The sequence below is a fragment of the Panthera onca genome, chromosome A2 (genome assembly GCF_046562875.1).
Source record: "Panthera onca isolate mPanOnc1 chromosome A2, mPanOnc1 haplotype 2, whole genome shotgun sequence".
Classification (NCBI taxonomy): Eukaryota; Metazoa; Chordata; class Mammalia; order Carnivora; family Felidae; genus Panthera; species Panthera onca.
The window spans coordinates 4305531-4538485 of NC_138340.1; the positions used below are offsets into that span (position 1 = coordinate 4305531).

Below are 232955 nucleotides of genomic sequence, written 5' to 3' on the forward strand. Positions count from 1 at the left end.
CCATGATGAGGACCTGTGGGCACAGCTGTCTGATGCCCCAAGGCATTCAGGGCTCAGGCCCCCCCTCCCAGGGCAGCCCTTTTGGGTGTGTTCACATGGGCAGGTGCGGCTCTGGGTGGGGTCTTTGCCAGGACAAGAGAAATGGCAGGACGGATTTCCTGGTATCCTAGGAGGCAGGACCCCCTGGACGGCAATCTCTGCCTTGACTTGCTGTGTCCCACCTGGGAAACATGACCTGACTTTGGCCCCTCTCCTCCCTTCACGAGGATCCCATGGTGCGTCGCCCCCTGTCGCATGGCCTCCTAGCTGTTACTGGGGCAGTGCACCGGGCTCAACCCAGCCTCAGGACCTCCACCCTCTCTGTTCCCTCTGCCTGGAACACCCTTCCTCCACAGCACCCCAAGGCTGCTTTCTTCTGGGAGCTCCCTGAGCACCCTTAGCTAAAGAGACCTCCCTCCACCTTCGTGCCTTTTGTGTCAGCATGATCTCTCTCTCTCTCGAGCACAGTTCTGTGTAAAACATGCTTGCCTGTTTGCTCATTTTATTTATTTAAAAAAAATTTTTTTTAACATTTTTATTTTTTTATTTTTGAGACAGAGAGAGACAGAGCATGAACAGGGGAGGGTCAGAGAGAGGGAGACACAGAATCTGAAACAGGCTCCAGGCTCTGAGCTGTCAGCACAGAGCCCGACGCGGGGCTTGAACCCACGAACTGCGAGATCGTGACCTGAGCTGAAGTCGGACGCTTAGCCGACTGAGCCACCCAGGCGTCCCCTGTTTGCTCATTTTAAAAAACTGCTCTTTTCCTTTTTCCCTTCAAGACCAGGCTTTGGGCCCCCCCGGCAAGGAGCGAGGTCATTGGTGCTGTTGGTTGATGTGACCCCCACCCAGGCCCCAGACCGTGCATGGCACACGTAGGTTCTCAGTCAATACGTTTAAGTGAATTTCGAGTCTTGACTTGAGATTTGGGTATGGATGGTTTCTCCTGCCCCGCCCCCCACAGCTGTCATCGAACGGGGGTGTAGTGAACGGGACCCTGACCAGGGCCGGCACTCAGGAAGCAGGGCTGGGCCACATACTTATGGAGTCCTGCTGTGTTCCTAGGCTGGTTGTTGACCCAAGGGTGTGACAGCCAGGATAAGTCCCTCAAGGAGATACACAGCCCATTAAACAATACACGTGATGATGATGATGATGATGATGATGATGATGATGTGGATCCAGAAGCTTCGAGGTTCTATGGGCCAAGACAAGAAGAGGGTAAAGTGTGTGTGGGGATTCGGGGAGGCCTCAGTGAGGAGGTAACATTTGGGCTGAGAACCGAAGGAAGTGAGGGGGCAGCTGTGGGGACACGTGGGGGAAGAGGGTTCCAGGCAGACGGCACAGCAGAGCAATGGTCCTGGGGCAGCCCTGGGCCTGGCGTGTTGCAGGAACAGCCAGCAGAGCGGGCAAGGAGAGGGAGGAGGGGAAGGTAGGGAGGGGACAGGCAGGTCACGCAGGGCCTTGTGGGCCTCAGACTTTGACTCTGAGGGAGGTGGGAGCCCTGGAGGACTGTGGGCAGAGGGTAGGACTGGGATGCTCATGGCCACCCTCTGGTGGCTGCTTCGGAGAAGACGTTGTCGGGGGAGGACAGTGTGCTGTTGCAGGAGGGTGATGATGGGGGCTGGCCCCTGCTTGGGGTCCTGGAGATCCAGAGTGGATCTCGAGACTCCAGACTCTGGCACCTGGGGGGCTCAGTCGGTTGAGCGTCAGACTTCAGCCCGGGTCATGATCTCTCAGTTCGTGAGTTCAAGCCCTGCATCAGGCTCACTGCTGTTGGCCTGCCTGCGCTCTCCCCGCTGATAAATTATTAAAAACAAACAAACAAAAAAGACGGTGGGCTCACAAAGGGGTGAGAGGGAGAAAGAATTAGCCCCTCAGGCCCTATGGGCCCCTCTCAAAAGATAGACTGGTATGTCCCACCCTGGACCAAAAGGCACCCCCAGCCCACATCCAACATAGCTTTTTAAATTATCATTTTTTTTGTTTTATTTTTCACAGACAGAGCATAAGCAGGGGAGGGGCAGAGAGAGAAGGAGACACAGAATCCGAAGCCGGGTCCAGGCTCCGAGCTGTCAGCACAGAGCCTGACGCGGGGCTCGAACCCACAGACTGCGAGAGCATGACCTGAGCCCAAGTCGGACGCTCAACCGACTGAGCCACCCAGGCGCCCCACCAACATAGCTTTTTAAAGGAATCGGTGGGGAGTGTTGCTTTTGAGATCACTTGGCCTTGTCCCACTGGATTGCTTGTACCCCAATCACGACCGCTTGGGAAGTGTTTCAGAGACATGTTGCCCAACAACGGCTAGTAATAACCACAGAACTAACGCCACGTGCCTGCCGTGAGCTGGGCCTGCTCTCTGGGCCTCGGTTTCCTCATCTGTAAAACAGGACCAGTGAGAGCTCCCTCTGAGGGCTGCTGCAAGGATTAGATGGGCTAAGAGTACCAACTGGAGCCTGGGAGAGGCTCTTGCAGGCTCCTTTGTCTCATTTAAGCCACTCCCGGTTTCTTGGCCGAGACCCCCGGCTGAGACTGCAGGGCTGAGGCAGCCCTTGCAGACTTGCTCCCACTGGGCGGTGTGCCTCCAGGGAGGGGGTCTTTGGGGAGAGTGTGTCCCACTGCCCCAGAGGTCTCCCCTGGTGGGAACACGACCCCCTCCTCGATCATGCACTGGCCGTGCCGCCTGCGGATCAGGCTGCCATCTGCGCAGAACGCCTGTCCCTCTCGCGCACATCTCACAGGACCTCTGCAGCCTTGGATCTTCAGACTCTCCCTCCACCCCCCTCGTCCCCAGGCCCTTTCTGAGTTCTTCTCGGTTCCAGACCAGACTTCTTGGGGCTGGAAATGGCTTCATCAAGCTCGGGATGGGGGCAGGGGACCGCTCTTCTCTGGAAAGGTCCTTCACTGCCCCGAGCAGGGGCTGCTGGGGCTGGAGGTGGTGTCCCAGGCAAAGGTGTGTGTTGGGGAGGGGGCGGGGGGCTGGATGCTATAAACAAGGGCCATCCCCATGGGGTCTGTGTGGGGGGCAGGATGATGTCAGTCCCTCACAGCCTCATAAATGTTTATGGGCAAGGGGGTCTGGGTTTGGGGGCTCCCTGGAGCCCCGCAGGCAGCTGCTCTCTCCTGCTCCATTCTGGGGGCCCTGGCAGAGGCCCCCTCCAACACTGGCAGCCAGCCAGCCAGCCCAGAGAGGGCTGAGTAGGTGCCGAGCACAGCCCTGGTCTGAGCTGACTAAAGGGGAAACCGAGGCTGGGAGGTAGGAAGGGACTGGCTGGCCAGGAGTCTTCCCTTTCCCTCTGGGGCTTGGGCTTCGCAAAGAGCCAGGGGACTGAGGAAGGATGTACAGGGAGGGGAGGCCTGGGCGGCTGAGACGTCACCAAAGGCACGGCCCTGACCAGGTCCCCCTGGTCCAGCCCTCAGTGACCACAGGCCCCACCAGCAGCACCAGGTCCTTGGAAACTAAGTTACTCCGTTGTCCCTGAACACTGCTGAGGGAGGGACCCTGTCGTCCCCGCTTGCCACGGAGGACAGACCCAGTAAAGAACTGCGAACTGGGACTCTGACACGGGTCTGGGACCCCAGAGTGCTCTCGGGGCTCGGCAGGCCCCCCTTCTCCCGGCCCACGGGTGGGGGGAGCCAGCCTTTCTCAGGCCCGGACGCACCCCTGGGCTGGTGCCTGTGCCCACTCTGGCAGGAGACCCAGGGTGGCTGCGGGGTAATGACAGAACAGCGGTGGCAATGCCAGCAGGGCCTGGGCTCTGCACACGAATTTTAGCTGCCCGACACCTGGCTGAGTGACTACCCCGGGGGCGGACAGAGGAAAGCAAGGGTCCAAGTCTGGCTTCCAACCATGTTGGCACCAGGGTGGGCTGGAAAGAAAGCGGGAGGGATGGGGCCAGATATGGGCGAGGAGGGGGACTCAGGGCCCAGACCCCGCCAGGACCCAATCGCTGCCCGTGCATACCCCTGCTCCCCGGGGTAGGGCCCCGAGAGCCCTAATTTATGGTCCACCTTGACATGTTGGAGCAAGCCTCCCTTTCCGGCTGCCAGGAAGCAGAGCCAGACCCAGGCCTGCGGAGAGCGGGGGGCCAGGGCCGTGCCAGCATTCTGCAGCTGCCTACATCACTGGGCCTGACAGGCGGCGGCGGGCGAGGATCAGGATTCTTTTCTCTCGTTCCTGCCATGCGTCCCTGCTTTGCAGGCTCCTGGTGGCCTGTCACCCACCTGTCACATGGAGACAAAGCTCTTGGGTCAGCCCGTCTGGGGTGCTCCGCTCCAATGCCAAGGAATTTGGAGTCAGGCTGTGCGTGGGCCCTGGGTGTGTCCCCCCCACGGTGCCCAGAGAGCAGATGGCCCGTGACCTGTGTGGGGGGACACAGGGGGGCCGTGGGGGGTGGTGCCCAGCTCCCACCCCCAGATGCCCTGTGTTTAGGGCCCAGCTGGCGCCGTGGGCCCTGTCAGAACAAACCCAGATGCCGTGTCTCCTGCTCCCTTGCTGGGCTGCTGCTGGGGTGTCACTGCCGCCCTGCCCTCCCGAGACGGGGCTACATCGCAGACGCCAGGGGAGGGGGGGCGGGAGACTCACACACACAAGGATGCACAGAATTTATTTCTCGTCGCATTTCAACCTGGCCGGGGACCCGGGAGGCGGTGGGGCTCACACCTTGGGTGCTGCAAACACCTTCCAGCCCTCCAGCTGGCCCATCTTGACCAGCGCGGCGATCGTGCCCATGTACGCGCACGCGGCGGCTCCGATCCCATAGCTGTGAGCTGCCAGAGTTGGGAGGGTGGTGTCAGTCGCGCGTGGGGCTCACCTGCAGCCACCCAGGGGGCCCAAGAGCATGTCCTTCCCTTGAGGCTGAGGGCTCCTTGAGGATTAAGTCGCGTGACCCCTTGACTTTGAAGACGTGCGCGGAAACCCGGAAACGGAGGCAAGAAGGGATCTAGGCTGTCGGGTCCGGGGGTGGGGCACCCGACTGTGGAGGGGACGGCGCTTTGTCGAGTCTCAGCCTGTGCCCAGCCACAGGGCCCGGGCCCTGTACCTGCTCTGCGGACTGGGAACGGAAGGGGACAGAATGCCCCTGCTTGCCCGAGAGCCGTCGCTGGGGAGGGAGGTCTGCTTGCTGTATGCAGGGGTCACCCCTACGGCAGGCTGGGGGTGCACGTCAAACCCGACCTTACCCAAGGTCTTAAAGCAAAGGCTAGGATGCATGGGACTTCCTCCACCGTGCCTGCCCTCTGCCTGGCTGGAACGTTCCACCAAGCAGTGGCAGGCTGGTGGGCCAGGGCTACGGGAGGTGGAGAGAGCACTGTCTGCTTCCCGGCCTGGGCAGCTCCACTGTGCCAGGCTGGCGTGGGGCCCCGGCCTGCCTTCCCACTAGGGAGGCACCTCTGCTGGTTCCCAGGTGACCTCGGGCCACCCAAGCCCCCTCTCTGAGCCTCCCTTCCTGCATCTCTAGAAGGGATGGTGAATGGAAGTCCCCTGGAGGGCTGGGTGTCTGGTCAGTCAGGGCTCTGGGTGCTGGGAGAGGGACAGCAACACAAGGACCATGCACCCCCTCTATGCTTGTGGGGTGGTGGCAGAGACAGGCAGTGACCTCGTGTTCTCTGACAAGCTGCAGCAGAGGAAGGGGATATGGAAATGAGGGCAGTGGGGATTCCAGATCATACACAGAGGGGGCTGTGCTGACACCTGGGCGAACAGCACTCCAGGAAGGGGGCAGAGCACATGCAAAGGCCCTGGGGCAGGACCCGGCCTGGCTTGGTGGACCAGCAAGGAGGCTCACGTGGCTCGTAGAGAGCGAGCAAAGGGGAAAGAGGGAGGAGGCGGGGGCAGGGAGGGGACGGGGCGGATTGTGCAGGGCTTTATGGGCCACGCTGAATGTCGCAGCGAGCCACAGGAGGGTGTAAGGGCTCGGTCAGGTACACATGCGGTAGGTGCTGAAGCAGCTGCCCTTACTATTGCTGAACTGGCCGGTGGCGGAGGGTCAAAAGCCCTGGAAGGTTTCCTGGGGCAGCCCCTCTCCTCTGCTGGGGCGAGCACTCCACACAGCTGGCCCCTGGTCCAGGACAGAACGGGGGGTGGTGGTCAGCGGAGGTCAGGGGCGGGGGGCTCACTCACTGCGCGCTCCCAGGGTCAGGCCTCCGGCACAGCCTCCGATGAAGTAGTTGAGGGGGTCGTCGGGCTTCTCTCGGACCTGGGCACTGATGCAGGAGGTGAGGCCAAATATGGCTCCGATGGCGGCTGTCGGGGTGGCAGCGGGGGGGGCGGGCGCCGAGTCAGGGCCCAGGGGCCAGTGCCAGGAGGGCCCCCAAGGAGAAGCCAAGGCTCGCTTACCTGCAGTAAATGTGTATCGCCCTGTCCTCGCCACTCCCTCCAGGAAGGAATCTGGCGGCTGTAGCGTGACACTGTAGGCGGAGAAGATCAGGCCTGCGGGACCAGAGCGGGTGAGGTGTGTGGCACCGGGGCCTGGGCACCGAGGCGAGGCGAGGCACGGCCCTGGCTGGGGCAGTCCCCCCTGCTATCAGAGAAACCCTCTGTCCCCACAGCACCCTCAAGGAGGCTCCTAGCAACCCCCAAACCAACCCCCCTGCCCAGGAAGGGACTGTTCTGGGGCTCACCCGGGGCCCCACAGCTGCTGAGCAGCCAAGGTGGGATTCCAGCCCTGTCTGCTGTTCCAGAACCTGGGCTCTCAGCCCCACCTCTGCACCCCAGGCCCCCCTCCGCAAGGCCTGACCCCTCACCCTCCATGGCGCACCGGCCCAGCGTGCAATGGACAGGAGCACAGGCCTGGGGCCTAAGTGGGCTGGGCCGCTCCCTGGCCTCCCGGGTCAGCACAGACACCACAGCTGCACCCCACAGGCCCTGCTCCCCACTCCCGTCCAAGGCTGCACTCTCCCGTGGGGCCCTGGGCTCCTCAGCCTAATCCTCCTTGGCAGAGACCTGGCTCCTGGGCCTGTCCCTCATCACCCTGGGGCCCCCTCCCTGCTAGCGGCTTGGGCTTAGGGCCATCCCTCACACCTGGCTGGCTCGGCAGCCGCTCACGCCCACCCGGCCTCACCACCCGGTCAGCTTTTCCATCTCTGCTGTCGCCCCGGCCTCCCTGCCCGACACTGGCTTTTACGCATGAGGGGCCCGCCGGGGGCCGGGCCTGGAGCTGAGCGGTGGGTGGGTGGTGAGGACAGAGGCCCCGTCCGTGGGCATCCTGAGCAAACACTGGCCTGGGCTGGTGTGCGGGTCTGGGGCGAGGCCAAGGCAAGCCCTTGGGCAGCTGCCCTCACCAGATCCTCCTCGGTGGGAGGCAGACCAAGCCCACCTGGCTGGCTCTGAGTCACCAGAAACAGCCCAACGCGGGGCTCCCCGACTTCCAGCTGACCCTGCTCAGGGCAGACAACACACCCCTCCTCTCCCTATAGACCCCCAGCCTGGCCTAGTTGCCATAGGGACCTCCAGGGCCAGCCCAGCCTATCCCATCCCAGCAAAACTGAACTGTTGTTTGCCAGCTCACGTTCCAGGCCGCACACAGACAGTGCCCCCGTCACCCCGGAGCCCTCAGAAGTCCTAGAACTGGGAGTGCGTGACCCAGTTGTCCCCGATTATCCCAGGGTCAAAGACTGCCCCGCCCCAACTCTCTGCTAGCAACCATCCAACATGGCGGGTGACCTGCCACAGCCCCCCCTCCCCAGGTCCTGTGATCCCCAGCACATGAGGGTCTGTAATGACTCAGACCTTTCCACGGCCCCCCATCACCCCATTGAAGGCCCCCTTCCTGACCCAGCAGTGACCTCCAGACACAATGCACACACTCATTCATTCACTGTGCACCCACATTCATTCATTCATTCGTTCACTCATTCATTCATTTGGTTCCTCTGTACCTTCATTCACTCATACATTCATTCACTGTTACTGTGAACCCTAATCCATCCATCCCCCATCCCAAAGAGTTACTGAGCGCCTAGGGGCGTCTGGGTGGCTCAGTGGGTTAAGCATCTGACTTTGGCTCAGGTCATGATCTCAGGGTTCGTGCGTTCGAGTCCCGCGTCAGGCTCTGTGCTGACAGCTCAGGGCCTGGAGCCTGTTTCGGATTCTGTGTCTTCCTCTCTCTCTGCCCCTCGCCCGCTCATGTTGTGTTGCTCTCTCAAAAAAAAAAAATATAAACATTAAAAAAAAAGAAGAGTTACTGGGTGCCTTCATTTATTCATTCACTCCCCAGGGGCTCACCATCTCAGGAAAGCCAGATGGGACACAAGAGTGTTCTCTCAGTGAGGGCTGAGGGGAGGCAGGGAATGAGGGAGGGTGAGGTGAGGAAGGATCCAGAAGCCAAGTCCCGTATGTTGCATGCAGTTGGCCAGTGCGAACACGCGGGCGGGCATAGTGAGCAACACACACACACACACACACACACACACACACACACACACACTGCCTGATCTGGCGCCCCTGTCAAAGGTTTCCACCCACCCTCCCTAAAAGACCCTCCAGCACCCCCCCTCCCCCAGAGGCTCCTGGCTCACTCAGCACCCCACTCCTGGAAAGTGCTCAGTCTCCCCCAAAAGCCTCCTGAGACTCCAGTCCACCCCCAAGGACCGCACATTTGTGATCAAACACATGCACTCCCATTCACAAACACCAACGTTGGTATCTTTCTCAGGTTCGAAATCCCCCAAATCTTCGCCCTGAAGGCCCCACATGCCCCTCAGGCGACCCCTCCTGCTTTAACTTTCCTTTAGACACAACCATGAGCCTCCAGCAAGTTCGGCCAGGCCTCCCACAATGTCAGCATCGCCCCTTAAGAATGTGCCCAAATAAAAAAAAAAAAAAGAATGTGCCCCAACAACTTCCCCCTACAGTGATCCAACCCCACACTGCCCACCCCTCTCTCAAGGCCCCCCAGAGATCCCGCCATGCACCTCCACCGTCCCAACGACTCACCACTCGAACAGACTCCACATAACCCATCCGCAGGGACTCCCCCTCGACCCTCTCTCTTCAGACCCCTCCACAAGCACCCTGCATGCACAGTCCTTGCCTCAGCCACCCTCAGGACCAGATCAGCAGACCTGGATTTGCACACCGGCTCCAAAAGACCAAAGGGAAGCTAATACACCTCTCCGACCTTCAGTGTCCATCTCTGAGAAATGGGCACGATAACCGCTGATCTCACTAAACACGCAGAAAATCGTAGCTTGGGGGAGACTCAACTTCTGCCAGGCCTCGTTTCAGGAGCTGGAGACATGGAGGTGGCCCAAACCTCCTATCTACTACTTCTCAGAGAGACTGAGCATCAAAAGGGACACTGGAAGGGGCGAGTCGCTGGGGTCTCCCCTGCAAGGGAGTGCTAGGGCTGTGAATCCCCTTATGCCCTCCCAAGGCTACCCTTATAGTACCCCTGACCCGGCGCATCTATGATCTCGGCACCCCTACGACCCCTCTGGTGGTCCCAATTAAAGCTTCAGATATCCCTAAACATCCCACTCTCCTGGACCCTAAGAAAACCTCATCCCCCTCCAGGATAATGACCCACGATCCCCCCCCCCCCGCCCCCAAATAACCTCAACTTAACCCTGTTAAGTCTCATGAATCCCCAGCTCCTTTGATCCCGATAACGGCCCTCTCCCACTCAACGACTTCCCCGGAGCCTGGTGACAGCTTCAACAATAACCCCTAAATCCGAGCACCCGGGAACAGCTTCTGACGACCCCAGAGCCTGTCACAGGTACCACTTCCCAGTGCCCTCCAACCCTGCAGGACCCCCTTCACACAAGAGTCCCTCATGGCCTCCCCAGACATTCCCACGACCCCCACGTGTCACCCCGTGAGATACCCAGCTCCAGACCCCCTAGGACTTCCTGCGCCCTCTGAATTAGTCTGACACGCCTACAAAATCTATCTCATACAAGAGCTCCCCAGCGTCCCAGGGCCACCGCAGGCACCCCGGTGACAACCATGCGCCACCTGCGAGATCCCCAGTCCCCCAAGACGCCCTCGGACAGCCGCCAGCGACTCCATGACCTCCTTGCACCCTCTGCCTTCGGGGCCCGGGCGGCGCTCACCAGCGGCACCACTCAGTGTGGTACTGGCGTAGGTCTTGCGGTGGCACTCGGTGCCATCGGGAATGTCCCGGTATTGCTGAAGAAGCGTCTGCACCATGACCGCGCACCCCTAGCCCCACACCGCACACCCGACCGCCTCCCCGCACCCAAGGGCAGCCGCCGCCGTTCGTTCTCGCGAGACTTCCTGGGCGGCGCGCGCAACCCCTCGGGCGCAGGGGCCGACAACAAGCGTGCAACTTTATTGAGCACCGAGAACACAGACACGGGTGGCGCTCAAGCGCCGAGTCGAGACTGGCGTAAAGGAGGCGCGCGTGCACCCCCAGCCGATTTCTGGAGGGAGAAACTGAAGTCAGCCAGAATCAGTGAAGGCAGATCTCGCTAGCCCCAACTCAGAAGGGCCTAGGTTAGGAAGGGTTTGACCCGGAGTTGGGGCCTAATCTGGGGGTGGGACTGTGACGGGTATTTGGGCGCGGGGCGGAACTCCATTTGATAGGAGCAAGATGTAACTATGGGGCGGGGCACAGCGGAAATGCGGCCACTCCCAGCGCCAGAATCCGCAAGGGGGCGTGATCACGCCCTGGGCCGGTCTCCAAGCAGAGTCCGAACCGCGTGCGACTGTTTGGGGGCGTGGCCAGACTCGCGGGCGGCGGAAGATGCCGATCCCGGGGCTAGGATTTTAGCGGGACAGCACCTGTGCCCTGCCTGCGGCTGCCTCGTCCAAGCCCCGGGCCGGAGGAGGTAAGCGCTAGACTTGGGGGGCGTGGCCGGGGGGGAAAACACTGCCTGAAGGGCACTTGGCCAATCCGGAGCTGTACGATTGCCTAAGGGGCGTGGCCGTGGCCCTTTGGGTAGCTCCCAGAGACTCGCAGCCCGGGGCGTGGTCAGGCTTTCTGGACCGCAGGACCCGGACCAATCGTAGTGTTGGCTTCTCAGTGGGGCGGGGCCTGTCTCGAAGGAGTGGCCAATCCCGTTGCGGAAGCCTGAACTGGGCGGGCCGCAGGAGAACCAGGCCCGCCTGGGGGCGTGGTTTGTCAGGACGTTGGCCAATCTTAGAGTCAGGCCGGGCTCAGGGGCGGAGTTTCGAGGTGCCCAAACCATTGAGGGCGTTTGGGTTTGAGGAGGGCGCGACCCATCGGGCCGAGGCCAATCGCTCGGTCCGGAGAGAGCCTCTGGGGGCGTGGCCCACTGGGGCTGGGGGCGGGGCCTGGGCCCGGTTCCGGGCCGTCCCGGACGGCGCCGGGGCCATGTCGGCGCCGCAGCCGCTGCAGATCCGCGAGGCGAACGCACACCTGGCGGCTGTGCACCGGCGCGCGGCGGAGCTGGAGGCGCGGCTGGACGCGGCGGAGCGCACAGTGAGCGCCCAGGCCGAGCGCCTGGCCCGCCACGACCAGCAGCTGCGCGCTGCGCTGGAGGAGCTGGGCCGCGCCAAGGACTGGTGAGGCCCGGGGCCGGCCAGGTGGACTTCTTGAAGGACGTGGGCGGAGGCAGAGCCGAGGCTGGAAAGGGAGGAGAGGCGCGGGAACCGTGTACATTCACGTGTAGGCTGGACTTCCGGTGCAATTGAAAAAACAAACACCAAAAACCTCGAACTAGTCACCGGCATGCAAAGTTGAGGGGTGTCACACAAGTGTGGATTTCTAACTTAAAACAGAGCCCGTTTTTCCACAAGGCAAAATCGGCTCTTTTCCAGGGGTCCGGGGATCACCGACCTCCCCTTAGGTATTGGGAGCCATGACAGGTTTTGGAGCAGAGGAGGATGGGAGCACACCAGCAGTTCTGAAGAGCCCCCCTCTAGTTTTGAAGAGGCACTGAGGATGGAAAGGGATGAGACAAGCGCCCAGCGGGGGAGGGAGGTCTGGAGCCCAAGTGGGAAAGGGTTCGGACCTGGTTGGATCCATTCATTCATCTTTACCGAGCACCTATGTGCCAGGTAGGTTCGGCGCACCAGAGCCCCTAAGTGAGACCTACATAGCATAGCCCTCAAGCATACTAAGCAGTTACAAAATGGGGTGGTTGGGGTTGTGATGGAAGGGCACATAGGGTTCTGAGAGGGCCCAGATGGAAGGCTTCCTGGAGGAGGGGCCATCTAAGCTAAACAAATAGGAAAAGATGTAGGGGAAAAGGGACCTGCAGGGGAGCAACGAGGGTAGTGTTAGTCTGCTCTGGTTGCCATTACAGAACAGCAGAGACTGGGGGGCTTTAAACAACTGATTCCTTCCCCCCCCCCCCCCCCTCAGTTCTGGGGGCTGGAAAGTCCAACTGATAGGTTCAGTTCCTGGTGACAGATTGTCTTGCTGGCTTGCAGATTGCTGTCTTCGCTCTGTGCTCACACGGCAGAGAGCAAGCAAGCTCTCTGGTGTCTCTTCTTACAAGGGCACTAATTCTACGAGGGCCCCACCCTCACAATCTCATCTTATTTTACTTACGTCCCAAAGGCTCCATCTCCAAATACATCACATTGGGGATGGGTGGGTAGGGATTCAGCCCAAGAGTTTTGAGGGGACGCAAACATCCAGTCCATGCCAAGGGGGGCCTTGAAGCAGTGGCGAGGAGCAGGGCCTTTATCCTGATGGTGATGGGGAGCCCCCCCCAAGGTCGGGAGCAGGGAGAAGAATCTCTGGTCTCCTTGGTACCACAACTGCCCTGTCTTGCCTTCCTGCCAGTGAGATTGCCGCTCTCCAGGAGCAGCTGCTGACCTCCGAGGCCACGGTCCACAGCCTGCAGGCCGCCCTGCGCCAGAGGAATGAGCTCATCGGGCAGCTGCAGCCCCGGGCTGAGCTGCTGCAGGACATCTGCCGTTGGCGGCCACCCGTGGCCGGGCTGCTGGCCGCCCTGGCCGAAGCCGAGCGCCTAGGGCCCTTGCCAACTGGAGACCCCAGCCACCCACCCCCCAGTGGGCCCGGTCCAGGCCTTGCCAACAGCACTGGGGACGAGGAAGACAGGAACCACCTGCAGCCTGCGGTGTTTGGGACCACCGTGTGAGCCCTAGAGCACAGATCCCACAACGGAGACAGACTTCCACTGCTGTGGGTGTCCTCAGGGGTCACCTGTGTCCGAGAGGGGGCCCCGTGGCACAGCCATAATCCTTTCCAAGCACCAAAACCTGCTAAAAAGTCGTAGGTTTCAAGCAGGCAGCCCGTGGGCCAAAGGCAGATGTGTAGCCCAGAGAGTTTTTTGGTTTTGTTCTGCTCTTGTCATTTCTTAAAGATTTTAAATAATCTCTTTGTGGGGCTTGAACTTCCAACTCCGAGATCAAGAGGCCCATGCTCTACCCACTGAGCCAGTCAAGTGTCCCTTGTTTTTGTTTTTAAACAAAACTTTAAGTCAGTCAATTTACTGAAAATTTGGCAATGTTTACACAAAAATCTGGATTTCTGGCTTCAGTCTTGGTCACGCCTGCTTGGATCTGAGCCCGGGATACCCTCTTCAGCCAAAGTGTGAGGTCCAATTGGCTCTCTTGCCTCTCCTAGGGCCAGATGTGTGGCCCCTGAAGCATCTGACATCTCTGTCGCTTGTGGCGGCAGATGATCGAGTTTTGCTCCACCTTTTCCCCCTGCCCTGATTCCCGTTCCTTCCGAAGCACCTCTCGTCCCAGGCTAAAGCTTTTTCTTTCTTATCCTTCGTCCCACTCCAGAATTGGGAACCTCAAGACTTGTTCCGTTTTGCCCTGGTTGTAGGAAGACAAATTTTTTTTTTTTTTTTAATTTTTTTTTTTCAACGTTTTTTATTTATTTTTGGGACAGAGAGAGACAGAGCATGAACGGGGGAGGGGCAGAGAGAGAGGGAGACACAGAATCGGAAACAGGCTCCAGGCTCCGAGCCATCAGCCCAGAGCCTGACGCGGGGCTCGAACTCACGGACCGCGAGATCGTGACCTGGCTGAAGTCGGACGCTTAACCGACTGCGCCACCCAGGCGCCCCGGAAGACAAATTTTTAATGCTAGATTTTTCTCTCCCCCTAACTCTGTCCTTCTGTCAACCTTTAGCCCAGAAGGCAGAGCGTACGTGTGAGACATTGTGAGATGTTGGCAGCTAGGCTGTGCTGCCCCGGAAAACTCAGGCATCCCTCAACCTTTTCTTGATACAGTCCTTCCTGAGGGACTTCCCACTGGCTCTTCCCTCTGCCTAGAACATTCTTCCCCCAGATGTCACAAGGACCAGTTCCTTGTCCCTCAGATCTTTGCTCAGAAGTCACCTCCTCAGAGGGGTCTTCCCTGATTGCCTTATCCGAAGTGATTCCCATCATTCTGTTATCTCTATGGAACTTCTTGTCACCAGAGTGTCAGCTACTCGAGGGCAGGGTTCCTGTTATCACCAGGAGGAGGTTCCTGGGACCTCCGTAGGAACAGGACGGGTTTGTGGGCCCTGAAGGGAGTTAGCGAACCCCAGCACATCTGATGAGCCCCCTGGTCAGTTTAGGTTTTGTAGCAAGCAGCTGGCTCCTTTTTATATTTTCTAGAGAATCTTTTTTTTTTTTTTTTTTTTTTTTAAATCTCATTTCCCTGCTGCCCCTTCTTGGCCAGAGACATCCAGGGTGCCTGTTTTTGTTTTTAAATCAAACCAGGGAATCCTGTGCCTTTCTCTGCCCAGCCGAATGAAGCGCCCAGCCCGGTACCACGTAGCCATTTGCCCGCCTCCTTACTCAGGGAATTTCACACCAAGAACTGCCAAGGGGCAGGGCCTGTTTTGGCCTGGAAAGGTCAGTGTCCCTCCCCAGCCCCCAGGATGGTGCTGCCTGCCCGCCTGGTGTCTCACAGTGACCCCTCAGTGTAGGAACAATGGCCCCATTTTCTAAGGATGACTAAGGGGGGGCTGCTCGTATGAGGGAAAGGCAGGCCGAGGCCTGTCTGAGCTCAAGAATAAACTGAATGATTTCTTGGCCTTGGTCCTTCCTCCTTCCTCCTTCCTGGGTGGGGACTGGAGGGGCGGCCCGGGTGCCGTTCCGGGGTCAGGGTGGGGTCCTGCCTGGCGGGGAGACACAGGTTACAGCCACGGGGGCTGGTGTCTAATCTTTGCGGCACAGGCTCGCCCCATTTTACAGGTGTGGAAAGTGAGGCTCAGTGTGGGCCTCGGGGTCGGGAGGACCTGGAACACTTCCACGTCCCGGGGGGTTATTGTTGAGATTCTGATTCTCTTCAAGATGAGGCGGTGCCAAAACAGAGTCACAATGGCTGTGGTTCATATTTGACATTTTTCTATGGGAAAAAAATGTGATTTTTGTAACCCGCGTGGAAAACACAACGCAGCAGTTCTCTGCCTACTCGAACAATTACGGGCCGCGGGAGGGCACCAGAATTTTTGCTGTAGTTTCACATACAATTGACAGCGTTGCATCAGCTGTGGCCCGAACCGTGGTGCTGGGCCGCGTGCTCTCTGTGGATTGGTTTCTGATACCACCGTTGTTCTGTGTCTGAGTCCAGGCTTCGAAAAGCCTCTGATGACCTCTCTGGGTGTCTGCAGCTGATGGGTCCCCAAACGGGGCCCACGTTTTAGGTCCTGGGAAATCCAAAGTCATTTTCGGCCCCATCTGTGGGTTTGAAATGCTCTCAGTTGGCAAAGGTGTCCAAAGTCTCGATCGAAGGCCTTCCGCGACCTTGGTGGCCTTGGTTCTTCTCAGGCATCGGGGGGGGGGGGGGGGGGCAGAGGCACTTTGTCGCTTGGTGCCGTAGTCCCCTGGCTCCCCCAGCTTATTATGAGCAAGACCACCGGGTGACGTTTGAGCACTGAAAACCGACCACCAAAAGACCCACATCGACAAAAACACCACAACTGGCCTCTAAAAAACTACCAGGAACTTCTCTGTCTGACAATGTTGAAACATCGTAAGGCTGCTGTATCCTGGCTCAGGCACATTGATCTGAAAACGTGGACGTGGGCCTGGGCCACCTCAAACCCCTTTGAACCTGGATCCCTCAGCAGCCTTGGCTGCTGCTGCCCTGTGAAAAGGGGCAGGGGGCCGGTAAAGCCCAGAGAGGGCAGGGAACCTGTTCCAGGTCACACAGGAATTGGGTCTTGAGCCTCCTCGGCCATGACCTTGCCCCTCTCCATCCAGGACCCTGGTCCTTGTGGGGCTGTGGCCCACCCCTCCTTCTTATAGCCAGGAATAGGGACCTTTCTCTTATAGCCAGGAAGGGTGACCCCCGACTCCCCACCTGGGTCTGGCTTTATCCCAGACCTGGGCACTGCAAGGCTGGGAGTGAGCAGAACAGAGGCTGGGCAGTGGTGCCCGCGAGAGCACTGCCCTGTCTCTCTTGGCCCGGCCACTCCGCTCCACGGGGTGTGCCTAGGGCTACGAGGCACCGGCACAGTGAGAGTTACAGCCGGGGCCCCTCCCAGTCTCCTGAGCCACCATCCCTTAGCAACAGTCCTGCTGGGCAGGACGCGTTGCCAGCGCTGGGCAAAGTGGGCAGGAGCCAGAGGAGTGGCTGTCTGGCTTCCAGAACAGACGCGGGGCAGGTGAGCAGGTAGCGGGCCAGGGCAGGCTTGCGGCACCTGACCACAGCCTGGCCGGCAGAGTGGGAGCCCTTCCTCCAGCTCTCCCCAACCCAGCTCCCCAGACAGCCCTGACCCAGCATGGATGCTGTGGACGCCACTGTGGAGAAGCTCCGGGCACAGTGTCTGTCCCGAGGGGCCTTGGGCATCCAGGGCCTGGCTAGGTGAGCTGTCCCCTGAACCTTCTCGACCCCCGGCTCCAGAGACTACCTTCTAACTCCGTCCCCCCGCCCCTCAGGTTTTTCCGCCGCCTGGATCGGGACGAGAGCCGATCCCTGGACTCGGGGGAACTCCAGCGGGGCCTGGCTGAGCTGGGGCTGGTGCTGGACGCAGCCGAGGCGGAGGGTGTATGCAGGCGCTGGGACCGTGACGGCAGTGGGACGCTGGACCTGGAGGAGTTCCTGAGGGCACTGCGGGTGAGGCCCTGGGCCCCGCGGTCCGGAGGGCGGGCCTGCCCGGGACAGTGCGGACACCGGATGTCCGAGAGCCCTGGTGGGTGGAGGGGCCCCCCAGTTACTGCCTTCTCCTCCCCAGCCCCCCATGTCCCAGGCCCGGGAGGCGGTCATCGCAGCTGCGTTTGCCAAGCTGGACCGCAGTGGGGACGGCGTGGTGACCGTGGACGACCTCCGGGGGGTCTACAGTGGCCGCACCCACCCCAAGGTGCGAAATGGGGAGTGGACCGAGGAGGAGGTCCTCCGCCGCTTCCTGGACAACTTCGACTCCTCTGAGAAGGACGGGCAGGTGGGTGCCCCCGGATACCCCTGCCCCCTCCGCCCCGGTGTGTGGTCTCCACTTACAGCCCGTCCGCCCCCAGGTCACTCTGGCTGAATTCCAGGACTACTACAGCGGCGTGAGCGCCTCCGTGGACACAGATGAGGAGTTTGTGGCCATGATGACCAGCGCCTGGCAGCTGTGAGCAGTACACGCTTACCCAGCCAGCACCATCGTAGTGTAGGACCCCCACCCTGGCCCCCGGGCCCCGGCCCCGCTCACCTGGGCTTCTAGCTGCACAGCGCCCAGGGTGGGGGGGGGCTACAGAGGAATGTGGAAGATTGAGGCTGTGGGACCGGCCGGACCGGGTCTCAGAGGACCCAGCTTGGCCATCAGGTGGAAGGAGGACAAAGGTTCCAAGGTTGGGTCACTGGCTCAGAATCCCTGTCCCTGCTGTGCTGACCTCAGGCCTCACAAAGCCACTGCAGATGCCCCCCACCCTGCTTCCTCCCGTCTCTGCTCAGTGAATCCTCGGCCCTGCCAGCAACGCCCTGCCCCTACGCGTGCCCCCCCACCCTGCCCCCACCCAGGGAAGCCAGACCGCCGGGGACAAAGCAAAGCTCAGCACGGAGGCGGCCGGTCTTGGAAGGCAGCCAAGCGTGGTGACCTGCCCGGACGTGCAGTGGGGCGCAGGGGCCAGGCTGGCCCGGGAGCCGGAGGCTGTTCTTGGCCAGGCTGTCTGGCTTCCTGAGGCCCCTGGGGCATGCAGGAGGCCAGGTTTTTAGTTAAAAGTTTTAATGTAGTTCCCAAATACATTTCATATGACAATCTTACATAAATGTTCCAAAACACATGGGCATTATCTGGTTTTACTTGTCACTAGTTGGCTAAGGCTTAAAGCAGAGAAGTGTGACCGGATCTGCTGGGAGGGCCTTTGGTGTCTTCCCATGGCTCAGGCTCAGGCTGCACACGACCGACCCGAGGTGTGGGTGGTGTAGCTGCACAGATGAGGCCTTCTCACCCTCTGAGGGCAGGGCTGGGCAGTTTCCTCTGAAATCCCTTGGGGCCCGGTGCACAGGACCATCTTCACAGGCCTTCCCAGGTGCATGATGCCCGGCTGGCTCTTGGCCACGCTCCAGGGTGGGGGGTGGGCATAGCGCCTGCTCCCGTGGGGGATGGCCGGTTGCCGGGAACCAGTCCCCTGCCCCCTCCTCGAAGGCCCTGCCAAGGTCCCCCTCTGCCTCTCACAGAGGACCCCAGCCCTGGATGGTCTTGGGGGCGGTGAGGTCCAGGGCTGGGCAAGGAATGGCCAGCGGCAGGAAGCAGTTCTGCGCCTGGGTGCCAGATGGTGGGTGACCGACGTGATGGGGACAGGCAGGAAGGTGCATGGGGACCCTCCCAGGGTCCAGCGACCCTTTTCTAGGTAAGCTCTCTCCAGGTCTGGGGCCCAACCCCTCAACACGTCAGCACTGGGCCTGAAGCACCCCTGGGTAGGGAACAAGCGGGGGCCTGCCCCCCACCCCAGCACAGAGGCCAGGAGCACAGGGAGGAGGAGGATGTGGCCCAGGATGGAGCTGCGCCCAATTGATGCACAGGAGAGTCTTAACCTAAGAAACCAAACACAAAGCTTCGGGGAAAAAAAGATCTAAAAACATAAGCCCCAAATCAGAAGGTGGGAAACTGGAGACAAAGATGGTGGTTAACAAAGCGTCCAGCAGGCCCAGTGTTTATACTCGTGTGGACAGACCTGCCTGGGTGGGCGGCGGCGACAGAGGCCGGGGACACGAGGAGGGAGGGGTGAAGAAACAAGGTGTCCCAGTCCCAGTGAGAAGCCGTGACAAGTCTTAATGTGCCATTTCGATTCAAAGGAGGGGAGGGAAGAAATGTTCTTTTTCGTTTTGCTCATCAATATGATGAGGTCTCGTGTCCCAAACCACATTCAGGCAGTTCCCGAGTCTGCTTCTGAACGGGACATGCGGATCCGAACTGTGGCCAACCCAGCGGGGAGTGTGGTTCCCGAGCCCCACGCCTCAACACTGCCGGCGGGGCGGGGCGGGGCGGGCGGGCGGACAGACGGACAAAGCAGCAGGCTCGTGGGCAGCCGGCTCCCGGCGCTATGTGCTCCCGGCCGTCTGCCCGTCCCCTTCATCGCCAGGACCTGTTGGGAAGCAGCGGCCTCACCGTCAGGTCCCCACCCTGGACGGAGCCCCATTCCCCTTGGCCAGGCCCCCCCACAAACTCCAGGGCGGGGACCACCAGCTCACCGCCTCCGGTGGCCCCTGATGGAGCCAGGACGTCCTCGTCACTGTCGTCCTCGTTGGATGGGGCTGCCCCGGGTTCGGGGGCAGGCATCTTGGCTTCCTGCTCCTGCTCCACGCGGCTGCGCAGGGCCAGGATGCGGTGGTGCAGGGCTGCATACAGCTGGCCCGTGTCCTTGGAACTGGCCTGGGAGAGGCGGAGGGAAGCGGTGGGTTGTAAGGCCTCTGGGTTGGGCTGGCTGCCACCACATCCCCAGGCTGTGTCCGGGGAGGACAAACTCAGGGACAGCGGACGGAAGCCTCTGCTGCCCCGGGGCCCGTCCTCCCCAGGGGCTCGCACCGCTTGCGGCTGCACGGCGCTGGTGCTCATGCTGCGGGGCTGCTCTGGTCGTTCTTCCACCCATCTGTCCCGACCCGCTCCTTCTGGACACTGGCTGGCCTGCAGGCCACCCTATCGGCCTCCTGGGCCACAGGGCGCCCCACAGAGGGGCGGCGCTTAGTGCGGCCCTGCGGTGTGCCGACTGGGTGCGCCCGGGAGCCTCCCTTCTGTGGGGGCGCAGGAGGGCACGGCCCTCGTCCAGGGCGCCGTCTGGCAGCTCCTCTCCCCAAGAGGTCAGCAGCACCCCACCCCGTCCCCAGGGCTACTCACTGAGATCAGGAAAACCTTCACGCCCTGGTCCTCGGTGTCCATGGCTGTGATGCGTATGCTCTTTTCGCTGGCCTTGTCAATCTGCATCTGGGCCCACAGCTTGGTGTTGAGGATCAGCCGCAGGCTGCCCTGCGTCCGCATCACTGCAACCAGCAAGGCCACTCAGCCCCGGCCCCTGACCCCCACCCCACAGCCGGCGAGGAGAGCAGACACAACCCGGAACGAAAACATCCCAGGGGTGAAACCCCACAATCCCCTCGAGGCCCGCTGAGCCGTAGCCCCCCACGCGCCAGGCCAGCCCTGGACTCCCTAGCTCCCCCATGGCCACGGGTGGGCTAAGAGGCCGCAGGCGCCAGGACGATGGCTCCCTTGGGGAAGGGGGGGATTAGGGGGAGGTGGGGCCCAATAGGGACAACCGCGGGCTGGGCACGGGCGCTTTTTTAGGGGACCCCTGACCGGCCCCATTCTCAGGGCAGCCCCAGCCCCGACCCTGTGGCTTTCTGAGAAAAAAGACCGAGGCCAACTGCGGCTCAGAGCTTCCACCAGGAGGGAGACAAAGACAGAGGGTGACACATGGTGAAGAAAAAAGAGGCTACAGACCTTCCTCCTCTGGAAGAACCACCCCATTCTACCTGCAGCGGGCCCAAGGCCGCTGTCCGCCTGCCGGCTCTACCAGAGCCCACCCTCCCCGCATGTGCCCTGACCCTGCGGACATGGCGACGGCTCGTCTTCCTGTCAGCCCACCCCTCCCCACCAGACGGAGCAGCTCGGGCCAGCTCAGGGAGGCTGCAGGGTGGGGTCCTGGGCTCCTAGTGACCAGACTCCCCCAAGTCCACTCCCCGAGCCCTCTGCGCCCAATGGGCCCACCTCCGAGGCCAGGTGGAGCGCTTGGGACGGGCTGGGAGAAGGAAGGTCTGTGATGATCAACAGCCGTACGGGGTGACTGAAGTTACCGTTTGATTTCCTTTTCCTTTTTGCCCCATAAAGCAACCGGCACTTTTACTATTAAAAACAAGTTCGAAAGTTGCTACGTACTCTTGTCTACTTTCACACCCACAAAGAGGAGAGTCGCGGGAGAGCTGGCTGCGAGAGCCTTGGGATCAGGCCTGGGCCTGCAGGCCACGGGGTGTGGGTGCCAGGGGCTCTCCCGTGGGGATCCGCCGTGGGATCTTGCCCTTCTGGGCGTGGGGACCACTGCACCACCCCAGGCCCCCTCCATGGCTCACCTAGTCGGGACTGTAGTGTCCCATCGTCAGTTGACGCCATGTCGTTGAGTCTGAGCAGCCCCCGGCCTCTTTCCACCCACGACTGTGAGGCCTTGTCAAAGACAAACAGCTTACACTGGATCTGGAACACAGGGCAGCCCTCTGGGTGAGCAGGGCCCCGGCGGGGGTGGACAGCGGTGTGGACAAACTCCCCAGAGCCTCCAATCTACCGAGTGAACTAGCAGGCAGAGGTCAGCAAACTATGGCCTGGGGGCGGGGGAGCGGGTCACGTAGCCCTTGGCCAGTTTTTCTTTTTTTTCCTGTTCTCCAGCGAAGATGAAGTCTACATTTTCAGAGAAACATTAAAAAAAATCACTAAGGTCGGGGCACCTGGGTGGCTCAGTCGGTTAAGCGTCCGACTCTTGATTCTGTCAGCTCAGGATGTCACGGTTTGTGAGATGGGAGCCCCACGTTGGGCTCTGTGCTGACAGCGTGGAACCCGCCTGGGATTCTCTCTCTGCCCCTTCTGCTGCTCATGCTCTTTCTCTCAGTGAATAAAAATAAAGCTAAAAACCACAATGGGGTACCACTTCGCCCCTGCTAGGAGGGTGGCAGCAGGCACTGGGGAGGGTGTGGAGAAACCGGAAGCCTTGCACGCGGCTGGTGGGATGAAAACCGGCGTGGCGGCTGCAGAAAACGGTTGTGCAAAATGTCAAAGGTGGAGGTACCGCACGGCCCGGGGTTTTAGAGAAACGACACGTATCTTCACACGTGAGCCTGATACACGTTCACGGCAGCACGGTTCGTAACAGCTAAAAAGCAGAAACCACCTAAATGTCCACCAGGCACGGGCACGTCCCTCGGCCACGAGGAGCGAGGCGCCCACACCTACCGCCCCGGGGGACGGACCCCGAACACACGACGCTCAGGGAGGGAAGCAGCCATGAGAGGCCACGCGGGGTGTGAGTCCACGTGTGTGAAACGTCCAGAACAGGCCCATCCACCGACAGGAAGGGGGCTCGTGGGGGCCGGGGCTGGGGAGGGCGTGGGAGGGCTGACTGCTAACCGATATGAAGTTTGTTTTTTGGGGGCAAAAATGTTCTATTTTGATAGTGGTGGCAGTTGCACAACTATGTGAATATACTAAAACCACTGAATTGTATGCTTCAGAAGGGTGAATTTCATAGTACATGTGTTCTATCTCAATAAAGCTGCTATAGGTGTATAAAAACGGAATATACCACAGAGACCATGCCTGGCCCTCCACATGAAGTGTGCAGAACTTTATCAAGTTGCTCTCTTTATACGGGTAGACTTCAAAACAATGCTGAGTGGGCAGAAACAGCAGTAGTTCTAAAAGCCCTACACCGGCGCCCGGTGGCTCAGTCGGTTAAGCGTCCGACTTCAGCTCAGGTCATGACCTTGCAGTTCGTGAGTTCGAGCCCCGCGTCGGGCTCTGTGCTGCCAGCTGAGAGCCTGGAGCCTGCTTCAGAGTCTGTGTCTCCCTGTCTCTCTTTGCCTCTCTGCTGCTCGCACCCTCTCTCAAAAATAATTAAAAAATTAAAAAAAAAAACATTAAAAAAAATTCTAAACCCCACATTAAAAACTCTGATGCCCTACAGACGCAGGTCATAGACACACACACATATGTGTGCGCAAGAACGAAAGGCATGAGGCCCACTAAAGTGGCCGTGTTGCCTCGGGACGCGGAGGAAGACGGGGACAGGGGAGAGGTGGGGACAGGCTGGGTTGCATCTGTGGTCTCCGTTCCCTAGTAAGACAACATGGGGCGCCAGTGTGACAAAATGTTCCCAGCTGTTCATTCCGGGTGTTTGTTACAAGAGTCTCTGTAACGCCCCGAATCATTGAGAATGTCTCAAAACCGATCCTTCTACTCAAAACCAAAGCAAGACTACAAGTCCCTTAGCACTCGCTAAGCTCTCAGAAGCTCTGCCAACAAGGTCCTAAAGGGTAGGGCACCGGTCCCTCTGTCCAGCCTGTCAGATGCACCGAGAAGCGGGGGGCTACTGACAGCCCCTCACGCTACCACCTAAGGGCCAGGAGGCCCAGAGGAGCCAGACACCCCCACCAGGCCCGCCGCACCTGTAACACGTTGCTCTCCGCTTCCTCCCCGGTGATGACTTCCACTTTTTCCAGCAAACACTTCCGGGCTGTTGCCTTGGTGTAGGCGGCTGCCGACTCGGCCAGGGACTCTGAAATGTTATTGGCTAAACGACATTGACTATTTATTTGCTGGGGGTGGGGGGGGGGTACGTGTGCGTGCGTGTGTACCTCACAGGAGACAAAACAAAACAAAAGGTCCCGCCCGGCTCCAGATCCGGAGCGGACCTCTGAGACAGGGCGGTCTGGCCCTGCGAGCCTGCAGGGCGACCACCTAGGAGCCAGCTGCCAGCACGGCTGCAGACCTCCCGTTGCCGGTTCCCCAGCACAGGACAGGACGGTGAGGCTCTTCCCACACAGCACTGGAGACTCCCTCTGCCCCCCACCCCAGGGCAAGGAGAAAGAAGGGGACAACCACCTCTACGACCCTCTCCCCCAGAGGCACCACGCAGGGCCATAACCTTGTGGTTTCAGGACGAACGTGTCCCCTCTCTGCTCGCTGAAAACCAGCACCATGCCGTGCTTTAGACTCTGTCCCAGCGGTCAGTTCACGTGAGGCTACCGCCGCTGCAGCGAGCTGGGGCCCCCGTCCCTCCCGGGCAGGGGCTTGGATGGACGGTGCCCTGTCCCTCGGTACCCTTCCCACGAGGCCGCAGGGCTGCAGCCTACCTTTCTCGGGGGTGGCCTCCTGGGACGAGGACTCGGACCCGGATTCAGCAGCTGCGTTTTCTCTGTTGGCATCTGAACTGACTTCATTTAACTTGGGGGGGCTCTGCAGGGCACACAAAAGCATACGGGTCGGGGCGCGTGTCTGGGTGCTCCTGGGGGCCAGCCGCTGCGGATCAGGAAACCTCTCTGCCGGGATGGCGGCTCTCGGCACTTTTCTTGCCAGGCAGAGGGCTTTGCTCTGCAGACGGCTTCTCCTTCACAGTTTTGGGGATCCACCCAGACCCGGCAGACGAGACTAGACAACCCCCTCCCCAGGGGGTGGGTTCCAACCTGGGGCCCCATCTCCACACAACGATCCTTGAGCATCACTGGGTGAAAGTACCCTCACGATACAGGCAGCATGCCCTGTCCCCCTGTATGCTGTAGGCGAACCGTGCACTCTGGTTCCCAAGTGAGGCCTCCCCTGATGTGTCAGGGAGGTGTGTACCACCAGGTGACAGTCACCTTGGCTCAAGCTGCTCATCTCTGTAGGAGGCAGCTCTTGGCTTGGACTATTTCACTATAACAGAAAAAGGACAGTAGTGATGCTCGAGAAAAGCAGCAGGAGGCTCCTTAACGTAACGGGGACACAGGCAAAGGCGGAAGTGACGAGATGGGACAAGACAGCTCCCTAAACATGCTCATGATGGATGCAGTGGGAAAGGAAAGGGAACAAAAATAAGGAAGCAGGTAAACTATTCTGGAACCCCATCTCAAGCCGGCCAGGCTTTCTGGGACGGGGAGGCAGCCTGAAGGCACCCACTGCAGGGGCCCAAGGCCACCTCACCAGACCCCCTCCTCCATGCTGCAGCCTCATGGTCTGGGAGGGGAGCTGAACTCCCTCGGCTCCAGAGGTGGCTCCAAAAGCACGTGGCTAAGGACTCTGGTCCGATGGTGGTCACCGTAGCCGGCTTCGGCCAGGAAGAAGCATGGCCCCTGACTTGAGGGGAAGCCTGTCTTAGGACAAGGCTGAGCTGGCCGGCAGGGAGGAAAGGCAGGAAGCTCCAACACAGGGTCCTGAGGAGCCTGCTGGTGCACCGCCCTCCAAGCCTGAGCTGGGCCTTTCTCCTGCGACCGAACACATCCTCATTTCACAGGAAGACGAGGTGGCAGCCGCGCTCACGCGTCCCTTGCCTGGTGCCCCAGGAGGAACGGTCCCCGCAGGGCTACTCACCAGCACGCGCTCGCTCATGTTCTGGCCAAACACGAATTTGTTGCTGGCGGTGTCGGCACTGTTGGTCGAGTTGTCTAAACTGAAGAGAAGACAAGCCGTGGGTGTGGGGCAGCCAACGGGAGCGGGGCAGGCAGGTGGGCACTGGCGCGGGCCGCACACGCACAGGCACGGCAGGAATGGGTGAGAAAGCCTTCCCTGCGGGGGACGGGCCCAGCACGTAGGGCTCACAAGCTTCCAGGCTGGGCTGTACCAGACGGTAAACACCCTCCTGCAGCTCCGCTCCCATTTCCAACTATCCACTTCGTGTGGGCACCTTCGCCCCACGGCCACCTTCCCTGACCCCTGGAGGTGGGCGTCACCCTCGGGGTGCATGAGGACACCGCCTCCGAGAGGCTGACCACAGAGGTCAGACCAGGAGCCACCCACTTCCCGGAAGGAACTCGCCCGTCCCTGGCAGCAGCCGCCCCCATGAGTCACTGCAGCTCTGTGAGCCCCGTCCCCTGGCCTGCACAAAGGAGGCGACACCTCCCACCCCTGGGCTGCTGGCAGGTGACACGGGATGACCTCGGAGCTGCCCTCACCATCACATTTCATCCAGTTTACGATGTCCCAGTTGTAAGTGCATCCCAATTTGGGAAATGCTGCAGTGCCCAAAAAATGGGTCTTTAAAAAAATATCTGATGCTGGGGCGCCTGTGTGGCTCAGTCCGTTAAGTGCCTGACTTCGGCTCAGGTCACGAACCTGTGGTTCATGAGCTTGACCCCCGCATCGGGCTCTGTGCTGACGGCTCGGAGCCTGGAGCCTGCCTCGGATTCATGTCTCCCTCCTTCTCTGTCCCTCCCCACCCTCCCACTCTGTCCCTCTCTCTCGCTCTCAAAAATAAAGATTAAAAAATTTAAGAAACCATACGTGATGCACTTTGTTCCTTCCCATCTCCCACTCTGTCCCCCCTCTCTCAAAAATAAATAAAGATTAAAAAAAAATTTTTAAAAACATCTGATGCACTTTGTTAATCAGGGTCCAGGCAGCCAAGTGCGACGTCACCACCATTCATGCCAGGCCTCTCCAACATCCGAGCCCATGTTCTATTTGCTCTGCTGGCCTGTCTCCCAGGCAGGGACACGCTTTCCTTCGGAAACACCCGTGGGGCCCCCAGGCCATTAGTGAGCACTGCTACCAGCAATGTTAACCAGCGGCGAGCTCAGATCCGGTGGAAGGGTCCCCACAGGCTGGAACCTGGTGGGTAATAGGCAAAGCAGACACTGGCCTACTGGGTTCTGCTCTGGGCATGAGATCCGGGTGACAGAGGTCCCTCTGAGGGCCAGGCAAAACTTGGATCCTGCCTTGTGTGTCTGTCAAAGCACAGCACCCTGGCCCCTGCAGAGCCATGCCCAGAGCGGGAATAAAGGGAGAAGCTGGGGGTGTGTGTCTAGGATTCTGGTAAAATCCGCCTCCCCGCTCCTTCCTGCCCCCGGTGCTGTCTCCTGTCTGGGTCCCCAGTTACGGGCGATGGAGGACCACAGGCCCCTCTGGCAGCTGGGCACAGGCCCGAGACACACACCTGGAGCTGATATACTGAAGGAAATAGTTGGTCGCAGTCGGCATTTCTGAACTGGGATGTCCGGCATTCTCCTTGTCAGCCACTTCAGTGTTCTCGTGTATTAACTGGGAAACAGAGAGGCACAGTTACAAGTCGGAGACCTGCCTGCTCTGGCCTCTACAGCTCAGCCTGTCTGCACAACCCTTAGGCCACATGGTACATTTCCAGGACACAAATCCTATCGTGCACAGGCGTGAGGGCATGTGTGTGTGTGTGTGTGTGTGTGTGTGTGTGTGTGTGTGTGTGGACATACCAGGAGTGGGGCTGTAATCAATGTCTCCATTTCTGCTTTTAACGGTGAAGATATAAAACACAGTCCATAGGCATGAGAGAGCTTTTTCTTTTTTGTTAAAAAACCAAACCCTCAAGCTGGCATCTTGTTGGCATTTTCAACAATGCTTCTGTAACGCGACCACAGTAGACTTACAAATCTGATACCTTCAGGGGTGTATTATAAATGTAATAAAAGCATCGTTTCTTGAGGGCTCCTCTAATCTAAGTGCTGTGCCAGCTGTGTTAAACAGCTCATTGAATGGGACCCTCCTGGGACCCCTGAGAGATGGGTATTCTCAGCCTCATTCTATGACCGGGAAAGCAGAGACTCAGGGGTGTCCAGAAGTCACCCCCACCGAGAAGCTGGCATTTTAACTGAGACCACGGATCGCAGGAGCCCCGGGCCTCCAGAAGAGAAAGCCCCGCCCCAATTTCAAGCAGCCGTCCCCCTAAACCCTAGGAACAGACTCAACCTGACAGCCCAGGCCAGACCACTGCCCCCAGCACAGGGGATCTCCAGGCCCTTCCTTCTCCTGCTTCCTTCTCCCTGGAGTGAGCAGCCTCCAGGGACTCATTATTTTGGATAAAGCCATGCAACAGCAACACTACTCTTCACCTCTGGGCATCGGGGTTTCTCCTGGGCAGTGAGCACCAAAGCAGAAAGCGGGAGGCAGAACCCGAAGTTCTCTATGCACCCGAGAGACTTGGGTTTCCTTATTTCAGGGCTTCTCCTTGTCACCGTCCCCGACGTCGGGGCGGGACCCCTCTGTGGGGAAGCTGCCCTGGACCCTGTGGGGGGCTGGGCAGCATCCCTCGCCTCCACCCACTGGATGGCAGTAATACCTATGCCCTAGTCGTGACAACCACAAACGTCCCCAGACATAGCCACTGATGTGGTCTCTCAGGCTTCTAAAGGAGCTCCTGCCGATGAGCTGCTGGAAATGGCCCAGAAGGACACTCTGTCCCTGTGGCTGGACAGGCACTGCCACCCAGTCTGGTCTCCCAGAGCGTCAGCACACGGGGTCCAGAGCCCAGTCCCCTGCCACTGCCAGATGCTCTCCCCCCGACTCAAAATCCCCTAGACCAACAGGCCCCGGGGCAGCCAGGAGGAGACAGATGCCGTTGCCTCCTATGGGAGAGAAAACAGTTACCTTTCCGTCTGCCCTCCCTTAAAAACATAAGGTAATGCTTCTCAGTTAGGGGTGACTTAATCCCACAGGGAACACTCGACACTACTGGGGGACACTTTTGGTTGCCATACTCGGGGGAGGGGTATATGCCTGGCGCCTAGAGGGCAGGGACCAGGGATGCCGCTCAACGCCCCAGGACCGGCCTCCAGCAACTCAGAACGAAGTGAAGCGGGTGGTCTAAGTGCTGCTTTGTGCCCAGAGAAGCCCTCGAGGCAGGCGACAGCAGCCTCTCTGGCAATGTGGAAAGGACCAATCACGCGGCCTCCTTTGCCTCGAAAGCGTCGGTTCTCAGGGACGGGCAGGCTCGGCTGCCTCCCTGTCCGCTGCTCCCAGGAGAACAAGGGGTCCGCCGTGGAGGGTGCGGTGTGGAAGGCGTGTAAAGCAGGAAGCTGCTGGACACGCCGAGAGCCACAGGAATAGCCCGCGACGCACGGTGTCCACCTCCTCACCGTTCTGACGGGAAAGAGGAGCCAGGCGGACCGACCCGAGCACAAGCACTCACACACCTTGACTCTGTCCCTCAGGTTCTGTCCGAACACAAACGCCTGCTGTACAGCCCGCTCTGCTTTCTCACAGTCCTCCCCGGTACCGCTAGGCTCATTCTTCTGGGGGTCTTTGTCCTAGAGGCACAAACAAGACAACCGAGAAGAGGCGACAGGTTAGCCCCGATGAGCAAAACAGGCCCTCTCATGCCTCACGTGCTTGCTGTCTTCTTTGGCGGGGTCCCTGGGCGTCCGGGCCGCCTCAGTGTCCCCCGGGCTTGCAGCAGACTTGCAGGAGACTTACTGGGCTGCTGCCCCGGCCCCCGCTTTCCAAGTGGCGGCAGGTGGCAGCGACGGTTCCTAATGTTAACCCTGCAAAGCGCGGCGGGAAGGCGGGGGGCCGAGGGACGTTCTAACACTGAATCGCAGATGACGCTTTTCACCGCTTGGGCTCCAACATCTACCCGGACGGGGCGTGGGGGAGGCGGCGGGTGTAGAGGCCTGGGCGGCAGCTCTGCCGTGGACACGGGCGTGCACGCGCGGGGCGGCTGAGCGTGTGGCGGGCCGGGCGCTGCTGCAGCCCGGCCGCAAGGCCGCCCCTGCCGGCCGCAGGTGCAAGCTCTTCGTCCCGGACCCTCATCGTGCAGCTGCTGTGCGACGCTACTGGGCACACACGCCCTCGGCCTGCCCGATCCCAGAACCCCGGGCTCCGTTGCAAAAAAGAAAGAAAGGTGTCTGAGCTGCCTCCCCAGGCACATTTCTCCAGTTAGCACGGGGCCGTGTATCGAATCTCTAGGTTGCTCAGCTGTGGAAACAGGGAGGGGAGACATCTCTTCATGTACAACGGCACGAGGCTCCATCGGTGACGGCCGTTCCTCTGGCCTCAGGGACTCCTCAGAGGCCCGCCCGCCACCCGCGGCTGGGCGGCACTCAGCCTGGGCAGGCGGGACTCTGGAACTGCGCGCGGACCATCATCGGCATTCTGGCAACCACTGGCGTTGGTGGCTGCTGTGTGCACACGCTGCCGAACTAATCCAGAAGCCTCCACGCGGGCCAGCCCTGGCTCTGCTCGGGGCAGGGAACCGCCCACACGCTCGGCGAAGCTCCCCGCCCAGCACAGACGCACCTCAGGCGCTCGCGCCTCATCAGACGGACTTCTCCGCGCGGGGGTGTCAGGCGATGTGGCCGTCGTGGCCCCCGTGCAGTCTGCCGGGATGCTGAGCCCGTTGGTGCCGCTGCTGGGGACTGTGGGGGAGAAGGACAGCGCGGGGTCACGGGAGTGTGGCACGGCCTCTTGCGCCCCCGTCACCATCTAGACCAACAGGGTCACTTCTCCTTTGTAAAGAACAGGATCTGGCGTCACCACTGAAAATCACAAATGCTTACAGAAAAACAAACCCAGAACTAAAGCCTCACGGGAATGAGAATATCTTACAGCTTATTTCACAAAGAACCGTATGAATTTTCAGCATACTTAGAAACAACACTGCTAATTATGGAAAAAAAAAAAATACATGTTGAAGGAACAATTAGGAGTTTTATAAAATAAGTTTTACTTGAAACATCTTTGTTGGGGCGCCTGGGTGGCTCAGTTGGTTAAGCATCTGACTTCGGCTCAGGTCATCATCTCACAGTTCGTGAGTTCGAGCCCCGTGTCGGGCTCTGTGATGACAGCTCAGAGCCTGGAGCCTGTTTCGGATTCTGTCTCCCTCTCTGACCCTCCCCCGTTCACGCTCTCTCTCTGTCTCAAAAATAAATAAACGTTAAAAAAGAAAAATTAAAAAGAAACATCTTTGTTCCCTGCATCTTTGCCCTTGAAATAGTTGAGATCATGTGACACGCACAGCTTTAAATCTGGCTGATTCTTCAGCATCATGTACAAAAGCCTTCCCACTGAAACTCTTCAGAAATATTAACTATTTCCCTTCTGATGAGGAATTTTTTTTTTTTTTTAAATTTTTTTTTTCAACGTTTTTTATTTATTTTTGGGACAGAGAGAGACAGAGCATGAACGGGGGAGGGGCAGAGAGAGAAAGGGAGACACAGAATCGGAAACAGGCTCCAGGCTCCGAGCCATCAGCCCAGAGCCTGACGCGGGGCTCGAACTCACGGACCGCGAGATCGTGACCTGGCTGAAGTCGGACGCTTAACCGACTGCGCCACCCAGGCGCCCCAGAGGAATTTTTAAATTACAGGGAAAGACCAAGAGGGAGACAAGAAAAGCTCATTAGTATTTATAAATTAAGGGTTAACTGCAAACCACCACCGTGTGGAGATGGTGGGAACGTGGCTGACGAGTTAGGTCTTCCGGCTGGCACGTGACCAAAATGACACGAGTTTCTCAAACACACGGGGCTGAGTTCTGCCTGCAAACATGCTGGGCTGAATCTCAGACGCCTGGGAGCAGGCCAGCTTGTAGAAGCCAGTGCGTGCACAAAGCGCGTCTTAACCGGCTGTCACCGTGGCCCAGTGCTGCAGGGAGACGGCATCTCTCTCTGTCTTCCCTGAGCTCACCGAGGATTTAAAGGATCGTTTCCCCAGCACTCTCTCTGTTCCGGAGCACATTCAGCACGTATGGCTGAAGTCCCCTCGCTGGAGACACAGTTGCCCCCGGCCCATCTCAGGAACGCTCTACACCCCACCGGAGCCTGTGCGCCAGTCCGTTTCTTACCGGTCTGTGACAGTGCCTTTGGCTGCGGGGCCTGCAACACTGCCGGGCGAAGCACACTCCGCTGTTGCTCCTTGGGTTTCTGGCTCGGCAGACCTGAGAACAGAGGATGGCTTGCCCGGGGCCCTCGGTCTTCATGGGCAGAAATGCACACCCCTGCAACGGCTCTCAGGGGGCTTTACAGAAATTAATCCGGTGAGTACAGTAATGTTACGGGGGAAGCACGGGACAGCTGTCCTCAAGTGCTGGGCTAAAGGGCCAAGCAGAGACGGTGAAGTAGAGCGGAGAGCCGCAGACAGGCCCCCAGGGTTTAGGACTCTGCTCAGGCTCACATAAAAATACCCTTGCACCTGCTTTTCAAAATGCCACACTGAGAAAAGCCTTCTGCCAAACACAAATTGGGCAGGAGCCACAAGAGAATGCTTCCAATTCCGCACCACTGCCAGGCCCTGTTCCCCAGCAGCAGGCCACTGGCTCGTGGCCACTCCGCTGATTGGGGTGACTCTGTGGCACGCTGGGGCTGGGACGCTCTGGAGACACAGCCTGAACCGACAGAGCAAACGCGGGGCACAGAGCCTCAACGTCCCACACCGAGCCAAGTCCACTCCCTCACCACCCACCCCCCTCAGGGTGGCAGAGGGCTGCCAGGTGGGAGAATCTCTCCTGATCTGATGGGCTCTTTAGAGTGACTTGTCGATGCTCATGCACCAGGGAACTGAGGAGACGTGGAGCGCGGGCTGGGCCTGGAGCACACCAGCTGGGCTGCCTCAGGCAGCCACGCACACAGAGGCTGCACACAGGTGGGAAGGGTGTGAGAAAGGCCCTCTACTGTCCTCAAAGGCGGGCACCTACCTGCGCTGGGTGCCTGGCCGTGGATCAGTGTTGGTGGCTTCAACCGGAACCCACTGCTCTTTTCCTCTACAAGCACAAGACAAAAGGTAAAAAGCAGGACTGCTTAGGGGTTGGGGATGGCAGCGAAGCTGAGACGGTCAAGGGCAGGGGAAGACCGTGGTCTGGGCTTCAGTGGCCATGAGCCTGGAGAACCCGGGAAATGTTTCCAAACTAAAACAGAAACGCAGAAGCCCAGTCCAACCACCAAGGTCATAAGGCAGCAGCTTGGACAAGGAGGAGGCAGGGGGTCGCAGGAGTGCTGACTCCAGGTCGCGTGCTGCCAATGAAAGACCGGGGGCTGTTGAAGGTGCGAGACAAAAGTGACAGTGCGTGCACAGCTGGTCCATGCCTGGGCCACCTCACCCGGCAGCTTGCCAGGAGCTGTGCTGGGCTCACAGGCCCTGGAGAATGTCAGGGAGTCACCCAATCAGGGTCTCTAGGACCGGTCTCCCTTTCTTAGACCCGTCTCTCTGTCTTGTCAGAGAACGCCTGTGTAATCGGGAGAACCCTCTGCACCACCAGCAGATGTCTGGGAAATGAGACACGTTTTCTGTGGTGAAAGATCAAAGGTGGCAGACAGCAGGCTCGCTCTCTTTCCAGATGTGTCTGGAGAACTTCACCTCGTCGCTTCCTGAGAACACTGGAAGGCCCAGGAGAAGGAAGGGGAAGGAAGCAGAGCGACGGCTCAAAGCCCGATTTCAGCTGGGCCACTGGTCCATACAAATCTCTTAATCTGTGCATGCTGTGGACTTGGCCTATCTCCTAAGGGGTGGGGAGGGGGGACGGTCTGATGTGCTTGACAGGAAGGATCAGCATGAAGGTCTGTCCCTGGGGCAGCACAGGGATGACAGCATTCGGGGCTACCGGAGGCAGCCTTGCTTTTGTGCTAAGGTCCAACTCATCAGAAGAAACCCTTGTCAAGTTGCAGGGAACGGGATCAATACACAAAAATCAGTTGCGTGAATCTATGCGCTAGCAACGAATAATCCAAAAACAAAGTTGAGGAAACAATTCCATTTACGATAGCACCAAAGAGAATAATACGTGGGAATAAATTTAACAAATGAAAACTACAAAACATCATTGGAAGAAAGTAAAGACAAACAAATGGAAAGAGGTCTTAGATGGTCACACAGTGTGTGATTCTATTTATATGAATCGTCCAGAACAGGCAGATCCATGGAGACAGAAAGTGGATTCTTGGTTGCCAGGGGCTGGGGGAGGGGGTGATGAGTGACTGCTGACGGGGTCGGGGTTTCTTTTCGGGGTGATGGAATGACCTAAAATTTATTTAATTATGGCGATGGCTGTTTAACTCTGTGGATACACTAAAAACCGACCAACTCTACACTGGAACACCAAAAATGCCTTACCAGAGCAAACTTTTAGGCATAAAACAAAGTCAAATCAGAATTCTGAACGGAGCAGGAAAGCCTTCTTTTTGCTGTCTGCACGTGGGTGAGCCAAACTGCTCTCCTTGGGCAAAAACAGGATTAAAAAACTCTCGCTGCTAGCTGGTATGAAGGAGTTGAGTCCGCCAGGCTTCCAAGAGCCTGTGTTAGTGGAGCTGGGGTCGCTTCCGTAAGAGAGAGGTCATAAAAACCACCCTCCCGAGATTCAGACACCCCAGATGCGGGGGAAGACAAGCTGCCAGATGTTTCTTTTTAGAAGGGAAATACTCAAACACATTCCCAAAGCTCAGTATCATTCATAAGACGACCGGCAATTTACAAACATTAAGGAAAAACTAAGACGAAGTTCACAATTGAGATAATTCTTAAAAGCCCTTATAGCTGGCTTTGCAATGCTTCCACTGTGGCCCCCGATCAATCTCTACCTCTCTGCTCTGTGTAGAGCAACGGTGGCACCATGCGACCCTTGCCGCTAGCCGAGGACGACCAGCGGGGGCACAGGCCCGGATGATCGCCGCCACCTAGCATCGCAGCACCGGGCCTCGCACCCGGCCCGCCTAGCAGACGCACAAGAAATCACACTGAATGCTGCAGCGAGCGGACGACACACAGGCAAAGCAAGCCACGCCTGTAATGGCAACCAAGGACTGGGGACAGAAGGAGCCCAAGGCAGCAGGGAGGTGTGCTCACAGGGAGGGGCTCACGGGCCCCATCTGCACCAAAACAGACGTGCTCTCTGTTCGTGGCTTCAAGAAACTCCCTTTTCCTGCGACATGGTCAGGGCACAATGAAGAGGTGTGGCCTGTCTGATGAGCCAGAGCCCTGGCACACGTGGCAGGGTCACTGGCGTCCAGGAGCGACTGCACCGGGGGCACACTCGTGCCCCTCTGTGAGCTCACTGGGCGGATAGGTTGCTCCCTCTGAAGCAGTCTCTGCCCTCCTCCGATCACATTTAAAGCAAGCAGGCCTCTTTGCGGGTGCTTTCCGCCCTGCCTCGGGAAGACTCCAAGTGATAGGTGAGGGAAGCAACACTCACCCCTGAGGGAACTTGAACTTGGTGTGCGCCAGAGTAACAGGCAGCCTGGTGGGGGCCGGGCAGGGGCAGGTGGGAGGGTGCTTGGCACGTGCAGGGTCTAAGAACGTGCACTGCAGGTGAAGGCAGCAGGTCTCTTACTGTCAGAAAGAGGGAGGCGCATCTGGCTGGCTCAGTCAGGCTGAGCGTCTGATGTTGGTTTCGGCTCAGGTGATGATGATCTCACGGTTCGTGGATTTGAACCCCACATCGGGCTCCACATTGTCAGTGCGGAGCCTCTTGGGATTCTCTCTCTCCCTCTGTCTCTGACCCTCCCCAGCTCATGCTCTCTCTCAAAATAAATACATAAACTTAGAAAGAAAGAAAGAAAGAAAGAAAGAGAGAAAGAAAGAAAGGAAGAAAAAAGAAAAGAAAAGAAAGAAAAGAGAAAAGAAAAGAAAAGAAAAAAGAAAAGAGAAAAGAAAAGAAAAGAAAAGAAAAGAAAGAAAGAGGGAGAAATTCAAAGCAAGGAGGTTCAGATGAACCCTGCTGGTGCTGGACTGGAAGTACACGTGAGCCTGGGGCTACCCACACACGCGGACAGATACAAAGAAACGTGTGTAAGTGTACACACGTGTGTGCACGCAAGTACGGGTACGTGTCCCCGTCTCTGGGCACCGAGGAGGCCCAGGCGCAGTGACAGTCCAGTGGCGGTGAGCTTGCTGAGACCCAGATTTTGGTTTCTGGAGACCACGCTCCCTCCACTAAGGGCCCCTCTGAGAAAAACAGACATGATGGTGGGCCTGGAGCCTCTCTCGTTAGGACAGAAAGAAAGCACTTAAAAGAATAACGTGTCGTGGCAAAATGACACAGGAACCCGCGTGATGCGACTCCCGCTGGCCAAATCTGGGATGGTTAAATTCTGCACTAAGAACGACAGACTGTAACTGGCTGCCTAAAACAGGAATCCACGCACCCGCCTTGAGGTACAGGATAACAAAGGACTAAGCGGACAGAAGGGAAAGCCCTCTCCCACAGGAGAGCACCACCTGAACGTACCAGCAACACCGAAGGCAGAAAATCCCGCCGTGATCGGTCATCAGAGGAATGACTAACCCGAGCAAGGGAACACGAGTGGATGCTGATGCTGGAGGGGAAAAGTGGCGGGGGGGTGGGCTTCCCCAGGGTCTCAGAGCATCTCTCTGGAAAAAGGGGGGTGACCTCACAGAGCAGAAACGGACAGAACCCACTGTGACCAAGAGGACAAAATCAGCCCCACTGGTAGCAGGGCTGGGGCGCCGGGCAGAACACAGCTTCGCTCCTGTGCTATTCTAGCCCCAGACGCACCACCTGGGTGGGATCGCCAGGAATCCCTGGGCGAACCCAGACAGAAAAACTCCTCCAGAATAATGGGCTTGTCGTCTTCTCGGCCATAAAAGTCAAGGGAAGAATGAGGCAGTACTCCAGATGGAAAGAGAGAGACGTGGTGCATGATCTCTGGATTTGGTCCCTCTGCTATGAAGGACACCACTGGGGCGACTGGGGAAAATCAAATGAGCAAAGGGATATAGAAGTGCTTTATAAATTCTTCCCTAAGTTTAAAATCTGCACCCCCCCCCCCCCCCCGATTAAAGCTAAAAACCAAAAGAAAGGCAGGCAGGCAAGGTCAGAGGAGGCCTGCTCTGTGGGACCGATGTGCAAGTCTGATATGACTCCACCCTGCGTCAGGTAGCAGGAAGCGAAGCTGTGTCAGGGCGCCTCAGCAGGCCTGGGGACCCCCTTTTCTCAGGGTGGCCCTGCTGTCGATGCTGCAGAATGAAGGTTTTGTGGGGGGAAAGAAGAGAGCGAGGCCATCACTCACAGACCTCACGAGGCGCTGTGAGATTCGTGATGGAAATCGCCAGCTCCACACCATCTAGACACTCGGCTTCGGGGACTGACAGCCCAGCCCAGAGGAGGCTCACCGCGGCTCACGTCGCCCCTACCATTCACAGCGCTCTTGCTAAGCGAGCACTCCAGGTATTCCCAAGGACGCTTAGAAACCAAACTCCTCTTTAGGACCTGGTGAGAGGGTCAGCGCCAAACAGTCTGCTTTTCGAACCAAAATGAGTTCGATTGTGTGAAATGGGGCTATCGAATCGATCCCGTGAGTTAGAAAAACACTGCCCTCATGCCAGAGTAGGACTTCTCTTGCAATGCTTTTGAAGTCGGCAATGAATTTATATAAGGCAGGTTGGGTTGCAGAATTCGGGTGGCTGAACTTGCTCATTAAATCTTTTATGAGGAATTTCAGCCACGTGGGAGAAACGTTCAGGAAATCCTGGAGTTGGGTCTCCAGTGAGAGACCAAAAAAGGAAGGCTCTCTCAGTCTTCGGGGGGAGGCAAGCTCTTGCCCTCAAGGTTTAAAGCTGCGACCGAGTCCGCTTACATATCCATCTGAACATGTCTAAGTCACACTGATTATTAGTGTGAGGGTCTGATGCACAGACAAGGGGTCTGGAAAATTCCATCGGCCTCACAGCAGTTACCTTGGGGTGGGGAAGGGAGCGGGGCAGCCAGATTCTTTCACTCTGTGTATTTCCCGTTTGCCTTAAAAAAATGATATGAGTTATTACTTGTGCAAAAACCTTGTAAAACGAGCAGTACACTGATCTATAGCTGCTTTTTGTTTTTGCAAGAACAAAACAAAAACAAAAAAACAAAAAACAACAAAACTTTAAAGACTCCTTGGGACCAGGCCCTCCTTGCAGAAGCAAAAAAACTAAGGGCTTATGAAGCTTGCCTCACACTGGATTCCAAATCTACGAGCTGAAGATTTGGGAAAACATTTAAGAACTGAAAAAGAATCCGTTTTTCAAATTGCCCATTCCTGTTTAAGATCTTATTTTACAACATCAACTGCTTTTCATCCCAGGAAAACCCCTAGCGACGGGCAGTAAAACGCAAAGGGACACGAGGGCTCACCTGGTTCTGAGTCAGAATTGCCTGCAGATGGCTCGCAGAAGGTTGATGGCATAAAAACATTGTTTTTTGATACTGTCGACAAGGAGGTGCGGGCAGGGAAGGGAACAAGAGGAAAAACAATGTGAGTAGGCAGAGAACACACGAACCGGGTCACCTCTCCCACCTGAAGGGTCGATCTCCAAGCCCCACTCTAGGAGGCTCAACATTGTGAACCAGGCCTTTAGATGCTGTGGTCCACTGTGGCCGCCTGTCTCGTCCTCACGCCCCTGGCTTTTCCTTGGTACCCTGGGCCCCTAAGTGGGCAGCCAGGAGGGAAACAGAATGAACTGGATGTTCCCAGCCTCGGTCCCTGCTCCTTGTCACCTGCCAGGGCTCGCTGGCTGGCTGCACCCCTACTCCCCTCACCTGTTTAGGATCTTACTTTACACTTATCAACTGCTGCCTGGGGTGTGGGCCGGGCAGTAATGCAATGGCCCTCGGAGCTGAAGAACTATCTGGGTGGACGGACACGGCTACAGAATCAGAGCGCAGGGCACCAACAACGCCTTCCAAGTTACCGGCTCTGCTCGTGTCTCTCCACTCGCGGTGACTGAGAGCTATTTCCTATGCCACTGTGCCAGAGCAGAGGGGAGTTATTTGGCTGTCCTTTGTCCCTGCAGCCTAGGGCCACAGCACAAACCACTTCTCTGTTGCACCTTTTGCCACAGAGCGTGGCTCAGCAGTGCACGGTGAACGCCAAGGAATGCGATCCGTTGCCAGGAAGCAGAAGCTCCCTGTCTCACAGGAGCACCGGGCAACGAGGGAGATGAGGAGGTCTATGGAAGCCTGGACAGGTTCCTCAAGGCCTGCTTATTGGCAAGTGACAGTGCATCCATTCAGGGGCCTGGAGCACTCACGAGAAAGGGTGTGGCAAAGTCCACAACACGTGTGTTAAGGGAAACAGGAAGGAAATCCAGTGTGTTTCAGGGGAGGATCTTGAAAGGACGCTCGCTTTCTACACTGCACCCTCCTGTAACGTCTACATTACTCCCGTAAGCACAAATGACCTTCCAGGGCGTGCTTCTTCTCTTAGAGTGACGTCATTAAGGTTCACAGTTACGCAAACCTCCCAAGAATGGATGCCAAGACAGGTAACCGGAGATCCTCTCTAAACACATACGCATCTCTGAGTCTGCACTTGGGCGCCAAGACTGAGAACACAGACGACGCCAGGGGGACCAAGTCAAGATGGGGAGGGGAAGGGGCAAGCCCTGAGGCTATGTTTGCCCTTGAATCTGCAGGGCTGTCCCCAGGCTCAGAGAACCTCTCACCAAGTAGCCCCGGCATCTCTCTCTACTCTGGGCAACGCCCTCTTTCCTGCATCGGTCTCCATACAAGCCCTCGGGCCCAGCCACTTCCGCAGGGTCCTAGCCTGGCCCGCCCACCAAGGTCCCACCAAGCCCTCCTCCTTTGGGGGCTCATGGCATTCCATCACCGAAGTGTCTTCCGGGGCCACTTGGTTCGTTATGTACCGTGTGTGTGTGTCTGGGCTTCTGGACCAGACTGCCAAGCTCTAGGCACGTGCCTGAAGGGTCAGGAGGTCGCACTACTTTTCGCTTCCTATGCCTGCAGTCTACAGACACAGTCACATGCCCGAGCAGGAGGACACGTACTTAATGGCCACAGCTCCCAACAGGACTGACCGTCCTTTCCCTCTCTTTTAGAGGGACTACTTCCTGGTGCATTTTCTTTTAGTCGGCTGGGTCACAAGCCTCTGTGAGTGGCACGGGTTCTTGAGTGGGGAGCACTTGAGCTCATCCCTGGCAGACGCTGAGCCTCAGATGGATTCTAAGTGGATCTGGGCCGAGCAGGAGACATCAGAGGGGAGCACGGACGCTTTCACCGCTTGGGAACGGTCTGCAACGGTTACCTGACTGTGACGGTGGGAACTGGGTTAAAGAGGACGTTCTTTCTCGCTTGACAGGAGGGCAGTAATTTCCATCTTCTCGGTCGGAATCTACAGAAAATGAGGAGGAGGAAGAAGAGGAGGAGAAAGTCAGGTTGCTTTCACTTTTACAACCAAAGAGGATGAACCGTTTTAGAGATTTCCTCACCTTCTCCACCTTCGGGGCTGGAGCCTCCGGCTGGCCTCTGAAACGAGAACACACGGCAGGGCGGTGAGAGAGGGCCAGGTTGCCCCGCACCCGGCAGCGTGGGAGTTCTTCAGTGAGTGCGTCCTGAAACGCGGCCCCGGGGGCCAGCTCCCTGAGCTCAGGCACCCAAGTCACGGACAGACTTTCAACCTAACATTAGGCTCAAAAATCCCCCCAAGAACCTTCTGTGTCTGCCTTTCCAGGCCATGGGGCCAAGGAGTCCATGGGCTGAGAACATGTTTACTGCACAAAGACTGGTGTCTTTGTCTCTCCACAGGTCACAGCTAACTACGTGCCACCCGCCCCCCCCCCCCCCCCCCCCCAGTCAAGCACAGTGAAACGGTGCCTGGCTGGAATTCACTTTGCCAAGAGCTGGCAAGTGACTCGCTCCACTCTGGAGGGCAGCCAGACTGGGTAAAATGGTCACCTAACACCGGATCGTAGCAGCCTCCATTCCCTGCCCTGGCTTGTTGCACAGTGCAGAACGCTGCTTCAAGGTATTATTTCCTTCAAGGTTATTATTTCCAGAAGATACAGAACTGTGATGCCTGGGACCTAAGTCCGATGCAGACTGTTCAGAACAACTCAGCGGACCACACAACCTACCAAAAAATCACCAGCGAGGTCAGAAGGTGGCCGAAGAATTTCCTCCTTAACGTTTAGTTTTAGAATGTTCACAACTAGCCATCCAGAAGCCTTAGGATGAGGCCCCGTTCCCAACCCCCGGATAATACCCAACCCCTAGCAGACAGCCCTTCTCAGAGACGTGTGACTCTTCCGAAAGAAGCAGCCAGAAGCAAACACTGACGAGTGCACATCAGTCCTCCCGGGGCACTGAACGTGGGAGTGAGCAGAGGAGCCAATTTTCTTAGTTTCAGAAAAGCCCCTAGGGGTCAAGGTTAGCCAAAGGAGGACCACCTGCCTGGAGGAGCTGTTAGGGATTAGATGAGGCGCGCCTGGGAAAGTGCTCTGTGAGCCGAGGGCGGGGTGGAGACAGTTGCAGTAACTGCCCTAAATAACGTAAATAACGGGCTGTGAGCACCGGCTGGAGCCCTGGGCGCCACTTTCCCCATAAAGGGCCACAAAGGACTTTCAGCATTTTGGGCCACGTGTATATTTCACCATCTTAGCTTGTAGACAGAGGCCCGGAGTGTAGACCCTGTCCTAAGGGACAGGGAGAGCAAAGGATCCCAGGCTGCACGCTCTCCTGTGTGAGCTGACAACGTGGGCTGGAGTCAGAAACACAAGCTGTTCTAAGCGCCCGCTGCAAGCCTCTGTGAAGGGGCGAGGACGGCTGCTGTCCCCACATCCGCAAAGGCTGATCCGGGGGCGCAGGGGAGGCCATCCAGCAGAGTGCTTAGTAAACGAACCCCTCATGACACAACAGGGGCTCGACAGCCCGTGGGGCAGCTGTGAGCACACCACTGGGTCCCACACGAAATCAAACACGGGAGGAGTCGGGCAGGCGGGCTCCAGATGGGCACAAGCCGGCGGCAGGAGCCTCAAGGGGCTCGACCCCTCTGGAAGGCCTGCAGTACTTTCTCCCAGCTCGACACTTCCTACAGGTACACCTTGGGCAAACTGTTTCACTTGCCCAGGCTCGTTTCCTTGCTTGGGAAATGGGGGCGCCGGCACCGGCGCCTCAGGGAGATTGACGGGGTCAGTGGGATAAGCAGGTGGGGCAGCACTCAGCCCGACCCAACGCCCGGCCAAGGTGGGGCTCTCCCAGCCGGCTCACTTCCGCTGGATGTTATGCCCTTGTGTGACAAGGGTCCAGATGTGAAGTCACATCCTGGGGCAGCCAGATGAGGAGTCAGGGATGGGGACGGGGCCAGGGGTGTTAAGAAGATGGCCCCAAGCCCAGGACTAAGCACTGGGGTGGCATCTGACAACACAGAGCCATGACGCTGGCACAACAGACCTTTTCTCCCAGGACCATCCCCTTCCTTGGGTGACATCACTGAGGTGCAGACCCAGGTCTGGTCCCGTGGCTCCTGGTGCTTCGCTCCTCTCCCCCACTAAGCATTCTGGCTGTACTAACCCCACACGTGGCAGCCTCTCAGATCCCGCGGGATCTGTTACTTCTGCAGAGCGACTTCTGGGATCGGGAAACGGCCCCCCCCCCCCGGTCCTGCTCTCTTGTCCCTGGCTCCTCACCTGACAACCCCCTCACACCCACCCCTGTCCTCTGGCCTCGTTGTCCCCTGCAGTCCTCCGCCTCTCACGCTGATCATGCGATCTGTGTCACGGCCTCCACCGGCTTGAGTCCCAGGAGGGCGCTGGCACGCAGCACACAGTGGGACCTCGCCTGGCATTTGTTCAGTGAAGGGACACATATCTCAGGTGCTCTGAGGGCCTCAGAGAAGCTGCTAAGGCCTGTGTCCCTGCATTCCATGCAGAAGAGTGGCCCCTAGCCTGGTCAGCAGTCCAGAGAGCTTGTCACGCCCCAGCTTCCTGTTTCCTCAGCTGCCGAAAAGGGTGTTCCTCCACCAGCTCAATGCCAAGAGGCCTCTGCACCTAACTTCCCTCTGCCCTGCAAGCTATCTTGTCTCATTTCCCCATGTGCGGATTTCCAGAAATCTACACATTTCCGATTTTCTTCCACTGTGCTTGCAAACGACTGTGTGATTTCAGTCATCTCCAGCTTACTGACACTTGTTTTGTGGCCCCGCAAGCAGTCTGTCTGGAGAGTGTCCCGGTTACTCTGCAGCACAGCGCCATCTGGAATGTTCTCTGGGGCAGGTGGCCTGCCAGGCCAGCGGGGTTGAGTGCTGTCCGAGCCCTCCCGGAGCCCTGCAGACTACTCCACTGGGGTGCTGGGCTCTCCGACACTACGACTGTATCTGAATTCTCCCTTCAGTTCTGTCAATTTTTGCTTCACGTGTTTTGGGGTTCTTAACTGACACCGAACTTTCTTACCTATGCCAACAACACCCCAAGTGTCTCAGGAATCGGGAGTCTCCTTAAGAACGTGATGGGTGCCAGGAACCCCCCAGAAGTGTGCCCAGACCAAGAGCTGAGGCCTCCGGGGCCCCGTCTGTCCATGCCCTACGACCCCTCCTTGCTGTCACGCTTCAGACTCCCAGTCTCCTTCCTGTTTTCTCAATCTGCCAACACTGTTCCCGCCTCAGGGTTCCTTCTGTGTGTGCTGCCCCCAAGGCCTGGGACGAGTTTCCTGCAGCTCCGCTCAGCATGGCCTCCTCCAGGGGGAACCCTCCTCCGGGGGAAGCCGAGCTCGCTCACTATCCCGCCACACAGCGAGCGGAAGCTGCTCCTCTCCACCCCACCCACAGCCTCTCGCGCCTCTGCCGTTTGTGTACCAGCTGGAAAGGATCTAACGTGTCCGTCTGGCTGTTCCGCCCACAGCTCAGCACAGAACACCCGGGACGCTGTGCACAAAAGATGCTCGGCATGCACTCGTTGCATAAATGGAGCCCGAGTTGGTCGCAGCCCCTTCGGTGACCTGGAGAAGAGAGGGTGCCTGGCCAGACAAGATTCAGATACGTCTAGTCCCTTAAGCCCCAGGAGACCCTCAAACCCACACCTCAAATCTCTTCTAAGAGGCATGTGACTGGTGTCTTGGTCCTGGAAAAGCTGAGAGGCCAAGGCCAGGGGAGGACAACACAGGAGATTCCCCCACCAGGAAGAACCTTCCAGAAGCTGCTGGAACCTCCTGTGGGGTCTGAACTAGCCAACTCAGAAGCAGTAAGGAAACTGATGCCAGCGACTCTCCTCAATAGGAACTAGCACAAAGAAACAAGACAATGCACAAGGAAGTAATTTTTGCTTGCCTTTGGATATGTCAACTCTTCCAGCTGCCCACGTGAGCCTGAGGTCTGCCCCCACCCCCCAACTGCACTGAAGGTCTCAGCTTGCTGTCTGGCTGTCTCGTGCTGTCTTCTCCCCAAATGGAAAGGCCTGGAGCAAAGCAACTCCCTCTGAAGCCAACCCCGGCCCCAAACAAGGCCAACGCAGTCTCCACGCACACTTTTTGCCAACACAGCAGCCTGGTAGTCAGGGGCCACCCCTCACCCCAACCAAGGGAGAGGCCGATTGGGGTCAGCTGAGAACAATGCCCAGGGCACAAACAGCTATGGCTCCTCGGACCCCGGAAGTGTGCATCCAAAGCTCAGGAGCCACAGCCATGGGGACTCGAAGAACAGGCTTCCAGGATTCCTCTGTGGGGAGGAGCCAGGGCAGAAGCAGGTGTGAAGGCCCCATTTCCTCCTCTGCCTCTTCCCACACTAGAATCCACCTCTTTGAGGGTCAGGGTTTCGGGAGGATACCTAGAGGACACTGGGGTCAGCACCCATCTGGGACACCGTGATGAACATACCCCAAATCAACACTTACATAAGGAGGCAGGAAAGAAAGAAGCCCAAAGAGAATCCTTCAATTCGCTTCGGGCTTACAGAAGATGAAAGGCCCCCACGGTGGCGGCTGCCGTGGACGGGTGGAAAGAATCACAGGGGCGGCAGCCCTCTCCCCTCAGAGCCACGGGAACCTCGGGGGGAGCCGCTCGTTCTGTGAGGTGTGCGTGTCCCTCTTGCCAAGGACAAAATAGATGGTAACGTCTAACTCGGAACAGGACCCTGGACTGCAGACGTGGGAAGCTTCAGTTCTTTGTAAAGGATGAAACGGTGAAAATTTATGACCATTGTGCTTATCCAGGATCCCCCACCCCCACCCCATGCCCTGAGAAACCATGGCTCTCATGAGGCTGCTTGGTGTGGCCTCAAGAAGGACAAAGGTGCTAGGCCGATCCAAGGGGAAGGAATGGAGCTGGCCACTGCGTCTCCAAAGCTGACACACAGGGAGAGTAAGCAGGAGTGAACAGCACTGCCTTCCCGACTTCCCAGAAAAGACCAGAAAACGAGACCATGCCAGACACCATTTGGCTTGCCTGGGCCTCAGCGACTCCAGTAGGGACTGATCCGTTAGAAAGCTTGCCTGGCTGGGGCTACAGGGAAATGGATGCCTGGGATGAAGAATCAGTCAAGGGAGGGGACTCCGGACATGTCCTTGTCTTCAAAGGCACTATGGGCTGATTCAATGCTGTTTATTCTGCAACTGGGTGACCAGCTCAGAACTTCTTACTAAAAAGGTAGATACTGAAGAAAAAAAATCATGGCCTCCGAAGGTCTGAATGTCGGGCGGGGGGTGTGAAATGAGGGTCCAAATCCCATGCAGAACCTAGAAGACGAGGGAAGCTGTCCAGCCAGGGGTCTGGTTCCAGGACCTAAGCTTCCTGGTGGGTCTAATAAACACACTTCGGGCTCAGCAGGGCCTTGGCTCTGAGCACCAGTCCAGGAGACTTAAGCCAGACTCAGAGTAAGCACAAAGAGCTGCCTGCTTTCTCCGGATCAGAGAACTTAATTTGGATGTGGTCTGGTCTTCTCCAAGCTGTCTTCTGAGAGCCAGGAAGTCTGATATATAGAGGCTTGTTCCCGGTACTGAGTCTTAGATGGCCAGAGTCCGGGGAGACTGAAAGATGAGCGGGCCCTCTCTAAGCAACAATTCAGCGAGCCGCTATTTATTATAAAGAACTTTCAGCTTTACGTTTCCTCAAGGGATCATGCAATAAAGAACAGACTAAACGTGATGGACGAGATTGGCTGGGTCAGGGTGGGCGGTTTCCTGAATTCCAGTGTGGTACAGGGCAGGATCCAAATCTGTTTGGATGTGAGAGCAACTAGTCCTAGCTAACCAAAGGAACATCTCAACCTGAGAAGAAACTGGGATCAGGTTCCATCTGCTTTAATTTATGCCCTAAGCGACCTAGAAAAAGTTTACTCTGCTTTGAACATGCCCGATCACTAGAGAAAGCCAGTTAATGGCAGCCACTGGCAACAAGCCAGTTTTCTCTGCTGAGAACCCAAAGGAGTAAGTCCTGGTTGGCTCAGAGCTATCACCAAATGATGTGAAGGTGGCACTGACGGGCTTCTGATGGGACCAGGGACTCCCACAGCTACAAATGCTAAAACCAAACAGCACATGTGTGTGTCATGTGCACGGCCATTGCTGCTATGCTGGTATGTTCATCGACTGCTCCCCCCAGTCCTGACTTCCTCCCCCGGTGACCCACAACCCGGCTTGAGGTTTCCCACTGTTAACACTTGACCTTGCATGGCCAGGCTGGGGATGGTTTGAATTTTGGGGGATTAGAGCCTCTGACCCAAAGTCCACAAGAATTGAGAAGTCCAGTCCCATCGGACAGGCTACAGAAATCCCCATCTGGCCCGGCCGCAGGCAGAAGGTGAGACCCCCACCCCCCACCCCGGTCTTACCAGATGGGCATTAGATAAGGCCCACACCAGCCTGTGTGCCTCTGGAGGAACAGCTGCTGTGACTCCACCTCTGTGACCTACCCATTTGCTACTCTCAATCGAAAACCCTCAGCCTCTCGAGTGACAGGCGGCTCTGTGAGCTGTTGTGCTGTTCAGACCAGACAGCAGCAAAGGGCCCCAGAGCCTCTTGGGCAGATCCACACGGAGGTCGTCTGTTCTCAGGGAACCGAGGACACGATTTCCTGTGCCTGCGGAGGCTGAAGGCACAATAACTCACAATACCTGCTCAGCAGAAGGTTCCAGGAGCTGCTGGGCCCCCAACCGAAAAAGTGATCATCTCCTAATTCTTGCTCTGTCAGTTCTGTGCTTGCCTGTGAACCCCTGGAACACTTTGGTGTGGGTGCCTCCCGGCCGGAATCTTTACTGGGCCCAAACCCACTTGTACACCATGAGGGACTGCCCCCGTCACTGCTGCCCGACACACGGTAAAGGCCGTTTATTCTTCTTCCACTACACACGGACTCCTCCAAAATGTTCCAAGTGGCCTCCAACCTCACCTCTGCTGAACATCACTTCTTCCTGTGTGTCCCAGGGTTTGGTGGTTGTAACTGAATTTTCATCATTTCCTTAAGCACCCTGGTGATGTGACACAAGGGATCGCTGAAGGTCTGGGACTGGGACACCCTGGATGGCTACCCAGTGTTGGGTGTGCACAGCAGGGTTCCTCGTTTCCTTAAGAGTCATTTTTCCCTGCCAGAATGGGGGTCTTAGGTACCCACGTGGAGTTTTCAATCCTGAATGTAGGGTGATGTTTACCTTTCCCATTTTATCAACCTCCAAACACTCAAGACATTTCTTGTTCTCGAGAGTTCACAATCTTCTCCACCTATAATCTTCAAAAGCCTTCTCAATACAAAGATAAAGGGCTCAAGGGGTTCCCTCTGGATTCAAAAGAAGAGTCTTTTCTTCTTCCTGCTTTGATTGAAGACAAGCAGTTCACAGCCTAACCACAGTCCAAACACAACCGGTCTTGCAAAGCAGTCTGCTTTAGACACCTCCTCTTCCTCTAGATCAAGGAAGCTGGGGCTACTGGTGTTTCTAAGGCCCTGAACCTGAACGCCCAAATTCAGGGAGAGGAGAAAGAAAAATGGAAGGACGGAGAGGGGGTCGAATTTGATTTGGAAGGTTCTACCCCATTACTCAATCCCTCTTTTGACCCCTTATGTCTCTCTCAGGCAACAGGATTTGCTTCTTGCTAGGGGTGTATATAAATTCCCCCATTTAGAAAGTCTCAATGAAAAAGGGGACTCAATCTTCCCTGACTTTCTGGCAGCAAGAATTAAGGGGTGCTGCAGAGATCATGATCATCTTTTCAGTTATGATCGGCTGCTTGCGGTCTAGGGTCTGACCTGAGGAGCCCAAAGGGAAAGGGGCCGGTCTGGGTTGGGACCCCCAGGCCGTGGAGTGCTGGGTGGAGGTGGACTTACCCCTGCCAGTTCTCGCGGGAAAGGAAGAAGCTGGGCTTCAGGAGTGCTGGCTGAAGCGCTAGCGGGGGCAGGAGGCTCTAGGGCATGCTCACCAGCTGACTCGGGGTGACCCGTGCCATGGTGGGGGGCCTCAGCCTCCCCCCGAGGCTCCTCTCCCGAATCCGACAAGTCTTTTTGCTCTGCAGAGGACTGGGAGCAAAAAAGACAATTTTCCTTCAATGTAAACAAAGGCTGCAACACAGGGCAAGGGGTGGGCGGGGATCGAAGGGCTAGAGACGTTCAGACTTCAGCAGCCCCTGCCTGGGAGGATGAGACAAGAAGCCTGGCACATGCTGTTGTGTTCTGCCCGACGACACTGGCCCTCCAGAATGAAAGAATGGAAAATGAGTGCGGACTTGGCTGCTGTTTAACTTTGCAGGGAGCTTTGAGGTATGCAGGAGGCCTGGGACCCCATTTCCACAACCTGCAGCCTGGAGCTACTGTGCTTATGGGCTGTGAACGAGACGAAGATGGGGGCAGGGCCTCTACCGGAGGGGAACAGGGGCGGTTATGTCCATTTGTCTCTAGGGGTTGATGACCCATCTCTGCAAGGATACTGAGGAGGGAAGTTGGCCCTCAGCACCATTTCTGTCCATTAAAAAAGTGGGGGAGGGGAGGCAGGCCTGGAATAGCCTACAAAACGGAGTGTACACGGTTTACAGTGCTTCTAGCACCTTCCAATTCGTTCCGCTTAAACCTGAGATAAAGGGAGTGCTTTCTCGCCTCAGTGAGTGCAGATGTGGGGTGACCAAACCAGCTGTCAGAGACACAGAGAGCTGGCTTTCTATCAGATGGGTGGGAGTTCAGCTGGAGGAGGGAGACCCTTGGCCTAGGATTTTCCCACGTTCACCCCAAATACCTTGGCAAGGGTGTATTTAGAAAACAGCCAGGGTAAGAGAAAGCTGGTTCTGGAAATTTTTGTTCTTGAAGGTACAACACCCCTGGCTTCCTACGAGGTGGTTCCTGGGATTCTGGAGGGGCTCCCAGGGACCGGGAGCTCTGGGACGAACGGGAGCTCTTGAGGAATGGGTTACAAAGCCGGTGTCCTGCAACAGATGGGCTCTGGTCCCCAAATCTCCCGCTTGGCATCGTTCGCAACACGGAGTCATTTCTCTCGCTCTGTGAACTGAGTGGCCACCTTGTCCTTCCACAGACCTGGCCACTCTTCTTCTGAGTGTGAAGTGACTAAAACCTCTTTACATAGGGCTTGGGGGCTATTCCTTAAAATGCCAGTCTGTTGGATCAAAGGAACTCTACAAAGACGACTTGAGAGAACTTTTGAACATTCTGAGGAAAGCAAAAGCAACAAAATGTGAGCTCATTCATACACCGAACAAGTCAGCAAAACCGATTCTTCCTATAAAGGGGAGAAGCACAGACACGAAAGCCTTCCTTCTCAAGCTGTCCCTCAAACCCACTCAACATGCAGAGGTTGGCCCATGCACCAGTTGGGTGCTACTTTACGGCTGGAGATTAAACACCCGATAAGAGAACATTAAGCCATAAGCTCTGTGGACAATGGCCTATCTCTAATTAGAACCACTTGGGTTCTTTTTTTTTTTTTAACCCCTGCTTTTAGAGCACGAATGTTCAAATGCTCTCATGGCATTGAACTTGAAATGACGGCTAAACTGGAAGACCAAAAAGAAACACATATGCCATTCCAGCGTTTTCTACTTGGGTCTGAGTATTTTTGTCGGACAGGAAAAGGGAGCTCTAGAGAACCAAGACAGGGCCTGTAGTTTTTCAACATATTTGTGAAACTCTGGCATCAAGATTTTGGGAGCCTTTGACATCATCCTGAAATGTACATGGCTGACAAAAACCAAAACGCACACACGCGCACACAGGATAGGCTTGTTAATCAGCAGTAAGCTTTGAAACTGGGTCTAAACATACTGTGGCAGCATTCAGTGACCCCTTCCTTCCTGCCCATCCGCATCTCTGCAACTGCTTTGTCTTTCCACCAAGCAGACGTTACCCCATCGGCCAAGTGCAACTCCCACAAAGCCTTACCCCTGCAGAGTAATACACTCGGAAGACAGAGTGTCTGAAAGAAACATCAGTCGTCACAATCAATGAAACACACTCCTAAGGAGTTTCGAAAATCTCTTTACATCAAAAGGAAGAAAAAACCAAACGGGTCTCCATTCAAGGCAGTTAAGAAACAGAAATACGTGACGGCAAGCCGTTCACGAGGAGCGCCCTCTTGAGGAAGCATGAGAGCATGGGAGGAAGGAAGGACGATTCCGGGCTGTCGGTTGGGCTCTGGGTCTGGGTCCAACTGGATTTTCGGCGTTAGGGCTGGAGTTCAAACTGTCAACCGCTTTCTCTAACAGGGAACAATAGGGGGATCTGACAACCTGTGCTGACACTAAGAGATGCCACCACTGGCAGGCCACCGCCACCAATTTGTAGCCTGCTGTTAATGCAACCTGGACTGTGGTTAGGACTGACAGAAGACGCCACGTGGCTTTGCTACTGAACAAAACCAAAAACCCCGCCTGGGCTAACGGCTTCATTTTTTCTCTTTTTGATTTCAAATCTTTTGCCTCAATCATGGTTCAGATAATAGTTGGGCCTGTGGAGTGTTCTCCTTGGCAGGGGGAGGGGAGACACAAGTTCTTTGAAGGGCAGCCCGCTGGGTGGTTTAGAGACAGTTTACTGAAAGGGAAGTCAGTGGTCCCACATTTGACAGTGGGACTTCCTGGTCTTTGTGGGTCAAGAAAGGGCTCCAGAGATAGTCGTAAGGGACATTTTGCCGACGATTAGGACAACATAAATATGGCCTACGTATTGAAGGACATTTCTAAAATAAGCATCACTTGCTTAGGAGTGACAATAGCTCTGGGGCCATGGCGAGGGCCGCCCTATTCCCAGGAGGCACCTGCAGAAGGATTTAGGGGAGAAGCATCAGGTGGGCACCACCTATAGTCGAGTGCTTCCAGCATTTAAGACAAAGATGTCCGCGCTGAGGCCAGGTGAAGCCAGGTGAAGGACATCCCGGCGTCTGCAGGCTCAGTCTTCTAACTTTTCTGAGGACTGAATATTTTCAAAATACAAAGGTGGACAGGAGAGGAGAAACCAAAACGAGAGCAGCCTGTGCGGCCCGTTCCCAGCTCTGCTTCTGCAACGTGAGAAGCAGACGGGCTGGAACCTGGGCCAGGGAGATGGGAACTGAACGAGGCTCGAACCCTCGTCTGTCAGAAGTGCCACGGCTGCTCCCTGCAGCGCCGCCTCGCTTCTGAGCCGTCATAAGCAGCAGAGAAAGAAAGGAAGATTCCACCTTCACCCGGCCACTACCCACCCAACAGCTCAGACAGCTGCCCTCATGGACGGTCACAGAAGGCCCTCCTTCGCAAACACGCAGAGACTTCCCGCGTCCTGCCGGGGATCTGGTCCCGCAGGCCCGGCAGAAGTGGAGGGCTGAACTCTGAGGAACCGGAGATCCGTTATTTTTAGAAGCCCATTTAGAGTTGGCTCGGAGTGAATGTTTTGATAAGAACTACATTTGCACATTTTTAACATGATGCTGAGCAGTTTCCTAGCTACTCTTCTGATTCAGCCTCACCCCAACCTGCTGGAGGTAATACATGGAAGTTATAGCCTCCGAGCCACAAGGCTGCAGGCAAGAAGCACTTCGACCGTGAAAACAGTATTGAAATGGGAGTCAGAGATTTAAAAAACATTCTAAATTTGGCCGAACAAATGCTACATTTTAGTGTTTCTTCCTGCTGGCTGTCCAAGTCTTCGGGTTGAAAGTATTAATTCCTAAATTTAAATCTGGGGTCGGCCAATTTTTTCTGTAAAGGGTCAGCTACTAAGTATTTTGGACTTTGTGGGCCATATGTCTCTGCCCAAATTACCTCACTCTGCTGTCACAGCTGGAAAGCAGCCTCGGCTACTGGGAACAGGGTGGGCATGGCTGTGTGCCAATAAAACTTTATTTACAAAAACAGGCGGTGGTGGCAGGCCTTAGTTTGCCGACCCGTTTCAAAGTGGTTCAAAAGATCATAAAAACATTCAAAATTCTAAAAGATCCTCGTTTTACAGAAAGCCTGAGAGAAGCAACTTTCACATCTGAAACAGAAACTGAACACATGCATTTCTAAGAGTTAGCAAAGGTGCACCAGCCCCTTCTCTGTGAGCGAACCCCCAAAAGACAAATGACAGAGATACTTGTAATTAAGCTACGTGTACTAGTCAAGGCCCAGGGGAGAGGAGACCCCAGAGGGCTGATGTGTCTTGAAAACAGCACCTGGAAAACTGAGACGAAACAGGAAGAATGTTTCCTTGGGTGCTGTCATTCTCTCTTTAGCAGAAGAACAAACAATGGGAAAGTTTAACATGAGAGCAAGACAAGCACACGAGCCCCGGCTCACAAGAAGGCACCCTGCAAGGGTATGTGTGTGTGTTCGTGGGTTTAAGACACCACTTCTCCCTCCTGCCCCCCTGCGCGCACACACGCTCTCTTCCTGGCACCGTACTTGAACAAGGTCCAGGAAAACGTGGGCCACACAGAAGCCTAGCCTCTCTTCTCAGACCGAGGGACAGGGTCTAGGAGCAGTAGCTGGGCTGTGAGGAGTCCCAAATCGCCAGACCAGCAGTCCCGGACTTCAGGGCTGGCCACGCTGCCAGAGGACCGGGCATCTAGCAGACACCTCGCCTGTGGATCACAAGTCTCCAAAAGGAGAGCTTTTGAACGGATCTGTTCTTATCAACAAGATGTAAATGGATTTGGGGCACCTGGGTGGCTCAGTCAGTTGGGCATCCGACTCCTGATTTCGGCTCAGGTCATGATCTCAAGCCCTGTGTCGTGAAACCAGCTAGGGATTCTTTGTCTGCCTCTGCCCCTCCCTCGTGTGTACTTTGCACTCTCTCAAGAAGAAAAACAAAAAAAAAAAGAAGAAAAGAAAAGAAAGATACAAACAGATGTCAAAACACACCAAATCTAGCACTTTGGTCACTCTGAAATCTTGCAAAGGGTATTAAATTATACCTGCTGTCCTGGGGGTGAGGGGTGGGGTGGGAGGGATCAACTATTTTTTTGGCCAAGTAGAGTCCTCATATAAGCTTGGGAAGCATCACCACAGAACATCAACTACCTTGGACACAACCCCAATCTTCCACACTGATTGGTCAGGGACAGACATAAAATCAACGACTTCTAGGTAAACGGCAGCATGAGACATCAGAACGCTACCATGGCACCAATCAGGCCTTTAACAATCAGGCCTTTGACAAACTGCTAGCTCATTCATTGCTAGGAGTTAGGCAAGGTATTTCCAACATCAGCGCAACCGAGACATTTGAAATCCAAGAGCAAGAAGGCAACAAAGAACAAAGATGGATGGTAAATACATAATGCAAGCCAAGTACTAGATAATTATTCTAAATGCATTTCTGCCAAGTTGGTTGGGGGCCAAAATATCTCCCTAAAATCTTTAAAGGTCCTGTCTTCCCCTTGAACCACCATTACTCGCTCTCCTTCCTTCCTCCTTCCCTCCCCCTCCCCCTTCCTTCTACCTTTTCTCTCCTACTCTTCCTAATGTACAGAAGCATTTCTAAAATGAACCATTAACAATTAGAAAGCAGCTTCCTACCACTGTTCATAGCAAGGCTTCTGAACCCTTTTCACACACGCCCGTCTTAACCTCTCACCAGGATAACTTAAAGCCACAGGACCTTTTCCTTTCAAGCTCAAAGTGAAGGCTTAAAAGAGAAGTACCCTTGGCCTTGTGACCTGGGAGAGACCTCTGGGAGAAAACAGATCAGAGTAATCATGTGACGAGAGAACATACCGGCCCCTTACCTTTTGTCCTTTATCCTTCTGAAACACAAAGACGGGCGGAGCAATGGCAGGTTTTTCTGCAAAAAGAAAAATTGGTTGTTTTCCCCCCAACACTATATTCATACAGTAAACAAAGCTGCATTTGTTTGTAATAAGTTAAAAGCAAAAACCAAACCCGATATAAAACTAGTAACTCCAAAGAACATCAAAATCACTTAGAAAATGGTTTCTTAAAGTAGCCACGGGGGCGTGTTGTTTGTGAACATCTGACACTTAATGTTAGGGTGTGTGCACTTTTCTGGTGCATGTTATACATCAAGAAAAAGGTTGCAAGACTCTCTTAGAACAGCCACGCCAGTGATGGACAGAGAGTGGTGGGGAGGGCGGCACGCTGCAGGGTATCCAAGGCAATGCCGTTCTGCGCCATCAACCGTGGCCTTGCAGGAATGTGGCACAGAGATGTCAGACCTTTACGTGGCATCTCCTGAATTTCAAATGCTGAAGACTAGTTTAGGTTTATCTTTTTTTTTTTTTTTTTTTTTTAATTTATAGGCCAGCGGGGGCCGGGGGATAACCAGACTACAACCTCTATCCACACAGCTCATGCTCTTTGGAGAGCTTACCCTGGTTGAGTCACCTGACATTCCACCTGGATCTCTAAGTGACTGCCCATTAAAATAAAAAAAAGGATTTAAGGAGTTGCGAAAATTCTGAGTCCATCTTGCATAGCTGTTGTGGAAGGAAGACACCCTTTGAAATGTTCAGACACGTGATGAGACCTATTGTTCTCAGGCAACACCATTTCTCTCTTACCCAGGGGCAGCTGAATCTACAGCCCTTTGCCACTCGTGCCTGCGTGGATGGCAGCGGGGACTGTGGGTGAGGACTACGTTCACCCGTGGGGGCAGGCCCGGATGCTGCCTGCCTCATTGCCTGGGGGTTGGGTATGGTGGCTCTGGGTGCACCCAGGGCCCTCGTCAGCATTCAAAGCCTCGAGAGCAGACAATGGATGGGAAGCAGACAATGGATGGGAAGCGAGGGGGATCATGAATATGGGGAGCACCGCACAGCCCTGCTGTTGTGGAGCCCTCGGTCCTGGGAAGCCAGGATAACAGAAAACCTTCCCTTACACCAGCTTTACCCAGTAGGACCGCTAGGTGGGAGGGGACACAACCTGTGGTTCGAGAGCGCAGTTGCGTGGGGAGCTGGTCATAGCGGCTGGTCTAGAGAGTCAGGAGAACTTTCCTGAGAAGAAGTGGCTATGCTGAAGTCCAAAGAGAAGAGGCCAGAGGGGCTTGTAATGTGACGGGGAGCCCCAGGGGCAGATGATCTCTGTGCTAAAGATTCGGGAAAGTGCCGTAAAAGGAGTTGGGTTCAGGTTCAAAGAACAGTGTGGGGAGGAGGCTATACAGAGACACTACTAGTCAGGAGGGTATGGCGATCACCCACGCTAAAGATGGGGAGGGGAGGAGGTGGGAGGAGGAAAAGGGACAAGACTGAGACGATCGAAAGCACACTGGCCCACTCCCATCCCCCCAGATTTTCACTCTTTGGAGAAGTAGAACAGACACTGGTCTTGACTGGGGGGCAACAGCCCACTGACGGCGGCCATTCCCTCCACTGTGCTCCACGCAGCACCTGAGTCCCTGAGTCTGATCCACCGTGACAGTCCTCACCACGCACAACCCACGACGAACACTGGGGTGGATGACATGGATGAGACCAAAGTACAAGGGAGGCGGCTGGGGGACAGAAGGGTCGCCTACGAAGCTTCCACGATTCCCTAAGCAGCCATGTCCCTGGCACAGGGGTTGGTGCTGCTTGACAAACCCGCGTGAATGAATGATCGAATGTGCCCATGCCAGACAATAAATGCCAGCAACGGAGGGGTGGAGGGGCCCTCGGACGGCAGCAGCTTATCCACACTATTTGTACTATGGGGATCCCCAGAGATCTTCGGGCCCTGCCCTTTACCCCACAAGCCCAGCATCCAGGGCTGCAGATCCAGGCCTGGACCTCACTTATGCCTTAGACTCCCAGCTGCTGCAAGGAGCTAAGGCACACTGGAGGGAGTTGTGAGTGTGGGCCGGCCCTGCATCCCTCCAACCCCTCCCCGTTTCTTTGGGGAACCACCCCTCCCTCGTCCCTGGGTTCTAGGTCTGAGGACGTTCCCCCAGGGGACACAACATGTAATTAAGCCCAGGCCACTGACAGTGAATGAGACTTGGGTCTAGGACTTTTGTTGGAGCCGGTGAAGGGGTGCTCTGTCTCCGCTGGGACTGCAGAGCTGGTGGAAGGTAACCCTGGGGTTGTGAGCAGTGTCACGTCACCAAAAGGGACCTTGGACCGGAGTCAATCCAGTGGGAAGCAGAGCTGGAGATGGAGGAGGAAACTGAATCCTGGAGAAACTGGTGGAAGCCGTGGGTCCAGCCCAGCCCAGAGCTAACCTCACCTCCACTGGACTTTTCAGTTAAGCCAACAAATGCTGATTTTTGCTTAAGCCAGTCTGAGCTTGGTTTCTGTCCCTTTCTCTAACAGCCTCCAGCCTGAGAGGAAAGGCGTAGCCACCGCAGACTTAACTAAACACACACACTACTCTGTACAAGAAACCTTGCACGGCCTCTCGGTGAAGCACAGATTCTCTTTCTTTCTCTCTCTCTCGGGACATATGACCACCAGATACACTAAGTATTTATGGGTTATGCTCTATCTCCCCTACTAAGACATCAACTCCATGAGATCGGAGACCGCCTCGCTCCCCTTGCTGACTCGTGGTCTGAGATCAATACTTGGCATCAACAAATACTGGATGGAGGGAGAAGTAAAGGTAAGGGGGTGCTGGGGAAAATGGATGGAAGGCCACTGAGGAAGGACTAGAACAGACAGAGAACCAACTGGATGGCAGACGAAGAGCTTTCTGGTGCTGGGAATTATGTCGGCACCTAGAAGGGGCTGCGGTGATTTGGGCAAACGAGGGAGAGTTGGGCTGCCTCTGGGTCCCTGGGACAGGACAAAGCCACAGGGCAGGTCAAGGCACGAGCAGGCAGAGGTCCCGTGTGAGAAGAACAACTCTGCACCACAACCGGGCACGCTGCTCAGCTGGGGTCGGAGGGAGGCAACAGAGGGGCCACGGGGGCCAAGCTGTGAAAGCGGCTTCCTGAAGAACCGGAACCCCGGCCGATACTCCCTCACCAGATCCCGGCCCGGGTCCTCCACCCCCTCGGCCATCACTATGGTAGTTAAGAGCCTTGTTGCTGTTTCCGCACCTCCGCTCTCACTCCCTGAAGGCAGTGTCCGCACGGCAGCCAGAAGCCCTGGTGTGACACACACACTTAAAGCAGCACCGCCCTCCCAGACGGGGCGGAGTCCCCCCCCCCCCCCAGGCGGCCCCCACCTGACCACTACCCGGGCACTGCCCGGCCTGTGGTCTGTGACGCTCTGGACGTCTGCTTGGAGCACATTCGCTTCTCTTCCGTGGCCTACACTCGTTCGGGCACAGGCACCGTATCCCTTTGGAAGCTCCGAGTTTGATCTACATTCCCGCCCCCTGTGCGTGCGCCTGGGCATGCTTTCGGCCTACACCCACCACAGGTCACACTGAGGCTGCCTGTCAGGGAGGCGGAGAGACCACGGATACAGCATCCCCGGCTCATCAGCCGGTGCACACTACGAAGCAGCAGCCGATAAATGTTTGAACTGAATCCCCTCTGCACTTTTTCACACGTGTAACACCAGCTGCTATGTAATCACGCCAGTATTTATTGAGCCCTTAAGCTGTGCAAGGCTCTACAGGCACAATGGGGAACAGGAAGTCAGGAGCAGAAAACCTCAGGGTAAAACACCTGATGAAAAGGGATGGGATGGGTGTGTTTGTATTCGTGGCCTGGAGCTTGTGGGGGGTAATTTGTTCGCTGCACCCCCCCAACATCTATCCCCCCCCCCGTTGGCAGCTCTAGAAGAACGGGGGGGGGGGGGCTCTGTTGTGTTCACCGCTGTGCCTTCAGAGCTACACACGTAGTAGACGCTCAACACGAGGTTCGAGTAGACGCTCAACACGAGGCTCAACATGAAATGTCACTAGGATGGTGACCGGTGAGGTCAAGGCCCTCTGGGACCCCCACTGATGGATGGTTTGGTGATTGTGACAAACCCAACCACTACACTAACCAAAATGTGGCCACAAACTTCCGTCAGTTCTCCACCAAAAACACAAAGCACCAGAGTCACACAGATTTCATTTCCACTGGGCTCCAGGAGGGCCGACGTCCACTAAGTCTGCAAATTAGTGCTGACGTTACAAAAGGACAACTCGGATGCACCCCATTCCAAGGAGGAGCGCCCCACACTCACCACAGCAGCCACAGACTTTTCTTAACTGGCTCCCATCAAACTGCCTCTGGTTATGTCACTGGACAAGCAGACTTCACTCAGCCGGCTGAAACCCAAGTTTGGGGAATGAACAGGGGACAGAGCAATGAGGCTTCTGTGACTTTTGCTTGAATTCCCAGCCCAGCCGGTCTGTCACAAGCAAAGGGAAAAACACCACCAGAGATTTCTAGACATACCCGGGCCACCATGAAGACCGAAAATATGAAAATGTTAATCAAACGCCAACAATTCGATCCAGATTCTGTCAACCAGGTGTTCTGTTTTGTTCCTGTAAAATGCTCTCTGATGGAAGGAGTTTGGAAAGAAGGAGCTCTCCTGGGGCATTGGCTCAACACATCAGCACAGCAAGGGTTAAGAAAATCAACAGTAAAGAAACCTGCTTAACCAAATGTTCCCCAAAGTTGTATGACCAGGGAACCCCTTTCCCCATCCCCTCCCCGATGGGAGGCGTGAGAACCGTTATCCTGTGGATGGCCGTGGCCAACACTGGTGTGTGAAGTGGGGTGCGATTCGGAGCCCCCGAGTGGCTCCCACTACAGTGGGCTCCACCGGCTGGGAATGTGGGAGGCGCTCTGGCCTCCGTGAAGCTCTCAATGACACTGCGTGCCAAGTCCACGGTGGCTGCTGCCACGTCCAAACCCTCCTCCACACGCTCCTGCTCGGCTCACGCAGTCCAGGCGGCACCTCGCCTGAGCCCAACCGTGATCCCAGATGCTGATCAGGCCCCGGGGCGGGAAACATCTCCCAACCTCCCAATCCCCAGCAAACAGCAGGGTCGGGGGCACTGGCCAGAAGCAGAAAGGAGTGAACCCCCGGGCCATCGGGCCCACAGGACCTGCTCTCCCTCTGGTCCTGCGTCCCGTGCCACCCTCCACCCAACTGTGAGGCACAGATGCAAAATGGGACTGCCCAGCTGTAATCCCTGAGGACGGGGGCCGTCCTGGATCTGGTCTTTGCAGTCATGGTGACAACACGGACAGGCAAGCCCAGTCACAGAAAGGCTGCAGAGTTCTTGTTTCAAACCTCTGCCAGATGTCTGGGACTTCTCCACACACACCCCCTAACCCGTCTTCAGGCCGGTGCTGCTCCCACGGGCATTGCTGACACAGCCCTGACTGACAGGACACTCTACGCCACCCAGCAGAGCCTGGGAACCACTCGGCCTGCCGCACATCTCGCTACATTCATAGCTTCAATCATAATATTCATTCGGCAACTCCACACACCCGAGTGCCCACTGGGCGCCAGGCCTCATGCTGGCCTCCAGGGTGTGGTGGTGACAAGGAGAGATGTGTCCCCTGCCTGCCAAGAGCTGACGTCAGACTTCAGTTGAATGTTGCAACACAGAAGAAGCACAAAAGTGACTCGAGTGCGGAGCAGGGGCATCCAACCTGGTGAGGGTGTGGAAAAGGAGTGGATCTGGGAAGGTTTCTAGAGGGATGTGCCATCCAAGCAGAAGGACAGCAGCATCTAGCCAGGTGACCAGGAACGGGGATGAGGAGGGCAGCAGAAAGCGAGGAGCACCGGGAGAACTCAAAGGTCAAGGTGGTGTCTGCTCTGTGCCTGCTAATTTACTAATGCTTGCAACACACCAGCTGACTCCCGACTCTCAAGGACAGACAGAAAACAGACCACCCCAGCCCAGGGCCACAGGAGCACAGTGCGCCCCCTGCCTTCACCGGATCCCAGGTTTGCACATCTACGTCTGCGAGGTCTAGTGTAAAAGCTCCTGGAAGGTAAGCACCAATCATTCAGGCAGTTCCTTTCTTGAAGACACAAGTTAAAGATGGCTCCAAAGAAAGAAGGCGGGGGTCCCTGACATGCAGGCTCCCTCCTGACCCGAGGGACCACAGACCACTCTCCCTACAGGGAGCACAACTCTCTGGGTAAAAGGTTTGGGGGGGGGGGGGTTACCTCCAAGAAGGCAGGCCCTTCTCCTAGGGCAGAACTGAGCTGGGGCCCCGGCTCATAGAGAAAGTCCTCAGATGCCTTGGGTGCAGGTGAAGGAAGTCCTAAAAGCCTTACCCAAAAGTCACGTCCGTAATTTGGTGTATGATATCTGTGTCAGGGAGAGGGCCCATAGAATACCTCCTCAAACAGTGGTAAAGAGGCTCAAAAGGAGAGAGTTTTAAACAAGTCCCATACTTGAGAGAATTAAAACACTGGGCTTCCTGGTACCATCCCTGTAAGTAGGCCAGGGACCAGGACTCAGGGTTTTACTTTGTCTTTTCTGTCCAGAAGCTGACTGGTGGCAAAACCCTAAAGAGAAAATGACATATGTACCTATCTCAGCGGCAGCAAGAATGCAAGAAGGAAAGGGGTGCAGCAAGAATGTTTTGCATGGAAGCCAGTGTAAGAAGGAAGAAGAACCCTTGGGGGGGCAAGCAGGTGACGGCAACTGCCCAGATGTGAGGAAAGGAGGTGGAGTCCCTGCCACCGGCTGCAAGCGTGGGAAGGACAGCACGGAGCTGGCCTGGACCCCAGAGGCGGCTCCGTGACAGAAGAGAATGCTTCTCCACCTGTGGGTAACGGAGGTCCTGGGATTGGGATCCCATCTTTAGACTTCTGCCAGCCTGTGTCATGTGATTCACAGCAAGGACATTCCTAGTTGGGGTTTCCCAAAACCCTGGGATGGTTTCATACGTGGGTGAGCAGTCAGAGGGGGCATATTTATGGGCTGGGCAGGCACTCCATGCTTGATATGCCTCACCTCCCTGAATCTTTGCAACCACTTCTGGAGGGAGGCCACACAAAGGGCTTTATTTTACAGAAGAGAAAATGGAGACTCAGAGGCTTGAGTGACCCAAGGTGCCGCCAGCTCTCCAACTGCATCTGAGCTACGCTGCCAGCCAGGTACCAGGGCCAAAGGGGGAAGTTACTACTTCGGTTTTGCATCCTTCCATATTTTCCGCTTGGCTGGGCCTTAGAGCTTAAGATGTGGACACTCTTTTCTTCTGAGAAGCAATAACATCAGGAAGAAAGCAGCTGTCAGTTAACATTCCAGAAAAGCACAAAGGAAACCAGACGGTGTGTGATGAGTTCTGGGGTGACCATCTGCCTCAGACAAGGGTGCTGTTATTAAACAGCAGATCCCTAGGATGGCCAAGGACACAATGAAGGCACAGTCCCAGGTGTGGACGCCCTACAGTGAGACAAGGTACACTGACTTCATCTTCCCAGTGTCAACCACACAATGCCCTGCAGAACATATTCAGAATCGAAGCTGAAAACCCATTCTCTCCACGCTGTGCAGGAAGTAAAGTACACAGACACTACCGGCAGGCCCGCCCTCCCAACAAGCTTTGACACCCCCAGTGGCTGCCTCCAACCTTTGTCTCTCAGGACTGCCTGTTAAACTAAACAGAAGAAAATATGTAGGCTCAGGAAAACACAGAGAAGGGAATCTGGAATATCTTTGCCTGTTCTGTTTATTCCCCTCCTAAATGATGACTCAAACACCTGCCAGGAAACGGCCCCCATCTGGAAAGCCACTTGGAATTCTTGACCAAAATGTCAGCAAGGTACTTGTGTAAAATGAGCTTTAATCCTGGGCTGATGTGTCTTAATCTTCTTATCTGTGCAAAAAATATGGAAAGCATCTTGGCAACACAAATAACAGTCTGTTAAGACGTGACAACTGCTTTAATCCTACAACACTTTCTATCTCAACCCTTCAAGTTATTTCTTTGCTCAGGAATTATTATAAACAGTTCAGCGCAGCAACATAAAGGTGAATTTGTCACTGATGTGTCAACTCTATTCGCAAACTAATTCTCTGGTGAAGAATAGATAATCTCAAACATGCTGTTGCTAGGTGATGCCTCTCTTGATCTTGGTGTCCCAAATGCTCAGTGGCCACCCAGTCCAACTAGGAGAGGGTGGGGGGCCCCTTAATTCCTTTTTCAGTACTAGAATATGTTCTTCCCCAAGCAACTCCCAGCTGGCTTCAGGGAGATCATACAGGGCATAGTTTCGGAGATGATGCTATCTTTTATTTTACGCACTTCTTTCTGGAATGCTCTCTTCGTCCTGCCATTATCTTTACCTACTGAAATCCAAGCCACTTTCCAAGGCTGTAATCTATGCTGGGGACACTGGCGTGTCCCCATACTTCAAACAACAGTGTGAGCAACACGCAACCCACGTTTGCTGAACGGCCTTCACTAGACCCAGCAGCAGGTGCTTCACACACCCGGTCTCATTTCATTTCATGTCATCACATTCCTGTGATGTCCACACTGTTTATCATCTCTGACCTGCAAATCATGAGATAAGACTGAGACGCCTCAGACAGATAGTGCTTTGCTCAAAGTCACAAAGCTGGTAAGTGGCAGAGCTGGGACCAGAACCCCGAGCCTGACTTCCAAGCTGGATGCCTCGGGTCCCGAGGCCAAGCCCAGGGGCCAAGCCTCACTCTGCCGCCTTCTACACAAATCGGCCCTGCAGTCGAGCCCTTCTGTCCCTCCCTCTCCGCCCCAGTCGCCCAGACTGTAAGTGGCTGTGACAGAACCTGTGCTTTGGGCACCCCTGCGCCTTGAATCCAAGAGAAACCCCATAGACTTATTAAATAAATCATACAAAGTCAGCAGCTTCACCAAAAGAACGCAATTCAGGGAGCCAGTTTTGCCACACGTTTCTAACTCTGCCGCTAGGTGGCGCGACACAGGCAGAGCTGAGGTGAAATAAAAGTGGCCGAAGGCTGGGGGAAAGTTCCAGGAAAGACCACGGAAACCACCCCCACAGGAAGGAAACCTAAGGACTACAGAACTTCTGCTGAGGCAGCAGACCAAAACTGATGAAATGCGGGCTCTGATTTTTGTGTGCATTCAAACTGGCCTCAACCACTCGTGGCTGGGATCCTGGGCACCGCAACTTACCTTCCCTGTTCCCTGGCCGTCTAACAGGGATGGTGCTGTCCCCCAGGCAGTCCCAGGGAGGGTTAAATGGAATTATGCACACAAAGTGTTTCCGGAGTGGCTGGCACACAGCGGGGATTCCACCTCGGCATTACTATCATTATTATAATTATACCCAGAAAACGGCAAGCACATTGATGCCACCTTAAAGCATGGGTCATGGATTCAAGGACTGGATCCAACCCCCAGGTCCCCAACAATGATGAATATGCCTCAAAATGTGGCCCCGTCTAAAGCTGCCCAGATTCCGGGACAACTCAAATGCTCAGTTGTTCAGAATCCCTCAAGCCCTGACCTGAACGAAGGCTAACCAGTTAAACCCTGCTTGCAGCCACACGATTTACTGAGCCTCTACCATGTGCCAGACACCATGTCTGGCACTGGAGACAGGATGAACGGTACACAAGAGGTGCTATAAGGAAGATAAGACAGGGTGGTGGGAAAGAGTACCGGGAGAAGGGTACTGTAGGGGGAATGGTTGGGTATGGCCTCCCTAAGGTGCCATTTGAACCTCAGACATTAAAGGAGTAAGGCAGGTGAATGTGCAGAGGGCATCCCAGGTACGAGAGTCCTAAGGACAGAAAGAATTTAGAGGCTAATGTGGCTGGAGAGTTAGAAAAAACATAGGGGTTGGGGTGGGGTTGGGGTCCATGGTGAGGAGTCTGGATTTATCCAGTTTAAAGGGAGGCCAGAGGAGGAGACCAAGGAGGGGAGTTTGATCTGGTTTATATTTGTATTTATTTATTTAAATGTTTGTTTATTTATTTAGAGAGAGACAGAGAGTGAGTGGGGGAGGAACAGAGAGAGAGGGAGACACAGAATCCGAAGCAGGCTCCAGGCTCCGAGGTGTCAGCACAGAGCCTGACACGGGGCTCGAACTCACTAACTGCAAGATCATGACCTGAGCCGAAGTCTGACACTTAACGACTGAGCCACCCAGGAGCCCCTGTATTTATTTTTTTAAGTTCATTTATTTATTCTGAGACAGAAGGAGGGAGGAGCAGAGAGAGGGAGAGAGAGAATCCCAAGCAGGCTCCAGGCTGTCAGCGCAGAGCCCGACACGGGGCTCGATCTCATGAATCCTGAGACCATGACCTGGGCGAAAATCAAGAGTCAGATGCTTAACTTACTGATCCACCCAGGCGCCCCGACCTGGTTTGTATTTTTAAAGGATCTTGCTGGCAGTGGTCCTCACACAATTCTTCGTACTTTGTGTGTGAGAAAGGTTTGGTAATAAAATGCTGGGGAACATCTCCCTGGGGGTGGTGAGGAGGACAGGTCTCATGGAGGCAAGCACAAAAGAGGGGACCAGTGAGGAGCCTTCAGGAATCATCTAGGTGACAACTGGTGGGGCAAATAGCAACCCGGGCTAGTCCTGTGGCCTTGGAGACGGGGCAGAGTGGGTACTCTGGCAGACTGTGGAGACTGAGCTGGCTGGTGCCTCAGCTGTGGGAAGACAGAGGATGGTAAAGGGGCCGTGAAAGTACGTCTTGCTCACTCAGCGGCAGACGCTGTTAGCTAAAACAAGCCTGTCTCCTGTGGCAATGAGACCCCACAAGCAGGGGGGCCCTCCAATGGTGCTGATAATGACTGATCCAGGCTCTGGACCCTTAGATCCCCATGGGCTACCGCCATCAACACTACGAGACATCCTTTCCCCTCTGAGTAAAGGGTGGTCTGTGTCCTCACAACCTGAGAAAGCCAAATTCGCAAAAACCATGTGCCCCATTCCCACTCTGCTATTACAAATGTGACACAGCCATTTTCTGGGTCAGCAAATTCCTGAAATTCTGTGTGGCAAACCTGGGGGAGTTCAACTACAGCAAAGGCATTTTAAACTTACTACACAGAGCAAGGCCTGCCTTCTAAACACGTGCATGGAATAACCACTCCCATCTCTGCAAATACCAAGTTCTCTTTGAGAGGAACAGCCAAGCATAGTGCCCTACATGGGCCAGTCTTCCGGAGGAGAACTCGTGCCCATGAAGTCAGTGCTCCTGACCCACCACAAATGACTGACCGTGGGCTCCCAGGCCAAAGAATGGAAGGAGGCACACTGTCCCAGTTGACTCTCCCTGCTTACATGGCCTTTGGCCCCAGCCCCTGTGAAATGGAATGGCCCGAACCCAGAGCATCTCTGAAGGTCCTTACATTGAACTTGAGACAGTGCTGAATAAAGGTCATGGTTCCTCCTTAACAGGGATATGAAGTACATGATCCCACTCATCTGCCAAAAGGCCACAATGGAAAAAGGTTGGGAGGGTGAGCCCTAAATTCCAGTTGGTAAACAATCTATTCCTGCATAGTTTTATTTCATTTCATAACCCAGTGCTTCTCACCCACGGGTGATGGGCCCCTTGGGGACAGCAGGCGATGGCTGGAGATACTTCTGGTTATCACAGTGCGGGGGAGCTGCTAATGGCACCTAGTGGGTGGAGACCAGGGACGCTGACCAGTATCCTACAGCGCACCGGAGGATCCCCAAACCATAAAGAATAACCCAACCCCAAATGCTAACTGTGTTGAGGTTGAAAAACTTTGCATTAATTATTTTGAAAATACTGCATTAGATCCTAACTCACATTATATACCAAAGTAAGTTCCCAGTGGGTCAGACAGGACCAACTGGGGTGGTCCCTAGCTTTTGTGAGTCACCTCTCCTCTCCCTCCCCACGCTCTGTATTTAAACGTGTGCAGCATCCTAGGACCTCAGTAGGTCAGATGATTGGGTAATGTAGTTTCTTGGGACTCAATGGACTCCCCTAACCCAGGGTTTCTTAAAACTCAGGCGATTCTGCCCAAGGGGACATCTGGCAATGTATGGAGACGTTTTTCCTTGTCGTGACCAGGGGCAGGGGGTGCCACTGGCACCATATAAAGGCCACAGATACTGCTAAACATCTTGCGATGCATAGGACAGTCCCCACCAGTCCCAATGTCAATTATGCTGAAGTGGAGAAACACGGCTATAATCCAAAGGCAGCTTTCGCTCTACTTGGACATCCACCAGAAGAGTAACATCCGGTAGTAACTGACAGCACATCTCCACATGCCAGTGGGTCAATTACCTGACACACGTTCTCCCTCAACAATGACCCTCAGGCTTGATGAGCATCATCCCCATTCTACAGATGCAGGAACAGAGGTCAAATATGCTGCCCAAGATTCTGGGCAACTGAGTGGCAGAGGTAAGACACAAACCAATTGTGCCACGAGGAGTCAACCAGAGCCTGCCAGGCAGTCCTGGGTTAAAATTGCCCCAGGCTGGAGAGACGAGGGAGAAACCCATGCCGATCTCACTACATGGCTCCACGATCACATGCTAGCAGTGCTCAAGCTTCTTGGTCTCGAGACCGCTTTCCAGGCTTGTAAATTATTGAAGATCTCCAAGAGCTTTTGCAAATGTTGGCTACAGCTGTTGACACTTACCACGTTGGAAATTAAAACCAATACCGAAACGTTAACTTATTTAAGGTAGTAAGTCAGCAAAGGTTTAGCTAAACAATATATTTTTATGAAAAATAAGTTTTAAAATAAAAGAAAATTAGTGAGAAAAGCGGCATTATTTTCCATTTTGACAAATCTCTTTAACGTCTGGCTTAAGAGAAGACAGCCAGCCTCCTACCTGCTTCTACAGTCCATCTGTTGCTGTAACGCTATTGTAACCTTTGGATAAACCGCCACTGTCCGTTCACAAGAGAATGGGAATGGAAAGGGCAAACAATGTCCCTGTATTGTGATGAAAATCGTTCTGAACTTGCAGTCCCCTTGAAAAGGTCTTAGGGACTCCAAGAGGCCTCTGGACCATCTTGGAGAATTGCTGCCATATGCTGTTCTCCGAGTCCCAGCATTCTGAGGACAGTGAATCCTGAATTCATTACAGACCCGCCAAAGGCTTTATGCTGAGGTTCCATGCTAACGTGCAGAGACCGCTGCGTCTGGGACGTGGTACAATAGGGCTGAAACCCAAACGCCAACCAAGGTCAGGCAGGCACCGGAAAAGGAGGAGGTGGGCCAGTCCCAGGCTACTCGGTGGGGACTGCGGTGTCCCCGAGGGCACACAATCTATCTTAAGGGCGGCAGCTGCTCCTCAGTCCTGGCCACTCATTACTGTGCAGGACCACTGGAAGAGGCTGGTTCCTGCTTTACAAGAGAAACCAGAAACCTGGATCATTTTCCCCCCTGAAATCTCTGAATTCTTAAGTGCTGGTCCCTAATTAAAAACAAACAAACAAACAAAAACCTTTATATGGGCCAAATTAAACATGTCTGCTTGCCCCTGAAGCAAGTTTGCCACTTCTGCCTGTGGTTTTTGAGTCTGGCTTCGTATCATAAAACATCCGTGGAGCTTTGTAAAACTACAGACACCCAGGACCTCCTGCAACCATCGCTGATGGGGCGGCCCGGGCGTCAGTTTTTATTGTCCTCAACAGGTTCCTTAAACAAGTGTGAAGTGCCCTCAGGGTTAAGATTCAGGGCATGTACTAGGCAATAGCACCCCGAATGCCGAAACTGCCAAGGATAAAGCAAAGTGTGGACATGCGGCGGGCTTTTCTAAGGCCCTATGCTATTTGCTGCCCTACCAAGTAGTGCAAAGTCATACCGAACACGGCTCCACGGGTCCCTGGAAGGGTAAGGTGCATAGGTGGCAAAAACAAATCCCCTCCACACAAAAGAACTCCTGCTGCTTGCGGCCACCTTCGCCAGCACCACTAGATCCTGAACAGATAATGATGCAAACCCACCTGCCTCCGGACGGCTTCCAAGTACCATGGAGAGCTACCACGGCCACCTCTGCTGCCTGCCTTCTCAGGGTTCTCCCAACCAGACAAAGGCCCGTCTCAGATCCCCCAAATGCATCCCATCGCTCCCCAAGTGGTCCTCATCTCCCACTCCACCCTGGCCTGTTCCCTGTGCGCGAACTCACTAACAAGGCGGGAATTCAACTGGCGCCTGAAATGCCCCCTTTGCCACTGCCACACGTCACTCTTCCAAATGCCGTTCTGAACTTGTCTGCTCTAGACTCACTTCATTCCTACTGCCTCCACTCGCCCCAATTCCTCCACAGTATAAACACACACCAGGCCCTGACTATCTCTGATGCCCAACGACCCTGCGAGGGTAAGGGGACTGCTTGGGCAATCCCATGCACAGTTCACGCAGAGTTCAAAAGTTCTGCAGAACTACGACCTTTTCTGTCTATACAACGGAGCCCAAACTTAAATTGTCTTCAAAGTCTATAAAGATTCCACAGCCTCTGAGGGCGCATACCACTTCACTTATCCTAAAAGTTAAGTTTAGGGCAGGGGAAGGAGACGGCGAGAATTGAGCAAATTGAGAATTCTAACCACTTGTGGAGTTCTGGATCCACCATAAAAATTCACTGGCATCTCATTCTCTCAAGGGTCAGGCTTTATGTCAACAAGTAAGGTGAAAACTGAGAAAAGCCAAACCGCCCTTGAAAATCTCTAGAGTGACATTTGGTCAGGCTAGATCTGAGCTCCTCAACTGAGGGCAACTCTGCCTCTCCAGGGAACACCGGGCAATGTCTGCAGACACTCCTGGTTGTCGTGTCTGGCGGAGGGAGGAGAGGGAGACAGGAGATCAGAGAAGCTGACCAACATCCTACAAGGCGCAGCACCACAACAAAGAATCACCTGCTCACAAGTGTCTACCGAGGCTGAGAAACCTGGGCCGCACGATCGGACGGAAGGCAAGGCCGAACCCAGGAGGGCTGACAGCCCAGCTCCAGCTGGCCTCCCCTCACAGCTCACCCCGGGGGCCATCTCACTCAGTGGGCTGGATTCACTCGCAGTATTTACACTCACTTCTTGCTCTCTTTCTGCTGAGAATTTAAGCCAAACCAAAAATAGCTACCTTCTACTGACTTTATTACTGTGTGTGGAGATAGGCATTAAATAATTTATATGCATTAATTCATCCAGTGCTCAGAGCAACCATGAAATAGACACGAGTATCATGATTCTCACTGTACTGGTGAGAAAACGGAGGCTCAACGGGGTTAAGATACTTGCTCAAAGTCACTCAGTGAGTGCACGGCAGAGTCAAAACAGAAACCCAATTCTCCGTAAGGCGAAGCCTGTGCCCTGCCATTACTTTATACCGGTGGGTTTCAACTGAGGGTGATTTTTCTCACCCCCTGCCCTGGGACGTTCTGCCGTGTCTGAGAACACTTTTGGTCGTCATGAGCCCTGGACAGGCGTGCAGGGGAGGGCGTGTGCTACCGGCATCTAGTGGGGAGAATCGAGGACAGTGCTGTGCTGCTAAACGTCCTACAGTGCATAGTATAGCCCTCACATCAGAACCATTGGGCTCAAAATGTCAACAGGACCAAAGTTAACAACACTGCTTCATACCGTCTCCCAGGTTTCCACCACCCGTGTCCGCAGGCCAGCGAGGATTCTTACGTATCTGGTATCTTTTAACACCGGGATGTGGAATGCGAGATATCCTATAGCTCAAATACACTTTACTTACCCCTGCCCGTTCTTTACCTTTACCACAGACAAAATTCTGCCTTCAAATCTTGACATCCATCTATGATGCAGAATAACTCCGGGGACAGGACGATTAATGAGCTCAGGATATAGCAACAGCAAAATGCCAAGGAGAACAGAACATCCCTGGATACAAGGATAAACACAAACACAAACACACACACACACACACACACATTCTCCCCCTCTCTCCTAGAAAAGCATTCCAACTGGACTTTAAAAGTCACAGACTACTGGAGTACTAAGAAAGGGCTGTGGGAGTTGCTGTCACCATCCCTGAAGAGATCACCATGGCAACGAAGGCCAACAAGATGCCGTATTAGATACACAATTGGAAACGTTTCTTTGTGCACTAGCACAGCACACCTAACCTGTCCTGCTCGAGCCAGTGGTTCTCAGCCCTGGCTGCCCATCTGAATCACCCATGTTGCTTTCTCACTGTACAAAAGCTCAGGGCCCACCCCACATGTCGCAGAATCGGAGTGGGTGGGGCGTGGGGATTGAGCCTTTGTTGTTTTAAGAAAGCTCCCCCCGTGATTGTGTCGCCCAGTTCAGGTGCACAGTCACGGCCTCGGACTCACACAGAGGTGGCAGTGGCCCAGGGAAGAGAGACAGAAGGGTAGGGTGTGAAGAAGGACCAGCTTCGAATACCAGTTTGAAAAGACGGAAGCTAAGACAGCATCTGACTGGAGATTAAACCAGCAAGAGGAAAAGCACGCATCCTTTAGGCAGTCCCTAAAGCTTCGAAACGCATAGGCGAGAAAGCCCTGCTTTACACAGCAGATCATAAATTAAGCATTCTAGCAGGCTGTACAAGCCAAAAAGCCACTAAGATTTGATATCCTGGGAACAACTATGCCAGAACTGGTGTCAGACGCAAAGTACCAAGTGTGTGTGGCATTTATTAGGCAAAAACTTTAGGTGCAAAACATTCCATTCCTCTATTTTATACTTACTGTCCAATTATGCAATCAGTAGCTCATATGTCAGCACATATGCTGGAAATGGCATCCCTGGAAAACAGGAACCCATGCTTTCCCCTTTATGCTCAACGGTGTACCTCACAATAAGGGTCCTCACTGATGGATTCATTCAACAAACATTTCTTGGATACCTATGTTGCGCCAGGCACTGTTCTAGATGTAGGGAATCCATCAGTGATCGTGACAGAAAGAAATCCTTGTCCTCGTGGAGCCTATATTCTAGAGGAGGAGTAGGCAGACACACAAGTAAGTTCAGCATTTCAGATGATGGGGAGTCTGTGGAGTGGAATGAAACAGGATAAAGGGAATAGGGAACGTGGATCCAATTTGCAAACAGGTAGGCGGAGAAGTTCCCCATGATAAAGGAACGTCTGAATAAAAGCACGAAGGAGTGAGCCACAGGGATATCTGGGGAAGACTGCTTCAGGCAGGGGAAGCAATGGCATCACGGAGGGAGCGTATGGTCCCTTCAAGGGACAGCGAGGAAGCCAGAGTGGTCCACGCACAACAAGTCAGGGAGAGTGTGGGGGGACAGGAGGACAGGGAGGTATCAGGGGGCCACTCTGGCTGCTGGGTTGAGTTGTCAGATGGGTAAGGGTGGAAACCAGCGTCGGTGGGGAGAAGCGGGCACCTTCTGGAAACACATCAAGGTACAAGTGACAGGATTTGCTGTGGCATGTGAGACAAAGAGAGGAGTCACGGGTGACTTCAAGGTTTTTGGCCTAAGCAATTCCAAGAATGGACTTGCCACTTACTGCACATGGGAGGAAGACCGTGGGATGGGCAGGTGTCGGGGGGGAAAGACAGGGATTTTGTTCAATGCGCCCTTTGGACATTTAAACGCAGATGTCGACTACGACGGTGGATATGTGAGTCTTGAGTTTGTGAAAATTAACAACAGGAAAAACCTCACTAAAGTGGACCTGTGGGCTAGAAAAGGAGGCCAGAGGAGAACAGACATGAAAGGGCGACTTGTCAACTCCAGCCTCCAACAGAAGAAACATCCACAGGAAACAATGATCAACTACATGCCTTGGATCTTCTGTAAGAAATCCGCTGCCCCTGCAACTCAGCCAATGAGAAACTGTCATCATCCTGCTCTTTTTCCAACAGACTTGCGATTCGAAACAACTTCTCCCAACTGTCCCCTACTTCCTGAAATAATGTTCCTGTCCTTTGTTGGGAGACTGGCCTATGGTTCTGCCATCGCTTGCTTGTCTTAAATTGCAATTCTCTGTTATTCCTCAAGGAGCCCATCCTGCCAGCTAAATAGCTAACGGTATTATTTTTCAGAGGAACAAGCCCAAGAAACCGAACGGGCCATATATGTAAATGCATAAACTACGTCGTACTGACTCCCATTTATCCACACCCTCTTCTGCCTTTAACCAGATCTCGGGAACCGGAATGCGTCAACCCTCCGTGGCTCCTCTGTCTCACAAAAGAGACACAGCACAAAACGGCAGGGGGTGTGGGTGTCTGTATCGGGGGGCATGGGCGCTGAAGCCAGACCACCTGATTCACATCTCCGCTCCTCACGAGCAGCGTGACCTGCCCTGGACAAGTAGCTTAACCGCCTAACGGTCCCTACTTCGTGGATCTTTTGTGACGAGTATTACAACAAGGTTCAAGACTTTGAACGGGGCGTTGGAATCATCCCCAACGCTCCGCCAGGGCGGGCAGTGACTTCTTTCCTGCCTTCTTACGGTTCACTATGGAAACCTCAGGACACCCTCCAGCAGCAGGGAGCACGGTGCGGGGGAATCAGGATCAGGCAGCTAGATAGGTCGCCTGAACTACAGCTGTGCACCTAGAGGAACGGAGGGAGCTAAAAACAGGTCTCGGAAGTCCTGAAGCCACCGCGAATATCAACACCACTATTGATTTAGGCCGACATCAGCTTATGGAGTGCCTTCTCCGGGGGATTTGGAACGGTAACCTTGTTAAAAACGCTCGGGTGGGATGTCAGCGCTCCAGAGAGGAGGGAATTCACTCTCTCTCTCCCTCTCTCTCTCTGGCAGTGCAGCAAAAAAGGGCCAACAAGCAGCCAGGGCTTTCAGCGGTCCATGTCCTGCGGCCAGGCCCAAATGCAGGGAGACGAGGCGTGACTCTCAGGTCGCCACTAAGGATGTGGGGGAACTGGCGGGAATTGGGGGACCGAGTCCAGGGTGGGGGGGTGGGGGAACAGACCGGGTGCCCTCCATCCTCGGCGTGGGGCAGGCCCGCGTAGGACGAGAACCCCACAGGATTCGGGGGTGGGCCTGCTCGGCGCCAGGCCAGGGAAAGGGGCAAGCCCGGTCCCCGAGAACGAGGGGGTGCGGGAGGGAGCGTGGCGCGCTGGACGGCCACCAGGCCCGGAGGTCTATTTACATCTGAGGCCAAGGCGCTAGGGCCGCGCCTCCCGCCCCCTCCAGGCCCCGACCTGGCTCGGGAGGCAGAAGGGCCTCAGGGCCGTGCCTCCCGCGGCCTCCCAAGGCCTCTGGCCGGACGGTGGCAGGGCCGAGTCTGCCGGGAGTGATGGGCCGGGCCGGTGAGCCCAGCCTGAGGGGACGCAATGGGGGGCGGCTGTGGGGCCCGCTGGGCCGCTATCCCGGAGCACACAGGTCCCCCACACTCCGGGGTGCTCACCCCTCGGGCTTGTGGCCCCTGGGCCTCCCGCCGCCCGTTCCCTGGCCGCCAGCTGGCCCCCGACGGCGCCTCCCCTACCTTCGTTCGCCAGGTCCGCCATTTTACTTCCTTAAGCCCTCCCACAAGGCCCCGCGCCGGCCCGGGCTCGCCTGCTTTCTGCCAGAAACTTGCGCGCGTGCGCACTTCTCAAGCTGACGCTGAGCGAGGCCGGCAGCTCGCGCCTGCGCGCTGAGCCCGGCGCGGAGTCGTGCTCCGGCTGGCGGTCCGAGCCCAGCCAGGCTCCGAGCACGCGCCTGCGCACTAACTGCCCCCCCCCGCCCGCCTCCTTTTCCCGCCGACCAAGGGGGCGTGGGCAGGGCGGGGCGCGTGCGGCGCGAGCCTCGCGCGCGTCGCCAGCGACGCGGCGACGAATGTTCTGTGAGACGGGTGCGCAGGGAACCCGGTTTCGACGCCCCGACTTCCTGCTGGTTTTCCGGGGGTTTCTCGCGGTGGGAGCGTGAGCCGCCTAGGGAACCGCGACCGGGGAGTCCCTTGAGGTGAATCTCTGGGTGTGTGTTTGGCGGGGGCGGGGGGACTGCGGGGCGCCCCGTCCCCTGCGGCATCGATTTCGCCTTCTGAGTGTCCAGTACTTTGGACCAACGTTTTCCTCGGGCCACATGGGGCGGTGGGGGGGGGGGTGGTCAGAGGAGGGGGCAGTTGGGGGGGGAGGAGGGAGGAGTGTGGACTGGGGGGCGCGGCGCGAAGCACGCGGGCTCCGGGCGGGGGGGCCGGACGGCCAGACATCGCGGTCCGGGAGCGCGCCGAGCGGGACGTCGCGTTTCTCCGCCTGCGAGCCGCGCTGAACAGCCCCGCGGGCGCGGGGGCCGCTTCTCGACTCACCCCCGCGGCGTCTCTCCGAACACATCCCCGGCTCTGCTTCCCCAGGCGAGGCCACCGCGGCCTCGTCTCTCCCGGGGTCGCCGCGCCGCCTCCGCCCTCCGCCCCCGGGGAGCTCCGGGCTCTGTTCGCGCGCAGCAGCACGCAGGCGACTCTTTCCAAGACGCGGATTCGATCAAGGGCCCGTCTTCCCTCAACGCTCCCAAAGGGCCTTCTGCCGAATTCGGAATAAATCCCAAGTCTCCTCTTAAGGCTTACGAAGCGCCCCGCGCGCCTCGCTCATCGACGTGTGGCCACGTGGGTCTCTGAGGCCTCGGGGCCTGCCACGCCCCTTCCAGCCTCAGGGCCTTTGCACCTGCCGATCCCTTCGTGTCTCCGTGCGTGCGTAACCTGGTTTGAGTCCCAGCGCCACTCCGCTTCCATTAGCTGTGGCCGCATCCGGTGGGTGAGTTAAGAATGGTTTTAACGGTTGCAGTTGCTGGGGTGGGGGGCGGGGGGAATCAGAAGAATACCATTTCCTGACGCGGGAAAGTTGTATGGAGCTTCAGTTTCAGTGCTCACAAGTAACATTTGATTCGAAAATAGCCCCACTTGTTCCTCTGCACAACGTCTGCGGCTGCTTTCAAGCTGCAGCGGCAGTGCTGACTCCCTTTAACACAGACTGGCCAACGAAACGTAAAATATTGAGCTTTTGGGTCTTTCCAGGAGAAGTTTGCCAACCGCTTGTCCGCGTGGCTGCCCTGTACGTATCTGTACGACCGACCCTGGGGGGTGGCAAATGTTTAACAACAGCTTCTCTGGGGCAGAATGCGTATGTCAGTATGGGGTGTGTTGCATGCGTATTTATATGTGTGCCTGCGTGTGTAGAGGTTTTTTTTCACACCCAGCGCGGAGCCCAACACAGGGCTCGAACTCAAGGACCGTGAGATGGAGACCTGAGCCGAGATCCAGAATCGGACGCTCAACCCACTGAGCCACCCAGGCGCCCCTGTGTGTTTATAGTTTATTGTAAATTGTGCTTATATTTTCCTATCACTTTCTTAAGGCTAGAAGACAAGTAATAAAACATAAAATGAAACGAACCCTGGTTTGTAGTGCGGATTTTCTTGGTGCAAATACTCCAACCGTGGCTGATTTCAAACTAACGCGACCGTGAGTAGCGGCAGAGCTAGGAAGAGATGCTCAGAAACACCCTCTATTTGTTTCCAGAGCTCGTTAATTGTTTTCAGTGTGGTCCCCAAATCGGCAACATCAACATCACCCGGAAGCTTCTTAGACAGAATCCCAGGCCCCAAACCAGACCTGAATCACAATCCACATTTTCACAAGATACCCAGGGGTTTCCGATGCATGTTAGACCTTGTGTAGGAACTTTTATTTACTTTTTATCTTTATTTATTTATTTTGAGAGTGTGTGCACACGTGCCAGCGGGGTAGGGGCAGAGAGAGAGGGAGAGAGGGAATCCCAAGCAGGGTCCACACTGATGGCACAGAGTGCAACTTGGGGCTCAAGGCTCAAACCCACGAACTGTGAGATCATGACCTGAGGCGAAAAGTCAGACACTCAACTGACTGAGCCACCCAGGTGCCCCGTTTAGGAACTTTTATTCATTGTTGGGGGTGACATAGGGTTAATACCGTTAAGAATTTCCCCAACTTTATTTAATAGATGCCTCGATTCTGCTACCCTAGATTTTGCTGCCAGGCTACAAGCACAGGCCACAGACCCTGGGTTAGAAATGCTCTAGGAATGGCTAGAATACCAATGCTGGAAAGGACCCTGGTGGTCATCAGGTCTGTCTGGTCGCCAGGATCGTGTAGGCTTAGGTTTTCTCATTTCTAGTTTGTGGATTTCATTATATTTCATTTTATATATTTTAGAGCCCTTGCTCAAAGGTCTTCTTGGCCTTTGCCGTACGTCTGGACTCTGTGACCCTTTATGAACTTAATACCTTGCTTGCCTTTTTATTGGTTTAAATTTACATTAAATAGAGTATATCACCACCCGAAATAGAAAACCACCAAGCCACGAATAGGAAATAACTGTAAAAGTAAACATGAAGACAAAACAAGGGTTTTAAATTCTGGGTAGACACCATTGTTTGCCAAGGTTGCTGAGCCCCAAGCCTACTTTTTCTTTGATGTAGAGAGAGATTTCTCAGAGGGTTATTAAAGGCATATTATCACTAACAGAAACTCCCCTCGACATGATGAGAAGTACTGAAAAAGAACTGGTAATGGGATAACTATAAATCATTGATTCGGTGTCATTTAAAACCATGTCTCCATGTCTCCTAAAGTCATTTCATACACCACATTCGTCCCACACTTCGGGCAACTCCCAGCAACGCATCATCACTTGCTAAATATAATGCAGTGGTGGTTTTTCAAGGGACATTGAGAGATGCTAAACCTATCAGCCTGGTGAGCCAATGAAATTTCCACTGGTTTCACAGTTGTCTTCAAAGTGCCAGTGGCCTCCAACATTTGCCCCTGAGGCCTGTTTTTCGCTTTCTTTATGTGGTCCCCTCTAACAGATCAACTTGGTTGATATTTATTTACTAAGTAAATATTTGTTTATAACTTACCTGGTGTTAGTTGGGAAATACGGTCCCAAACTCTTTGATCCTTGAAAGGTGAGGTATCTGTTCCTTTCCCTGGAATTGGGGTGGACTTGTTAACGGTGGACGAATTGGGTACAGTCAAAATGACACCGCGTACTCTATGAGGCTAGGTCACAGCAGAGACAGAGGATGCAACTTTCACCTGCTTTGCTGGAACGGTTGCTCTTCAAGCCTTCAGTCTTTATGCAAACAGTGCACCGGCCCTGAGGCCGCCATGCTGTGAGGAAGCCAGAACATGCAAGCCACATGGCAAAGCCCTGAAGAATTCCCAGTTCCCCCTTCCTGTTCCTTACAGAAACCACGAGAGGTCCGTTAAATGATGGCTGCTATTACAAGCCATTAAGTCTGGGAGACAGGTGTTATACAGCAGGATATACCCACCACACTACTAAGCATCGGGCACTGCTCCGCATGTTGGGGCCCAGGATGGAAAAGACAGACCCTGGCTTCACGGAGCTTTGCATTCTTTTGTGGGAGACTTAGAATAGGTGAACAAAGTAACAGGAGATGGCGACTAGTGCTACAAAGAAGATAAGCCAGCATATTGTGACAGAGTGGCAGAAAAAGGGAATACTTAAGATAGGCTGGTCAGGAAAGTGTCCCCTCTGAAGAGGTGACACTTAATAAAAAGATCTGTAGGAGAAGCATTCTGGAGAGGACAGTGGGTGCAATGGTCCTGAAGCAGGAACCAGCTTGGGGAGCTGGAGGGGCAGTGAGGAGTTCAGTGTGGCCAGGGCAGATCCAGTCCGGGATCCCACTTAGATGTCACGACCCTGTAGGTCACAGCAACGAGTTTGGGGGTCTTTAATACAAGGGTCAGGAGTGGGAAATGGAAGGATCCAAATGGTTTGCCCTCAAGTGTGGCTTCTCGGCTGCCTGCTTCCTCCTTGGTTTACCAGGAGACAGGTCTGAGGACCCCCTGAGCCCTGGCTGTGCCCTGAGAACTGTGCACTTGCCTTCTCCGCAGCCAAGTTGTAAATGGCCTCTGTACTTCGGGTTCCGTTGAAAGGGTTTTCACAGCTGTGATTAGGTTTTCATCTTCCATCTTCCTTTCATCTTCCATGCACGTCATGGGCAGGAAGCCGGCGTGTGAAATATTTGCTCTGCGCCCAGCCCCACGCTGAGACCAAGGACCTAATGATTAATCAGCTGCAGTTCCCACCCTCAATTTGCTCAGAGTCAGGTGAGGGCAAGGGAAGTCGTCCTGGGTTGCCTCCTCCACCCTGCACCCTTGCCTGGCCTCCCTCAGTCCACATGTGGGGTTCCTGACAGCAGGACATCCAGTGTGGTTGATGCTGATGCTGATGGAGGCTGATGCTGATGGGGGGGGGGGGGGTGCTGATGGGAGCCGACTCCAGCTGGGTGCATCAGCTTCCCTTGCTCCTATATTCGGCAACAGCTAAATATAGTATGGAATTGGGAAGAATTTTTTTTTACTTGTAGTTTTTAAACAAGTATTAAGATAAATTCAGACTTAAAAAAGTGGGAAAAATAGCACAAAGAATTTTGTATAGTCTTCACCAAGCTTCCCCAGATATTAACGTCTTACACAGCCACAGTACAACGATCAAAACTCGGAAATTGACATTGATTCAATACTGTTCATTAACATACACACCTTATCCAAATTTCGATTGTTCATCGCTGATAATTGTTTTCCCCGTCCCAGGATCCAGTCCGGGATCCCATTGAGATGTCATTTCTCCTTCGCCTCCTTCAGTCTGGATCAGTTCTTCGGTCTTATTTTTTCTTGACTATGTCACTGGTAATGAGTACTCCCAGTTATTTGGAAGAATGCCCCTTAATTTTGGGTTTGATTCATGTTTTCCTCATGATTAAACTCAGGTTGCTAATTTTTTTGGCAGGAGCGATGTGTCCATCTCAGAGCGCCCTATCAGGAGGCACATGATGTCAATAGTACCATTAGTGATGATAATTGAGATCACTTGGTTTAGATGGCGTCTGCCAGGTTACTACTTTTCCCGTTGTAATTACTATCTCGTGGGGGAGATACTGCGTCTATGTAAATAAGCAGAGAATATTTGAGAAAGAGAAGGGGGGGGAGGCAGAGGAGGGCAAGAAGGAAGCTCGCTCATTCAGTCTGTTGTTGTGGTCTTTCCTAGCATGCATTGTCGCAATTTAGTAAATAAAACTGCCTCCATTCTCGGCAAAAATCCGAGCTCTGTGTGTCCCCAGGGGAAAAGAAAGAGGCCGTGTCACACAGTGACCACTGGGGGGCGGCAGAGGATTGGAAAGCCATTCCGCTCCTAAGTAGCTAAACCTGAGGGGACTCAAAGGCTGTGTATGCATCAGCTGGGGTCGGGCATCTCCCCGAACCAGGTCAGGAAGGCGCCGGGCGGCTCCAATAAAGACGGAGCCCTTCTGGTTGCACCGAGCTTGCTGCTCTGTGGATTACGCTCTCAGCACAGCGCATGCGCCACCTCTGACCGCGGGGCTCTCCATCCCGGAAGGACTTCCGGGAGGTCTGAGAATCCCTTCTGAACCTGACTGCGAGATTCGTGGGTACCGAAGGTGTGTCGTTTTGGAGACCGGTTGCAAACCCCAAAGACACTTCTGGCAAATGTAAGCAAAGGCAGAATTTGCTGGGAAGCTTTGAGATGCTCATAAGATCAAAAGGAGAAGAGAAGAAACTGTGTAACTCCAGTGGGTCTTGGCAGCCGGAACAGTTTAGCAGAATGGGAGGGGCACCTCTAGGAGAATCCCCAGACTTCTCTTGCTTTCAGGCTTACGTTCAGCTCACGATTCAGACTCCCAACAGAAAGTGCTGGACGGGTCCAGCATGGCAGGGCACTTAGTCCCTGCCCCCCTCCTGCTTTCCCCAGCTATCCAGTTCATGCCTCCATCAAACATTTATTGAGCCAATGCCTTTAGGTGCCCAGCGGCTGGTCTGAGGTGCCACCTGCCATTTGAGATGTCCAAGTGGAGGCATCCAGTGGGAAGCCATACGTCTGAGAGCTGAAGGAGGGGGGCTGTCAATCTATCGTGCCGTCCTGGGTCATCACTCCTGGAATGAACCCGTAAGTCCCGGCTAGGGTCTAGGAAGCCCTCCAGGTTTTCCTCCTGGTCTCCCTCCCGCCCCCTCACCCTGCGCCAAGCCATTCTGGCCTCCTCACTGCTCCCCACGTACGCCAAGCCCTTTCTCTCCAGCGCGCACACAGAGGTGGCATTTAAATCCATGGCAGAGAGGTTGTTCCTCCAAAGGGAATCGGGTGTTATTGCCAAGGGATGTGGAATGGATGCTGGCTGGCAAAACCCCACAGACGTCTATCACAGAGGGTTTTAGGAGGGACCCGTGACCTCAAACTAGGTTGAGAATCACTGGTTAGTACTGGCGGCCTTTGATACATACATATATGCGATACATTTCCTTTGTCCGATACATTGTACACTTTACACGGCATTATCTGGCAGCCTGATACCGTCTCTGTATGTACACACATTATACTGAAACAAGGTTTTTACCAAGTGTGTGTCTTGATTGCATCAACACGTCACATGGTTTCTGCTTTTATCCCGCTCCAGTATGAAAAAACCAAACCTGGTCATAACCCTCCCGCTCGATTTCGTAACTCACTTGGTCTGCTGTGAGGACCTCTCGCTTCTGCCCACTCCCCTCCCTGGCGCTCTCTCCACTGCCACACTGCAATTCTATCCCCACCCCTTGCTTGTACCATCCGAACAGGCACCTAACTGGCGTCCTTGCTTCCCGTTTATGTACAATCCACCGTACCAGAATAAATCTTTCTAAAGCTCATCTCTGATTATATAAAATAATTCTGGTGGTGGCCTCTTGAATGGATTTACAGTACAACCTTGGCTTGCGAGCATTAATTTGTTCCAGGAACGTGCTTTAATCCAAAGTGCTTGTATGCCAAAGCAAATTTCCCCATAAGAAATCATGGAAACTCAGATGATTCATTCCATAGGCCCCAAATCTTCATATAAAAAGGATTACAGTACTGCAATATAACACAAAATAATAAAGAAAATAAAAAATAAAGAAACGTAAATTAGCCTGCACGCACCTTGGAAAACCTTTGAGGCTGGTGTGAGGGGGTCGAGGGACAGGAGGGTTGTTGTGTAAGACGGCTTTCACTGCCACTAATGGATGTGGACTCCAGTACAGTATTAACAAACTCTTGTCATAGACTGTGTTGAACGTAGCTGGCACTAAGGCAGCAGAGGAAAGGGTCTCTATCTGCAGGCAGCCTGGCCTAGAAGGAAGCAAAGCATCCCTAAGCTCACTCTTGTCTGGAAGAGCAAAGGACTGTCCACAGGTGCTTTGAAGGGACCAAAAACACACGAGTGCCACTTGCGGGCACCTTCCAACGTTCTGAAAAACCACTGATTTCCGCTCAACGCCACGGCCTCACACCGAGCATCCGAGTGTGGGAGACGATCACCCACAATCCCACAGAGATAGAGAGAGAGAGAGAGAAATCATTGGCTCAGTTGTGATCACGTGACGTTCGGCATCACGTACTAGTCGTTATTGCAAGACATCGCTCGTTTATGAAGTTAAACTGTGTTAGAAACGTTTGCTCGCCTTGCGGAACACTCGCAGAGCACAAGGTGTGACTGCATTTTCTTTGGTCACTCCTCAGTGTTCCTCCACGTGTTTTCTCTCCTCCTTCCCCCTCCCTTCCCATGGTTACCATGAATAGCACCTTCTCCCAGAAGCCTTCTTCACTCACTCGCTCGCTAAATGTTTGCTGAGCATGTGTAGAGCCTATGCTAGATTTGGAAAATGCAGTATTGAACGAGGCAGACAAGAGCTAGTCCCCAGTGTTCATGGGAAATGTGGGGTGTACAGGATCCTAATCTAGCGGGAGAGCTTCCAGGAAGACTTCCTGGAAGAGGTGTCAAATACGTCCGCGGCAGATGCGTGTGTGTGAAGGGCACGGAGGTTAGATGGGAGGTGCGGTGAAGCTCAGGGCCCCAAACGAGGCCGTGGGCTGAGCTCCAGGTGCAAGAAATCAGAGCATCGAGTGGGTGAGGGTGTGCCTGAGGCACAGGGCGAGCAAGACAAGTGATCAGTGACGTGGCCGTAAACGTTCAAAAGATGCAAGAACGGGCCATAAAGATCATGCTGTCACCCAGTGGCCCTCAGCTGGGGGGGGGGGGTCGATCCTACCCCCAGGGGACACCGGGCGATGTCTGGAGACGTCCGTGGTTGTCACAACTCGGGGAGGGAAGGGGGCCCTGGCACGGAGCGGGAGAGGCCAGGGGTGCTGTGCCACAGGCCGCAGAGCCCAGGACGCCCCACCAGTGAGAACGAGCTGGTCCCAAGTGTGCACGGTGCCAAGGCTGAGAAACCATTGTTGAATGTTTACTCCGGCACTTTCTTTCTCAGTGTCCACTTATTTAAACGCCGTGAGGTGGGGGGGGGGGGGCAACTAACGTAAGTACAGTTGGCCCTTGAACGACGTGGGTTTGGGCTGCGTGGGTCCACTTAGATGCAGCTTTACAGCAGTCAATGCAGGACAGTTCTGTAGACGGATTGTCTCTTCCTCATGATCACCTTAACTACATTTTCTTCTCTCCAGCTTGCTTTACGAATACAGTATATGATACGACACACAAAACGCGTGTTGACTGTTTATTGGTAAGGCCTCCGGTCAACAGTAGGCTATTAAGGTTTCGAGGGGTCAGAAGTTCCGCGTGGACTTCTGGCTGCAAGGAGGGTTGGCGCCCCTAACCCCCACGTTGTCCAAGGGTCAGTTGTCATTGAGATGAGGGCACAGCCAGGGACAGCCAGCGTGGAGTTGGCGCTCACACGTGCACCGTCTAGTCCTATTTTCCCTGTCGTGCTGCCTCTCCCGGCCAGGAGGAGTTGGGGAGTGGCAAGGAGGAAGGAGAGAGTGGCTGCGTTGTGGGCATTTTGGGGAGTGGGAGGTGGCCCTGGGTTTCTGGTCTGGACAGTGGGATGGACGGTGGGGCAGTGCTGTACGGACACGAGGAGGAGGAGGTCCGCAAGGTCAGATGCTGAGCTCCTGCTTTGCTGTGTGGAGGGAGAAGCACCCGCAAACCTCGGAGCGGTGGGGGGGGGGGGGGCGGCGCTGGGGAGCAAGTCCGCAGCGCGTGCAAGGGCACAGTGCGGAAGGTTCTGGAGGACCCAGGAGCGGGTGGGCACCAGCCAGAGCCGTGGGAGGACGAGGTGACACCGTCCTGATGCATCCCCTCCCGGTGGGGGAGGGGTGACACCGTCGGCTGGGGATCTCTCCCTTCTCAGCATGCCCACAGCTGGGGGGCATGTGTATGTCTGTGTGGGGTGTACCTCACGTCTTGTTTTGGAGTTCTTGCTTCTAGAGAATTCCCAGAGGCACGAACATCTGTGGGTTGCCCTGCATCCTCCCCCCCCCCCCCCGCCCCGCCCCGGCTTATCGAACGCTGATTGGGGGTCATCAGGATTATAATGCAGCTCCATGATCATCAGGGATCCAGGATCCTTTGTCTCATTACTTGGCCATCCTTATTACATGATGTCCACCTCGAGGTCTCAAATGTCTGTGGATGCGCCAGCCATCACGTCTGCATTCCAGCCAGCAGCTTCAAATTTCCCCGGGTGTGTACAATGTGGGTAACACCTACTGTCAAAAAGTGGAGCTCGGACAGAAGCATCTAGCGTGATTACTCAGAACCCCCAGAGGCTCTCGGTAAGATGAGGTTCCCCTTGTTGTTCACCCCCCGTGCCTGGCTTCCTACCCGGTGGGCCTTCACAGGGACTTGACAGCCTGTGGACCTTCAGCGGTCTCCCCTGCTCGTCTCCGCTTGGGCTCCCGAGGCAGCTGTCATGGGGGCATTATCTGCGCTCACTCTGCCACCAGCCACTCAGGCCCAAGAGCCGGTCCTGGCTCTCCTCCTCCAGGGACCCTGCCTCCCCGGCACTGGGCCTGGGTCTAGACGGGGAGGCAGGGCGGTGGGGGCTGGGGTTGGCTCCTGCTTGGTGCAGGGGCTGGCACTGCTCGGGGGTCTCAGGCTGGAGAGGGCCCGAGACCGTGAACCACGAGATGGGGTGAGTCTGGGCTCTGCTGGGTTCTCAGAGCCTGGCAGGGAGTCGCTACAGGGACGGGCCCCGGCTGCCCAGCTGAAGCAGAGGCTGTGTGGTTGCGTCCTGGGGGTTTCCCGAGGCTGGCCACAAAATTTGCATCAGGGCCCGGTGCAAAATGAAAGCGTGGGCCCTTTGTTCAAAAAATCATTGAGAATTTCGAGATGGTGACAGCAGAGCACGAAGCCACCTGCAGGCCGTGGAGGTCCCAGCCCCGGGACGTAGTAGACGATTTTAGTGTCACCCAGGGGCTTCAGGGCAGAGGGACAGAGGGGCCTGGGCTGGGGCCAGGGCCGAGCATCTCCGGGCCACGTGGGGCACTGGCATGGCACGGAGGGGCAACTTTAGGGGCTGACCAGGAGCCAAGTCCGTGTTTCTGGAACGCCTTCCCATCCCGGCTTCGGAGCCTGTTGGTCTCCTCTGCAAGGACTGTTCCAAGTCCTACCACCCCCTGCGTCAGAGCCCCCCGAGAGGGGCGGTCCAAACCGTGCTGCTTTCCGGCCCCCCGCAGCAACCCCCCCCCCCCCCCCCCGGGCAGCTCCGCTGTGGCTGGGGCCCAAGAATTGGCCACTTTAGAGTAAGCTCCCGCAGTGATTCTTAGGGATCCCCAAGTTCGGCCCCCACCACTCTACCCGACAAGCCCTGAGGACAACTGGCAGGTTCGTCAGTGGCTGGAGCAGGATCTGAATGGGTCTCGTCTGCCTACAAATCGTCTGCATCATCCTGGGCTGAGAATTCTTTTCTTGCTATCTTTGGCCCAGGGCTGGCCCTGCTAAATGAAGCTCAGGGAACCTGCTCCTTCTGGAACACTCCCCAGAGAGCCAAGAAGAAGGTGCCAGAGGCCACTGCTTCTCCTCTGAGCCTCGCCTGGGATGAGCCTGGCCGGGCTGGCAGTCTACGGCAGGGGACTGGCTTGGAGGGAGGGCCGCATCCTTCAGGACCACTGTGTGTGTGTGTGTGTGTGTGTGTGTGTGTGTGTGGGAGGGGCTGGGATGTGGATCGTGGTCCCTGGAGTGGGTGCACTCAGTGTGTTCACTGCAGCGCGAAACAAGAACGGGCTTGGAAGGCTCGTGTCTTTACCGTCGCTTCTACTGTCCCTCGTGGAACCTGCAAAGGCAGGAGCGTGAGGCATAAACCCCGTTTGTACTGCTTAGCGCATGTGGAAGAAAAGGCAGGCCATCCCAGTCCGTCAGCTGTGAGCTGAAATGTCTCCCAGGAGAGGAGATATATATTTTAAAGACATTCTTTCTGTCTGGTTCCAGCTGTAAAAGCAGGCAAACGTTGTGATTATCACGGACTTCTGGCTTCTCAAGTGAGCGCCTGTCTTTCTGGTCCTTCCCTCCGCACCCCTCCGCACCCCTGGAGTGGGCTGAGGAAAGAAGGTTTTTAAAGGCCACGTGAGTTTACATCAGCATTTTCTGTGTGAATGAGAAAAAACATCGGGGACTGAATATACTGCAATACACATGTTCATAAGAAACGTTCTAGTAACGCGTTGAGCACAAAACTATTGATATAAACATATTTCCAAAAGGAGAAACTATTGCATTTCGTAAGATGTCGCTTCTTAGACCAGAGGTTTGTCTTTCTTCTTTGCAGCTGGTTTGGGGGCAGAACTCTCGCACGGAACCGAGTGCGACTTGTTATGACGGATGCAGATCCGGAGTGTTCAAAGTTATTTAACTCAAAGAAGGGTTTCAACCTGGAGCAGTTCAAGATGGGACTCGCCCGGGGTCAAAGTGCTCCAGGATTGCTAGTTCAAAGGCAGGCGTTCCAGAAGATTCTGTGGAGTGGGAGCCAGGCCGACTTGGCCCGATGGCTGCCCTCTCAAAGTGCCACTGAAACACGGACCACCCAGCCCCCTCGGAAAAACTCATTCCAGACCCAGCAGTTTGGCCTGATGTTGGCCGTGAACTCGGACAGAACCCAAATGCTTCTAGTTGCTGATAAAACTTATGGTTTTGATTCTTAAAGACACCACTGTATCTCGGCACGAGCAGGCCACTTCCGTGACACGTTCTTTGAGGCACGTGGGGCTGTGGGCTGTGCGTGGTCCAGGGACTCGGCAGTCGGCAGCGGCTTCCGGAGACCTTTGGCGTCTGCGCGCGGGGCTCCGGCGGGCCGGCCTCTGCACCTCGGCACAGCGGGCAGGGCAGGAGGCCTTGGGCACGGCGCTGAGATGGTCCCTTCCCACCACAGGGCACCAGGCCAGGGGGCCCCGTGGGCACCGGTCAGCCCAGCACTGCCCGACAGCTGCGGCACATCCCGTCCCTCCCGGGATCTGACTTTTAAGACACAAGGGTGGAAACTGGAACCAGCGGAACAGCAAAGGAGCCCAGTGTGGAGGCGCCGACCCGTCCGGCCCTCAGGTGGGGGTGCGTAGACTCAGACCGAAGTTCACAGCCCAGCAGAGGAGAGAGCGAGAACGTTCGGAAGAAGATGACCCAGGAGGCACCAGGAGAGCAGCTTGGGCGCTCGGGAGCCCGATGTGACCTTCTGCCGTGTTTACCAATGGTTTTCTTGAGGAACAGCGTGTCCCGGTGAGGGTGCGCCAGTGCCTCGCGAGTCAGGTCACGTCACCTAAGAGGCACTGCTGCGGCGGAGCTCGAGGGGCCCGGTCCGGAGCCCGGGGAAGGCACCGTCCAGCTAGATGCCCTGCAGGGAGTGGTTTGGGTCACCACGTTCCCGCTTCACCAGCGGCTCACCCAGGCCGTGGGCGTCCGGGTCAGCCTCGCCGCTGCGGTCCTCGCCGAGGTCATCTGCAGGGTTAGCGTTGGGGATGAGGGGTGCGGGCAAGGGGTGCGGCAGGGAGGGAGAGAGAAGCACGTTCTGAGAGGTGCACAGGCATGGCCAGGCCAGGGTCCCCGCCCCCCCCCGCCCCCCGGCCGCAGTGCCCCAGGAGGCCTTGTGACCGGAGACCTCCCTTGACCAGGGTCCAATTGCCCGGTCACATTTCTGGCAGCGTCCCCCTTGGCACTGGTGCCCCCGCCCCGTGGGGCAGGGAATGGGTTGGGGTGGGGAGAAGAGGATGCCGGGGGCCCGGGGCTGTGGCCCTGCTCCTGGGCCCGGGGTGGAGGTGCTTGGGGAGCGGAATTAGACATCGCCCCGAGGCGCCCACCTGAGGGGGAGGTGCAGGGCTGCTCCTTGGAGCCTTGGCCCATCCTGGCCTGTCTGGAGGCAGCTCCTAAAGGTCCCCAGCCCACCCCGGGAGCTGCCTCGATTTCCACTAGCACAGGAGTGGGAGGAGGAACCCCCGGGAGAGCCACACAGAAAAGCCAGGGACACACCCACCTTTATCGAGCAGTGTCAGCGACAGGGAGGCGAGATCATTGAACTGAAAGAGAGAAGCCCGGGGGTCAGGGGCCTCGCAGAGGGGCCTGGTCCCGGTGAATGTCAGCCACCGTCCCCTATCCACAGTTCAAACAGGCCTTCGCTTAGAAATGGTAGCGGTCCCCACGCGAGAGGTGGCACTGAGGCTGGGTGTGTCCCCTCTGGCACCTTCTGGGCCTTGCCTGGCAGCCGCTGGAGAGCTGAGGGGGTGCTGACTGCTCAGGCCACAAGGGGACAGGGACTGTAGCCTCTGAGTGGTAACAGGCTTACTATGCGTTAAGAGCTCTGTAAGCGTCACCTCATTTGTTCCTCAGAACAACCCCATGTGACACACCATTCCACTCCCAGGAGTGTGGCCGAATGAGGCAAAAACAGGGATTCCAACCAGAAGGTGCCCCCAGCGTTCACAGCAGCCCAAAAGTGTGAACGAGCCGTGTGTTCGTCGGTGCGGGGACAGGTGACGCACAGTGTTGAACAGCCACGCGGTGGATGCTGTTTGGCCACAGAAGCAGTGAGGCAAGGGCACCCGCTACGACACGGAAAGATTATGTCGAGTGACAGATGCCCCACACAAAAGGCCACATCACGTGTGAGTCTGTGCGAGTGAAGTGTCCACGACGGGCAAATCCCGGCAGAAAGCGGGGCGGTGGCTGCCAGAGTCTGGGGAGAGGGACGGGGGGAGAGAGGCTGCTGCCAAGGACGGGGTTTGCCTTTGGGGTGATGGAGCTTTCTGGAATCACATAGGAGTGCTGTTTGCACAACTCTTAATGTACTAAGTGGCACTGAAGCGTTCGCGTAAAATTGTCTGGGATGGCAGGGGCACCTGCACGGCTCACGTCATGATCTCACGGTTCGTGGGTTCAAGCCCCACGTCGTGCTTTGCGCTCATGGGGCAAAGCCTGCTTGAGATTCTCTCTCTGCCCCTCTCTCTCTGCCCCTCCCCTGTTCGCACATGCTCTCTCTCTCTCAAAATAAATAAACTTAAAAAAATGGCTAGAATGGTAAATTGTAAGCGTAGTTCACAGTAAACGCCATGGGGTGGGGTGGGGTGGGGTGGATGTTCAAGGTCTCGATTCGGAGGCGGGGACTCCGGAGCCAGGTCTGAACCCGGGTCTGTCGGGTCCAGCCCGGGAGCTCTTTCCCACCTGCGGGCCTCCTGCAGGCGTGTTCTGTTGGGGCGTCCGCCGCCGCTGCCGCCGCCGCCGCGCCCACACCTGCCCCTGCCGCCCCGCGGTCCCCGAGCCGGGGGGGGGGGGGGGGGGGGGGGGGGGGGGGGCCCTGGGGGGGGGGGGCCCTCACCTCTCCCATCACGGCGATCGGCGTCTCTCCAGTCGCCTCCGCCACGCGGTGCTCCACCAGGTAGAACATGTACTCGTCGTAGAGCAGGCGGATCAGGTGGAAGGAGCCAAAGCTGGCAGCGCTGCGCAGCGTCAGGTCGCGGATCACCATGGAGCTGGGGGATGGGCGGACGGGGGCTGGGAACCTTCCGGGGAGCAGGGAGTCGCGGCCAGGCCTCCCGGGGGGGGGGGGGGGGGCGTGGACCCGCGAGGGGCCTGCCAGCCGCCCAGACAGACCCCGAGTGCCCGAGCCCCCCCCCGCAGGTGACCGGGCGAGCTCCCGTTCTGGGTCCCTGGCGGGGACCTTCCCCCCACCCCCCACCCCCAGGCTCCCTTCCCCCCACCCACGAGCTGCAGACGTGGCGCCCGCCCCCTTCTCCCCAAGGCCTCCGGTCAACCACGGGGGCGGGGCGGAGGGGGAGGGGCACGGGTCCCGAAAGGAAGGTCACAGGCCACTGGCTCCCCTCGGAAGCTATCAAGGAAGCTATCAACACGCCGTCCCCGGGTCCCCGGGTCCCCGCCCCGAGCAGGCAGCTCCGGCCCTGGGGCCCCCAGCCCCGCCGGCCCGAGTTCTGGCGGAAGTCAAGTCGGACTCACCTGTAAAAGGACCACTTCAGAAGGAACTGCCGGGCGGCCTTGGGGAAGCTGGGGCTGCCGGCGTGCTGCTTCAGGACCTGGGTGACCACGTTGTCCAGCCAGGTGGCCCACTGGTCCAGGGAGCTCTGCTGCTGCAGGGTCAGCTTGAAGTCCTGCTCCAGCCGCTGCACCACGCTCTCCTCGCACTGGCACACCCACGAGGCCTGCTCCTGCGGGGCGCGGGCGGCGGGTCAGGACAGCGCCCCCCACGGCCAGCTCCGGGCCTTTCCCTGCTGCCGCCGAGCCCAGGGGCGGATGCGGATGGACAGGCAACACCCAGAGAGGGAGCCCCCCCGGGCTTCTGAGCGCTTCAATCCGCGCTTCGCGGGTCCGAGGCTCAGAGGACACACCGGGTCTCTGTGGCGTTTTCCTTTTAAGTGGTCACTTTCCCAAATGTGTGCCTTGTGTATTTAGTGGACGAACTCGGCGTGAGCGTCCTCGCGGCAGGAGCCACATGCGCACAGCCTGAGCCCGGAGGAGACAGCCACGAAAATGGCAATGGGAAGGTAGATTCTTAAAGAGTGGGAACGGAGGTGTGGGTCCAGGCGCCCGGACGCTGGGGGGCCTGCAGGATCATGGCTGGGGGGGGACTTGGGTGGGCTGCAGGGGGGGCCTCCACCCTGAACCTGTTCTCACGCATGCCGGGTTTTGCTGTGGGTTGAATCTCGTGGTTTTGTGCATCTTTCTCGAAGCTGGAAGGCTAGGCCGGCGGGGTGGGGGGTGGGGGGTGGGGGGGTCACGCACGGCGTCACCGATCTGCGGCCCGGTCTTCGTGCCCCACCGCAGGCCACGGGGGGCGGGGGGGGGGGGGATCGCACGGGAGAGTCACCTGCACGTTGGCAAAGTCCACGCGGTTGAGGTCACTGAGCATCTGGTTGATCTGGGAAGTGTTCTGGAGCACGGCCCGGGCTGCCTGAGCGAGGTGGTTGAGAGACGTGTATCTGCGCAGAGTCTGTGCGAAGGCACTGACCACGCCCACCTGTGACGAGGGAGACCCGCAGACAGTGAGCCCGAGCCGCTGTTCTCTCTTCTCCTGGGCGGGTGCTGGGCTCAGGGACAGTGCAGGGGGAGGGAGCAGGGAAGAGCCCCCCCCCCCCTTGAGCTTCGGACAGTCTCAAGGACCTGAAGAGTGAGAATAAATGAAGGACACAAACCTCCCCAAGGCACCTTGGCATCTACAGCAGATGCCACAGTATCGGGGAGGTAGCATTCAGGACGGTACGCTTATCCCCCCAGAATCCCCTGGCTCTCAGGAGTGGCCAGGGGAAATACAGATTCCTGGGTGCCACGGGATCAGGCTTTGTGGGGGTGGGGCCTGGGAATCTGTGACTGTAACCCTGGCTACCTTGGCTACTCGTAGGCGCCCTAAGTCTGAGAGTCACTGGTCTAACAGAGAGTTCCAGAAGGTGGTCAGGGAGGCCAGAAGCTGGGAACCTGGCCTCACCGGTTTGCAGGTCTCTAAGAGACGCTTGTGAGAGCATCCGGCAATCACTGTCCTCTGTGCACGGAGGCCAAGTGGGCTCATTTCAGGTTCTGATTTGTGGCCAAGACCGTTGCAGTAAGGCTGGCAGCAGGGAGATTAAACCCTCCCCCCATGACGGACATGGAATCATTCCACCTGCTCTGAATCGACCCAAGTGCCTCGGAGCAAATGACACCTTCTGTCGTGCCCCTCCCTGCTAGTGCGGGCCCTCCTCGCCAGCAGCCTCGGGGCTTCCCGGGAGGACTAGGGGTCCGCAGGAGGCACAGGAGCCCCCTGCTTTCCCCGGGGCAGAGGACAGGGGCCCCTCCCAGCTGCTCCCTTCACAGCGGAGCGGCTACCTTGGTCTGGATGGCCTGCTGTGGGAAGTCTCTCATGGCATTCGTCAACCAGCCTTCCAAGCTCTTGGCAAAATTACGGATGGCCTGCGTCAAGGTGCCTGGGAGATGAAGCCGAGACACCGTGAGAAAGGCAGTCTTGCCCATCGGGATCAGCATCAGTGCAAGACACACACACACACACACACACACACACACACACACACAGAACCCGGAAGAGCAAGCAGTGCAGGAAAAGAGGCGGCGGGCTCAGGGCCAGGGGAGAGGGCGGGGCGCGCAGTGCAGGGGGGGCGCTGGGTAAGGATGAGGGCCGCCCAGGGCCTTCAGCTCTGTTCACCTGCCTGTCTGCGCCAGTGGCTCTCTCTGAGGGCGACTCTGCCCCCAGGGGACACCGGGGGATGTGTGCAGACCTCTGTGGTCGGTGCACCTGGGGGAGCTCCGGGCACCGAGTGGGTGGGGGCCAGGCCCAACCCCCCATAGTGCCCAGGACAGCCCCGATGACGGAACGATCCACACAGTGCTGGGGGGAAGCCCTCAGACACACCCACGTACGTATATTCTACTGGCTTCCAAGTGCATTGAGAGATGGCTGGCAATACAAAACCACTAAGGCTGTTAAAAACCCTACAAAAACGTAAAAGGAAATATACCCCAACCCAAAGCTTCATACGGAGACTTTAACTGCACGCTACAACGAGCAGTTTGTGGGCAGGCTGAGCCCAGAGGAGAAACGTGATGGCTTTGCCGTTTCCCGTTTTCTGGCACGAAAGAAGCAGACCGGCCCACAGAGAAAGAGCAAAGCTTCCGCTGGGCCCAGAGGCGAGAGGCACAGACATTGATAGGTCCCGCCCGCCCCGGAGTAACCCCTGGCGCCCCCTGCAGTCGCTCATTAAGAGCGAGGCCTCAGGGCCCAGCTTCCTCTTCCTTCTGCCCTCAGGAGGCCGAGAGGGAGAGCCTGTAGGGACTGGGACCCCCCCCCCCCCCCCACCTGCATCCTGGAGGCATCCGGGCAGGGGCCCCCTGGAAGGTCGCCAGCCCCAGTGGGGTTTTAGCAAACCTGCAGACTGGGGTAGGTCTGTCCTGTGACCTCAGCCCCACCCTCTGGGGATCTCCTCCCAGCTGGAGTGTCACCTGGGCGCCCCCCCGCCCTCCCCCCCCCCCCCCCCCCGCAGCACTGAGCACACCTCAGCCTCACACACACCCTCCAAAGCCCCGGTGGCCCGAGGGTGGCGGGCCTCACAGAGCCACGAGCTGGCCCTCCCCTGGGCCTCGTTCTGGGGGACAGGGAAAGCACAGGGGGCCAACGGGGGAGAGCGGCCGCCTGCGAGCAGCTTACTGGGCACCGGCCGCAGCACGTCGGGGATGAGGATCTCCACCAGGGCCTGATACAGGATGTGGTCGCAGTTCCTCATCCACTTGAGGATGGGCTCACACTTGCACAGAGACACCAGCTTGTCCTTCGGGAGGACGGCACCTTCGGGCTCTCCGTCGCTGTGGGGAAGGGGGAGACGGGGTGAGCCGCGGCCTGTGGGGTGGCAGGAGGGCCACAGGACCGCACCGAGCCCCGCGTCCAAGTCCCCGGCGGGCCCGCGCCGCCCCTCCCCTGCCTGTGGCCAGGCGATGACACGTGCTCTATTTGGGACTCTTGGGGTCCCCTACGGTCCCTCCTGCTGAACTGACGGAGGGGCAACACCAGCCACAGGCCACGGTCAGGGTGTGAAAAGCGTACACACCCAGAAGGGGGCCCTGAGCACCAGTTCCCGGAAAGGTGACACGTTGGTCTCTGGGTTACAGTGCGGGGGGGGGGCGGGGGGGGTCGCAGCCTGCAGGTTAAGCCTGGGGTCCTGGGAAATGAGCGGCCAGTCTCGGCGGGGCAGGGGCAGGGGCAGGGGCAGGGGCGGTGAGTTACCTGGCAGGGAGAGGGGCGGGGCCGTCACCCGAGGGCGCTTTGGAGTTCCAGAAGGAAAGCCACAGCTTCTCCATGTACTGAAACTGCAGGTGCACCACGACATCCAAGGTTGCCTGCGAATGAACACGGCCCGTCAGACACAGCTGTGCATTGGAAAGCGCGCCTGGCACTGTTGTCGGGGCGGGCAGGCGTGACAGGAGCCGCAGTGGGGTCCCTTGAAACGCAGAGAGAGACCCCAAGAAGGGACAGAATGAGCGGATGGGCCACGGTTCGGGGACTGGAGATTCTGGGGCCCCTGGGCGGCTCAGTCGCTTCGCCGTCCGACTCATTTCAGCTCAGGTCGTGACCTCACGGTTCAGGGGATCGAGCTCCGCATCGGGCTCTGCACTGACAGCGTGGAGCCTGCTTGGGATTCTCTCTCCCTCTGCCCGTCCCCTGCTCGATCTTTTGGGTTTTTTTTTTTTTTTTTGCTCTCTCTCTCATAATGAATATTAAAAAGAAAAAAAGAGAGAGTGGAAATCCTATCTACTTCTCAGCCAAAGGAGGCGGAGGGGGGGGCCACTCCTGTCTCCTCCGGGTCGCCCAGAGACACCTGGTGACGTGAGAGTTCAGCGGTCCTGGCGACGTGTGAGGCTGAGCGCCTCACCTGGGGGACGCACGCCCTGCTCTCCGCCCACATTCTAGGGGGCCCCCCCGCGGCCCAGGCCGTCTCCGGTGAGGGGGGGGGGGGGGACGGTCACCTCGCAGTGCCGCCGGTAGACCAGCTGCAGGGCCTTGACGTCGTGCAGTGTGATGCTCTCCTGCAGCAGGACGCTGCCCAGGTCAGGCGCGGGGAACTCCGGGAAGACGTGGGAGACATCTGGGGGAGGAAAGCGGGGGTTCACGGAGCTGCAGGAGGTCCGCACGCAGGAGTCGCTAGGAGGCCCCGGTGCCGGGGGACGCTGGCCCGGCGTGCCAGCGACGGCTCCACAGCCCCGGGTCTCACGACTTTTAAGCTTTGGTTTTCTCAGGGACAGAATGGGACAGGACTGTCCTCTCCCGGCGACAGCAAATACGCTGACACAGGTGGGCGCCGAGCCCAGGGCCCCGGCACTCAGCGAGCGCTCCCATCACCCCAGCGTGCACCCAGGGCAGCGAATCCGGGGAGGGGGACAGCCGTGGCTGTCCCTGGTGACTTCCCAGAAGGGTCCTGCCTGGGCTCCAAAAATACACTAAAGATAGTCGAAGGCCACTGCAGTCTTCAGTGTGTGAGCCTATGGTCAGTGACCTCAGCAAGCACCCCCCCCCCCCCCGCCCCCACCGGGCCTGTCGCACAGTGTAGTCTGCGAGTTAGATGCTCCCCCGGGGCAGGGGTGGCGCCAGTGGGGAAGGGGGTCTTCCAGGGGAGGGCCAGGCAGCCCGGTGGCAGGGCCCCCGGAGGGGAGAGGCAGTTTCAGGGAGTCCCGAGCATTCTAAAGGCTCTGGGGCAGCAAGGGGGAGAACTGAGGAGGGCGGCCAAGTCCTGAGCCAACAGGTTTTAAAATAATCTGGCCTTCCTTCTGATGGGCATTTCACGTTACGTATTCATTTTCCCGACGGTCACCTTGCACGTTAATTTGGGGGGCATCTGCTGATTATTCTGGAATCTTGGGGATACCATAGAACACCTCTATGTAATTTACAAGGTATTATACAAGAAAGCAGCCTAAAGCCCCCTGTAGGTGAACCCCGTGAGCAACTCAAGGAAGCCGGAACTCTTCCAGAAGGCCCTGTGCCTGGGGGGGTGTGGGGGGGGTGGGGGTGGGGGGGGAGGGGCTCACTGATGAACTGCTGGTGGTGCTGGCTCTGGGCGGCCATGGCCTGCTCCGGTGTGCTGTGCAGGCTGCCGTGCGAGCCACTGTCCCCAAGGCTGTCTGTCTTCTGGGCCGGCCGGTACCTGGACGGGGGACACAGTGCCACCGTGAGGCCCCAGCAGTACTGCCCGCGGGGGCCCGGGGAGCAGAGAGCTGAGCAGGATTCAGTTTGGGGTGTGTGTCTGTGTAAATTTAAAAGCCTCAGGCACACTCAGCTGTTGTGCAGCCGCCCCCACTGTCTCCTGAACTTGCCATCTCCCCAAACCGAGACTCTGTCCCCATGAAGCACCGACTCCCCCCCACCCCCCCGGCCCCCCCCTTGGCTCCCACCATCTACCCTCTGTCTCTGTGGATGGGACTCCTCTAGGGACCCCCTGTGCGTGGAACCCTCCAGTATCTGTCCTTTTGTGTCTGGCTTATTTCACTGAACATAATGTCCTGTCACGATGTCCTTCTTTTTTAGTGCTGAATGACATTCCAGGGTCTGGAGGGCACATCTGCTTATCCATTCATCTGCTGATGAGTCCTCAGGTTGTGTGTGTGTGTGTGTGTGTTTTCCCCCTAATACTTCTCTCTTAGAAGATAAGTGAATTTCTTTCTGCAGAGTCACAAGTATCTGACTATTACATAGTCTCGAAGGAAATTCCGGGACTTTCATTTCGCCTCGAGCCAGAACGCATGACCAGCCTGTCCTGGCGGCGAAGTGCGCTCCCCGGGGCCCGTGTCCCTTGAGCCCAGCAGGACGCTGTGGGGGCGGTGACAGCGTGTGGCGGCAAGAGGGGGGGGGAGGGGGAGGGGGGGAGGGGGAGGGGGAGGGGGGGGTCCAGCTCCAGCGGGGGGCTCTTCTCCTTGTGGGGAGTGGGGCCGGGCTTCCCATGAGGACAGAGAAATGCCTCCCGGGTGTGTGGTGGTTCCAAGTGTCAACGGCACGAGGTGCAGGGCTGGTCCTCAGATAACACGCCGCCTGGCATCATGAGTCACAGGTGTCTGCAGGGCCCGGACCAAACAACAAGAAGAAGCTACAGAGGCCACACTGTGCCCAGACAGGTACAGGAAGGACTGCTGGGTCCACTCTTCCATCCGTTGGCTCCCGGAGAGCGTTCTAGAGATTCTCTTCCGTGGCCTCCGGCTCCCACGATTGAACATATGGTTTGGAGTCACTGGGATGGCCTTAGAGCGGCTAAAATCGGCGTTTAGCCACATACGGCTTGGCCAAGGTATGATGATGCCACGCGGAGGTGAGTGGGGCACAGTCCCTGCCCCGGAGCAGTCTGGATTCTGCGGAGAGGAGCCAGGGGCAGAGGGAAGCAGGGAAGGAGAGGTGACTGCGAGGCTGCCAGGGAGGTGACACTCGAATGGGGCCCTGAACCAGGGGTCTGCAAATCCCAGCTGTGGAGAGCCAATTGTGCTCCTTGTTTTGTGAATAAAGTTTTTTTTTTTGGGGGGGGGGTGTAAACAAGGTGATTTTATTAGAGCCCAGGACCTGTGGGCAGAAAGAGGTGCCCGCGAATAAAGTTTTACGGGCACACGGCCATGGTGCCCACTTGTCTAGGGATCATGCGGTGGCTTTCCTTCTACGATGGCAGAGCTGAACAGTCAGCAGAGTGTGTGGCCTGCAAAGCCTCAGAGAGATGCTCTCCGGCCCTTGACAGCAAAGTGTGCTGACCCCTGCCTTAAAAGACGAGCAGCTATGTGACGGGTAGAGAAGAGAACATTCCAGAAAATGACCGGGCCTTTCCAGCCATTGGATCAAAATGTCAGGAAGAGGCAGCCATTTAAGTATATAAGCTTCTTTCTCCAGGCTTCTTGGGTTCTTTTCAACATTCTCTTTTCCCCCTGTTGTTGAAAATTAAAGATCTATGACTTCAGCTCTCGTGATCTTCTGGAAAAGGCCAAACTATGGCAACCTCGGTGGCTGCCAGAGGTTGAGGGGAGGGAGGGGTGAGAGGGTGGGGCACAGGGGATTGCGAGGGCTGTGCAACTACCCTGTGTGACATTGTGGTACTGGGTACACTTGCGTCCAAACCCATTTGTTTGTTTGTTTGTTTGTTTGTTTATGTTTTATTTTTGAGAGAGACACAGCATGAACGGGGAAGGAGCAGAGAGAGAGGGAGACACAGAATCGGAAGCAGGCTCCAGGCTCCAAGCTGTCTGCACAGAGCCTGACGCGGGGCTGGAATTCACAGACCGTGAGATGGTGACCCGAGCCGCAGTCGGACGCTTCACCGACTGAGCCACCCGGGCGCCCCCGTCCTAACCCATTTGAATGGAGCCCCAAGAGAGAACCCGAGCGTGGAGCACGGACTTCAGGTGGTAACGAGGTGCCCACGCACAGCTCTGGTGCCATGTTGATGGGGGGGGGGGGCGTGCGTGGGAGGACAGGGAGCATTGTACTTTCTGCCCGAGTTTGCTGTGAACCTAAAACGGTTCTAAAAAATAACGCCTATCTTTTTTTTTTAAAAGGAGAAAGGCTGAAGGCTCTGTCAGCTGGACGAGGTTGCGACTCCAGCCTCCTGTGCCTTGGCTCTCCCAGGACACTGGAACCAGAGGCTAATGGGAATTTATTTTTTCCATCATAGTTTGGAGAGGCCCCCCCCCCCCCCCCCCCGCCCACCTGTATATTTAGCGTTTGAGAAACACTTCTCTGTATGTTCTCCCAGGCGAAGCTCAGACCTGACCCCCACCTCGGGCAGGGAAGTCGGCCCGCGGGCTGGCTTTGGGCCAGGTCACTCACCTGGGCTTTTGGTGCAGGGGCTGCTGGCGCATGGCCATGTACTGGGTGTCCTCCTGCAGCCGGTTCAGGGGCGAGTCCGGCTTTAGACGGATCCCATAGTAATGATACTTGGAGTTGCCCCTAGAAACCAAGCGTCTCAGCGTCAGCTCTCTTTGCAGACGTCCTCAACGACAAGACAGGTGCCGGGTCTTGGCCCTTTATTTCGGGTTCCTGGGTTCATCCCCTGGACCGTACGGGAAATGTTCACAGGCTATTCCACAATCCGAGGGGTTTAGGAAATTCTACACTCGCCCCTCTCTTGGAGATTGCCTTCTTGCACTTACGCATCATAATAGCTCTGAGAAGTCTCGCAATGGGAAACGCAGTCCGGCGTTGTGTGACCCGGCACGGCCTCCCGACCATCCTCACCGTCACCCCCATCAACACCATCGTTATCAACATCATCGACACCGCCTTCATTATCACCGTCACCCCCATCATCCCTATCACCACCACCACTGTCATCACCACCCCCATCCCACCCCACATCATCTAACAACATGATTTGGGAAATGGCACCTTTGTGGGAAACACTGTCATAGCTTATTATGGGAGACATGATGACCCAAGGGCTTTAGACATTTTGGTTAAGAAAACAGGTCAGAGGGGCTCCGTAGGAGAGAAGCACCGAAGGACAGACAGGTGTCTGGCAACGGGGACAAGCGGGAGGAGCGCGGGTCCTTTCTAGAAGAGGTAAGAGCTTAGCTGGTGGCAGGGGAGGGAAAGCAGTGGGGAGAAAAGCCCCGGTCCTGGCCTGAGGCCAAGCATCCGGGACGCTCTGACGGTGGAGGTCGGACACGAGCCTTCTGGAGAGGACCCAAAGACAGTGGAGGCTGTGTCCCCAGAGACCAGGGGCTCGCTGTCCTTCTCCCCCTTCCTACCCTCCTCCGTCCAGCGATGTTGCGTAAGGATGTTCTGTTATGGATCAGAGGATGGCCGAGAACCTTCTCTTGGCCAGACACCAGCTTCGGAGGGTGTACGCATGACCCCGACCCCACGTGTGACTTCACAGACAGCGGCCATGCAGGAAACAGCCTTCTGTGTGCTCTGGGCCACCCACTTTTTGTTTTCTAGTGGGGGGAGTGTTGGATTCGTGCCTGGGAAAAGTTTATGGCGCATGACGGTCCGTGGCTGCTGCAGGCCAAGGGCAGGCCCTGGGGGATGGGCCCAGGCATGGCAGAAAGCACCAAGAGATGATAAATCAAACTCTACTAGATCATCCAGGGATGAAAGCCTGCTATTATGGAAATTGTTAAACAACGAGAGAGTGCTGGAGCAAAGCCCGTGTCACCGGGAGAGAGATGGCCACTGCCAACACCTTGGGCCGGCCAGTCCCGTGCCGCCAATTCAGAACAAACCCAAGTTCACCCAGGGGCACGCAGGTCAGGACACACGGGCAGGAGGGAGCCCATGTTCTCCCAAAGCTCAATATCTATACAGGGGATGCAGAGGATGGGCAGGCGTGGGACCCCCAGGCACCCCCGTGCGTGCACCCACCTGGTGCCCAGCCGCCGTGTCCGCAGCCCCATGAAAACCGAGCGGATCAGCTTCCCGAAAGAGGCAGCATTCACAGGGTCCAGCTTGTGCTCCTGGCAGTGCCGGAGGTAATGGTTGTAGAGAGAGCTTCTGGGGAGACTCACGCCTTCCGCGGTTTCGTAATTATCTAACAGCCACTGGAGCTGGATAAAGAAAGACACGCTCACGTTCGTCAGGATCCCCCCAAATGCTAACATGGACTCATTAAGAGAATCACATACGTTCTCCCCATTGATGTGGTGAAGAAATTCACATCCACGGTCACTGATTTGGGTTCGAGAGATTCTGGGCGCAGGAATTAATAGCTTCTCTCCACGCCTGTATTTGTTCCTTCAATTTCCAGCCTGGTTTTCAGATTCCTTGATTTGGTTTTTAAAAGCCTGCGTGTGACTGAGACCTTTAGGGTTGGGTCTTCATAATCATTTGGACACCAAGTGTCTCCTATACTTTCAGGAATGTCAGGACAAAGAGGATTGAAAAGAGCTTGACGGACCCATCAGCACTGCACCCGGCGTTAAACAGGGCAACCTTGGTCTTTATGGCTTGTCCACCTCTTGGCATCTTGCCCTTGAGGGACAAATCATTAATCTAAGGGTGAAGGTGGCTGGGGCTTGGCCACCTGTCTCATCCGCTGGTCACCGAATATAAAAGTCCTAGTTGAATTCTTGCCTTATTGCTTGGGCTGCTATTTCTTTGCCCCCAACCAGGACTTCCGCATCCTGGGGCAGTCAGATTGTACTAGAACAGGCCAAGAAGGAGGGGAGGATTTCCCAGACACTCCTTCCTCCTGCCCCTTTTCTTAATTGGGCTGTGAAGCCCCCACGGAGGGTACCTCACCGCAGCCACTGAACTGACTTCACTGGCCGCGAGTCTGCTGCAAGCCAGGGCCCTCCCCAAGGGCGGGGCCCATGGCATCTCCTGCCCTGCCCCTTTCCTTAGAGCTCTCAGGCCAGATGTCAGCGGCTACACTTCCTCCCCGAGGTAGGGGATGTGTGCGGACAGAATGGTCTGTGTTCCTATTGCCGGGGTGGGGGGGGAAGGGGGGGGGGAATGGAGTGGCCTGAAGACCAGGCACTCTGGAATTTGCTGTGTATTTTCTCTTAGTAAAGCTTTTTTTCTTTCTTTCTGAGAAAACAAAAACAAAACAAGACACGGGACGACGGACCGACAGACTGATATATCCGCGCGTCCCTGACGGAGAGATTGCAAATGCAAACGGGACGCAATACCGAAAAGGCTTACGTGCGAGGTTTTGTGCCCAGGCCAAAAGGCAGGCTGAGCGAATCCACAGCAAGTCGCTGTCCCCCCAGAGCTCAGCCTCGGGTCAGAAGGGCAGGAGCCGGCCACACGGAAAGTCAGGTCCCAGCGGAGCCGCCTCCTTGGTCCCCCCTCGCCCCAACCCCTCTCCCCTTGGTGCCACGGGACGAAGGCTTAGCTGCAAAGTCAGTGAGTAGTTCGCCAGCGTGGCAGTGCCCTCTGACCCCAGGGCGCACCCTCCTCCCCGCCCTGAGCACCCCTGCCGCCGGGGCTCTGGACGCGGAGCCAGGTGAGGAGGGGCTGGCGTTGGAGGGGGTCCTTTGAACCCTGAGCTTGTCTTCAGAAGACGTTCCCCCTCTGGAGCTGGCAGGCACACTTTATCTAATGCGTGTCTGCCCCGCGGGATTGAGAACCCCGGGCGGGTCGAGATGGAAGAGGCTCTGTCCACATCTGCACCCCAGGATCCTGACGATGCCCCAAGAAACACGGAGGCACAGAGGGGGGCCCCCCCCCCCCCGTGTGCGGGAAGCCGAGGGCGAGGAGGCCGAAGACTTGTCTCTCTGCCACCCCGGGCAGGGGGGCGGGGGGCACACGGTGCCGCGTCTGAGGGGTCCTCTGGGGCCGGAGAGGGGGTGAGGCCAGACTCTGGGGGGTGGGCAGGACGGGGCACCGGCTCACGTGTGTGAGGGCACAGGACTGGCTCACACGTATGAGGAAGTGTCGGGAAGGATGCTCGCTTCACCTCGTCACTGCCCCCGGCCCCGTGTCGTTGACGTTGGAAGTGGACCTTTTACTTGGGTTGGTAAGTGGACGTTGACATCGACGACGCATTGGTAGCTCGACAACAAGTTCTTCCCAAGTCGACGTAACCCCAGAGAGAACAGACCCCGCTAGCAGCCCCCCAAAGAACGGTCAGTTACACTCTCTCTCTCTTTTGCGCTGAGGAGGTACCCAGAGGGAAGCCGTTTCAAGTGACCGATGACTCGAGTCATGAGGGAGCTGAGAGAGGGCGCCATGGGGAAGCATTCTAGCGAGGGAACAGCCTGTGCAAAGGCTCTGGGGCGGCACGGCGCCTGGTGCAGTGGAGGAACAGTGAGGGGCCTGTGTGGCTGGAGACAGAAGGAGGAGGGGAGGGAGGGAACAGGGCAGGTCGGGCAGGGCCCCAGAGGCTGTTTCGATGACGCAGGCTTCTACTTGGGAATGTGACGGGGGGACCCGGAGGCTTCTGAACAGAGAAGTGCCGCGATCTGACTCTGGTTCCAGTAGGACCACCCTCACAGCTGCTGCGAGAAGGGCCTGGAAGCTGGGCGAGGGCAGCGGCCAAGGGCTGGCTAGGTGGTGGCCGTGACACTCCACGGGAGAGATGGTGGTGGCGGGGGGGGGGAGGGGGGCTGTGGTGGAGGAGGAGGGAGAAGTGGTCTGATTCTGGATCTTTCCGAAGGTGAGGTCAAGAGCATCTGGCGGGGGGGGGGGGGGTTGGGGAGGAGGGTGGGAAGCAAGGGTGCCCCGCAGCAGAGGGCGGGGGGGCACAGGGGTCGGGGCGGTCAGGGCTCCGCTTGGGACACACGGTGCTGGGCCCCAAGCTGCAGGCGGGTCCTGGAGGGGGAGCTTCGGGAGAGGCCGGGGAGGGGGGGTGCCCGCTGGGAAACAGCCTTTCCCCCAGGGAGCCAGGGTGGGGTCAGCAAGCCGGGGACCATCCCACGGAGCCACCAATTCTAGCCAAGCCCCAAGCCTGGCCTGCAAGTTACGCCTGGTCGTCACACGGGCCTGCAGTCGGCCACCAGCTGACGGCCAAGCGCCCTTTGACGATCTGTTTCTCCGTTAAAAAAAAAAAAAACAGTCATATAATCTGAATACACTTAATCTAACAACAGGTCCTCCTCCCAGGGTTGGAAAATAACAGTTCACTGCAGTGGACCACGGCTGTCCCCACAGGACAGTGACTGAGCCACCGGTGTGTGGGGGGGTCCCTGAGTGGGGGTGTTGTTCTGTGTGGGGATCTGGCTGAGGGGCAGCCCTGGGAGGAGCCCAGGCCCCTCCCCTGCTCAAGGAGGGGGACCTCGACCCCAAGTTCCTCTCCCGGGGCCAGGCGCGCACGGGGGCTGCCTCCAAGCGGTGGCTGCGGGTGGGGAAGGCCTTTCCGCCCCCAGGGCCCCGCTTCACGTCCTTGGAAACAGCTCTCCCACGTTTCCTGCCACTAGATCTGCCCGCCCCCAGCTCAGAGACCGCTTGAGGCCCCCCTTCTCCCGTGGGCCTTTCAACCCCAGGCTGGAAAGTTCCTTCCACCTGCACACCCCCTGGTCGCGGCCCCTTCAGGGCATCTTGGGGAGCTCCAGGGACCGCGGCGGCACTGGCTGCGTGTGGAAGGCGCTGTCCAGCCTCCCAGGCTCGGGGCATCTCGCCCGCCCTGCCCAGCCTACGACGGCGCTTCGAGAAGCCAACCCTGCGGAGCGTGGCAACCAGTTCCGGCTGAGGACTCCCACGGCGGGACTGTGTGCACACTCACGTGTCACCTGGGCGCACGTTCTCACACACGCTTGGCCACTGTGCTCCCTGGAGTGAGATTCCCTCGTTCCTTCTGCTTCCTATTCAGCACAGGTCTGGTGGGGGTGGGACGGCACGACCCAGGCTTTCCGACACGGGTCGGCTGGGAGGCCACCAGGAAAGCGGGTCCGTGGGGCCCAGCCCTCAACCAGACTCCTATGCGCTGGGGCTGGGCTGGCAAAGGAGCGGGACTCGGCCAGCGTCGCCCAACACAAGAGCGCCGTGGGCTGCAGGCGGCCGTGGTGACAACCATCGTGAGCGAGCGTGGGACACACGGGCCCCACCTATCGGCCGGGACACGTTCCCTCCCTCCCAGCTCTCACATCTCCCGGGAAGAGCTCTAGGTGGGTCTCTCACTCCGGTGTGTGTGGCTGAATCTTCAGAAAGATCTTATTTCTAGTCTCTGATTCTAGGCCGCCAAGCCCACACCCTGCTTCTCGCAGTGCCTGATGCCCGAACGAGACTCAATGACACACGGCCAGGGAGGCACGGACGCGGGGCGGGTTTCCTGCTGGGAAACCGACGGGCAGGGAAGCAGTCAAAGCAGCCTCCTTCCAAAGGAAGTGTTAGAAGCCGGAAGCACCCCTGCGGCCAGAGACAAGCGGCTCATGCATGCCCCCCCAACATTTCAAATCCCCCCGCGAACCCCGCCTGCCCGGGGCTTGCGCCCCGTATGCTGCCTTCCGCGGGGCCGACCCGGCGCCGGGCCGGCAGGCCGAGTCACGGCCACGCGTGTTCGCGTCGGGGCCCTGCTGAACAGGGCTGCCGTTGCGCTGCCTTGGCCACGTGGTGCCTTCCGAGTTGCAGACCGAGGGGTCTTCTCCCCCAGCTCGTCTGCAGATGCTCCCCTCGCCGGGTCTGCCCGCAGGGCTGACGTCATCCGGCAGGAACGGGCGACGGGGAGGGCAGGAGCCGCCTGCTCTGGGGGTGGGGGACACTCAGCAGGGTCCTGACGCTTCGATTCACTTACGGCTTCAAGACAGCGGTTGTGAGGCTGCTCTTCCTTCCCGTGACCGGCCCTCTGAGGCCCTCGTCACGCGTCCCTGGGGCGGCACAATGCACCCGTGCCGAGCCACCCACCTGGAAGTGTCTGCACCTTCCCCGAGCGCGGTTTCAGCCCCACCATCACTGCCCTTTCTCGTGCCCTGTGTGAATGTCGGCCACGACCAGAGCCTTGATGGGGTCGTAGTTGGGCAATAAAGACTCTTAGCCGGTCACCTCTGCCAGTCCCGCCCCGCCCCGCGCAGCTGCCCAGGGACAGGGACGCTGGCCGTCTCCTGGCGAACAACCTGCCATCTTGGTTTCCCCGGAGGGAGGCGAGGGAGGTGGACCCTACAGTTAGAACAGGCAGACGTTTGCTGGTTTGCACTTTTCTCAAATTGCCTGTTGGTTTGGTTTTTTTTTTTCCCCCAAAAAATCTGATCGCAGAAAATGCAGCTAAGAGTCACCGTGGCACCCGCTTCTCCTGTTGTGGCCACCGCTTCTCTCCGTGTCACTTTACTGGTTCTGCCTCTTTCCTGCCAGGCACTCGGGGAGCTGCGGCACGCGTATCACACACGTTAGTCCCACCGCCCGCCAGAAGGGGCGGGTGCTGTCACCAGCTACCTTGGCAAGTGGAGACTCCTCTCCCTCACGCGAGTGAAAGGCATTCTGGCCGGATGTGGAGCCCTAGATTGGTGGCCCCCCTATCTCTCGTGTCACGTCACGGTCTTCGCTGGCTTTTAAACTGTCTGTGAAGGTCACGAGCGCGGCAGGGCAGACTGCCAGATCGACACACACTTACATGGCTGTTGAGTAAACCGCTTTTGTGTGAGGTGATCCCTTCGCTTTTTTGGAGGTTTTCGATCGCCATTTCAAGCTAAAGAAAATGTGTGCAGAAACAAACAAAACAAAACAAAATGGAAAAAAAAAAAAAGGAAATCAGATGGTTAGCATCAGCCAAGATTTGTTTTTATTAATATCCAAATAATGATTTAAGCGCCTACAAAATAAAAACCAGGCTGGACACAGGCGGGGGGACGGTTAAGTTGTGAGTTCAAGCTGCGGCCGGGAGTGTTATTCCTGCCATGCAGGCGAGCCGGGGCGGGGGGGCGGGGGGAGCACAGGCAGCAGGATGAGTTGTGCTGTGAATGCTGGCGATTGCGTTGTAACACAACACGTGCACACGCAGAGCACGAACGCTGAGCCGAGGCGTAAGTTCACGTATAAGCAAAGCCAGCACCATAATTGCCCACTGCTCCCCTGGACCCGTCATCGTCATCGGTTGCCAGGGAGAATCAGCTGTCTACCCAAGGGCGGCCAGCAGCGCTGACTTCCTGGCCAGCCTGTCCTGTCACAGAGCTCAGAGCCTCCCTCCTGGATGCTCCAGGAAAATAGCAACGAGGCCGGAGACCCTGGCCCTGCCATCGGGAGGCATAGGGGCCACCGGCCATGTCAGAGAGATAAGCTCCTGAATGTTGAATGAAGCGTGGGCTGGGCAAAGAGGGTTATACAGGGAGGAGAACGAGTCGCAGGGGCACGTCACGTGAAGCTAACAGTGGGCCTTCCTGGGGGAAGGGGCTTCTGAGTTGGGTCCCGAGGACTTCCTGGAGGCAAGGAGCTGAGGTGGTGCAGTGGGTCGACGCACAGGAGGAAACAGCCGGTTGTGGGCGGCTCCCACCACATCTGTCCGTGCTGAATGTGACTTGTGCACGTCAAACGGAAACTGAAAATCTGCTGGAGGCCACCATGCAGGCCCAGGACTGCAATGGAAGGAAGTAAACCTAATGCGCTGACTTTCCTCAAACACGCACGGAAGGCAGACCTCAGTGATGCTCGTGCAGAGAGCAGGGGGAACACGTATTTCGGAAAGCGCAGCTGGACGGGGCTCCTGGGGCTGAGTGCGGGAGCAAGAGGGTTACTGCTTTGCCCATCACCTCTTTTGACCGCTGTGTGTGTGTGTCCGCTGTCCTCACTGTTACCCAACACTGTGCCGACGTTCTAGCCGGGGGCTCAGGCAACAGTGAGGAACCAAAGGCATCCGTATTGGAAAGGAAGAAGTAACGTGCGGATAACATGATCTTAAATACCGAAAATCCTGAGGGACCCACCAAAGCACTGTTAATGCTGATAAGCAACCCAGCAGAGTTGCAGGTTACAAGATCAATGCCCACAAATCGGTTCTGTCTCAACAATGAACAAGAGGCGAACGAAATAAAGAAACAGTCCCGTCTGCAGTAACGTCAAAGAAAATCCAATACCTAGGAATGAATTTAACCAACAAGGTAAAGCATTTGTACGTTAAACTATAAAACGTTGTTGAATGAAATTAAAGACCTAAATAAGCAGAAGACATCCTATATTCACGGGCTGGAAGACTTAATATTTAGATTAATACTCTCCAGGTTGATCTATAGACTCCAAGCAATCCTTATGAAAATCCTCTAGTAAACTTCTGACTGCTTTTTCAGAAACGGACAAGATGATCGTAAAATTCGTATGGCATTGCAAGGGACCCCGGATAGCCAAAACAATCTTGAAAAAGAAGGACAAAGTTGGAAGGTTCACGTTTCCCAGTTTCAAAACCTACTACAAAGTTACAGTAACCAGAACAGTGCAGTACTGGGATAAGGAGAGACATATAGGTAGACGCATACAGACCAGTGGGGTGGAATCAAACTTCCAGGAAGAGTCCCATATATCTGTGGTCAACTGAGTTTTGACGAGGCTGTCAAGAGCATTGAATAGAGAGAGTAAACTGCCAAACAAGTGGGCTTCCACAGGCAAATGAATGAGGTTGGCCCCCCACCTCACAATATATACAAAAACAACTCAAAAATGAATCAAAGAGCTAAATGGAAGAGACACAACTGTAAAACTTTCAGAGGAAAATATAAGGTAGTCACGTACAATAAGTTTATCTTCATGACCTTGGATTTGGCAATGGATTTTTAAAATTTTTATTTATTTATTTATTTATTTTTGAGACAGAGACACAGCATGGGGGGGGGGGGCGGTGCAGACAGAGAGGGAGACCCAGAATCCGAAGCAGGCTCCAGGCTCTGAGCTGTCAGCACAGGGCCCGACGCGGGGCTCGAACTCACCGACTACGAGATCATGACCTGAGCGGAAGTCAGACGCTTAACTGACTGAGCCGCCCAGGCACCCCTGGCAATGGAGTTTTAGATATGATGCTAAAAGCACAAACAAAAGATTAAAAAAAAAAATTCTTTACAAAGATAAATGGGACTTTATCCCACAGGATGGGAGAACGTATTTGCAAACCGTATTTCTGATAAGGGTCTCGTATTCAGAACGTATAAAGGACTGTCACAACCCAACAACAAAATGGCAAATGACTCAATTAAGAAATGGGCAAAGGACTCGAACAGACCTGTCTGCAGGAGGCACATGGGAAGATACCGAGCATCATTAGTCACTAGGGAAACACAAGCCCAAACCACGGTGACACAGCACTTTCCCACGCACTGGTACGGCTACTAGAAAAGAAAGAAAGAAAAGAGAAAGGACCCTCACACGTGGCCGGTGGAATGTAAAACGGTACAGCTGCCGTGGAAAACAGGCCGGTAGTTCCTCAAAAAGTTGCACAGAAACTCAGTTGAACTATTACGGCTCAGCAATTCCACTCCTGGGTACACAAATGTCTGTAGCGGCATCATTCATAATGGCAAAAAAAAAAAAAAAGGAAAAATCCGAGTGTCGGTCACAGACGACTGCATATATGCATCCAACGTGGTGTATCTATACAATGGAATGTTCCTCGTCCACGAAAAGGAATGAGGTAGTGATACACGTTTACAATGCGGATGGGCCTCAAAAGCATGACGCTCAGTGAGAGAAGCCGGTCACGAAAGCCCAGGTAGCGTATGGTTCCATTTACGTGAAATGTCCAGAACAGGCAAATCCATAGGGACGGAAAGCAGACTAGCTGCCTTAGGCTGGAGGAGGAGGGAGTGGGGGGCGGGGGAGGTGACTGCCGATTGGTCAGGGTTACCAGTTTACAGCGTGTTTCCTTCTAGGGTGATGAGAATGTTCTAGAACTACTAGATAAAGTTAATGGTCGTACGGCATTGTGACTCTACTAACTGCCATTGAATCGTACACTCAAAAAAAATTTTTTTTAACGTTGATTTACTTTTGAGAGAGAGACAGGCAAAGCGTGAGTGGGGGAGAGGCAGAGAGAGAAGGAGACACGGAATCGGAAGCAGGCTCCTTCCAGGCTCCGGGCTGTCAGCAGAGTCTGACGCGAGGCTGGAGCCCACGAACCGCGAGATCGTGACCTGAGCCAAAGTCGGAAGCTTAACCGACTGAGCCCCCCGGGCGCCCCTGCATTGTATACTTTTAAATGGTTAAAAAGATGCATTTTATGTTACGTGAATTTTACCTTGATTTAAAAAAATATACAACCAATTAAAAAGCCTATTGTTCTCTTGCGATTTGAATGGATCTTTTGCCCACACGTATGGTTTTTGTAACATCACACACTGGTCACGTGGAACATATTGGCTCACCGAGTTTCCGGATGTTCTAAATGATGACGCGCTTCACTAAACGCTACTGAAAATCGCATTTGTTATTATCACTACCAAGCTCATTAGGAGGATACCAGGTTTTCAAAATTCGAAGTTTTCTTTTTTTGGTTGAAAATTTACTGGCAACCAAAATAACCCCTCCCCCCCCCCCCCCCCCCAGACCCATCCGCCTCGTGCTCTGCTCTCCTTTTTGAGAAAAATGCCTGCCAAATCCTCCAGTCTGAAAACCCCTCATTTGTCTGTTATTCCTTCAAGCAAACACTGTGTTTCGTGACAGAAGTGGCTGGTGAAGCTCACAGTCATCTGCCCGGCGGCTCTTCCTTAGCACAGTCATCACACTTTGGCAGAGAAGTGCCTTTTGTCACCCAGAATATTAGGAAGGACTGGGGTTTCATACAATGACTGTTTACTGCTTCACCGGGGACCTTAGGTGAACCGTAACAGCAAGTTGCAGTGCGGAATTCCGCTGCTTCTCTTCTCTTTTTCGCTGCGAGCGCAGGGTGGTGCAGAAGCCGGTGGCTTCTGGGAGAGTCTGTCGCCTCCGCCTTGCTCGAGCCTGCGTTTGCGCCCCGGGGGCGCATCGATGTCGATTTTGCACAATCAGTGCAAACGTCAGCACTGGGAAAGCTGGCGACAGACTGATGGCTTAGTATTATTATGAAAACAGTTCTGACCCGGTGGGCCCCCGGGCCGGTCTTGGGGACACCCAGAAGAGTGCCAGATGTCTTGAGGACTGCCTGCTAAAAACTGTAGAGCTATGAGTATCGAGAGTATCGAGCATCGTGGAAAAGCACACAACTTAAGGCTGGCTGCAGAAGACCATCCTGAAGAACCCATAGCTATTAAATAGGGTCCGCTCAAGCCCGCGGGTGCAGAGAATTAATTTGACGCACAGTGGAACCTCCCCCAGGTGTTCGTTGTGTTTTGAAATCAAAACGACAGTTGGGGTGTCTGGATGGCTCAGCCCGTTGAGCATCTGACTCTTGATTTCGGCTCAGGTCATGATCAGAGGCTCGTGGGATCGATTCCTACATCAGGCACCGTGCTGAGCTTGGAGGCTGCTCGAGGTTCTCTCTTTCTCCCTCAGTCTCTGCCCCTCCCCTGCTCGTTCTCTCTCTCTCAAAATAAATAAATAAACATTAAAATAAAATTAAGACGTCGGGTAAACATCGGAAGGCGATAAAGAAGGTAAGGAACCCCCCGCCCAAGGTCAGAGGGGGAGGTTAACGCCCGGCAGGCAGCGCTGGAGGCGCAGTGCGCACGCCGGTCCAGCAGAGGGCGCTGCGGCGCCACCTCCCAGCCCCGCGCGGGCGGCCCTACCGGCACCTGCGGAAAAGGAGCATCTCGCGGTTGCAGCCCGAGTCTTCCTTGCACACCTGCAGGGGCGACTCTCGCTGCACAAGTACAAACGCCTTATCCGGTCCGCTCAGTGGCTGGCGAAGTTAGTGTCTACTCTCTGAATACGCTTAACATAGAGGCTAATTTTATGTTTGCTTGGAGTTTAATCTTCAGCAAGGAGGGGCCAAGGGTGGCCTCAGCAGAGCCCCACCCCGCCCGGGGCCCAGGCAGCTTTCCCTAAAATCATTTGTTTTTGAACTCCCAGCACTTTCCTTCCATCTTGGCATTGTGCATATGCTGATGCGTCCATTTCTTGACTCCTCGGGAGCTTAATTTTTATTTTTGATTCGGTGTAATGCAGCACATACTCCTTTTGATTGGCCCCCTAAACATCATTTTTTCTGCTACATGAATTATTAACAGAATGCCAGGGGAAAAAGGACACATGCTTTGAGGGCTTGTTCAGAAGGAGGGCAGAAAAAATACATAAGGATTCGTGATCAAAGATAAAAGAACCTGACGTAACAGCAGGTAGCGGTCAAGTTTTAACAGTTCCCGAGTATATTAAAATAAGCCAATTATTTAGAAAATTCCTCTCCTTTCATGTGTAATCCTAGCAAGATTCTTCCTGATTCAAAGACTGTACTGGTGCCTCCTAAGGAGGCATGAGTGGAGGTTCATGAGTGTATGCCCACGTGGCCATTCCACTTATAACAAAATAATCACATTAAAAGGACCTGCCGGGATAGGGGTCGCCCCTACCAAGGGCCAGCAATGACCAGTGTTGAAGTGGCCCCGGCATCTCCAGACGGGTCTGCCAAAGTCTGACATCAGGACCATGCCTCCGGGGGGTTCCCTGGAAAGGCCAGGGAGGAGTGGGGACGGGACAGGAACGTGTTAACCCTGCATCCTCAAATGTAGCCCAGTTATGTGACCATGAACGGAGGAGATCAAAGTTTAAATGCTTTAGGAGCAACCCTTTTGAATGAATCTCTAAAGAAAATGGAGAGTCGTTTAACAGGAAGAGACACCGTTGGACTTTTGAGGGCAAGGATATAAAGCCCAGAATTCTGCCTGCAGAAAGGATACGGGGCCCACAGCGAAGGGCCAGGTGGGAACGTGGAGAGAATTTGGGGCTCACCGCTGGGGAAGGAGGAGGCTGGCTTGGGGGAAACAGGGCATTTTAAATCTGTTTGTCCATTTAAAAAAATTTTTTTTTAACGTTTATTTATTTTTGAGACAGAGAGAGACAGAGCATGAACGGGGGAGGGTCAGAGAGAGAGGGAGACACAGAATCAGAAACAGGCTCCAGGCTCTGAGCGGTCAGCACAGAGCCCGACGCGGGGCTGGAACCCTCGGACCGTGAGATCATGACCTGAGCCGAAGCTGGACGCTTAACCGACTGAGCCACCCAGGCGCCCCGTTTGTCCATTTTTATTTTGCTCATTAAACATGTTAAAAACATGTAAGTACTATTATACATGCTTGCCGCACAAAAATCTGATTCTGCCAGAGATGGTCTCCACTTAGGGCCAGGACGGCGGTGGGGCCACAAGGTGCCCCGGGCACCAACCTTAAGGAGGCGCTCATTCTCAAGATCCTGTCAGGGCAAGGGTGGCACGTGGGGGTGAGCGCCTCCTTAAATTTGGTGCCCTGGGCACCGGGCCTGGCCCATCCCGTTCTAGCCCTGCCTCAACTTCTCCCCGGCACCCGACTTCCCTACGTGGGAGGAGAGGCCTTTACCAATAGCCTGGTGTGGGTCCTTTCAGGTGCATTATATCGGACTCACATTTCATTTAATGTTTTTTTTGGGGGGGGGTTGTGTTAGTTGGGGTTGTGTTAGGTATTCAGCTCTGCTTACCTGCATTTACCACTTCATCTTTTGTGATTACCTTTCTGAGGCAGTTCTTACACATCAAGGGCTGGCAAGCTTTTTCTATAAAGGGCCAGATAGTGACTGTTTCGGGTTTTGTGGGCCAGTCTCTGTCCACAACTACTCAACTCTGTTCTAGGAGCTGGAAAGCAGCCACAGACAAGTGAAGGAAGGGGCGTGGCTGTGTGCCAGTAAAACTTTGTTTAGAAAACCAGGCAGCCGGCTGGATTTGGCTTTGGAGCTGTGGTCTACTGCTCCCCCTGCCCCACAATTCTACCAAGAATTACACATTATGGGTGTTTTAGACTATTGTCAAACTGTTTTTTGGTGAACGATATGGGTATAGAGGTGATGGTGGTGTGGTATTGTGAGTGATTCCATATTCCAAAGTGGTTAATCTTATGTGACAGAAATTTTGCCTTAAGAAAAAATTAACAAATAAAAATAAATAAGATAGGGGCACCTGGATGGCTTAGTTGGGTAAGCATCCCACTCTTGACTTCTGCTCAGGTCATGATCTCACGGTTCGTGGTTCGAGCCCCGCTTCCGGCTCTGCACTCACAGTGTGGAGCCTGCTTGGGAGTCTCTCTCTCCCTCTCTCTCCCTGCCCCTGCCCTGCTGGCACTCTCCTCCTCACTCTCTCTCAAAAATGAATGAACTTTAGGGGCGCCTGGGTGGCTCAGTCGGTTGAGTGACCGACTTCGGCTCAAGTCACGATCGCACAGTTGGGGTTCGAGCCCCGCGTCAGGCTTTGCGCTGACAGCACAGAGCTTGCTTCGGATTCTGTCTCCTTCTCTCTCTGCCCCTCCCCCACTCAAATGCGCACTCTCTCTTTCTTGCTCAAAAATAAATATTAACAAAATTAAAAGATAAATAAAAAAACTTAAAAGACTTAAGAAAACTTATAAGGTAACATATGCATGTGGTTAAGAATTCACTTGGGGCGCCTGGGTGGCTCATTCAGTTGAGCGTCCGACTTCGGCTCGGGTCATGATCTCACGGCTCGTGAGTTCAAGCCCCGCGTCGGGCTCTGTGCTGACGGCTCGGGGCCTGGAGCCTGCTTCTGCTTCTGTGTCTCCCTCTCTCTCTGCCCCTAACCCACTCACATTCTGTCTCTGTCTCTGTCAAAAATAAATAAACATTAAAAAAAAAAAAAAGAATTCACTAGAAGGAAAAGGTACCTAAAACAGCAAGCCTCCCTCTTCTCTTGTCCTTTCTGTCACAGAAACAGTCTTTCTACTGGTAATCATTTTTAGCAGCTAGCGTGTTTAGTTCTTATAATTCCTAGAACTTTTAACAATAGACTCCTACTTCTTAATCAATTTTTAAAAATTTTAAACTTTTCCTTTGGAAATAATTCCAGATGTACAAAAACACTGTAAAATTGGTGCCAAGAATTCCCGCAGACCCTTTCCACCAGCCTCCCTGAAATGTTAGCATCTCCCGTGAGCACAGAACCAGGTCTCACGTGACCTCAGCACAAGGACCAAGACCCAGAAATCAAGCCCCACTCACCACGCTCAGCCAACCGAAAGGGCTCATTAGAATGTGACGGTCCTTGCACTCCTGTCCTTTTTCTGGCCCGGGATCCAGTCCAGAGTCACACGCTGTGGTCATTTTGCATACACAGCCGTGAGAGAAAATACCAGAAAAATGCGAAATGGGCGGGGAGTGGAAGAAGCTTTCATTAGATCAACGACCCATTTGTCCACAGTCGCCCTTGACCTCCCACGTGGGTTTGTGTCGCTCTGCACAGGAACAACGGCTTCTCCAGTAAATTAATTGAGGCTTTTCAGAATAAGCACAGAAGAATGTTGCCCAGGATGACATTCACATGGTTTACTTTTGTCACTAGAGGAGACCAGAGACGGAAACCTCAGATCCGTCTCAAAGCGGTGCTCCTGAGCAAACGCAGGTAGTGTTCCCTGCCTTTAGGGAGAAATGCGCAAAACCAGATTCAGAAGTGATGATGTCAGGGGCGCCTGGGGGGGGGGGGGGCTCAGTCGGTTAGGTGTCCAACTTTGGCTCAGGTCATGATCTCACGGTCTGTGGGTTCGAGCCCCGTGTCGGGCTCTGTGCTGACAGCTCAGAGCCTGGAGCCTGCTTCGGATTCTGTGTCTCCCTCTCTCTCTGCCCCTTGCCCGCTCACACTCTGTCTCTCACTCTCTCAAAAAAAAACATTAAAAACAATAACAAAAAATTTAAAAAAAGGGTGATGATGTCATTGAATGTTTGTCCAAACCCACAGAAGGCACAGCACCAGGCATGAACCCTGATGTCAATTAGGAGCTTTAGTTAATAATAACAGTGTGTCAAGATGGGCTCACTGGGGTAACAAACCTGCCAAACTTACCCCAAATGCTAAGAAGGGAAACTGTGTGTGTGTTGGTGGCAGGGGGGCTACGGGGATTCTCGAACTTTCTGCTCAATTTTTCTGTAAGCCTAAGACTGCGCTTAAAAAAAAAAAAAAAAAAAAAGGAGTCGGGGCGCCTGGGTGGCTCAGTCGGTGAGCATCGGACTTCAGCTCAGGTCATGATCCTGCGTTCATGGGTTCGAGCCCCGTGTCGTGTTGGGCTCTGTGCTCACAGCTCAGAGCCTGGAGCCTGCTTCAGGTTCTGTGTCAGTTTTGCTCTCTGTCCCTCCCCTGCTCATGCTCTGTGTCTCTCCCCCCGCCGCCAAAAAAAAGTTAAAAAATTATTTAAAAAAAGGAGTCTATTAAAGAAAAAAGTGATGATAAATATTTTTTTAGTCAGAGAAAAAAGTGGATGCTCTATCGGCAAAATTCCTTCATCAAACAACGCGCGCTTGCTCCCAAAGGGTCTGCTCTGGCAGTTGGGCAAAAGCTCTGATGTGCAGAGGATGAGGGAGCTTCTAGCAAATGCTTGCGATGCGTGTGAGGTCGCTGTGCAGTTAAGGTGTTCCGCATCTTCACTGGCAGGCTCTAGAGAAGACGTTTTCGTGCTTGGTGATCCATCGTGAGCTGTGACCTGTGTGGGTGGCACACCGGCCCCGCGGGCCACCTGGAAGGGTCACCGTGAGACCGGGAGGCCAGGCCACACAGCGGGAGCCACGGGCGCTCCATTCACGGTCTCCCCTGGCCTTGACCCAGCGCAGATGAGCTGGATGGAGTACCCGGGATTCGGCTTTTCTGAACTCACGTGTGCCGGTCCTCGGGGCCGAGAGGCTCGCTTGTGTGTTGAAAGCGGGAGCTGAGTCTCTGATGACACCAGTACAGAAATTCCTATGACTTCAAGGGACGTGTCTCCGGGGTGTGCGTTGTGGAACTTGAAGCCGTCGGTCCGGGGCCCGAAATATCGCCATTTCTCATGTTGGAAAGGAGATCTCAGGGTTTTCGAAGACGACTCAGTGTCCCAAGGGACTGGGCTGCCGATCCCCACTGGCTTCTCAAACCCAGCGCACGAGGGTTTTCTTCCTCTGGAGGAGGAAGCAATCACGGCAGTCTTAGGCGGATCTCAAGTCTTAGGCACATTTGAAAATCACAGCAGGTGCCACAAAGCTGACGCCAGTTCTTTCGGGGGGGGGGGGGGGCAGAATGCGACCAGAGCAAGCTCAGAGCCCGCCTGATGCCGTTCTCCGAGGCGACGTCACTTCTCACCCTTCTGGCTTCGGCGCGGCACGTGCTGGAAGGCCAGCCGCGTGGCCCGGGCAGACGCCATCCCGATCTCTGACGATCTCCGCCGCTACCTGTGAGCCAGGACCCCGCTTTCCTGGAAGCTAAGAGTTCACGAAGACACCACCCAGAGGGGTCAAGTGGGACTTGGCCACCGGGTCGGCTTACCCTTCAGTAGGCCGGACCTAGGCCCCGATGAAACACCGCGATGGCAGGTTCCTGCACGGACAGGAGTGCTGTGTTTTTACTGTGAAAACTGGCCGGACCGTTTGCCTTCCTCAGTCCCCACGGTGTGGCCCACGGGGGCCGCCCGATTGTGTGGCATGACTGCCTGCAGCCCGAGAGCCCCGCGGGCGGAGGGAGCGGCAGGGTCTCCACCCTGGGCGGCCCGAGGGCCCCCGGCTCCCCGCACCCTGACACGACCCAAAGGGCCAATCCTGGGCTGGAGTGGCAGGGGCAGGCCTCTCGGGGGAGAACCTCTGTCGGGTGTGGTTGAAGAAAGTGCAGCGCTAAGCGGCTTTATCGAAAACTCACCATTCGGGCAACTCACTTTTCAGTTTTACAAGATACCAATGAAATAACCGAGACTCAAGAAAATCCACCACGGAAGTCGGAAACCTCTCCTCAAGGCCGCAGGGTGATTCCCTCCAGCCTCCACCTCTGTTCTCGGAATCAACTCGAAGTCCCAAAACTCTGATGGGCAAAGCTGGCAGGCGTCAAGGGCCGGGGGCAGGAGCCTCGGGTTAATTCTGTGCTTCCTGGAAAGTCCCACAGATCCCTGCTGCAAACGTGTGACATGTTCCTGTGCCAAAACAGGTCGATAAACAAGCGAGCAGGCAGGGTCGGGAACCAGATCGTCTTCTGGAACGATCACTCTCTGGGGCTTGCATGGAGAGGGGTGTCAAAACACAGCCCATTCCTGGATTCCCAACTGGTTTAAAAACACGATTCTTCTGAAGCGACCGGACGACAAACCACAGTGGCCGGGTGGCCTAGGCTCTGGGCAGCACATATGCTTGCAACAGGATAGTGTGGACCACAGAGAATGCTGTAGTTTCTCAGTAAATCTGTGACCCGCGACCCTAGTATGTGCTGCTATTACGTACTGATGCAATTTACTAACATCCAACCTGTCAGGCTCATGACAGTTAACGTGGTCTGCGAGGAATGCTTTCTCATCAGTATCCGCTCTAAACTCACATCCCTGCAGCCAGTCCTCCGAGGGAGTATACGTGTGGTTGCAAGTGGCCACCCAGGCCCTGCCGGGCGGAAGGGACTGAGCGAGGCGAGGTGCGAGCTGGTGAGCCAGGCCCAACCCCACCCCACATGCTACCGCCTCTAGAGAACAAGTGACTTCTCTCCACCCTGTCCACAGAACTGGGTCCTGGAGAGCACTCCGGACACAGAGGGCAGCAAAACCCGGGAGGGGTGCTCTCTGATGTCAGTGACCCCAAAGCACATCAGGACCAAAAGGACAGGGATGAGGCAGGAACATCACCTTCTATTTTGGGAGGTTAGCCCCACACCAAGAGAGGAAGTTACTTCCTAATTGACGATCGGTCAACGTAATCTGTCACAGGAGCAGTCTATAGAAGAAACACTCATGGTCATATCAACGAAGAAAAAGCATTTGACAAAAGTAATATTCATTGATGATAAGGACTTGCAGAAAACTAGGGATGGAGAGGAATTTCCTCGATCTGAAAAAGGGCATCTATGAAAACCCAGAGCCAATAGGACACTTAGTGGTGAAAGACTGAAGATTTTCCCCTAAGACTGGGGACAAAGCAAGGATGTCCACTCTTGCCACTCCTGTTCAACACTGTACTGGAAGTCCTAGCTAGTGCAAAAAGACAAGGAAAAGGAATAAAAGCCATCCAGATTGGAAAGGGAGAAGTAAAATTGTTCCCACTCGCAGACAACAAAAGACTCTTGCAGCTCTTATAAGTGAGTCCAGGGAGGCTGCAGGATGCGAGGCCAACAGCCAAAAATGAGCAGTTGGAAACTGAAATTAAAAATCAATACCATTTAGGGGCGCCTGGGTGGCGCAGTCGGTTAAGCGTCCGACTTCAGCCAGGTCACGATCTCGCGGTCCGTGAGTTCGAGCCCCGCGTCAGGCTCTGGGCTGATGGCTCGGAGCCTGGAGCCTGTTTCCGATTCTGTGTCTCCCTCTCTCTCTGCCCCTCCCCCGTTCATGCTCTGTCTCTCCCTGTCCCAAAAAAAAAAAAAAAAAAAAGTTGGGAAAAAATTAAAAAAAAAAAAAAAAAAATCAATACCATTTATAATAGCTCCAAAAACATAAACTATTTAGGCATAAATCTAACAAAATATGTACAGAATTTATATGCTACAAATTACAAAATGCTGACGTAAGACATCAAAGATCTAAATAAATGGAAAAAACATACTATGTTCATGGATGGGAAGACCCAACAGAGTAGAGATGTCAGTTCTCCCCAAATTGATCTACAGGTCTAATATTGTTTAATCAAAATCTCACTATGAATTTTTTGTAGATATAGACAAACTGACCTAAAACTTATATAGAAAATTCTAAATTTATGTAAACAGCCAACATAATAGTGAAGTGAGAGGAAATGCTCTACCCAATCTGGAATGGAAAGACACTCTAAAGACTGGGAGAACATATTTGCAGATCACATCTCCGACAGGGGACTCGTATCCAGGATATATAAAAAACTCTCAACCCTCAACAGTACGAAAACAAACCACCCAGTTAAAAAATAGGCAAATGACGTGAACTGATAGGTCACCAAAGAGCATATAACGAAAGGCAAGCAATCGCATGAAAAGCTGCTCACCATCATTAGCAATTAAGAAAACGCAAATCACAACCACAGTGAGATATCACTACACACCTTATGAGAACGTCGAAAATGAAAAATGGTTGACAACATCAAGTGCTGGTGACGAAGTGGAGCACGGGGACTCATACGTCGGGGGTGGGGTGGGGGGACGCAAAATGGTACAGCCACTTGGGAAAACTGTTGGTGGTTTCTGATCACATTCAACACACACTTACCACGTGAACCAGCAATGTTGCTTGTTAAGTATTTACCCAGAAGAAAGGAAAACGTATGTCCATACAAGAACCTGCACGTGAGTACTTACAGAAGCTTTGTTCATAATCACCAAAAACCTGGAAATTGCCCAAATGACCCTCAAAGGGTGAATGGATAGGTGAGCTGCGGTATAACGGAATCCTTCCCAGTAGCAAAGAAGCAGCAAGTACGGATCCGTGTGATAACGTGAATGGGTCTCAAAGGCACCACTGTGAGTGCCAAGAAAGGTCAGTTTTACTCTATGTTAATTTTCCAAATGAACTAAAATAAAAGTAAGCGTGGAATATAGGCTTTGAGATCAGACATGTTTTTAAAGCAGGTCAGGAGCAGAGTCTGGGGCAGGACCCTGGCGGCAACACGGGGGTGCAGTTCCCGAGGGAGACTGCTCCGAGCCGAGGTCGGTCCAGCGGTCACGGGGATAGACGGGCCTGGGCCTCTGGGAGGGCGACGCCAAGGGTGGCGGTCCCACCAGCACGGCGACGCCGGCCCCGGATGCAATTTCCACAGCAGCCCGGGAGGGGCCTTTTACCCTCTCTGTTTGCCACGGGGTACCTGGTTCCAAGGGGTGGACACTTGCCTCGGACCACACGCCCTTCCTGGCCGCAGAGCTCCGGCTCCGGTGCCCCAGGCTGCCTCTCGCTCACCATCCCCGCTGCCGAGGAGAGTCTATTCCGGGTCTACCCCGCTGCCCCGGAGAGCCTCGTACGTACCGTAGCCGGCGATGACCGGGAAGTGTGGGCCAGGGAGTGTCTGGTGCCGTCCATCCCCCCGTGGATGAGATAGGCTCCCGCGCTGGAGACAATAGGGCTCCCCCCGACATCCATGGTGATGCCCACCATGCTGTGGGAGGGGACCACCGGCGGGGAGGAGCCTGCCACGGTCACCTGGGCGCCGCCCGGGGCCTCGAAGTAAGACGCTGTGCTGCTCGGGGCGTACATCTGAGGCTCGGGGTTGTAGGCGTAGGCCGTCCGTCTGTCAGGAAGAGAGGAGGTGCCTCCTGAGTCTCACCGGGGTCCGGGAGGACTCCACGTTAAGGCGGAGCCCCAGGAGACCGCGCCTACGGGGTCACTCAGACACGAGGGGTCAGGGCAGTGCAAAGTTCAAAGCCATCGTTTCTGAAAATATTAAGCAGCACGGGATGACCCATCGAAACCGATGGAACAATTCTGTGTCTTATTATGGTTACAAGAAATCTACTCGTGGGGCAAAATGGTGCAGAGCGCACACGCGTGTAGGACGATAGACGGGACTGAGGCCCGCAGGCTAGCTGGCGGTGTATCCCAAAGCCAATTGCCTGGTATCGTGCTGCGGTCAGGGAAGATGCCCCCCCTGGGGGAGGCTGTGTGCTAATTCTGCAACTTCTTCAGAGTCTCTGATTCTTTCAGAACGAAAAGGTTTGCAAAATGAAACTGCATACTTAAAAGAACTTCTAAGCGATACCAAGAATTTGCCTGATGTTCCTTTACCATCTGGATTAAATGATTAACCATGCGGCTTGAGACTCACAGTTTTAAGGTCCGCTCGCTCCTGTCGAGCTGACCCCAGTAAAAGACCAAAGCGTAGCGATGTGTCGTGAGCTGGCCCCTCCGTGTGGCAGTGAGGCCCCTCTGACTGCCTCCCAGAAGTGTGATCTCCTTCCTGTCCCGACCCCACCCCAGGGCGACAGCTTATCTAACTGCAGCGCAGGATCGAGCCCAGGGGCACAGGGGCGACCCGCAGACCTCGCTCAGCTTTCACGGGCTGTTCACGCCCTGTTCACGTCCTGACATGGGTCTGTGCATATTTCAGAAGCTTCGGCGCTGTGCTGCAAAAGCTCACACAGCTCCAGCCGTCACGGCCGCCAGCCCTCATGCCCACCCCTCAACTTCCGAAAGGGGGTGATGGAAAGCAAATGGGCAAAGGGACTCGTGTCTTAAGCGCAATGAGCTTCATGGGAAATGTATCATTTTCTGCCCCGAGCGCCACATAGTTGGGAGGCAGAACATTCTAGAAGTCCTTGACAAATGGAAAATCAAGTTTTAGCAACCTCATAAAGAGCCAGAGGTGAACACAGGCAAGGATGAGAAGGCAGAGATAAAAATGGTCTCTGGGTCGTGAAGACTGAACCTTCAGACTTAAAAGCTGGATTAGGTTTTTGTTTCGTTTCATTTTGTTGAAAGACTGCCTTTTCTGGCAGTAAAAACTACAAAGGCCTGTGATTTCTGAAATCTCCACAGGGCTCTGATGCCCTCAGACTGTCCTAATGGTTCCCACACCACCCAAAGAGGGAGGAGGAGAAGTTTGCGAGTACAGGCCCCGAATGGAAAAAGGTGGGGTAGTCGTGAGAGAAGGTTCCGGACGTGGCCCACGCTTCTCTGACAGGCGGGCCCTTCCGAGGGGAGAGGAAACCCACGTACAAGGCTCCATTGGTGTAGACCGTGTCTCCGCCTTCCACGTACTGCACCTGCGGGGGGTACACGTGCTGCACGGGCTGGACCTGGAACATGAACATCAGATACCTCGTGTCACACACACCAGTCCCCTTGCTGTTCAGCCTGTCTGTGTCTTCTGTGGCCTTTTGTGGACATTTACTCCTATGCTTCCGATCTGGGGCGTCAGACACCCCTCGCCCTACAGGGCAAGGGGCGCAAGCCGGTTATATTCTACGTGGCCGGGCGGCCCTGGCACCCCTCCCCAGAGGGGCCGGGGTCCTTGGAAGGAGAAACGTGCCTGGAGTGGGAGATGCAGAGGGGGCACCGGGAAGCCTCGTCTGTGGCAGTGGCCGTGGCGCACCTCCGCGGACAGGGACGCTGGCCCTGGTGGTGGAGACCCAGAGCTCTGCGCACAGACCTTGAAAACCTCACCACGGAGGGAACCTTAATGGATGCCCAATCCAGCCTCCTTTTGGGGTGAAAAAATCTGGGGCTGGGTGTCATCGTGACCGCTAAGCCTTCGTGTGGGGTTGGCAGGATGGGACTGGCTCCCGCCTCCCAGGCCAGGCCAGGCCAGGCCAGCGTGGTGCTGGAGTTAACAATCGATAGATCGTGAGAAGCTTCTAGGGATTAACATGCTGGGCGGGCTGTGCCTCAGGGGACTGGGTGAAACACAGAAGTCACTCTGACAGTCCAAGTTGCTCAGGGACAAAGGCCCCACAGAGAGGAAGCTTCTAGAATCACGACACTAGTCTTGTTCTCCTGTCCCTCAAGGAGCCGAGACAGACCCACTGGCTCCCTGCCGGGCCTGCCGAAGCCTTCGCTTCTCTCCCACGACCCGAAAACCTGCCCCGGTTTTCACTGACGCAGTTACCGGACAAGCTCCTCTAAACTCACCAGCTTAGATTTAAGCCGGAGCCGCCGGGGGAGAGATGTGTGCTCTCTGGTCTCAGCTGTCACCACAATCACGCTCAGGGGTCCTTTCAGGCAGGAATGTGCACTAATTTTAATGCCGTATGTGACAGGGCACAAGTCCGCCAACCCCAGCCAAATCTGGCCCGTCTCTTTTTGTACATTAAGTGTCCCTGGGACACGGCCACGCCCCTTCGGGTACATCTACAGCTGCTTTTGTGGGACAGTGGCAGAGTCCAGCAGCTGGCCTGCTAAGCCAAAAAAGACACTATTTGGCTTTTGCCGGAAAAGTTCTGCCCTCCGCTGTCCCGGATCAGGCCGACTCTGTGTGGCTGGTACACCCAGGCCCTGAAGCTCAGTTGCCAGATAAACTCATGTCACAAGCAGTGCTTCCTGGGTCGTGCACTCGTCTGAGGGCACAACAATTGTCTCCCCGAGAGGTTCCATGTTCCTCCAAACCTGAAACTTGGCTCTCTGTCTGCGTGTCTACCTCAGCACCCCAGTGCTCCGTCAGGGTGCTGGCTTGCCCCCCAAATGCTGAATCTCTGAATGAATGAAAGATCATCAGCTTTCTTGGCTTGTTGCAAACTATCTGCAGTAAAAGAATTTTTTTAAACATAGCTTTCAAGGGGCTGAGCCTTGAGAAAGGCTGAGCCTTTCAAGGGGCATAGCTTTCAAGGGGTGGCTCAGTCGGTTAAGCATCCGACTTCGGCTCAGGTCATGATCTCACAGTCCACACACAGTCTGTGGGTTCGAGCCCCGCGTCAGGCTCCGTGCTGACAGCTCAGAGCCTGGAGCCTGCTTCGGATTCTGTGACTCCCTCTCTCTGCCTCTCCTCCCTTGCTCGCGCTCGCTCTCTCTCTCAAAAGTCAATAAACATTAAAAATTTTTTTTAAACATAGGCTTCAAAAGAACCTTCTGGTACAGAGCTGAAGACATCAAAGACCAAGCAATAGCAACAACAGAAAAGGACGCATTGTCCAGAGAGGGCACCGGATCACTCAGTGCTGATGTGTCCCGTTTCACCTGGGCTATGGTTACCTGCTGTGGCACCTGCTGGACCCTGGGGAGGGAGATTGGCTGCATCTGGGCCCCTTTGGGAGCCGAGCCCGCTGTCTGGACCAACACCCTCTAGAACGGAAGGAGAAAAGGACATTTAGACTTGTCAGAGGTTAGTCCTTAAAGCAAATACAGATTATAACCAGGGCTGCCGCCACCTACTCCACCATCACCTTCCAGAAACATAAGCGAGATTGGCAGGAGAGGAGTGCACGCGTGCACACACACACACACACACACACACACACACACACACACTCTCGTTTGCACGCCGGAGCACATGCGCCTCCACCTGCCCCCAGCAGCTCTCCCTCCCTGGGGTCTGTCTGCGAGGTGGCCTGGGCTGTCCCTGACATCAGGCCGAGAGGCTGGGTGATAAGAAGAACCCTGCAGACAGCTGTCCACACCACCTTTCCCATCCCTGGCACCAAGCTGGGGCTGGTGGCCGCACGTGTCCAGCGCGGTGGGAAGCTATGCTGGACGGGGCAAGCCGGAAGGCGAAGCGTGAAGAGCCCGTTGGGGGAACTGAGGCAGCAGGAACTCCTCTCTCTGGCAAGGAGAGAGGCACCCACTGTTGCGGGGAGGCAGGGAAGCCCACCAGCAGGAGCGCTTGGAACTTTCCAGAAAGAGAGCACCCCATGTCAGCGGCAGGGAGTCTGCACGGGGAGCAGACAATGCACCCGGGGGCGGGGGGAGGTGAGGCCAGGGACGGCGCGTGGGTGGCTGCGGGGACCGGATGCATTGCTGGCAGGGACGAAGCCTTGGAACTGGGGAGGCACGCGGCTGCCATGGCAGGACCCTGGAGGCAGGGCCTGGGCCCCAGCCAGCCCGTGGCTGCTACCGAGAAAGGCTGGGCCACTCAGGCCCGAGACTGCGGTGTGGCGAGAAGGAGCCAAGGCGGCCGGGGGCGGAGGGCCGGCGTGTCAGGTTCAAGTGGGCGGGGAAACAAGTCAATTAGCTACAACTCAGTCTGGTCACATCCCCTTGGTGCCCTGAGACGGGCTTCCAAGGCCCACACCGGGGCTGCGTGTTTGCAAGAAATGAAAGCTTAATCACATCTGATTATCTGTTCTGAAATGAACAAGCCGCTTTCACATCTGCCCTTTGGTTTTGGCTGAATTATGGGGCTTTTCTACCTTTGTCAATTCTGTCATGCTTCTGACTTTTGGATTCGTGCTCGTACGTGGTCACACGGCCACAGGGGGCCTCCGTGCATGTCTCCAGGTTTCCAGTCTGTTCCGTGACCTTCAGCTTGGTGTGGTCTTACATCGCTAACTTTACGTTTAAGTCTATGGTGTGCTTCCAGCCATGGTAGAAATCCAGAAGGCAAGAGCCTTAACGTGGAAGTTCTCTCCTCGCAAATTGTAAAGAACGTATCCGTTTGGATGGTAGAATTTTAACCAATCATTTGCCTTATCCATAAGGTTTCCCCGTGTAATAGGGGTACTTCCAAGGCATAAGAAAATGTCCATTAAAAGATAGGAATATACCAAGCCAAGTTTCTTTTTGAGTTTGTAGCGTTGGGTCCTTGGTGGGGCCTTTGCAACAAATAGCGAAAAAGCCAGTGTGACATGGAGGGGCAGGGGGAACAGAACAGAGGGGTTGCTATTTTGACAGGAGCAGCGTTGGGACCGTAATGTCAGTTCAGGAAAATATAGATTCCTTTCTCTGCTGCCTCAAGTGTTTTCCCAAACCTAAGTGGGGGCGTCCCCCCCCCCACCAGGCCACACTGGCTTTCTCGGAACAGCCTGAGCCCCGAGCAGCGGGCAGGCTGGTCTGTTACCTGCGGGGAGGCTGGCACAGGCTGAGCCACGGGGGCCTGGGCTGCTGCCGACGGACACAGAGCCACAGAAGCCGGCGAATCGGATCCACCCTCCGAATTCTGCATGCTCAGTTCTAAAGAAAGGCGGAGAGAGGTTGAGTGGGGCGGGACTGCAGCCACGGAGGCCCAAGTGGTAGCTACCTTCAGGTGCAAGTCGGCTGGCCATACTGGGGAAGGAAGACAGGGAAACCAGCGGCACAGATGCCTCATAGGAAGAGCAGCGGGGGTGGGGAGGGGTGGCAGGAAACGTTTTTCCCAGTAGAAAACCGAAAGTTAGCTCTGCAGACAGTCCTTTCCGGGGCTCCTACAATTGTTTACTCATCCAGCCAGCGAATCACCAGCTCCTGATGGCCGCTTGCCATCTGGCGGGCTACGGTACCCCAAACTACAAGTGCATTCTCCTAAGGCAGGGTTTCTGCCCCTCGGCACTGGGGACACCGGGGCCGGATTGTCCTTCAGGCCGACCTCGGCACCCCTGACCTCCACTCGTTAGATGCCAGGAGCGCCTCTCCCCTTCCCACCCCCCACCAGTCATGACAACCCAAAATATCTTCAGACGTTGTCCAAGATAGGCAATACACAGTGGGAGGAAAGAAGCATTTTCTCCTGGGCTGCCTAGAAGTCCTGCCTTCTGTTCCTGGAGATCCTCGCCCACGAGAAGGGCATACAAGTGTATTTCTTTGCAGCCAGATGCGTACATCTTTCAAGTAGGTAGTTTAAACATTCCATACAGAGGGGGCCTGGGTGGCTCAGTCGGTTAAGTGTCCGACTTCGGCTCAGGTCATGATCTCGCGGTTTGTGAGTTTGAGCCCCGTGTCGGGCTCTGTGCTGACAGCTCGGAGCCTGGAGCCCTCTTTGGATTCTGTCTCCTCTCTCTGCCCCTCCCCTGCTCGTACTCTGTCTCTGTCTCTCTCTCAAAAATAAATAAAACGTTAAAAAAATTTTTTTTAATTCCATACAAAAAGACTCATTTAATACCAGAACCAAGTGGCAGACGGTACAAAAAAATCATTCCATCAACATGCTCAAGGTCAGACGGTCTGCACTTTGTAAGAACCGGCTACCTTCGGCACTTGAGAAGCTGTTAAATATGCAAACTGCAGAGAGGAGGTGGCTTTGTGGGCAGGTACAGCCCTGTCCTGAGCACGTCCCCCCAAGCCACAGGTGGGGTCTCCCCACTTCTGCCTCATGCGGGGCCTGAGCAGCAGGTACACAGCATGCTGCTCAGGAGGCACCTGCCAGAACTTTCCATATGCTTCTATCACCGCGAGGGCTCCCACCTCTGAGGATGAGTGAACAATTTGTTGAAAACTTCTTTTTTTTTTTCTTTTAATGCAAAGAAAAACTGCTAACAGATGAATATAATTTGCCTAAAGAAAGCGGAAGGCAGCGTGTGAGTGTTTTAAATCTGTTGAGTGTTGGTTTGACCCCATCTTTGTTGATGAGGAATATTCTATGACGTGGCCCATCCCCCTCCCAAAGACTTTGGCACCACGAGAGCTACTGGCTGGATCCACGGATCTGTGGCCTGTGCCTGTGGCGCTTTCCTGTTTCCCTGACTCGGTCCTTACCACTAGATGTCCCCAGAGCCATGTGATGAGTGGCACCCCCTACTTTTCTTTTCCTCTTCCACAGGAGGAGGAGGCGTGAGAATTTCCAATGTGTATTTCCTGGGTCTCCAACTCTCTGCCTTCCTGACAGAACTGACCTTCGGAATTATTCTGCAGGAAGTTGCGCAGTCGAGGTCTTATGCACAGTTCCTCCAACATCCGAATCAGTCATCTGCACACATGCACCCCTTTGTTCCAATCTGAAGCCAGGAAGTGGGTAACTCCAGTGGTAGGAGCAGGAAAGCATTGGACCTGGGCTCTTGGTGGAAAGAATCCACTAGTGATGAAGCCAGCGGGCTGAGTCAGAGGCCGGCTCCTTGTTCACGGGCAGGAAATAACTGTGCTCCACAGTCTGAGTCTTTTGAAAACCCGGGGAGCCCGTGAGAGTGCGAGGTAGACAGCGAGCCCATGCTCGGCTCACCGCGGCCAGAATGCGACTTCCAGAATGCAAATCATCCGACACCACGCCAAGTTTTCAACTGACGTGCTTCCTGGTTTACTGCACTATTTACCATGTGCTGTCTGTCACCCTGCTCAGCATATGGTGTGTAGGCCCAGGGTCACAAAATTTTTTCCGCAAAGGACGAGAGGCTTTTCTTGCAACTACTACACTTTGCTGCGCTGGCACAGGAGCGGCCATTGCTAACACGCATGAGTGATCCTGGCTGAGCACAAATAAGACTTCATTTCTTAAAAAAAAAAAAAAAAAAAAAGGCCATTACAAAATGTCCTATAGACTATAGTTGTTGGTCCTTGGCTCATAGAATTTAGGTTTGATGAAGTGATGTGGTTTTGGAAGGTGGGTCGAAAAATTACACTGTCTGGGGTCAAAGTCTTGAGGTCCCAGGCCCTGGAACCACTGCAAAGGTCCTGTGGCCACATCTCACCAGCATGAGAGAACTGGAGGGGCCATAGGGGATGATCCAAATTGTTAGGAGGATGAAGCTGCCAGCATTTAAAGACGAATGGAAATATCATCTGGCCTGAAATGACAACAGTGCTCCTGAAGTTTATAAGGTTACAAATAAAATCACCAAGTCCCGGAATCTCAGAAGCCAGGCACAGCCCTTAAAACTTAAGACAGGACGGACGCCTGGGTGGCTCAGCTGGTTAAGCATCCGACTTCAGCTCAGGTCATCATCTTGCTGTTTGTGGGTTCGAGCCCCGCGTCGGGCTCTGTGCTGACAACTCAGGGCCTGGAGCCTGCTTCAGATTCTGTGCCTCCCTCTCTCTCTGCCCCTCCCTAGGTCATGCTCTGTCTCTCTGTGTCTCTCAAAAATAAATAAACATTAAAAAAAAAAAAGACAGGAGTTTCAGCATAAGGGGCAGATCACTTTGGGAAGTTGTACTGCATTGAATAGTGACCCCCAAAACTCATGTCCACTCAGGATCTCTGAATGTGACCTTATTTGGAAATAGTGTCTTTGCAGATATAATCAAGGTAAGGGATCAAGATGAGGTCACACTGGATTAGGACGGGCCCTAAATCCAGGGACAGTGTTCTTATAACAGACAGGATAGGACACACAGGGAGGAAGGCTGTGTGACGACAGAGGAGGCGATAGATGGATACAGCGACAAGCCTGGGAAGCCAAGGATGGCTGGGGCCCCCAGAAACCAGAGGAGGCAGGAAGGGTCCTTGTCTAGAGGGAGCACAGTCCGGCGACACCTTCTGGTCTCCAGAACTGCGAGAGTAAATTTCACGTGTTTCAAGCCACCCAACCGGTCTGTGGTACTTAGCATGGCGACCCCAGGAAACTCACGCAGGGATCCATACGATGAAGGGCACAGTTGGGACAAAAGCATCCTACGAGATGGCTTCTGTGTAGTAGGCGGTGCCATGCACGACCCAGGCAGCTGATATTTACCAACTAAATAAATACCTTAGTGCCTCTTTAGGATTACAGCCCATACTGAATTGTAGGAAATTATATATAGTGAGCATCCACATAAAGCTTCAGAACATTTACAATCTACCTGGTTATTTTATTTTATTAAAAATTTTTTTTAATGTTTCTTCATTTTTTGAGAGAGACAGAGAGGCAGAGCATGAGTCGGGGAGGGGCAGAGAGAGAGGCAGACACAGAATCTGGAACAGACTCCAGGCTCTGAGCTGTCAGCACAGAGCCCGACGCAGGGCTCAAACCCACGAACCGTGAGATCGTGACCTGAGCCAAAGTCAGACATTCAACTGACTGAGCCACCCAGGCGCCCCTACAATCTACCTGGTTAGACTATTCTGGGACTATTCTGGGAAATGTAATCACCTTTGGTGACTGACCATTCTACTCTCTGTGGACACATCCCTTCATGTTAGTATCAGACAGACAGGCTCACAGACACCATGTAGGTCAGCCTGGCTGCCCCAATACATTGACACACAATATGCCTGTCTGCAGAGGGCATGAAATCCTCCCTTACCCATCTAAGAGGTGGTACATTGCATATAAGCTGATCCAGTTTCCTGAATTTAAAAAAAAAAAAAATTCAGGTCCATTATTCAAGGGCACACACCTATTTAAAGACACTGGGGGGCGACCAAAGCAGGCAGACACTGCCAGCGAGCCCACCCTTGAAAGATTTCTGCCAGTCAGACTGACGATTCTGGAGTTTTGCCAGGGGCACGCTCCATGAATGTTTGGGTGGCAGAAAGCAGCAGTCTGGTTGTCTTGAAGTGTCAGAGAAGAGAGTTCAGTATGTTAGGGGGAATCCTGGAACACAGAGAGCCACAGAGGGGGCGAGCCCCCAGATCTGCCTGGAGTCCACCCAAATCTTTGATGAGCTGACTAAGCCACACTTGTGTGGGAAAGACACCAGGGGTTTTGGAGAAAAACCAGCAGCTCAAAGATGGACAAACTAAGAGGAGAGTTCAGCTGCTGAAAAAGATATATTTGCATGAGGGGCAGGGTTCAAGTCCAGCCAAGTTAAACACTAGCAAGGGGAACACAGCAGGATCCAGAAATTCTACAACATAGCATTCATGATGTCCAGGACCCAACAAAGATCATGAGCTACGAGAAGAAATAGGAAATTATGACCCGTACCCAAGAAAAAAGGGGAAGAGTCGATAGCCAAACCAAGAGAATCCAGGTGATACAGACAAAGCAGCTACTAAAAATATGGCCAAGAACTTGAAGGAAGTTATATGCACAATAAAGGAACATACAGGAATCTCCATGGAGAAAGACCAACTATAAAAAAAAAAAAAAAAAAAAAACACAAGTAGAAATTCTGGAGTTGAAAAGTACAATAACTAAAATGGAAATGTCCCTGAATAAACCTAATAGCTGATTGGAGATGGCGGAAAGAAGGATCAGTGAACTGGAAAATAGATCAATGGAACCCAATCTGAAGAACTGAGAGAGAGAAAAGCTGAAGAAAAATGAACAGAACATGCGGTCTAACATATATGTGACCGAAGTCCCAGAAGAAAAGGAGAGAATGGGAGAGGAAAAACGTGTATTTGAAGAATGGCCAAACATCTCTTAAATTTGGTAAAAGATATCAACTTATAGAGAGGCGCCTGGGTGGCTCAGTCAGTTAAGCAACTGACTTTGGCTCAGGTCATGATCTCACGACTCGTGGATTCGAGCCCCACATCGGGGTCTGTGCTGACAGCTCAGAGCCTAGAGCCTGCTTTGGATTCTGTGTCTCCCTCTCTCTCTGCCCCTCCCCCACTTGCTCTTTCTCTCTCTCTCTCTCTCTCTCTCTCTCTCTGTGTCTCTCTTTCAAAAATAAATAAACATTTAAAAAAATTTAAAAAGTCATCAACTTATAGATCCAAGAAGCTCAACAAAGCCCAAGAATGATAAATACAAAGAAAACTGACTTAGATGTGTTACGGTTGAACTGCTAAAATAAAAAAAGAAAAAGAAAATCTTGAAGGCAGTCAGAGAAAAACTACACATGATCTGTAAGGGAACAATAGTATGGATAGTAACCAACTTCCCATCAGTAATAACGGTGACCAGAAGATAATGGGATGACATATTTATGGCGCTGAGGAAAACCTGCCAATCTAGAATTCTATATCCAGCAAAACTTTATTTTTTCCTTTTCTTCTCTTAATTTCTTTTTTTTTAATTTTTTAATGTTTATTTATTTTTTTGAGAGAGAGAGAGAGAGAGAGAGAGAGAGAGAGAGAGAGAGACAGAGCATGAGCTGGGGAGGGGCAGAGAGAGAGGAAGACACAGAATCCGAAGCAGGCTCCAGGCTCTGAGCTGTCAGCAGAGCCTGGCACGGGGCTCGAACTCATGAACTGTGAGATGATGACCTGAGCCGAAGTCCAATGCTGAACTCAGTGAGTCACCCAGGCACCCCTTCTCCTCTTAATTTCTTTAAAATACATCTATTTAACAAAAAAATATTATAACGCTCTACTGTGTGTTTTTATGACATATGTAGAGGTAATCTATACAACAACAATAGCACAAAGGAAGGGGAGGGGTAAATGGAATTAGGCATGCAAGGTTCTTGCATTTTACATCATGTAGTAATCTCATTTGTGATAAATTAAAGATGCATCATGTAATCCCTAATGTAATCTCTGAAAAAATTAAAAAAATATATAGCTTAAAACTAATGAAGAAGCAAATGAAATTCTAAACATATTTGATTGTCCTCAAAGAAGGCAGAAAATGAAGAACACAGGAACAACAAAAAAGATGAAACAAATAGCAAAATGGCTTTCCTAAATTGAGGTATATTAATAATTATATTAAGTATAAATATATGAAACACTTGAATGAAAAGACAGAAATGGTCAGCCTAGATAAAAAAAACCAAGATCCCATGGTAAGTTGCCTTTTTAAAAGAAATCCTCTTTAATTTTTTTTGATGTTTATTTTTGAGAGAGAGACAGAGAGACAGAGAGAGACAGAGCATGAGCTGGGGTGGGGCCAAGAGAGAGGGAGACACAGAATCCGAAGCAGGCTCCAGGCTCTGAGGTGTCAGTACAGAGCCTGAGGCGGGGCTCGAAGTCACAAACCATTGAGATCATGACCTGAGCCGAAGTCAGACGCCCAACCGACTGAGCCACCCAGGCACCCCAAAACAAATCCTCTTTAAAGTTGATTTATTTATTTTGAGAGGAGGGTGCAGAGAGAGGGAGAGAGAGAGAATTCCAAGCAGCCTCCACACTGTCAGCATGGAGCCCGATGTGGGGCTCAGACTGACGAATTGTGAGATCATGACCTGAGCTGAACCAAAAGCAGTACACTTAACCGACTGAGCCACCCAGGAGCCCCCAAAGAAACCCTCTTTAAATACAAAGGCACACAAAGGTGGAAAGTAATCGAATGGAAAAAGACATACCATGCAAACTCTAATCTTAAGAAAGCTGGAGTGGCTGTAATGAGGAGACAAAACCAACTTCAAGACAAGGAATATTACTAGAGATAATGAGGGACATTTCATCCTGATAAAATTGTCAATTAACTTACCAGGATGACCTAATCATGACAAAGGTACACGCAGCTAGTAGTACAGCTTCAAATTACCACAAAGAAGAAATTAATGGACTTAAAGGAAAAAATAGATAAATAGTCACAGTGGAGATTTGGAGTGGAAACACTCTTCCTTTTTGATAGAAACCAAACAAAAATACCAGTCAGGATACAGAGTATCTGGATGACACAATCAACCACAGGGACCTAACTGACATTTATATAACACAACAAACCAAACCTGAACATTCTTTTCAAATGTGCAAGGAATATTCGCTGAGGTGGGTCATATTCTGGGCCATAAAGTAAATATATGTATTTTGACAACAACGGAATAAATTAGAAGTCAGTAAGATATCTAGAAATACGCTAAATATTTTGAAATTTTCAAATGCACCTCTAAAATAACCCACAGGTCAAAGAATAAACCATAAGAAAAACTAGAAAATATTTTGAACTGACTGATAATGAAAACATCACATATCAAAATTTGTGGGATGCATATAAAGCAGTGCTTAGAGAGAAATGTTTAGCTTTATAAACTTAAGTTCGAAAGGATGGCTTAAAAATCAGCCATTTAAGTGTTCAGCCTTAGGAAGCGACAAAAAGACAAGCAAACCAAACTTTAGTAGAAAAAAGGAAATAATAAAGTAAAAAAATAATGAAAGAAAACTCCACAAACCATGGAGAAAAAACCAACAGAACCCAAATTTCTCCAAAAGTGAAATTTCTTCCAAAAAGAAATGAGCTATAAAGCTATGAAAAGACCTGGAGGAAACATAAATTTATACTATTAGGTAAAAGTAAATTTATACTATTTTATACTATTTATACTATTTTATACTATTTATACTAACTTCTTCTATTAGGTAAATGCATACATGCTGTATGATTCCAACTATATGACAATTCTGGAAAAGGAACAACTATGGAGATGGTAAGAAGATCAGTGGCTGCCAGAGGTTTAAGGGGAAGGAGGGATGATAGGTGGAGCATAGAGGGTTTTTTTGGGCAGAGAAACTACCCTGTGTGATGCTACGTTACCGTGGTGGACACATGTCATCATATATCTGTCCAAACCCACAGAATGTACCATATCAGGAGTGGACCTTAATGTTAACTATGCACGTTGGGTGATAACGATGTGTCAGTGCAGATTTCCTCTACAAATGCACCACTCTGGGGCGGGGGGGTGGGGTGGGGGGATGGTGATGAAGGGGGAGGCTGTGCATGTGTGAGGACAGAGACGACACGGGAGATCTCTGTATCTTCCTCTCAATTTTGCTGTGAACCTAAAACTGCCCTAAAAAAGATAAAGTCTTAGAGAAAAGATTGCCAACCCCCTATAAAAGATTGATAAGAGAAAAGAAAGAAAAAAAACCCAAACTGCCAATATCAAAAGCAAAATGAGATGTATCATTATAAATCGTATAGAAACCAAAATGATAAGGAACTATTATGAACTTTAGCCAATAAATTCACCAACTTAGATCAAATGAACACGTTTTTTAAAAAACACAACATACCAAAACTGACACAAGATGAAATAGAAACTGTGGGTGGAATATCTAACAAAGAAATTGAATACGTTATTGAAATCCTCCTTACAGAGAACACTTCAGGCCCAGAGACTTTCACTGTTAAATGCTATAAAACACTGAAACAAAAATTAATACACCAATTCCATCAGAAAATACAGAAAGGGATACTTCACTCATTTTAGGAGGTCATCAAAACGCTGATACTGGTGAGGTGGGTGGGGGAATGCGATAAATGGGAGATGGACGTTAAGGAGGACACTTGTCGTGATGAGCACTCATCGTTATATGTAAGTGACAATCACTAAATTCTATTCCTGGAACCGATACTACACTATGTTAACTAACATGAATTTATTTTTTATTATTATTATTTTTTTAAATTTTTTTAATGTTTATTTATTTTTGAGACAGAGAGAGACAGAGCATGAACAGGGGAGGGTCAGAGAGAGAGGGAGACACAGAATCTGAAACAGGCTCCGGGCTCCGAGCTGTCAGCACAGAGCCCGACGCGGGGCTCGAACCCACGGACCGTGAGATCATGACCTGGGCCGAAGTCGGACGCTCGACCGACTGAGCCACCCAGGTGCCCCAACTAACATGAATTTAAATAAAATTAAAAAAAAAACCTGATACCAAAACTTGATAAAGACATTATAAGAGAAGTATTTAGATCAATATCTCTCATGAACACATACAGAAAAATCATACAAAATATTATAAATCAAGTCCAGCAATATGAAACTAACAACCCATACTTACATTTTCAATTTTTTTCCCCCTAATGAAGCCCCAGCTCCTTCCCTCCTCAAATGATTTTTGACAAAGGTGACAAAGCAATTCAACAGAGAAAGGAAAATTGTTTAAGCAAATTATATGTCCATATGGGAAGAATAAAACAAGTGAACTTCGATCCCTGTCCAATACCTCACACAAAAGTGATTTTAAATTAGATCACAGACTTACACAAAGAAGTCAAAACTATACAACTTCTGAGAGAAAACATAAGGGCATAGGCAAAATTTTTTTAGACAGAATGCAGAAAGTAATAAGTATGACTGAAAAACCCAATAAATTAGATTTGTGAAAAATTTAAAACTTCTGTCATTAAAAGACTTCAACAACACAAATCAGTAAGCCACAGTCTGGGAGAAAATATTTGCAAAACAAGTATCTGACAAAGGGCTTTTATTTATAATATGTAAAAAGCTCCAATAATTCAATAATAAGAAGACAACCTAATGGGCAAAAGACTTTAACAGGCACTTGACAAAGATAATCCAGATCCCCAACAAGTATATGAAATAATGCTCAACATTGTTAGTCACCAGGGAAATGCAGATTAGAACCACAATGAGATACCACTAAACACTCACTAGAATGGCTAAAATAAAATCTGACAACAACCAATGTTGTGACCACAGGGAGTAATCGTAACTCTCACACACGTGTGGGAATGTAAAATGATACAACCATGTTGGAAAAAAGGTTTGACAGTTTTCTAGAAAGTTAAACCCACCCTTTGGCCCAGAATGCATCTCCGAGGTGTTCATCCAGGAAATATGGAAACATGTCTGCACGAAACCCCGTATACACAGGCTCACAGCAATTTTATTCACAACAGCCCCAAAGTGAAATCACCCAAATGTCCATCGTCGGGAGAATGGATGAGAAACTGTAGGCTGTGCTAGATTAAAGATGCAGATTGTAATCCCTAAAGCAACTACTTAAAAAAAAATACAAAAGATGCAGCTAAAAGCTAACAGGGGAACACCGCTGAGATATTACTGATTGATCTAAGAGGATGAACTCTGAAATACACAACCCCTGGGTGAATTTCAAAGTCATTATGCTGCGCGAAGGAAGCTGTATCCAAGAGTACATGATGTAGAACAGACAAAACTAATCTAAGGTTTTTTAAAAAACAAAAAAAATCAGGGATCCCTGGGGGCTCAGACGGTTAAGCATCTGACTTCGGCTCAGGTCATGATCTCGCGGTTCGTGGGTTCGGGCCCCGCGTTGGGCTCTGTGCTGACAGCTCGGAGCCTGGAGCCTGCTTCCGATTCTGTGTCTCCCTCTCTCTCTGCCCCTCCCCAGTTCGCGCTCTGTCTCTCAAAAATACATAAATATTAAAAAACAACAAAATCAGATCAGTGTAGGGGGCAGGAACTGATGGGCAAGGGACAGGCAGGAACTTTCCGGGGAGGTGGATGGACGCATTCTCCATGAAAACAGGGTATGCGTTACGTGGGACACTCATTTGTCAAGAGGTGACAGTCAAGACTCGTGCGTTTACAGTATGTAAATTTTAACCCAGAAAACCCTGTAAAAATATAATAACGGAGTGGAGGTTGGGGGTGGGCAGGGAGAAGTGGCATGAGAATGGCAGAATGATGATACCTGTACAGCCCAGTGAGAGCTGCACTGGGCTCATTAGACCGTGTGCTGGTTTGTAGATGTTTGAGTTTTCCGTGATAAAAGGTTAAATAAAAACCCACCCGGCAATTAGCTGTCAGTCCAAAAGGGTATGTGCAGGCACATTTTGTCACCGCCTCTCTCTGCGTGTGCTGGCTCGCCATGCGAGCAGCCCTTGGAGATGAGAGCAGGGGATCGGGGAGTCCTTCTAGAAGGTGTGAGGCTGGGTGTGAGTGAGCCCTCCACCCGGCAGAACAGGGACCAGCAGGGGAAGGGGCAGGGCTGGCCCCCGGGACAAGGGCACCAACCACATAGGATGTGAGGCCGGGGAATCCCTAAATTCTGCTTTTCGCCTTCTCCGCTCAGCTGGTCAGGCTCCTGAGTGATGGCAGTCACCCTCGACCCCTGGACACGGTCTGGTAGGGAAGAGTGTGGGTCTGTGCTTCTGCTCTGAACTTGAACTTGCAATGGGAACTGGGAATCGGTCTGTCTGACTCCCCGCTTGCTCCCTCAGCTTCGTTTGCCTGCTCCCCTAAGCAGGAGAACCCTGCCCAAGGCGGGGGCCTGAGCATTCTTCCTCCGACTCCCTTCATCTGTGGCCACTTTCGACTGGGCTCTGGGGGCCTCGAGATGGTCAGTCAAGAGGAGAGAGGCCTCGAATGCGAGCCATTGCCCAGCCTGTGAGGTTGGGTGTTGTTTGTAAGCCAAGCAGGTTTCGTTGGCCACCTGGTCCCTGATGAAGACACACTTGGGGAAGGAAGTGGGCAAGAACAGCCTCCTTGGTGTGACTGCCCCCCTCTGCGGCTCAGGCCCGAGAAGGCTCATCCGACCTGGGGGCCCTGCCGGCGACACTCGGCAGGGGGAGCCTCTGCCCGGGTTTCCCGAGTGTAAGCGAGGGGCAGCGGGGGGACCGGCGGGCAGCAGCCTGGATCACACCCGCCCGATGAATGGATCTGCCCTGGGCACAAAGGGAAGAGGCTTCTGTTTACAGGAAAATACTCCGGTTACCTAGTAACCAGTAATGACAGGAAAGGAAACGCAGAAAAAGCTGAGGGCAGTTCTGGGCCCTGCTCCTGGCCGGGCGGGCGCTGACTCACCACAACCTGAAGCAATCTCCTTTCTATTCCTGTTCCTCCGTGTGCGGAGCGGAGGGGTCGCCTGCCTTACATAGGTCGGATCGGTATTTAGAAAACATCTTGTCATCTCTGCAGGAACGGGGGGGGGGGGGGGGGGGGCGGGGGGGGCAGCAAGAACGGTGCTTTTAGTTACCTTCGTTCTGATTGGCCAGTTAACTTCCGCTCTGGGGAGACACAGGGCCTTTCCCTCTTCCTGTGGGGAGAGACCCATGGCGTCCTCAAAGCTGTCAGTTCATGCTCTCCTGGTCCTTGGTACTGGTGGCACCAGGGTCCCCTTGCCCCCGAGAAAGCGATTCCTATTTTCCCGTGAACAAGAAGCAACGAGTCCAGGACGCCGTCAGAGTACCGTTGTTTCCAACCCGGCTTCTGCCCTGATGCCCGTTTGACATTCCGAGTGTTATCTCGGTGGCCAGAAAAACCACGTCCATTTGCTTCTCTTGGACCTCCTTCAGTGTGGGCGCGAGGTCTAAGGAGCCAGCGATGCCCACTTTAGATTCTGTCCCAACCATCCCTGCTGGCGTCGGGATAGCCCTGCTCAGCTCCAGGCACCCGGAAAAGGCTCGTGCACTTGGAGATCTAAATGTCCATCTCCTTGCTGAAAAGTGTACTCGTTAACACATCCTTTCTCGCTCCCGGGTCCCCACCGAGGCACCCACCCAGTGGGCGCTAAAGCAGGGCTCCCAGCCTGGGCGCTGCAGACATCAGCCCGTTTCTCCGTGGGGGACTGTCCCGGGCTCTGTGGGGTGCTGATCGGCATCCCCGGCCCCTCCCACCACACACCAGGAACACCCTCCCTCGGCCCTGAGTCTCCAGACACTGGCGACCGTCCCCTGGGGGAACGATGGCGGCCGAAGGAGAGCCACCGCTCTAAGTGAAGTGCAGTGTCCGAGAAGGGAGTTGGACAGACGGCCCTTGGGTAAAAGGCACAGGTAGGCAGGTGACCAACAGGAAGGACAACAGAGGAGGACGCTGCAGTGACCCGGACACAAAGTGACCGCAATTCTGCCCAACGGGAGGCAGAACTGGAGGCAGAAACATGGGCCCTGTGGAGGCTTCCCCCGTTTCTGGGGGGTATCCAGTCTCAACTGCCAGCAAGGGTGCCCCATTATTCCTTCTTTGCCTAAACCCTTCGGATGCCCCGTCGTTCCTCAATTTTTCATTTTTTTCTTCTGCAGCAGTCGACTCTGAAGGGTCAGAGCTGGCTCCGAGTTTCTCTGGAATGAAGTATCGACAGAATTCAAATTCCTTTTTCTGTTGGTAAGAACTGGGCTTCTGTTCCTGTTTTCTTCACAGCAGCCAAACGTTCCCTCGCCGTCCAGCAGAGGAGCGGGCCCGAGCCCTGCAAGCTGGCCGTCTGAAGGGCTCCAGGCAGGAGGCAACGGGTGGGACAGGCTACTCTCATCACAAAGGACAGCGGCCTTCCCCCCCGCCCCCCATCGCAACAGGGCAACACCCACTTACGTTCCTCTCTAAAGGACACGATTTGGCAATTAGTTTCAAATTTTGGGGGCGCCTGGGTGGCTCAGTTGGTTGTGTCCGACTTCGGCTCAGGCCACGATCTCACAGTTCACAAGTTCGAGCCCCACCTCGGGCTTGCTGCCATTGGCACGGAACCCGTTTCGGATCCTCTGTCTCCCTCTCTCTCTGTCCCTCCCCCACTCACTCTCTCTCTCTCTCTCTCTCTCAAAAAAACAAATTGTCCAAACTAAGGTATGGTTACGTCAACTCACATGCAGTCTGATTTTGGTTGCCGTTTACAACATCATGGGTTTAGGGGGCGCGTGAATTAAAAACCACCCAGCCCTCACGGGCATCTTCACCCAGGAAATACGCTTTTGGCAGGCAGCCCAATTCCGCCGCTCGTTCATAATCCCTTGAACGCCACCAGACTTGGTTTCCAACCACTTCTTTTGCTCAGACTTGCCGCTTCCTCTCTGCCTCCTAAGCCACTGGACTAGTGCAGGTCAGCAGGCATGTCCCCAGGCCTCGGGGCCACGTCGAACGATGTCTCCAGCGCGGACCGGACCGCCCGCCTCCCAGGGACCTGGTGCAATCCCGGCCTCCTCCTCCTTGCTCACTGGAAGTTCTGGGTCTGCCTCCAGGGCAACACTGCCGGTCCGAAATCAAGGGCTACTAGGAGTCTGACCACTGAGGGGTGGGGCGGCCTCTGTCACATTCTGATGCCAAGGGTCTGTGGTCCTCGAGAAGGTTGAGCATCGAGCGTCACGTGGTTCCAGGCGCGGCTCACACTCACGAGGCGGCCCGGCCTGCCCTGGATGCTCCAGACCTCCTGACATGAAGACTGTCTGCTCAGAGCTGGTCCGAGAGCCCCGCTCCGTGAACGCATCCCGGGAACAGACACCTGGCTCGCTTCCCGCCTCCCAGCCCGCCATAGGGTCTCAGGTCCGTCACGGAAAAGACCCAGCAGCCGTCATCGCAGACGTAAGGCAGGCACAACTTCTGAGCAAACACTGAGGTGGCTGACCCGCCGCGTGGACTCCCACAGATGAGTTCGGATCTTAGTTCCGTCATTCGCTGTGGCCTCAGTTTCTTTATCTGAGAAAGGGGTCGGGCGGATGAGGTGCAATGATGCGTGAGGCGTGCCTGCCCCGAGCTTGGCCCCCAGCCGGTGCCTGATAAATAGAATACAACCTAGTGGAAAGGCAGAAGGGTGAGAACCCCAAAGACACCTGCATCGGCAGCGGCCAGCAATGCGGTTCGGCCTGACTGTACCCCCGACTCTGGGCCAAGTGTGATCTTACTTAACTCTTCGGGAAGCTACTCCATTATCATCCTCGTTTTAGAAACAACAAGGGACAAACGGAGGCTCAGAGAGGTCAAGCAAGAGCCCGAGGCCACACAGCCTGAAGAGGCAGAGCTGGGTGCTGGGTTCGAACCGGGTCTTCCTCCTTTCGGCAAAGGAGGCGCACTTGGTCTGTGAACACCCCCGAGGCTCCCACTGTGTGTGCTGCAGAGGCCGTCTCCTTCCCGTGTAAATTGTTCCTCCGCCCCACGGCAAAGAGAACTCAGAATAATATCATGAGCTCAGGTTTCTGCTCTACAGGTGTACGTAATTGAGCTTACGTCACCGGCTGGAGCTGTGGATCAGCTGGAACGATTCACGCGGACGAACGACACGGGTCCAAGCTGGACACGTACGTTTGGCCCTTTCTGTCTGGCTCAAGTCAAGAAGCGGCTCTTCCTGCCACTCGGTCACCGGGAGGGACTTGTCAATAATGACTCTGATGCCACCGTCCCCTCTGTCTTTTCCCACAAAGCAACCAGAAAGCAGAGTGGTATCGTAGTGGGGAGCACGCCGGGGGCCCCTGCCCAGCTGGGCACATCCCATGCCCCGTGGCCCCGCCGCCACCTTGTTTTCCGCGCCCCCCCTCCGTCCTCCCCCAGCCTCACGGGTTCATCTGGACACTACGGCCTATCCACTTGGGCTTCGTCTTCTGCAGCCCTCCCCGTCCTGCCCTCTGCTTTGTACCCACTTTGGCTGGCGCTCTCTGGAGAAAGCGAGGCCTCCTCTATGGTCTGAATGGGATGGCTACCCGACCCCTCGGCAGCCCCAGTTCAATCCCAACGGAATTCAATGTGCCGGGTTCCGAGCCCGTGGGCCTGGGTGCGGGCCACTGTGCTGCCTCCACCAAATATACGGCTCTGCAGGTGGCCAGTGTGGCTGCAGAGGTCCCGACTGGCAGGGACAAGGTGGGTGGGGGCCATTCTGGTGTGAGGGTCCACTGGAGGCTGGGACTGGCGTCCCCGTGAGCACCACAGCGATTGTGAGGACAGGGGCGATGACACCTGCCAGGATGGGACTGATGCGGCCCCGGAAAGCAGGGCTGAGGCTAGAGAGCGCGGCGGCCCTCAAAGTTCACCCACCCGTGACCGCTAGAACAGGACTGCTGGGTCACAGGGAGCCGCCATCGGCAGCTTCCGAATGGACCCAAGCAGCACCATGCACCGCGATGAACACCCGCCGTCCGTCATCCCCCCGTCTAGAGCAAGGGCTCCCTGGCCTCGGTGCCGTGGCCACTGGGGCTGGATCAGTTTTGGCTGCGGGGGGCTGTCTGGGGCCCTGTGTGTGGGGGCGGGGGGGGGGGTAGGCTGAGCAGCATCCTGGCTGCCACCCACTCCAAACCAGGAGCACCCGCAGCTGTGGAAACCAAGTGTCCCCTAGGGGACAAGTCAGCAGGGGGTGAGAGGCACTGCTCTGCCTTTTCTGGAACTGCTCCTAAACTATAACCTGCATTTCAACCCAATTCCCGGGAGATTTGTACGTGCATGAAAGTTTGAGGGGCGCTTCTCTGAACCACCATTTTCCCCCTCCCCACTGCAGACGTTTGGGGCCACGCTGTTCTCTGTGGGGCATCCCAGGCACTGCGGGGGGTGGAACAGCATCCCCAGCCCCACACACTCCAGGCCAGGGGCCTCCCCTCCTCATCACAACCCCAAATGGCACCACCCAGTGGTGTTCCCTGAAGGTCAGCGCGGCCCCCTTTGAGAACCACTGGTCTGACGCCACGGCCTCGCTGAACCTGGTACTTCTAGACTAACCAAGCCATTCTCTATGTTCTGCTTTCTGTCTCCCAGTTGTGCATGTTTGGTTCCCGGACGAGGCCGTCCTCAAGAAAACAAGGCTTTTAGAGCGCCCCCGACAGCCTGGGAGAGGAGGAGCAAGGCAGGCCGACCAGGGGCTGGCCGGGGGCTCCCTGCTCCAGGACATCTGCCCGACTGACCCCACCCCGCACAGGACGGTGCTGCCCAGTGACAGGGGCACTTCCTGTTCCTGGAAATGGCCAATAGGCCCGAGCGTCGGGTGGTACCTCCACGACTGAGTCAGGCAAAGGAGAGGCTGGCTTTTCTCCTGCTGCCAGCATCACACCCGGGACCTTTCCAAGTGACCCCGACTCCTCTCGGGGTCACCCCTCACTCCGGAGTTTCGAAAGCAGACAAACGGCCGAGCTGAACATCAGGAACTTCCCCCGTAACAGGCCAGCACTGGAGGGGCCCGTACGAATCAGCCAGCCCTGCTCCTCTGCCCGCAGGATGAAGGGACCCGAAGATGTTAAGCGCTTTGCCCAAGCTGCAAGTCCTGACGTGGGGGGAGGTATCTCCGTGGGGAAGTTTTTTAAATGATCCATTTAATAGGAAGTTTTTAAGCGAGGCGACAATTCCTGACAAAGGACTTGCCAATTTTCCGGAACGCATAGTAGCATTTCCGTGGAAGGACTGACTTCCTCAGCACAAACTCCTCTCCCGCGATCCTGCTGTAACAGGTTACGGGAAGAATCTTGTATTCTGATTAATCTTCTGGGGCATCTTAGTGTAAGTCAGAACTTACTCATTTTGATTCCAGTAACGCTGGCTGTCACTGGAATCTTAATTATTGCATCTAACAGGGCTGGTGGCTAACAAGCTTGCCTTGTATAGACACTCACAGCTTGCTTTTATTTGTCCTAGAACGCAAATGACATCCCATTGTAAGTTTTGGCTGCAAGACTAAGTCGGAAGCTTGTTCAGATACTTCCCATTGTCCCGAGACACTAGCCCGGGTGCTGGCGCAAAAGTGCAAGGGACACTTCTCGGGGCATTCAGCTACAGAGCGAGCTGCCGGTAAACCAACCGATCTGTACAACTAAAGCGAATCTCACCACGGAGCTGTCTGACCGACCGCGGGCGCTGTGCTCTTGCCTTAGACACACTGCACTCGAGATGAACAAGGCAGGACGGAGCCCCCACCAAAAGCCTGCGCTGACTAACAGTTCCCGATTTATAGCCCTGGCTGGTGGGCGGGGCGGGGCGGGGCGGGGCGGGGAGGGCGGGGCCGAGAGTGGGGGAAAGAAATGTGTCACCGGCTTTGAATGAAGGCAGGGGCAGTGTTTACCCAAGCAACCAGCCCTGGTAAACAATCGCTATCTCTGGCTCACTGAGGAGGAGGTAGGGAGTGACACTGTTTTGATCAAAATCCACGGGGTGGCTGCAAAGTGCCCCTCCACGGGGTGAGGGTTTTCCACTCCAGTTAGAGGGAACACATCTGCTTCCCCAATATGCGCAATATACGCGTTCGCCTGAGGGTCACCCGAGTACCCAACTTCTCAACAGGAAGAGCGAGGGAGAGTAAAGAACCAGAAGGCTCTGGGTCCAGTGTCCGTCACCAGCCAATCTTATATGTGAATGTTGTCACATGTGACCCACTGGGTTCAGGTCCCGGCTTTTCTGATATTCTCCAGCAGCCACAAGGAAAACATCTCGCTGGAAAGCACTTGAAAAGTAGGTTGGCCAGGCAATAATTTTACAAACACGAGGAATTAGATCAAAAAAGAAATTCCACTTGAGACTGAAACAAGTCTCCAGTGGAGAGCAGTCTAGGATATGTTCAAATGGCTAAAGGTTCCTCCCCCCTGGATGAGCTGTCACAATGAGAGCACGTTTTCTTCCACGGGGACCCCAGGGGGACCCAGGTCTACCTGTTGTGGCAAATCAAACTCAAACATAATTTCATCAGAGAAAAATATATGCAGATGTTCAATTAAAACCTGGAGTCCGCAGTCCTGGCGCTGTTTGCTGGCCCTCATTGTTTGCTGAGTAACAACGGTTGCCAGGGACAACGCAGTCCACTCCCGTCTCTAAGAGCCTGTTGCTGGGCAACCGCAAGAATACTTCCCAAACCAAACAATGTCATCCCTGGAGCAATCCCCTCTATCTCACATTAACCAGATCTAAAAAAAAACCCTCCCAAATATGTAATCTATTATTTTCAGAAGCCCTAAGAGAAAGGCAAATAATCTCTTCTCTATAGTAACCAAGGGGGAAACAGTTTACCATATTTGTTCTGAAATAACAAAACCCAAGAAGGACCAACTCTCCCCGCGGTCAGCATCAGAGCAGAGACGTCTACAAGCCTTCCCAGTACCGGGAGGAGAAAGTGCCTTTTTCTCCAAGAGGAAAGAATTTATTTATCATCAAGCAAACAATGTGGGATATTCATAGCTGCACATGGGTTTTCTGGGCAGGGATTATACAAACTAAAACTAACTGGGGATTGAGCTAGTTGAAAAAGATGTAAGAACAGAGGAGTAGATACCTAATTTAAAAGACTTTTGAAAATGTCATGTACAGACAAATAAGTGCAGACCAAATTGTTGACTCAGCAGTAGAAGTGCCTCCTGGGACTCTGCGGGAAGGAACCGACAGCATCTGGTGTCCCTGTGCCTGCCCTTCCTGCCCCACTCAGCAACAGGAAGAGGAAGAGGAAGAGGAAGAAGAAGAGGAAGAGGAAGCCAGGCCTGGGAAGCACAGGGACACACAGTCTCGGAGAGCAGTGATAGGGAGGTGTCTAGCTTTGGCCAATCTTGACCCACCGAGAAAAAAACCCAGGCTAACCTCAAAGCCAATCCAGCCTTGGCTCTGTCCAGAGGAATTTGGGCTTTGGAACTTGGAAGGGAAGGGGACAGCACCCCATCTTACAAGGGGGAGGGCACAGTTCTAAGGGGATGGTCTTATTCTAAGGGGGGAGCATGGCCAAGAATCTTAAAACATGCTGACAGAACAGGAAGTATGTGGCCGTAGCCACAGTGGGTCCACATTTTAGGTTATAAAGGCACCCGGCACTGATAGATTTGTGCGTGATTAAGGCATACACTTTCAGCTCCCAGCTGAGGTTTGGCCTCCAGCGAAACCTGGCCTTTGAGACAGACATGACTGACACAAAGCAACCTTCTTTTCCTAAGAGAGCATACAGGAGGCGCTCTTTGAATAAACAAGTCAGAATGAAAGTGTTTCCTTGAGAGTAAGGGGAGGCAGACTCCACTGAACCCGGGTTCAGTTAAAATCTGAACCCGGGTTCTAGGGAGATGGGAAGTTTGAAGCCAGATATTTGGGCCATTAACGCATGGCAAAGCAGTAGCGCTGATCTCTAACCTGGCAGTGAGACCACCAGCAGCTGAAAGTGTGGGAGTCACTGCTCCCAAGGCCTAGGGGACACTGCCAATTCTGCCTGCGCTCTGCATCTGAAGGGAGGCTCTGACACACAGCTGTGAGGGTCCCAAACCCCATCTCTGGAAAGAGGATTGACATGGGGGTCCTCTGTACATTATTCATTGATCTCAATACAAACTATTTATTGAGTGCCTGGCATGGGCCAGGCATTTCCCACTAATCAAAACAGACAAAGTTCCCTTCCCTTCTGGAACTTATATTCTGTCCCCAGGTAGTGGGGGTGGGTGGGGAAGGATAGAGACAGTAAACAAAATAAGAAAATCTACAATATGTCAGATGGCGATAGATGCCGGAGGTGGGGGGTGGGAATGGAGTGGAGGCAGGGAGCAGTGGGGTGAGATGGGGTTGCAATTTTTAAAGGATTGCCGAATGCCTCCCCCAGAAGACTCATTAAGGAAACAAGGAAAGTGAGGGGCTGAGCCATCTAGGGGAAGAGCATTCCTGTGGAGGGAATAGCCAGTGGAAAGGCCCTGAGATGAGGCCATGCCTGGCTGGTGACTTGAGCTGGGCAAACCAGGAGACAAGAAGAGGGGGAAAGGCCCACAGAGACAATCATACAGGCTTCGGCTTCTGCTCAGGATGAAATAGAAGTGATCAGAGGGTTTTAGCCCAGGCAATGATCTGATCTGACTTGGTTTTAACCAGGTGCCTCTGGCTACTGGGTTGAGAACAGGCAAAGAAGGAAAAGGATGCAAGGAGACAGAGCAGCCAAGAGGGTGGTGTGATGGTCCAGGTGAGAGACGGTGACGTGGCTGAGCCTGGGTGATGGCAGTGGAGGGGTGCAAAGCAGTCAGACTCTGGATAAAGGGAGGTGGAGTCGATAGGATCTACTGATGGGCTGGATGTGGGGTGTGAGAGAAGGGAGGTAAGACTGTGTCAAAGATTTTTGGCAGGGAAAAGGATGAGATCAGGAAAACCGAGGGAGAAGCACGAGGACTGGGGAGCACTCAGAAGTTGAGTTTTAAAGGTGTGAGGTGGGTGAGAGGCTCTTGGACACCCAAGCTGGAATGCTGAGAAGGTCAACAGATATATAAGTGAGGGCCGGAGGGGCAAGTGGTAGGCTGGAGTCACCAGTGTCCAGATGCCCTGGGCCAGAGTTTTAGTATACAGATGTACAGATGTGCGTAGCGTCTAAGGATGTGGACTGGAGCCAGCAGTGTATCTCTGACAAGGACTGGAGCCAGCAGTGTATAGATGCCTACTTAAGGCCAGGAGCCTGGCCGAGCTCACCAAAAGAGGGCGGAGAAGAGGCCCAGGGTTGGGCTCTTTGGCTCTCTACCATTTAGCGATCCTAAAGAGGAGGAAATCCAGCAAACCGAGTAGCGTCCTGAGCATTAGTTGAACTGGGGGCTGAGAACTGATCGCTGGATTATGGTGACGTGACAGAGCAGTTCCAGGGGAACCCTGTGGGCAAAGTCCACAGAGATTGGGGGATTCAAGAGAAACCAAGAGTCGTGGAACTGGAGACCCCAGGCACAGGCAGCCCTTGAGGCATCTCTGCTGGAAAGGAAAGGAGAGGAAGAGGGTAGCCATGGAAATGGGAAGTCCAGTTGGGAGAGGGCTTCTGAAATGGAAGAAGGGACGGGCAGGACCCAGCGGGCGGGAGTGGAGAAAACTGCTGGTGGAGTGCCGTTACACAGGTGAGACGGGATGGAGAGATCCCGCAGAAGGGAGGAGGGACTGGCCAGAACTTGCACGTGGCCATTGGTCCACCAGCCCAGGACAGGGCCTCTGCCCAGATGCAGGGAGAGGTGGGGTACCACCAAGTCATAAATGGGTTATCCCAAATCCGCAAGTCTCTTCAGGAGCTCCCAGTCCCCAGTGCCATCCCTCAGCTGTGGGGTCCCTGTGTGACGATTCCAGGGCCCTTCCAAGTCTACTCAAGCCCCCGACAGCCAGAGCGCTGGCCCCTGCAAGGCTGCTGGGAGGCCTCCAACCTCAGCAAGGTGGAAGGAAGGCTTGAAGCGTGGGGTGGGAGCTGGGCATCGCACAAGATGACTCAGGTCTGCAGATCTCACGCCAGAGTCTCCGGCAGAGCCCGGGCTGAGAAGGGTGAGCTGGAGCTAGGGACGAGCCCCCACATGGCCTCCCTGGGCCCCAGGCTTCAGGGCTCCATCTGCTCATGCAGGGGTCTGAAAGTTTGCGTCTCCCCCAAATTCATACGTGGCAACACCTAATGCTCAAGGTGTTGGGCGGTGGGGTCTTGGGGAGGGGGTTGAGCGCCCTCATGAAAGAGGCCCCAGGGAGCTCCCTCAGCCCTTCCAGGCTGTGAGGACACAGCGAGAAGTCTGCTGCCCCGAAGAGGGCCCTCACCGGTCATGCCAGCACCCGAACTCAGAACTGGGAACACTGGATTTCCGTGGTTTAGAAGCCGGCCAGTCCGTGGTATTGTTAACGACGGACTGAGCCAACCCCACGCTTGCCCCCCACCCTGTGGGTCCCCCTCAACAGCCTCCCAGAACCCATCCTTCGTGTTTCGCCCCACACGCGATTTGCTCTTTTCATTGCCTTCTTTATGATGACTATGCACCTCTTTCCAGATCCACCAAAATGTCTGATCTTTCCAGGTCCAACGATTGCTAGAGACTAGTTCTAATACGGCTCCTTTTTCTGCCATGTCAACGTACAAACATGCAAGCTTAAATAAGAAAAGTCTCAGCATCACGTTGGAAAACAAAAGTGTATTTCTTGCTAAGTCATGCTTGAAGTATGCAAGATTACCAAGAAATTTAGTGTAAGATAAACAAGTACGGCCAGGAATCCTGCTGTGGGAGTTTCAAACGCAGAGTCCTCGGCTGGGGCCACCAACGCACTCGGCACTGGGCTGGCACGCTGTCCCCTGCTGGGAGGACCTCTCGTTGCTTCAAGTGGCCGGGGAGCTGCGCCTCTAGGGGCCCGGGACCAAGAATCTAGTCAGACATCCCTTCGGCAGGACCCAGGGGTCTCTGAGGAAATGAAAATGAAGCAACAAAAGGCAAAATTGGAAATGTTTATCCAACCCGTCACCTCCCACCTCATCTCTGGCCCCGCCATCCAACCCTACGAGAACAAAAGCACATTCTGTGTCTGTCCCCGTGAAAGTTTCAACCGCAGTGCAAACCTCAGCGTGCTCTCACAGAACGGAGCAAAACAGCCTTTTACAAAAGTGTTAAACTCATTTTTCTAATTAAATACAAAAAGAGAAGTCTTGGAGATATGTTAGGGTTTTTTTTGTTTTTTTTTTTTTTTTTTAACGAACCCTAATTAATTCTAAGATGATACACTGAAACAGATTCCATTTTCAGAAGGCATTCTAATCAAAAGGTTGGGGGGACATTTTAATTTTTAATTAAGAAGGTGCCATGAGACCTTGAAAATATTTTAAATGGCTTTCCTATTTCATAAAGGTTTGAGGTGGGCCCTCGTCTTTCTCAGCAGGCTCTCTGGGCTGGCGTGCAGCGGGGCGGGACCGTGGGGCGTGAGACCAGGGGGCAGCTCGCTCTGTCGGGCACAAATGCCTGGCTTTGTGTGCTTCTGTTTTGGGTGTCTCCATTCCCGGCTCCGTGTTAAGTCAGCTCCCAAAGCGGAGCACAAGATAATTTTGGAAAAAACTGGAATAGAATGTTCTAGCTCTGCTTGAAAGGTGGCAAGAGCGACAGAGAGGAGTCCTCTGAAACGTAACGCAAGTAACAGTGAGCGGCCTCCGCTGGCCGCCTCTCCCCCACCCCCGTCCTCTCAGGCCCCATATTGGTTCCAATCCTCCTTGCTTCTGGAAGTCTCGGGGCTGATGTCGCCTAGCTGCTGGGCGATCTGGACCATCACTACGCTTGAAAAGCATTTACTACTACTTCAGCCGGATTTTTAAAAAGATAAACAGCTGAGACACTTCTGTCCAAATGAAATTTGAAACTGTTGGAGTAAAGAAAAAAGTCGGGTCGAATCAATAAAAAGCCCTCTAAAGCTTACTACCGGCTGGGATAATGAAGACGCGATTGCCTTCTGCGGAAGTCAAACCTCTTTTGCGACCTGAATTTCACGCTTAAATTTTTTTTTAAACATTTATTTATTTTTGAGAGAGAGCGAGAGAGTGCGAGCGGGGCAGGGGCAGAGAGAGAGGCAGATACAGAATCCGAAGCAGGCTCCAGGCTCCGAGCTGTCAGCACAGAGCCTGACGCGGGGCTCGAACCCACGAACTTGAGATCATGACCTGAGCCGAAGTCTGGCGATCAACCGACTGAGCCACCCAGGCGCCACCCGAATTTCATGCTTAAGAGGAGATTAAGCGTGGATGGCTGACCTCAGCGGTGTGGGCTCGGTGCCCCTCTCTGGGGATCTAACGCATCTCCCCGGGCTACTACTCAGCGCGTGTTGATGAGGAGGACATCTGTGAGGGTGCAGGAGACCAGCAGAAAGCTGCCGGATTCTTCTCTCTCTGGCGGATAGGACGTGTGCATTTGGTCCTTACTTGTGTGTGACCGCGGCTAACCACACGGGGACTTCTTGTAGCCGCTAGACAGGCCTGTGCAGGCCTCAGGGGCTCTGGGAAGTGTCCCAGTCAAGGTCAACACTCAAGAAGACAGAAGATGGAAGGGGGCAGTCCCACCCCAAGCGGGCTGCTGGGCCCAGATGGGGGCCGCTGTGGAGCTGGGGGCAGGGTAGAAGGCACCCAGGGCAGGGGCACCTGCTGAGAGGAGCAGGGGGGCGCCAGTGCCCTCCCTGAGCGTTTCCCCTCACTCCTGCTCTCCTCCCCGGCCAGCATCCTCCTACCCTTGCATGCACGACGGGGGAGAGCGCCCAGGGCCCGTGTCTTCCCCTCGACACATGGCCCCAGCAGAGCGATGACGCCGTGTAAACAGAACACGCTGCCTGAGAGGAGGCGCTGCGTCCAAGTCCCGTGTCCTCCACCTTCTAGCTGGTGACCTTCAGCCGGTGACTTAAGGCCTCCAGAGCTTCCATTTCTCTACCGGTAAACGGAGCAAATACCTTCTGTCTGCCCCCCGGGGGCCACCGTGCTGAAGAAGGTGAGGCTGACAATCGTGGAGTTTAATTACCAGCGCTGCACATGGGAAGCGCTCAGTAAATATCCATTAAAGTCCTGGTCGGAATCCCCTCCGTTACGAGGTAGCCAAGAGCTCCTGCTGGGTTTTGCCTGTTCATTGATCTGAAACCCTGAAAGCAGGGAGACGCTTTGCTATCTGGGATTTCACAGGCAAACAAGCACGCTAAACGCCTCAGGGGATGGCTTGCGCCGTGTGCTGGGTCCATCCCAGGGCATATTTGTCGGGCTCGTCATTTCGGCCGATACTTAATACTCACGCCTCTCGCAGCATCCAGCCAAACTTCCAACGTAACCCTGCTGCCTTACTGTCATAAAAATTACATTCTATCATTGCCTCCTTTTCCCTTCTCAGGCATCCTGTCCTTCCGTGGGACCTCAGAGCGTAGACGGCACGTTTTCCACGGCCGAGCATCTCTTACATCGCTTGACAAGTGGTGCCTGATGCAGATGTGTTCAGTGCTGTCGTTCCTGGCGGAGACGGAGCGGGAGCTGGTGGGTCTCTTCAATTCCCCATAAGGAGACCCTCTTGGCCTTTTCTTCTTTGCTACAAGTTTCCAGGCTTTGTGTTGTTAAACTGATGAAGGCTGACGCAAAGCCCCGCAACAAAGCGAGGGGCTCCTGCCCGAGAGCAGGGTCGGCCCCCGCAGAAAACGACCTTTGAGCATCCCTCAAGGCCTGGGACGTGTCTGAACCTACTTGTCAGGGGATGCAGAGCTAGCCGGAAGCGTGATTTCCTTTCTCCCTCAGAACTGATCCTATGGAAACACACGTGTCCGAAGAGGCAAAGGGCCAAGTGCTGTACCCTGGTGTTCGTAGCAGCAGGATTCATAATAGCTCCCAAGCAGAAACAACTCACGTGTCCATCAGCTGATTAAGCAAAATGTGGTCTATCCACGCAAGAGAGTGTTACTCGGCCGTAAGAAGGAGTGAAGCTCTAACTCACGCCACGGCGTGAATGGACCTTGGACACACGATGCTCAGACACAAAAGCCATTTACGTGAAATGTTCAGAACAGGTGCACCCACGGAGAGTGCGTTAGTGGGTGCCGGGGTCGGTGGGGGGGGGTGGCGTTGGGGTGACTGCTAATGGGGACAGGACTTCTTTTGGGAGTGATGGAAATGTTCTGGAGTTAGACAGTGGTGATGGTTACATAAGCCCCAAGGATACACAAAGACCCACTGAATTACACACTCTAAATGGGCCAACACTGTGGTAAGTAAAATATATCTCAATACAGCTGTGAAAACAAGATCTACAGAGCCCTGGTGGAGTTACTCGAAGTCACAAAAAAACTGCAAACAACTTAAATGTTCATCAGTAGTAAAATCATTCAATAAATTACGGTACATCCCTGGTGTAATGCCATGACACCATCAAAAAGAATGAAGCACAGGGCGCCCGGGGGGCTCAGTCGGTTGGGCGTCCGACCTCGGCTCAGGTCACAATCTCACAGTCTGTGGGTTCGAGTCCCGCGTCGGGCTCTGTGCCGACAGCTCGGAGCCTGGAGCCTGCTTTGGATTCTGTGTCTCCCTCTCTCTCTGCCCCTCCCCCACTCACGCTCTGTCTCTCTCTCTCAAAAATAAACATTAAAACAAATTCTAAAAATCGTGATAACATTTATAAGCGCTGGAAAGCACATCGGTTCTTATAAATTTGCACACTGTACCTCGTGAATGCAGTGCGTACAGAAACACCACTGCTCTTCGACCCACTTGGTCTACAGTATGCTGCCACTTATACGGCCACAGGCTTTAGTATTAATTCAATATCAAACACCAAGAGGAAATTTGCTGGACAAACCGACTGTGGAGCATTCGTACAGTGGAGTACAACTCAGCAATGAAAAGAACAAGCCATCGACGCGTGTGACGGCACAATGAGTCTCCAAGGCATTACGCCAAGCGACGGGGAGGGGAGCAGAGCGGGTGGCCAGGGGTCAAGGGTGGAGTGAGGGTCTGGCTGCAGAGGGGCAGCTCAAGAGAACACACCCCAGTGTTGGAACTGCTCTCTGCCCACTTGGTGGGTGGTGGTTACCAGAACCTATGCGTGTGTGAGAAAACTCACCCCAAAATGTAAACATGACTGTATGTAAACTTAAACTATAAATAAACAGAAAGGAACAAAGTGAATTTACCAAAAAGCAGGCGCAGGCTCAGAGGATTCAAAAGTGAACAAGCCAGATCTGGGGGTGCGGACATCCTCATGCAGCAGAGTCAGACAAGAAACCAGTCACCAGATATACAAGGTTATTTCATAGAGATCTGGGCCGTGACAAAGGGAGAAGGCAGAGGGACAGAGCCGGTGGGGAGGGGTGGTGGAAAAGGGGCTCCCAAGCTGTCACCAGGCCAGTGAAGGGTATTGTGGAGGACGGTGCTGACATGAGACCTGGCCAGACATAGGGAGATGGGAGCAAGCACTCCCAACACAGGGAACAGTAGGTGCAAAGGCCCTGTGGCAAGGGAGGGCAGGGGGCTGGAGACAATAGCAGAGACCCCGAGGGCATGGCCAGAAGTCTGAATCTTATTCCAGTTCCTGAGGGAAACTCCAAGCAGGGCCACAACACATCCTGGTTAAACTATATTCTTCTTAGACTATTGGGAGAAAGAGTGAAGGCAGGAAAACCAGGGAGGAAGCTCCCATGGCATATACTGTTTAAAGATTTTAATAATAATTAATGCTTTTTAAGTCCCTAACTGAGCTTATTAACACCTATATATGGAAGCTGGATAGGAAATCTGTCATTTTATAAAGAAGTCAAGTAACATTGATCCCAGTCAATGAAAGGTTAACTAATTAAGTGTTTAGTCACCACAAAAGTAAATGAAAGCCTCTACGACTTTCATGCAGGTAACTGCACTCTTAGTAAGTCATCACAGCCCACAAGCATCAGCTTGCTTCTTAATTCAGTGGTAACTGTCCGTATTGACTTATACATGCCATTATCCCAAAATTAAATAGTTTACAAGCATACTTATTTGTTTTAAAAAGGGACATAAAAAAGTAGACAGAGGAAATGAACAAGGCCTTGAACCTGTAGTTTGGTTACAGTTACTCACCGGTAGGGATTAATAGAGTAAATTGAGTCCAATCAGGGGTTGGCAAACTTTTTCTGCAAAGGGCCAGAGTATGTTTTTGGCTTTGCAGACCATAGGGTCTATGTCAAAACTACTCAACTCTCACTGTTTCCAGAAAGCTGCCAGTGACCTTACATAAGGAATGAGTACGGTTGCATCCAGAGCCCTACCAGAACCTGCGGCAAAGGACATAAGTCAGCAATACTGAGCCTGTCTTTAAAATGTTGACATTTTGCTAGATGGATCTTTTTGTGTGTGTGGCATGTTTCGATTTTTAAAATGCTACATAAGTGAAATGTGACTTATCTTGATACCTGAGGTTTTCTGGCCCTGGACCTGTTTCAATAAAACTTTATTTACAGACACTGAAACTTGATTTTCATATAGTTTTCATGTGGCACAAAATATTATTCTTTTGATTTTTTTTCAACCATTTGAAAATGCAGGAGATATTCTCAGCTTGTAGGACTTACAAAAAAACAGGCGGGTGCCCCATGTGGCCCCCCGGCGCGTAGTTTGCTGACCTCTGTCTTGGGTGGCCGTTTGTGAAGCGGGTCTGGTTTCTCCTTATATTCTCGGAAAAGCAACTTCTAGCAAGTTGGCACTCAGATGACTCTGAACAAAAGTGCTCTTTTCTCCTTTCTGAGCTTCCTGCTTGGGTTACTTGCCATTCTCTTCTCACCCAAAAGTCCCCCAAAGGCACCAGCACACAGACCCAGAACGCCAGCCATCTGTAGACCGTGTCCCCCATCTGCCTTGTGCTTTCCTTTCCAGGAAGGACCACTGACTCAGAAGTGTAGTTTTCCCGGGGCGCCTGGGTGGTTCAGTCAGTTTCAGCTCAGGTCATGAGCTCACGGTTCATGAGATTGAGCCCCGCCTCGGGCTCTGTGCTGACAGTGAGGGGCCTGCTTGGGATTCTCTCTCCTCTCTCTCCCTCCCCCTTCCCTGCTCGCGCGCTCTCTCTCTCAAATAAATAAACAAACTATTTTTTTAAAAAAGTGTAATTTTCCCAAGTGGGGGTGTGCAAGTTCAATGAGTAAGCTATGCATCATCCAGCTGGTACACAACCACAAGATAAATTCCTAGGGTCTTTACTGAAGCTCCATTCCTATGATTCAGCAGGAGGGATGGGACTCCCAAGGACTATAAACTATGAAAGAATAAACTAGAAACTATAAACTATGAAAGAATATGCCTCCTTTAATATAATACTAGAAAATATAACTGGAGTGTCTATTATTCTTATTTTTTAAAGTATTTTTTATTATTTATTTATTTTTTGAGAGAGAGAGAGAGAGAGAGAGAGAGAGAGAGGTAGAGAGAATGACCGTGGAGGGGCAGAGACAGAGGGGAACAGAGTATCTGAAGTGAGCTCTGTGCTAACAGCAGAGAGGTCGATGCGGAGCTCAAATTCACAAACCATGAGATCATGACCTGAACTGAAATCAGATGCTTAACCGACTGAGCCACCCGGGCGCCCCTATTATTCTTATTTTTAATTGTGGTAAAAGATATGATTATATATATTATTTACACATCATATATATGTACATATATTATTTATATATTACAAACACACACACACACACACATATATATATATATATATATATATATATATATATATATATAAAATATATAAATTTATCAGGTGCACGGTTTTCAAGTGTGGCATTAGATACATTCACATTGTTGTGCAGCCGTCGCCACCATCCATCTTGCAAAATCGGAGACTCTGTCCCTCTTAACTGTAACTCTCCGTGCCCCTGGCTCCCACCGTCTACTTTCCGTCATGAATCTGGCTTCTCTAGGGACCTCACAGGGGTAGAACCATAGCGCGTTTGGTCCTTTTGGAACTGGCTTATTTCACTGAGCATTAACACCCTCAAGGTCCATCCGTGGTGTAGCAGGTGTCAGATTTCCTTCCTTTTTAAAGCTGAAGACTGTTGGTGGCACCACACCGTGTTTATCTGTTCACCCGTCGATGGGCCGTTTCCACCTCTTGGCTACTGTGAGACGTGCTGCTGTGAACGTGGGTGTGCAAATATCTGTTCAAGCCCCTGCTTTCAGTCCTTCGGGTATATGCCCAGAAGTGGAGTTGCTGGACCGTATGGTAGTTTTATGTTTAATTTTCTTTTTCCCAAGGAGCTGCCTTACTGTTCTCCATAGCAGCTGCACAATTTACTTTCCCACTAGCAGTTCACAATGGTTTCCATTTCTCCAAATCTTTGCCAACAATCTTCGTAATTTTCTGTTTGTTTGGGTGTTTTTTTAAGGATAGCCATCCTAATGGTGCAAAGTGGCCTCATTGTGGTTTTGATTTGTGTTTCCCTAATGCTAAGTGATGTTGAGCACCTTTTCCTGTGATTATTGGCCATCTTCATACCTTCTCTGGAGAAATGTCTATTCAAGTCCTTTGCCCACTTTCTAATTGGGTTGTTTCTTTGTTGCTGTAAAATTGTAGGAGGTCTTTATATATTCTAAATATTAACCCCTTCTGAGATATATGATCTGCAAATATTTTTTCCCATTCTGTGGGTTGCCTTTTCACTCTGTTTCTAGTATGCTCTGATGTACAGAAAAGTTTTTTTAAGTTTCATGAATCCTGATTTATCTGCTTTTTCCCTTTTGTGGCCTTGCCTTTGGTGTCACAGCAAAGGAATCACTGCTGAATCCAATCTCACGCAGCTTTCCCCCCGTGTCTTCTTCTAAGACTGTTGTACTATTAGCCCTGACATTTAGGTCTTTGATCCATTTTGAGCTAGTCTTGTATATGGCGTGAGGTAAGGATCCGACTTCATTGTTTTGCAGGTGGATATCTAGTTTCCCAACATCATTTGTTGAAAAGACTGTCATTTCCCCCATTGAATGGTCCTGGCACCCTTGCTGGAGTAAGATATTATAAAGAAGTAATTAAAGTGACATGTGAAGATCCAGTCTTGCCAGAGAGGGCACCCTCAATATGAATTTGTGAAAGAAGCTGGCATAAATGAGGTGAATTCTACTTTTCCCCTTCAATAGTGATGGATAGGTCCGTGCACACCTCTCATTTCTGTTTTCCATGGTGACTTTCTCATGATCATTTTCAAATGGAACTTGTGAGTAGCTGACCCGCACAACTCCACAGAGATACAAACGTCTCGTGAGGACCTGCTTTTTCTGGTTCCTACCGAAGTGTTAGATTTCCACCTAATTTCAGCCCTTCTATTAAAAAAAATCTAGGGGTGCCTGGGTGACTCAGTCGGTTAAGTGGCCGACTTCAGCTCAGGGGAGTCATGATCTCTCGGTTTGTGAGTTCGAGTCCCGCGTCGGGCTCTGTGCTGACAGCTTGGAGCCTGGAACCTGCTTCGGATTCTGTGTCTCCCCCTCTCTCTGACCATCCCCTGTTCATGCTCTGTCTCTCCCTCAAAATAATAAGTAAACATTAAAAATTTCTACAGAATATTTGGAAGTGGCTTAAATTCTGTAATATGCCCCCTCAAATAGCTACAGCAGGATTCTATACCTTGGGTCAATAGATTCACAAGGGTCACACTTCAGGGAGCCCATGAACTTGAGCTTGAATGTGAAATTTAAGTGGGGGCATGTGTGCTTACACCTGTTCTTCTGGGGAGAAATTCCCAACTTTCAGCAGACTACAAAAAAGGTCCAGCCTTGAAGAAGGGTTAAGAACCACTGGGCTATCGTGATATGTGGGTTTGTTTGTTTTTTTTAAGTTAAGTTTATAAATTCAAGGACTCCAATTTAAGCGGGCCTTGTTGTATAATCCAGGCAGGTCAGCGGTCTTTAGAAGAAAGAGACACAATTCACTTCTTGGAGGAAGGTCGTAAGGGTGGCCGTGGGCCCCAATCACATATGGCAGAGACATGGGGCCAGGTGACTGTCACGGGGGTACGGTGAGCCGCACGCCCCACCTCTAGCAGGAAGCCACAGTGTGAAGGTATCTGGTCTCCTTTCCTACCAGCCCAGTTAGGAATTCAAAGAGTCCAGGAAGGGATTGTGCTGATAAGTAGCTACACCTTCAATGACCACCTCGGCAATAAGCAACCCACAGGCCACCAAGCCCACGCGTGCCACGGATTTGAAGCTTGAGAGAGAAGCCTCTGCCAGTGGGGCACTGGGAGGAGAAGGGAGCAGCCGAACTGAGGAAACGTAACTGATTTGCCACCTTTGGAAGCCAACACTGACCAGCCCTGCAGCAAGGGGGTTAAGGCGAGGCCCCACTTGCTCTTACCGCAGAGAAGCCCCACACCCGTTCTGCTTCTAGCAGGGATCCCTAGAACGTCTTAATTCTAAAAGCCACGGCCACGACGAAAGATTACAAAGTCGCGCAGAATTCATTTCAGGTGGGATTTTAGTGCAACGTGAGATGGCTGAAACGTGGTTTTTTGATCTCTGAACGCTGATTTTTTTCCTTATTGATTAGCCATCACACATTTTTACTTCTTAGGAGTCACTGTTAACGGCATGTTCCAGTACGAAGGGACGTGGCCACAGACGTCGGCTTCTCCCACACGGGAGCCCGCCTCCTTGGGCCCTGGTCTGCAGCAGTAACTTGTGTCCAGAATCACTCCTGGATGCCAGGATTTGCACACCAAATTCCAGAGCTGGTGCCACCTGCCAAAAGGGAGTGGCAGTCCTCAAGTGACAGCCACGCAGGGCTGAGTGTTGGAGAGCTGGAGACCAGAAAGGAGAGAAACGCATGCTTCCCAACCGCAGAGCGCCTTACCGCCCTGGGGTGATAGTCTGAACCTGACCCAGGCTCTCCACGGCCTGGGAGACAAGGAGGAACACCACGGAGAGAAAGGCCAGGGTGCTGTGGAATTAAAAAAAGAAAGAGAGAAAGAAAAAAGGCACAGTCTCATTGACATAAAAAGGCAAAGGGGATTTGAAGAGTCTAAGGCGTTCGTGTACCTCCAAACCAGCATCGTATCCATATACGGGTGATGTTATGCTATATTAGTACAAGTCAGATGTAACCAGGGCTCTTTGTTAGACCAGCTGTCAGCAAACTTTTTCTGTGAAGGGCCCAATAGCAAATATTTTAGGCTTTGCAGGTCAAACGGCCCCTGGTGGGACTTGCTCAACCCCTCCACTGTAGGGCGAAGGCCACCAGCAACAATATGTGCACTAATGAGCATGGCCACCTGCCCATCAAACTTCATTTATGGGCACTGAAATGTGAATTTCATGTAACTTCACGTGTTCCCAAATATTATTCCTCTGTTTATTTTTTCAACCATGAAACATAAAAAGTCATTATTAGCTCTTGTCCATCCCAAATCGGATGGTGGGTTGGAGTCAGCCCATGAGGTGGTTTTTTTTGAATCTGTACTAGACTCAAATGTTTGGACTCGTGTCTCTAAAAGAGAGACTAAAATAATTCTGGACAAACGGACAGGAATCAGATAGCACATTTAATTTACAAATAACATTCCAGATAGCTCAGTGCCCAGACAGTCAAGGACCCTCTGAGGGTAAAGGCCGACATCCGTCACATCCTCCTCCTAAAGCATGACGATGTAGGATTGTGGGAAGTCTCTGAAATGGGCACGCCCACAGGTCGGAGCTGGAGCTGTGTCACAAGGGAGAGAGAGGACAGCCTTCATGTCCTGCTGATTCTGACCCTCTCTTGCCTCTACCACCTGCTGTGGTTTTTTTTTTAAGTATTTTTATATTTTATTTTATTAAAAAATTTTTTTAATGTTTATTTCTTTCTGAGAGAGAGAAAGACAGAGCATGAATGGGGGAGGGGCAGAGAGAGAGAGAGAGAGAGAGAGAGGGAGGGAGACACAGAATCTGAAGCAGGCTCCAGGCTCTGAGCTGTCAGCACAGAGCCCGATGTGGGGCTCAAACTCACGAACCGTGAGATCATGACCTGAGCTGAAGTTGGATGCCCAACCGGCTGAGCCCCCCAGGCGCCCCTATTTTATTTTACTTAAGAAAGAGAGAGGGAGAGAGAGACAGCACAAGCGGAGAAGAGGGGCAGAGAAAGGGGGAGACAGAGAAAAAGAGAGAGAGAGAGAGAGAGAAAGAGAGAGCGAGCATTTTAAGGAGGCTCCAGGCTCAGCACGGAGCCTGACACAGGGCTCAATCCCACAAACCCGGGATCATGACCTGAGCTGAAATCAACAGATGCTCAGCCGACTAAGCCACCCAGGCGCCCCTGCCCGCTCTAGTTCTGGCGTCTACCCTGCCCCTTCACGATTCAGGGTGTTTGGGCATTTCACAGAAGAGAAATTTGTGGATGCGAGAAAATTGTGAGAGGTGACGCTCCTGAACACACAGTTCTCCAAAGAAGCTACACGCATGGCCAGTAAGCACATGACAAGATGCTCAATGTCATTGGTCACTTGGAAACGAAGGTAGAAACCACCACACGCCTGCCAGGTTGGCCATAACACGAACAAGGGAAGGCAGCGTGTTGGCGGGAGGAAGCGGAGCTCTCCTGCGGGGCTGGTGGGAACGTAAAACGGCACAGCGCTGTGCCACACACTGGGCAGTTTCCCAAGGAGTCGGATACGGGGTGAGCGTGTGACCCAGCAGCCCCCCTCCAGCGTGTCTGCCCAAGGGAAATGAAGGCCCGTGTTCACACAAAAGCTCGTCCACACATGTTCACAGCAGCATTTCTGGTAACAGCCAAAAAGCAGGAGCCACCCGAACGTCCATCGGCGGAGGACTGTGGTCCATCCACACGGCAGAATGTTATTTAGTCATGAAAAGGAGCGAGGCGTCGACACCGGCTGCCCTGAACACACGACGCTCGGTGAGGGAACCAGACACAGAGGGCCACACGGCGCGTGGTTCTATTTACGTGGAACGTCTGCAACAGGCACATCCGCACACAGGAAGGGGGCTCATGGCTGCCGGGGTGTGGGGGCCGGGGTGGGGAGTGACTTCTTAATGGAATGCGGCTCCTTTTTGAAGTGATGGAAACATTCCAGAATTAGATGGTGGCATGGCAGCGGTCACATAACATTTCGGATAGCCTAAAAACCACTGAATTGTCCTTTAAAATGGTCAATTTTACATTACGCGAATTTTATCTCGATTTTTAGAGAAAGGTGACCCAGCAAACATGTTGGCAAAGGCCAGACAAGAAGAGACCCGACAACATCTAAACCAAAATTGTCCCTATATTCTCTACTTGAGAAGCAACGATGGTACAGCTTGAAACAATAAGAAAGTGAGGCCTGGGCACTTAGAAGGTTCGAATCTTTTGTTGTTGTTGTTGTTGTTTAAGATTTTATTTTTAAGTAATCTCTACGCCCAATGTGGAGCTTGAACTCACAACCCTGGGACCAAGACTGAGCCAGCCAGGCGCCTCGGGTCGAAACCCTTCCTAACATTTTCAGCAACAACCTTCGTTAACAAGCAGAACAGCCCTTGCACACAATCCCTGAGAGACTTTCTGTTTGAAGACCTCCAGGGACAGGTGCAGCAGTGGGGGGGGAGGGGGTGGGTACTGGTGAAAGGTGTAAGGAAGCCTCTTTTAGAAATGCCAAAACATTTGTTTAATGTGTACACAGAACCAACGGTGGGTAACGAGCGAAAAATGAGAGGGGAGAGGCAGGCATTTCACCATCAGGACTCGACACGAGAATAGGGCTCAATTCTGGAGTTGAATTATAGACTTTCTGGCCAAGGCCTACATGAACATTACCACTGGAGAAAGAGCGGATAGTTTCTGGAAGACTCTATGCTCATGAAGCACTAAGAAAGAAAAGCCAGATAGGTTAGTGTCTCAGAAGTCTTAAAGGAGGTTAAGAAGAAAAATAAGATCCATCGAATTTAAGGTGGGCAGAAAGCTCAGACGAAGGCTGGATAGGCTTATCCGTGACCAGGGCGTCGGATTTCTGGTTTCAAAGTGTGTGGCGTTAACGAGAAAGAGTCTACACTACAGCGGAAAGACAGAGGTTCGAGGGCAGGCGCTGCAGCGGGGCTCGGACCCCATGCACGGGTCATGAACAGAGGTGGCCCGGAGGTGGCCTGCTGGCCTGCTGGGACCGGTCTGCTGGGGGTGCAGCAGGATGAACGCTTTGCTGGAGTGTCAAGGAGGCAAAGAGTTGGAACCACGTGTCGGCAGGGAATTCAAAGGGCTGGGAAGATGCCGTTGCTGTGGGAGAGGCAGCTCAGAGCCAGGGCAACAAGCATGAGCTTGTGTGGGCACAAACCGGCCGGGTGGCGGGGCCTCCCCCAGAGGCACACTCGGGCATGGGTGCAGCTCGTGGTGACAGACCGGGGCTGAGTCAGCCACCGTGGGCTGGAAACTAGGCAGAGCAGAATCGACAGGGAACAAGTTTCGGAAGTCGGGGCTGGCCCAGAGAGAGGTGACTGGGGGTGGGGGGACATTTTCACCGGATTGCCAAAAGTCCTGTGACCCACTGTTCTCCGGACGGGATGGGGAGTGGAGGGAAGGACGGGCATATTGTCAGGGTGCCCGTGGCGTGGGCGGGAGTGGAGGGGGTGGCAGAGCGGACGTGCTGTGGATGGTGTCGTGCAGGCAAGGACACAGCGGAAAGTAACCATCTCTGCAGGCCTGCAGCGTGAACGTGGGTGAAAGAGACCTAATGCAAAGGGGAAGGAAGTCCCTCCCACCCAGCAAGTCCCCTTCCGGGAATTTTCACACATCCCGCACTCGTGCACAAATACATTTGGACAAGGATGTTTACCGCAGCACTGTTGGTGAAGTGAAAAATGATCAACAAAACACCCCTCAATAAAGAGCTGGTTAAGTACCTCAGGGCACACGGGTACTGTGGAAAGTCACGCGGTTTTGGAGAAAGAATGAAGATGACAGGCAAACTAGGTGAGGGAGAAGGTGCAGAAAAGTGGGCAAGAGACGATCCTTTTTCTGTAAAAAGAAAAAATACTAGACTAGCCATAAAAGGAGCAAGGCGCCGACACACATTACCCCGTGGACAGACCCTGAACACGTGACGCTCAGGGAGGGAACCAGATACAAAGGGCCACACGGTGTGTGATTCCATGTGTGCGAAACGTCCGGAACAGGCTCATCCACAGACAGGAAGGGGGCTCGTGGGGGTCGGCGGGGAGGAGGCGGGGTGGAGGAGGACTACTGATGGGCACAGGGTTTCTTTGTAGGGTGACGGAATGTTCTGGAACTACACAGTGGTGATGGTTATACAACCTGGTGAATATACACAAAACGCACCAAACTATTATACGCTATACACTTACATCAAAGAGGGAGTTTTTAAGGCATATGAATATATTTCAATTCAAAATAACACCGTATGGCATGTGTCTTTTATATGCATACAAAATATCGGAAAGAATCCACACCAAACTTTATTAGCGGTGGGACGGGCAGAGGAAGAGAGGCGGAGGAAGCCAGGGGCTCTTCTTCCCCCTTTGTATTTTTGGGTATTATTTGGAGGCTTCACCGTGAAAAGATTCCCCTGACGTAAAAGAGGAAGGAAACAAGAGTTATTGGGAACTGCCCAGAAGGGTCCCCAAGTCGTGAAATCCGGTCACCACGGAATTCTGGGATCAAACTGCTCAGTGGCCCGGAAGGGACACTGGTGCGCAAAGCCCAGCCATGACCACTGGAGAAAATGGAAAACATTTGAGTCAGGTGGGCCTGTGCTACTCACACCTTGTGAGTGACCTAAAACTGAACTGGCCGTGAACTATCTGAACAGCGGTTTGTAGCTCAGACAATGGTCACCTTTTAGAAAGAACGGCAGTGACCGAGGAGGTGTGCCTGTTTTCGTTTTGACACCGCAGGCCATCTGCGGTCACGGTGCATCTGGAATGCGGCCGGTCCAAAGCGAGATGTGTTGTGCGTGTAAAGTGCACACTGGATTCCAAAGACTCGGCAGGAAGAATGTGAAACATGCCACCAGAGATGTGTTCATACACACCCCATGTTAAAACAACAATTTTAACAATAATTCTGGATATATTGGAGTCAGTGAAACACATTATTCAAATTAACTTCACCTGTCTGTTTACTTTTTAACTGAGGCTACTAGGAAATTTTAAATTGCACACGCAGCTCACATTGTGTTTGTTAGACAACTGTGATCTAGAACAATCCTAGAGTAAATCAACAAACTGTGAATTTGCAAATACCTTACGAGGTCCTATTTTCCTAGAAAGTAAGCAAAATGACTGTTAGAGCTAGGTAAGATTTTGACCTGGTAAGAACTCGAGTCAATTCAACAAGTGATTACTTGGTGTAATCATTTGGTGTCCCACAGAGGCAGTGAGACGTGGTCTCCATTCTCTCGTCTCAGGAGAGAAAAGGAGAGTCACAAATAACTCTTATGCGGCAAAGGGGACAGGTGCAGACTCCAGCTGGGAATCTGGGACGGTCCCATCCTGGACCCCGAGGGAGGGGCAGGACCTATGGGGGGGGGGGGGGGTCGGGCAAACAGGAAGGAGGGACTAGTTCAAGAGTGGGAAGCTGGGCACAGCAGGGGGCTGTGATGGGTTGGAGCTGGTTGGAGCAGAGGGCACAGGCTCGGCCACCCGGAGAAAGGCTGTGAATGCCAGGTGGAGCCCCCCCCACCCCCGCCCCCGACTCCATCCTACAGGGCAGAGGTCAGCAAACCACGGCCCAACGCCCCAGCCAAGTCCCGCCCACTCTACCGCCTGGTGTGTATATAGCCCGTAAGCTAAAAATGGTCTTTATATTCATAAAGGGTTATAAAAAAAAAATCAGAGCCAAAATATTTTGTGGCATATGAAAATTACATGAAATCCACATTTCAGTGCCCAGAAATAAAGTTTTATTGGCACATGGCCACACCCATTCATTTACATGTTGTCAACAGCAGAGCCCCGTCTGGCCCACAAAGCCTAAAATATTTCCTGTCTGGTCCGTTATAGAGAATGGTTGCTGACTCCTCCACTTTCTTGGAATACTAAGAGATCCTACGGGCTTTATCTGCTCAGATAAAGTTATGGTACTTTTGCTGATTTGCAGAAACATATGTAAGGGATATATTTCTCAAATTAAAGACAATTTGCCCTAGAATGTTTCTTAAACCCTTGGTACAGGTCTCCTCTCATCTGCTAGTGACCAGCAGTAAGCAATGCAACCGACTCCCTACACGTACGGCATTACTGGGAGATGCTGGGTCAGCCCGTTGTGTCTGACTCGACGGCAGGAGTTTTAAAGGACATTTGCTAGGAGCGGCCGTTGCGCACCAGCATCGTATTTTATAATTTAATCATGTTTTGCTTAGTAAGAACATTGTGAGTGCACGTGATTTGAATTAAAGGTGTTGATATCCCACGGTGTCCCGCAAACACGTCAGGCACCATCCCGCCACCGCCAGCAGCTTAAGGCCACGGCTGAGCAGTGGAAGGAGAAGGCAGAACAGTGGGTCTGCGCCACGGCCCTCGCAAGGGCGGTCTGCAGTCTTCCACTAGAGCATCTGAACTGGAACAGCAGGAGCAGAACGGACAGGATGGAGACGTGTGGGCAGCGGTTAGTGGGGTGAAGGACGGGGGAAGAAGGCGGGGGGCGCGGGGCCCAGCGTTCAAGGCTGGCCACCGAGACTGTGGCATCAGGATAATAATTTCTCCTTCACTTACCGCCTTGCCGTCCTCCCTGGCCCTGGGCCCAGTCCTCTCTAAAACTAGAGAGGAGTCTAGACTGAGCTCACACTGCGGCCGAAAGGCAAGTCGGGCTGGGTTTTGCAGGAGGAAGGATTTCTCCGCTACCTGCCCAAGGGACCAGGAAGCACAGGAGGCGTTTCTAGCTCTGTCGGGGCCTGCTGGCCCTACTGACCCCAGCAGGGCTGCACCAGGGTCAGAAGGCATGTGCGTAAAAGCACCGGGCATATGGTAGGTGCTCAGGGTGTGAGGTCACGGCGACCCCTTTATTTTCAAAACATAACCTTGGGATCCCGCGGTCACGACTTTTAAGGTCTGGCTGCCCCCTCCTGAGAGCTGCTCTTTATTCCCTGCCCCATCTGCCACTCTCTGCCTTTCTCGAAAAACCTTTCCGTTGGTCTCAAGCACAAGGGGGAGCCTGGCCACTCAACAGTCGCTTGTCAGAAGTGCTGGGCTGCCGGGCCCCGTCCCCTCCCTGGCCGCAGAAGGCAGTCTGTCCGCCTGAAAGTCTCAGGATCCACGTGAGCATGTTTCACGGGAGCCCATGGATCACGGTCGTTTGAGAACATGTCCCTGCATCCAAACGTCTCCGGCTCCCTTGGACAAGAATCCCTCCAGCACTGGAAGGTCTCATACGGCCCCGAGAAGGTGAAAATGGTGCACTGAATGTCACGTTGGCTACAAGCTTTGTTAACAGGACAAGGGACCGTGCAGATAGATATCTCAGGGTCTCTACTGGCAAACAATACGGGGGCTTTGGTTTCCATGAAGTGCGTCTCAGCCTGTCCAACTGGTTTCCATCTTGACTGGCATTCGCAGTTATTCTTATTCCCAGGGAGAATCATGACAATCTAACTAGAATTGGGAGCCTTGCGGTGGAAACGTCAGAAGTGGGGCCCTCCCCAGCCTGGGCACTGCGGCGGGTACGGGACTAATGTTCACACTTTCACAGAGGACAGGGGAAGGGGCTGCAGGACAGGAAGCGCCTTCAGTGAGACGAGCTTCCCTGGGCGCTCACCCCACACACAGCCACCACGTCCACCACCTCAAGGGGCCATGACCTTGAACCAGCGTCTCCTTATGGGAACCGCTCCTGAGCTGGGGAAACGGATCTTTCAGGAAGGGAGCCAGGGTTACAAATATTTACCTACAGAGTGAGTCAACTCTACACAATTCTGTTGGTCCTCTGTGACGCCTTCCTCCAGCACAGCAGGCAGGCTTTCAAACCCTCACAAAGTGCCAGAGCCACACAAGAGCTAAGGGTCTAAGTACTGACAAGGTGCAAAAAGAAGAATTCATCCATTCAACAAATTTTGAGCGCTACGTTTTGTGGACGAAACAATTCGACAGGCACGATAACTAGACTTGTTACAAACCAACTTTTTAACAAAGTACAATCTTTGAAAAGTTCCAAAGCAAACCAAAGACGAATCAAGACACTGCAATTGGCCTGGATGCAGAACAAGGCATTTAGTACCCTCCACTGTGTACAGCCGCTGGCTCCTGAGGCCCCATTTCTCCAGGAAGACCCCAGGCTTCCCGGAAAAGCAGCCGACTTGCCTGACGCGCAATCTCTTTGCTGAGCAAAAAGGGGCATCACGAATGGAAGGGGCCTTTGATTAAAATTTCTTTGGGGATTTGGAAAAGGAAAACCACGCGTCGAAACGACTGGAATGTTAATCTAGACTGAATCAAAAACACGGCACCTTTAGGGCTATCGGATCTCAGGCAAGGGTTTCATGATTTTTGCTTCTCGCTAAAACCAAAGGCTGCCGTTACCTGATGTAGGCCTTGCCCCCTGAAGAACGCTTTGGGCTCCGGCGTTTGGCTCACTCACACGCTAAATGTGAAGCCCTGGGGGAAGTGTGGCGGGCACGGCTGCCCCTGTCCTCCAGGAGCTTACAACCCAGAACGGGAGACAAGACACCCGTAAATCACACCACATGTCCAAGGAGCCTTGTGCTGTGGCAGTTCAGGAGTAGTGCCACTTCTGGCCGATTAATCCCACGGTCCCTAAGTAGGGGGTGACTCTGTCCCCGCAGGTGACATTCAGACACGCCTGAAGACACGGTTGTTGTCACGACCCGGGGGACAGGGGGCGGGTGCTACTGGCAGATGGAGGCCAGTGGAGACTCAGAGCCCTACGAGGTGCAAAGGCGACAGAGGCGAGAGGGAGAAATCTGGCTCGAGTCTGAACATCTTCCCGCTCGGCTCACTAAGTCACGTCTCAAGGTTCCCAGGTAAGGGAGCCCCGGACACGGGTCCTGAGGGAAAAGTAAGATTTCCATCAGCAGAAATGACATTTCAGGGAGGAGGGCAGACAGAAGGCATGTGTGAGGCATGGCAAGTCCATTCCAGGGACCAAGGGACAAGGTGATGGAAAGGAAGCCTTTTCATTTCAAGGCCGGAAACAGCCTCGAACGCTGAGCTAAGCACCATGTGGTTACGCCAAAGGCCAGGGGCCAGTCCACCAGGTCGGCCAGTAGGCGGGGGATGTGCCCGTCGGCCCTCCCGACACAGCCCAGAAGGGCCGAGCAAGGTGGGTGGGAGGCAAGACCAGAGTGCCAGGGGAAGGAACCAGCCCTGTGCAAGGGCACGGAGGTGACCGCGGAGTGCGCTCCTGGGCGCTGGGGCAATATTGCTTCCGGAGCAGGGGAGCAGGGCTGGGCTGTCTGCCGCAAGGGGGACAAAGGACTGTGGTCGCCCCTGCAGCCAGAATGAGGACAGAAGCTGGGCTCGTGTGGACCCCCCAGCTGGGAGGAAGGCGGGGACGCGGGGCCCGAAATGAGGCGGGGGCACCACGGCGCGGCCCCGCGGCCCTTCTAACCCCACCGCCCGCAGTTTCCCTTAACCCCCAACTGAGGAACAGTGTCTTTTCCCCACCAAGGCTCCCCGAAGGCCGCCGTCCAGCCGACAGATGGGACGCCCGGCTGCGAAGTAAGACTGCAAGGGACTGGGTCACACGGGGCTTCCAGAAATACTTTCTACGCACTCCTGTTTGGCATTTGAGGAGTTGCCGGTATAACCACACAACCGATGAGCTCCTGAAGCATGTCCCCTTCGTGCTCTAACCTCAGCGCAGCGGCCAATGGCCACGGACAATTCCAAATCGCCGTAGCCCCTTCTCTGGTCTCAACTTCTCCCGGGAGGGTATGTTACCACACGTACGTGCTCGGCCAAGTATAAACGCCTCAGATGCTTGCTATTTGGGGCCCACGCATATCTGCCGAGTGGACAGAGACCCCAGAGAGCAACTCACACCAAGACGTCCCCACGAAGGTGGATTCTTCTAGAATATGAAGAATTTTAAAAATCAGAAGCACATCCTTCAAGCTATTTTCCGCGAGTCTGGGATTCCAGGTATATTTTCTTCTCCAGGCAGGCTACATCTGTCTGTCTGTATTCTGAGGACAGGAGAGGCGGGAGAGTGCTGTCCGGTGTTTTCTTTGGGTTCTCACTGGCTGGGGTGGAGCAAGAACACATATCTGTGGGCTGGTAATTTGGGGGTGGGGGCCTCGGCTTCCAAGGCCTTGCCCCGCCGACCACCTTTCAGACAGAAACGCATCCTGGACATAGCACTGTTTCTACAAGATAAACAGTTGCCTTTTAAAAAAGTTTAAGTGTAATCAGGTGTCGCTGCAACCTTAGGAATGGACTTTGTAGCACGCGTGTGGTTTCAGCAGTTCCGCGGAGCCGGGCGCACGGGAGCAGGGCCTTCTGTCGGTGGGGACCGGCCCTTTTCCTTTCTCTCCTCGGGCTGCCCAGGTCTCACCCGCCTGTCTCTACTGGGCCTCGCTCTTCCTGGGGCTCGGCCCCTGCCTGGCGTCTCCTTGGCCTTCAGGGTCCTTTCCCAGCCTCCCTTTCCACCTAAGAATCCCTTCAAACTCTCCTCCGCCCAGCATCAGCCACAGTAGCCAGAGGGTGGCGACGGCCCAAGTGTCCACTGACGGCTGAGTGGGCAGGCACGGACTGGCCCACCCACACGCTGGAGTCTCAGGCAGCCGTAGAAGGAAGGCCATGCTGACACCTGCCACTGTGTGGATGCACCCGGAGGACGCCGTGCTTAGTGCAATAAGCCAGACACAAAAGGACACGTTTGTTACACGATCCCACTTCCACAAAACATCTAGGACGGGTAAACTCATAGGGACGGAAAGTAGATTAAAGATTACCAAGGGCTTGGGAGGGTAGAAAGGGAACTAAAAGGGGAGCCTGGTGGCTCTGTCGGGTCAGCTTCTGACTCTCGGTTTTGGCTCAGGTCATGATCTTGTGGTTCATGAGTTTGAGCCCCACACCGGGCTCTGAACTGACAGTGTGGAGCCTGCGTGGGATTCTCTGTCTCTCCCTCTTCCTCTGCCCCTCCCACATCTCTCTCTCTCTCTCTCTCTCAAAACAGACGGATAAACTTGAAAGAAAGAAAGAAAGAAAGAAAGAAAGAAAGAAAGAAAGGGAACTGAAAGTTTCTGCTACCAGGAATAGAGCTTCCATTTGGGGCGACAAAAAAGTTCTGGCAACAGTGGGGATGGCTGCACACCACGTGAATGCACTTAGTACCGCTGAATTGCACACTTAACGGGTACGATGGTGAATTTTATGCGATCCATGTACTTTGCCACAATTGAAAAAACCACTTTCCTCTGCTGACTCTTCATTGGCTCCTGCTTCTTGGATGTTGACGGCTCTGGCCTTCTGTTCTCACTCTGCACCCTCTCCTTGGATGGTCCCATGCGTTTTCGTGACTGAAGTGACCATTTGTGCGCCGACAGCTCCTACATGCTGACCCCTGGCCTGGACCACCCCCATCGGCTCCAGACCCTGCGATCGGCTGCCCACTGCAAAGCCGTCCCCAGCAGGATGTCCCAAAGACACCTCAAGCTGGCCGCGCCCACGACGGGACTCATTACTTCCCCTGCCCAGCACCAGCTTCTCCCGTGGCCCCTGACTCACTGCAGTGACACGTTCTACCAGAACCCCCCAACGTCAGACAGCTGAGAATCGCCCTCCCCGCACCTCGGCCCAGCGAGTCCGGAAGTCCCCGAGCCTCTGAGAACCTGGCCGCTCAGCCTTCCCCAGAGCCCCCTGGCCGGTGCTGTCGTGCAGGCCCCTGTCGCCTTACGCACGGACCGTGGCAACAACCTCCTCTCCCCTGCCTGCCTCCAGACTCGAAGCCTTCCGACGCACCCTCCAAAATCACACGTGATCACAAAGCTGCTTCCCCACAAGCGGCTCTCAGCCCAGCGCCAGAGACAAGACCCACATGTCCAGCCAGGGCTCGGCACGCTTTTCCTCTAAAGGCCCAGGTGGTAAATATTTCAGGTGTTGCTGGTCACATTCTGCTTCTTTCGCAAAAACTGGACTCTGTCGTTGCCTCGCAGAAGCAGCTAGAGACAGTACGTAGATGAGCGGAGCTGCGTTCCAATAAAACCTCACTCACAAAAACAGGCTGCAGGCTGGAATGGGCCTGAGGGCTGTCGTTTGCCGACACCTGCTCCTCTCTCCAATGTCATCTCCCTTGTACCCTGTACTCGGCTGGTCAGGGCCGCTCGCAGGTTCCTGAAAACACAGCCACGCCAGGACTGTCCCCACCCAAATGCCTGCCCCACAGAGATGTCACCGGCATCAACCACATGGCTGCCTTTCTCTGCCTTGCCCAGGCCCAGCTGTGTCCTCCAGCCACAGGCCCTTTGCACCTGACCCCCCACATCCACCCCATGCCTGGAAAGGCTCTTTCCTCTGAACTCCACAGGGCTGCTCCCCGTCAGCATTTCAGTCTCAGCTCAACTGTCACCTCCTGAAGAGCTCCCCGGGACCCAGTGGCCGAGTTCTTACACACACACACACACACACACACACACACACACAGGCTCAAAATAACTGTGGAGATCTTAGTAGAAATAGGCTTACTGCATATAGCACGTCTGGGCTTCATTACAGAGTGCATGACAAAGAATCATTGTCTCAGGCCTTCTGTGTAAGTACGACAACCTATTTTTAATTGGCTGTATGATTTTTTCTTTCTTTCCTTCTTTCTTTCTTTTCCTTCCTTCCTTTCTTTCTTTCTTTCTTTCTTTTCTTTTTCTTTCTTTCTCTCTCTCTCTCTCTCTCTCTCTCTCTCCCTTCCTTCCTTCCTTCCTTCCTTCCTTCCTTCCTAAAGCAGACTACGGCAGGTGTGGTCTGACTCACAGCGTCTGATACCCACTTGCTGTATGCACCACTTACAGGTTTGGGAGGTCAACTGTATTTCCCAGGAAGCCACAGAACTCCAGAACGTTTAAAATGAGAATTGGGAGCTGCCAGGGCATACCAACGGTGTTTTCAGGCACACGAGCCCTGTGTATCATAAGGCAGGAATGCGTTTCGGGAAAAGAGAAGGAAACACAGCAAGGAGCCAGGCCAGGCTGTCTGCTCCTGAGGGCCTAACTCGAGTCCTGGCACGAAGGGCGGGCCGCTTCTCACCTCCGAGCGGCTGATTTCCGGACTTCGGCCAGGACGGCGCCCAAGGGCCAGCGGTAACAGAGAAGGGAAACCGGCTTTTAAACGTCCGTGTGCAGAGCTGGCCACTTTCCAGAGCTCACCCGAAACGATGACGTGTGGGCACGAAGCGGAGACGGGCCCACGCCACAACCAAAATGGAAGAGCTCCAGTCGCTTTGGTTGCTTGTGTTTTTGCCGCGTACTTAACGCTTGCGGGATGATGTATTGGTACCAGCCCGCCTCTCCACTCACTGGAGGGCCTTCCTCGCCCGCAGACAGACAGCGTAGGCTCATCCACTCCATCGGGCGAAACCCACGTCCCGAAGGCCTCCTCGCGCTTGTACTGGTCGGAAAACCCAACCAAGAACGTGATCCCAGGCCCTGCTGCCCGTTCGCTCCCTAATCGTAATAATAACCATTGTGATAAGAATAGTTCACAGCTAGTCTCTGGGCAGCACCTGCTCTGGGCCAGGCCCTGTGCTAAATAGCGGTAATCTTTCTAACATGGTGACCGTAGCACCATCGTCATCTGTTTCACGGATGCCACACCCCGCCTGGAGCCCCCGAGCTAAGCGGCGGAGACACCACACGCAAGCCCTTCTCTGCTGGGTCCCGGCCCGGGTCTACGGTTTCCCCTTGATTCTTCCCTCTGCCCCCCACGCGTCCCACCCAAGCTGCTGCAAGACAGACACGGGCGGCGGCATAGGGCAAGCTGAGCAGCAACTCTCAGTTTCCACATGGGCTTCCCCTGTAGGTATGCAGGAAACAATTCATTTAACAAACGTGCTTGAGTGCCTACTCGGTGCCAGAATTGCGCTCAGCTCGGAGGAAAGAGAAGTGAATTAAACACACAGCTTCCTCCCCTTAAGGAGCTGACCTTCTGACGAAACGGTGGTAAGGAAATAAATGCGCATTATGTCTGGCACGTGAGCGATAAATGCTAAGGAACGAGAAAGGCAAGGGGGCTAAGAGTGTGTCACTTTGGAGGGGTGGTCTGGGAGGGTGACGTCTGAGAGAAGGCCTGGAGGAGGTGGGAGAGCACCCCCCCCCCCAATTACACGCGGGAAGAGCTTCCCAGACAGAAGGCTCGAGGGGCTTCCAAGAGGCCTGCAGGGGTGAAGAGGCCTGAGGAACAGGATCACTGTCAGCGATGAGGCCAAGGAGTCCCGGGTTGGAGAGGCCCAGGGTGGGAGGAGGCCGGCCTCGGCTCCTAGTGAGATGGGAGCCGTGGGAGGGTCTGGAGTTGAGGGATACGCAACAGGAGGGAACATGCCCCCGCCAGGTTAGCGGGCTGGAATCATCTGGGCAAGAGGTGCGGGTGGCCCGGAGCGGGGGCTGGCGGCGGGGGTGGTGAGGCGTGCTCAGATTCTAGGTCCCCACTGACAGTGGAGCTGGAGCATTTGCTGATGGCTTACGAGAAAAAGAACACGGGGCGACTCCAAATCAACCAGGAGAAGCCAGCGGAAGAAGCCAGCGGGCGTGGAGCCTGGAGGAGACGGTGGGGCCTTTCGGGAGCTCCGTTTGGCCACCTTGTGTTTAAGCTGCCTGTCAGAATCCACCTGATGTGTGCGGCGAGTAGCTGGGCAGACTTCTCTGCTGGGAAGGCCTGAGGATCCGGTGCCCCCACTCATCACCTTAGGCAGACCATGCTTCCCAGGCGCAGATCCCTGGTTCTTCTTCCCAGCCTCCTTCACCTACTCCTTGTCCCCCACACACTTGACTCTGGGTCTTCCTCTCCTAAAGTCTTCCCTCTCCCCCCCCCCCCCCCCCCGTAAGAATTCCTTTGTGGCTCCTGCGGCTTCCAAGAAGCACGTAGGTGGTTCTCAGCTTTCTCTCTAATTTTCAGTGCGTATTCACTCACTCCCGCATTCGGCAAATTAAGTGTGCCAGGCACTCGTCTAGAGAACATGACCTGTGGCAGAGCTGCTCACCATTTAAATTCTAGAAAGGGAGTGGAAACGTCTTTTTAAATATGTAAGTCCACAATCCCTTATAACAGTGCTGATAGCCAAAAAGCTCTGAAATCTGGAAGCTTTTTGGTAAATTTGGCAGACTCTAACCCGAACTGGCTTGAGGTTGCTTATGGTCCTTATCTACCCATTTGGTTGGAATACTCAAACAACATGGATGTGTTTGCTGCCTGCATATCGGGCCAGGGGTTTCGGACACTGGATCAGGACTTGTACTTTCCTGTCCCCAAGTTCAGTGAGGGTCCCAACTAGCCAGAAGATCTCTCTGTGAACTTCCCTTGCCTTTCAAATAGTCCACATTTTATAAGTAAGTAGGTGTCTGGGGTGGGGCGGTGGGTGGGGGAGGTACATTATTTAAATAAGTGGTCAACTTGCAATTAATTACAAAGGGCCAAATATATTGTAAGATATGGTTCCTACAGGCCCTGGAATTTTACGAGCAAAACAATCGCGAGTGATTATTTAAAAAAATCCCACCAGTACCTTCAAAATTTTGACTCAGTTACAATATTAGTTAAAGTTCAATTAATTAAATATTGCCTTAATATGAACTTAATTTTAACTCGAGTCTGAAACTACAATTTAGCTCCAAGGAATGAGATCCAGATAAACAATTTCCCAGGATCTGTATCTCTGGAGAATGGCTCCCTCCCGGCAGCACTTGGGTGATAAGTAAGCATGGCTAAAACATGGATATTGAGGCAATGCGTGCCCTTCACCCAGAATGCAAATATCAGCTGAGTTTCAAAGGACTTGTTCTGTTGCCCGGTGTAATTCATAACTCTGTCGCCCTGTTCCCAGATGCCCCTTTGGAGCTTCTCGGCAGCTTATCTGGCACAAGAGAGGAATGTACCTAAGGGGCTAAATAATTTAGTTTCGCTTTTACTGCAGAGGTCAACGGTTTCTGAGCTCATTCCCAGCCGAAATCAGCCGGAATATCACAGGACCACAGGAGCAGTTACGTTTGTCCATCGTGTTGTAGAAGTCTTTTCTTTTAAAAGCTACCAAATCCCCTCTGATACTTCACCAAGCCTGTCCGGGTCCAAAGTGATCAGTGATTAAGGAAATCAGATTCCTGGTGGAGTGGCAGGGGTGCTGGGCCAGGCTGAGATGTGGGGGGAGGGGGGGAGGAGAGGGGAAGGCGCTTACCATACACTCTCCTCCTCACTTCTCTGGCAAGAGCAGGTGAGGAACCAACTCTAAGGTTATTTTTAAACTTGAGGGAGAGAAAGAACAGGTAGCCAAATGATAAGAACATGTTGACAATATGTGCAAGGAAAAAAAAAAAAGTTTTCGTTGTTGCTGTTCTGCGTCATTATTACCATTACCGTAATGAATGATTTAGTTGGAATCTCAGTGGAAACCGAGAGTCTTGTATAAGGTTTGATATTTTGGATTGGCGGAGGCAAGGCCGGGAGGGGAAACCGCTGGGTGGGGGGGGGGGGGGGGGTGCTCTGCACTGACAGTTCGCGGCGCCCAGCAAGACGGTAGTTGTGCAGTTGTGCGTGCGTGCGTGCGTGCTCTGTGCGTTGGGGGGCCGCGTAAGGAAAGCATCCAGAAGCGGACCTGGACGCCCTCCCTCATTCCTGCGGGGCAAGCGGGAGGTTAAAATTAGGACGATGAACCACCCCCGCCTCCGCCGGAATGGCAGGGGAACTTCGGCCTCAGGGGCCCCTGAAATAGCCACTGGGATCGGGAAACCCAACTTTGCCGGTGCAGCAGCCGAGAACAGCCAGCGGGGACTGAGCGGGAGGGAGCGCCGTGGCTCGTCCCAGGGGGCCGGGAGAGGACTAGAGCGTTTGGGTGTGTGTGTGTGTGTGTGTGCGCGCGCGCGCGCGTGCAAGTGCGCGTTTGGGAGGGGGTGTTCAGGGGTGGGGTTTAAATTCACAAACGCACTCGCACAATCTCAAGAGAAAGTGTCACTGAGCAGTTTGGGCCACGAGTTGGGCTCTTTAAACAAAATCATAAATTGATACATTAAAAAAACAACAACAACAAACTTTTGGTGAAACTCTTCTCTCGCTTGGAGATCAGTCCAAATGGGGGAGCTGCGGGTGTGCGAAGGGGCTTCCCGAGGGGCGTGGAAGCACTGGCGGACCCCCCCCCCCCGCCCAAACTCAGGAATGGGGGTTCAAAGGGAGAGAGGGGAGGAGTGTCCGAGGAGCCTTAGCCGCGAGGATCTTTGCTCAAGACCTCAAGAGGTGAGAAACAGGTCCCCGGGAAGTCCGATTATCGGCGAGTTTGGGGCGAAAACGTGAGGGGGGGGGGGTGTTTCCCCCAAGACGAGCGCATCGACTTCTGGTTAAAGGGTGAGAAGGATTCCAGGGGAGCCCTCAAACTCGCTAACGAGCAGCCAGTCCCCCGGACACCCCACACCCAGGAAATTGGGGCAAAGGTGAAAACGAATCTTCCAGGCCCCCTTCCCGATTCAGGAGTCTGGGGCGAGGAGTGAGAGAGGGGCCCCCGGAACGCCAATTTCGGATATTTGGGGACTAAAAGAGAAGAGGGGTCCCCAGGAGCCCCCAATTCAGAGAGTTTAAGGTAAGGGCTTGAGATGGTTTCAAGAAGTTGAGAGAAAGTGAGAGAGGGGTGCCCGGGCGCCCTCAATTTAAGGATCTGGGGAATAAAAGTAACAGGAGGTTCCCAGAAGCCCCAGTTCTGGGTATTTGAAGGTAAAAGTTTGAGGGGCCTCGGGCGCACCCAATTCGTGGCCTTCGAGGGTAACAGTTGAGAGTGGGGTCTCGGGGGCCCGCGACTCGGGAAGTTTTTTGAACAGCGAAGCGATGGGCTCCCACTTGCCCCCGAGTTTGGCTAAAAGAAGGGGGGGTTCCCGGGCGCCCCCAAACTCGGCCGCGCCTGGGGAACTGGGCTAAGGAGGCGGGTCCCGCGGGCGCGCCGTCCCGGACGTTTGGGGTGAGCGGCTGGGGGCCGCACCGCCTGCCTGCCGCCCCCCTCCCCCCCAAGCCGGACCCCCGCCGCCCCCCGCACTCCCCCGGCCCGGCAGGGCCTGGGGCGGTCGCATCGGTCACCTGGAGTTCGGGCCGGGAGTTCGGGCAGCAGCTCCCGCGGCGGCAGCAGCGGCTGCTGCGTGTTGGTCCCCGTTGGTAAGTAACAGTCTCCACGGCTACAGTCTCTATGGCGGCGGCGGTGGCGGCGGCAGCCGCTCCTCCTCCCGCTCTCGCCGCCCGCCCGCCACCCTCGCGCGCCTGCCCGCCTGCCCGCCCGCCGCGATGGGGCGGGGCGTTGTTACCGGCAACGGTTACCAGGCTCCACGCCCCACCCCTCAACGGCCCGCCCACGCCCGCCTCCAAAGGGCACGAGGGGGGGCGGGGCGTAAGGTCCTCCGGCACCCCATTGGCTGTCCACGGTGCCTGTCAGGAGGGGCGTTCCCTGGAGAGGATGAGGGCGAGTCTCGACCAATTGCCGCGGAGGGGGGCGGGGCTTGGCAGGAGGCGCGCACGGCTCGGAGGGTTGGCGAGCGGGAAGCGCGCGTGGCCCCCCGGTGGGTGGCGCTGCTCCGGGAAGGCTAAGTTTCGGTGACTCTAATGGGGCCTTAGTTTCTTCCACAAATGATTACCGGACATGCGAACACAGTCTGAGTCTGGGATCAGCAAACTCCGACCTGCGGCCCAAATCCTACCCGCCGCCTGTTTTTCATGGACCACAAGCCGAGAGTTTTAGAATATTTTTTAAGTGGTTTAAAACAGTCAAAAGAAGAATTTTGTGTTATCTATATGAAACTCTTGTATTACTGAATCCAGTATTTCAATATCTTTAAGAGTTGGCAAACTGTGGTCTTTGGGCCAAATTATGTCTCTGTGTTTGTAAATAAAGTTTTATTGGAACACAGCCAGGCCCATCCTTTCAGAAACTGTGGAAGGCTGTTTTCACACTACATGGACAAGAGTTGCATAGTGAAAAGTTTATTCGTTGCACAAAAATGGAATGGCATAAGCAGAGCCTAGAATATTTACCACCCAGCCATTCACAAGAAAATGTTTGCCAACCCTCTTCCCTTCTCACCACCCCCCCATCCCTAGATCGTAAATCCCACTACACATTGGACAAACAATCCAGCCTCTCCTAGAGCTTTTAGTCTAATGGGGGAACGCTGACAATAAACTGAATAAATAAGTAAACATATATAGTTATTCGGGGGAAGGGGCTGGAACACCGGGAGAGAAAACTTGTTTGGGGAAGAAACAAGCAGGGCAATTTAAAGGAAGATTAGACCTCAGCCCCGATCATTCATCCATTCATCCATTCACTCAACAAATAATCATATTAGTGAGCGCTGATTAAATTGTTCTTAGGTGCCAGAAACTGATCTAAACATTTTTTGTATGCTGACTCGGTTGAATCTCACATTCATTTCCCAAGAAATGCGATATGCATTTACCCCCATATTACAGATCAGGGAACTGAGGTCTGGAAAGTATGAGTGAATTTGCCCAATGCCAAACAGCTTGTAAGGCTTCAAATCCCAGCAGTCTGGTACTAAAGTCCATGCATTTGACCACTAGATGGGTGGTTTTCAAATGTTTTTGACCACAGAATCACAGCAGGAAATACATTTGACTCAAAGGCCCAGTCCACACAAACACATCATAACTAAAACAAAATTTTCAAAGCATGATACTTGAGGCAATGCTTGATCTTTTCTATTCTTTTCATTTTAATGAAAATGCTTGATGGTGACCTGCTGAATTGATTTGGCCACTGTCTAGTGGGTTGCTTCCTGCAAATAACCTGTATGATGGAGCCTTAAGCTTAGGACTGCAGGAATCAGTTCCTTTCCTTCAATTATTAATTTAGTCAAAATATGTATTGTTTGTCTACTATTTGCCAGACACCATTCTAGGTGCTAGGGACACAATTCCCAGGCTTACAGGAAAAGGGATAGGACAGTAACTTGGGGGTGAGTGGGTGGGGCTTATTTTGGATAGAGTAGCCAGGGATGGCCTCTCAAGAGTGACCAACCATCCTGGATGGTTTGAGATTATGGGGTTTCCCGGGATGTGAGATTTTCAGTGCTCAATAGAGGAAGTTCCTGGACCCAACAGGAAGAGCTGGTCACCCTAGGTCTCTCTGAGAGGGTGACATTCGGGCCAATGTTGGAATAATGAGGAAGAGGGAAAGGAAATTATCAAGAATTCAAAATCCCTGGTGTGGAAACTCGTTTTAAATAAACAACAGATCACTGGGTATGGTTGGAGCTGAAGGAATGGGGAGGGCATAAGTGGGTGGGGGGTGGTGAGTCAGGGGTTGGAGGGAGTCATTTCACTTAAGGTCTGCCAGGCCATAGGAAGGGCTCCTCATCAGATTGGGAAGCCATGGGAGGGCTTTAAGCAGGAGGGAGATGGAACCAGATTTGTGACCTGTGATTTTAAAAGCTCACCACATGGGGGCCAGATTGAAGGACACAAGACAGAGCAAGAGATCTCAGGAGACTGTTACAGTTCTCCTGGACTGTACATTTTTGGAGAACATTCTGATGGACTGGATGTGAGGAGCTGAGTGATAAAGTTTTAGGGCGTGATGGGAGGTGTCTTGTAAGCCATGTTGTACAGCCCATTCCGATGTAACTTGTGTTTTGAAAATTCAAGTCTGTCCCAACTTGATGCCGTATTTACAGTAATGTGTATGTTTTTCTTAACCATTTGACACATGTAAGACTCAGCTATCTCAAAGAAGAAATGAGGAGAAATTAGAAAGTACTTTGGAATCAGAAATATTAGGAATTAGAAAATTAGAAACTAGAGTAGTTAGAAAATACTTCGAGATGAATGAAAATGACACAACATACCAAAACTTGTGGATTCAGCTAAAGTACAGGACTATTTATAGCTATAGTCACTTATGTTAAAAAAGAGAGAAAATCTTCCACCTTAAGATGGCAAATACAAGGAAACTAAACCCAAAGCTGGCGGAAGGAAGGAGATAATAAAGATTAGAGTAGGAATGAATGGAACAGAGATGAGAAAATCAGAGAATTAAGAAGATCACAAGTTAGTCCTTTGGAGAGATCAGCAAAGCTGACAAATCTTGAACTCAACAGATCGGGATAAAAAAAAAGAGACGACTCAAATTACTCACATCAGGAGTCAAAGAGGGGACGTTACAACAAACTTTATGTAAACAGAAAACATGGTAAGGCAATACTGTGAATGACTGTATGCCAGCGAATTAGATATCCCAGATGCAATGGGCAAATTCCTAGAAAGTGACTCAAGAAGAAATAGAAAATCTGAGTGGACCTATGACAAATAGAGAAATCGCATGAGTAATCAAAAAACCTCCCACAAAGAAAAGCCTAGGACCAGATGGTGTCTCTGGTGAATTCTACCAACTATTTAAAGAAAAATTAGGGGCGGCTCAGTTGGTTGGGCATCTGGCTCTTGGTTTCGGCTCAGGTGACCTTTCGTGACCTCAAGGTTCGTGAGTTCGAGCCCCACATTGGTCTCCATGCTGACGGTGCGGAGGCTGCTTGGGATTCTCTCTCTCCCCCGCTCTCTGCCCCTCCCCTGCTCGAGCGCATGCACTCTCTCTCTCAAATAAATGAATAAACTTTAAAAAAAATAAAGAAAGATTAATGTCAATCCTTCCCAGATTATTATTAAAGTCAGAAGAGTAAAGAATACTCTGTGAGGCCATTCGAACATTCTTTGAGAACTAATCAATGAGTTCAGCAAGGTTGCAGAATACAAGGTCAATATACAAAACTCAATTGTTTTTCTATACACTAGCAATGAACAGTCTGAAAATGAAATTTCTTGGGGAGCCTGGGTGGCTCACTCAGTTAAGCCTCTGACTTTGGCTCAGGTCATGATCTCACAGTCTGTGAGTTCAAGCCCCACGTCAGGCTCTCTGCTGACAGCTCAGAGCCTGGAGCCTGCTTCGGATTCTGTGTCTCCCTCTCTCTCTGCCCCTCTCCCACTCATGCTCTGTCTCTCTCTGTCTCTCAAAAAGTGAATAAACATTTAAGAAAATGAAAATTAAATTTCTTTTTTTTTAACGTTTATTATTTTTGAGAGACAGTGCAAGTGAGCGAGGGGCAGAGAGAGAGGGGGCAGAGGTTCCAAAGCAGGCTCCACTCTGACAGCAGCCAGCCTGACAGCCACGAGTTTATCACCCGAGCCAAAGTCGAACTCTCAACCAACTGAGCTACCCAGGTGCCCCTGAAAATGAAATTAAAAAAAAAAAAAAAAAAGTTCTGTTTACAACAACACTAAAACGAATAAAAGACATAGGAATGAGGGGCGTCTGGGTGGCTCAGTCGGTTAAGCGTCCGACTTCGGCTCAGGCCATGATCTCACGGTTCATGGGTTCGAGCCCCACATTGGGCTCTGCGCTGACAGCTCGGAGCCTGGAGCCTGCTTAGGATTCTGTGTCTCCCTCTCTCTCTGCCCCTTCCCCTGCTCTCACTCTCTCTTTCTCTGCCAAAAAGAAACATTAAAAGAAAACCAAATAAAAAAATAAAACATAACAATCTTCCTGCTTAAAGCCTTGAAATGTCTTCGGACATGAAATCCATGAATGTGAGGTCCCAGCACACATCCCGGGTCCTCTCTTTCCTGACATCACTCCAGCCCTGGCTGCTCCCTCTACAGCACGGGGGGTGGGGGGCAGAGGGGAGGCCTTCCCCCAGGCGGTAAGACTCCCCAGGGCCCTGGTGCGGAACTGGACGCAGCCAGCCAGGCGCGTGGTGGGAGCTGGTGTGTGTGATGCCTCCCTGGGCACCCTCCCCGGCATGGCTAAGTCCCCTGCTCCGTGTCCCTGCAGAGCTGGCGCAGTCATGAATGGGGGAGAGGAGGCTACGAGCATCTGACGGGTCGAAGGTGGGGACGCCACTCCACACCCGGCACACATGGGACGGTCCTGGTCCGGAGAATGATCCGGCACCAATGTCAAGTGCTGAGGCTCAGGAGCCCTGCTCTAGAATCGAACCCGGAGCACAGCTGTTCCTTTACTAAATCGCTGTTGAATAAACGGGTGGTAGGACAGCACGTGTGCAGGAATCTCGCCCAAATCTTTCTTTTTAAAGAGTTTTTAAAACTTGAGATAAAATATACATGAAATTTACCAGTTTAACCGTTTCTCATGTACAGTCCAGTGGCATCCGGGACACTCACACTGTCGTGCAGCCACCCCCACCATCCGTCTCCAGAACTTTCCATCTCCCCAACCTGAGACTCTGTCCCCATGAAACACGGACTCCCCACCCCCGCCCCCACCATCTACTCTCTGTCTTTGTGGACGCCACTCCCCCTGTGCGTGGGGCCACACAGGTTGTGTCCTTCTGTGTCTGGCTTCCCTCTCTGAGTGTAATGTCTTCAGGGTCCGTCTGTGATGCAGCAGGTGTCAGGATGGCCTGAGGCGGAATCATATTCCAGTGTGTGGACAGACCACGTTGCGTTCATCCTTCGTCCACGGATGGACACACAGGTCGCCCCACTTCTTGGCTACTGTGAACAAAGCTGCCGAGGAAGCGGGTGTCGCAAACATCTCCAGAGACCCTGCTTTCCATTCTTTCGTTGCTCGAATCTCTTAAGGTGAGATGGGCGGAGACTGTGAAGCGGTTCTCCCACGAGCGGAATGTCAGAGGAAGAGAATGCAATTCTGTGCTGATAGGAAGGGTTTGAACCCTCTGACTCCAACCCAGGAAACACACACAGGAGTTGCTCCCAGATCCACCCGTGGCTTTCCCACGGATCGTGCAATCGCCCGACCCCCTGCCCAAGCGGTGGTTACGGATCGCGTCCGGGCAGGGGGCACGTGTGAACTTCCTGCAGGCAACTTCAGCTCAGGACTTAACCTTCTGTTCCGTCACTCCTTGCTTCCCAGGATCCCTATGCAGGCCCAAGTGATCCCTTACCAAAGGAGCGCCAGGTCCCTGCTCTCACCGGGCATCGGGGACAGCCATGGAGGAGAGGGATTGGCCTCTGCTCCTCAACGGACCAAGGAGAGGCTGACATTTCCCCTCGTGCCCTCCGCTTACAGTCGGTTCCCGAGAGAAAGTGTTGCCTGCTTAGAAAGCCACTCGGACCACACCCTGTTCTCCCGAGGACCACGCAGGACACGGTTTAAAGGGAAAATGGCAGAACCAGAGTCTGCAGAATGGGAAGCCACAGGACCAGAAAAGCCGGTGGCGGTGGAGGGAATGGGATGCATTCCTGCTTGCTTTGTCCTCTCAACGAAAGGTCCAGGGCCAATGACATCAAGGAGGCGTCATTCACAGGCTGTGGCCAACACATCCTGGCTTCCCTGGGACTTTCCCGCTGTTTAAACGGAAAACCTCAACCCAGTTCTCCTATGACCCAGCAACCCTACTAGGTAAATGCCCAAAGGGACGGGAAACATTCGTCCACACCAAAACTGGTCCACGAGTGTCTGTGGCAGATTACGCACAAGGGCCAAAACGTGGCAAGGACCCAGATGGCCACCGGCGGCTGAACGGATGAAGCAAACGGGGTGTAGTTACACAGTGGGCTAGGATGCAGCCAGAACGAGAGAAGCGGTGACACGCGGAGACGAACCCGGGACACACGACGCTCAGTGAGAGAAACCAGACACAAGAGGCCGCGAGAGGTGGGATCCCGTGCCCGCGAGACATCGGATTAGCGGCTGGCAGGGACCCGGAGAGGGGGAATTGAGGGCCTGTGTAACGGGGTCAGATGTTGGGGGTTTCCTTCCGGGGTAGCGAAAATGTTCTGGAATTAAGCGATGGGAATGAGCACGTGACACTTCAAATATGCTAAAACCACCAGCTTGCACACTAATGCGATGGCGTTTATGTTATGTGGATTGTATCTGAGCAATGATTTTTTAAATGTTTTTTTTTAATTTTTTTTTTAACGTTTATTTATTTTTGAGACTGAGAGAGACAGAGCATGAACAGGGGAGGGGCAGAGAGAGAGGGAGACGCAGAATCTGAAACAGGCTCCAGGCTCTGAGCTGTCAGCACAGAGCCCGACGCGGGGCTCGAACTCGTGGACTGCGAGATCATGACCTGAGCCGAAGTCGGACGCCCAACCGACTGAGCCACCCAGGCGCCCCTGGTTTTTTTTTTAAAAACCTGAAAGGTCCAGGTCCCCGGGAACACTCCAGGTGCCGTAACTCAGGGATAGGGTTGCAAACAGATTGATATTGACACCGAGTCCCTGCTCCCCTTTGCTGAGCCCTGGCCTTGGTGACTGCCACCAGAGGCTCCTTGGAGAAAGCTCACGGAGCTAATAAACCACAGAGCCGGGGCGGGGGGGGGGGGGGGGTACGCATGTGCTCGGCCTCTGCTCAGGACGTCTCGTGGCTCTTCTGCAGCCTGCTTGCTTATGGACAGAACATTCCTGGAAGAGAGTGAGCATCCTCAGGGAACATACACACGAGGAGAAAGGCTGAGCTTTTCTCCATAGAGCTTTTCGTACTGCTGAGGCCGTCTGCATGTCTGTGTGTCTGTATTTCCAAGCACAAACATTACTATTCCAATCAGATTTGGGTTTTTTTGGCGGGGGGGAGGGGGGAGGGTGTAAAAAAAAAAAAACAACCCGAAAGCAGAATAAAACGAAAAGATAGCTTTGGCTGAAAGATCAAATAAAAATTAAATTAAAAAAAAAGTTTCACCACATGTTTACAAGAAAAGAATTAACCAGTAAAACCACAGGACCACCAAAAATGAGTTTTGAGTCCAAGAATGGTATGAAATACATCCCTCTGGGAGCTTTCCAAATCTCCTTGAAAGGATTTCCCCTCAGTGGTTGTTAAAACTTTTTTTTTTTTTTTCCCTCCCAGAAGGGCTTCTTCCTAATTGACTGTTTTTATTTAACTAATGGCTGTTAATTAACCAGTGCTATTAGGACTTTAAAGACCATTTAGGAATTGGTGGGGGGAAGGTTTTAAAAGCCACTTTTTTGGCACAGACCTGAGCATCTGATCCTTTCAAGGGTGGCACAAAAGGACAATTTCCATAATGATGCAGCTTCTGAATCGTGCATTTTGTGTGGAAAACACCTGTGTGCCACCAAGATCCTTATTTTTCTCATGGCTTTCTGGCCACTGGCTGCCACATTTCTCCGCGATACTGAATCATTTCCATAGCAAACTGCTGTGACCTCGGACAGCCTTCGCAAGGGCTGGCTGAATCCACGTCAAACACATTTTTTTCCCCTTAAATCCCATTTTTTTCAGTCTTAACCACTTCTAGGCAACCAGGAAGCAGGGGAACAGAATGGCCGTGCCAACGTTCCATATTGCCTGAGAATGACAGGGCAAAGGGGAGGAGAGAGGATAGAAAGAGGCATGGAAGGGTTTTAGAAAGCGGGCAAGGGAAACAGTTCGGGGACAAAAGCTGTCAAAAATTCTTCTTCATTTGATTTACTTTTATTTTTTAATGCTTATTTATTTTTGAGAGAGAGAGAGACAGAGTGTGAGCGGGGGAGGGGCAGAGAGAGAGGGAGACACAGAATGCAACGCAGGCTCCAGACTCTGAGCTGTCAGCACAGAGCCCAATGTGGGGCTCGAACTCACAAACTGTGAGTGAGATCATGACCTGAGCCGAAGTCGGACGCCCAACCGACTGAGCCACCCAGGCACCCCAAATGATTATTTAATTTTGAGAGAGAGAGAGACAGAGAGAGAATGAGTGGGGGAGGGGCAGAGAGAGAGGGAGACACAGAATCCAAAGCAGGCTCCAGGCTCCGAGCTGTCAGTACAGAGCCCGATGCGGGGCTCGAACTCACGAACTGTGAGTGAGATCATGACCTGAGCCGAAGTCGGATGTTCAACCGACTGAGCCACCCAGGTGCCCCCAAAATTCTTTTTTAAAAAACATTTATTTATTTATTTTGAGAGAGAGCGTGCGCAAGCTGGGGCGGGGGGGGGGGGGGAGACGGAGAATCCCAAGGAGTCTGACTGAGCCACCCAGGTGCCCCTTGGGTGAATAACTTTTTAAATTAACCTCCATGCTTGTAATCACTAACTCCCATTTCCGATGGACAAATTTGGCTAATGGTCTTTTCAAATTGTTTGAGAATGTTATGAAATTAAAAAAAAAAAAAGCGTTTTACACTTCTCTTTTTTCCTGGGCTATAACTTATGTACCTCAAAGCGAACGGTTGTTCATTTTTTACCTATGTGTAACTTTTTACACGTGTGTGGACCTTTGTCCCCGGAACACTGCCAGCCCTCGCGTCCTTTCCCAGTTAACACCTCTGCGCCCATGATTCTGACTTGTGCCGCCACACGGCTTTTGCTCATTCTCGACTTCACGATGACGGGAGTACACAGAATGGACTCTCTTGTGCCTGATTCTTTGCGTAAAATTGTGTCTGTGAGATTCACTCCTACTGTTGAGTCATCATTTATTCACCCTAAAAAATACTGGTGAGTAGTATTGCATTGTATGAATACACCAGGATTTAGCGATCTACTCCCCTGTTGATGGGCATTTGGATGGGTCCCAGTTTCCTCCAACTCTTTTTTCTTAAATTAATTTATTTATTTGAGAGAGAGACAAAGAGAGAACAGGGGAGGGGCAGAGAGAGAGGAGAGAAAGAGAATCCCAAAGCAGGCTCCACACTGTCGGTGCAGAGCCCGATGCAGGGCTCGAACTCATGACCCATAAGATCATGACCTGAACTGAAATCAAGAGTCCGATGCCCAACCAAATGAGCCACCCAGGTGCCCTGTCCTCCAATTCTTGATAGGCACAACTGGCAAGAAACTTTGTATGCAAACACAGTTGATAAGAAATGACAAACAGGGGCGCCTGGGTGGCTCGGTCGCTAAAGCGTCCAACTCATCATATAGGCTCAGGTCATGATCCCAGGGTTGCGGGATCGAGCCCCACGCCTTGGGGCTTGGGATTTTCTCTCTCTCTCTCTCTCTCTCTCTCTGTCTCTGCACCTCCCCCTTTCACCCTCTCTTGCTGTCTCTCAAAATAAATAAACAGTAAAAAAAAAAAAGAAATGACAACTTTTGTAAGTTGTGCCACAGGTAAAATTATAGTTGACAGGTGATAGGAATTATTTTACAAGCCATTCACAAATTATGAAAAGTGACATTATGTGGGGACGGGGGCCTTTGCCGGGAGATATCTCTACTGGGAGCCCCCCTCCGGCTCCTGCCATAAGGACACTAGTCATTGAATTTAGGACTCACCCAAATCCAGCATGACCTCATCCCCCATAAGAACAGACAGGAAGAATGGAACTGAGTGGAGGGTGGGCTCAGAGTCCAAGATTCCCAGGAGGGAAAAGAAAGAACTGATGTATTGCCCTATATCAGGGGTTGGCAAACTTTTTCTCTCGGGGCCAGATAGCAAACATTTTTGGCTTCGGGGGTCCTATGGTCTCTGTCGCAACTACGCATCTTTGTTGTTACAGCACAAAAAGTAGCCAGAGACAAGAAATACATGAACAGGCATGACTACGTGCCAATAAAACTTGATTTGTGAGAACAGGCAGAAGGCCGGACTTGGCCTAACGGTTGCAGTTTGCCAATCTTTGTCCTGTGTGTTCAAGCACACGGCAAAACGAAAGGACAAAACAAAACAAAACTACCAGTAGGCCTAAGGCAAGCATGATGGAAAAAATATTAAAGCGCGTGGGAAATCGTCCGAGAGCAAGGCCGTAAGAGGAAGTCAAAAAAGACAATGTCTGAAAGTAAGGTTAATACCAGGGGAAAGAGTCAGTGTTGAAAGGGATCTGAGTAGCAGAGACAGCACAAGGGGCTGTTACTTCGGGATAAACCTTTCTCATCTTTTTGATACTGGAACAACAGGGAAACAATGTATAAATTAAAACCACCACGGCGGGGAGTCCCGTCTGGACAGTCCGTCTCGGCTGCCTGGAAGGTAGAGAGAGATGTGGAAGCTCCCACCAGGGGGAGCTGTGACAAAACGCAACGACTTTTCTCTGGAAAAAGTAAAACTGAAAATCACCAAGGCTGGTCTACAGCAGAGAATGCCAAAGCGCCACGCGGTGGGCCAAATCCGGCCCTCAACCTGCGGGCTTTGTTTCTGTTTTGTTTTGTTTTGTTTTGTCTTGTTATTTTATCCTATTTTTTTTTATTGAGATATAACTGACATATAACATTAGTTTCAGATGTACAACACAATTCTATTTGCATATACTGCAAAGTGATCACAAATCCTGTCACCATCATTGTAGGTACTTAGAATTTTTTTTCTTGGGGTGAGAACTTTTAAGATCTGTTTTCTCTTAGCAACTTCCTTTTTTTTTTTTTTTAATATATACTTGTTTATTTTCATAGAGAGAGAGAAACAGAGAATGTGTGTGTGCGGGGGAGGGGCAGAGAGAGAGGGAAACACAGAATCTGAAACAGGCTCCAGGCTCTGAGCTGTCAGCACGGAGCCCGTCGCGGGGCTCGAACTCACGAACTGTGAGATCATGACCTGAGCCGAAGTCGGATGCTTAACCGACTGAGCCACCCAGGTGCCTCTAGGAATTAATTTAAATATAGAAAAGTAACGGGTTAGCCCCCCCCCCCCCCCAATACTAAATTGACTCAATACAGGGACGGGAAAAAGGATATATGTTTTAAATTTTTGACAAACACAGTCAAGTTTTTCTTCAACAGAGTTGTACTGATGCATTGCTACCAACAGTATGTGAGCCTTACGAATGAGGTTCAGACTTTTGTCTTGAGAAATTGGGGCTAATTACTTAGCTAGATAACTTACACCCATCATAAACTGCTAACTTCCAGTCAGCCCAAAACTCTCATTTGAAGATTATAGCAGTTAGCATTTGACCTGTATCTAAAAGAAAATCTAACCGAAGCAGGTTTTAAAATAGGGGCTTGGGGCACCTGCGCCACTCTTGGTCTCAGGGTTATGAGTTCAAACCCCACAGTGGGCGTTGGGATTATTTAAAAATAAAACCTTTAAAAAACTGGAGTTACTTTTTTCTCACCAGAGGGGAAATCGACATGTAAATGGATGCTGGCATTGATTCAGCTACTCACTGTTGCCATCAAGGTTCCAGGACCTTAATGTCTTAAGCTGCTGGCTTCTTTCTTGTGCCCCTTAACCGTCGCTTCATGATTGCAAAATGGCTGCCATGGCTCCATACAGTACATCTCCGTTCCAGAAGAAAAGAACGGAGGGAGAAACCTCAGTGATCTTTCCTTTCCTGCTTGTCCTTAAAAAAAAATTTTTTTTTTTTACATTTATTTATTTTTGAGAGACAGAGTGAGACAGAGCACAAGCAGAGGAGGGGCAGAGAGAGGAGACACAGAATCGGAAGCAGGCTCCAGGCTCTGAGCAAGAGTTCAGCACAGAGCCCCACGCGGGGCTCCAACCCACGAACCGTGAAGTCATGACCTGAGCCGAGGTCGGACACTTAACCGACTGAGCCACCCAGGCGCCCCTCCTGCTTGTCCTTTAAAGCAGATGTGCTGGCAGAGACTGACTTGCCCTTGTGTTTTATTGGTCAAGATGGTCACGCAGCACTTGCCGCTGTGCAGGAGTCTGGGAAAGGGGATTTTGCTTTTCCACCCTTTCTGGGGCTGGAAATGGCTGTACATACAGTCTACTACCATCATCATATTAAGAGAGGTTAAGGTCCACTTCAGCTCCCAGAACAACCAGTCACAGACATGAACTGGGTTAATAAATAGGATGCAGGGCTGGGGTGAGGGGAGAAAATTTAAGGAGAAGCCAAAACAAAAACAAAAACAAGGCAACACTCAAACAACCAGCCACCAAGATGAACAGCACTTTAATGCAGTAGGTTAAAGAAACAAGACGAATGCCAAAAATCCACGATGAACAAACCGCCAACGTTTTCAATACAGACAGGATCCGACAGGGCCGGGACTAGAGGCCTGTGAGCTGTGCATGTGCAGGGTCAGGTCCTTGCTAATTGTTTGGAGGACACAGACAGAAGGAGAGCCCAGACACCCCGTAGGAAGAATTTCCATGTCGGCCAGGACAGAGCGAGGCTCAGAGAAGTGATGTGGGTCTAGAACTGGCATTCTCAAACGCCCTGCCTCTGACCGGCTGTGCGCCCCTGGGCAAATTACTTAGCCTCTCTGATTTCCCATCAGTAAAGTCAGGGACGGTTCTCCCACAGTGCGGCTACTAGGCCGTATTGAGGAAGCGCTGCTCAGGTCTGGGGGCCACAACTCAAAGACTCTCTGAGAGTCCAGATGTTCTGTGAAGAGCTGGGACAGAGCAGAGTTACGGGGCTGGGCAGGACTTGCGTCCCTCTGCCACTTGCTTCCTGTGTGACCTCAGCCAAGTGGCTTGGCCTCTCTGACCTTTCGTGGCTCTAATGGGGTGCATTCTGAGTATAAATCATGCCACAGGGTCAGAATAACCTATTTATTAAAAAAATTTTAATTGAGGGGGGCACCTGGGAAAGTGTCTGATTGGCTCAGGTCATGATCTCACGGTTCGTGGGTCCGAGCCCCGTGTGGGTTCGAGCCTGCCTCGGATCCCGTGTCTCCCCCTCTCTCTCTCTGCCCCTCCCCAACTTGTGCTCTCTCTCTCTCAAAAATAAACAAACATTAAAAGAATTTTAATTGAGGAAAAATTCACATGAGATGAGCCATTAACCAGCTTAAAGTGGACAACCCAGTGGCATTGAGTACATTCACAATGTTATGCAGCCACCACCCCCAGTTCTAAGACATTCCCATCGCTGCAAGGGTAGACTCTATCCATCGGCAGTCGCTCCCCATCCCCCCCGTCCCCAGCCCCTTGCAACCTCTGTTGCACTTTCTGTCCCTGTGAACTTGCCTATCCATGAATGCCATGTCCCGTCCGTTAAAGGCATGATCCCAAAGTGGCCTCCATCACTTCTGTCCACATACCACGGCTCAAGATTTAGCCAGATGACCACATCCATCAAGGGTCTTGGGAAACACAGTCTTTAGGTGAGGGGTCTGGAGAAGAAGCAGCCTAGTGGATATTGGTGGGCATTGGTTCTGCCAGCCACAGCTGCCCCAGTACTCGGTGAACACTGGTCAGCTGCAGACCTGAACCACCCAGGAGGCTCCGGAGACAATGGAACCCTCCTGTCCCTTCTTCTCAGCAGGGCAGAATATTTGCTTGATAAATCTTTATGTATTGAGCAGCTACTCTGTGCCCTCCCAGGGAAGCAGCAATGAGTGAAACGGACGTAGAGAAGGGGAGGCTGACTGAAGATCCATAATGTAGGGCAGTGTAATAGAAAGTGGCGGGATTGGGGCGCCTGGGTGGCTCATTTGGTTAAGCGTCTGACTTCGGCTCAGGTCATGATCTCGCGGTCCGTGAGTTCGAGCCCCGCGTCGGGCTCTGTGCTGACAGCTCAGAGCCTGGAGCCTGTTTCAGATTCTGTGTCTCCCTCTCTCTCTGACCTTCCCCCGTTCATGCTCTGTCACTCTCTGTCTCAAAAATAAATAAACGTTAAAAAAAATTAAAAAAAAAAAAAAGTGGCGGGATCCTGTCTCCACTTGGGGAACCTCTCCTGACCTCCCCACGTCAGGTTCCTCATCAAAACCACTTGGCACTCTGTGGGTCTCTGCATTATTGTTAAGTTTGCATTCATTTGCACAATTCTAGGTTTTCCAACTGTCTTCCTGAACAGAGTTCATCCGGTTTTGGTCCTCTTTGTGTCCCCAGCATCTAACACGATGCACAGTGTAAGTGCTGTGGCTTTGTAGCTTTGTATCAATTCCACAAATTCCACTGCAGAAATGAGGTACCTGCACATATGCACGCACGAACCAGTGAATGAGTGAAACGAGAACAACAATCCTCCTGCCCCAGCAGCAGTCTCCTCCAGGAGTGGGGGTGGGGTGGGGAGGCAAGGACAGCCAGTGATGTCACAAGAGGTGGCAGGGATGGAAGGTTCTGGAAGGTTGAATGAGGTAGAAGGCTGTTTGGAGAGGAATACGGACCACCTTCCTGCTTCTCGTCACCACGACCATCCTGGCTGGACCCAGACAGTGACGAGGGCTGGCAAGGGGCAGCACATGTCCAGATTTCCAGGAGGGGCAACCTGTTTATCATCTTTTCAGAAGAAAACACTTTGACTGCCCAGATGTTTCAGTGACCAAAGACATGTTGCGATGGCCAGGGCTCATGACAAGTGGCAGGTGACAGTGATATGGGAGAGGAGCATGTGGGGGTCCTTTGGGATTCAGTGTCTCGTTGTCATTCAGCAGGAGGCACACATTTTGACCTTGAGCTAGACTCTCAGTATCCTTATCTGTGTTGCATTTTCTCATTGATTGTGCTGGTGCACAAAAACAGCTATTGATCTTCGAATATTGATAACCTTATAGAAATTTTTATTTCTAATAGCTTTTCAGTTTATTGGATAGTCTAGCAGTCAATCGTATTAGGTGCAAAATGACAATGCTGTCTGTTCCCGATCTATATCCCCTTCATTTATTTTTCTTATCTTATTGCATTGACTAAGAACCTTCAGATCAATGCTGAATAGCAGCAGTGACAGCTGACATCTTTGTCTTATTCCTTACTTCTTAGAAATTCTTCCAGTGCTTTCATTGCTGTTATTAAGTACAATATTTATTGCATGCTTCTGCTAGTTAAGGAAATGTCTTCCATTTCTTATTTGTTAAGGATTTTCATAAAAAATAGTATTTCATCAAATTCTATCTTGAGGAGATCATGTTTTTCCACCCCTTGTCCCTTAAATGCAGAAATTCACGTTGACAGATGTTTAATGTTGAATAATTTTTGCAGTTACAATAAATCCTGTGTGACCTTTTAAAATTGTGAAGCGTCTTGCATATAAAATAACATGAAAAACATATCTGAAAGTTTACTTATACTTTTTTTAATCCAGAGGTGCTCTTGTCATGTTATGGGTGTGAATTATTTCTTGGTATATGATCCAAGCAAATATCTTATCCCCAGTCAGTGACTTGTCTTGACTTCCTGTTTTCTGATGTTTCAATAAGTAGACATTCTTCATCTGGTCAAAATTCTTTTAACACATGGCTGGATTTGACCTTAGCTTGGTTGTAGACTCCTACCCATCTCCATGTACCAGCTGCTCATGAATGAACGAGTGCTCCCAAGATGAAGAAGAAAAAATTATGCTGTGACCACAGGCAAACTAACCTTGCTGTGTTCTATTTGTAAAGTGGGGATAACAGTTAATAATAGTAACTACCTCCTAGGATTATTGTGAAGACTAAATGAGTTAATGTGTGTAAAACTTTCAGAACAGTACTTGGTGCACAGGAAAGATCCTTCTGTTACTTTCTGTGACTGCTGTTGCTGTTTTGTATTAAATGCAGTCTTGGTCTTAACAGGACTGCTGGTTTTACCAGGATCCTCTCAGCCCAGGAGCACAAGGAAATGACTCAGGGTATGGCTCCCATATTACTTTCGTGTATAGAAAACACTCAAATTGTGCTTGCCACCTGCACCTTGTAACTGCCTTGTCTTGTCCAGGGTTTCTCAATGTTGGCACTGTTGACCTTCGGGGTCAGAGAACTCTTAGTCGTGAGGGGCTATCCTGGGCATGGCAGGGCATTGAGCAGCATCTTCTACTTCTGCCCACTAGACCCCAGTAGCATTCCCTAATTGTGACTCCCAAAATGTCTCCAGACACTGCCAGGTGTCCCCAGGGGCCCAGAATGGCCCTTGGTTACGAACCACAGGTCTCCTGAATCGGTATATTTAGATATAGACTCACTTGCCTAATATTGAGTGAACCCCTTTCGTGTGTCAGGCACTGTGTTACGTGTTAGGGATATAATGATCCACAAGATACACACACACACACACACACACACACACACACACACACACACACCCCTACCTAGTGACAAACCTAGATTATGCAATAAAGGGAAAGAGACGGTGGGATTAGAGGGTGTAGGGTCTAGCCCAGCCTGAGATAACCTAGGATATTCCCCTTAAGAAAAGACTCATAAGCAGAGGCTGAGTTTGGGGAGAGATTGATAGATGAGGATTAGGGAGAACAGTGTTTTTAGCATAAGGGACAGCAGGTGCAGAATGTGGGGACCTATTTGCAAGACTAAGCTGATGGGAGTTTGCTGATGGGTCGGATGTGGGGAAGGAGACGGACACGGTGGGGGGAAGGGGGGAGAGGGCGGGAGGGAGGAGAGGAGACAGAAGCAAGGAAGGGAGAAGGGAGAAAAGAGAGGTGGGAGAGACAAAGCAGGGGAGGGAGGGAGGTAAGATGGTTAGGTGATGGGTAGATGGATGAATGGATGAGTGGATGGAAAGATGGATGGAAAGAGGGAAAGATGGATGGATAGATGGATGGAATGATGGAGTGAATGGGATGATAGAAAGAGCAATGGAGGCAAAAGTGTAGGAACTCAAGGGTGGATCAAGGGTGACCCTAAGATTCTGGGCCACACCCTCCTGGTCAGGGCCTGGGTCCAAGGCCCTCCTGGTTTCCTCTTTTGTGGCACATTTTACAATTGTCTTTATGTGGGTGTTCACAGCTTCATCCACATTCTTTGGCTATTTGCTTTGTCCCACAGATTGATGTACTCCGTGTGTGTAAATGCCACAGAGACTCACTTAAGTTCATGTTGCCATGTGCCTTTTTAGCTACCTGTTTTCACTGAAATACAAAGCCAGTGCCTGCTAGTGTGGAACGGTGTGCAGGCTACAGGGCTACATTTGCCCGACCGTGTACCGTCAGGTTCTCGTCTGCCATGTCCCTGGTTCTTGTAGAACATTAACCGCAGATCTAGAAGGTAGAACGGCTTGATTCTTGCATGAAGTAGAATGTCTGTCATGGACAAGATAATACAATTTTCTTTCTTGGAAACTGCCAACACATCGTTTTCAATCAATGTCAGCCAGCAATTTTGGCCTCCAAGGGGACAGTTGATGATGTCTGCAGAGGTCTTTGATTGGGACAAAATGGCATACCGGATTTGTGGTATTAACTACATGCTTAGGGGAATCTGATTAAGGAAACGTGTGTGGCCAATGTCCAAATGTTCCGGAAATCTTGATTCGTTAAAATTCAAAAGTTCATTAAACAACATTTAATATGTGCACATCTTCTAAACATTTTTGCAACTCTATTAGTCTGCTTTGGTTGCCCAAAGAAAATACTGCAGAATGGGTGGCTTGGCAGAAATTTATTTTCTCTCATTTCTGGGGGCTGGAAGTCCAAGATCAAGGTGTTAGCACGGCGGGTTTCTGGTGACAACCCTCTTCGGAGCTTGCAGACAGCTGTCTCTTCGCTGTGTCCTCACATGCTGAAGACAGAGCAAGGGCTAGCTTCCTTTCCTCTTATAAGGACGCTAACCCTGTTGGATCAGGGCTCCGCTCTTAGAACTTCATCGAACCTGAACTACGTCCCTGGGAAGGTTCCATCTCCCAACACAATCACATTGGAGGGTTAGGATTACAACATATGAATTTGGGGGAACATAATTTAGTCCAGGAAAATAATTATTGATTTCTCTTAAGTAAATGTCTAAAAGAATGTTGCTTCATCAATTTAAGGATGAACCTACTGAAAATCAAACAAGGTTAAAGAGTGGGGGTTGACCCCATCATACACGAAAGGCTTCGAACAAGATGGTCCAGTTAGGGAGTGTGCAAGGACCCCGACAGCCAGAATCTGCACCATCCTCCAAGGATGGGTTAGCGACCATGTGATCTGAAGTCTGACCACTGACCAATGTCTTCCAAGGGGGCTCTGTCCATCTTGCAACATATGAGAGTGTCTGTTTTCCCACATCCTTGCTAATATACTTTTCAATCCTTTTTGATCTTACGCAATCAGACAGGTGAGAATCCCATCCTAGTATTTTCTATCGCATTTCTCTTATGACTGAAAAAGTCACTGTAAGATTTGTTTCAGAGAACTTCCTATTTATGCCCCTTGCCCACCTTCCATTGGGGTTTGGATTTTTTCTTACTGGTCCACTGGAGTTGTTTGCATATAAAGGAAATCAGGCCTTTATCTGTTACATGTTACTCATATATTCTCTCAGCTTGTTGTTGATCTTTTGTTTATGGCATTCTTTTGCCATGTGGGAAATGAAAAACTTCTTATGTAGCAAGATTTACCATTTCTCCTTTATGTCTTTTGGGCTTTCATGTTGTACTATCTTTAAGACAACCTACCAGAACAGGGGCGCCCGGGGGGCTCAGTCGGTTAAGTGTCCAACTTCGGCTCAGGTCATGATCTCGCGGTCTGAGTTCAAGCCCCTCGTCGGGCTCTGTACTGACAGCTCGGAGCCTGGAGCCTGCTTCAGATTCTGTGTTTCCCTCTCTCTGCCCCTCCCCCATTTGCGCTCTGTCTCTCTCTGCCTTTCAAAAATGAATGCTAAAAAAAAAAAAAAAAAAAAAAAGACAACCTACCAGAACAGAACTCTCCTGTAAGTTTCTTTCCCTTGGGCAGGTTAAAATGTTTTCTTACCCACATACCACATATAGACTTGGTCCCTATATTCTAAGCATTGAAGAGACTCTTCTGGAAACTCACAGATTGAATGCCCTCTGGGCTTACAACTGCTCTAGGATCTGGCACATAGACCCTCTCCTCCCCTCCTACGCCCAGGACAGGCATGACTAATCTATTCCCAGGATTCCAGGCAGACATGACCAGTGGATGGAAGTTGGCTTCAGACCTGCAGCCCCTTTGCCAGTCCTGCTAAGCCCCCTGCTTTGTGCCTTGCAGTGCTGTGAAGAATGGCCTCTCTGGACCTGGAAGGGCTAAACTCCCAATGGCTCATGAAGAGGAAACTGGAGACCCCGAATTGGACATGAGTGACACCAAAGGTATGCTGGCGAGAACGCTCGTGGGAAAGAAAGGCACACAGACTCGGCCGAGCCTTTTGAGAAAGGAGCCTGGGGCCCAGAGAGTCAGGACACAGCTGATCCTTGCCCGGGCCCCTAACCATGGCTGAGGCGCCTGACACAGGGGGTGGAGGAGTGGGGTACTGCTACCTACACCTGATAGGGAGGGCAGGCAGCACAGGCAGGCTGCTGACAGTGGGGCCACGTCAGTCAGAGCGGAGCCCTGCCAGTCCTGTGACAGTGGTGAGGGGTTTGCTTTTCTGAAGCCTCGTTTGTATCGTTTGTACCACAGGGCATTGATAGTAATACCTCTGTTAGGGCAGCAAGCCATGTGGGTAAAGTACCCCGGAACCATGTATATGTGGTGCAGACATAATTACATATGTACATATATATATGTGTACATATGTATGTATATAATTATATATACTTATTTATATGTATAACACACTTATATAATTATATAGTACAGATATAATTATATATAATCATATATGTAGAGCATATATATTTTTAAACATATTATTACATATTTATATATACTATTTATATAAATAAAAGTATAAATGTATATATTATTTATATAAATAAAAAGTATAAATATTTATATTCATGTAAATAAATAATATAAATATTTATATTAATTAATTAATTTTGTGTGTATTCATTTTTGAAAGACAGAGAGAGACAGAGCACAAGCAGGGGTGGGGCGGAGAGAGAGGGGGACACAGAATCCAAAGCAGGCTCTGGCCTCTGAGCTCTCGGCACAGAGCCCAACGTGGGGCTCGAACTCACGGACCGTGAGATCATGACCTGAGCCGAAGTCGGTTGCTCCACCGACGGAGCCACCCAGGCGTGCCTTTGTATTATCTTTATACATAAAAGTATAAATACTTATATTATTTATATAATATTATATACTTATGTATAATTATATATAGTGCAGATATAACAAAACACATGGCTAGAACGATATAGAGAGAGTACAACAGTACAGATCCAATTGTGTATATATAGTACAGATGTAATAATATAGTCCATGTGTAATTATAGAGAGCAGATATGATACAGTACAGATATAATGGCATGTGTGTGTATGTATATATATATACTATCTATCTATCTATATATAGATAGGTAGATAGATAGATAGATAGTATATATATAGTATCTATATATATATAGATAGATACTATATATATACACATACTATCTATCTATTGCAGATGTAATGATATTTATACGGTATGGACATATAATAACATAGTACAGATATACTGTAACTATGTATTAATTATACCGACATTTGTATTCTCTATATAATAAATACATAAACAGTGCCGCTATATGGTAACAATGTTTATCACTATGCAGTAACCACTTCACTGCTGGAACAAGGCTCAGGGAGCATCACGAGATGAGGGGGCTTCATGATCTTTCACAGCTGCTGTCTTCCAAGTACACAACATGTTGGCAAGAATGACAACTTTGAGAGTCATTCTCAGATGATAATCATCTTCAGAATCTCGTTCCGGTCACCGTGTCACATTCCCAAGGGCTGCCGTACCACAGTACCCCAGACCAGGTGGCTGGAAACAGAAACTCATTCTGTGGCGGTTCTAGAGGCCTGAAGTCTGAGATCAAGGCGTCGGCTGGGCTGGCTCTTGCTGGAGGCTGTGATGGGGAATCCGTTCCAGGCTTCGGGCTTCTGGTGGCCGTTGGCAGTCCCTGGCCTTCCCTACTGCAATCTCTGCCTCTGTCATTACGTGGCCTTCTCCGTGTGTCTCTGTGTCCTCTCCTCTTAAGGGTACCAGCCACTGGATTTAGGGCCAACCCTACAACTGGTTGCACCTGCCTAGGCCCTGTTTCCAAATCAGGTCATATTCTGACCTGATGTATTCTGACATGAATCTGGAGGGAACATCATTAAACCCAATACAGTCATTAAAATAACCCCAACCAGCATCCAGGTGACTCCCCTCCACAATCCTGTCCTAGTTAAAGCTTCCCCCCTCCCCCAGGCTTCAGGCTGGATGCCTGGGGCAGTGGGGGCGGGGAGGCCTGCCGTGCTGCCCTCTCATGCCCTTGACCACGTCCTCCCCTGTTGCCCACTGTGAGCTGTCATGCTTCCTCCTCCTACTTCTCCTTGGGGGTGGGCGGTTTGGTGAGGGGGAGCCTCTGTGAACTGGCCTGCCCTTGATGTAGGCGGTCATGGGTTGAACTGTGTCCCCCTGTTACGGTCTGAGTATTTGTGTCCCTCTACAGAAAACTTGTATGTTGAAACTTAACCCCAATGTGATTGCATTAGGAGGTGGGGCCTTCGAGAGAGGATGAGGAAATGAGGGTGAAGCCCACACTAACCGCATCAGGGCCCTAATAAGAGGGGCCCCAGGGAGCGCCCTTGCCCCTTCTGGCCGGTGAGCACACAGCGAGAAGACACTATGAACCAGAAAGCAGGTTCTCAACAGACGCTTACCCTGCTAGTGCCTTGATCTTTGACTTCCTGGCTTCCAGAACCATGAGAAATAAATGCCTATTGTTTAAACGATACCCAGTGTATCGTATTTTGCTATAGTGGTCAAAAGAACGAAGATACACCCCAAAATTCTAATGTTGCAATCCTAACACACAACAGCACAGAATGTGACTTATTTGGAAACAGGGTCTTTGCAGATGTGATTAGTTAACATGAAGTCATTTGAGTGGGTCCTAACCCAGTATGACCGGTTTTCCACATGAAAGGGACAAGTTGGGCACAGACATGCACAGGGCGAACGCTGAGGGCAGAGACCCGGGGTGATGCTTCTGTAAGCCATGAACTCCCAATATTGCCAGCAACTCGCCAGAAACTAGGGCAGAGGCATGGAACTGATTCTCCATCACGGCCTCAGAAGGACCCAACTCTGCCCACACCCTGGTCTCGTATTTATCTCCAGAACTGAGACAACAGATGTCTGTTGTGTCAGCCACTCCGTCTGGGGCACTTGGTCACGGCAGCCCCAGCTGACTGACACACAGCTCATGCTCTTTGCTCAGCATCTGCCTCTGAGCACGTATCTCCGGGCTCCTTCTACTGGCTTCCAGCCAAAAGCCTTTAGGAGCCCATCCACGGGGCCCACATCAGTCGAGGGGAAAGACGATGTCCCTCAGCAGGTTTTCTCGCAAACCCCGCTGTCCACGCTGCCGTTTTCGGCTACCACCTCTCGAGTAGATGAGTTTCAGTGGAATAAAGTCAAGAGCCACGCACGCAGTTCTCTGAGAGGGTTTCTAGAATCTTCTCTCCCCATTTTTTGTGGCAGGAGAATGGCCGTATGGTGAGCCACCCACTGGCTGTTAAACCTTCCTCCTGGGGGTGACACACAACGATTCACATGTTAAAAAGATTTTTGAGAATGAAATGGATGGATGGCTGCAGCTTCCTTTGAAATGCGTCATGAATAAGACAGAGTGAGGGGCACCTGGGTGCTCGGTTGGTTGGGCATCTGACGTCAGCTCAGGTCATGATCTTGCGGTTCAGGAGTTTGAGCCCCGCATTGGGCTCTGTGCTGATGGCTCAGAGCCTGGAGCCTGCTTCCGATTCTGTGTCTCCCTCTCTCTCTCTCTCTCTGCCCCTCCCTGGCTCACACTGTCTCTCTCTCTCAAAAATAAGCAAACATAAAAAAAAAGACAGAGCGATGGGTGGATATAGAGAAGTGGCTGCACAGAGATGTGATGATAAAGCAAATACAGTAAATGCTGGGGCTGTGGAATCCACATGGCGAATAAGAGGGCGGTGGCTATGCAGTCCCGTCACCTTTCCTGTATGTGTGACATTTTTCGTAATGAAGTGTCGAGAGGGGGAAGGAAAAATAAGAAAGCGTGAGCGGACTGGCGTTGGCCATTTGACTTCACCTGAGGAGTGGGATTAATTCAACACTCAGTACTTCAGGTCAGAAAAGGACACTCCTCCCCCAAAGTTATTTAATTAATGAAAACGTTTGCCACCCAACCTTGGCGACTGTTTGCAGTTACTCCTGGGCTGTGGACCATTCATCAAGACGGAGAAGTCCTGCTGAGGCTATCAAAACATGGGCCAGGCCATGAGACCCCAGTGACCATCCCTGCATTTTTCCGGGAGTCAGTCAGCCGATTCGGGGCCTACCCGGCCCTCGCAACGAAGAACAGTGAACGGTGGGAAACTCTGAATTTCAACCAGTATTATGAGGCCTGTCGGAAGGCGGCGAGAGCCTTGATCAAGGTAAATGAGTCATTCGCTCATTCATTCATCATTCAGTCATTCATTCTACAGACACGTACATATGGTATAAAATGCACGAGGTACCATAAGACGTGAAGCTTAACCGGTGAGATTTTTTCCCTTTGGCCCTTGACCCATCTGTTATGGAGGCAGCCACCACTGCCAGTTTCTATAAATCCTTCTAGGAAATAAATGGTATGTGTATATTATAAAATTTCTCTATATGCAAATTTTTACATACACAGTAGCCGACTGTAGGCATGATTCTGAATCTTTTTTTTTTATCTCTAGGTTTTAGCTGCATAACAAATTACCCCCAAATTTAGTTTTAGAGTCTCTCATAGTTGTAGTCGTCAAGCTGTCATCTAAAGGCTTGAGTCGGGCTTCAGGGCCCACTTGTAAGTTTATTTACATGGCTGGCTATTGGCAGGGGACCATGGTTCCTTGCTCCTGGGCCTTCTCCATGGGGTTGCTTGGGTGTCCTCAGCTTATGGCAGCCAGCGTCCTCCAGAATGAGTGATCCAAAAAAACATGAACAAGATGGGAACCACGATACCTTCCATTACCTAATCTCAGTAGTGACCTACTATCCTTTCCACATTCTACTGGTCACGCAGACAAGCACTGATATAGTGTGGGAGGGGATTACACAAGACTACAAACCCCAGGAGAGGACCATCTTGGAGGCTGGCTGCCACACTCAGGTCCTACTACATTCATTTACTACCAAAAACAAAACAAAACAAAACAAAACAATCCATACTCTTTCAACAAAATACGCAGATACGTATATAACAACATTGGCATAACCAGCCCCCTACTGGTGGGCATTTACGGTGTTTCCACGCTTTGCCACCATATATGGAGCCACACAGAAGCTTCTTTATACAATGAATTCTTTTTTTTTTTTTTTTTTTTTTTTTTCAACGTTTATTTTTTTATTTTTGGGACAGAGAGAGACAGAGCATGAATGGGGGAGGGACAGAGAGAGAGGGAGACACAGAATCGGAAACAGGCTCCAGGCTCCGAGCCATCAGCCCAGAGCCCGACGCGGGGCTCGAACTCACGGACCGTGAGATCGTGACCTGGCTGAAGTCGGACGCTTAACCGACTGCGCCACCCAGGCGCCCCTATACAATGAATTCTTATAGCAACAGTGCCTCTGTATGCCCACTCATAGGGTGTGACAGAATCTGCTTACCTATTATTCTTGCCAACATCACATTATAAAAAATATTCATATTGGCTACTTTGATGGGCATGTTAGGCAGAATTCTACAATTACCCCCAAGATTCCCAACCCCTGGTATATACAGACAGACTCTTCCCCCTTGAGTATGCACAGAGCTTGTGACTATGATGAGATTTCCCTCCTGTGGTGGCAAAGGTGAAGAGATTTTGCAAATGGAATTAGGCTCTCTGATCGGTTGACTTGGAGTTCATCAAAATGGTAAATGCTCTGGGTGGGCCTGACCTAAGCAGGAAAACCATTAAAAGAAAGATTCTTCTGCTGGCTTTGAGGAAGCAAACTGCTATGTTGTGGACAGGGCCATGTGGCAGGGTATGGCAGACAACCTCTAGGAGAGCAGTCCCCAGCTGCCAGCTAGTGAAAAACAGGACGTCAGTCATTTAACCCCAAGGGAATGAGTATTGCCAACAATCTACAAGTGTGGAAGAAGATTCTCAAGCTTCACACGAGATCATAGTTCCCCCCGATGCCTGAACTGCAGCTTCAGGAGATCCTTAGCAGTGGACCCAGTTAAGCTGTGCCCAGATTCCTGACCCACGGGAACTGAGATAATAAATGTGTGTTGTTTTAAGCTGCTAAGTTTGTGGTGATGTGTTATGTCCCAATTGACCATGAATATGAAAAGTGTCTCCTATGTACGTAAAAGGGAATGCCTGGTGGTTTTGATTTATAGGAATTGCTACCACATTTGGACCCAGACCTGAGTTCCCCTCTCCCCTCCCCTGACACCCATGTGCTTTTGCCGAGAGCCTATGAGAGGTCACCACTGAGAACCATCTGTTAGCACCGACTTTCTGCTTGGCTGCCTCACCACAGTGCTGTGATTAGTTCACCTCTCCTGAAAGATGATCCTCTTTAGCTATGCCCTTAGATCTGGGGTTTAAAGACCCCTTCTCTCTTAATCCTCAGGGATCTGATCAGTAATAAATCAGTTTATCTGCACGTTAACAGAGACTCTCTACCTACAGAGAAGACAGCCTATTTGTCATTAAGCAAAGACTTGTCATCGCATTCGGAAGCATCAGCAAGCAGATGCCTTTCAAACACTTACAGGTTCCCCAAGAACAGTGGGTCATTGCCAGCCTTGCCAGCATTATAACTAAAACAGCCAATGATGGGATGCCTGGGGGGCTCAGTCTGTTGAGCATCTGACTTCTACTCGGGTCATGATATCACGGTTTGTGGGTTTGAGCCCTGCGACGAGCTCTGTGCTGACAGCTCGGAGCCTGGAGCCTGCTTCAGATCCTGTCTCCCTCTTTCTCTGCCCCTCCCCGACTTGCGCTCTCTCTGTCTCAAAAATAAACAAACATTAAAAATAAATAAATAAAAGAACCAACGAAGTTAGTTTTCCAAAACTCCATGGGGCCACATTGGGAAAAGCCAGTGCTGAGCCTAAAATCTGGGGTGTGACAAAACCTGGGCCTCCCCTCAGGAGGGAGAGGTTTCCTAGTTCATCCTCAAGCCCACTCAGACCAAGGCTATGCTTTAAAAAGTGCAATTTATCACCACTACAGGCTGTCACTCTAAGTACTTCTGTTATTACAAATAAAAATAAATTCACACCTATTAAGGTGGTTATTTAAAAAAAAAAAAAAAGAACAACATAACAGGTGTCAGGGAAGCCGCGGAGAAAGCATTGCTGATGGAAACGGATAATGGTGCAGCCCTTACGGAAGACGGTGGGTGGTTCCTCAAAACAATTAAACATGGGCTTACATTTCGCCGAACAATTCCCAAAAGAATTCAAAGCAAGGACTCAAGGAGGTGTTTGAACACGATGTTCGCAGCCGCCAAAATGTGGAGGCAATCCAGTGTTCACTGGTGGGTGAATGGATAAGACACAGCGTGGCCCGTCTGTACAATAAATTACTATTCGGCCTAAAGATGGAAGGACGTCCTGCCGCCTGCCAGCACGTGGACGGGCCCGGAGGCCACTGTGCACAGTGACAGAAGCCAGACACAGGACACGTCCTGCATGACCCCACTCATACAGGAGGTCCCTAGAGGAGTCCCATCCGCAGAGACAGAGAGTAGATGGTGGGAGACCGGGGTGGGGCAGGGGGCGGGGAGTCTGTGCTTCATGGGGGACAGAGGCTCAGTCTGGGGTGATGGAAAGTTCTGGAGACGGGTGGTGGGGGCGGCTACACGACAGTGAGTGTGTCTGACGCCAGTGAGCTGTGCACTAAAACCTGGTTAAGATGCATATTCATGGGGCGCCTGGGTGGCTCAGTCGGTTGAGCGTCCGACTTCAGCTCAGGTCACGATCTCGCGGTCCGTGAGTTCGAGCCCCGCGTCGGGCTCTGGGCTGATGGCTCGGAGCCTGGAGCCTGCTTCCGATTCTGTGTCTCCCTCTCTCTCTGCCCCTCCCCCGTTCATGCTCTGTCTCTCTCTGTCCCAAAAATAAATAAACGTTAAAAACAATTAAAAAAAAAAGATGCATATTCATGCTATAGATGGCTTACCATAATAAAAAATAAAATATATCCAAATAAGAATAAATAAATGGGGCCTTGCGTAGAAGGAGGCGAACCGCCCTCTCAAGGGTCACACAAGTATCACACCCCAGATTTTAGGCTCAACATTGGCTTTTCCCAGGGTGACCACATGGGCTCTGGAGCCTGCTTTCACACATCCAGGGAGCAGGTCCCACTTGGAAACAACAGGTCTTTGTGTTTCTGTTTTCTGCTTATCTGTCCGTTTTCTCGCCTTGCCAGCTGGGCCTGCAGCATTTCCATGGAGTTGGCATCCTGGGGTTTAACTCCATCGAGTGGTTTATCGCTTCTGTTGGTGCCATCTTAGCAGGGTAAGACTACGGGCTTGGTTGACTCTGAATGTGGGTGGGCCACTGCTCAGGGCCCAGCAGCCGTGGGCTCCCTCTGACTGAGATGTGACCGGGGATTCAGGTGCAACCCCAGGTGAGCAGGCAAGACAGACACAGCAACCAATGTGACAAAGGACCAGCATCTCGGATACATTAGGCGCTTCTGTAACTGAGTAATAAATTTTTAATGTCTGTTTTTGAGACAGAGATAGAAAGAGACAGAGTGCTAGCGGGGGGAGGGGCAGAGAGAGAGGGAGACACAGAATCCGAAGCAGGCTCCAGGCTCCGAGCTGTCAGCACAGAGCCTGACGCGGGGCTCGAACTCACAGATCTCGAGATCATGACCTGAGCTGAAGCTGGAGGCTTATCCAACTGAGCCACCCAGGCGCCCCAGGGAAACGCACATTTAAAAACCAGAACTGTCAAAAGCAAGAACAAAAGGCAGTAAAATGGAGGGGAACAGGTGGCTGAGTATAGGTCCAAATCCCACTTCTAGCATCTATTGCTAGAACAAAGTGCCCTATAAAATGCTCATCTATAAAGTGAGACCCTGTGTGGGCTCCGTGATCTGCCGTCACAATGACATTATAGGAGCTGCTGCTCTCATTACCCTCATTTTTGCTGTTCTCATCCTGGTTAACTTGTGGAGGGAAGTAAGCTGGTGCCAAGGTTGCAAACTCAGAACTTGCCTATAGACCCTTCCCCTCCCCCACCTTCCAGGACATTCTCACTTTAAGGTGTGGGGGTGTGTACGTGCGCGCACGCACACACACACACACACACGTTTTCTTTTCCCAGGGGTCTTTGTGTTGGTATTTATTCTACCAACTCTGCGGACGCCTGTCAATACGTCATTACTCATGCCAAAGTGAACATCCTGCTGGTTGAGAATGACCTACAGCTACAGAAAATCCTTTCGGTAAAACCTTAACCCAAACACTGTCCGCCAGTCACCCAAGGGGACCTCAGGGCTCTGACTACATGTCTTGTCGCTCCCAGGTGGATGCAAGAGATAGGTGGGGTGAGGGGGCTGGCCCCATTCTCGGGTTCACTAAGGCTACTTTGGTGTGAGTAGGGGGAGCAGGGTGGAGCCAAGGAGATTTAATTTCTGACTCATGTTAACTCTACTTCCTAAGCTTCTATTTTCAGAATATGTTTATGTACAGTCTGCTGTTTATTTTCTTTTAGAAATGTAATTATTTTGAGACTTATACCCCTTGTAATTATATTTTTTGTAACTGTCATAATTTATAAAATGCTGGTCTTTCTCTTCTATTTCTTTCCTAAGTTCCACCACTTCCTGTTTCACCTTTTTCTGGTGTGGCTCTCTCTTCCCTCAGTGCTTGTATGTTTGCTTTGTGTTCTTCCTTCCCAGCTGTGTCTACTTTGTTTTAAATTTTATGTTGGAATGTTGGGTGGCAATTTTCCTTTGCTTTGTGGTGACTTTTCTCTGTGTACAAAATTTGGCTCCCCTCCGACTGCCCTTTTGTTTTCTTGTAGTATCTTCGTATGGATGTTGTAGAAAGTTTCTCAGTTCCTAGTATTTGAATGAGCCGCACTTTCCTCACCCATCTTTTGGCAGGAAGATCCTATGGGAAGGGGAATCCTCAGGAGGGTGAGCCTAGGTGACCAGATTCACCACTCAGCCCAAGGGCCCCCTGGATGCTTGCATCAACACCATATTTCTGGATTACACACTTCTCTACTTTTTAAGGTCTCTGGAGTTGAGATGTATCTTGCCGTCAATGGCATCCTGCAATCACCGCTGGCATGTCTGCCCACATTTTAACATCTCTGAAATTAGGGCAGACTTTCCAGACTCATGATATCAGCTAGACCCAGTGAAACAGACCACTTGGCAGCCAAGCCTCCTTGGATGCCTAATCCTTGACCTGGTTCAGGGAGAGCAGACTTTCCCCCTCCAGCCTTGAGCTTTCTCAAATTGCTTTCTTTCTTCTTTTAAAAAAATTTTTAATGTTGATTTATTCTTGAGAGAGAGAGAGAAAGAGAGAGAGAGAGAGAGAGAGAGAAAGAGAGAGAGAGAGAGAGAATATGAGCCAGGGAGGGGCAGAGACAGAGGGAGACATAGAATCCAAAGCAGGCTCCGGGCTCTGAGCTGTCAGCACAGAGCCTGACGTGGGGCTCGAACTCACGGACTGTGAGTCAGATGCTTAACCGACTGAGCCACCCAGCCGACCCTGAAATTAAGTGATGTGTCTGTGGTCCCTGACACTCATGTCATTCCCTGTTTGTTCTGTTCATAGCAGAGCAGAACAAACAGTGGGGTGGATGAAGAGTGGGGCTTACAAGTTGGGTTTTCCACCATTAGAAAATAATGCGGATCCTTCGTATGCAAGATTCAAAGCCAGGCTTCTGACACGCTCCTCCCAAACTGGACGTTCAGTTCCATTTGGAAATCTTTGATTCTGGGTGATACTCATGGCTTACAGCCCTCCAACTCTAGAGGGCTAGAGTCCTAGCCATCTTAGACTTTACACAGTCCTCAAACATCCCCGGCCACTGCCTGCTCCAAGCTTTCTAGAGGTCTGTTCTCTTCCTCTCCAGAAACCTCCTGTCTGACCGTCATGAGCGCTTCTGTCCTCTTTTCTCTCAATCCACACGGGGGTCTTGGTTATAATTGTAATTACCACACTGGGTGCTGGAAGTGACTTCTGTCATGGCACAGAGGCATACCCCTTCCTCTGCATCAACAAGATACAAGAATCCTGCAGGCGTGCTCAACTGAACCTTGGCGTCTTAGGTGTTGGTAGAAAGTTCTCAAGTTGTCCAGGTCCCGGTCACCTTCACAGAGAATTTTTGTTGCCCAATTCCAGCTAGAAGGTTAGCTGGCTCCTGGCCGCAGAGCACAAGGGGCAAGCTCACCAAGCAACAGCCACAGCTGTGTGTGTGGCAGAACCCAGGAGGCTGTGGGCTTCACCAGCCTTTAAGTGCAGGATGCCACTGATACGGACCACAGGGAACCCAGCAGTCCAGAGACCAGGGCGTGTCCTGTCAGTTGGGACAAACAGCAGTGCCGTACAGGGTGGGCAGGACAAAGAAAGGAGGCTGGGGCGGCTGTGGGAGATTGCTTGGGACGGGCACCCGCCTTCAATCTCTCCCAGGGCCAAGAGGCCCACGCGAAACTTTCTTTCAGATTCCGCGGGGCAGGATGGATACCCTAAAAGTGATCATCCAGTACAAGCTGCCAATGAAGGAGAGTAGAGATAAGCTGTACTCTGTAAGTGTGGGAGTTGGGGGGGGTGGTTCGCAAGGGAAGATGTGTGCTCTGGTTATTTATTGCTGTGAAACAAATCTCCCCCCAGACTGACGGCTTAAGACAACAACGATCATTTTGTTATTAATTCTTTTCCAGAGCGTTAAGGTCATTGAAAAAATACTGCCTTGTGGGAAATTAGGTGTGTGAAAACTCACAGCATTGAGTTTAAATATTTACTTTAAGGGTGACTTAGTGGCTCAGTCGGTTGAGCGGCCGACTTCAGCTCAGGTCATGATCTCACGGTCCGCGAGTTCGAGCCCCGCATCAGGCTCTATGCTGACAGCTCAGAGCCTGGAGCCTGTTTCAGATTCTGTGTCTCCTTCTCTCTGACCCTCCCCTGTTCATGCTGTCTCTCTCTGTCTCAAAAATAAATAAATGTTAAAAAAAAAAATTTTTTTTTAAATATTTACTTTATATCCAAATCAGAATTGGTTATTTTGCTAAAACCATTAAGCACCATTTACTATGCATCCGGGGCTGAGCGGCTCTGCTATGGCTGGGACCAGCAGCGTTCTTGGAGCCTGTCTTTATTTAAATTTTTGATATTTCATTCATCATGGATTTAAAAACGTGTTTTTAAGGTTTATTTTTGAGACAGAAAGCATGTGAACAGGGGAGGGGCAGAGAGAGAGAGAGAGAGAGAGAGAGAGAGAATAAGGGCAGGGGAGTAGCAGAGAGGGAGGGGGGACAGAGGATCTGAAACGGGTTCCCTATGACATGGGGCTCGAACCATGAGACCATGACCTGAACCAAAGTCGGACGCTTAACCAACCGAGCCACCCAGGTGCCCCCATCATGGATTTTTTTTTTTTTACGTTGTTAGTGACTTTAAAAATATTGCATTAAAATACTACTTATGTTGATTACCAAAGGTTTGTTGCCCTTTTGTTTTATTCTGTTGTTTGCATCTTCTTAAACTTTGCCCTAGAGGCTAAGTGTCGAGTCCTCACTGTGGTCCTGCAGCCCGGGCTCCTCCTCCTATACCTTCCTCTCTCTCTGCGGCGTCTCCAAGCATGGTGACGTCAGGCTAGCCGAAGCAGGGGTGAGGTGCGTGACGGTACACGGAGTGATCTCACAGAAGCCACGAGACAAGCTCCTGTTAACGCCCATGTGATCAGACTCTCAAACTCATGACTTGGATCAGAAGTCCTAACACGTCACGGAGTTTTTCCGGGTTGCCCTCCGTGCAAGGCGGACAAAAGGCGCCCATGATCCTTTCTGCCAACCAGAACCCTCGGCAGCTTGTGTGCCTTCCAGAAAACACTCAAATATCAAGACCAGGATGGCGACTGATTAAGGAAGAAAGCTGATCAGAATCACAGACATTTTAGAGGTTAAGAGTGGCCACCACAGCAACAATATCTGAGGTCTGGATACCTTAAAAAACAAAAACAAAAACAAAAAACTCCCTTGTTGGCAACACTACCTACAGTGGGGTTTCTCAACCTCATTGCTCTGGACATCTGGGGCGGATCATTCTTAGTCGTGCGGCCGAACCGTGAGGTGTCGGATGCCAGGCGGTGCCCCTGGCCTCCACCTGCTAGTTGTCAGCAGCGCTGTCCTCGCTGAAACCACAAACGCCCTGAGACATGACCTGCTGCCGTGGGGCCGGCATCACCCTGGCTCCACTTCTGGAGGACGCTGCGTGCCCTCCGTCTGGAATCCAGGGCACCGCCCTCACCCAGAGCCGTGCTGGGGCTCCCGGGCAGAAGTGCTACAGATCCTGTGCGGCCACTCCGTTCACACAACCCAGCAGCGCCTTCTGAGGCATCGTAGTTGAAGGCAGTTAAGCGCACGGGCTCTGGAGTCTGGCCACCTTGGTTCAGAAGGCTGGTTCCTGTTTACTTGCCGGCTGACCTTTGGCGGCTCCCGGGGCTACATCTTGACTCATTCGTGTCCAGATGACTCACTCCTGCCCCAGCACTTCCAGCAAAAGCCCTGACCTTCAGTGCGATTGGACCAGCGGCCGTCACATGCCCAGACCCAGCAGCCGGGCCAGGAAGTGGAGGAGGAGAAGCAAACGTTTTAGGGCTTTTTAAAGAGGCACCAGGACTGGTGATCCTAAGCCTTCCCTCATGCTGGCAGTCGTGCTTCAGAGAGGCTGCTGGTACCCGACGTGACTGGGGAGGGCGACCCCTGGCATGTCGTGGGTCACCCTCACATCTGGGGTCCTCATGCTCTGCCTGTCTCTTCTTTCCACAGTGGAATGATTTCATGGAGCTTGGCAACAGCATCCCCGATTCCCAGCTGGACCAGATCATGGAAAGCCAGAGGCCCAATCAGTGTGCAGTGATCATTTATACTTCTGGGACCTTAGGCATCCCCAAGGGAGTGATGCTGAGCCACGACAACGTAAGTGTGGTCTTTGCCAACAGTGATGAACTCGGTAGCACCCGGAGTCCCTGCACCCTGGGCCAGGGGCCCTCAGGCTCTTTCCGTTCTTGACCCACAGGGGCAGGGTGGCATTTAGGGGCCCGGCACACGACGGCTCCCACCCAGTGAAGCATGGAACAGTCATGAGAACGCTTCCAAAGAGGGCAGTGTAGCACAAGGGCTGAAATCAAGGACTTCAGAGCAGACCTGCGTTCAGGACTTAACCCAACGGCCCCAGGCCTCGGTCTGCGCATCTGTAAAATGGGTGTGGTGCGACAATCCCCGCCTGGCGGGCTGTTTTGAAAATGAAATGAGTTCCCATTTGGAGAGAGCTCAGGACTGACGGTGTTTGATAGTAAGACACGTATGTGAGAGAGCAGAACACACATTCTGTGCTTCGGAAGTAAAGCAGAAGTCGCTGTTTTGGTTACTCGGGAAAGGCTGCGTCTTTGGAAAAGACATATATGTCTGGACAGAGTCCACAAGCGAAGGCAATTTATGTCTTTTTAGCGAAAGCAATTTAGATCATCGTTACAGGAGAAAAAAGGAAAAAAATAGGGAACAGATGCTAAGGGATTCCATTTATATAAAACCTAAGAAATGCCAACTTATCCACAGGGACAGAAAGCAGGTCGGGTTTTAAGCAGAGACGCGACGTAAACACGTCCAAGCCAGGGGCAGAGCGGCAGACGGGGCAAACCGTGCCCTGTGTTAAAAACTAAACAACGTCAGCAAGCAAGGCGCACGCGTGTGCATTTTAGAAGCAGAAAAGCATCCGCAGGACGCGCCCCCGACCGGCGATGGTGGGTCTCCATCAGCACGATCGCTAGTGTTTACGCGAAGTTGCCTCCCAGCCTAGACGGACGGTCAGCAGACGCACCAGGCCGTGCCCTCTGCTCGCTCTCGCTGCCAGAGAGCCCCACAGTTTGTAGCTTCACCTGCTTCAGGTCCCTGCTCACACGTTATCGCCTCCACGAAGCCCTCCCGGGCTTCCATGTTGAAAACACCCACAAAAATAAAGCACCCCAGGGCCTCTATGGAATCCGTGAATAAATGGATGCAAGGAACCTAGGTAGGCCCTCACCCTACCCTGGCCAGCGTCTCTCCCTCTCGTCTCGTCCGTCGTGTCCGGGGAGACGTTCCCCTCCCATAAGGGTGATCGGCACAGGTCCCCCCGTGAGCCCACCTGGGTCTGAGTCCTGGCACTCCCACTTGCTGGCCGTGTGACCTGGGACAAGTTCCTCATCTTCTCGGGGCCTCAGTTTCCCCATCTGTAACAGGGAGACCAGAAGGGCTTCTTCCTCTTAGAGATGCCTCACGGAGTAAATTACTTCAGATACTGTGTCGGGTGACTCGGGCTGCCTTAAAACCCCAGCAGTGGATTCCTTCCGGGTCTGGAGTTCAGGCGGGGCTCAGCGGGGAGATTCTTTGGCCCCGGGAAGCGTCAGCTGGTGCCTCCTGGCCCAAGAAGGGCGCACGCACCTGTCTCACGTGGCCTGGGGTACCCCGCCACGCAGTGGCCCCGAGGTCACGGAACGTCGTGCGGTGGCTGGCTCCCCCAGAGGAAGCAACCTCGGGGACAGACGCAGAGGTTCAGTGTCTCAAGTTCAATGTTCAATGTCCAATGTCCCCCCCCGTGAGGGGAAAGGAAAACACCGCAGCTCCGAACAGACGCGCGGCAGGGAAACCCACAGCATAAACACGGACACGCAGCAAGCCATACCCAGCCGTGCTAACATTCGCTGTTAAATCACATCACCATCTCTTTTAATGTCTACTTATTTTGGGGAGATAGAGGGAGACAGAGCATGAGCAGGGAAGGGGCAGAGAGAGAGGAGGAGACACGGATTCTGAAAGCAGGCTCCAGGCTCTGAGCCGTCAGCACAGAGCACGATGCGGGGCTCGAACTCATGGACCGTGAGATCATGACCTGAGCCCAAGTCGGACGCCCAACCGACTGAGCCACCCAGGTGCCCACATCATCGTCTTTAAAGCACGAAGTCAAAGCTAGCCCGGTGATCTCAGTAGACACGACAGGTCCAGGTTTCTCCTACTTACAGGGCACTCTGTGCCACGCCAACATAAGCATGTGTGAACCCCTCACTAAACCCATTACCGCCAGGGAAACTGTCGTGAACCCCTTTCACAGATAAGAAACCGAGGCTCAGACAGGGAAAATGACGTGCTCAACGTCCCTGGGCCAGCATCTGAACCCAGGAGGGTCGACACCAGGGGCCGACCTCATCGTCTACACATGCCAAGCCCCCTCCCTGGACGAATGGTTGCTGGGTGCCTCAGAGCACAGGCTGTAAGCAACGGGCTGGTGGAAAAGAAGGAAACTCCCTCCATCCTGAGGCCCAGGGGAAGAAGTGGGCCTGATCCTGAGGGCTCGCGATGGGCCAGTGCGTAGCAAACTTCACCACACTTAAACGTCTCATCTCTCTCCTCCCTCCCTCAACAAACACGCATCAAGTCTGCACTGAACCAATGAGGGCCCTCGGGAAGACAGGGAATGAGCAGATAAAATCATGCAGGCTGTGGTGATGACATCCAGGGGATCAGGCAGACAACGGGAACGTCGGTTTGGGGGGCATGGGACGGCCTCTCTGAGTTGGCGACATTTAAGCAGAAACGTAATACTCAAGAAAGACTCAGTTGGGGGGAAAGCTGGAGGAAGAGCATTCCGAGCCGATGGAACAGCATGTGCAAAGGCCCTGAGGCACGACCCTGCCTCGTGTGTCGAAGGAACAGCGTGGAGGCCCGTGTGGCTGAAATTAATGAGGTAATTCCTTGCCGGGGATTTACGATACCAGTGAGAAATGCAGACTGCGAAATTATACATCTGCCAAGACTTCACATCGAGGCATGCGGTGGGGAAAGAAAACCACGGATGTGCTAACTGCTGCGTGTTTGTGTGATGGGATTATGGGAGGCTGTTTGGTTTGCTGGACAGGAGAAGCCCCTGTGCCCATTTTACAGATGAGCAAAGAGCCCGGGGCCTCCTAGTGGGCAAGTAGTGGAGTCAGGATTTGATCCTGGGACACTCACTGAGTCCTTTGGATTTCTGACTCTCCATGAAGACGTTCTGGTTCTAGGGCCCGTTGCTGGATCCAAGGGGCTCTTCAAGCCCCAAAGCTGCCCACTATTTTCACAGCTCCCCTTAGCCTCGGGCAGGTTCCTTAACTGCTCCGTGTTTCTATTTCCCACCTGTCAAATGTACAGAATCATAGCTACCGACCCCAGGATGCTATGACTTGCTGTTTACAAAGTAGGACAGCACTGCCGAGCAGCCAGTCGGTGCTTTGTCAGCGTGCGTTAAATAATTGCACCGAAACGGCCCCCTGGCAAGGGCGGGGCACCCTGGGTGGTGAGCCCGACTTGTGTTCTAGATCACGTGGACGGCAGGAGCAGCAGCAAAGAACTGTGGCCTGTCTACTGCTGCACAAAAGCAGGAGGTGGTGGTCAGCTACCTCCCCCTCAGCCACATTGCGGCTCAGATGATGGACATCTGGGTCACCATGAAGATCGGGGCCTCCACCTACTTTGCTCAGCCAGACGCTCTCAAGGTAAGGCTGAGGGCAGCCCGGGGTTAGGGGGTGGTTTTGTTGAGTCCTCCGTCCAGGGGTTCCTTCTCTCTCTTACGCTGCAACACAGGAGCAGTGGAAATAGTTGACTACATTCTTTTAGTTTATGTCTTTACCCACGTCAGGGCATCCCCATATGGTTGTGTAGGTGGTACGCTGAACCACCCCAAACTAACAATGTGACTGGTATTAAAAGCAGAACGTATTGGGGGTGGCCAGGGTGGCTCAGTCGGTTGAATGTCTGACTTTGGCTCAGGTCATGATCTCACCGTTCATGAGTTCAAGTCCCGTGTCGGGCTCTGTGCTGATCGCTCAGAGCCTGGAGCCTGCTTCGGATTCTGCATCTCCTTCTCTCTCTGCCCCTCCCCTGCTCACGCTTTGTCTCTCTGTCTCTCTCTCAAAAATAAACAAACATTTTAAAAAAATTTTTTAAAGCAAAATGTATGTGTCTGTGTGTGCGTGCGTGTGTGTTTAAGTCAGTATTCCCAGCACCAAAAAGCTCCAAAAAACCAAATCTATCTCAAGGCCCTTTACCACATCTACAAAGTCCCTTTTGCTGTGAAAGAGAACATATTCACAGGTTCTGGGGTTAGGGTGTGACATATTCAGGGGACCATGACTCTGCCCAGAGGCATCGAGCATGCTAAGTCCTACGGCCTTTGTGACTCCTTCTAGAAGATTTGTTCTCCTGTTGTTCTCCTGGCAGACTCCTCTCATCATTTTGTTTTCCGCTTCGGTATCTCCTTGGCCCCTCTCCCACATCCCCCGTGCTCGTGTCTGAGATGTTGTAGCCACTCGATGACAAACACTTTCTTTTCTGGCTGATTGCTTCATTGTACCCACATGCAGCTTCAAGATCCGAGACGTTCCCTTCCCTCCGCATCCTTATCAACTCCTAATACTGTCAACAGTTTCCAAACCACCAACCCAACAGGTGATAAAGTATCTTAACATATTACGAAACTGTCACACTGTTTCCAAGCTGGCCGCCTCATTTCATACTCCCCCCAGAGCGGCCACGGTACTGCTGTCCCTACCGCTGCTGTCTCAGTGGCAGGAAGGCGCTGTGTGCATTTCCCTGATGACTAACGGTGTGTGTGTGGGGGTGGGGGGTGGGGGGAGTGCCGCCTCATGTGCTTGGTACCGGCTGTATACCTTCTTTGGGAGAAAAAGTCTGTGCAAATCTTTTGCTCATTAATTTTTTTTTTATTTATTCATTTTTGAGAGGGCGGACAGAGAGAGAGAGAGAGAGAGAGAGACAGAGAGAGAGAGAGAGAGAGAGAGAATTCCAAGCAGGCTCCACAATGTCAGTGCAGAGCCCGACATGGGGCTTGAACTCACAAACCGTGAGATCATGATCTGAGCCAAAACCAAGAGTCGGACGCTTCACCGACTGAGCCACCCAGGCGCCCCTCTTTTGCTCATTTAAAAATTTGGTTGGGGCACCTGGTCACGATCTCATGGTTCGTGGGTTCGAGCCCCACGTCAGGCTCCGCAGTGACATAACTGAGCCTGCTTGGGATTCTCTCTCTCCCTCTCTGCCCCTCCCCTGCTCATGCTCGCTCTATCTCTCAAAATAAGTAAACACAACTTAAAAAGAAATTTAAAATTTGGTTGTGTATCTTCTTATGGTTGGGTTCTAACGAAATGCTGGTTTACAAGTACCTCCTGCCAGTATCGTGTCTTCTCATTTTTAACTCCGATGAGGTCGTTTCTCTTTTCTTTCATGACTGTAGTGCCCTATGCAAGAGACCCCTGTCTGCCCCGGGGCCACAGAGGTTTCTGTTGTGTGTCCCACAAAGCCTCTGCATCTTAGCTCTTACACTCAGGTCTGTGCTCCGTTTTGAGTTCACTTTTGCGTTTGATGAGAAGACACTAAGCTGGGCTCTTTTATTTTCCAGGATATGAAATAGCCTTTCTTCCACTGGACTGCTCATAAATGTACTCTACCCGTCAAACTGTACGTCCGTCCTTATGCCAGAACCGCACTGACCGGAGTTTTCTGGCTTTCTGGCAGGACGACCACCTTGCCCTGGTTTGCCTGGGACATCCCCAGTTTTATGACTGAAAGTCCCATGTTCCATGAACTCCTTCAGTTCTGAGCAAACCAGGGCAATCGCCCTGTTTTAGAATACATTGCAAAATCAAATAGTATTTCTTCCGATTCTGTTCTTCTCTTCCAAAACTGCTTTGGTCGTTCTAGGTCCTCTGCATTTCCATGTAAATTTTTAAGGTGGGCTTATCTATCTGTGTGGAAAAACCTGCCTGGATTTTGACAGGGATTGCACTGAACCCGTAAATCTAACCGGGAAAGAATCTTACATCCTTATTAACGGTTGTGCAAAATTCTACTCCAGGCTTGGGTCAGGTGTGGGTTGGTTGGTTTGTTTTTACCAGTCTGTGGGCTCCACCAAATCCCTAGAGAGCGTGCGAAATCTGATTGGCTACCGGCCAGCCAATGGGTTGGCTCCCTTGGGTGGGGAACTCACCCTGGGCCAATCAGCAAAGAGAAGGTACTCCTGGGCTGAGCTGGACGGCTGGGGAGAGATGGACATGTGGGTTCCATGCGAGGTGCAGGCGCGGCCAGATCAGCTCGGTCTCTTGCAGGGCACCTTGATCAATACTCTGCAGGAGGTAAAGCCTACTGCCTTCCTGGGGGTGCCCCGAATCTGGGAGAAGATGCAGGAGAGGATAAAGGAAACTGGCGCCAAATTCTCAAGCCTGAGGAAGAAGGTGTTTTCATGGGGAAGAGTTATTGGCTTCAAGATCAATACAAAAGGGATGTTGGGGTAGGTGCAGGGTCCAGTGGGGCCAGGCCGGGAGAGGGCAGGGGGTGAAGGGGCTCAGCCTTCTCCAGCTGGCTCCCCACCCACTCCCATTTGGTTGTCCATGACTGTTGACCCGTTCTTGGCATTCTTTTTTTTTTTTTGTCCTTGGCATTCTTAGTCACAGGACACACGATACTCCCATAAGCTACCGCGTGTCGAAGGCCCTCGTGTTCAGCAAAGTCAAGAGCGCCCTTGGCCTTGATCGCTGCCACTCTTTTATCAGCGGAGCCGCACCCCTCAACCAACAGACCGCTGAGTTCTTCCTAAGCCTGGACATACCCATAGGCGAGATGTACGGTATGAGTGAAAGCTCAGGACCCCACACCGCATCCAGCCGGGAGAGCTACAGGATTCAAAGGTACTGGCCTCCTGGGCAGACCCCCAGCCCTCCAGCAACATGGGGGTCAGGGGTTAAAGGTGGGAGGGTGGGCAAGCCACTGAGCTAAGAGGAACCCTGGCCTGAGTGTCCAGAATGGCCCCTGCTCTCCAGCCTCCAAGCCCTACATCCTCATGACCAAGGAAGCCCCCATGTGCCAGAGAGCCCACAGACAAGGACTCTTAGAATGTTCCAGGGTCTCCCCCACTGTAATTTGTGAGTTCTGCCTGCAGACAGCCCTCCCAGGCTCACTCGCCCACCTCAGGTTCACCTCCTGAGACCTCAGGACCCTTCATCCCTGCCATGCTCCCCCTCAAACACGTCCATGGGCCCCCATGGCTTCCTCCCAAGCTCAGCTGGTCCCAGGCTGCAGGAGTAGAGACCCAGCGACACTGAAACAGGAGGAACACCAAAGACGAGTTCTCTTTGGGTCTGACAGTCACAGGAGCTCCCACCATCTCTCTCTGACCCCTTGCTGCCCTCATATCACAAGTCCAGCTTGCCTTTCACGCTTGGCCAGGTTCCAACCGCCTCTGAACTTGGCAGAAAGTAAGCTCAATCTTCCTAACATGGCGAAACCACCTCCTGCCCTTTGTTTTTACGCTGTGGGGGAGCTCTGCACCTCAGCGTCCCCCTCCCCACTCCGAAGTCCCATCTGAGGCCTATTTGGGGTGTAACCCACATGCCCAGTGCAGTTTCTCCAAAACCAAAGGGCAGTCCTTCCCTAAAGACAAGGGACCAGAGGAAAGGTGCAAGTCCCGGCCTCCATCTTTAAATGAATGAGGAATACAGACCCTCGTCCCCAAACTCAGAAGGCATAAAATGACGCGGTGAAAAGCTCCCTCCCGCCCACCCCAAATCTCCAGTCTGCGATGTGAGTTTGCCACGGCCACCATAACTAAGTCCCACAGACTCAAGCAAGGGAAACGTTTTCTTACAACTCCAGAGAACAGACGTCCAAGGTCAAGGTGTGGGCAGGCTGGCTCATTCTGAGGGTGACGGAGAATCTGCCCCAGGCCCTCCCCTGGCGTCTGGGGTGGGGCTTGGGGCTTGCTGGCCACCTCTGGCGTTCCAGGGCTTACAGACGCATCACCCGGATCCCCGCCTTAATCTTCACATGGTTCCCCCCACATGCGTGTCTGAAGGAGAAACCTCCCCTTTCTAGAAAGACACCAGGCCGGCTGGATTGGGGGCCACCCTACTCCAGTAGGACCTCGTCTTAATGTAACTAATTACACTGGCAGTGACCCTACTTCCAAACACGGTCACGTTGTGAGATGCTGGGGGCTTGTGCCCCAACCTGTAGGGGGAGTGACGGGCACGATTCAGCCCCTAACGCCCTCCCGAGGGCAAAGCCACCACAGCATTTCCTTTGAGTTAACCTCTGCATAAGCAGTGACGGGATGTATCTACGTCTATCCCAAACCAAAGTATTTTCCACGTGACAATGAACCCAAAACTCGTCTTCTCTCAACTGTTACTTGCTCTCTGGAGCTTGGGAACCAATGAAGTCAGAGAACCCGGTGTCCTTCACCATCTGGGTTTGTCATACAAACACCCAGTCTTGACTCACCACCCACGCTCAGCAACCCAATGGGTCTGGCAGGTGAGAGATTCTTACCCGGTAGAGAACGTTCCCCTATCCAAGCACACAGCTGCCCTGTCTTCAGCAGTCGCGTGGTATCCCGCTGGGGGCACGTACCCTCATTTACTCAACGGGGCCTCTTGTTGCTGGGATTCGTATGGCTTTTTCTCCATCTTTCATCACCACAAACGACGCTGAAGCAAGCGCTTTGTACACGTACCATATATTGCGCTAAAAAAAAAAAAAAAAGGTATCTCAACACAACTTTTCATTTACATTCCTTTTGTTATGAGTGAGGTTGAAAAAAAAATCTTTGCATATATTTAAAATCCACTTGTATTTCTTCTCCTCGGAACTCTCTACGCCCACCAGGTCCCGGAGGGGGTGAGACAGCAGATCCCGCGTGGGTCAGCTGAGCGGCGTTTGGAGCCTGGGCTGCAGACCCGGGCTGACCTGGGTGGGTGACCCGGTCTCTCTGTGCCCTGATTTCCCCCCTCCCGTCCCCCAGCAGCTGTGGCAAAGTCATGGATGGATGTAAGAACATGCTGTACCAGAAGAACAAGGACAGCATAGGGGAGATCTGCATCTGGGGCCGGCACGTCTTCATGGGCTATCTAGATATGGAAGATAGGACCGTGGAGATCATCGACGACAAAGGCTGGTTACACACCGGGGACCTGGGCTACACAGACAACCAGGGCTTCCTCTACATCACCGGCCGCATCAAAGGTACTGGGGCTGGCCCCACAGGGGCTTCCTGTAGGCAGGCTGACCCCGAACCCTCACCAGCAAAGGCTCCCAGCCCCCCACCTTACCCGGGGGAGGGCCCCCACAGAGGTACAGTGACAACCCCTCTGCAGATTTCAGCTCTTCCCTGGCGCCCAGCATTTGGCCCCGGAAAGAAGGGTCCCGGGGGAGACACCCATGCTGGCTCTGAGATCGACATAATTGTAACAATTCAGTGAGGATGAACGGAAACTGCTGTAGAGCAGGGATAAGCCAGCTCTTCCTGATAAGGGCCTGACAGCAAATATTCTTTGGATCTGATGGACGGAGAGCTGTGTCAGAGCTGCTCAACTCGGCCACTGGGGTACGAAGGCAGCCATGGGCAACATGTAGACAAACAGACGTGGCCATGTCATATAATCCTCACGTGTCACAAATATTATGCTTTGAGTTTCCTTCCAACCGGTTAAAAGTATAAAAAACCAGGGGCACCTGGGTGGCTCAGTCGGTCGAGTATCTGACTCTTGGTTTCAGGTCATGATCCCCAGGGTCATGGGATTGAGCCCTGCATCAGGCTCCATGGAGCCTGCTTAAAATTCCCACCCACCTTCCCCCGTGCTTCTCCCCCACTTGTGTGTGCTTCTGCATGCTCCCTCTCAAAAAATAAATAAAATAAAATAAAATAAAATAAAATAAAATAAAATAAAATAAAATAAAAAATATAAAATATAAAATAAAATATAAAATAAAATATAATAAAATAAAATAAAAAATAAAATAAAATAATAAAATAAATAAAATAAATAAAATAAAATATAAAAAAATAAAATAAAAATTAAATTAAATTTAAAAAATAAAATAAAATAAAAAATAAAATAAAATAAAATAAATAAAATAAAATAAAATAAATAAAACAAGATAAAAATAAATAAAAACCATTTTTAGCTCGTGGTCAGACAAAAACATGGAAGGTTGGACTGGACTCACAGTCTATAGTTTGCCAACCTCTGATGTTGACAGAGCATTTGACAGTGAGCCTGACACAGGCAGTTAACTATTCACTAAGCGGACTATGTTAGCATCATTTCCATGATAAGCAACAGAAAACCCTTCTTATATACGTTTGAGTGACAAAGAGAAACTATTGGCACAAAAATGGAAAAGTCCAAAAAGGTCTCACTTCAGGCCTGGGTGGATCCAGGTGCTGAAACAACATCACAAGGAATTGGCATTATCCTTCCCTTACTGAGCTGTCCTTGGTGTTGGGGTCCTTCTGGAAGAGGCTTTTCCCATTTGGTGACAAGATGGCCGCCAACACTCAAGGCTCACCCTAACCCTCAGGGACAGCAAAAGTCTTAGGTCTGACTCTCACTGGATCCCATTTCGAAGTGAATCGCTGTAGAGAATGGAATACACTGACTGGTCAGACCGGGTCACGTGCTCATCCTAGCGGTCCTGGCCCAAACCACAAGCGTGCACGATGGAGAAGAGTCCCCTACGGAAACAGCAGGGCTGGTTACCCGGAAGACGAGTCACAGGCAAACACCCGCACAGGGGTCCGTCACACAATCATATTATCACTACTGCCGTGACAACCTCGGTCCGGACAGCTGAAAGATAAGACAGGCCTTGGGTGGGTGGGACAGGAGGCAGCCGGCATCCTTGGACGACAGAGCAAGTAGGGAGCATAGCCGGGGTGGGAGGAGGAGCTCCTGGAGAACGTGAGTGGCCGGGAGGAAAAGGGACGCAGTTCTCTTAAGGTCTGCCCAAGTTAGGGATGCCACCTAAGGACTTGGGTTTTTTGGGGGGCACAGCCAGAAGCATGTCGCTGTCTTCCAAGCGAGACACATTGGAGGGCTTGGATCAGGGTACAGAGGACCAAGAAACTGGCAATGGATTAATACAGCGCTGTCCAAGTGTCCTGTGCACAGGACTCGGACATTTGCTGGGAATTTCAAGGAGGCGAGGGAACAGGAGCAGAGTGACGCTGGGTCTGTGGGCTAGAGAAGGGCAGGGTGGGAGTCCCGGCCCTGGGCAGAGGTGGTCCTCTGCTTCTGGGGTTTTCTAAGAGGGTGGTCATCTGTGCCAGCATCCGTCCCCTCTGATCCCCTCTGATCCTCGAGGGGGCGGGGCGTTTGTACTGTCTCTGTTGAAACCTCACCGAGCCATGCTTTGTTCCAGAAATCCTCATCACAGCCGGCGGTGAGAACGTGGCCCCTATTCCCATTGAGAACATGGTTAAAGAGAAGATTCCCATGATCAGTCATGCCATGTTAGTGGGAGAGAAGGCAAACTTTCTGAGCATCGTGCTGACACTGAAGGTAACGTGGGTTTGCTGTCCTGGGGGGGGGCTCTGCCCCAGGGTCCGGAGGGTGCGCCCCTGTGGGTCCGAGATCCGCTTCCTGGTCCGCAGGGGTGGCCAGGAAGCGTGTGCGGTCACTGGGTGTGGTGACGAGGGTCTCCTGGGGCAGTGTAAGATGGACGGGATAACTGGAGAGCCACTGGACGAGCTAAGCTCAGAGGCCATCAACTTCTGCCGGAAACTGGGAAGCCACGTGTCCACCGTCTCTGAGATTTTGGAGCTGCGGGACCCCCTGGTCTACAAGGCCATCCAGGAGGGCATAGATGCCGTGAATGAGGAAGCCATCTCCAATGCACAGAGGATCCAGAAGTGGGCCATCCTGGAGAAGGACTTTTCTGTCCCCAGTGGAGAGCTGGGTGAGCAGTCTGGACAGCAGGTGGTCTTTGGCACTTGGAGGCTGGCCCCTGGCTAGTGTCCAGGACTACATGGGCTCTAAGGAGATGTGCCCTTTTCTGGGGGTCAGAGGGTCCACCTCCAGCTCACTGGTGTCCCAGATCCTCCCCCCCCCCCACACACACACACAAGGTCCCTTCTACCCAGGGCAGCATGTCTCTCACTCTAGGAATAAAAGCCAAGCTCATTATGACTGCATGACCCTTCTCCTATTGACCTCTCCCTTTTCACTTACCCTACCCCAACTGCGCAGGCCTCCCTGCTGTTCCCACAACTCCCCAGGCAAATTTTGCCTCAGGGCCTTTGCACCTGCTGTGCCCACTGCCTAGAATGCCCTTCCCCCTCAATTCTTTGGCTCCTTCTCATTGTCCAGGTCTCACCTACAGGTCTCACCTTACCGCACACTTCCTCAGAGAGGCCTCCTCTGGCCATCCTAGCTGACGTGACTCACTGACGCCCTTCATAGGGCACGCCTCCTACACTGCCGCCATCTTCTCCCTGTAACACATCATCATCTGGAGTTACCCCATGTATTGGCTGATTTTGGTCTGTCTGCCCCCTGCACCCTGCCCTCTCCAGGACGGGCGGAGGTCTTGCCTCCTACCAGTGTCCTTTCTGGGGCTTGCTCTCAGCACTCAGCTGTAGTCTGATGGCATGGACAGCAAAGAGTTAGAGTAACGGCAAACACACAGCCTCCAACGACTTGGGTTCAAATCCTGTCCCTCGAGGGGGCACTTGTCCCTCCAAGCCTTGGTCCTTTCAACTACGAGTTGAAAATGCAGCCCTCATGGGGCTGCTCAGGACACGGCTGGGGAAGCCTGAACCCCACAGTGACCCAGAGCCTACGAGCAGCCTGGGCCGTGCATCAGACCACTCCCGAATTCATGCCTTGCCCCCGCCGGGCACATGCTGGGCCACCTCAGAGCTACTGGCCCTGAGACGGTTTCCTCACCTGGAACATGAGGGGGGCGGTGCACCCCCTTTGCTGGGTTCGCCGTCCACATTAGGCACAGAGCTCAGCGTGCTGTGCACCTGCCAGCCCACAGAGTCCTCACTGCAGCCCAAGGCGAGGGAGAGTTCATCACTCCCCGCACTGAAGGTGGAGGGAACACACCCAGGAAGTCGATGGGAGAGCCAGCCCCCAACACGGGGACCCTGCTGCCCCCCCCCCAGGACATGTGGGCTTTTATTTCATCCCCACATTGGAACTGGTTTCTCCTTTCTCGACAGGTCCGACGACAAAGGTTAGGAGACATTTTGTGGCCCAGAAATACAAAAGGCTAATTGAAAGCTTCTACTACTGACCTCTCGGCTGTCCCAATGGTGAGACTGGCTTGGCTGGGCTGGGCTGGGCCAATGGAGGTGGTCTCCCCTGTGTGGCAGGCGGGGCTGTGGGCGGGGCTGTGGGCAGGGCTGCAGAGGCCACACGCGCGCACACACGCACGGCTCCCAGGGGCCCTGGCTCTGGCCTCAACTCATGCTTTCTCTACCAGGGTCATGGCGAGCCGTGCACACTCCTTCTTGGCTGGCTGCCAAGGCTGTTAGCTGTTCCTCCTGCCTTTTCTACTCATCTCAGAGAAGGAGCAGAGCAATCTTCCCATCCAGGACCAGGTTTTGCTGTTAAAATGCTCAAATGTTTCGTAGCTCATGTGGAGGAGGCCTTTTGTTAGGAACGTTCGTGGGGGGAGACTGCTACTTGCCAGGAGCCCAAGGAATGATGCATGTTGGCCCATCACAGATGGTAAGGGATGGGGTCTTGAAAAACTCCCACCTACTAACCCCTGTCCTCTCCCCAAGTCTCATCCACGGGAGCTCCCATAACACCAAGGGTCCCTGATAGGTTTGTGGGAACCCAGCTAGATGCAAGAGCAGACGGACGGCACAACAAATTCTCAGTTGTCCTAAAAGCCACTGGTAAACTTTTCATGTTCAAATCATTGCCTGCTGATGCCCCCAGCCAGCTCACCTGTAGCAGCCTGCTGGGGCTTCTGCAGCCAAGAACCCTGCAAGGTACCGGCTGGGTTGGCTTGTTCTGAGGCTCATCTCGTCTCTGTGTCCACCTTTCCCTTTTTCACAAGGACACTGGTCATCCTGGATCGGGGCCCACCCTAATGACCTCATTTTAGCTTGCTCACCTCTGTAAAGACTCTATCCTCAAATACAGTCACATTCTGAGGTCCTGGGGGGTTAGGGCTTCCACAGATGAATCAGGACGGGGCGGGGGATGGGGGGAGGCAGGCATAATTCGGCCCATCACACCTTTTCTTCATTGTTGACTGGCCTCACTCTTCCACACCTTCATCTGCCAAAGTCTCATGGGCGAGGCCAGCAGCTAAACAAATCATGTGTATCATTCCGCATCTTTTGCAAGACTTCCAATTGCACTTTGCAGTTGGGTGAAAGACCACCTGACACTGACATGGGGGTGGGAGATGGACCCTTTACACCTGTGCTGACCAAGATGGCAGCCATTCAAATTGAGACGTGCCATAAGTCCAAACATAGACTGGATTTGACAGCTGGGTATAAAATAGAGACTACAAAATACCTCATTAATATTTTAAAATATTGACTACATGTTGAAGTGATACTATTTTAGACATACTGGGTGACAAAAATATATTACTTCAGTTAGTTTCACCTATTATGTTTTTACATGTGGCTACCAGAAAAAAAATTTAAAAAAAATTGTTTTAATGTTTATTTTTAAGACACAGAGCATGAGTGGGGGAGGGGCAGAGAGAGAGAGAGAGACACAGAATCCAAAGCAGGCTCCAGGCTCTGAGCTTGTCAGCACTAGAGCCCGACGTGGGGCTCGAACTCATGAAGCATGAGATCATGACCTGAGCTGAAGTCGGATGCTTAACCGACTGAGCCACCAGGGTGCTCTGAAGATTTTTAATTACATAGGTGGCTTACATGATATTTCTCATGGACAGCACTGCTCTAGAGTTCACTGGAGAGGGATTCAACTGTTTTTCTAACTTATAAACTAATACATTCATTCAGGAATATTTTCATCCTATGGTAACTGTGGGATCTCAGAGAATGAACACACAGATTTCAAGTCTCTCCAGGTAATAACTTATCCTTCCTCTCCCTCCAGCTTCCAACAGGAAGATCCCTCTGGGTAGGGGTTTTTTCTCCTGTTTTTAAGAAGCCCAGATTCCCCATGGGTCAGTCTGTTGAAGAGGTGCCCCCTCAGGGACCTGCCATGCCTTTTGAAGGAATATATTGGATCATCATAGATCTCTGAATTCCTGTGAACCTTCAAGGCATGATCCCAGGGAAGCTTATGGGGAAGTCTATAAAAAACCTCTCGGGGCACCTGCGTGGCTCAGTTGGTTGAGTGTTCAATGTCAGCCCAGGCCATGATCCTGTGCTTCATGGGTTTGAGCCCCACGTCAGGCTCTGTGCTGACAGCTCGGAGCCTGGAGCCTGCTTCGGATCCTGTGTCTCCCTCTCTCTCTGCCCCTCCCCCACTCTGTCTCTCTGTCTCCCCAAAATAAATAAACATTAAAAAAAATAAAAAACAAAAAGAACTTCTCATCTTGTGGGTTCCAATTCGAGTTTTTTCTCCCCAGAGCGCTGAGGCATCAGAAAGAAAAACCTTCACAAGTCTATGGCCATACCACCCTGAACACGCTTGATCTCATCTGACCTCAGAAGCTGTGCAGGGTCAGGCCTGGTTAGTACTCGGATGGGAGGAAAGCCTTCGCACATCTGAGGAAGTGGGTCCCCAAGCCAACTCATCTTCCTAGAAGCAACCTGGAAACTCTTCCAATAAGTTCCGATAATAAAGCATTTCAGCATCCCACGTCCTGATTTGGGGCCAGATTCAAACATTTTGTCTTTTGTTGAGAAGTTCAGACTCTGAAATCAGTTCTGAGTTCAAATTCTGACTAGCTATGTGAGTTCAACCTTCTGAGTCTGGAGGGGGTGGGGCTCTGTAATCCTCCCCCCCCCCCCTCCACCGCCACTCACAGGGTGGCTGTGGAAGACTCACACCATCACAGGTAAAGGTACACAGAGAACGCAAACGGAGTGCAGCATCTGATACCCGAAAGCCCTCAATACAGGTAAACTGTTACCATCGAAGCACCCACAAGTCTCGGTTAACAGCTGATTCTTGAGGAATGCCATCTCTGGGGATGAGTCTCGCTGTTATCATAAGGTCCAAAATAACAGAAACTTAAAGAAGAGAGAAGTTCAGGGGCACCTGGGAGGCTCAGTCAGTTAAACCTCTGACTCGGTTTCAGCTCTGGTCATGAGCTCACGGTTCATGAGTTCGAGCCCCGCATCGGGCTCTGAGCTGATGGCGTGGGGTCTGCTTGGTATCCTCTTTCTCCCTCTCTCTCTGCCCCTCTCACATACACACTTTCTTTCAAAATACATAAATAAAAACTTAAAAAAAAAGTTCATTCTTTCATCCACAAGTCCATATACAGGCAGATCAAAGCTGACACAATAAATCCACAGTGTTGGTCCCTGAAAGACCAGTGGGGGAGGCACCTCCCAGGCCAAAGGAGGACAGCCTATTAGGACAGGAGGAAGAAAATTTCCAGTCTTTTAAGGTTCTAGATACCCACATGTGTCCCAGGGCCCCTTTTCTTTTTGAAATATAAAAGTAAAGGGGCGGCTGGGTGGCTCAGTTGGTTAAGCGTCTAACTTGGGCTCGGGTCATAATCTCACGGTTTGTGAGTTCGAGCCCCCTGTCGGGCTCTGTGCTGACAACTCGGAGCCTGGAACCTGCTTTGGATTCTGCGTCTCCCTCTCTCTCTGCCCCTTCCCTGCTCATACTCTGTCTCTCAAAAATGAATAAACATTAAATATATATCTCTATCTCTATCTATATATCTATATATATGTAAGTATAAATAGATCAGAAATGTATGAAGACATTCTCCTTGCAATAATAATAATAATAATAATAATGCATATAAGGGTAAAGTCATTTTTGGTGGGCTTCCTTACCCATCTGGTAGGTCTGTTTTTTTAATATGTAAGTGTAGTCAATCTTCCTCTTTTGAAGACTCTGTATTTGCAAGTTTGGCACTCACTAAAACTTACCTGTAACCCCCAAATCAATGCTCCCTGTACTTTTGTGGTCATCTGTGGACATGCACAGAGCAGTGAAAAGTCTGAAGTGCCCAACATTCACATTCTCAGCTGAGGTCAAACACAGTACTGCCTTGGCTTCTCGCTTGAGCTCACAATGTAAATGCACGTCCTTCTGGGAGTCTCTTTAGCACCGTGTTTTTTGCATGTTTGTTGGGTGATTTCACTGTTGAAAGTGGCCCCCAAGTCTAGTGCTGAAACTCTGCCTAGTGTTCCTGAGTGCAAGAAGGCTATGATGAGCCCAGGGAGAGAAAATATAGGTGTCAGATAAACTTCATTCACACATGAATTCTAGCGCTGTTGGCCATGAGTTCAATGCAAATGGATCAATAATGTGTATTAACTAAGGTGCCCCTGAACAGAAAACACAAATAAACAAGGTCAGGTAGCGATCAGTTCATAAAAATGTTGTGACAGAGGCTGCCAGGAACCTGACTCTGTATTTCTCCTAAGAGCAATGGTTCGATATTTGCTAATCCAGTATTCACAGCACCTGTATAAACATAACTACCACAAATAACAAGAATCGACTACATATAAATATACATGTCACTATAGAAAAAAGATATGTGTGTGTGATAGAGATGGGAGAATTCATATTTACATATAAAAATATGTAAGAGAGACATTTTCTCTTCCGGGCAGGGGACAGTTAGTACGGTGGTTGAGAATGTGAGGAGGGGGCAGGGTGGCAGCTACAGGGAGGAGCAGGGGGCAGGCTTAGAGGCCAAGGGTGTGGAACCGAGGGGAACACAGACATGGCAGGCTGAGGAGAGGAACAGTGTGGTCAGGAGGCTGGATACACTGAACAAATAAGTAAATAGATTTTTAAAAAGTGGAAGCCAAGTTTCTCGTTGCCAGAGAAGAAACGTAGGAAAAGGCTAGAATGAGGAGGTATTATATTTGAACTGGAGGTTATGCACAACTCATAGTTTTATAATACATACACACGGATACAAAACTATAGACGTGTGTTATATGTATCTACTAGGTCTGTAAGTACACACTCACGTAGTTTTGTGTACATACATGCACATACATACATACATACGTGTTTTCTATCTCCGTCTGCTCCAAGGGCCCAGCAGCAGTTAGCACACTGAATGCCCAGATCTTGGCTTCTAAATCCCATCTACTGCTAAAAGGAACCAGGGATGTTTGGGGAAATGTCTGACTCCAGGGCCAAGAAAGAGCCTGGAACTTCTTGTGCCAGAAAGTAAAATGCTAAAACAAAATGAAACAAAACACAAAAGGTGGGGCCTGGCAAAGGGCCAGAGGAACCAGGCTGAAGGACGTTCCGCTGGCCACGTCAGGGGCAATTTGAGTATCAAAACAAATAATGACAATAACAGAGTATACCCCACAGAATAACTGGTTATAACTATTGTAACACAAAGTCCCTAATAACACAGAAGGAATAGTGGGACTGGAAAATCTCCATCTGGCAATCAGTATGCAGGTGGATGGACAAACAGGGGTCATCACCGGGTACCAAGGTCAGTGGCTGGAGGTTTGATAATGGGGAAGATGGTATAATCTCATAATACCTCCCCACAAAATTCCGATCAATTACAGAAGGAGGAAAGATAAATTTAAGGTGGGGAGCCTGACAGACACCAACTTGACCAGGTGGTCAAGGTTTATGTCACCTCCTGATGACCACGCAAAAAGGAACATAGCGTGCTTTCTGTCCCATTCCTTCCAAGGAAGCTGTTGCGAGTTGGAGGGACCAGGTCTGAGCATGACCACAAGGTGACAATAGCTTTATGTGGGCAACACTTTGGTTCCAGTGCAGGGGAAGTCCCTCACAGCATGAGAGTTTCCAGAGGCTACCGCCCAGGACCAGAGGAAGGCAAGGGGCCACCCTCACACCCCAGGAGAAAGAGGGCTTATCTGTCTGGGTGATATTGCTCAGCAGCTGGGCAGGGAGTTTTGGGGTCCGACGGCTCCAAAGGGCACAGTGGCCTGGGGTCTCTTATAGCTCTGGAGTTTATCTTTTATATGGCACATGTTGCATAAAGTTTCAAGGGATATACAAAGCAAGCAGGCTCTAAATGGCTAAAAATATGCTTATTTAAGGTATATTTTTATTTTTTTTAATGTTTATTTATTTTGAGAGAGAGAGAGAGAGAGAGAGAGAGGGAATGAGAATGAGCACGGGAGGGGCAGAGACAGAGAGGGAGAGAGAGAGAATCCCAAGCAGGCTCTACGCAGTCAGAGCAGAGCCCGACACGGGGCTCAAACTCACCAACAGTGAGATCATGACCTGAGCTGATACCAAGTCAGATGCTTCATCAACTGAGCCTCCCAGGTGCCCCTAAGGTGTATTTTAAACAACTGGCTGTGTAGGAAATTGAGTTTGCTACTGTCTTTCCCTTCTGATGGTGCATAATGATCAATATAATTTAACGTACCCTTGGGACCTAGAAAATCGTCTGTTCCAAGTCAAAGAAAAAAGTTGGGGTTTTGAGCTGCAGGTCCCAAACTGCTGTGAGGAAGTGAACCACACAGGCCAGTTACATGGGGCCCCTCTGTGGCTCCTTTAAGTGCCAGAGGCGTGGCCCCAGTCTGGTCAAGAGGAAACAGCAGGCGAACCCAAGATGGGGCTCACTCTATAGAAGGTAAGGCCCGTGTTCTTCAAGCCGGGCCAGGGATGAGAGACAGAGAGGGCGTGAAGGAGACCGAAGGAGTCTGAGGAGACATGACAGCTAAGGGCACATGACCCTGGACCAGAAAGGGGGGCCGTACCGGATCACTTAAGAAAATAAGAATGGGATGCGAGGAATGGATGGGCAGGCGGACATGGTGATGTGCTGATGTGGAGGCTTGTGTGCTGCTTGTGTAGGACAGCGTCCTTGTCTGGAGAAGATACACACTCGGGATAGTTGTGCGAAACACCTGCAGGTTTCTCGGAAAAAGACTAACGGACAATCTGGTGGGGGCGGGGGGCGGGCAGTGGGTGACGGAGGAAATGCATCTGCACAGAGGATGGAGAGGTCTTTGCAGAGTGTTTTGGAAACTTTCCCGGAACTTAGTATGGCCTCAAAATAAGTTATTTAAAGGGCATGTTAAAAAAGACATAAACTTGATTTTTCTCCCACTTAAAAAAAATATGCTAGGGCCCATCTGGGTGGCTCAGTCAGTCAAGCGTCTGACTTCGGCTCAGGTCGTGATCTCACGGTTCGTGGGTTCGAGCCCCGCGTCGGGCTCTGGGCTGATGGCTCGGAGCCCGGAGCCTGCTTCGGATTCTGTGTCTCCCTCTCTCTCTGCCCCTCCCCCGCCTGTGCTCGGTCTCTCTCCTTCTGGCATCTCAACTGTAGTCACCAAGGCCGGCACTGAGTTCAGCTTTCAGTTCACCAACCCCACTTACAACCAGAACAACCCCCAGCTGCTTGAGCCAGTCTAATATAGCTGCCACCTCTACTCCGCACACCTATCTGGGTAAACTCATTTCTCCTTTCCCGGTGTAGCACCCTCGGAATCCAACCCCACATGTAGGACCCAGATCGTCTGCCCGTTTCTACATTACCCAAATCTTATAGGTCGTTTGCAATTTTTCATCCCAAGGCTTGGCACTGTAAGTGGCCTCCTGAAGTAATTTTGAGACTTCACTCCCTTTTCGGTGTGGAGGCAAGGAGGGAGCCAGCGTGCAAACTGGCTTCTATTGCAAGGTTACTGCCTCTCTAGATGGCAGGAAGGGGCTGCCTTTTGTTTCTTCCTTCCTGGCAAGGGAGCCTGAGTGGGATTCTAAAGTTCAGGGCGGGCACTCAAAATCATACAGTCTTCTTCCCAAATGACACCATTCCAAATATTTCCATTCTCAGGGTCCCTCTAACTCAGCAAATGCCCTGACTTTCACACAAAGACCTGGTGAGAATTCATGCCACGCTATAATTCAGCAACCTGAAGCTAGAAGAGGTAAGAAATCACCGAAAACATCCACAGCACTGATTCTCTGAAAACTGCTTTGAGATACGAATTTGAACTCAGAGCCTGTCATTTTCTTAAGCCCTCCCATGCTGTCACAAATAGCCTGCAGGCTCAGAGTCCGTGTAATCCTTATGTCCCCCATGATGACTTCCTTGTCCTGTCCCTCCATCCACCAGATCCTTGCCTTTAATAAGAGAACAAAGATACAGGACTTTTGTCTTAACAGCTTACCACAAAGCTACTGACCGAAACTGTGGTATGAGATCAATAAGACAGACAGTCCTGAAATGCAAGCTCACACTGATGGTCAACTAATCCTTAATAAAGGTGCCAAGGTGACTCAATGGGAAAAGGGCAGTCTTTTCAACAAATAATGATGGAATATGCCAAAAACAAACAAAACACTTCGGAGAACTTAGACCATCACCTCACACTACACACAAAAACGAAATCAAAATGTATCGCACACCTAAATGGAAAAGCCAAAACTACAAAACATTAGGGGGGATAAATGTGCCCTTGGATTAGTTTCTGAGATATGATTTCTTAGATATGACACCGAAGCACAAACCACAAATTAAAAGAAATGACAAAAACGGACCTCACCAAAATCAAAAACTCTTGTCCTTCAAAAGATACTGGCAAATAAACGTCAACTCTGCAGGTAAAAAGACAAATGTATTTAAGAATCATGTATCTGCTAGGGGTATCTGGCTCTGTCAGTTAAGTGTCTGACTCTTGATTTCGGCTCAGGTCATGATCTCACACTCATGAGATCAAGCCCCATGTCAGGCTCCACATTGGGCACAAAGCCTGCTTAGGATTCTCTCTTCCTCTCTTTCTGCCCCTCCCCTGCTCTCTCTCTCAAAAAAAAAAATTAAAAAGAAAAGAATCATGTATCGGTTTAAGGACTTGTGGCCAGAATACGTAAAGAACACTTACAACTCAACAATAAAAAAGCAAATGACTCAATTTACGGATTTGATGGAACATTTCTGTAAAGACAGACAGGTGGCCACTAAACATGTGAAAAGATGCCCAATGTCATTAATCATCAAGGACGTGCAAGTGGGAAGTACAATGTCACAGCACTTTACGCCCACCCACCCAACGCCAAGTGTTGGCAACCACGTGCAGAAACCGGAACCCGTTTCTGCTGGTGGGAATGCAAAATGGCACCGCAACTTTGGAAAGCAAGTTTAGAAGTCTCCTCCAACGTTAAACAAGGAGTTACTATGTGACCCAGCAATTCAGCTCCCACGTATATACGATGCCAAGGAGAGATAACGCAAAAATTTGGATACCAATGTTCATAGCGGCATTATGCATAAGCACCAAACGCTGGGAGAAAATCCGAATGTCCGTCAACCAATGAGTCACTACACAAAACATAGTACGTCCAAATAATGGAATGCCACTCAACCATAAAAATGCTCGAACAACCAACACGTGCAGATGAACTTACGCTACGTGGAAAAGGCCGGACGCGAGAGACCACACGATGCATTACTCTGCTTATAGGACATTTCTAATAAAGGCAAAGCTATGGAGACAGAGAGCAGATCAGCAGTTGCCCGAGGCTGGGATGAGGTCTTTTCAGGGTGATGGAAGCAGCCAAAAATTAGAATATGGTGATGGCTTCACAATCGCATGGCTTTATTAAAAATTGTTGCACTGGGTGGATTTATGGGTGGATTTTATGGTTTGTAAATTACAGCTCAAAAAAGCTGGGGGGTGGGAATCGCTCATAAGGCTGGAGGAGGATGTGCAGGAACGACCCCTAGGCCCCCCGTCGAGAAGGCTCCATCACCTCTACAGCGGCTGACGGTGGAATTACACCGTCCCCGCTGTGATCAGGAACATTGTTCGTACCCAAGAAGCTGCTGATTCGGGAGACTGCTGGCCAAAGCAGGAAGCTGGGGCTCCCACTGCTGGCCCCAGAACCATGTGGCTTCAGCCAGAAACCACCTTGGCTCTCCCCCTCACGTGACTCACCTCCAAATCAATCAAGATTTGGAACTTCAGCAGCCACCCCCAGCAACCTTTCTGTCTCTATGAATCTGACTTAAGTACCTCACAGGACCAGAATCCTACAGTATTTGTCCTTTTGTGTCTCGCTTATCTCACTGAGCATAATGTCTTCAAGGTTCATCCACGTTGTAGCAGGTGCCAGAAACGTCCTCCCTTTTCGAAGGCTGAGTAATAGTCCATTGCGCGGATGGACCACCATTTATCCTTCATCCACCAGTCGACGGTGGGTTTCTCTGAACTACTGTGAACCATGCTGCTTTGAACGGGAGTGTGCAAACCCTCTTCGAGTCCCTGCTTCCAATTCTCGTGGGTATATCCCCGGAAATGGGATTGTGGGGTCACACGATAATGCGATGTTTAAATTTCTGAGGAGCCAAAGAGGCCTCTAAATGATCTGTGTGCGAATCGGCCTCAACAGGGTCCAACAATCTGTGCAAATATAGCTGCCTACACATCTGGGAGACTAGTCTATCTCCAGAAGGTGCTGAATGGACACATGAATTCATGAACAATCAGGCACAGGGAATCAAAGTCCTTGTCGACCTTCTGCTGACCTTGCCTAGCTCTTTGAAAGAGTCGGCTTCCTTAGCCTCCGTGCTGCCAGTGCCTTCCAGGCTGCCTCCTCTGTCTCACTACTCCCTGTCAGGCTCCCTCGTGAACACGTTCACTCAAAGCTGTAACAAAGCCGGGCAGAGACTATAAAGTCCCTCCAGCTGCCAG

General features: G+C 52.9%; 6 protein-coding genes and 2 long non-coding RNA genes across 21 annotated transcripts; 5 read left to right on the forward strand and 3 right to left on the reverse strand.

Moving 5' to 3' along the window:
• Positions 1-4630: 4630 nt before the first annotated feature.
• Positions 4631-10281, reverse strand: NDUFA11 (NADH:ubiquinone oxidoreductase subunit A11). The gene is made up of 4 exons (XM_060629967.3): positions 10099-10281; positions 6380-6472; positions 6164-6286; positions 4631-4812 (listed from the first exon to the last, which is right to left on the reverse strand). Exons 1-4 carry the CDS (start codon positions 10193-10195, stop codon positions 4700-4702), a joined length of 426 nt encoding a protein of 141 aa, XP_060485950.1. The 5' UTR covers positions 10196-10281; the 3' UTR covers positions 4631-4699.
• A 299-nt stretch (positions 10282-10580) lies between these two features.
• VMAC (vimentin type intermediate filament associated coiled-coil protein) lies at positions 10581-13784 on the forward strand. Of its 2 annotated transcripts, none has more exons than XM_078443522.2 (2): positions 10581-10836; positions 12762-13784. In XM_078443522.2, the coding sequence occupies exons 1-2, from the start codon at positions 10607-10609 to the stop codon at positions 13078-13080; spliced, it is 549 nt and encodes a 182-aa protein (XP_078299648.1). In that variant the 5' UTR covers positions 10581-10606; the 3' UTR covers positions 13081-13784. The 2 variants fall into 2 exon arrangements, with proteins under 2 accessions (XP_078299648.1, XP_060485949.2); XM_060629966.3 differs by lacking the exon at positions 10581-10836 and adding an exon at positions 11279-11533.
• Positions 13785-16640: 2856 nt separating this feature from the next.
• CAPS (calcyphosine) lies at positions 16641-18154 on the forward strand. Its single transcript, XM_060629965.2, has 4 exons — positions 16641-16754; positions 16829-17006; positions 17125-17331; positions 17405-18154. The coding sequence occupies exons 1-4, from the start codon at positions 16672-16674 to the stop codon at positions 17504-17506; spliced, it is 570 nt and encodes a 189-aa protein (XP_060485948.1). The 5' UTR covers positions 16641-16671; the 3' UTR covers positions 17507-18154.
• An 842-nt stretch (positions 18155-18996) lies between these two features.
• Positions 18997-74119, reverse strand: RANBP3 (RAN binding protein 3). Of its 6 annotated transcripts, none has more exons than XM_060629963.3 (18): positions 73958-74119; positions 53666-53721; positions 47815-48003; positions 40002-40038; positions 39818-39904; positions 37909-37980; positions 32482-32547; positions 31633-31725; positions 30088-30206; positions 28986-29099; positions 26978-27081; positions 25417-25495; positions 24204-24306; positions 23517-23641; positions 21435-21555; positions 20209-20351; positions 19566-19746; positions 18997-19459 (listed from the first exon to the last, which is right to left on the reverse strand). In XM_060629963.3, exons 1-18 carry the CDS (start codon positions 73980-73982, stop codon positions 19416-19418), a joined length of 1758 nt encoding a protein of 585 aa, XP_060485946.2. In that variant the 5' UTR covers positions 73983-74119; the 3' UTR covers positions 18997-19415. The 6 variants fall into 6 exon arrangements, with proteins under 6 accessions (XP_060485946.2, XP_060485939.2, XP_060485940.2 ...); XM_060629956.2 differs by lacking the exon at positions 73958-74119 and adding an exon at positions 73157-73278; XM_060629957.3 differs by lacking the exon at positions 37909-37980 and having other exon boundaries at positions 23517-23626; positions 73958-74106.
• Positions 74120-74130: 11 nt separating this feature from the next.
• Positions 74131-75036, forward strand: LOC132678058 (uncharacterized). Its single transcript, XR_009609470.3, has 2 exons — positions 74131-74399; positions 74842-75036. It is a non-coding gene; the product is annotated as an uncharacterized LOC132678058 (long non-coding RNA).
• A 9807-nt stretch (positions 75037-84843) lies between these two features.
• Positions 84844-187574, reverse strand: RFX2 (regulatory factor X2). 6 transcript variants are annotated; one of them, XM_081791405.1, is made up of 19 exons: positions 175601-175806; positions 125988-126578; positions 124241-124353; positions 122440-122529; positions 120472-120551; positions 118786-119047; positions 104403-104477; positions 98780-98961; positions 97244-97363; positions 94477-94592; positions 93418-93536; positions 92678-92790; positions 92105-92259; positions 90772-90869; positions 89780-89929; positions 88912-89120; positions 88277-88430; positions 86939-86981; positions 84844-86406 (listed from the first exon to the last, which is right to left on the reverse strand). In XM_081791405.1, exons 2-19 carry the CDS (start codon positions 126046-126048, stop codon positions 86294-86296), a joined length of 2253 nt encoding a protein of 750 aa, XP_081647531.1. In that variant the 5' UTR covers positions 126049-126578; positions 175601-175806; the 3' UTR covers positions 84844-86293. The 6 variants fall into 6 exon arrangements, with proteins under 6 accessions (XP_081647531.1, XP_081647533.1, XP_081647538.1 ...); XM_081791407.1 differs by lacking the exon at positions 125988-126578 and having other exon boundaries at positions 175601-175805; XM_081791412.1 differs by lacking the exon at positions 104403-104477 and having other exon boundaries at positions 175601-175805.
• A 2744-nt stretch (positions 187575-190318) lies between these two features.
• Positions 190319-222471, forward strand: LOC132678061 (long-chain-fatty-acid--CoA ligase ACSBG2-like). 3 transcript variants are annotated; one of them, XM_060629968.3, is made up of 14 exons: positions 190320-190667; positions 195227-195327; positions 199353-199582; positions 203546-203634; positions 204451-204571; positions 206807-206890; positions 209132-209281; positions 212692-212868; positions 215494-215675; positions 215833-216072; positions 218184-218404; positions 220583-220722; positions 220873-221119; positions 222387-222465. In XM_060629968.3, the coding sequence occupies exons 1-14, from the start codon at positions 190633-190635 to the stop codon at positions 222458-222460; spliced, it is 2091 nt and encodes a 696-aa protein (XP_060485951.3). In that variant the 5' UTR covers positions 190320-190632; the 3' UTR covers positions 222461-222465. The 3 variants fall into 3 exon arrangements, with proteins under 3 accessions (XP_060485953.3, XP_060485951.3, XP_060485952.3); XM_060629969.3 differs by having other exon boundaries at positions 190403-190667; positions 218187-218404; XM_060629970.3 differs by lacking the exon at positions 220873-221119 and having other exon boundaries at positions 190319-190667; positions 222387-222471.
• LOC144615753 (uncharacterized) lies at positions 222460-224981 on the forward strand. The gene is made up of 3 exons (XR_013554348.2): positions 222460-222479; positions 222650-222897; positions 224741-224981. It is a non-coding gene; the product is annotated as an uncharacterized LOC144615753 (long non-coding RNA).
• Positions 224982-232955: the final 7974 nt, after the last annotated feature.

Coding starts and splice junctions, on each gene's coding strand:
- NDUFA11 (XM_060629967.3), bottom strand. CDS start 10,195: ATGGTGCAGACGCTTCTTCAGCAATACCGGGACATTCCCGATGGCACC. Junction 6,473..10,098: donor CACACTGAGTGGTGCCGCTG/GTGAGCGCCGCC, acceptor CTGGTCCCGCAG/GCCTGATCTTCTCCGCCTAC. Junction 6,287..6,379: donor GCGATACACATTTACTGCAG/GTAAGCGAGCCT, acceptor CCACCCCGACAG/CCGCCATCGGAGCCATATTT.
- VMAC (XM_078443522.2), top strand. CDS start 10,607: ATGGGGCGGGGCACAGCGGAAATGCGGCCACTCCCAGCGCCAGAATCC. Junction 10,837..12,761: donor CAAGCCCCGGGCCGGAGGAG/GTAAGCGCTAGA, acceptor CCTTCCTGCCAG/TGAGATTGCCGCTCTCCAGG.
- CAPS (XM_060629965.2), top strand. CDS start 16,672: ATGGATGCTGTGGACGCCACTGTGGAGAAGCTCCGGGCACAGTGTCTG. Junction 17,007..17,124: donor AGTTCCTGAGGGCACTGCGG/GTGAGGCCCTGG, acceptor TCTCCTCCCCAG/CCCCCCATGTCCCAGGCCCG. Junction 17,332..17,404: donor CCTCTGAGAAGGACGGGCAG/GTGGGTGCCCCC, acceptor GTCCGCCCCCAG/GTCACTCTGGCTGAATTCCA.
- RANBP3 (XM_060629963.3), bottom strand. CDS start 73,982: ATGTGTTCGGAGAGACGCCGCGGGG. Junction 40,039..47,814: donor TCCCGCGAGAACTGGCAGGG/GTAAGTCCACCT, acceptor TTCTCGTTTCAG/AGGCCAGCCGGAGGCTCCAG. Junction 25,496..26,977: donor CTTCAGTATATCAGCTCCAG/GTGTGTGTCTCG, acceptor TCTTCTCTTCAG/TTTAGACAACTCGACCAACA.
- LOC132678061 (XM_060629968.3), top strand. CDS start 190,633: ATGTTGCGATGGCCAGGGCTCATGACAAGTGGCAG. Junction 195,328..199,352: donor GGACATGAGTGACACCAAAG/GTATGCTGGCGA, acceptor GACTGTTTGCAG/TTACTCCTGGGCTGTGGACC. Junction 203,635..204,450: donor GTTGGTGCCATCTTAGCAGG/GTAAGACTACGG, acceptor TTCTTTTCCCAG/GGGTCTTTGTGTTGGTATTT.
- RFX2 (XM_081791405.1), bottom strand. CDS start 126,048: ATGTTGGAGGAACTGTGCATAAGACCTCGACTGCGCAACTTCCTGCAG. Junction 98,962..104,402: donor GCGGTTTACTCAACAGCCAT/GTAAGTGTGTGT, acceptor TTCTTTATCCAG/CTCCAGTGGCTGTTAGATAA. Junction 90,870..92,104: donor CGTGCTGCGGCCGGTGCCCA/GTAAGCTGCTCG, acceptor TTCATCTCCCAG/GCACCTTGACGCAGGCCATC.